This window comes from Drosophila mojavensis, unplaced genomic scaffold (assembly GCF_018153725.1).
Source record: "Drosophila mojavensis isolate 15081-1352.22 unplaced genomic scaffold, ASM1815372v1 contig_74, whole genome shotgun sequence".
Taxonomy (NCBI): Eukaryota; Metazoa; Arthropoda; class Insecta; order Diptera; family Drosophilidae; genus Drosophila; species Drosophila mojavensis.
The window spans coordinates 24,397,102-24,682,719 of record NW_025318899.1 but is presented as its reverse complement, the minus strand read 5'-3'; the positions used below and the strand labels follow the sequence as shown (position 1 = coordinate 24,682,719).

At 40.6% G+C, this 285,618-nt stretch overlaps 24 protein-coding genes, 5 long non-coding RNA genes and 2 other non-coding genes across 41 annotated transcripts in view; 15 read left to right on the top strand and 16 right to left on the bottom strand.

The window, feature by feature from the left end:
• Positions 1-4,911, bottom strand: part of LOC6583538 (probable serine/threonine-protein kinase yakA) — a 65,975-nt gene extending 61,064 nt beyond the window's left edge. Inside the window, exon 1 of one of the 2 annotated variants that reach the window (XM_044009882.1) lies at positions 3,761-4,911. The gene's annotated coding sequence lies outside the window, so the exon portion shown is untranslated. The remainder of the gene's footprint in view (positions 1-3,760) is intronic. The other variant, XM_032731514.2, reaches the window with a different exon arrangement.
• A 6,068-nt stretch (positions 4,912-10,979) lies between these two features.
• LOC122757546 lies at positions 10,980-11,977 on the top strand. The gene is made up of 2 exons (XM_044009956.1): positions 10,980-11,405; positions 11,464-11,977. The coding sequence occupies exons 1-2, from the start codon at positions 11,349-11,351 to the stop codon at positions 11,938-11,940; spliced, it is 534 nt and encodes a 177-aa protein (XP_043865891.1). The 5' UTR covers positions 10,980-11,348; the 3' UTR covers positions 11,941-11,977.
• Positions 11,978-14,315: 2,338 nt separating this feature from the next.
• LOC122757578 lies at positions 14,316-15,068 on the top strand. The gene has a single exon (XM_044010111.1). It carries the CDS (start codon positions 14,705-14,707, stop codon positions 14,957-14,959), a length of 255 nt encoding a protein of 84 aa, XP_043866046.1. The 5' UTR covers positions 14,316-14,704; the 3' UTR covers positions 14,960-15,068.
• A 1,167-nt stretch (positions 15,069-16,235) lies between these two features.
• LOC6583534 lies at positions 16,236-16,856 on the top strand. Its single transcript, XM_002009164.1, has 2 exons — positions 16,236-16,319; positions 16,383-16,856. The coding sequence occupies exons 1-2, from the start codon at positions 16,236-16,238 to the stop codon at positions 16,854-16,856; spliced, it is 558 nt and encodes a 185-aa protein (XP_002009200.1).
• Positions 16,857-18,581: 1,725 nt separating this feature from the next.
• LOC6583533 lies at positions 18,582-19,368 on the bottom strand. Its single transcript, XM_032731078.2, has 3 exons — positions 19,294-19,368; positions 18,923-19,240; positions 18,582-18,867 (listed from the first exon to the last, which is right to left on the bottom strand). Exons 1-3 carry the CDS (start codon positions 19,366-19,368, stop codon positions 18,709-18,711), a joined length of 552 nt encoding a protein of 183 aa, XP_032586969.1. The 3' UTR covers positions 18,582-18,708.
• Positions 19,369-20,532: 1,164 nt separating this feature from the next.
• LOC122757498 lies at positions 20,533-21,902 on the bottom strand. Its single transcript, XR_006357553.1, has 2 exons — positions 21,647-21,902; positions 20,533-21,581 (listed from the first exon to the last, which is right to left on the bottom strand). It is a non-coding gene; the product is annotated as an uncharacterized LOC122757498 (long non-coding RNA).
• Positions 21,903-46,484: 24,582 nt separating this feature from the next.
• Positions 46,485-46,999, top strand: LOC116804372. The gene is made up of 2 exons (XR_004364359.2): positions 46,485-46,539; positions 46,597-46,999. It is a non-coding gene; the product is annotated as an uncharacterized LOC116804372 (long non-coding RNA).
• Positions 47,000-58,624: 11,625 nt separating this feature from the next.
• On the bottom strand, positions 58,625-60,028 carry LOC6583532. Its single transcript, XM_002009162.4, has 2 exons — positions 59,927-60,028; positions 58,625-59,874 (listed from the first exon to the last, which is right to left on the bottom strand). Exons 1-2 carry the CDS (start codon positions 59,938-59,940, stop codon positions 58,857-58,859), a joined length of 1,032 nt encoding a protein of 343 aa, XP_002009198.2. The 5' UTR covers positions 59,941-60,028; the 3' UTR covers positions 58,625-58,856.
• A 614-nt stretch (positions 60,029-60,642) lies between these two features.
• LOC6583531 (circadian clock-controlled protein daywake) lies at positions 60,643-62,233 on the bottom strand. Of its 2 annotated transcripts, none has more exons than XM_002009161.3 (6): positions 62,095-62,233; positions 61,723-61,815; positions 61,519-61,672; positions 61,323-61,456; positions 61,118-61,267; positions 60,643-61,018 (listed from the first exon to the last, which is right to left on the bottom strand). In XM_002009161.3, the coding sequence occupies exons 1-6, from the start codon at positions 62,177-62,179 to the stop codon at positions 60,819-60,821; spliced, it is 816 nt and encodes a 271-aa protein (XP_002009197.1). In that variant the 5' UTR covers positions 62,180-62,233; the 3' UTR covers positions 60,643-60,818. The 2 variants fall into 2 exon arrangements, with proteins under 2 accessions (XP_002009197.1, XP_043865804.1); XM_044009869.1 differs by having other exon boundaries at positions 61,723-61,812.
• A 1,790-nt stretch (positions 62,234-64,023) lies between these two features.
• LOC6583530 lies at positions 64,024-65,449 on the top strand. Its single transcript, XM_002009160.4, has 2 exons — positions 64,024-64,147; positions 64,205-65,449. The coding sequence occupies exons 1-2, from the start codon at positions 64,134-64,136 to the stop codon at positions 65,238-65,240; spliced, it is 1,050 nt and encodes a 349-aa protein (XP_002009196.1). The 5' UTR covers positions 64,024-64,133; the 3' UTR covers positions 65,241-65,449.
• Positions 65,450-69,559: 4,110 nt separating this feature from the next.
• On the top strand, positions 69,560-70,008 carry LOC122757592. Its single transcript, XR_006357689.1, has 2 exons — positions 69,560-69,712; positions 69,770-70,008. It is a non-coding gene; the product is annotated as an uncharacterized LOC122757592 (long non-coding RNA).
• A 911-nt stretch (positions 70,009-70,919) lies between these two features.
• On the top strand, positions 70,920-70,991 carry Trnam-cau. Its single transcript has one exon. It is a non-coding gene; the product is annotated as a tRNA-Met (tRNA).
• A 1,639-nt stretch (positions 70,992-72,630) lies between these two features.
• On the top strand, positions 72,631-72,702 carry Trnam-cau. The gene has a single exon. It is a non-coding gene; the product is annotated as a tRNA-Met (tRNA).
• Positions 72,703-78,156: 5,454 nt separating this feature from the next.
• Positions 78,157-79,118, bottom strand: LOC6583527. Its single transcript, XM_032731077.2, has 2 exons — positions 78,875-79,118; positions 78,157-78,764 (listed from the first exon to the last, which is right to left on the bottom strand). The coding sequence occupies exons 1-2, from the start codon at positions 78,950-78,952 to the stop codon at positions 78,261-78,263; spliced, it is 582 nt and encodes a 193-aa protein (XP_032586968.1). The 5' UTR covers positions 78,953-79,118; the 3' UTR covers positions 78,157-78,260.
• Positions 79,119-79,221: 103 nt separating this feature from the next.
• On the top strand, positions 79,222-80,165 carry LOC6583526. Its single transcript, XM_002009158.3, has 3 exons — positions 79,222-79,327; positions 79,387-79,701; positions 79,806-80,165. The coding sequence occupies exons 1-3, from the start codon at positions 79,262-79,264 to the stop codon at positions 80,019-80,021; spliced, it is 597 nt and encodes a 198-aa protein (XP_002009194.1). The 5' UTR covers positions 79,222-79,261; the 3' UTR covers positions 80,022-80,165.
• A 2,475-nt stretch (positions 80,166-82,640) lies between these two features.
• LOC6583525 lies at positions 82,641-83,223 on the bottom strand. The gene is made up of 2 exons (XM_002009157.3): positions 83,170-83,223; positions 82,641-83,111 (listed from the first exon to the last, which is right to left on the bottom strand). Exons 1-2 carry the CDS (start codon positions 83,221-83,223, stop codon positions 82,644-82,646), a joined length of 522 nt encoding a protein of 173 aa, XP_002009193.2. The 3' UTR covers positions 82,641-82,643.
• Positions 83,224-84,046: 823 nt separating this feature from the next.
• LOC6583524 lies at positions 84,047-90,306 on the bottom strand. The gene is made up of 2 exons (XM_032731076.1): positions 90,155-90,306; positions 84,047-84,515 (listed from the first exon to the last, which is right to left on the bottom strand). The coding sequence occupies exons 1-2, from the start codon at positions 90,304-90,306 to the stop codon at positions 84,047-84,049; spliced, it is 621 nt and encodes a 206-aa protein (XP_032586967.1).
• A 5,966-nt stretch (positions 90,307-96,272) lies between these two features.
• On the top strand, positions 96,273-98,519 carry LOC26527776. Its single transcript, XR_001449181.3, has 4 exons — positions 96,273-96,476; positions 96,532-96,916; positions 98,009-98,284; positions 98,420-98,519. It is a non-coding gene; the product is annotated as an uncharacterized LOC26527776 (long non-coding RNA).
• Positions 98,520-118,452: 19,933 nt separating this feature from the next.
• Positions 118,453-120,287, top strand: LOC6583523 (nucleolin). Of its 2 annotated transcripts, none has more exons than XM_032731313.2 (3): positions 118,453-118,682; positions 118,941-119,111; positions 119,198-120,287. In XM_032731313.2, exons 1-3 carry the CDS (start codon positions 118,604-118,606, stop codon positions 120,061-120,063), a joined length of 1,116 nt encoding a protein of 371 aa, XP_032587204.1. In that variant the 5' UTR covers positions 118,453-118,603; the 3' UTR covers positions 120,064-120,287. The 2 variants fall into 2 exon arrangements, with proteins under 2 accessions (XP_032587204.1, XP_032587203.1); XM_032731312.2 differs by having other exon boundaries at positions 119,183-120,287.
• Positions 120,288-120,295: 8 nt separating this feature from the next.
• Positions 120,296-123,302, bottom strand: LOC6583522 (ADP-ribosylation factor GTPase-activating protein 2). 6 transcript variants are annotated; one of them, XM_044010165.1, is made up of 8 exons: positions 123,143-123,300; positions 123,019-123,086; positions 122,897-122,961; positions 122,503-122,826; positions 122,173-122,325; positions 121,916-122,050; positions 121,028-121,853; positions 120,296-120,963 (listed from the first exon to the last, which is right to left on the bottom strand). In XM_044010165.1, coding segments are annotated over exons 2-8 (1,659 nt in total). In that variant the 5' UTR covers positions 123,020-123,086; positions 123,143-123,300; the 3' UTR covers positions 120,296-120,808. The 6 variants fall into 6 exon arrangements, with proteins under 6 accessions (XP_043866100.1, XP_043866101.1, XP_002009190.2 ...); XM_044010166.1 differs by having other exon boundaries at positions 123,161-123,300; XM_002009154.4 differs by having other exon boundaries at positions 123,019-123,300.
• Positions 123,303-123,748: 446 nt separating this feature from the next.
• On the top strand, positions 123,749-124,808 carry LOC6583521 (adrenodoxin-like protein 1, mitochondrial). The gene is made up of 3 exons (XM_002009153.4): positions 123,749-124,190; positions 124,281-124,332; positions 124,394-124,808. The coding sequence occupies exons 1-3, from the start codon at positions 124,082-124,084 to the stop codon at positions 124,743-124,745; spliced, it is 513 nt and encodes a 170-aa protein (XP_002009189.1). The 5' UTR covers positions 123,749-124,081; the 3' UTR covers positions 124,746-124,808.
• On the bottom strand, positions 124,807-127,792 carry LOC6583520 (protein FAM76A). 2 transcript variants are annotated; one of them, XM_002009152.4, is made up of 6 exons: positions 127,586-127,792; positions 127,098-127,162; positions 126,921-127,034; positions 126,355-126,448; positions 125,638-126,060; positions 124,807-125,567 (listed from the first exon to the last, which is right to left on the bottom strand). In XM_002009152.4, the coding sequence occupies exons 1-6, from the start codon at positions 127,670-127,672 to the stop codon at positions 125,178-125,180; spliced, it is 1,173 nt and encodes a 390-aa protein (XP_002009188.1). In that variant the 5' UTR covers positions 127,673-127,792; the 3' UTR covers positions 124,807-125,177. The 2 variants fall into 2 exon arrangements, with proteins under 2 accessions (XP_002009188.1, XP_032587200.1); XM_032731309.2 differs by lacking the exons at positions 126,355-126,448; positions 127,098-127,162; positions 127,586-127,792 and having other exon boundaries at positions 126,921-127,014.
• Positions 127,793-127,894: 102 nt separating this feature from the next.
• LOC6583518 (kinesin-like protein KIF18A) lies at positions 127,895-132,329 on the top strand. Its single transcript, XM_002009150.4, has 5 exons — positions 127,895-128,338; positions 128,403-129,498; positions 130,996-131,800; positions 131,867-131,995; positions 132,065-132,329. Exons 1-5 carry the CDS (start codon positions 128,040-128,042, stop codon positions 132,190-132,192), a joined length of 2,457 nt encoding a protein of 818 aa, XP_002009186.1. The 5' UTR covers positions 127,895-128,039; the 3' UTR covers positions 132,193-132,329.
• Positions 129,569-130,569, bottom strand: LOC6583519 (ribosome-recycling factor, mitochondrial). Its single transcript, XM_002009151.4, has one exon. The coding sequence runs from the start codon at positions 130,485-130,487 to the stop codon at positions 129,687-129,689; it is 801 nt and encodes a 266-aa protein (XP_002009187.1). The 5' UTR covers positions 130,488-130,569; the 3' UTR covers positions 129,569-129,686.
• LOC6583517 lies at positions 132,320-132,874 on the bottom strand. The gene has a single exon (XM_002009149.4). It carries the CDS (start codon positions 132,807-132,809, stop codon positions 132,378-132,380), a length of 432 nt encoding a protein of 143 aa, XP_002009185.1. The 5' UTR covers positions 132,810-132,874; the 3' UTR covers positions 132,320-132,377.
• Positions 132,875-132,959: 85 nt separating this feature from the next.
• On the bottom strand, positions 132,960-134,090 carry LOC6583516 (pyridoxal kinase). Its single transcript, XM_002009148.4, has 3 exons — positions 133,998-134,090; positions 133,836-133,935; positions 132,960-133,772 (listed from the first exon to the last, which is right to left on the bottom strand). Exons 1-3 carry the CDS (start codon positions 134,088-134,090, stop codon positions 133,057-133,059), a joined length of 909 nt encoding a protein of 302 aa, XP_002009184.1. The 3' UTR covers positions 132,960-133,056.
• A 458-nt stretch (positions 134,091-134,548) lies between these two features.
• Positions 134,549-135,763, top strand: LOC6583515 (28S ribosomal protein S35, mitochondrial). Its single transcript, XM_002009147.4, has 2 exons — positions 134,549-134,771; positions 134,826-135,763. The coding sequence occupies exons 1-2, from the start codon at positions 134,642-134,644 to the stop codon at positions 135,680-135,682; spliced, it is 987 nt and encodes a 328-aa protein (XP_002009183.1). The 5' UTR covers positions 134,549-134,641; the 3' UTR covers positions 135,683-135,763.
• A 116-nt stretch (positions 135,764-135,879) lies between these two features.
• On the top strand, positions 135,880-139,742 carry LOC6583514 (N-acetylgalactosaminyltransferase 6). Its single transcript, XM_015162897.3, has 4 exons — positions 135,880-136,035; positions 137,164-137,933; positions 138,004-138,769; positions 138,837-139,742. The coding sequence occupies exons 2-4, from the start codon at positions 137,350-137,352 to the stop codon at positions 139,506-139,508; spliced, it is 2,022 nt and encodes a 673-aa protein (XP_015018383.1). The 5' UTR covers positions 135,880-136,035; positions 137,164-137,349; the 3' UTR covers positions 139,509-139,742.
• Positions 139,743-141,280: 1,538 nt separating this feature from the next.
• On the bottom strand, positions 141,281-252,535 carry LOC6583512 (DNA N6-methyl adenine demethylase). The gene is made up of 11 exons (XM_044010158.1): positions 249,880-252,535; positions 249,561-249,701; positions 243,583-243,600; positions 227,932-228,069; positions 150,770-151,243; positions 146,449-148,996; positions 146,137-146,341; positions 145,912-146,075; positions 145,343-145,856; positions 144,236-145,255; positions 141,281-144,130 (listed from the first exon to the last, which is right to left on the bottom strand). Exons 1-11 carry the CDS (start codon positions 251,761-251,763, stop codon positions 142,450-142,452), a joined length of 8,787 nt encoding a protein of 2,928 aa, XP_043866093.1. The 5' UTR covers positions 251,764-252,535; the 3' UTR covers positions 141,281-142,449.
• Positions 252,536-252,849: 314 nt separating this feature from the next.
• Positions 252,850-263,885, bottom strand: LOC122757590. The gene is made up of 2 exons (XR_006357686.1): positions 262,823-263,885; positions 252,850-253,102 (listed from the first exon to the last, which is right to left on the bottom strand). It is a non-coding gene; the product is annotated as an uncharacterized LOC122757590 (long non-coding RNA).
• A 5,810-nt stretch (positions 263,886-269,695) lies between these two features.
• On the bottom strand, positions 269,696-282,633 carry LOC6583510 (protein spaetzle 5). Of its 2 annotated transcripts, none has more exons than XM_032731438.2 (7): positions 282,135-282,633; positions 275,190-275,455; positions 275,020-275,123; positions 274,893-274,943; positions 272,743-273,003; positions 272,129-272,689; positions 269,696-270,111 (listed from the first exon to the last, which is right to left on the bottom strand). In XM_032731438.2, the coding sequence occupies exons 2-7, from the start codon at positions 275,271-275,273 to the stop codon at positions 269,943-269,945; spliced, it is 1,230 nt and encodes a 409-aa protein (XP_032587329.2). In that variant the 5' UTR covers positions 275,274-275,455; positions 282,135-282,633; the 3' UTR covers positions 269,696-269,942. The 2 variants fall into 2 exon arrangements, with proteins under 2 accessions (XP_032587329.2, XP_043865892.1); XM_044009957.1 differs by having other exon boundaries at positions 275,190-275,337.
• Between the last annotated feature and the right edge of the window lie 2,985 nt (positions 282,634-285,618).

Here is a 285,618-nt window from a genome sequence, read left to right as displayed (position 1 = left end):
GAATTTTTTATTTATTTTTGATTAGTCAGGTTTTAATCTTTTGATTTTTTTGAATTTTTGCAGATTTTTGATTTGAAATATTTTTCTTTTTGATTTGGAAAAAAAATTTTTTTTTTTGAATATATATATATATATATATATATATATATATATATATATATATATATATATTTTTTTTTTTTTTTTTTTTGTTGAATAGTCTTTTTTTTTTTTTTTTTTGAATAGTCAGGTCTGCTCGAGGCTGTGCCGTAGACTGACTGACTACATTTGTTTATTTACTTCTATACAGGACCGAAACTGTCACTGTTGTCAAGGCTACTGAGTATAAATGTAAATTTGAATCTTTAGGGAAAAAAAACCGCGTTTTTCAAGTATTCGTCAAATTTTTCAGTATTTTAAAGATCTACTGACCTACTCGTGGCGGAGACAAATCCAACAAATCAAAAACCATGAAAATTGGTCCAGCAGATCTCGAGTTATAAGTTCTAAGACACTTTTACACAACTCTCTTTTATATATATAGAAGATTAAAAATAACAAGTAAGAAGGCTCCAGTCGAGACTGCTCGACTAGGAGATACCCTGAACCCTCCAAGCTCCAATCATTCCGCACTTCTTCTATGTACACATACATACACATGCACTTATAAGCACGCGCTCTGCTAACTGCGCAGTAATCAGCGGCTGCGCTTGGGCTGCGCTGCAATGTGGGCAATATTATGACAATTTATTTGTTGAATAATTTCTTTTGTAGACATACAATCTTAATGAAACTTTTAGAGCGTAATCATATGGTTAAAATGTGTGTACATTCCAAAGCACAAGTCTCTAGTACTTGAAATGCGTTTTTTACAAATTGGGGGCGAAGGGGGCGTGGTATCCAAAATCTGTAAATTACAAAATGTTTGTGTCCATTAATTCTATATACAACGCAAATTTGAAGTCTCCAGGTTTAAAAGTGTTCAAACTAGGCTGAAACAACCAAGTCGATTTTTCGATTATTCTCGATAAAAAAGTTATCGGGTGAGTTATCGAAAAAATAAAGCAAACTCGTACTGCCTATGGTATACACGAGTATGCATGCCAAATTTCAGCTCTCTAGCCCTTATATCTTCTGAGATCCTTTTGCTCATACGGACGGACGGACGGACGGACGGACGGACGGACGGACGGACAGACGGACAGACGGACAGGGCTATATCTATTCAGCTCGTCGTGCTGATCAAGAATATATATACTTTATGGGGTCTGCGATGATTCCTTCTGCCTGTTACATACTTTTCACAAAACCATTATACCCTGATTTCCCATTTTCAATGGGTTCAGGGTATAAAAATAAGGGTTCAGATCTTCATATTGTACATTAAATTTGTTCCATAAATCTCTTTATACATTTTTTTAAATCTATAAATTCATAGCCTCATTTCATATCCATTCATTCATGAGGCTCACTAACATCTTTTACAATCCAATTAAACTCAAAAAAAAAAAAAAAAAAAAAAATACAAAAAAAAAGTACTACCAAAAAAATAAAAATACAAAATATTTATATTTTATTAAAGGAAAAGAAACACAGTATGAGTTGCATAAATGTTTTTTAATTTAGGAAACAACTCTTGGGCATTTTTGTGAATTTAAATATTTACAGTATAAAGTTAAATGTACTTCGATCATAACTATTTTTTATTTTTTTTTTTTTTTTGCACTATGGGTGTTTACTGTTTATAAATAAATAAATAATATAAATTTTAAAAAACATAAGCAGCTCTTATCGGATATGTGAGGAGTTTATTGAACTTTAAATTGCACAATTGTATTTGATAAGTTTGATTAGCGAATGTAAAAGGAAATTTTAATTGATATAATTAAAGGGATTCCATCTAAGCCTCCAATTGCAAAAATTTGTTTGTAATTCTCGAATTGGATATGTTGGATTATATTTAAAAAAAAAAAAAAAAAAAAATAAAACAAACCATATATAAATATAAAACTAAATGCTGTTCTCAAATTAAAATATCAACTTACGAGCAGTCAGTATGCTTTATAAATCTATTATACCACTGCATATACCCTACACAAATAAAGATACAGAACTACAGAATATTAGGTAATCTTTTTGAGGAACTTCAGGTTTCTTTATATTTGAACCGTCTTTATTGCAGATGTCAAATATTTTTTTTCCTTATACAATACTGCTTTAGAAATGAGCTTACCCTTTGGGAAATTTCATTGGTTGCAGGGTATTAAAACAAAGTATCCCTTCAGTGGCACAAAATGTCTATACGAATGGTAATTGTTGGGCCTCTGCTGGCGTTATTTATTTGCGAGGCTGCCTATGGCAATGTTGCGACAATTCGAAAACGAAAAAAACAAATTCATTTTCGTTGCAATTTTCGTCGTTTTGTTGTATTTTTTGAAATGTTTTTCAAATCAAATATCGACAACTGCGGCCAGACTGAGGAGCGAAGCGACATGGCTTGATTGCCTTTGACTGCATATTTATTTGTATGGGCAAGCGGGAATCTTTTTTCAATCATTTTGTTGTAGTTGATGTTGTTTTTGTTGTTGTTGTTGTGTTTGTTGTGTTGGGCTGTGGGATTTTTCATTTTCTACAGTATTGAGCTGTTCGTATTTTTACGCTTTTTGTCAACATTCTGTTGTGTCGGACTTGTTTGCTTTATCAACTGGACTCTCTCTCGTCTCTCTGCGAGCCGTTGGTTTTTAATGCAATGTTTTGATTATGTACTCAGGCAGTGCTGCCTCTGCTGCTTCTTTGTTGCATTCAGCCATGGGGCATTGTCTTTGCGGGCTCGCTTAATGAAAGCATATCGAGTGCAACTGCACCTCAAATTGCCTGCATTGGCTAAGATATTCTAGAGATGAGCTTTAATCAACGACTGCAGGCCCATCAATTGACTCAATGACTCAGCAGTTTGCGGCAATCGAAAATGCATGTCATTTAGTGCGAATCCAACTTGAGCACACTTGAGCCCTTTGCCCATTCATGCAAATCCCCTCATGCGAGCGATTTGGGCGCCAGTGCAAAAATCTCTAACTGCAGTCAGCTCCAGAATTGCTGATGCTGACATTTTGCTTGGCAGATGGTTCATCTGCTGACAGACATTTCAGTTGTAGGCCAAAGGCAATTCTGTCAAATTTTAATTGAAACTGAAGTGTCAAGAGACGAACAGCAAATCAATAGTAGCAATAGCACATCAAATCTACGAGAGTCGCGTCTTGGTTTCTATTTAAAGTGTTGAAGTTCATTTGAATATGATCTAAGAGTGAAACCTTGGGAGTATTTTTAAAGTTTTTTATTATGATGTGGAGAATCAGAACATCAATTTAGTACTACATAACTGATCCAATAATAAAACCAAGCACATATGTATATTATGTATTATAAACTGTTTAATCGTACATATACTTTTCATTACAACTTTTATTTTGTTTTCAATTTTCTCAGAGACTAAACATAATATACAAAACTGATAGAAGAAGATATATAACCAATCTATCTGATAAGCACCTTGGTTGTTTCTATTATATTTAATTTACTAATATTGTTCACAAAACCTGTTCCAACTAAAGTCAAATCCTAAAAAAGATTTTATATATCCCAAATCGATGCGAACAAAATTGATCAGAATATCATAAAAAATATGTTAGACCTGGCTGCATTTAACTTCAGTCTGAGATCTTTTTTGAACTATGATCAAATAACATTAATATAATACATATTAAAGCTTTGTAGTGCTTACCTTTAGCGCAATCTTTATGCAGTATCTGATGCGGTTTTGAAATTAAATGCAAAATAACATATTTTCACTTCTTTAAACACTTTCCGACTGAGGAAGCTTCCGCGATATTGAATAGACTCGTCATTTACACTTTCGCTTAGATAATACACTTCTTAATTCAAACACTATGAACCTTATTCGAAATTCCGTTAGTTTATAGCATTGAGTATTGATATGAGAATGTTTTCTTATGCTCGAAAGACAATTGAACGTATTAACATTCACTGATTTGAAAGCTAATGCGACTCTACAGAATTTACAGAGAAATATAGCTTAGACTATTTGCCAAGATGTAAAGTTCAAATATCATTCAATTTTTTCGCACTGCTGCTTCTCTTATATATTTCACAACCATAGTTAGTTAAGCGAGCGATTAAAAAATTTCGACTTTATTGGAGGAAATAATTCACAATGCAGAATGGGTTAGGTTCTTCCTAAAACAAATTTAATTGCGACTCAAATGATAGTATATCTTATAGGAATAGTTATATACATGTCTATTGAAATACCTATATATGTATGTGATGTATGTATGTAGCTATTTCTTATATGAGTATGCACTAGCTTATCTAATTTATGTAGTATTATCTTATTCAAATTTAGTATTTTTCAGATGCTGCAAAGACTCTAATGGAATCTCATAAAAATTACAGTATTCTGAAAAACCTTTCGTACCAAAGATATGCAATAGTTAATTCTATAGGTTAGTTCTACATGAGCTTCAGGCTCTGGCATAGAAATGTTCGGTTTGTCCTAGGTCAGTTACAGTAGGAAGAGCCTTGGCTTAGGTCAGTTCTCAGTTTACTCGGAGGCGTTAATTTACATTTCGATGAGGTCGCCAGACCTTTGCACAATCTCGCGTTAAAGTTCTCCACTGCACGGACACACACTCACTCACACATAAAGGGCAGGAGCACAAAGAAAGACAGAGGAATGTTTGCTCAGACGCCGGTTCTTTGTCGTCAGCAACCTTTCGTAACCGTATTTCGCGCAAAACTGATCCTTAACGCATTCCGAAAAAATCTGCTGCTTTGGCATCGAGTGTGGCGAATGTGCAACGAGCACGAGACCCAGCAAATGCACGAGGACACGAGGCGACACGGCCGACAGGACGACGAAAAGGAAATGTCGGCACACGACGCGCCTCAACGAACCGGCAAATGGACGACGGCGAAGTCGTAGGGGTCGCCAGATAACGGCTTTTGTTGCCAACAACTGCACGCTTGTTCTTGCTGCTTTTGGCCAAGTGCAAATCTCGGCAAATAACGACGAGCTAACGACGATTGCAGCCAGCCGACGTGGCCTGGACCAATAATGAAGATGTGTTGCATCCACACAGCGTGCAACATGTACCGACTGAGAGGAACAGCTTCCCAGCTTCTCAATTCGCCGTGATTCAAAACTCAATTACAATAATCACTCAGCTTGAATTGAAAATTGGGATTATGAAAGTTTATTTGAATTCAGTTTTCATAATATTCGTTATCGGCTTTAAAGACTTTTTGACGTGCTTTGCCTCAGCGGTTGACAAGCTCATTGAGGAGCCGAGCTCGAACATGTTGCCAGGCCGAATTCGCCGCAACTTAAGCTCTCCTCTGCAATACAAGTAACGGCAACAAGTGCAAACATCCCCAAAGCAATTCTACACGCTCACAGTAACCTATCAGCATTTCGCTTAAAAGCTCTGATTTTGCCGCACAGAGTGCACTGAAAAATATTTCTATCGAATGGAAAACACAAATACATATTTATTCAATATACTTTACTAAGTTTTTAAATTAAATGTAAGTACACTTAACGCATTGGATAGATTACTAGGTATAAGAGCTTTTGCTTCCCCAATATAGATGTATTTTGGTCAAGTTACAGTTGTTTCTCGCTGTGTATAAAAGCTGTTGAGCTAATGTGCGATGCGCCGAATTGAAATTCGGTTTGTGTAGACTTTTGCGTAGTATCTCTTAAAAAGTAAATATTTAGAGAGAGCGAGACGGCAAAAGCTAAGAGAACTTTTGGGGGTTGAAGCATGTCTATGGGAATAAAGGCTTAGGTAAATCGAATTACAAATAAAAATAAAAAATAATAATGAAGAAAAATACAATCACAAATAATTGTAGCTCGAGGTCCCATTTCAGATCTGTAAAAATTAATTTACTGTACCAGCATTTTATTGAATTGGTAGTGTAGATTATCCTTAAATCAGACCCAGGCAAACAATAGTCCAATTGCTTTCCAATGCAATTAGTATCGAAATACATACGATTGTGAAAATATAAACAAAACCACCACCACTTAAGCTGAGCAGGATTCCCCAACAGTTTTTCACCACGCGCTTAACTTTAATCGCTCACAGAAACATATGCACACATACACAAATATCTATATATATGTATATAGGGACAGAGACAAGCAGCCAGCCAGACGGCGTAAAAAGGGATAAATAAACTCTAGTGTAGCGCAGAGCAGCTCTTACTATTTGCTGAGCAAGTCCCTAAGGCTCTCTCGCTCTCGCTCTCTCTCTCCCGCCGCATGCGCACTGGAAGTTGCCCTTAAGCCGAGCTCGGCCAATCAGCTGCCTTGCTGCAAGCTTTATGAGCACGACTCGAGCTGGCCAATCAGAGGCTTGCATATTTCCAGGCAGCCGAGAACCAGGCTGCACTGTTGCCCCTACAAATGCACTGGAGCCCTGCTGGAGGGAATCAGCCACCCCGAAGAGCGCGCAGTCGCAGCGTTGAGCTGCGGCAACTGTTTGCCTCGATGGGCGCCGCCCAAGTGTCGATTACAATAGCAACAACCTGCACTCGTTGCATATCTGTAGGCTCAATTTCACACACACACATACACACATGTTTGCTCAGTGGCATTCATTCCGACTCTGACTCTGACTCCGACTCCGACTCTGGCTCTGGCTCTGGCTCTGGCTAGGTGACAAATTTTCATGCCAACGCCTGTAAATATGTACTAATTTTTAGCTACAAGCCCTTTTCGCATTGCAAAACGGGGGTAATTGAGGTCGACTCGCCATTGTCGTCCTTTTGCCGTCTCCTTTTGCTGTGTTGATTTTTCGCATTGCATATTTCTAGGCTCTGATTACGAGCCTCCTGCAGCTCGGCCATTATTATGACGTCTTCTTTGGCGCGCACGAGTGCCTTTCTTCCCCTGTTCGCATTCTCTTCTCCTTCATCATCACCATCATCATCTGCTCTTTCTTCTTCTTGTTTGTTTTGGGGTCATCATGTTTACCAGCAAAATATTTTCTCCAGTGCCACATAGCCGAGTGTGAAAACATTTTCCATGGTTGCACTTCTGATTGCAGTTTGAAATTGGAGTGCCGAAAAAAAGTGATAAAGCAAAGAGCAGAGAACTTTGCAATCTTTAGAATAGTGTTCCATCTCCCTGTCGGTCTGCCAGACAAAAATGTGGTCAGAATTGTTGACAAGGCTTTTTATATTCCTTGAATCATGGGGGCAATCAGTGAATGTCAAGCGTCCAAGAATTCCATTGATGCTCAACACTAATTCCTGAAATCTATATTCCACTAGACGAGGTATTCAATTGATTTAAACGGGCAGTAACAATACTTATTGGCCGCACGGTGCTCGGTGCAATAGAAGTTTATTATATAATATATATCGTAAGAATACATTTTTCAGGAACTGGAACAGGAACTAGAGTAAAATTCTTCATATTTTTAGGAACTTGAATATTCAGAGAATCTTTCTATAAAATCTTCAATCTTTTGTTGAACTTTAGATCTCAGAGATTTTTGGTTTGACATGGTTTATTAAAATATTATTTGTATTTTTATACCCTGAACCCATTGAAAATGGAAAATCAGGTTATAATGATTTGGTGAAAAAGTATGTAGCGTGCAGAAGGAGGTGGGGCAGACTCCATAAAGTATATATATTCTTGATCAGCCCGACGAGCTGAGTCAATATAGCCCAGTCCGTCTGTCCGTCCGTCCGTATGAGTGCGTCGATCTCAGAGGTTATAAGAGCTAGAGAGCTGAAATTTGGCATGCATACTCGTGTGTACCATACGCAGCACACGTCAATTGTTTTTTCGATAGCTCATCCGATAACTGTTTTATCGAGAATAATCGAAAAATTGATTTTGTTTTTCAAGCCTACCTGCCACACCCCCTTTGCCCTAATTTGTAAAAAACGTATTTCAAGTACTAGAGACTTGTGCTTTGGAGTGTACACATTTTAACCATATGATTACACTCTGAAAGTTTCATTATGATTGTACGTCTAGAAATTAAATTATTCAACAAATTAATTCCTATAATGTTGCCCACACTGCAGCGCAGCCCAAGCACAGTCTCTGCTTACTGCGCAGTTAGCAGAGCGCGTTCTTATACGTGCGTGTGTATGTATGTGTGCATAAAAGAAGTGCAGAAAGATTAGAATATCAGCTTAGAGGGTTTAGGGTATCTCCTAGTCGAGCAGTCTCGACTAGAGCCTTCTTACTTGTTCAAATTTATATTAAGTCTGATATTGTAGGAATAGAATAAATTGTTACAGGATTAAGCATTCATACACTTTATAAGGGTATATTGTTTTTTGTGATTACAAAGTATTACAGAAGGAATCTAGTTGGAAGATTCAATAGAAGACGCCTTTTGAGTATTCTCTTTCTGTAAATCTTCTTGCGTAATATCCTCCTTAGAAGCATTATCATATGTAAAACAGCTTCCAGCTTTAAGGTTTAAGGCTGTATCGTATATTTTAATCCCCTCTGCCATTTTCCCGCAACCCACATAGCTTTAACTAGAACTAAGGTCACATAAAGCTGGAGATGGTGGTCACGGATTATGTTGGAGTCTGACAGCTGCAAGCGCAGTGCCTATTTGCTCAGCACAAAGGGGGCAGAGCACGTAAATGCATGTGCAAATAGATATAAAGGAGCAATGCACGCCTTTGCACTGCCACACACACACACACACACACACACACACACAATCATACACGTTGCCACACCTGGTGGAATGAGAGCTACATAGTCGAAAGGGAATTGAGTTAGGGCCTAAGAGCTTTAAATCAAAAGTCAGCCAGGCAGTCAGCTAGCCAACCAGCCAACCAGCCAACCAGGCAGGCAGTCAGTCCGGCCTATGTAAATAAATGCAATATGCAGGCGCAGAGTGAAAGCAAAGCAAAGCCAAAGCAAAAATACCAAGCAGGACACTTTTTTGGTCACTAGGAGACAACGAACGTCCTGGCGACTACAATTGAAAATGGCGCCTTAGTTTTGCTCTGCCGATTCTGATTAAGGCCAGAGGTCGTCATGTCTGTCTGTCTGACCATCAGACAACCGCAACCACAGATGGAAAAAAAGAAATCCTAAAAAATCCGTCGGTGGGCACCGTGCCCCGTTGCAATGTTACGAAGTAAGCAGAATTACGTGCATTTGTTCTCTGCAGTGCGGTTCGTGCACATAAATACGAGATGCGGCTTCGACGTACTACGCAAGTAAACAAAGTCACGTTGACTGCATTTCGGATGAGCCTCTCCTCCCATTCACTGGCTGACTGACTGACTGACTGCCTGACTGACTGACTGAATGACTGTCTGTCTGCTTTCTGTTCACTGGCCTGACTGCGCCCCCTTGAGCAAATAACGGCTGCATACTTGCAGACGCGTTTGCCGTGCAGCCAGCGACTAGGCTTTAATGCCTACAGCGATTGCATTGCTGTGCGCATTTAGAAGAGCTAATAAAAATAACGCACTTTAATTGCAAAAAGATGTCCAAGTAATTGACGAAAATATCCACATCAATTAGTTTGCTGTTAAATTCAGCATTTCATTTAGCTAGAACCCCTTTCTACATTTTAAAAGTTTATTGATACAATAATGATTAATACAATTCATGAACTATGCTGACACTTAAACTTAACAAGAAAATAAAATAAATATAAATTAATTTTCCCTTGAAATTTGAACTCGCATATAATAAGCAAAGGCCATGAAAATTACAGTTTTTATAGAAAAGTATTATTTCTTAAAAATGTATTTTTGAGTTCTTTAAAAAACAACTTATGTCTATACATTTTATTAGAAAATTATTGTTTAAAAAAATTTACTATTTTAAGTTTGAATTAATTTCACAGATAATTTGAATTAATTTACGAATTTAAAAAAACCTTATTAATTCTCTTAAAATTTTTTCAAAAAATAAAAAGTTTGAGCGTTGCTGTCCGCCATTACCGACTGCAGAATAATCATTCCCATCCCGTTTTTGGGAAAATTTAAACACTTTCTACATTGAGGACACTTTTTAAATTTTTCCAAATATCAAGTCTCTAGCTTCAAAAGCAAAAAAATTGCGTTAATACAGATAGATGGGCGGACGAACGCACGGACAGCAAGACTGACTTACCAATATACCCATTTCACTTTCGTGAATAAGTATAAATAGTAAAAAAAAAAAAAAAAAAAATCAAATAAATAAAAAACAAAAGAAAATACATTATAATTTAAATTCACAAAAGTTATCGATAATTTAAAACAAACTAATCTGCGCTCACATTTAACAAACCAATGTGAAAAGGAGTAAGCTTTTTTCTCACCTAACCTTCGCATAGCATTTATAAGTAGTACGTAAGAAAGTCAAAGTTCGTCTACACATATACTTAATGAGTATTAATAATCATAAGTATTACTTATATACCTTTATCTCATATGAAATTTGAGTTTGTGTTAAGATACATTAATTGAACGTGTTCTTCCACGAAAATAATTTGCTGTATTCGAAATCTATAGATATGTATATACTATTGCAAATTTATATAAATTAATCTAATTGAATCGAATTAATTATTATAAAAACTATCATTTGTTTTCATGCACTATTACTATTATTGAGATATTCGGAAAAGAATAATAAAGACAAAAGTCGAATGAAGTCATAAATTATTCGTGTTTTTATCTAAATCTCTTAAGTAACTCAGCTGATAAATAATATTTTATACTGCTTTTCATGCTCAATGACCAACAAAATTTTAATTGCACTGTATAGTATATAAATTTAGTGTAAAATTGATTTATCAACGACTAAATCGTTAAAAATAATAATACACAATCATTAAAACTTTACAGCTTTAAAACTTGAAGTAATTTACTGCTTATGCATATTTAAGATACCCTTCTTTTTGTTAATGCTCCACTCCGAGCAAATTAATTCAAGAAGCAATTCATGTCTGAACGCATCTAACTTTCTATAAAATTTCAGATTCATAGCCAGTTAAAGTCAGTTAAGTACTTATCATGGTAAAATTATTAAATGCATCAGTTGGTCCAAGCGACCCTGGCGAGACTCAGCCTCAACTCCTGACAGAATTACGTTTTGTTCATGTGTAATTGTGCTCAGAGTATATGCGCGTTAGGCGTTCCACATAATGCTGTCTTGCTTGATTTCGCAGACGGGGCTATTATTTTAACTACACGCAATTATCCCACAGACTGGGCGACTAAATTGCTCCACACACAGTTTAGAGCTAGCCCATTTGATTGTATTAAAAGTATTTGGATGCAGAGAGGAAGCATAAAATATGAATTTTTTGACTGTGCTTATAATTATTTTAAGTCTCTTTCCGTACGCAAACCTGGTAAGCAACATGAGAAAAATTACATTATTTTCAAAATGTCAGTGTATTTTATTTTCAGAAGTTGAGACTTATAGTTGTAAAATCTCCCGTATGTGACAAATATAATCGAAACTACCTACGAAACATTTCTATGGATTATCACGACACTAAATTGAACGCTGATATAGACTTGATCAAACAACTTCAATCAGGATTACGCTTAAGCATGGACTTTTCCACACGCAGGATACGGTCATCATCCTTCACACATTTTTATGAATACTCCCTGGATTTATGTAATATGTTGTCCACGCAGAAAAACAATATCTTCAAGAGGTGGTTCTCCACCTTTTACAATTATGGAAACTTTAAAAGAGCGTGTCCAGTTCCACCAAATTACTACTATTTGAAAAACTATAGGATCAGTGAGCTCGAAGTTCCTCCATTCCTTTTCGCTGGTCTTTTCCGCTTGGAATTTCAGATGATTCAAAGCACTGCTCAAAGTAAGAAAAAGGATCACATTTTTAGCTGCGAAGTAGAGATCGAAATCAAATAAAACAAGTAAGAAAGCTCTAGTTGAGACTGCTCGACTACGAGATCCCCTGAACCCTTCGAGCAATAGCTACTTCAATAATTTTTCGCGTCTTTCCACTTACACAAGGCACACACGCACACATACACACACACGCATATACACACACGCATACACACACACCTACACACGCCTAAACACGCATGGGCTGCAATGTGCGCTTACTATGAGAACTTAATTGTTTAATATCTTTTTTGTGGACATACGATCTTCATGAAACTTTCAGATTATGATATACATGTATTTGCCAAAGCACAAGTCTCTCCTATTTGAAATACGCCTTTTACAAATATGTGGGTGAGGGGGGGGGAGTAAATTTTAACAAAAACCGAATTTGTATAAATTGCAATAAATCTACGTAAAAAATTTTGAGTCTTTAGCTTTAAAGTTGTAGGAGATATAATTTTATAACTGATTTTCGATAAGGCTTTCTATCGATAAAAAATATCGGGAGGATTTATCGTGGTGTACACGGACATTTTACAAAAACAATTTAGGTCTCTAGCTCTTGTATCTTCTGAGCTTGAAGACGGACAGGGCTAAATCAACTCAGATCGTCGCCCTGATCAAGAATATATATACTTTGTGGGGTCAGCCACGCCTCTTTCTGCCTGTTACATACATTTCAACAAAACCATTATACCCTGATTTCCCATTGGAAATGGGTTCAGGGTATAAAAAATACTACAAAAAATTCCGAATACTTGAAAAACGCGTTATTTTCCCTATTGCTATTAAGGATCTTTGCATTGTTATTGAGACTCAGTAGGCTAGATAACAGTGTAAGTTTTCGGTCATGTTCTCATGTAACAAAAATTTATTCTGTGTAAATGTCTTTTCATAGGTTGTCCTTGTCATTTTGATAAGCTATTATAGATAATAATAGACATAGATGTCTCGATTGTTTTATGTAGTTTTGTGCGAGTGCATAATCAGTATTACTATTAATAAAATGCCGCGTCCTAGAAGATCTAATATTTCCAAGCGGACCCGTTATGCAATTAGGCAACGGAATATCGTGAGTCAATTATCTGACGAAGAACGAGAAATCGTCCGAGAAGAGCGCGCGTTAGTATGGAGCAAAAAAGGGCCTTAATTCGTGCTTCTCAAACACAAGAGCAAAGAGAGGCAGCCCGGGAAACGGCTGGATTAGAAACGAGAAATCGTCGAGCTTATCGTACAGATAAACAGAGGAATAATCTTCGAAGTGCTAGAAAAAATGGTTCAAGTATTGATTTGAATCGAGCAGCGTTTCGATATGATTGCACCATCGACTACACCCTGCATCGTTTAGTTTGCATTGCCCCAATGGACGTTGCTTGCCAGCATTGTGGCGCATTGAAGTTTCCTGGTAAAACGCCCGGTTTGTGCTGCCTTAGTGGTAGAGTGACATTGCCACTATATTTCTATCTATATTAATATTGTTTTGTATTATTGCATTACGTTCATCAAAACCTTAATTAGTTCAGCTAAGAGGTAACACGATTCTTTGACTATTAGGAGGTACGAAGTTCGGCGGGTCAACTAGTATTATTATAAAAATCTTTTTATTTTATGGAAATTTCCACATTATTTTTCGAAATCAACATTTTTGGCATGAAAGCCCCCAAGTGCGACAAATACAATCGGAGCTACTTTGCAAACGTATCTGTGGTGTATCAAAGTGACTTAGACTAAATTAAAGCCTTGCTCCCAGGATTGAGCGTGAATCTGGATTTCTTCTCACGCAACTCGCAAACAAAAAGTTTTTCGAACTTCTATCAGAACTCCTTGGACGTGTGCCGTATGCTGGCAATGCGGAAGAGCAATTTTTTCAAAAGTTTTCGAGTATCTTCCAACATGGAAACTTCCAGAAACATTGTCCAGTTCATCCAAATTATTACTATACGAATGACTTTAATATTATTGAACTCGACGTTCCGAGTTTCCTGTTCTCTGTTCTCGCCTAACATTGCATGCAGTTCAAATTTATAGTATAGATTTTGTAATTGACTGCGATATGGAAGTCCAGATCAAATAAAATCGAGACCAAATAAATTTATTGAGAACGTTCCACTCCTGTGCCTTCAATTAACATAATATCAGATTTTCGAATTTATCTCGTCCTCGCTTTATAAATTATACAATATTATTATATTGTATATACACCGATTCATATACATGTAGTCTGTTTTGGATGAATAACGAATACCAATTCTAATCATTAGTGGTTCATATAGCAAAGCCTTGTAAAAATCAATAAGCGCTCTTCATTTCTGGAATGAGTAGAAACATTTTGTCGTCAATTGTTAATGATCACCTGCCTATTAAATTTAGCTTAGTAAAACAGATAGCCGCCAGTTGAAGCGCAGCAGTTAAAAGTTATTATAATATTGGCGTCGTGATGAAAGTGTTGACGGAGTGTACTATAGGGATTATTTTATTGACCTGCGTCTGCAGAGTGCAGGTTAGCAAAGGCGTGAGTTCTGCTTAAAAGCTAAAGTCCTTCAGTTGCGTATATTCGTCCATTACAGTCCAGCGTGTTCTTCCAATCTGGGGAGTGCAAGTTCAATCCCAAGTTCTTCGATAACTTCACCATAAGCACCTTCAACAACACGGTCAATCTGGAAATGGTCACCAAGAGGAGCTTTGATCGCGGCTTCAATGTCCACGCCGACTTCTCCATTAAAATGGGAACAACGAATCGTTACCAACGCGTGTTCGCCCACACCATGGACGTGCAGTTACAATGGCCTTGAAGAAGAACATTTTTAAGGCCTGGTTCCAGAGCATGTTGGCTCACGGCAACTTCATATACCACTGCCCAGTGCCCCCCGATCATTATTATCTGCGCAATTGGAAGGTGGACCCCAAGCTGGTGCCCCAGTATTTGAGTGCCGGCAGCTATCGCGTCACCGGCCACTTTTTCTATGGCAAACTCAAGTCCAAGTTCGAGGAAACTGTCTTAGACATCATTGTATATGCATTATTAAAGGCCAAGTAGCTAAAAAAAAAAAAAAAAATAAGAGGCCTCTAGTTGAGGCTGGTCTGTTCCGAGACCCCCTAATATTTCAATAATTCTTCACCTTTTTTCTAATTACAAGAGAAAATAGCACAAGGAGTAGATCTAGCCTATTTTAAAGTAGTCTAGCTTATTGATAATACATCCTTTAAAAATGAGTATGGGATAGAAAAGCTTGAAATAAAGGCAGACTATGTAAAAATCCTAGGCCAGGACTAGTAGTCCTCAAGAGAACATTTGAACATAATTAAAACGAATAATGTACCAAAGATACTTAGCATATGAATATATAGCATATATAAAAAAAAAAAATAAATAAATAAATAAATATTCTTGAGCAGCGTAATGAGGTAAGCCGATTTAACTATATGTGTTTGTTTGTTCGCCTGTCTATATGTCTGCAGAAGAAACGCAAGGGACGATGAGCTACAGAAGATCAACTAATTCACATTGAGTACTTTCATTTAGCATTTATATTAAAGGAAAACGAAGCCAGAATGCATGCAGCAGAGAGTGTTCCCATGGGTCACTTAAGCTCAAATGCAACGACGCCTACCTGGGGCCGGGCTCAACATTTGAGCGCAACTTAGGGTCTGAGTGCAAGTCACCCCAAGTAACGCGCACCAGCATTCTTTCAGTCGTCCAATCCTGGTGGGGGTCAGACATGCAGTGCAGTAAAGTGAAGTGAAGTGAAGTGTGTGATCGTTCAGGTAAGCAGAAATACTTACAGGCAAAACTTAGGGGAAATACTTGGTGGTAGTACCTTGAAGAAATAGCTAGAAGATGTACTTATTAGAAGAGGAAATATTTACTTAGAGTAAATACTTAGGGGAAATATTTAGATAAAATACTTAGGAAAAATACTTTGTTCAAATACTTGAAGAAAATATAACAAAAAAATAGGTTCAGGGTATAATAATCGAAATTCTATAAAATACTCCCAAATCTATATTCTCTTTAATCTTGCTGCAATAATTTTTATTTCCTACTATATATTCGACTATGTATTCAACTACATGTCTACAATATTATTAGGAATATGTATGTAGAAATATTCTCAGCTTCGGTGCATTCATCCGTGATGGTAATGAAGCAAAGGTCGCGGATAAAAAGATATGAAATCGAATTTATAATTATTCCAACAATTAGGCCAGTGAGTCTAATTGATTTTTGGAATATTTAAGTCTATGAGCGAAAAACTAAATTATATCAGTGGAATTTAAAATTGTCGGAAATAGGTCGATTGGTACGTGTCGCAATGTTTTCGTGGCGCAATTATTGCTGCCCGACTATTTTGATAATTGGATTCACACTATGCGTGAATGTGCCTCCCAACCAAGCGGTGAGTCTGCTATACCCGGCTGTAGCGGCCTTTAACGTATCTGAACTTTGTGTTGCTCTGCAGGAGCGCCGCGTGGAGTTTGTGTCCAGCAACAGCACTTACAATCCGAAATATTTTAAGAGCTTCTCGATTTGTGTTTCGAATAGGACCCTGAACATGACAATGGAGCTTTTGCAGCCCATTCAGCGCGGCTTCAAGGCCCACATCGACTACCAGCTGCGCATGCCGAATGCCAGAATGTTCCAAACCATCTTCAGTCATCATGTCGACGTCTGTGCTACGGTGAATAGCGTCAAAGGTGGGATATTCAAGAGCTGGTTCAAGAGCATGACGGAGAAGAGCAACTTCATGCTCAACTGCCCGGTGCAGGTGGGCACCTACTACCTGCGTGACTGGGAGATGGGCTCCAGCCTGACGCACCAGTTTCTGCACCCCGGCGAGTACCGGGGCAAGGTCTACTTGTTCTACGGAAAGTACAAGACCAAAACCGAGAGCCGAGTGCTCGCCATTACCATAGATTCCGTTCTGTATAACTGAGCTAACATAGCTGACAATAAATCGGCGGACGTGCGACATCTACGGCGGGTCGTCCTCTCTTATTGCCAGCCAAGCTGCATGTGGATAATAATATCCTGTACACGGCTGCAGCATGTGGCACGCAGCGCCGTTGATTATCGACAGCACCAGCATCAGCACCAGCAGCAAAATGCGAACGAAAAGAAATCGAAAATAAAACATTCAATTTAGCTACAATGTCCTCGATGTCAGCAGCCTCGTGCTCCTCGTCTCCTTCGCTTGGCAACTGTCGCATGCAGCACAAGGAGCTGCTCCAGCTGCTGTGCTCCTGCCAACGGTTTCCTTTGCTGCATTTTCCTTCTTTTCTTGTCCTGGCTGCTTCCGCCCGTCCCGTCTCAATTGCGTGTGTACTTTTTACCTTATCGCTTCCTAATTGCCGCCCACCTGCATTTGTCACTGCCTCACACCAGGCGGTCCGCTTGGCCATAATTTTCACAGCGATTCGCTTTAGGCTCGGTGTGTGTGTGGGTGAGCGTGTGAATGATTCCCGCTGGAATAATTATAGCATGTGTAATGATGACTTCTCCTTGACAGTGCCCGCGGCCATCCCAGCTGCCCGCTCGACCAGTGCTAATGAGTGATTTAGGTGAGCTTTGTTCAATTAGTTCAATGCCTGCTGCGGCAAATAATTGGTCTACTACGGCTCGCAATATGCTTAATTTTCAATTTGCGCCGAGTCTTGAGAAGGAGATTGACAACGATGCAGATATATATCGTTCCTCACAATTAAATCTAGCCAAATCTTAGTCTACAGGCGACTATGGATTGTGGAGAGTGTATCTTTCCGAATATATATTGAGTTGCATGTAAATTTTGCTCTTTATATGTTACTAATACTTAAGCAATTTATTAATATAAACGTGTGATGCTTTCACAGCTCAAGTATGGGAGAAGAGCAGAGAGCGTTTCGCAGTGCAAATCAATTTCACGGCAAACAAACGCTAAACGTTATTTAGCACTGGCACAAAGCACGACAACAATAATGATGGCAATTTCCTTGAGTACCCGCTGCCACTGCCGACATTATTTGTCTCAAAGACGCTCGGATGAGAGCCCGGGCTCTGCACTCACTGCACTGCACTCGCTGAGGTCCTCGATGCTGCCAGCATTTGTCGATGGCGACAAATACAAGAAATGATGCTTTGATTCTGCCTTGATTTTGTGCGGAAGTGCAATGATAGTGCGAAACGAGCCAGCGGAGCCGGGGAAATGAGGGCGCGCCAAAGCAAAAGAAGCTACTAAAAACGCTTCGTACTTACCAGCGCGTGCGAACGTGTCGAGTGCAGGAGTCAGGGAGTCCTGCTGCCCGATGCAGGCTGCAGGCGGCTGACTGCAGAGTCGTGGGTGCGCGAGCCCGTGAATCGGGTATACTTGTCGAGTTGTTAAGGGAAATACTTTGGCCAACTGTTATTGTCAGTGTTTAAATTATTTTGCGCTTAGTTTGCCGTTCGCATAAATTGCAGGAGTGCCAACAGCTGCTGCGCTTGTCCGCCATTCGATTGCGTGTCCATGTCCTTCTACGTGTCCATGTCCGCGTCCGTCTCCCTGTCCCGGTCCGCGTCCATGTCCGCGACCGTGTCTGAGTCCGAGTCCATAGGAGCGCGAGCGTGTGTCGCGTGCGAACAAATCCAGCCAGAGCCAGCCAGGTTGAGGCTCATTAATTTATTTATGCGAAGTGCACGTGCTACGATTTGCTCAATCGGAAGTGAAAAATTGTGTTAGCGATCGCATAGAGGCGTCAAGTTTCGGGCTATAAAGGATTCATGAGACTCAACTACGGCCAATTAGGTGGACGACACGTCTGCGTGGCTTTTCATTTCATTTTAATATCGACAAACACTGTGGTGTTCGTTAGCATATCGTTGCTCCAGTCTCGCATATAGAACAGGACATCAATGCGAAAGTTTCCAGTCATCAGGAAGGCGGGTATGCTGTCCCTGTCGGGTCGCAGATTCCTCCAGTAATAGTGGCCCTGGAAGCACTCAATTGACTCGACTGACCAGTAGCCCTAAGGATCGACCACTCACCTCTGCAATGGGGCAGGCTCGCGGCATGTTCGAGTACTTCAAGATGTTCTGCACCCAAATCTGGAAGATACCCATGCCTTTGCCCTTCCCAATCAAGCTGCAGATGTTCACGTTGTACGAGAATATATTGCGGTAGCCGTTCTTGGCTTCTCTTTGCCCCACGCTGACCTTCGCCCAAACGTCCACCGTGATTGCCTGAATCAAGTCCAACGTAGTGTTCATTTTCAGCTGATCTTGACTAATGCGCGCTTCGTAACTTGAGACGTACTTGCACTCAAACGTGGTGAAGACCCTGCGAAAGTGCAACGAGTTGAAGGCCTTTGGCACACATTAATCAGATATAAATCGAAATCAAACTCGTTCGAGCTTACCCTACGGCCGACAGCAAGTTGGCCAAAAGCGACTACTATAACTGTAAGTATTACAGCTCTAGGTACTCGGACCATTTTCAGCTCTGTTGTACCAGAATAGTTACAACTCCTATATTTGATTGTGAGCTTGGCAATGATGCCACTCAAATCAGATCCGATCTATTTTCTATTTTTATTTGTAATTATGGCATTAATGACCAATGCCAATCCAAATGTGATGCCATAGATCATTAGCCAATCATGTAAACAAGTACTAATGAGAGAATTGTTAGTACTTAATTGGAGAATGCGATAGTTATAACAAGATTATAATAGTAACAGAAAACAGTCTCTTGATGTTAATAATCAAAAGCTAATACAATCAAATTGTCTATAATATATAGTCAATTTAGCCAAGCTTATCTATGACCTACAAGGTCAGATGTCCTAGCGCCTCATGACATCAGACTTGGTCAAAGACAGATTTTACAAAAGTTTGTGTTACGAATGATAGAGGCTTGGAATTTTAAATCTCCTTTAGTAGGTTTTCATTTTTTGTAAATAATTGATCGAATTTCGTTATAATCAAACAAATCGACAATTTGATTTAATATTTCAATATAATGATTATGAAAACATCAGGTTTACTATGGCGGCTCTCGAAATGAATTCTTATTTTTGTGACTTGCTTAAATCGCATATCAACCATTCTTTCTCATACTTTCAATAATTCGGATACTTATAAAAGGAAAGCAGAAGGATCTAAGCATCACCTGCTGGCGGAGTTCAGAGTATTGCCTTATTGGAAAGAGCTGGCTAGGTTACCCTAACTTTCATTCTCTTTCAAAATGATTTTAAATAAATAAATAAACTCAGCGTTTACTGACTTTCTGCTGTATTATGAGACGGTAATCCTTTATTTGTTTTCTGATTATTGAACTTTTAATATGCGATTTTAACTTTATTGGGCTGAAACTTAAACACAATACTTAAAATCCTGAACAATGCAACTATAATAATTCCTTTTTTTCATAGAGTATTGGCTTTATAACTTTTTAAGCGTGAAATGAAATTGAGCAAACAATTGCTCGCTTATGCGCCATGAAAATGGCGTGAACATTTTAATAGCCGGAAAATTGCAGCAACAATTTATGAGAGCATAATAAAATTGAAGGGGCTTTCAGGATGGAGTGCGAAACGAAAAATATCGTTATTAACGTACTGCAAGATAACTGAGCGAGTTAAGCACAAGTTTTTCGATAAATCTTTGGGTCGTCACGAATTCGTGTGATTTATTGGGCAAGTGCAAGTAAAATGTAGCATAGCTTGACACATTGCGATAAGGCGGACAGAGAGTCGGGCGTCTGCAGAAGTAGAAAATGAAACTGTCAATAGCAAAGCAAAATTCATTGACAGCTGCAATTTGAAAAAGTTTTCTCCTGAACAACGGGCCGAGGGGCACCATGACTGTATGCCTGTGCGGTGCCTTGATCGTATCGTGCGGCAATTAGCATTTTGTGGCAATGTTGCACAATAATTTAACGAGCCAGCCGGCCAGCCAGCCAGCCAGTGCCACACAGCGGGAGCCTTCAGAATGAAGCCACAAAAAAGATGCCTGCAATTGTGAGAGAGGCGGCAAGACGATGAGCAAAAATAAAAAAAATAGAAAAAAAATTATTTGATTATCCTGCGGCCATGCGCTGTCACAATTTCGCAGACTGCCCGCCGTGTCCGTGTCGGTGCCTGTGTCCCTGGCCGGGTGTCCTTCGCCCGTGTCCCGTACTGCCACTTCCCTCTTGCCCCTTGCCCCTTGCCCCTTGCCCCTTGCCCAGCGGAGGCAGCAGCACGAAAACTGCCACATCAGCAAAAGTCTGTTAACTTCCGGTTTATGGTTGCAGCAGCTTATGGAGTCATTTCCGCTGGCTCGTCTTGCCCATTCATTCGGCTCAGCCAACCAGCTGGCGGTGCCCGCAGACCATTCTATTAAATCATCATTTCATTTTGTACTCGCTTCTCTCTATTTTTCTCTTTTTTCTCCCATTTTTTTGTCTTCCTCTGCAACTTCGGTCGCAGCACACCGCACTGCGCTTGCGGTAATTTTTTCCAAGTGCTTCCTTAGATTTATAATTAAGATTTGGTTAGCAGCAATAGCGGCTCTTTTTGAATTTATGTGCCGGCAAATGTTGCCCGTCTGCTGCCAAGCTACTGGGCTGCCAGGCTACTGGGCTGCCTGGCTACTGGTATACTGCAGCCGCCTGTAAGAGCCGCAATTTATCATATTTCCATCGCTGGACTGCAGCGAACTGCGCCTGGAGTGAGCAAACTACAAGGTAAACTTTACCTGCGCAATTTAATTACGCTGATAGGTACTTACCTGTGCAGAGTGAAAAGCTACGACCATTAAACAAAATTATTACAGCAGATCGACACAGCCATTCCATTCCACACTCGCTTCCCATACTCGTACACCTCTGTATCAGACAAGTGCCTCTCTTGGCTTTATGCATAAAAATGTGCCTTTGTGTTTCAAAAATACTATTTTCGATTCAAACGAAACAATATACGATAACAATATACTAATATTAACATAGACTAATCCTATATTAGTTAAAATTGAAAGTATAAATGAATTGCACTGATTACTTTGTCTATGGAAGTTGAAGAAATGGGAGATAGATCTCTTGATCGTCAGTTTGACAAATAAATAAGCAGATGGAACAGGAAATCAAACATTGCTCCATCTTAGAGGGAGGCCCTTTCTCGCTCTGCAATCGACTGGCGCTCAGCAAGTTAATGAGGAACAACAGCGGCATCGCGTTTACGTGGGAAAAGTGAAGAAAAGTTTTGCCCAAGTGGCATTTTTCCATTTTTCACATACAGGCGACGTGTTTTAACGCGCTGCGACAGCTGCTGCTGCTCCTGCTCCTGCTGCTGCTGCTGCTGCTGGAATAACGACGATGATTTCGTTGATTTGAATTGTGATTAAAATGCAGTGTATAATTTTTTGGCACGCCTTGGCTGTCTGAGACGCCCGGAATGTGCGGCTCGAGAAGTTTTTTGCCTCGTTTCACACTTTGTCTGGCTGTGGCGAAATGCAGGCAGGGATCGGGCGGCCCGGGGGAAGCCAAAGAAAAATTGCAAACCGCAACTCGTGTCGACTTGCCGCTCCAGCTCGACTTGATGTTCGAATAATGAAGAGGCAAAACTTTTGCGCTAGGCATGTAATTTTTCGATGTGACAGCCGGCAGTGGTGCTGGCACCACCCGCCCCACATTGCCCACAGCCCAGCGGAAGCAGTAGTTGTCATTCTTTCTGTGCATTTGTTACAAAGTTGCAGCCAAAAGTAAAAGAGAAGAAGAAGAGCAGAAAACAGACCCGCAACAGCATAAAAACTTCTGTTGTTCAAGATCTCCAGCGGCTCATGCATTTCCGTAACTCCACGTAACTCCCACGCTAGCTTCGACCTAGGCCTAACACTCGCAACAACACAACTCAACGTTCCGTCTGGACTTCAGTTCCAGTATTCCCCACATCGCCGCATAAATCACGGCGTAGGCCGCGTTATAAATGCGAACAATGACACAATTGATTGGCCAATTACGTGCGCTTCGGGGTGATTATGACGTTACGTACCGTTAGCCAGAACACCCTCCCCGCCCCCTCCCGTTCGCAATGCCCACTGGCCGTGCGCACGCCTGGCCGCCGGAGGAGCTGAGCTGAGCAGGGCTCCCAATTGGGGTGACCAGCCGGCGTGCATGTCATGCCTGGCTAAATTTACACAATTAAATGCGTGAAATTCGTTTGAATAATTGAGCAATTTTTCTGTGCATGGAAAGGGCGCAATTTCATACGTACATATAAAACCCAAAAATCTGTTTGCTTTAAAGACCTACATGAAATTCCATGTTGAATTTGCAAAAAGGCAAAGACTAGAGCAAGGCATTACTATAAAGGATATTTGCAAATTATGGGAAAATCTTTAAATCATTTGTAATCCTCATGAATAGGAAAGACTATTGAGGCTTCCTGCAATATCCGTTTTTCTATGAAGCTATTGTCTTGAAATGTGAAAGTCAAGATCTTTCGATATTTTTTAAGTTTGTATATTTTCATAAAAACCAAGACAAACAAGTAAGAAAGCTGTAGTCGAGACTGCTCGACTACGAAATCCCCTGAACCCTTCAAGCAACTGATATTTGAATAATTCTTTGCGTCTTTCTCCTTACAAAAGAGATACACACACACTCACAGACACATATAGGCACACACGCATAAACACGCATGGGCTGCTATGTCGGCTTACTTGTGGATGTACTTTCAGATCGTCATTATAAAATTAAAGTGCGTATATGTGCAAAACACAAATCTCCAGTATTTGAAATACGCCTTTTACAAAGGTGTGGGTGAGAGGGTGAATTATAACAAAAATCTGAATTCTATAAAATACATATGAATTTACATATCAAATTTGGAAACTTTAGCTTTAAAGATATTGGAGGTATAATTAAATAGCTTATTTTCGATAATGTTTTTAATCTATAAAAAATAACAGGAAGAGTTATCAATTTTTGCATCTAAAATCGATATCGGCATAATATTTGAATAAAAAATTTTATGTCTCTAACTTTTATATCTTCTGAGTTTGATGCGTTCAAACATACGACCAGACGGACATACAGTTTGACAGACAGGGACAAATCGAATTAGTTCGTCATCCTGATCAAGAATATATATACTTTATGGGGACTGCCATGCTTCCACCTGCCTGTTACATACATATATTTCAAGAAAACCATTATACTGATTTCCCATTTTCAAATGGTTCAGAGTATAAAAATTACAACTCAATTTTCAGTATTATTAGGATATATTCTGCTATTAGGGGTGGAGACAAATCGAACAAATTAAAAACCATGAAAATTGGTCCAGCAGATTTAAAAATCGCGTTGCTTTATGGATCTTTCTTTCTGGAGTAGCACAAGTAATATATTGATTTGAGCATGGGAACCTATTGAGAGTATTTTACCAGTGCCTACTGGAGACGTTTACTTTCGTTTCCTGCAACTACTTATTCTTGGATATTTCACATATTTTATTGTAAAGTGGGAACTTAATTATTATCAATACAATTTAGTGTGGAAGGCTGACTCTGTACATTAAACCATAAAGTCTTATCAATGCTGGAGTGGAGGCGTCGAGATCAGTAAATGATCGTGGGCTTTAAGTTTCTCGACTTTATTAAACCCAACATGGGAATGTAAGTATAAACCCAACATGGGAATGTAAGTATAACATGGACTGTAAGGATAGATTGTTGAAAATTGAATATTCATTGAGTTTTTATTTTAGTTGTTGTCTTTGTCAATTCGCATTACCTATAGAAACGATTAATCCAACATATGTATCAATGGAGTAAATATGTATTCGCATGCTTACCGTAGTAAGCGTATTCATGGAGTAAGCCCTGAGTGTAAGTGAAGATACGACATGGACATCATCATATGAATCATAAATCTCAATAGTGACCATGTTGCGAAAGGACTAAAGGCTGCGCGAATCGTTGTGTTTTTATGGGCCAAGAGGATAGAGTTACGTTAAAGCTTAGTAAGGCCAGCAGAAGGGAAGTTTACCCAGCTTTATTGCCAGCGGTCGGGGGGGAGGTGAAGCCACAGCTAATTTATTTGCAGGCTCGGCCGTCTATGCGACACAGCAGAGAGCAGCATCCTGGCGGACACTTCATTGTGCAGTGGCTCGTTTAAAATGCTGATTCAGTTTCATCATTAACCAGATTAATATGGCCCGGCGCTACCACTGACAGCCGCAATATGGCAGCTCGACAGCCCGGCTGCCCGGCTGCTCGGCTGCCCGGAGACCAAAGCCAAGCGCCGCATCTGCAGCCGGCCCTCAAATTGGTAATCGATGTCCGTGCCGGGCATGTTCTAGTCATTGCCGGTGCCGACCAATGGCCATGTGGTCATTCTCGTTGCCACCATTATCGTTGTCGTCATTGCAGACACTTCAAGTTTATCGCATTGCAGTTTGTCGAGCGTCACGCGGCGTGTGCGAAATATTTGGCCAATGAATTTTTATGTGGGCCGTGTGCAGCGCGCGGAGCTTTAGATGATTATGCAACGCAGTTCCGGCTAATCGAATGGGCACTTTAATTATGCTGCACAAGTCACATCGACTAAATACTTGGCAAAGATTAAGCCCTGTATGACTATAATGAAGCATCAGCACATTAAATAGAGATTATATTGATACTCACCCAGCCCCTCTAAGCCGATTCAAGTCTAGCGATTGTGATTTTAAGCATTTCCGTCGACTTCTCGCTCACTGTGCGCCGCACGGTTTACTTAGTATCTCTGGCATCAGCCGTTTGGAATTGTAATAATATTTGCCCGAAAAAGTATTTACATTTTACTCAAAGTTGCTCGCTGGGAAAGTCTTATTCACAGCCATTCGAGCTGCGGCGGCGGTGCGAGACTCGGTGGAGGCGGTGCAATCACAGTTTTCGACATTTTACGAAATTGTATCGGCGTCAAAGTTTCCCTTTACTTATTTGTTTGACTACTGCTTGGGTTTTACTCCTTTTTCGCTTAGCGTGAAATAAGAAAACTTTTTTTATTTAAACAAATTTGAAGCACTGGCACGCGTGGCAGTTCGCTTAAAGTTTGCCCTCCCACAATAGGCAGTCTCTGTTCTACTGAATAAACCTTCTGTTCTCAGCCTGAATAGATACATATTTTTATTCTACACAAAAATCAATCTAAATCAAGCAAAAGATAGATGGACTGAAAAAGGATTCTATTGACATTTTTAAACAAGCAAGTAGTCGAGACTGCTCGATTAGATGTTATCCTGAACCCTCCAACCTGATATTCTAATCGATTGACGTGTACTGAGTATGGTATACACGAATATGCATGCCAAATATCAGCACTCTAGCTCTTATAACTTCTGAGATCTAGGCTTTCATACCGACGAGCGGACAGGGCTAAATCAACTCAGCTCGTCATCCTGATGAAGAATATATATATACTTAGCTAAAGTCTCCAAATTTTATATATATTCTTGTATTCATTTTATACAATTTCGATTTTTGTCAAAATTTATCTCCCACCCATATAGCCACCTCCTCACCCACATATTTGTAAAAGACGTATTTGAAATACTAGAGACTTGTGCGTTGGCAAATACATGCATATCTATGTTATACTCATAATCTGAAAGTTTCATGATATATAGTCCATTCACAAGAAGTTATTTAACAATTAAGTTCTCATAGTACGCCACCACTGCAGCCAATGCGTGTTTATGCGTGCGTGCGTATGCCTGTGTGTGTGCGTGTGTGTGTGCATGTGCGAATAATTATTGAAATATCAGTTGCTGGCAGGGTTCAGGGGATCTCGTAGTCGAGCAGTCTCAGTTTACTTGTTTTGTATATTTTTATTTGTATAATTAATTTTTGCATTTTTACTGTAAATGCCAATTCATTGTCTACTTTACAAAATTAAAAAAATTGTGTGTTTAAATAATATATAAACTTTAATTTCTTCATTAAGAGAATATATTTATATATATATTTATTTTATTTATTTTGTTAGAAAGGCAGCTGACTTCAACAGAAAAAAATCAATGAAGTAAGTTTATGGCAATCTACAAAAATTCTTCAAAAGATGCCCAACGCTAATCGCAATCAGACTTGAATTTGATCTAATAATCAGACAGTAAAATGTACAATGGTCGAAGCGCGGTATCCGCATCGCACCATCCACTCCACAGACAGCAGACCGACAGGCCGAGAGACGGTGTTGCAGAGTGACACATACATTTGGCTTGAATCGACCAATTAAATTTCACCCGCATCAATAACCATGAAAGCAGAAATTTCGAAAGCGTCTGTGTGCCTAGGAAAAAGTTAAGGACGTGCACATCCGAGTCGGAAAGCCTGCGAAATGCCACATAAAATGTAAGCGCGAAATTAATAGGCACGTGGTGGAGGCGCCGCCGCGTTAGACTCGAAGTCGACAAGCGTGTAAATGATATAAATTCAATTTAATAAAATTGTTAAAATTGCAGCGAGCGAACTGTGAAAATGCTTTGCGCCCAGGTGAGCTGAAAGTACCTGAGAATAAGTTTCGCTAAGGACCGCTCGTCCTACAATTATTTCTGTCTCTAAACTCAGCTGAGGAAACGGGAATGGGAAATTCCTGTGCAAATTCCAAGACACAAAGTAAAGGTGTTTCTGCTCCTACTCTCTCTCCTTGCTCCTGCTCCTGTGTTGGCCTTTAGCGTTGTCGACACTTCTGTTATTGTCACGTCTAACGGCGACAATTGTTGTGTACAGACGAGGTGGAGCGTGTTCCCGCCCCAATCTCAAGATAATCTCATAGTTCTCGAGACCAGCTAATAAGACTGAGAGTAATTCAATTGCGCCCGTTAACGGACAACGGCTTTTCCTAATGGCATATTATTTATCGCGAAAGGGTATTGCTAAATGTAATTCGAAAGCATATACGTGACTAAGAGCGCCAATTTGGCCTGCATCTGTGGTCATATTTGACTCATAAAAGATTATAAGATTGTGTCATCATTTTCTAATGCGCTGGAATAGCATTTACTAAGGGTGGGGTTATCAGTCAGCAAGGTTGTCTTTCTAGTGTATCCGCTCTCCCCTCCTAAATGTTGAGAGCTTCACAAAGCTCTCTTTACGGCCGTGGCAAATAGGGAAATGAATGTTATATTATATACATTTATATTATAGGCATATATCGAGAAAATAAATATGCTTAGAGCATATACACGGGCTGACAATCCTTAAGATAAATATTTACTTATATCTATTTTGATAATTGACCTCTCATTTACCGTGGATTCAAAAACGCCTCTTTGAAGCTTAATCCCCAAATTGAGATGATACTTTATAGTAAACTCTTTCTGTAGACAGTCCGAAATATATCTGGCTATGCAAAGTGAAGTGCAAGGGAGAATCGCATAAGCTGCTCTTTTTATAGTTCAACAGTTTACTCTAAAACAAACCTCCAACATGAAACAGTTAAGTAACTGCAGACTTTTGACTTTTTTACCAAAAGCAAAATCTCATACATGGGACTGGGAATGAGTATTATGGAGTCGATAGCGCCCGGCTGTAATGCTCTTGCTTGTTTTTATATGAGTCCTTTAGTTAGTTATTAACAATCCAACTCATCTTGAACCCGATGCAAAAAGCTGGACCCACAATTGTGAAGTGGAACTGCTCCCCCCGCTCTCCAGCAGCCGAGCCGAGCGGCTGCTGCGGCTGCGGTTGTCTTCATGTCTAATTTAGCGACATTTTATTGTAGTTTTCGCCGCAATCGCTTTCCATTGTTGAAATACAATTTTCTTGTCGCATTTTAGTCAAGTTATTTTATTTTATTGTAGTTGGCCGCAAAATGTTTTCGGTCGAGCTCTGCTCGCCGCCTAAAAGCGGCAAAACCGACATGCATAGACTACGCTTGTTCCCCCCCGACCTCTGCCCCCGCCCAGTGTTGTCTGTCGTTTGCACACTCTGGTAAATTTTGTGTGTACTTTGCGGACACACTTGGCGAGCTCACGAGGGCGCGAGACTGGGCGAGGCCAGCTCCAGAACATGCACCCACCCTCCCAACAGAGACTGCGGCTTTGTATGCACTTCTTTCATGAGGTCTACTAAGATAGTGCAAGAATTATTGGCGAGCGATGCGGCTGCTGCGAGTGGCTTCCCCATGATGCCGTATGAGTGCCGCATATGTTTTATTAACATGAGCTCCGATTTCGCTTTCAATTTGCAGACAATTTTCCAGCATTTGGCACTCGGCTCTAGGCAGTCATCGTCAGCTGTTGATTTCGGCCTTGCCGCTTCTTTGTTTGCCGCTCAAGTTGGTTTCATTAAAAATGCGCAAAGTTGACAAAAAGTTGGGAAGAACACGCGACTGTCATAAGTAAAACACAAAACACAAGCAGCTGCAATATTTCCAAGAAGAATACATTTTTTATATTCCCTAAAAGGATTCCTTAAACTCAAGGCGATGAAGAGAAGAATATAACAACTGATGTACGAGAGGCTCCATATATTATTTATATTACATTGAATTTACATACAACAAGATATATGTAGTTACATAGAGTAAATTGATTTATAAAATTTGTACATACAACAAGATACATGAAGTTACACAGAGTAAATTGATTTATAAAATTTGTAAAAACTTATTTGAGGAGACAATGTGATATTTTCTCATATTGTGCATACTCTTGCTCGACTCACCATTAATCTATTTCAAATATATATTCTACGAGGACTGAATTGGCCCATTGCCAATTACAAATAGCAAAAACAACTAATCGAAGTGAGTTTGAACTGCTGAAGTTTTGATTTAAGCTGTCGAACTTGAGAAATTATGCAAAATGAATTGAAAGAGATAAATGTTGGCTAAACGAGCAGTTCATTAATATTTATGACAGAGCTTCAACAGCTGTATGTGAGGCGGACTGTGTGCATGTGTGAGTGTTTGTGTGTGTGTGTTAGGTGTATAAATGTGTGTAGAAGCAGCTGGGATGGTAAGGCACAAAGGGGCCAAATTAATTTAACGCCAACGCCAACGCCATCAGCTGCAACTAACAGCAGAGCGAAAGGGAGAGAGAAAATAAAACAAGAGGAAAGAAATCAACTGAGGTCAGAGATAAAGAACCGAAAAAACAAACTTTTCTTTTTCTCTTAATTTCAACAGCTAGACAAAATGGCGTTGGGCATACCAATGGCAACAGCACCAGCCAAACCAACAGAAGCAGCAATGGCAACAGCAATGGAACAACGGTAGAGGCAACAGTAGAGGCATAGGCCAACCCTCTGCTTGTCTGTCTGTCTGTTTGTCTGTCTAAAGCGGAGCACAATGCGCAATAGTGCACATTGGCACACTTGATTGATTTCATTTTATATACGATTTTCCAATTACAGAAGCGCTAAAATCAGCAGAAAATCAGTTGAGTCACAGTGGGATAAAAATACGATATATTGTGGCAAAATTTTGTTCAGATTTCAATGTGAATATATCTTACATATATATGGAAAATATTGATAGCAATTGAAACATGTTTAAGCTTGGGCTTATAAAATCTGTTAAGGTACAGTGGGATTAAAAAACGATATACTATGGGTTTTTATTAATACTGTGATGTGAATATACATATGGAAAATATTGATAGTAGCTGAAATATGTTTAAAACTTGGTTTAGAAAATCATTGGGATAAAAAGGACGATATATTTGGGAACATTTTTATTATGATTGAATGTCCATGTACTTAGCATATAATAATAATATATAATAATATATAACAATTATATCAATTGAAATACGCTTAGCCTAACTTGAAATAAAATGATATTTCAAAATGCTGAGAATAAAGGAAATATTTATTTAATCAGAGACATATGAAACATAATAGCTAAAATATTTATTTAAGCAAACTCGAAAACGTTTTCATGCACACTCCATCTGTACGTCACTCCCACTGTACGTAACTCGGAGCGCAATAAGGAACGCTCTACAGTGGCGAGTAGTATAATCCAAGTTGAGCTCTGTGTGGGTTCGTTTGGGTCTCCATTCTCAGCCGCACAAAGCAGCGAGCCTAATTGCGGAAGCAATGCGCCGGAGAATAAGTTTTCTATAGCCGGCCACAAGCACTGACCAGGGCAGAGCAGCTCGTATACGTAATTCGGGAATTTAACTTTTATTCGAGGCGAGGCTCGTTCGTCTCGCACCCGCTGCGACTGTAAACCGCCATCACAAAGGCAATTACCTTGGCGGACAGTTGGGTGTAGGCGTTGTATTAATGAATAAACATGGCCAAATGAGCTTGGACAAATGGTCTTGAGCGGGGTCTCTCAGCCGAGCTCGGCTAAATGCGAAAGTTTAGCGCAATAAGAAATCCAAGAAGTTCCACGTGTTTGGCATTGAGAGACGCGCAATTAGTGCCGCTCCACGCTGCGCACCACACTGCACCACACTGCATCTAGTTGCAGGGCTTCCCAATTTGAGCGAATCAGAAGCCGTTAAATTGTAAAGCGCATAACAAATTGGTTTTTTGTCAGGTCCAACATGTGCTTTAGACAATTCTCAGCATACGCAGACAATCCTTTCCACACCCACACCCGCAGCCACCCAAAGCCATCCACCGTCACCACTACCAGCACCGCCTGCCTGTGAAACAGTCAAGACAGCCGCAGCCAACATCGTAAAACGTTGTTATTGTGAATGCTGTTGTTGTTGTTGTTGTTGTTGTTGTCGCTGATGTTGCTGGCAGCATTGTTAATGTCATTTAGCTGGAGCTACTGCTCCACTGGGGAGTCGGTGGCAGTGTCTGCTTGATATATTGTTATCATTTTAACAATGAAAATTATTTCATTACATTGTTTTTAGCGCCCTTTTATTATGTTAGACACGCTCCTTCTCACGCCAAAGGGGCTCCCTGCTGGTGGAGAATATTTGTCCTTAAACTTGGCCGAGGCTAAGCGTATTATCAATTTTTTATGGCAACAACAGTTGATTGGATAGACTTCTGTGTGGAGCTAGCCGAAATAAATCTATTTCTATTACCTTTTTTCCGAGTATTAAAAACTTTCACTGACTAAACAAATGCTTGCGAATCGAATAAGTCCCTCTAAAGCGCTTTGAAGTTTCTTTCCCCATTTGGCAACAGAGCCAAAGCAGGTTTGTCTCGATAAATGCGTATTTACTTCATTTGCATTTCAAATGAAATGAAAATCAGACCAGCATAAAAAGAAAAGGAAATCTGAACACAGATATGACAAAGTGCACATACATATATATTATAATATTTGGACATCATTAAAAATGATACATTTGAATGAGCATGAGGCAGCAGGCCACAGGACAGCTCCTCCGACGACCTGCCTCCTGCCTCCTGCCTGCTGTACCTCCCGGCTGTCCTGTTGCTTGATAAAGGCACTGCTGTCGTTTCGCCTTTTGCTTGATATGCATAAATGTCAAAGTGATTACAATGCAGGCGGTAGGCGGCGCCCTCCTGCCAGCCCGCCAGCCCGCCAGCCCACCCGCCCCCAATGTGTTTATCGTTTTGTCACATGCCTCAGTGCATTCGACGGCAGTATTCAGCCCAAAAAAGGACAGCGCCAGGACACGAGCTGCAAGCGCTGTTAGCTGAGCTGTGAGCTGTGAGCTGTGAGCCGTGAGCCGTGAGCTGTGAGTGTGACAACGCCCATTCATTCGCTCACTCGTTGCTTACACGCCCATCGAGCACGACAAGACGACTGAACGATTGGGCGAGTGGGCGAATGGGCGAGTGGGAAACTGGCGCATCGTCCATCGTCTTGATGTACGCAGGTGTGGTTATTGCCGCTCGGCTGCACTTCGTTTGAAGGCAAGCCGAAAATCTCGACAGCAGATCAAAGCCAAGTTCCTGGCCCCAGCCCCCAGCCGCCTCCTGCCAGGCGTCCTGCTGCAATTGCTGCTCAAGCTGTCTTCGCCTTGTGCCTGGCTGGCCCGCTGTGAGCACTTGGCCACAAATGAAAAGCAACGTTTTAATAATTTCGCCCTCGAAATCCTTTCTGAGCGCATTTCATGCCAAACAATTTCCGGTCACATTTGCGTGACAAGTGCCACCGCAGCAATTCCTTCGGGCTCCAGTTTAGTGGTTGGTGATTTGCAAGTTCTGTGGCGCCTTTGACTGCAACTGACTATCTGGTCTACGCTTTAATAGCGTCAACTCTAGATTGATAGCTTGAAAGCCACCTCGCTGCGCCATTAAGGGTCTCTAAAGCCGTGGACAAACCTCGCTGCCTGTTGAAGCACTGCACCCAGTTAGCTGTCAGCAGTTCCGTTTCCACTGCATACAGGTCGCGTCTGAAAACACTTTGAACTTTTTAAATTTTTAATGAATCAGAAATGTTTTCACACTTTGGCTCACCTTTTTTCACGTGTGCCATATTCTACACACATGTGCTGGGTGCTCGTGTGTGCGTGAGAGCGATGGAGAGGGAATCGGCGAGAGGATGCGAGTTGTCTGCTGTCCTCGTGCCGTGTTCTCTATTCTGTGAGTTCATTTCCATTCCCAACCCATTAGGAAAAAATGTATGTATAGCTCGTCAGCAGCCGTTTAGCCCCTGACTGGGGCTCAGCAGAGACCGGAAAATGTAATTGAACTTAATTCGATTTGAAACGAGACAAGTTTTTTGACAGCTGTTCAAGTTCTCAAAGGCCTTCGCATTGCACTTGCTTCAGCTACAGCAAGGACAGGGCTTAAAGTGATGCATCCCACTCTAGATATCAAGAAAATAATTAATGAGGACATTTTTTACATTCTTCCACACGAATTCAATATCAAATTGAAGAATAAAGACCGTTTTAAAAGCCCAGCTTCGAATCGTAAGCCTCCTGCGAATGGCAAGATATTTCTTTGAAAATTTCTCTTATTTGTACAAAAAATTTCATAAATCAAATGAAAAAATGTTAAACTCATGGGAGATACCATCGATCATATATATTGACGGAAATTAAATTTTTATGATATATCGATATCGAAACGTCGTGTTAAATAATTAAAAAAAAAATAAATAAATAAAATAATTTGAAAAGTTGTTATCAACCTCAAGTACTTCATTGCGATTTTATTTTTATTTTATTTTATTTTATTTATTTATTTTTTTTTTTTTTTTTTTTTGTTTATTTATTTATTTTGTATTTTATAGCTTAATAAAAATTAGCTTACTAAATCCTTGGAATCGAAATTGAATAGAATTTGCAAATCAAATAAATATTAGGGGAGCGTAGGAATCCATTAAAGTCAGAAACCTGTTATTAACTGAAAATGTTGATGTATAAGAAATTGGCGACTAGAATCTGAAGTGAAACAAGTTTCATTTTTGGATTTACATTAACATTATTCTTCCGTGCCGGGACAGTTTGTAGACATGACTGAGTTATGACTCAATATAATCGTTATAAAACGCTTAAAAATAACAGCAAAAATAAAACGATTCTTCATAGATAAGAGCTGATATTTCAAGAAATGCAATCATCTATCGAGGGCTTAAACCATTCGATGACTTTGCAGCCCAGTCACTGCAGTCTTACATAACCGATTGCTAATACTTTTTATCGATAACAATATTTTTGGCAAGTTTAGTTGATAAACCTTTAAATTTTAGGTAAGCATAAATTCAGTGTCGTCTAGGGACGCATTTACTCTTGCTATTGCTTACCAGTACACAATATCTAAAGGTGGAACGCATGCCCAGCCAAGTGCCGACGACCAAGGGAGCCAGTCGTGGTCAATTTTTGCGCATATGTTGCCAAGAAGTGAGGTCGAGAGGAGCAGCTTGCGATTCACTCACCAACACACGCCGCAGCAACTCAAATTTTCCATTTGCCATGAAAAGCACTTGAGCAAGCAGCTAAAAAAAATACCGGATGAAAAGAAAACTTTTTGGGTAGAGTCGAATTCTAAATACCCTTCAGCACAGATTGAAATCTATTCCAACATTTTAAGTGAGTACCAAACTAAATGAGATATGAGATATGGGTACGATTTGATATATAAATATCTGGTGTGGCCCAATCGGCGTTACGTATCTAGTTTGAAATTATAGGATTGTTCGCCGTGGCTGCAAATGTCCCTCAACTGCGCACCCTGAGGCAATTTGTGTGTTTTGTGTGTGGGGTGGCCCAAGGAGTTTATTTTTCTGCCAGTCAGCCACACAACGGCCACAGAGATGGAAAAACTCAACAAATAAATATGTTGAGAGTGGATAAAATATGATTTCAAAATTACTGCAACTTGATTGCATTGCGATTGCGAAGGGATTTTAATTGGTCTAGCTGTGAGTGAACGGGATAAGAAATCTCATTTGAAGCAGCCCTCCTCCGCCTTCTGGCACTGGCACTGGCACTGCAGCTCATCCAAAAGCCCTATCTAAAAACATTTTCCAATTCATCGACGCAGCTTTACTCAAACACACAATAACCATAAATCTTGTGGCGCTGCACTTAACTTGAGCCGAAGTGCATATAATTTTCATTTAAATACCTATAGAATTTGTTGCTCCTCTGCTCCTTTGTCTCCTATGTCTGGCCTGCCAAAAAAAAAAAAAAACTAGAATATACGTATTGACTCTAGCCAGAAATGTCCTTGCTGCCTCCTGCGACAACGTGACTAGCTGAAAGCCTGAGCCATATTTTTGCATTTTGCAATATTTTTGAGAGCGTTGTTAATTTCACGACTGAATGGTTAGTGTTTTCAGCGATTTCCTTTCGAGTAAGGTGCCATGGCAGCTACTTTACGAGGACGTTTGCCATGAAAGAATACCCATTTAACAAGGGTACATATATTGGTTTGGATTGATTGAAGGGCTATTTTTAGTATATACCTGTCATACTGTAGACTTGATATTTTAGATGTACATAAAAGATTTTTTGAATAGATAAGCCCCACAAGAAAAGTAAAAAAAAGAACAAGTAAAAAAGCTCTCGTGACTGCTCGACTACAAAATTCCCCGAGCCTTCAAAGAATTTATATTCCACAATAATTCTTCGCGTCTTTCTGCTTACACAAGAAACACACACATTGGCTTACTATGGAAACTTAATTGCTTTGTAAATTTTCTTATTGATGGGCCATGAAACTTTTAGATCGTAATTATGGCATTAGGATGCGTGTATGTGCCAAAGCACAAGTTTCTAGTATTTAAATTACGCCTTTTATAAATATGTTGGTGAGGAAGTGGTTATAAAGGTGTGGGGTAGTTAAAAAACTAGTTGTCGATAAGGTTTTTAATCGATAGTAAAATATTGGGAGAATCTATCGATTTTTGGAGAAAAACTCGATATGCGCGTGATATACACGGACCTAGGAAAAAAATTTCAATCAGTTTAAATCGACTTGGCTCGTCGCTCTGATATATATATATATACTTTTGGGGTCTGCCACGCCTCCCTCTGCCTGTTACATATTTTTAACAAAACCATTATATCCAAATTTTCCATTGAAAATGGATTCAGGGTATAAAATTCTGGGTCAGAGTTTTAGATTACTCATACTAGTATAGTTGCAGCTTGACTGAAAATAGAGTTTCATGAAAAGCTTGGTTGAGCGGTGTGGCAGCCTGGTTGCCCAATCTCAGCAGTATGGCAGCACCAGTTCAAGAAGAAGAGACTATTAGAAGAATATTTATAGACCAATAACGTACATGTTAGTGCTTAAATTAAGTTTGAATAAGTTGCATCACTATATTTGTCAATACTCTGTTTAATTACTCAGATTTATATACATAATAATTGTTCCATATATTTAATCTTTGTTTCGGATTATTGGAGGCTTGCCTCCAGATATACTCTACAGTTTTAGCCATAGATATCCAAAATCTGAATACAGAGATCATATTTCTTCAAAATGGGCCTCATTCAGCTGTTGATTGTATGAATATTTAGAATTCGTTTTAATTTGTATTAACATTTTAATTTGCTGTTTTCGGACCGTGAACAAATGAGTCTAGGGCTGGTCAATATTCTGACTGGATTTTATTTGGGGTGTCTATGCAAACAAGAAATGCAATTAAATTTACGCATAACTTTGCATTTCTAATCGCTTTGCAGAACTTTTTTAATCACTTCCACACCTATTCGCAGCTATGCAGAGAGCTGATAATAAGCTCTGCTTAAATTAAAAACTTTTCACCCTCCGAAACTTATTTTCATCTTTATTATTCCTGCTTGGTTTCCACTTGCTGCTGCAATTTGCCAACGCTAATTGCAATAAATTTGCGTTAATAAACTGAAACTGTGGCGAATTGCCAGCAGCATTTGCCAAGTGGACCGACGGCGCTCAGGCAGGAAATTCGGCTCATGATACCCTTACAGAAGCAATTATCTTATGTTTTTTAAGTTTAGGCTTACTTTTGTGCAATTTGATTGAAGGGAATCCATTCAAACGAATCACTGAACTTGTTTACTCATCTGTATGCGAATCAATTCAGTCGGACTTTCCCACTATTCTATAAATCTTTGTTAAAGTTGAAAGAAACTGCATCGAGTCAAATACCCATAATAGAGTCCAACTTGCTTATATAATCTTCTATACATTATGATTGAAAAGAAAAGAGACACTGAACTCTATCATTGATTTGTATACGAATCATTCACAATATTCTATATATCTTTGCTAAGGTTAAAGTCAGTGAAGAGTACTCTGATTGATTGTCTTTCTAGATCATGGAAGTATTAAGGAATCTCCTGGGCACTAACATTTAGGTATAGCAAATAGAGCATTAAGGACTAGGGTAGGGTATTTTTGGTGCGGCACAGCTCGGTGAATTCGCTTATTATTACTTATGAGGCCAAAAGTTGTACAAATAATTTTCGTTCTTAATTAAACATAATTGAAAACAGGGATTTTTGTAAATTTTAATGTATATGTATGTGTCTTGGGTAAGCGCTAAATATGAAGTGGGCTTTAATAAATTATAAACCTGCTGTTCCTACCGCTCAATTATATTAATTGCAGCTCTTGAGCTTTTCGACTTCGACCACGCCCACAGCAATTAGCCTGAACAACTAGTTGGTTGACTTTTTCGTCGACTCTCTCAGAGTGACTAAAATCGCACAATGGACAGCCCCAGCCCCAACCCCCGGCACCCAAGATGACCAGCGCGATGGCTCCTTCCATTCCTTCCATCTTCAGTCTCTTCCGGCTAAACCACACAATGCCTCACATTTGCATACACTTTGAACTATTTCAGCAGCTTCGCATGGGACCCCCTTCCGGCCCCGAGCCACCAGCCAACAGCTACTCGTTGACTCGACAATTTTGCGAAATTAACCTCAGACTCGACGGCGGCCTCAGGTCACGTTGCAATTTGCCAGCGTTCACGTAAGCCACTTGGGTCACCCGGCGTCAGCCCACTGGCCGCATCATTGGTCAGTGGACGGGGCTGCTGACGTTGCGGCATTGGCATAAATTTAAAGTGACTCGAAGGAAGCGGAGGGGAGGAGGCGAGCACTGACAATAGCCGCAACTGTAGCGTCGTCAGCTAACTAATGATGCCCTAAATTGAATCTAATCATCATTAACAATTACACAGCAGCGGCGCTGGCTCGTGTGATTACCCCCAGTCAGAGCAGCTCACTCGACCATTAAGTCTAATCATATGCAAATAATTAAGCGCACTGACACAGCCAGCACGGACCAGACACCCGGTCAGCCAATGAAATATTTCCCTTAGGTCCCATCGTGCAGTTGTCGCCAATACTTTTGTGCTCTCTGCTCTCTGCTCTCTCCCCAGCTCTGTCTGCTCTCTGCTCTCTGCTCTGCCTCCCTGCATTAACGTCAATGTGCGTGCCAGATAGACAGGCAGTCTGGATATGCTGCCGCTGCCCTGCTCTCGCCTCCTACTACATGGGAATTGTCGTCGTCAACGCTGTCGAGTGCCTGCTGATAATGCACACACTCGGTTCATAGGTGGCTAATAAATTTGAATATTAATTGTCAGTGTCTGTACCTGGGCCTGGGCCCTGGCCTGGGTCTGGACCCTTATGCCTATGCCAATGCCTATGCCTATGCCTGTGGTTGCACTCGGAGATTAAAATGCGCTCCTGCAGAGACTTCCTTTGATTTGGTGAGCTGGGGCAATTTTCAAAGGCTCTAATTGCTTTGACTACTAAATTAGGTAATAGAGCCAACGATCTAAATAAGGCTGTGATTTCATCGTGTTACGTATTTACTTAGACTACATTTATTTTACCCATATATCAGCTTTACATATATATCTATAAGATTGGTAAGTATCTAACTGAGATTAATAATTAAGCAACAGTAAATCAATATATTTTTGTGGAAACGATATATCTAAGATATGGTTGGTTCTTTTTTGTATTTCCTTCTCATCTGTCAAATGTTCGATGATATAATTCCTAATAAATATTAATGGCTCGTTTAGTTAATTAATAGTCGCCCACCATCTTAATAATCACATCATTGTCTCAATATCTACAGAATGTATCACTCTTAACATAAAATCTGTCGAATAATTCAACTAGAAAAGAGATTTATTTATTATCATACAGCAAAAAGCTTCTTTTAGTTGCCACGAATATTTTCACAAACGCATAAAACGTGTATTCCTAAAATATTATCCATCATGATGCCGCTCCTGTCATAATTAATTTTTTAACAAATTAATTGTTAAATTGAATCTAATAATGCAATTTCTTTATTTGGATATTTTATTTTTCCTACCAAACTATCACAATAAAATATTATTGTAATTTGAATACTAATAGTAAATAATTATGATAAATAATCGATTAGAGAAAATGAGATAAGAGTATAAGTCAGACTAAATACCGCTGAACACTCTGAACTGGACTCTGTAAATGATTTTAATTGAATAAAAATAAAATTATGCAAACATCAAGCTAATGTGAGATCCTCACAAAAAAGTGCAAGATGGAGTTTTTCGGAAGTTAAAAGAACGAATTACAAAATAAGCAAAGAAAATAAATTGAGAGCATTTTCCTATCGCCTGCCCTTGTTCGGTAAAGTCATTTATTTACCACTAAAATGTCCCTGATGAATGCATTTTTGGCCGAAATTAATGTCTGCTTAAGTTAATAATTTAAATGCGGATGTTACCCAGAGGAGAAGCGCAGACAGAAGCTGAGAAGCGTCATTTAGTTGAGACTGCCTGGCTGAGAGATACTCTGCAAGCATGTGAGAGAGGGAATTGTTGCATAGTTAATAATATAAAGATAATATGGAATACATACAGTAAATGGGAAATCCGCTTGTCAGATCTGCTTGATCGAACCGCACTGCACAGCTGCATGCTTGCTACTCGTGTGCTCATAAATTTTTCAATCACTTCTATTTCGCGCACTTTGCAGTTAGAGAGATTGAAAGATTGAAAAATATGCCCTATTGCAATAAAAGGGCTAATCCCTGCAAACTTCCACACCCGAAACTCTGACCAATAAGAGAGGAAGGACCTGGCGTGCAAACCAGGATAAAGCTGTTGCCCGGCTCGGCCTGGACTGGCCTCAGCCACTGGGTGGCTGCCACGATTAATTTAACGCTCCACTGTGTCAAGCTGTTGCGGAACACTCGCGTACACTGGCCAAAATGAAAGAGCCACAACCTGCATTCGGGTCGACTGCATTGCCTCTCGCTGCCTGACCAATAGAACATTTTCCGTTTCCGTTGCGTTGCAAAAATGCTTCCTCCTCCTCCTGCTCCTCCTCCTCTTGCACCCTTCACCGCCCTCACCAAGCATTCTTGTGGGCACTTGCTTGCCCATAGCGGGCGGGAAAGTGGGCGAGAACTGCTCTCGCCTCTCCATAGAAGTGCATATGAGTGAGGCCTTCAAGGCTTGCCGGACTAGAGTCGAGATTCGATTCGATGACTACGAATTGCCGTTGCGGCGCTGCCAAATAAAAGTGCGATTTAATAGCTAAATTACGCCCCAATATGTGTGTATATCTGTATCTGTAGCTGTCTGTCGACATTTCTGCTGCGTTAGGCAACTTTATGAGTCCCACAACTTCCTGCGCTCCTCCACAGCTCCCCCTGCACCTATTGACCCCACTGGGCAGGCTGATTGCACTGGACACTGAACTCTGGACACTGGGCAAGTGCAAGTGTGGGATGGAAAGCTGCACACGCAGCAGAATTTTAAGCCACGTGGCCATGGATGACCCAACGCTTTTGACTTTTAATTGCATTACACGAAAGTCATATATTAATTGCATAATTGAATGCAGCCAACGTGCAATGGCCGAGCATTTGCTGCCTGGTTGCACACTATTGTTGCAAATAGCAACACAAATGAGGCTTCAATTGCTGCACGCTGCATCGAATGAAGCCAATATTCGGATAAATAAATAAATTTAAGTCTCCTGCAAGCAATTCTGATAGTTTATCCATACTGAATACTGATGGAACAAGGCTTCATTAATTATTATCTCAGCTCTACCTGCATCCCTACCTCACTTGGGAATGATCTATTATGATGAAATTAAAGTTAATCAAGTTAGGTATCCAAAAATTAATTTTGGTACAATAATTATGATACTGAAAGTTCCCTCGTCTATAAATCTTCTTCATGATATTTAGATGTCGAAAATGGCCAAGCAGTTTTTCATTTACTATGAACCCATTTTAAAGGGGGAAAAAATAGGCAGAAGGAGGCGTGGCAGACTTTTTAAATATATACTTCCTAGATCCGTACCAATATTCATCCGCGGGCTTGCTGTCTTGTAAATTAAACAATTTCTTTAAATTTTAAATATAATTTTCTAAATACTATTCGCAGACGAGTTTATTTTATACTCTCTATAAATCATCTTTCATAATATTCACAAAAATAAAAGTATTTAAATAATGAGAGCCCTTTAAAAGATACGCACATGCAAATCTCATTTTCATACTTTTATTTGTATATATACTTTCAATCCAGAAGTAAAGTTTATTGCAAATCAATTTTCTATTTCTATTCTGTTCCGCTAGCTGAGCTATGCTTATTTCCTACATATATTCCTATAGAACAAGTGTGAAATGTTTGGAGCATTACCTAATTGCATGGCTTAAGGTATTTCTATTTAGGACACCCTTTGTTATTATATAACGAATTAAAATCAAATGTAAAGACAAAAAGATTATTTAATTTATTATTTTAAATCTTATCATATTACAAAAGGTCTTAGAAATGTGTGTTTTCATCGCTATTATTTCGCAACTGAGAATAATAAGGTTATTTCTTATATACATATATTTTCTTATACATACTTAACGCTGCTTCGTTTACCATATAGTCCTCTGCTTTATAGCCTTTTTGAATCACCTTCCTTCTAATAAAGTTGTGGTGTTGAATATTTCGATAAATACACTAAAAATTTGATATGCATAAAGTTATTGTGGATAATTTATGAGGAACATGTTTATTATTTGGTTTCTATTACTTGAAACTATTGGTATAATAAATACGATGATATTTGAGAGTCATCTATTCGGCGTAGTTCTAAAGTTGATGTGAATAAACACATTAATCGTTGTTTTAAGTGGCAGTAAATTGCATATTTCTACTCGCGTTATCGCGGCTCTAAAACAAGCGCGTCATTTCGCCCAGAAAAACAATCTGCAGAACACTTGTAAAACTTGACAGGCGTGCAGCGGACAAGTTTTACGGGCGACCCAGCCTCCTGCTCGTTGGAGAGTGGTGGAGTCCTTTCGCAGCAGAGTGCAGTGCACCAGCAGCTTCGTTGGACCCTTTGCAGCTCCTGCTCGGGCAGAGCCCCACCAGCCAGCGATACACAAACATTTACAATTTATTGCACATTTGCCTACGAAATATCGTCCAATTCAGGGCAGCTCAGACATTTAATGGAGTATGCAGATGGGGGCTGCTCCATGCCCCGTCGCACTTCTCTACGTGCTTGGGAGTGCTACGGTGGGTTGGTGGCACTGTTGCCCTGATGTGCTGCGGTGGGTGTGACATTACAGCATGTTCCATTGCACATTTGATGAATTTATTGCAGTTTAGAATTTTTTGCCCAATGTGCAGCAGTTGCAATTTTCCCAAAGACACATGAAACGAACCCCAACAGAAAAAAATGGCAAACTGCAATACGTTCCCTTGTTGCCAAAACAAAATGAAAAAAAAAAAAAAAAAAAAACAATACATAGAGTCTGCATGAATATTAGATACCCTCTAAAACGTATCTCTAGGTAATGGAAATGTCGATAAGGTAAAAACAATGTCGACTGTTGATCGAGCCTAAATGAATTCAAAATATTCTTAATAATATTATTTGATTAATAAAATTGAATGGATGTCCTTTAAGCTCACTGAACTAGTTCAATTGAACTCTTTTATACGATATATAAAGATGATGTCGGATAACGATGCTTCTACTGCCATAAGTGAATTGAAAATATACTCAATCAGTGATTAATTAAACTGAATGTCCATTATACTCCCTGAACTGGTTCAATTAAACTCTTTTCAAGCTACGATTGTCATATGCCCCGATATATATGAAGAGGATGTCGGATAACGATGCTTCTCCCGCACGTTTTCCATGGATGAAACTGTCAAAATGAACGCTTAGAAACTTATTTATAGTTCGGCGTACACAATTTTCGTTGTCTGTGCCAAAAACTTGGCCCTCTGCAGGCCAGGCAAGTGTGAGAGCATGAAGTGAAGTCGAAGCGATATAGATAAGCATTATAAAGAATAGCCCAAGTGTCATATGGTGGCTGCGCGCAGCTGTCAGCTCGAGTTTGCAGCTACACTGGTTTAATTGGTTGATGTGAGTGGAAACTCTTTAAAATGAGGATACACTGCTCTCTATCTCTCTCTCTCTCTCTCTCTCTCTCTCTCTCTCTCTCACCTCAGTCTGATTAAATTGTCTTTTGGAGTTGCAAGGCGCCTGAATCACCTGAACGCTCTAGCACGCCGTCGTCTGGTTAATTACCCACTGATTACAGCTAGCTGCAGTCGTTGGTGCTGGCCACTTGCTTTATAGTTGGCTAAGTGGTATTTACGTTTTAATTTAACGCTTCTTTCGGGTGCACAGCAGTCGGAGGTGGCCATGCGCTTTCGGTTTCAAGAAATGCAATACAAAGGCGAAAAGCAAAAGCCAAAAAGCAATCCGGATGCCAAGGCTTAAAAAGCTTTAAGGCACAACTGAAGACGGTCCCCTCCTGGATTACGGTCAAAGGGGCTGGACATTACCGTCTGTAATTGCTGCGGCTATGGGCAAGTCCCGGACAGGGAGCCAGACTGTCGGACAGACAACTGTTGCCGTCGCCTAGTCGCCCCAATTGGAGTTGTCGACGTTGTCGCCCATTCAAGTGGTTTTTGATGACAAAATGAAAGGTAATTTTGCGCAAATTCTCGCCACGATTTTGCCACAGCAGCGGCGGGGTGTCCAGAACAAATGACAAGTTATGCCCGGAGCAGACGCCGAGTGTGAGCCATCAAATAGGCTTTGTGATGATCGTTAATGCAAAAGGAAAAAGTGAGAAAGGAATTGGCCAGCCGGCAATTGGCCAACAAAAGGACGTTAAAAATGTGCAAAATTATAATGAAAGCGCTTTTCGGCAACCGGAAATTGTGGCTGCATTAGAGATAAGTGCTTCAATGGTGTCACGAGATGGCGAGAAGCAGTTCCCCTAGCCCCGAGAGGAGCTCCTAGACCAGCTGCCGGCTTTAATCAATCCGAGACCCCATTAAAGCACAGGCAACGCAAACAATGGCCCATGGCAATGCCTAACTGGGCATATAAACGATGGCTGGAGTATCTGTAACTGCATCCGTATCTGTATCTGTATCTGTATTTCTATATCTAGCTGTAGCTCTGTGTGTATCTGTCTAACTGCGGATGTGCCTGTGTGTGGCGGTAAATCTTTATAAGCGCGAATAATTGGTTTCCTCATTTAATGCGAATGGTTCATGGAGCATGCCAGGCGAGATGTAGCAGTGGGGCTGGCAGCAGGCTGGCGCTGCAATCGTTGTGCTGCCGTCAAAGAAAATGCTTCACAATAAACATCAGCTTTTTTTTTGCTGTGGCCCCGGTGGCTGCCCGGTCGGCTGTCAGTGCAAACAGCAGGAGTCATAATATTGCAACAGCATCGGGATCACAGAAAATGCTGGAGTCAGAGTCGAAGCCTCTGCCGGCCGTGACTTGGGGGAGCGAAAAGAAATTGCTGGAAAAAATTAATTGCATTTTCATTATGTTGACTGGCTGCCTGAGTTAGTCCGAGCCAAAGGGAGAGCGACAGGCAGCAACAGCAGCAGCAGCAGACAGACAAATGATGGGGATATAGGCACTTAGACATCTCTGATATGGGGCTATGGGGCGGTTGATACATATTCCTTCTGACAGTGCGAAATGAATAAAAATGAAATGATTATGCTGATAAATCATAAAGTATTAGGTGTTAAGATCTATTGACAAACATAAAGGATTGCCTGGGTACATAGTTCGGCACTTGCATAATCAACCCACTTTTAGTAGATACTACGAATACTTAAAACCACGCGCATTTCGAGTGGATTTCCTTATCATAGCCTTATAAATTGATCTATAAAAATATGTGAGGTCGCACAACAATAAGAAACCTTTCTTATCGCTTCGTACGAGCTGCAGAAAATTGATTTCAGCAACTCTGTTATATAAACTCGGCTAGACCAGAATAATGAATCGACTGATAAGATCAGATGTGTCACATGTTTCTTTCTATTTCTATATAAATACATACATCGGATCAGTTATTACTAATTTGGCGAAGCTTATCTGCCCAGGCCTGCTTTATTCAATAATCTAACTGAATTTTACCCCAATCTCTGCTACCAATCCCTTTAGCAATTCAGCCACGCCCACTCCGATAACTGTCATGAGTCAAGCATTGCGCCGATATGGGGCGAGTGCCGCAAAAGATAAATAATTTGCTCATTTTATTTACATAAGATACTCGAAGCGAGGGCTTTCCAGATTCGAGATAGCGCTGCTTACTGTGAGACGGCATCTTTGCTGAATCGCTTGCGAAAACGACGCTGACTGGTGCTTGTCGAAAGTAGAATAGAAGAATCTCACACTCGGTCAAATGGTACATGTGATAAGCCTGCTATTCTACTTGCCAATCCACACCGACTGAGAATCACAGGGAAAACACATTTTGCTCGAAATCAAAACTCACTCGCGACACTAATTCGAGCGACGTGCACAGTAATCACAGGTGACAATCTAAATAAGTATATATGTATGTGCATATATATTTCTGTCAATAAGTGTATCACATTATATGTAGATATATATAGCACATAAGAGGAAGTCGAAACACGGCGCAGAACTAAGCACTTCGGAGTTCAATAACGAAATAATGACATACTTTCATAGATATCGCTTTTTATATGATATGCCTTATCTGACGACGGTATTTTATTTACTTTACCTTTACTCAGGCAATATCTTTCTGACAATACATGTGTGCGTGTGTGTGTGGTGTGTAAGTGTGTGAGAAGCAGATAACTGGATTTGGATTGGCCGCTCTTATCGATAGTAGGAAACGTCGACACACACTGACAGAGATATGACGACCTCATGACGAATATGCCATGAATAAATAGCGCCAAGTGTATAAAGCTAGGGCTCCAAATGCATGCGATGAATCGGGCCAGCAGGTTATACACAAAGCGAAGGGACTCCCATCTGTCCATGGTAAGGTGAATTTGACAGAAATTGCTAGCTCTCTCTCTATCGATGGCATATCACCAGGGGAGACTGCATCGTGGTCACTGGGCAAACAGCAGTCGAGAGCGGCATGAAAGGCCGCGAAATGCTTCGAGCATATTATTGATAAGCAGAAAAGAAAAAACCCCAAATTCAAGCTATACCACTCGCTGCATACATATGTGTACCTACTACATATATACTTATGTACAGGTAGACGACTATATATACATTTTGGGTCGGTATCAATAAATGCTTCCACTGTGGCAGTTACCAGCGAGCGGGCGCGATAAAATATAGACATTACCTTTGATAAATGACAATCAGGTGAAGAGTTTAAAGAGGCGGACACAGTACCGGACTATTCCCTGCTTGGGATAATCAAATATTGTAAATTCTAAAATAAAAAACTGATCAAGTTTGCTTCTCACAATGGCTCTGTGGTTAAGAGACGCATTTCAATCAGATAAGACAACTTCGATTGGCGGCAGTCCGAGTAAATATTTAAAGTTCTTCCAGGCGAGTGCCCGACTAGGCGATACCCTATACGCTTTGCGCTAAGAGGCGTCAATAAACAATTCTTTAAATATGTTCGAGTAAGCGTAAGAGCCGAAAGAGCACTGCCCATCTCCTACTATATATTTGCCCAAGCAAACGAGCTGTGCAAACAATGTTTTCATGTATGATATGCGAGTAATCTATCCATAGACTGATTGTGAGCATATGTTACAAGGATGGTACTGAGTTTGTTTAGGATATCAACATGGTCTAAGCCGGGAATATCTAACATCACTTTCACCCGATCCATTTGGCTGCAGTCTTCGAAATACTCCCAGCTAAATCAATGCAGATACAGTAGACAAAAAACAACATATTGAGCAGTAAAATAGTTATATACCTAAGATAGCTGTACGGCACTGGGCTGAATGATAGGTGTGAAGATGTTGATAAACAAATCATTTCTTGTAAAGTGAGTCGAGTAAGTGTCATCGCATATTTCAACAAAAATAGGTGAGTAGCTCTTGCAACAGAGGCCTTAGGAACATAAACCCCATTTCTTGTCTTATCGATTTTATGCTGAGCTGTGTATTTCCGCCAGAGTGTTCAAATCATCCAACTAACATTTATCGATATTATATAACGCGGCTTGACTAGTCCCAACGTTACAAATTTAAGTCGAAAAATACCAATTTGTTGCTTCGCCGAACGAATATAAGTCGCTATATCTTATCTTGCAGCAAGCTAGAAATTTTTATTGATATGTATTACTTTGAGATTTTCTATACCTGTCAAAAAGCAAGCAAGCCAAAAGTTCGAATAAAACATTAACGGATGACTTATCATGCCATGGGCTATGGAAACTTCATGGCGAAACGCTCGCCCTACTTTGTTTCACCCCGAGTCTAACTGAAGCCGATGATGATCTACTGAGATTCTAGAGATTGGGACTACACATATTGAATTGCCTAAGAAATAAAGAAATAAGTTCACACCTATATAAATTAGAATACTAGAGATTTGTTCGGATATATGTATGGGAGAGAGATACAAGAAGGAAATACAGAGAGAGACAGTTAGATATTTTTAATAAACAAATCATTACTATATGCATACATGAGACTTGTTCTAGAGTAATGCGGATAATCAAAGTGAACAAACGCATGAATTAGTAATACATTTGATATGTATTATAAAGACTATCTTTATGTGACTTTATTAATGTTGTATAACCTCACTAGTGTGGCGCCAGTCTAAAAGACACTGGCACCAATTGAAAATTGGCCGGCAAGTATTCTATTTGTCATACTAGTTTCTTATCATTGTAGTACCTAAAACTATATTGTGAGGCCTTTCAAATCCGCCTAGACCCCACATTCCACGCTGTGGACTGTCGACTGTATCTCGAGAGACACAAATCGCTTTAGAGAAATTTCAGTTTGATTATATTACTGGCATTTTGCAATCAATAATGCAAAGCTGAACGTGGCTAAGAAATACATTTAAATTCCACAAAGGACAGGCCAGAGACTCGCTCAACCAGTGCAAAAGTCCTTCAGGGCCTTGCGGCGGGGACTGCGGCATATTTGCACGTAAGATTGATTAAAAAATACGTGTTGTGATTACATAATGAATGCACAAATTTCGATGTAAGCGGGCGCAGCGGGGCTTGATTGGGTTGCGGACAATTCATTAATGCTTGGAGAGGGCCGAAGTGGGGAAGTGCAGGCCTGGGAAGGAGCTGGGATGGCACAAAGCCAAGCAAACTTTTCAGAGAAGTTTGGCAGGTGAGGCTGTTGAGAGAGCCGTTGAAAATCCATTGATAAAGAAATAATAATTTCCGCTCTTGCCGCCCACCAATGCACACAGTTTAAGATGATTTTCAATTTCCGGACTAATTCAAGCCAAAGAAAAAATATTCACTTGCTGCAGTTTAAGGGTACAGTCTCACGCCGCGTCGAGCCATAAGGTCGAGGACCGCTAAATGCCAGGCCGGGCGGGTGGGTCTCAGCCTAGGCAGATAACACCTGCGGCAGCCTGCAGCCTGCAATGAAAAATCGTTTAATGGCACCTTTCGCACACTCCGGGCGCACAGCCAGAGATGAAGCCAGGGACTGCTCGGGTGTACGGGGTGGACGGGGTGGGCGGGGCTGGGGCAACCTTTTGCAGTCATTTCAACTGTCAGTCTGTTTTGTCAGCAGGTCGGCAGGGCGCCACTTCTAGCTGCAGGCAGCAATTGCAACACTTTGCAGCCGCCCTCTGAAATGGGAGCAACCTGCAGCAATCCCTTTGTATAGAGCAGTCACATAGCCAACATCATTTGTCAAGCTCTGTGGCAATTAGATTTGCCCTATGACTATTTCTATTTCAATAGGCTGCCTCTGTCTGTGAATGCTTTAATGGGATATGCCCGGCTCGAAATACCCTGCCAGCAAAACTGTTTTGCACAATATTTGAAGTGATTCCTCTCTGCACCTTGCTGATTATCGAAGTCATGGAATACAAAATACTTCGTAGCTATTGAATCGAGATATATGCAAAGCTTTGTATTAATGGCATAGTTACGAGATAAGACGCTCAACGTTAGTCACCTTCAGAGATTAAGATTCAACCCGTGGGGCATGACGAAGTTCTATTCTATATCGAGTTCTAAATATTCCTTCGCAATTCCACCCTGGCATCATATAAATATTTATAATAGCAGAATGAGCTTCGATCCACATCAGAAGTCTTTCATCATTTTATTCATCTATCAATTACCCCCATTGTTCCAGGCCAGAATAGCTCTCATTTCTACCAAGTTTCAGCTAAATAGGCAAACACCTGGGTCACTTGACTGGGACTGTACGTCGTGTACTTTAAAGACGGCGGCCACATTTATATACCTTTTCCATTTATATTATATGCGTTTGTTGACTAAGTTAGTTTAATATTGAGACATTTATAGCCCTGATAAGATATACAGCACTGCCCGTAAGTATATGTACCACGCTGTCACCTAATATATGCTTGCATATATACATATAAGTATATAACATATACAGGCATGTGTGTAGGGGTATTTGAGTGTTCCACTTTAAGCAAGTGATTTCGATTTATGATTAGAATTCGAACATTGGTAAACAGCTTATGCATCACTGATAGCACTGCGTCAATGGAGGTCTTTCTGGGGCTTCTGCTGAGCGCATGTAGTTTATAGGAAATTGCACTTGAGTCGAAGCGAACATGTCATAAATTTTTAGCTCAGTTCATAATTTGATAATCACCCTTAGCAGCTCTGACTGCGATTGCTAATTAATGCATCTGATGGCACTGGATTCCCTAATGCCAAAGTTTTAATCAATACCCAAAACCGCAACAAAGTCAACCATCCGCCACTGCAGCTAATAGACCAGGCCCACAGCCACAGCCACAACCACAGCCACAGACCGATGCCACACCCACACCCACACCCACACCCACACCCACACAGAGAATGACAGCCACAGCAGGGACACCTTCGCATGCCGCAGCACGTAGAGCTCGTTAGACATTTTCTTAAGCTAATATTTTCGCAGCGCACGGTCAACATGGACACGGACACGGACACGGGCGGCTGCCAGAAGGAGATTATTCAAATGATTGGAAATTATCATGTCCTTGCATCCATTTTTGGCTGCCCATTGTCCATTGTCCAATGTCCATTGGCCGATGGCCGTTGGTCGTCGGTCGTCGGTCGTCGGTCGTCGGTCGTTGCCTATTGCCAGTTAACAGTGCTGCAGCTCCCGTGTGCAAACAACAAATTGCATTTGTCATCTGCTGCATAAATAACGAGATAATACCGTAACATAATAACTGTCAAGGGGGTGGCCAAGGCTGGCTGAGAACTGCTTCGTAGGTAATCCACCTTGCATTTGGTCTGGGTTGCACGTGTCTCCCGTTTGAGGTTTGCATTGGAAATGGCAATGACGGCTATGTGTGCTTGTCTGAGTGCGTGTCTGTGTGTGTGCGTGTGTGTGTGTGTGTGGTGGGTGTGTGCGAAATGCGAAATTTGTATCGTCGATTTGCATATTTAATCAAAATTAACATGACCGATAAAATCAATTACACATCCACACACACACACACACAGAAACATACCAGAAGGAGGAAGACAAGTAGCACTCGTCTGCAAGATACTCACACACATCACGCTCACACACACACACACATCAGCAGTCTCGCAACTTGTCGAAAAACAATTGCATTAGAAAATGTCGCCATTCTCATTGTCATCCTGCTCACTCTCATCTCTCTCCCGTGCCGAGGACTTGTACAATTTTCGGTTCGTTTGGCTCTGAAATCCTTTTTGCAAAATCTACGACCATGTCGCTCTCGAGCTGTGTAAACTGCAGTGCCATCCGTGTAGCCACACGTGTGTGCGTGCATCTGTGTGTGTGTGTGTGTGTGTGTGCGTGTATTACTGCATTGTTTTAGACACTAATACGGCCAAGGGCTTATCCTGTCCAATGTGCTTAAATTGTTTCTTCCTGTCACACTGATTTTCCCTACTCGATTTATCCATTGCGCCTTTGCCTTTGTTGCTTCCTCTTCCTCTTCAGCCCTGTGCCATCCAAGTTTTATTATGCAGGCCGTAAATCGAAATAAATATGCAACTGCACCAATCTGATACACAAATGTGTAATCTATTTAATTGTATTTACATACATTGAATTGCGCCAGTAGCTGCGCTCTCCATATTATTTACGCACTACGAGAGCCATACACTTGCCTGAACCAAATGAGAGCTGGAGCCTCGAATATTCACTGGGCAGCAGCATCTGCTGATGCCTGCACACAAGAACTGGTAGAGTCCTTGCAGCCTGGTCAATTAGTTATGCGGTCGGATCAGCTAAGCCTCAGCAAGCGCCAATACGTTTCGTTTACAATTAATAAACAGGAATATATATAACACTGACTTCATATGGCTTATGCAAATTTCGGAGGTTAAAATGTGCTTTAAGAAATTTTAATGAAGCCAAAAAAAATCTTGAACTATGGAATTTCAAAAAATTCATTAAAAGTTTTTTAGATCAATGTTTTGTCTATGTTATTATTATTATTATATTATTAGATAAGCTAAATAATATAATTATCGCTTAAGGATAATTTTTGATTCAGATAGGGTGATTCTGTTGTCTTCAGTTAAGATACATGTATAATATTATTATTCGCGTATATATATTATAATAACTGTGTAGCATACAGAAAGTGAAGATTGTATGATATATGTATTGAATCTTAGGTGTTATCTCTGCAATATGCAGAGCCCTCTAACAGTGATATTCAGTTCTTAAAGGGGTGTCATAAGCGAATTCCTGAAATTTAATTATGCTTTTATTGCCTTTATCTAGAAACGGGTCGCTTTACACGAATACATTAAAAAGTATTGCCATTGAATTGAAGGTGAAGGTAAAGTTGATTTTTCCATTTAATAATTTCTCGCAGGCAAATTAACACCAATTGCAAAGGGACTAAGAGGAAAGGAGCGACCCACCGACAAACCGACAGACAGGCAAACTGCTTAACTGTCAGGGGCTGCCCAACAGGGATATCGGTTCGGGGAGGGGGTGTCAGGGCGGGGAAGGGGTAAACGGACTTCATAAATTCGCATTGATTGCGTTCAATTAAAATTCAGTTATGCTCCGGCGGCGTTTGCCAGTTACAGGAATATTTTAATTAATTTTCACGCGTTCAGCACAAAATTTTCGTTAGCTGCCAAAGTACATTTCGAACGATTCTCCATCCTGTTCGTGTTGTTCTTGTTGTTTTTGTTGTTGTTGTTGTTGTTGCAGCTGCTCCTGTTCAATATTTCCATTTAGCATTTATGCCGCATTTAAGCTGCTGACTGCAAAAATACATTGACTTTTTTCAATCATTCCCATTTCTGTCACAAAAACTTTAATTATGACAACTTTGCCCAAATCAGCAAATTTTACAGCTATAAACTGTGCATAATGAGTCGAATTTATCGAATTGAAGCACCATGGATAGGCCTAAGCTGTTCCGTTGATTTGTTTCATTTTTAGAAACTAAACTAAATTACATATAATTTTAAACAGTTGAGAATATGTGAACCTAAGTGAACAACTAACCTTTGGTAAAATTAAGTTTATCATTTACCAAAAACTATTTACTTTAAATAAAACTCGAGAGCGAATTTAAAATTAATGTGAATAAGTGTTGAACATTCCAAGTGTTGTCAATTTTAGGTAGATCTGCTCATATATGACAATTTAAGGCAGGGTAAGTCATGAGAGCTATCTTAAAGTCGATTAAGACTTGCATGCGAATTGAATAAAATTGCAACGTATTGAAATGCGTAAATCCGTCTCCATTAAAGCCACAAAATGCGATAACCTTTAAGTGCAGTCAGCCTCTCGATAGAGTCGTCTCTGTGTCGTCTATGCCCTCCACCCACAAGGACGCAGGCATCAACAGAAACATCATCATCATCATCATCACCATCATCATCATCATCTTGTGGGTCTATAGATACTTTGTCTAGCATTTCAATTGGCAAACATACTTCAGCTGGGAAGCTACACGAGGTTTAGAGTAAAAAAGCCGCACACGCTGCGATAAATAAACAACAAGCAGGCGGCTACCCGTTACCCGCTACCCGCTCCCTGAACTATGAACCTGTGAGCCCCACACTCAAGTCTACGCAATGCCAATGCCGAAAGCCTTTCATCTACTCCAGTGCTCAAGTAGCAACAAAGCACACAAACAACTGCCACGACAACGACAGCGAATTCAAGTGTGATTTTCGAAAATGGCAAAAGTGTGTTTTCTAAATCTGACTTTAGCGACAAATATTCAAGGCTAAACACAAGACGCCGCAGCAGCAGCAGCAGCAGAAGAAGAAGATTTGAAGTCTACTTTGGCTTCTTCGCTAGACTAGCGACGAGACGCTCCGTCTGAATTTCAATGTTGATTTTTCAAATTATTTGCGAAGGTTTTCAAAATGATGATGGCCCACACACACACACACGCACAAACACACACCCAAGCTCAGCCTTCGTGGAGTCCCCTTTGGCCAATAGATGTTGATGACTTGGCTGCCTTGACTGCATCCTCTCAACAGCACTGCCAAACTTTGCTCTGTTTGCTCTATTTGAATTTATAGTTCGACAGCACTGGCTTAACGGTTTCGTATATCATGCAACTAATAGGTTTTCTTAGCATAGACTTTATTTTCCTAGCTGCTGTTGTATGTGAAGGTGTTGTTGTGTTTTCCTCCAGCCATTTACAGTCTTATTTTACATGACAATCAATATATATAATATTTGGCTAATCAGCAATATTCCTTTATTTGCATGTATTTTATTTGTTTACTTATTTATTTATTTATTGTTTTTTTTTTTTTTTGTATTATTATTTATTTACTTTATTTATTTATTATTATTTATTTTTTTTTTTTTTTTTGCTTTTGATCATTAAAGTTTACAATATTTCGTTTATTCCGCAGCTGTTTGACGTAATAAATGGCGAAGCTGTAAATCTTTTTAGGGGCCAATCTGGGCATTAATTAAGATCTTTCGCGCACTGGGTGGGGTAGCCGCTAATTAAAATACCCCCAAAAGTATGCAACGGTCCGCTGCTGCCGCAACTGCAGTGCTCTGCTTGGGAAGAGGTGCGGGCAGCCTTCTGCGCTGTGACTAATTCATGCAACGTTGGCTTTTTCAACTGCAATTGCAAAAAAAAAAAAAAAAAAAAAAAAAAAAAAACGCTATAAAAACTGTTATGAAATTCATTTAAAGTTGACGTTAAAAAGTCGCCAAAAAAAAATGAAAATAGAGCTGAAAAAAATTGGGAAGCGGGAAACAAAAGTTTTGTTCTCGTAACAAGGCAGAGACAGCCAAAGTTGGCCGTTGATGAACTGCGACATGGACGTGGACACATATAGACAGCTGTCCCGATCCGTTCCGTTGCCCTCCGCCCCCATCTTCCGGCCTCTGCCGTCCATCTCAACAGCAGTCAATTTAAGCGGCTTAGAAGCCGGCCTTTGGTCAGCATAGAAATTGTGAATACGCTGCGTATGCGCTATATTTGTGAATTTATTTTTGTTTTGGCTCGTAATCAAATTTACATATTTGGGCCAGTGAAATTAATTATAATACCGCCACACACCCACAAGGCCCGCATTGAGATATGAAGCCAGAGAACGGCAGAGAGAGAGCGAGAGGGAGAGAGAGGTGTGAGTGAGTGAGGGAAATGCTATGAATACGAATTGCGGCGCAGCTTTTGGGTTGGCTTTGGCTTTGGCTTTGCGGCTCAGAGCCCGAGCCATCTCCGTCTCATTCTCTGACTGAATGTGTTGGTAATTTCATTTGGCCATTTCGTTTGCCTCTGCCACCTCGCACACCACTCGGAAGCACACACGTCCACACACATGGCAAAACTCATTTCATGGGTCACAGGGTACAATCATATGAGAGGCCAACTGAGCAACAGAAAAAACCTGGCCAAAAATTGATTATGGCGAAGGCTGCAACGCCCGAGGCCCGAGGGTCGAAGTAGATGGCAAACCGAGCAACTATCATCAAAATCCTATTAGTTGGCCTTGCACAAGGAATAGAATAGAGCTTTGTCCTTGTCCAGTTGCCTGCGTTTTGTCAGCGTTTATTTGCCAAATTAATTCCCAAAAAGGTAAGCCAAACTTGCGATTTGAAACAATCAGCGCTGTCAAGGCTGGAGTCCTGTACTCACACCCTTTTGGCAGCCCCTCTTCACAGCTACACACACACGCATGCAGAAGAATAGTCCTTTTGTCCTTTTTGGTGCAACTGTTGTTTGCCCAGCGGACGGAAGACGCCACCTGGACTATAGCACACAATTTGTGACAATTCCTTTTTGTGGATTAATATTTGCTCTGGTTCCGTCCCGGCCAACGGCAGAGCCCGGCCGGGCAGGGGACTTTTTGTCCTTTTTGTTGCCGCCATCGCTGTTCGCTTAACTTCACTCGGGCATCCTGACCGGTTGCGCTTTTCCTATCCTCCTATCCTCTGCTCCCTTCGTTAGTTTCTATTTGTTTCCACACTTTATTTAAATTAACATGCGCATATTTTTTAATAGTCCTGCCAGCAAGTGTGGCCAGAAAAGCACAGCTCTGCCGAAGGCTCCTCGAAAAGGATGTGTCAGACAAAGAGCTGCTATTGTGATTTGAGTCCCAAGATAATTATTTTTAATGCTGCGCTCATTGTTTTAGAACTTTATAATGCCTGGGTCTCCTGCTCAGTGTTGTCAAATTATTGTTAAAATTAGCAAAAATTGGCAAACTTCTTCAAAGCAAAACGGGTAGGTCTTTGTAATCTGTTTTGAAACATGTTCGATCACAGAAATTCATGCTAAGGCTCTGACAAAATCTACATTTCACTAACATTTTAGTTCGAATTCGATTGTGGAAATTATTGAATTAAGTTTAGAAAGTGCGTTAAAAGAATTTGAATTTTATAACAGCTTGGATCGACTCTCATTTCTCTGGATTATATAATTCGCAATTAGCCATAAATTGACTTTAGATAATCTGAAGATGAATCGACTCTACGTTTAATGAATACCTTAGGAAAAGTGCATCTGAATTCGAATGCAGTCTTTTAAACAACATTGAATAGTTCTATGGTCTCAACTTTCCTAGCAGAACTTCGTTATTCCCTGATAGCCATACTCGAGCTTACACAGTCGGCAGGAGTAAATTAATTTATAAACATATTTGTTATTGCTATTCATACAAAACATTCTAATCAAAGAAAGATAAATAAATAATAAATAAAATTCACTTATATATACTTATTCTGTAGAAAATGAATTTATTGGGCCCTCTGAGAGTCACTCTAGCAAATTATTTAATTTTCGTAATTGGCCCCAAAATAAATGTGCCCTCCACTTTGGGGTAATTGAAAAGTGCGCTTAGCAGCGAACGCAGTAAGAAGTACTTAAGCAGGACAAATGTGGGCGGTGGCATATATGTATGAATATCCATTGAAAAGTACATACGAGAACGAGCGATGCAGTCGAAGATAAGAGATACCGCTTTTTATACCCTGAACCCATTGAAAATGGGAAATCAGGGTATAATGATTTTGTGAAAAAGTATGTAACAGGCAGAAGGAGGCGTCGCAGACCCCACAAAGTATATATATTCTTGATCAGCGCGACGAGCTGAGCTGAGCTGATATAGCCCTGTCCGTCTGTCCGTCCGTCCGTCCGTCCGTATGAGTGCGTCGATCTCAGAATTTATAAGAGCTAGAGAGCTGAAATTTGGCATGCATACTCGTGAGTACCATACGTAGTACGAGTTTGCTTTATTTTTTCGATAAATCGTCCGATAACTTTTATATCGAGAATAATCGAAAAATTGATTTTGTTTTTTTAGCCTCATTTGAACATTTTTAGACCTTCAAATTTGCGTTTTATATAAAGTTAATTGATACAAAGATTTTGTAATTTACAGATTTGGGATACCACGCCCCCTTCTCCCTCAATTTGTAAAAAATGCATTTCAAGTACTAGAGACTTGTGCTTTAGAATGTACACACATATTCACCATATGATTACACTCTGAAAGTTTCATTAAGATCATATGTTTACAAAAGAAATTATTCAACAAATAAATTCTCATAATATTGCCCATACTGCAGCGCAACCCAAGCGCAGTCGCTGCTTACTGTGCAGTTAGCAGAGCGCAGGCTTATGCGTGCGTGTGGATGCATGTGTATGTATGTGTGCATAAAAGTGCAGAATGATTAGAATATCAGCTTGGAGGGTTCAGGGTATCTCCTAGTCGAGCAGTCTTGACTAGAGCCTTCTTACTTGTTCTCCTTGCCCGAGTGCACAGAACTCGAGACAGTCACGACCAGGAATGCTTCGCGGACTCGAATTTCCATTGGCCGGACTTATAGCTAAAAAATAGCAAATAACATGGTCGAAAATGACTTTTTACTTCTTCAGCGGCACAATCGGAACAACTACAACAACTACGCCCGATTAGGTGAGGGCTGGTGGCTATGACATCTATCCTGATATATGGCGGAGCATACATGAAACTCCTTTTTGTGTACATCGCACAATGTCTGAAAAAGTGGGCGTCGTTTGTTTTTCAACCGTCTTGAGCTCTTTCTGGTCAGCTCTCTCGGTGCATGCACTAAGACGCCACTTGAAGGACACTAATGCGCCTACCGCACAGCAGGAAGCAGCTTTGCTTTAAAAAGCCTCAGTTCCCTTGCTTCCAGTCTGTGATGCATGCTGATACGGGCGACTGTCTTTCATCTATGGTAAGAGAACATAGCAAATTAATATGAGCATACTAAGACTCCGATAGTATTTAACTGCGAAATAGGTTCATATTTCCTTTAAATACCCGATTTAAATGTCTATGCCACGCATCTCAAGAATATATAAATAATAATATAAAATCTTTGATCCAAGCTGTAAGTGTGGCATAAATCAATAGCGACATGGAATCCGAAATTACTTTTTATTGCCTATTTATGCATACACTTCGGTAGATATACATACATATCATAGCTAATCAGTTAAATTAATATTTTATTACTTAAATTATAGAAGAACTCATTTATTTCAAATTGGCCAAGTTGACTGCGCAATTTGATATATATACTTAGTCAAGACTTTTGAAAAAAGGTGTAAAGGGAAAACAAATGAAACCGCCAACATAATATAATAGTAAATCAGATAGAGAAAGAGAGAGAGAGAGAGAAAGAGAAGGGGAGAGAGAGGGAGAGATCCCATGTATGTTATTTAAATAATTGATTTCTAATATTGGATTACTTGAAGATATTCAAAGGACATGACAGACTTTGATGAGTCGACTCAGTGACTTCATGTCCGTAACACGAATAGCATTTGCAAGAGTAAAAGGGAGAAAAAATCATGTGAGAAGCATGTGAGGAGCTCCTGGCAATCTTATAGAGATTCTCGTACTTTTGCTGCAAGGTGAGTAAGCTCGATTTGCCAGGTCCTTCATAGAAGTCCTTGGCCGTGAATTTGCAAAAGTCGATTAGCCCCAGTAACTCAGAAATATACTCCCTATTCATTTTTCCCTTCCCTTCGATTGCCGGAGTAGCGACCAGTCCATTAGTATCTGTTTTCTCATCTTCACTTTCAGTGTCTATAGCAGCAGTATCATGTTCACTTTCAGTGTCTGTAGCAGCAGTATCAGGATCATCCAGATCGTTATACTTTATGTACATTTTAATCAAGTTGAAGCGCTCTGGCTCACTGAGTCTGCTCTCGACCACCTCAATATAGCTTTTGAACACATCTGTGCTAAACTGGTATATGGCCGAGTGGTTGAGACCCTTCTTACAATGATTCTTGAGTACGCGGGATATAGCCTCGATTAGCCTCGAGTTATTCAGCGTGTGCGCGCACTGGAAAACACGCAGAAGTTCGTCTGTGCCTAATATTTCCTTTTGGAATAGTAGTCGTCGCACACAGTGCGACACACAGTCCTCCTTGATGGACTCTACCAGGTACTTGTTTCCGAACTCTGCTAGTTTCACAAGTGTGTCAAAGTCGTATACTTCAAGCCTCTCGTCATCGTAGCCGTAAACATATTCACGAAACTTCTCAAACACTTTTGGCTCCACGTCGTTCAGCTTCACCTCTCCGCTGCTGGACTCATTGTAGTTGCCATAGAGCATGCGATCGAACACCTCAGAGGCGCAGCTAAAGATCAGCTTGTGGCACAGAAATACCTTACTTCCATCCGCAGCTTCGATAATAAATTTGCAGTCTGCATGGCGATTGGTACGCAAAATCTTGGTCAAAGAGTCGAGCATCCTTTGGTTGGCAAAAATTAACCAAAAATTTCGCTACGATCTGTAGTACTTACCAAGTAGTAATCATTTTGAAATATTGCGTTTGTCTTAAGACATAAATAGAAGTAGCTTGCTCAGATATCGAATCTCAATCAATTCTCTCTATGCTGTAATCAACAAAATATTTTCCTTATGTCAATCAAAAAAAGCTTGCTTTGTTTTTAGAGCGGTTCACATCTTGAGTTAAATTAAGATATCCACGGAGCTAAACCTAGTATTGGTTTTGTGAATCTATTGCATCTATGAAGTTACTTATTATTTGGAATGTAGCCTCCGTTTTACAGTTCAACGCATACAGAAGTGCATACTTCCTTAAATACTAAAGACTAGAAAATCGGATATATATGCCGGTTTGTTAATGGTCCGACTACCTAAAAAATTTACATATGTAGTTATAGACTTCAAAAAATTATAATTATTTCCGTTTTTTGTTATCGACTAAAAAACCATTCAAAAGTCGGTAATAAATTGTCGAGACTGCTCGACTGGAAGAAGACCAACTGAGCTATTATAGGATCTAGAATTGCTACGTTCATAAATACCTGGTTGCCCAGGTCAAGAATATATGTATATAGATGGGATCGGCCATGTAATGGGCATGCATTTTAATAAAACCATTAAACACTAATTTTCGATATTCCGAGTACAATAAATTTAAAATTTGATCAACATACAAGCGAGAAAAACAAAACTTAAGCATTATACTTACATTTAATCTATTCGAATTTTTGTTGACAATTTAAAATGAACCCAGTATTTAATTACATTTGATTCGACGTTATATATTTTGAGTGAAAGCAAGACCTAACTCATATTGCGAAATCCAGCATAGACAGCTTAAATAATCTTATTCCGATTGCCGAAACCAATAAATATCACTAAGAGCTGAAAGTTCTTGTACTACGTTTATTTTGGTTTCGGCTTCGTTTTACCATAGAGTTGCTCCGGAGTGGGAATGTCGCTGACAAAGTAGTTTGCTGGTATGAAGTGGAAAATCTTTTTCAGAACATCGAGCAGAATGTCCTCGATGGTCTGCGTGATAACCGTGTATAGAGCATCTGCCAGCATTCGCCAGTTGTCGTTGAAGAACTTGTTGGTGCTGTCCTCTGCAAGAGGCACAATTAGAGAGTAGAGAGCGACAGACAGAGAAAGAGATAAAATGAGAGAGAAAGAGAGAGAGGGAGAGAGAGAGAGAGAGAGCTCACCCAATTGCTTGTTGCCATTGAACAGATTAGAGAAGTATGACTTCAGGCCATCCATTTTGAAGTCCACGCGGCAGTTGGTCACATTGTAAAACGTGAAGCCGCCCTTCGAGTACAGTCGCGTCTTTGTGTGCATGGTGACAGTCATGTTATCTGCATAGGGACACTTGCCAGTGGACGGATGCGAAAATCTTTGAGCAACTCTCACCTGCGTCTAAAAACACCTGACCACGCCCATTTAGTGGTATGAGCAGAATGCGCCCGAATAAACTGTAGTCTCCTTGAAGCTTCATTACCGGCAACGTAAATGTGGTCTTCCAGCTGTAGTCTTTTTTGAAAACTCTGCCAGACAAAGCAAAGCAAGGTAATATAAGGAGGTGAGTGTGCCTCGCGGTGCGACTTACAAGCTCTCAATCACTTTGGTGTGACCGAATCCGAAAATCTTGATGTTGGCCAGCTCGACTTTCAGATTGATCGCATTGCTGTTGCCCTGGGATATGCGTATGCGGTTCAAATGGAATGGATCAAAGCTTTTGATGCTTGTCAGGCCCGGAATTCCTGTAATATCCAGTTAGATACCCCAAGCCGTGTCTATGTCAGCGACTTACCATCGTTTAGCTTGTCGAAGAGCTGCTGAATGCTTTGCGTGGAGCAGTTGACGAAATTCTTATCGGCTATTTTACATTCTTTGATGTAATCTGCTGCGGTTCGATTAAAATTGAGGTTTTGATTTCAGTTGAGTTGAATTTCAAAATAAAAAGACACAAATAAATGCAGAGAAACAGATCCGGTTTAGTGGTGCAATATTTGACAATAAGCCATTAAGTGGGTTAGTTACATTGCGTGCCGGCCTAGCCAGCGCCAAATGGTTTCTAAAAGCAAGCGCTGCACTCGGCCAAGCAATCGCCAGCCACAACCCATCAAAGCTAGAGGTAAGTGCTAAGCCTGATAACTAAGCACTCAATCCACTTGACACTTACGCGGATCAGTCAAAAACGGATCATCGCTCCGAGCGAAGCGAATGAGCAATCCCAGGAGCACAGCGCGTCGTATGAGTTCGCTCATCTTGGTCCCGAGGAGATCTCTTTATGGTTTGCAGCTCTGTTTTCCTAGCGACTGACCTCGCCAAGCAATGAATGAAAACTAAGTTGCACGCGTGGAAAATGTTTAGCAGATTTCAAAAATATTGTGTCTCACTTTCGTCGCAGCGGCCTATGAAAAACTTGATTTGAGCGGCTTGCGGAATTACGCAATGTCTTCGACTCGACAACTGGCCGAAGTGCTCACAAGAGAGAACAGACGCTGTTCAGTTTAGTTCAGTTGGCACCATTATTTCATCATCGGGTTTCTTGTATTTTCTTGTTTCTCGCTGGGGAAACAAGCCGATGCCAATAAAAATTCGCAAGTGTACGCAAAATGTTGTCACTGGCTTGGTTACCGTTTGCATTGCGACATCACAATCAAGCAATTAATTAATTCTCTATCATCGATGTTAACATCGATCCGCTTGCTCTCGAAAAATTTCTATTTTCTGCTCGGGCTTGAACTTGATGTATTGAAACATTTGTAAATACATTATGCTATCACATGGATGTACTATTGAATCGAAACTTACTTATTGCGCCATTCTAAAAGTGCAATTGGAATCCCATTTTAGGTTTCAATCAAAGCCTGGTCCTTAGCCCTTAAGTTCTGCTAAAATGTCGAGTACTATAAGGCAAATAATATCCTAGATAATCAACTACAGTAAATAGCTCGATCTACAGTTTATTTTCTTTCTGCCACATGGTAACTGATAGTGAGTACAATGTATAATGTAATGTATATATATGTATTATTCTCACGTTCTCCTGTACCCATAGACGTAACTCTATATGAGTTTACTATTTATTTAGATTTAAGAACATTAGTCCTCTTCCTCCTTGCGTTAGACGCAACCTTAATGGAACTCAAATAAGCGTTCAAAATGAGCATGTGCTACATTGACCGATAGATACTCACTGTGCGTGTGTCATTATGCTTTAGTTCAATCTATCTCTTTCACTCTTTTGCGCATACAGCAGGTAATGAATAGGTACTGGCAAGTGCACAGGGCAAGTGCAATGGGCAAGTGCCTATGCATCTAAATTAATATATATGTATATGTACAAACATATGTACATATTATATATCAAATGAAAGGTATTAATGCGTAGATCATATATATACAAAACTATATGATCTAGCTCCTTTAGTTCAAGAGATATTTGAATTCAATTTTTATTTCTTTTTTTTTTTTTATAAAAGTTAAGCCATAATTCTTATTTTTAATTTTTATTATAAATATTGAAAATAAGAGTTATGATTTGATTTTTATAAAAAAAAAATTGATCTGTAATAATTATTTTTGATTTTTATCATATAAATTATTTATAATGATTAAAAATAATTTTTTTACAACAAATTGCTAATAAAAGTTTATCCTCTTATTGAATTTGCGGTAAAAAAAATAACTTTTGTGTAATTTCCTCTCCCTTTTTGGGGCTTCTTTTGAGCCTCAAATTTTTTACATTGATAACTCCTATTTGCGGTCCCTGATAAAATCGAATAATCCTGAATGGTAATGACTAAACAACTAATGACTAACAACTTATAAAATACAAGCAAATACATATGACAAACAACACTTGCACTTACACAAACACACACACACCCACACACATAAGCATACACGCTTAATCACGCGCTCTATTAACAGAGCTGCAATTTGAGGTATTTTACAGTACATTAATTATTGAATAAATCCTCTTGTAATGGGACTATAAAGATAAAACTTTCAGAACATCACAAAAATGCATTATTCATATGTGTATATTTGCCGAAGCACAAGTTTTCTATAAATAATAGTTTCTAAAAACAAAGCAAACATTTCTAAATTGACCAAATTAAATTATTTTGTTGACATCGGGGGAATTATTTGAGATATCTGAAAAATCTACTTTTATTCTTTTTCCAAGACAACCTGAAATATTTTGAAATAATGATTACTACATGGTAAGTACTTTAGATGTATCATGAACCAATTTTTATTTTTATTTTCGCCAACTGCAGGATGCGTGATTCCTTGGCCGACATTTTGCGTACCAATCGCCATGCAGACTGCAAATTTATTATCGAAACTGCAGAAGGAAGTAAGGTATTTCAGTGCCACAAGCTGATCTTTAGCTGCGCCTCTGAGGTGTTCGATCGCATGCTCTATGGCAACTACAATGAGTCCAGCAGCGGGGAGGTGAAGCTGAACGACGTGGAGCCAAAAGTGTTTGAGAAGTTTCGTGAATATGTTTACGGCTACGATGACGAGAGGCTTGAAGTATACGACTTTGACACACTTGTGAAACTAGCAGAGTTCGGCAACAAGTACCTGGTAGAGTCCATCAAGGAGGACTGTGTGCGACATCTACTATACCGCAAGGAAATGTTCGACACAGACGAGCTTCTGCGTCTTTTCCAGTGCGCGCACACACTGAATTACTCGTTGCTGATCGACCATGTCTCTCGTGACCTCAAGAATCACGCCAAGAGGGTGCTCAACCACTCGGCCATATACCAGTTTAGCACAGATGTGTTCAAAAGCTATATTGAGGTGGTCGAGAGCAGACTCAGTGAGCCAGAGCGCTTCAACTTGATTGAAATGTACATAAAGTATAACGATCTGGATGGTCCTGATACTGCTGCTACAGACACTGAAAGTGAACATGATACTGCTGCTATAGACACTGAAAGTGAAGATGAGAAAACAGATACTAATGGACTGGTCGCTACTCCGGCAATCGAAGGGAAGGGAAAAATGAATAGGGAGTATATTTCTGAGTTACTGGGGCTAATCGACTTTTGCAAATTCACGGCCAAGGACTTCTATGAAGGACCTGGCAAATCGAGCTTACTCACCTTGCAGCAAAAGTACGAGAATCTCTATAAGATTGCCAGGAGCTGCTCACATGTTTCCGCCCAGGAGGAACTAGAGACCAAGCTAGGAAATTCCTTTTTATCTTCCAGCTGCCATTCGTATCATGAGATGCAACAATCATATATGAGTCGCTCAAGTCGCCGAGGCGACTCAATGAAGACTGACATGATATACGACTAAATCCAATTATTTCAATATTGGAAAATGGGTAGCATACGGAAGGAAGGTGTCTCTGGTTGTCTAGATCTTCATAAAATTATGTTATATTGATTAATTATCTGTTGCATTTATTATCGTTGTATAACGGCTTTCAAAAAATCTTGACTGATTTTGATATCAAATTTTAAGTATTCAAAAACGGAATTAAACCAAAAATATATACATACATACATATTTAGGTTTTCTGATTATATGATAAGTACACAAATTATTTCACATGACTTAATGACGTATTGAAAATTCTTCAATGATTATATTCTTCTAACCTCACATTTTCTTTCATTTCTGCAGATACTTTCACATTATTTCAGTCGCTGCGTAGTTAGCAGAACGCATGCTTAGGCGTGCGTGCGCATGTGTGTGTATTGTTTCTTGTGTATGCAGAAATTAAGCGAAAAAGAGAATTATTTGAAAATTTCAGTACATATCGAATTGGTTAGTTTATTTTATTATTTCATTCAAAAAAAAAAAAAAAAAGTTTTATATTACAATGAATTTGTAGTTTAACATGGATTCAGGGGATATTGCAATTGAGCTATAATCATGGAAGCAGAATTGCAAAACTGTGGAAGTTGGGTGTTGGCGAAGGTTAACCGCAAACATTGCAAAGCCAAAGTCGTGTGTTTAAATTAATTGCCGCAAACATGCCCAAACTCCAAAAATGTGTAGATTTATATATATTTCATACCCTGTAGCAATAAAAAAAAAAGCAAAAGGTGGCTAAGCCAAATAATAAGTAATTAACAGCCCGTATGAAAGAATAAGGATGGAGCTGTCAAAAGTTTGAGACTCTGTAACACTTTTGCTCTCCGACGGCGAGTCTTCTCCTACTTCTGGTTTCAGAGTTAAGCACGTCATAATCTTTGTAGAAATATAATTCCCAACAACTGTCACACGAGGCTAAGACTCGAGTATTCTTAGTAATACCGGAATATGCTTATTAAAAACACAAATAATACAAATCATTTTAAAATTATGTATATGCACTACGAAGTCTGGGTATCTTGTAGTCGGCAAGTTCTGTCAGATTGTTTTTGTTTTGCGCATTGTCCTTTTTTTTGCGCATTGCCTTTTTGAAGTCTGCCAATAATTTGTGAATGCAGCGGCTGCTGATGTAGATGCTCACGCTGTTGCCGCGGCCATGGCGCTTGTTGTTGTTGTTGTTGTTGTTGTTTTACCAGCACCGCAATTAAAACATTTGACGCAGTTGCGACCATTACAAATGCCCAGCAATAATTTTAAATTTAAGTTGCGACTCGTTTCCTTCCTTCACATATAAATAAAAGAAAGCTTGTATGAATAAACTTTAATATCAATCAGTAGCATAGAATTTAAGAAGATTTAACAAGACTTATAGCTGATGAAGTTATCAAGGTTATTGATTTTTTACCCCGAACTAATCAAATAATCCATAATGTATTTCATATATACCTACATATGTGAGTATAAATTGTACATCAGATTATAACAAGTAAGAAGACTCTAGTCGAGACTGCTCGACTAGGAGATACCCTGAATCCTCTAATCTGATATTCTAATCAGTCTGCACTTCTTTTCGACACACATACATACACACACACGTATTAGAATGCGCTCTGCTAACTGCGCTTGGGCAGCGCTGTAGTGTAGGTAATTTTATAAGAATTTATTTGTTGAATAATTTAATTTCTATAAGTACAATCTTAATGAAAGTTTTAGGGCGTAATTATATAGTGAAAATGTATGTACATTCCAAAGCACATGTCTCTAGTACTTGAAATACGCCTTTTACAAAGGTGAGGGTGAGGGGGTGGATATAGGGGTGGGGGGTAAATTACAACAAAAATCGAAATTATATAAAATACATATAAGTCTACTTTTAAAATTTGCAAGCTCTAGCTCTAAAGGTGTAGGAGATATAACTTGCTTTCGATAAGGTTTTTGATCGATAATAAAATATCGGGAGTAGTTATCGATATATAAAGAAAAACTTGATATGCGCGAGATATACACGGACCTAGGAAAAAAAAATTCAAGTCTCTAGCTCTTATATCTTCTGAAATCGACGCGTTCATACATACGGACGGACGGACGGACGGACGGACGGACGGACGGACAGACAGACGGACAGGGCCAAATCGACTTAGCTCGTCGTCCTGATCAAGAATATATATACTTTGTGGGGTCTGCCACGCCTCCTTCTGCCTGTTACATACTTTTAACAAACCCATTATACCCTGATTTCCCATTTTCAATGGGTTCAGTGTATAAAAATAACATCAGCCGTTCCATTCGAACCGTTCCTAAATACCAAAGAGACAAACTCTGTGCGTGATCTCCATGAATTCAGAGTCCTCTTGTACACATGTAAACAATGAGGCGAATATGCGAAAAGGCAGACGGCTGAAAAAAGTTTGCGAAAACCAAAGCCAAATAAGTGAAAAAATCCGTTTTGACTGCAAAATAGTCCTTATACTCTTTAGGCGTTGTATCTATATTTTTATGCATAGACTGTAAGCCTGATAAGGACTATCGAGGGAAATCTTTTAGAACTTTTATTTTGCATTAAAGCTTGCCATATTTAAATCGTGATTATAATGAAAATCGACTGGCTATTAGTTGAATTAGGAGGGACAATATGATGAACATAGGACTTTTAACTTACAAGTTAAAAGATTTCCTTTGTGCGTCATACCACATGCCCACATTAGCAAACCCAGATAATGCAACGTATTTTCAGCCTGAGAACGTAAACACATTTAGGAACAGTTACAAAATTCAAATTCAGCTAGCTTCACAAAGACATCAAAATATACTCATAAGAACAGGTGATCTGGCTGTTACCTGCTTGCCGAGATCGATATGAAATAATCTCAATAAAAAAGCAAATACCTATATGAAGGTTAAGGTTACGAACCCAATGAAAGAATCGCAATGCCGTCGCCCAAGCTAGTGGAAATGTTTTTCATCGATCAAGAGTATATGCGACATACAGTACGAGCAGAATGTTTCTGTACGTGTTTTTGCATGGGCTGTCGGGCCAAAGCGTAGTGAAAAGTACTTCAGTATTCACTGTCAATGCTGTTTAATATTTGCAGAGGTTGCCTACGTTGAAAGAGTTCAATATAGATTTTACACGTGTCGCATTTTTATACCCTGAACCCATTTTCAATGGGAAATCAGGGTATAATGGTTTTGTTGAAATGTATGTAACAGGGAGAAGGAGGCGTGGCAGACCCCACAAAGTATATATATTCTTGATCAGGGTGACGAGCTGAGTTGATTTGGCCCTGTCCGTCTGTCTGTCCGTCTGTCCGTCTGTCCGTCTGTCCGTATGTATGAACGCGTCGATTTCAGAAGATATAAGAGCTAGAGACTTCAAATTTTTTTTAAAATGTCCGTAATTACAGCGCGCATATCAAGTTTATCATTAAAAATCGATAACTCATCCCGATCTTTTTTTATCGATAAAAAACCTTATCGAAACCCAGTTATAAAATTATATCTTCTACACCTTTATTGCTAGAGTCTCCAAATTTTTAATGTATGCTTATATGCAATTTATACAATTTCGGTTTTTATTAAAATTTACCCCCACCTCTAAATTCACCCCCTCACCCTCACTTTTGTAAAAAGCGTATTTCAAATACTAGAGACTTGTGCTTTGGCAATTACATGCATATTCATGTTATAATCATAATCTAAAAGTTTCATGAAGATCGTACGTCCATAAAAAAAGTTATTAAACAATTAAGTTCTCATAGTAAGCGCACACTGCAGCCCATGCGTGTTTATGCGTGGTTGCTTGTATGTGTGTGTGTGTGTGTATGCGTTTGTGTCTGTATGCGTGTGTGTGTGTATGTGTGTCTTTATGCGTGTGTGTGTATGTTTACCTGTCTGTGCGTACGTACGTGTGTGTGTGTGTGTGTGCGTGTTTCTTGTGTAAGCTGAAAGTCGCGAAAAAGTATTGAAATATCTATTGCTCCAAGGGTTCAGGGGATCTCGTAGTCGAGCAGTCTCGACTAGAGCTTTCTTACTTGTTTTTTTTTTTTTTTTCAAAGACCAAACTAAAGGTAGTTGCACCATCTCTAAAATTCTGATATCTAACAGGAGAACACTTGGTCTTGTTCTTACTGCAACGAACATAATGCCACTGGTATCCAAAGAAGGTGGATTGGCATTGGCATCTATGGAAATATAATAATATTGATTAATGTTTATTGAAGCTATACGAGGTACTCCAGTTACCCCTTTGTGAGCTTATTGTGTAATTATTCTGCCCATTTGGGCGCGCCGGCTACCTTGTGTTAGCTGTCACTAATATTTATAATATTTACAAGAATATAACAAAATGATATATGATGGCAGCTGTGCGTCAACTTCTGTTGACCATCATAACAGGAGATCGGAGAATTAGATCCCTTCCGTTCAGCCTCCTAGGAGTTCGGTTTCGAGTAAGCAACCTGAAAATATATTGAAATATATATATATAACTATCAATTACATTTTAGTATCTTTTGTGGTTGGTCGAGTGATATCTCTTTTTGACGTTATAGTAATAATGAGTGATGACTCCGAAATATGTATGTATATTATCTGCAAAATACCTATGGATGCGCATAATTAGATCAGTGCCTTTTTGGACCCACGACCATTAATTATGTATTTAATTATATTGTCCACTCAACGTTATGGTCCAATTAATTACAAAATAATTTCAAATTAAATCATGTCATTGCAAAACGGTAAATGCATTTTTGTGGATTACAAACACAAAGCCACACACACACACATACACGCACAAGCAATTGCCCGATAAAAGTTCATGAACTTTAAAGCCGAAATAATAAAAATTTATGGCCAAATAATTGCAATCTCATTAGGACAACCCCGGGAGCAGGACATGGACATGACACCACGGCGATCCCGGCCAATTTGCAATTCGCAATGGCAGCGGCATTCGTGGGATGCGTGAGTATAAGTATACGCATTTTGTAAAATATTTAACAATAATTGAGCGTAAAATAATCGCACAAAATGGGCCTCGCACATCGAAAAAGGTCTCGCCGGACAGCAAACTCCCAACTGTCCGCCACTCGGTCCCCAGTTGCACTCGCGTTAATTGCAGCGATTTTGTTGCCGCTGTTCCTGCAACATTGCATCGCATCGTATCGCATTGCCTCGCATCGCATCGCATCGCCTCGCACATGGACACGGATTGCGGCGACAATTGTAATTAAATAGACACCGCACACATGGCAGACGCCTTTTTCACCTACCCCTAGAAAAATTACATGCTGCAATCGACAGTGGCGGCGGTCAGACATGGGCAGATGCTGTAATGCAGCTCCATGAGACATCTCTGGAGTCTTGTAGCCCCATTTTGTACGAACTGTGGAGTGCAAACGAAACTCTCCTCGAATAATCATGGGCTGATTCGGTGGCATTGCACACAAATGATATATGCATATACATATGTACATAGATATGAGGTATTTTATAAGCAAAACAAACAGATTTTTTAAATATATAAATATATACAAATAACAAAATATATTAATATACATATTATTATAAATATACCATTCTTTAAAAAATTTGCATTAAACTTTTGTCTTTCGGTCTAATTGAAATAAGCAATTTGGCATGATTTTTGCAGCAAGCAGAGTGGCGCAGTGGAAGCGTGCTGGGCCCATAACCCAGAGGTCCGAGGATCGAAACCTTGCTCTGCTATGTGAGCGGAATTTCATGTGAGCTTATTCTCCGAAGCTCATTATTCTATGTATATATATATGACATGTATATTATGAAATTTTTTGTGGAAATAAATTATATACTTTTTTTTTTTTTTTTTATTGAGTGTAGAAACGATACAATCAGATATAGTAGTTTAACAACATATTTATATACATAAAATTAGGGCCAAACCTCACTCGGTTTGTGAGAACTGAGAATTATGTAAATTGAATTTTAAATTTTATTAGGTAATAATAGGGTTATAAATCCTTGTACATTTTTATAAAAATATAAAAAGATATAATATATTTTAAAATTTAACATTTTCTATAAACACATAGAATAAAATTAATTACATTAAATTAGTATATTACTAACATCAATTTTCCCTTTTTTTTTTTTTAAATTGACTCAATTTTGTGTTATATTTATATTAAGCGCTGAATCTGTACAATGCAAGTATAGTACCTGAGTACAGTTAGATTATATTATATAGAGCCTAACCTTCTGATGTATTCAGGAGGACTTACAAATATATATTTACAAATATCGCTAATCAATTTTCCCTGTTTGATACAATAAATCAGCACTCGTGTCGGTACAATGACCGGTTGGAGCGGCACAAAAATCGGCTAGCAAATATGCTAACATGCATGGGCTGCAGTGTGCGCTTACTATGAGAACTTAATTGCTTAATAACTTTTTTGTGGACGTACGATCTTCATGAAACTTTCAGATTATGATTATGACATGGATATGCATGTAATTGCCAAAGCACAAGTCTCTAGTATTTGAAATACGCTTTTTACAAAAGTGACGGTGAGGGGATGAATTTAGAGGTGGGGGGTAAATTTTAACAAAAACCGAAATTGTATAAATTGCATATAAGCATACATTAAAAATTTGAAGTCTCTAGCTCTTATATCTTCTGAAATCGACGCGTTCATACATACGGACAGACGGACAGACGGACGGACGGACAGACGTACAGACGGACAGACAGACGGACAGGGCCAAATCAACTCAGCTCGTCGCCCTGATCAAGAATATATATACTTTGTGGGATCGAACTCCAAGGAGGCTCAACAGAAGGCAGCCAAGGGATTTAATCCTCCGTTCTCCCCATAGGAGAAGAAGATGAAGAAAAGAAAAGAAAACCTATCAGTTTTTATTATTTTTGTATTGTGTACATATTTGTAAACATTGCAACTGCTAACTAAGTCAGCCAAACTACCCCGTATGGCTTTAATAAATCAAAATATAGAAAAAAAAATAATTTCCACAAATTATTTATAAATAATTAATTATTAGCCTACTTTTAGGATCGCAAAAAATTTAAGTGTTCGATAATGTTATTGTGTGATCATTTATTGCTGAGCCTAAAAGAATGCAACATTTTTTATAATATGTAAACATGTCAAGTATTTGAATATTGTAAAAACATATGCATTACATTATTATTAATACATGAGTAATAATGTAATTTAGTATACTAGTATTAAAAAAAAAAAAAAAGAAATTAACAGTTGCAGCTTAGACTAAAACTAAAATAAATGGGTGCCACCGAGGTTTGAACTTTGGACCTAACTACTTTTCATATGTGTTCACATTAGCTTCGGACCAAACCGAGCATAACAGCAGAGTGGCGCAGTGGAAGCGTGCTGGGCCCATAACCCAGAGGTCCGAGGATCGAAACCTTGCTCTGCTATGTCGAATAACGGTTTCTTCGAAAGAGACCTTTTTTTTAATTATTTTTTTTTTATTATATTTTATATTTAATGTCTCTCCAGTGTATACCAAAAAGAAGTCATTTCGCCCATGGTGCAGTGCATACTAGTGGCTATGCAGAATAGGCCTTTATTGCATTTGAAATTATAGTTTTGTTCATTTACTAAAAGTAATTGACTTGTTGTTTTTGGAATTAACTTTCTATGTGCAGAGGGTGCATAGATAAGGTGTTTTATAAATTAGAATAATTTTAACGAGCACATTTGCGACGAAAAACGATTTCTGTGAATAACAAAAGAAAGAGAGAGAGAGAATGACGAGTATTGTGGACAGTAAAAAACATAGATAAATCTATTTAATCGACGCGCATATAGTTAATTTTTGTTTGGTTTTTCGAATTGCTTATTGAAGCATGATACTAAAATTATTCTTGCGTAGAGGCGTGATTAGGGTTTATCTACCTGTCTCGACGATTATAGTAATTGTTTGCGTAATTTGTTGACAATATCCCAAGTAAACAAACGTCTTGAAAAGAAAGTCAAACAATCAAAGAAATCCCATCGTAATAAGAATTTTACCAACTTCCGCCTAAAGCTAACCAAGCCACGACTCCTCGCACCGTTAGCCGCGCCGTTTTACAAGATTCTATTTACACCTACCTCCAAAATGTTTACACTTCAACAGACAGCGCAGGACGAAGCTGCGCAATATGTAAACCGACGGAATGCCCATGGCGGCACCCCGAACAATTGAAAGTGGATTTCCGGCTTAAAAATTGCTCAAAAGGTAGTGAGCAGAGCAGAGCAGGGCAGAGTAAAAGCTAGCGAAGGCGTTTCAAAGCAGACAAATGCGAAAACTCATAAAACCAAACTGAAGGTGTCGAAAAAAATAAGAAATGCTAACGGCCTGCATAATACGCAGCTTCAGCGAGGGTGAAACACCGTACCTGAGGACTTGGGCGGGGCTATCCCCGCTTGTCATAGCGCAAATTTATGTAAAAATTTGTAGCAATTGCAATAAGTTCGGTGCCCGGCAGCCAAATTCACAGGAACAAATAAATTTTCGCATGCTGGGCGAATTTTTATGCGCATTTTAAGTGTTGCCTGATGCACAAATGCTTTCAGGTTATTAAGTCTTTAAAATGAATTCTCCAAGGATTTCCACAGATACAGAAAGGGAGCTCTCTTTGGGGTTAGAAAGAGAGAGAGAAAGAGAGGGAAAGGGAGAACTACAGTTTTCAATTAACTTAAATACGAGCATATTTTAAATGCAAAATGGCATTAAAAACTTTACGAAAAACTGATTACAGTTTGCCCACAAGTATTTACCAAGCACTCCATGAGTCTGATTGTGAATCTGTTGGCAGTGCAGTGCCAAGCCAATAATATACAAAACGTCTTAAGCAATGTACAAAGTGGAGTGCAAGTCTAGGCTACGAGTCCCGCCCGACCTTAGACTCCGTCTCCAAGAGCAAAGACTGTCAAAATTAGCTCGCAGCTGGCAACGCCTCACAGTGCAAATATTGAGCCGAGCCAAGGAAGGCGGATGGAAGCCCAGGCGCGCCATTCCCTGACATGGGCTGGTCTGGGCTGGGCTGGGATTTTGGGGGAAAGAGCAACAGACAAGACAACATTTCATTTCATCAAAATTTCGACTCGCTTATTCCGTAGCTGGAATTTTTCTCACTGCCAACTGTTATTTTTGGCAATTTGTTTGTTTGCCAATTGTCTGCCGGTTATGCTTATCCTTTTTTGTTGGCCAGCCTGATGTAATAAGATTTCATTTCTCTGACTTTCCGACTGTCTTTTTGTGCCAATTAACATAATATTTGTAAGTGGATTTTCATACTTGAGCGGAATCCGAATGAGAAAAACTTTAATGTTGCCTCAGTGAAACTTTGCAAAGCCATTGAACTCTTTGCCGTCTCTTGAATCAAAATTCGTGGTCTATCCCTAGCTGCCACGATAAGATACATATATATATATATATATATATATATATATATGTATGTATGTGCGTATATTTGTAGGAGAGGCTCATATTGTTTGTAGCTGTAAATGTCGATGTACAGCGAACGAGTTTGACCATAAACAGAGCTAACACCCTTTCGCCTTTCTCATTGCTTTTCCCGCCCCCAGCCATTTGCATTTGCCAGCACTTCAATTATGTGACAGAAATTATTATGCTAGCATCACATGCCGTGTGAATGCGATTGCGATTTCAACTGCAGATACAGTCAGCGACACGCCGAAAGAAGCCCGAAAAACTTGAACAGTATGCAAATGAAAAAGACCCGGGCAGTGATAAGAGAGCCAAGCCATTGCCATTGCCACAGCCAGAGCCACGTTGGGCCTCGAGGTTACGCTCTTCAGCATCAGATCCGCATTAAAATGGAAGAAGTGTAGCCGAAACTAAACACTCAGAACGTCTATTGGCTAGCTGCGTTTTGCCAATCATTTGAAAATTATGATCCAATCATAACACTTGCTATTGCCAGTTCAATAAACCCATCATAATGGGGCGTGGCTCTCGATAAATCAGCTAGTGGCAAGCGTAATTGTAAATGTCACTGCATTGAGCCACAGGTGCTGCCCCTGCCAGTCACGTGCCTTGTAGGGAATATATGCAGATGGAATATCTCGGGTCCACCCAATTTGTATGTATAACCCACATTTTGCTGTTTACTTAATTTATTCTGGTCCCCCACTTATTTGCTTACAAATCAATTTCGAGCTGGGTCCCTCTGATCCGGTTCTCTTAAGTATTCCCCATTTAGTTTTGCTTTTGCTTAAGCTCACATTATTTATATTTGGGAATTCCGATTGGGAATTTTATTTAATCGCCATTTATAGACGGATCAGGCACAGATGCCCTGCTCGCAATCAAAGCCGGGCATATTGGTTTCGCTCAACATCGTTTCAAATGCCAAACAATTTCTAGGGATCAGAAGACCATAGCGAAATTTGAAAAGATAATATGAAAAGATTCTGTATATATCGACTTACATTCAACTCTGGCATCTGACATAATATGTTAAAGCATCGCATTTCTAACTCCTGTTCGATCTCTTAATCGTTCTATATAATGCAAATAGAGCATTGCGTAGTCGACTACAGAAAAGGCCGCTCTTTCTCGTATGTGAGATGAATTTAATGGTCATAGAGAACCGAGCTGCTCCACTTTTAATGCTGATTCGGCAGTGTATTTATAAGACTATTTATGTCTCAATAAATAGATCAGCAAGACCTGCAACAGCAATTCTTATATAATATGTCGTTTGGTCGATTCTTCGCTTTCGAGTTGAGAATGTTCAAGTCGAGAATGTGCAACTCATAGATACCCTGTTCAATTTTCTTCCCTGAGTAGAATCAAGAAATTGTTGGTGCTATAAGTAAATCTTTATAGAAAATGGAGCAAACTTAATATTATTGTAATCAACAAATCCGACATTTAATTTTAATACTTCTCATACATTTGCACCAAACCTATATATACCCTTACTGAATCGATTTCAGTCATTTATTGGGTGTATATCCAAAATTAACATTTTCAAATAACAAATTTAATCTGGACAAGTTAAGCCGCATATAAATGACATCATTTGGTTAGCCAATTATATAATTTAAAACTTTTTTTTCCAATTCCTTGTGCCGCAGTGTTAAATGAGGACTTCAAGGATGAGTAGAAAATAAAATGCTAAAAATGTAAATATTTAAATTTATATACATATGTATTTACATGAAATTAAGATATACATATTTGTTTGAAATACTGGCAGATACAGGTAGAACTGATAAATAATGAAAAATAAAATAAGTTCATATCATCATTGAAATATATTCTTATATACATATATATCCCCAGTGCTCTGCTTTATACATATACATATATGTAGAAGAGCTCCACGAATTTATTTCTCTATTGTGTTACACATTTCGTGATCAAAGCATGCCAACTACTGAAATAGTAATAAGACTTGAAGCCAACCCCTGAGGCTGACTGCGAGACGATACAAAAAAGTCCAGCCAAAGTAGATCTGGGAATTACTGTGGATCAGAGGCAAATGCCGCCCATCCATTATTCAAGTTAAGGCCTCGACAACTGTAGCCCGCAATCGCAATTAAAATGGACTTTGCTATATAAAAGAAATAATATACATATACATATACATATATTTAGTGTGTGCGCGTGTTTGTATGGGAATTCGTAATTTTCTAAGTTATTGCACTCTTCGAAGCCTTTGCAGCAATTTATGGCCGTCTTTATACGGTTACCCGTGAGCTTAGATAGATTTATATATTTCTCCGCTCTGCCGGCTGCTGACTCACGAGACTTAACGTGACATTACTGCTGTCAACGACTTTTGGCTTAAAACGATGTGCAGCGCATCCTTAATTACAGCACACTATAGAGCCTAGCCGAGGCAACCCTTCTGTCGCCCTCGCCTCGACACCAGGCGGCACACTCAGCGGTCTCTTGCTGCTTCTTTTCTGAAGCGGATTCAGCAAAAGCAAAAAGCAAATTTGCAAAGAAAGAGGGAAATGCCGTCAGCTATTCGCAAGCTTTTATTATGTTTTGCATCGAGTCGGCAAACTTTACGAGAATTTCTTTATATCTAGCTCGTAGGCTCCATTACGTGGCCTGCCTAACAACCATGTAATGCTGCATGAATAATGAGAAGCTCTCGAGATCAGATACTGGCTAACTGCATTAGTTAATAAGAAATCTTGTCGGCTCTATCTATAGAGAAAACAAGATGCCGCTAACCCTATAATTTATATGCTCCTAACGATATCAGCCCAATCAACACACGAGTGCTTCAAGTCCCCTGCTTCAGCCCCATCGCCATCCCCATTCCCAGCTCCAGCTTCGGCACACATGCTGCTACAATCGCTCTAAATCATTGTCGTCTGTTTCTCATCGGGGCACATCATCACTGCCGTCTTGGCCCGTGGCTACGTCTCCGCCTCCGCGCTCGCCCTCGTCTTCGTCTTCCTCATTGTCTACCGTCGACGGTGGCTATTATCAGCGTCATCAATTCGCTGCCTGCAGACAGCTTGTCACCGTCGGGTAAACATGCGAATTTCGCAGTCGAGCAGGCAAACACGTGACAACGGAGGTGACTCTGTTCCCGCAGCATTCAGCACTCAGCATTCGGCTGATGAACTGGCTGGTGAGGACAACGCGTCCGACTACCCAATGACGATGACGCCTCAGAGCCGACAATGACGTCAATTGTGCGACAAAAGCCATTTTGCATACTAAAATCGGGCAAACAGCGCACTCAGCAGCAGACAGAGATAGCAATAGCGATAGCGATAGCTATAGCGACGCGGTCTCGGGCTCGGGCAGAACTGAGAGATATTGTACACATATTGCATGATGACTATAATTTAAATTGAAGTACGAAGTGTTGACAAATTTATAGCATTCAAGACACCTTTATTGAGCGTTTAGCACATAAGAGCGCACCCACACATACCCTTTTCTCTCTCTCACTCACTGTCTCCCTTGCGCTCAATCATATGTATGTCTCTCTTAGCCCATACTAAAAAGCTTAAGATTGTTGAAGCCCTTCGATTTGTCGATGCGTCCGTAGAACGAGCCCTTGAATATCATCTGATTCTTGGGTTTCGATAGACGTAAGCTGAATTTGAAGTTGGTCTCTGGCAGAAAGCTGGGCAGCAGCTCCTCGTCCACAACATAGTCCTGCAGCGTATAGGTGCCCTTCTGTATGGGACATTCCTTGAAAAGCTTTCCATATCGCTGCAAGTCTTGGTATATGGACCGTGACAGGGGATCCACATTGCGGTCCTTCAACATCTTGCACAGGTCCACAGTCCTGCTGATGAAGCTAGTATAGTTGCCCGGCTCCGTCTCCAAGAAAACACTGCCCGTTACGTCCACACCGTTGATTGTCTCCAAGGTGTTGACAACGACAGTAAGCGCACTTTTGCTACTGTTTTGCAACTCTATTTTCACATCCACCAGCTTGGCATTGAATTCGTAGTCGAAGCGCACAAATACAATCTTGAAGGAGCGCTGGAAATAGGAGATTGCGAGAGAAAAACAATTCATTAAGATGGCAGATCGCATGATCTTTACAGCATGTAAGCAGCCTTAAGTGTTTCAGCCCCAAGTCTCACGCTTACCCAGCCATGAGCCACAGGATGGCTTAGTATTAGCGTAAGTGCCAATGCAAGAAATCGTAGGATTAACTCTGTTCCCATCTTCGTTCAATTATAAACTGGCAATTTTATTCAATTAACCATTAGTCATATTATAGGTGTATTAGGCGGTCAGGCATCAGTGGAGACCAAATGAGTTTGGCCATTACGGAATCAGATGGAAATCCTCATTGTCATGGCAAGCAGCGTCAGCTAATTGGTTTTGAATATGCTTTTATTCCAAATCACTCAGGCGTTAAGACTCAAACCCTAGATTTGATGACATCGATTCGAAATTACCGTTGTTAATTATTACCTGGCACTATAAATACCTGGAGCATCACAGAGGTCTGACAGGCATAGTAAATCACCATGGGGATGAACAGTGTGCTTGTGGTGCAAGTCCTTCTGGCGCTCTGCTCCGGCAGCTTGGCCGAGGTAAGTGCTCGTGAATCGCCTCCAGACTATTCCTTACCAGCTCCCATTGCATTGGCCAGAAAATGATGCGGCCCAAGTTCAAGGAGATCAAGGTGTGGAGCGAGGAGAAAATGGTCAGCCATAAGATCCTCTACGACAACTCGGATCCGCACCTGAACTTCTCCATGGAGGTGCACCAACCGCTGCACGACGTGGACATTCACTTCGAGGTGCGCATAACTAACAAAGTGGACCCGTACTACACAACCACCTTCAACACCACCCTGAATGTCTGCCGCATCCTGAACTATGCCAACCAGTCGCCAGTGGGTCGCTTCGTGCACGGCTTTATGCGCGAATACGGCAATATCATTGACACCTGTCCGATACCGAAGGTGAGTGCCCCCACGCTTTGCGCTCTGGCCCTCGTGCAATCTACATTCGCGTCTTCTAGGGAAGATACAAATTTCGTCACTTACGCTTTAATCGAAAATTACAGGGCTCGTACTACATCAACAAGTTCTGGTGGCCAGAGGACCCAACTTCGTCCATTCTGCCCGAACTGGAAGTCGACATCCACTTTGAGGCCCACCTCCTGGATGCCAGCAAGAAGCGATCGCTCCTCATGAACGACCATATTTCCGGCGAGTTTGTTGTCCAGGATGTCAACAATCTGAAGCCTGGCATATTCGCCATGTTGCCCAAGACGACCTAGGCACCTTCCCCACAGCTGAAGTCTATTCAATTTCCGTATCTATCCAGCACTTTCGATGTTTCAATGGTATTCTTCAACTTATCTATCCGTTTTTTTCTTCTTCCTAAATGTAGTAACGAGCAATATATTTGCCGACTAGCGCAAAGAAAATCGTTCAGATATTTTCATTTACATTAGGGGCTTTCCTGTCTGCATAGGGAACCAATTGTAGACCCAATCGAATTCCCTTCTAGATCTGCGATAATTACATTTTCTGGGCAACTCTGTTTTCGAATACGTGAACGCAATTGCTTTCGAATTAGCTGGGTTTGTCACTCGCCGAATATCTATCATGTCATCTGTCATAAAATTGTTCGTATTTTTTAGCACGCAAATTTAGCATATTTTTTGCAAATTTCACAAATTGAATTAAAATGCCCCGTCGAATGGGCCATCACGGCATAGACAGCGACACAACAAAATTAATATTCAATATATTTGCAATGAAATGTTTCGACTCGCGTCGTGCCCATTGTATTCCCTCTGACAGTTTGCGAATTTTAAAAGCGCGCCTGACTGCGAAGTGCCAGCCGCTTTGATTTCGTGAGCATTTTGTATGATTTATGGGACTGTCAGTTGTATTGAGCTCTTGGATTCGAGCAATTGACTGCTCACTATTGCCGGTACTTAAACGCATCGCAGTAGCCATAAAAATATGTATTTGCTATTGCGCAGCACCTCGAATTTTATGGGCATTTCTAGTTTATAACTACCATTATCTATCCAACAAATTATTTGCGGAAGTTGCCATATGAATGAAGATCACAAATCATATCCTATTGGGATGGGACATATGTATGTAAAGGTAACTACAGTCGCAATAAATCGAAAAAATAATATTTTCTCTTGAAAAAAATTCCATACATTTTCTCTCGTTAGTTCTTAGTCTTTTTCGCAACTCATAGAATATTAAACCTCTTATAAATAAAAATTTTATTTTCGTAACCTCTTATAGTTCGTATTACAACTTAAAAATTGTTTTCGTTAAATACCCGTTTCACTTTGCAAACAGCTATGTCGCCCTAATATCGCTCTGCATGCTGAATCTTGCGCTTCTCGTGTTTTATTCCAAGAGCAACATCATGTCTTAGAAATGGCAATAGACGTACGCATAAGACCTTACCAATCTCTCAAAAGCAATTTTCACTGCCCGACCCAAAAAATACCGAGCCCAATACAAAGTTGAAGTTTGCTCAGATGTCCAGTTCAAGTGTTGTATGGTTAGATGTAATACTAATAATAGCCGATGCTCGCAATTACACGAAAATATATATCTGATGCTTATGATTAGATATAATAATTTTATAATAATTATACTTAATATTTTCTGGTGTATAGGTTAAAAAAAAAGTACCCTTAATGGGTCACTGACCATAATTATACTAGATAATATATGTATGTGGTCGGTGAGCAATATATGAGTAGTATATAAAAATATACTGTTGTATATATTATATTCTGATTAACAAATTCATAGAGTTTTGATTGCTGAATAGTCAATAATCAATCAGTGGAGATCAATAATATTGCAAACGACTGCCCCTAACCAAAGGATCATTACTATATCAATGATTATAACGATGATTATTATAACAACAGAAGATCATTTAAGTTGTCTATAAGTATGCAAAAGTATTCGATGTATGCTGCCTGCACCAGCAGAGAGAGCATCCATTGCAATGGTCTCTTTGAACTTGACTGCAACGATCCCTACCTGACGCCGGGCTCAAGATTTGAGAGCGACTTAGGGTCCGAGTGAATGTCGCCCTATTTAAAGGGCAGCAGCTGCAGCATTTCTTCAGTCACCCAGGCCTGGCGGGGGTCAGTCGTGCAGTGCTGAGCATCAAATACCTAGGGGAAATACTTAGAATAAACACAAAGTAAAAATACCTAGAAGAAAAACTCTGACGAAATAAATAGAGTAAATAGTTGGAGTGGGTTTAACCTGATTGTTCTTCGTAAACTTTTAATGAACTCTGAATTTATTAAAATTTTAAAAATTTATTTTTATTATTTCTTATTATTATTTCCCATTTATTTTTATTTCCCATTGAAAATGGGAAATCAAGGTATAATGGTTTTGTGAAAAGTATGTAACAGGCAAAAGGAATCATCGCAGACCCCATAATGTATATAAATTCTTGATCAGGACGACGAGCTGAGTCGATATAGCTTTGTCCGTCTATTCGTCCGTTCAAATACTAGACACTTGTGCTTTGGCAAATACATGCATATCCATGTTATAATCATAATCTAAAAGTTTCATGAAGAAAGTACATCCATAAAAATAGTTATTGAACAATTAAATTTCCATAGTAAGCCACCACTGCAGCCAATGCGTGCTTATGCTTGCGTGCGTATGGCTGTCTGTGTGCGTGTGTGAGTGTGCATGTGCGAATAATTATTGAAATATCAGTTGCACGAAGGGTTCAGGGTTCTCGTAGTTGAGCAGTCTCGACTAGAGCTTTATTACTTGTTTTTTATTTTAAAAAACTTCACCACATCTCTAATGAACCTGAACATGTCCTTTCTAGATTTTATATTTTCAATAGGTCATAGTAATTGTATTACACAGGAAGAGGTTTAAGCTAGTAACGCTTCTATTAAACATTCCACCAGAAGCTTAATTCTTTTCGAGTATTTTCCATAGTAGAAACTAGCCGCAATTCGATAATCTCCGAAGAACAAAAAAGTTGGCACCAGATCGTCTTTTAACTCCCAGTCCTTTATATAGTAATAGCCCGGATATATGGGACAGCTTCGGGCAAAGTTTCCGGATTTCAGCATGCTGTTAAACCAGCGACTATAAATGGAGGTTTGGGAGCCTTTGAGCAGAGCACAGTAGTTGATATCATGCTGAAAGACGCTCTGATACGATGGGCTTTTGGACTGGCGAACTTCAAAACCAAGATGACCCTTAAGCCCTTCCTTCAGTACACCTACTAGATATATATCAATTTTAATCTTATTATTAATAATTTCCATTGAAAAATTGGAGAATACATCGCGTTTGAATGTACAATTTCCCGTTTGGAAAATCACTTTAGTCGCCTTCAAATATAATATATATTAGTTTTATGAAATGAAAAGTGTTCGCTGCAGAACTTACCAATATTGCCGAAAAAGATATTACCATAAACAGTCCGATAGTCTTTAGAAACATTTCGAGAGACACTGATGTACACTTTTCGGATAAACTTTTTCAGCTATTTGAGCTTGCTAATGGATTCAGTATCAGCTACATTGATTTTGACATTAACTGGTTCAGTGCGTTATTGATACATTAGCAAATAATACATTAGTAAATGCGATATTGTTAACAGATAACAACATAGGGAAAGTACACGACCTATACAGACTGGCCCTGATTCCCTGATTGAAAGATTATCATTGTTAGATATAACTTGATATAATATAAGTAATTACTATATTACTATATACTATATATATAAAGCTTATGTCAATTATAAAAATGTTTCTTTTCATATAAAAAAAAAATTAGCCTGTTGACTACAAACTTTCGAAAGGAAGCGAAGCACACATTTATAACCGGATTTTATTGTATGTAGTTTCCCGTCAATTACTGTTACTTATAAAATCGTTTTATAATCATGACGGCCCTACTCAAAATAGCCATCTCGCTCTTCCTCAACGGCAATCAGGACTACTTTCAGGAACAGCCAGACTTGTCCCTACCTCTTTCTTTCCATTTTTTCTCCCTCTCCCTTTCTCTCCTCCTCTCTCTCTCTCTCTGTCTTTTTCTCTCTCTCTCACTCTCTGTCTCCTTCCCATTCTCTCTCTCTCATTCTCAGAATAAAGGACTTTTTGCGTCTTCACAAAAGATCTACCTAATAGACTAATTACTGATTTATCCATTTTATATTATATCATTATAATAACATCACGATATATATATAAAAATATATATATATGAAAGATTTGGTATGATTTGCATTATTTAAATGTAATCGCACACTAGTACATAATTAGCTTGATTTGAGTAGTGCAAAGATTTTCATTTCTACTACAAAGTCCTCGTGCTTCGTCTTTAGTTTCCCGAAGAACATGTGGCAATTGACACGATAGTCGCCCGCATATAAATACTGAGGCACCATGTGGGCTTCCATCCTCCAGTTCCGCAGAAAGTAATGGCCCTCGGTCACGGGGCAGTTGTACATAAAGTTGCCATGCTCCAACATGCTCTGGAACCAGGTCTTGAATATATTATTATGTATGGCTGACACAACGCCGCAAACGTCTACTATATTGGCGAAGACGCTTTGGTAGTGCTTCGATTTGCCTAGGCTGATGGAAAAGTCAACGCGCATTTTGAGTCCATGCGTTAAAGGCTTTCTGATCATCATGTCCAGATTTAGCGTGTTATTGATGATGCTCATGTTAAAGTTTTCAAAATAGTTATGGCTGTACTTAGACTCTCCGGCCTGGATGATCACGCTAGACTTAATAGCAAGTAAATTATTTGATTTGACAAAGTATTTAGTGGAGACTCACAGCTTTAACGACTGACAGTCGGTCAAAAAACAGCAGCAAGAGAAGCGAAATACCGTTAATATGAAATACGTACATTGTTATATAAATCACGACATTGAAATGATTTTCGGACAATGAGCAAGCCGGTCGAAGTGTTTATTTTTTACACTAAATTACTTTTTATAGTCAGACTCTATGTGCCAAGGTAATTATGAATGTTTTATGAGCTTCAGTGATATTTGTTGCTAATGAGATTTATAATGAGTCACATTGATTAATAAATTTTATGTACATATGTTAAAGTTGTCCACATCATTTGGGTCACAACAATTGATCCGATGAAGAAAATCTCTCAAATGATGATCGAAAAAGTGATTAATAACATTTTTTACTTTTATACTCATTCACGAAAAAGAAATGAGTGAGTTGGTTTTGTGCAATGTCCGTCCGCCTGTCCGTATGAATACAGTTTAAGACTTGAAATTCGGAACACACACTCGTGTATATCTCCGATTTATAAAGTGCTAACATCATATCATATTTAAGGTCTCTAGCGTCAATACTGCCCAAAATATAGCAGAATTTAGAAAATCACTATATCTTCAGGTCCGATTGCCATGCCCCTAGTGGGTTTAAATATTTAATTTTTTAACGTTATAGCTTAAAAACTCTAGGAGATACAGTTGTATAAATACCGTGTAATTTTCACATTTCTTTAAACGAAAGCATTCATTTTCTACAGTATTAGACCTAAACTGAGCTCCTAAGATGCAGCGTTCTTACTTGTTTTTATTAACAATTATTACATATTTTGTTTTATAAAATAAAATTTTAGGTTAGCTCTGCTTCAACTGTACACTCTATCAATGATTTGCTTATTTTTCCCCAGTGCTTTCCATAGTAAAAAGTTCCGGCAACCCGATAATCTCCCATTAAAAAAAACGTAGGCACCTGATTTTCATACATTTTCCATCCGTGCAAATAGTAGTAGCCCGACTTTATGGGGCAAGTCCTGGAGAAGTTTCCAAACCTGAGAGTGCTGATGAACAGCCGGCGATATATCGTATCCTGGGATCCTTTGAGTACTACACAGTAGTCGATATCGTGCTCAAATAGGCGCTGATATGATGGGCTTCTAGGCTTACGAAATTCAAATTTCAGGTGACCCCTTGCTCCTTCAGCCACTACGCCTTTAAGCTGTATATCGATGCTAAGCTTACCATCGACAATTCGCAAAGATGAGTTTGAAAATACATCGCGATTGAATGTGCAGCTCCCTTTCCTCAAAAACGGTTTGGATGCCTGCCAATAGATTTGTTATTTTTCTTTCCAGTTGAAGTGAAATAAGTTTTTCTATATGCACCAAAATGTTGTTTATTAATCCCACAAGTGCTATTGCTGTAAACAGAACAAAACTACTTGATAACATGTCGAATAGTCGTTCCTCAATAAACTGTTTCAACCCTTTTTATATTGATTCTGGTACTGAGTTACCATATACATATATAGATACATTTATGTACTATATGCAAACAAATATATAATATAAACAAGTAAGAAAGCTCTAGTGGAGACTGCTCGACTACGAGATCCCCTGAGCCCTTTGAGCAACTGATATTTCAATAATTATTTGCACATGCACACACACACACAGCCACACGCACGCAGGCATAACCACGCATTGCAGTGGTGGCGTACTATGGGAACTTAATTATTTAATAACTTCTTCTTGTGGATAGACTATCTTCATAAAAGTTTCAGATTATGAATATAACATAGATATGCATGTATGTGCGAAAGCACAAGTCTCTAGTATTTGAAATACGCCTTTTACAAATATGTGGGTGAGGGGGTGAATTTGGGATGGGGGTAAACTTTGACAAAAATCGAAACTCCATAAGGTACATATAAATTTACATTAAAAATTTGGTGACTCTAGCTTTAAAGATGTCGGAGATATATATTTATTACTGGTTTTCGATAATGTTTTTAATTAATAACAAAATAACGGGGCAAGCTATCGATATTTAAAGCAAAACTCGATATTTCAAGTATCTAGCTCTTATATCTTCTGGAATCGACGCGTTCATACATACGGACGGACAGACAGACGGACAGGGCTAAATCCACTCCGCTTCTGCCTATTCCATACATTTAACAAAACCATTATACCCTGATTTCCCATTTTCAATGGGTTCAGGGTATACATATAAAACAGAGTTGTAAACACCCTGTTTAAACCTATTAAACTTGTTCATGAAGCGAAGCAATGAATTTTACCCGCTTGATGAACGAGTATTAAAGTAAGCGCAGGTCTATCTCAGCTTGATATGTTCGGATCTTTGATTATTTAATTATATTAAAAAAAAAAAAAAAAAACAAAAACAAACAAAAATACATTAAATCCTATCATGTCCTGGGAAAAACAGAAATTATTTATTTCGTATTATGGTAGCGCCTAGTCGAATTGTAGTAAATAAATATCTGTATGTATGTATTGATATATTGAGTCATTCGAGTAATAACATATTTCATACAAATGCAAATAAATGCTGCTACTAAGCTGTTTCAGAAAGTCAGACGAAATCAATTATTCAATTCAATTGGCGAATAATTGACATGTGACATGATTTTTTGTTTCAAGTTTTTTTTTCCTAACTATTTGATTGATTAACTTATCAAATGTTCCGCGAAAGCAAACGAATACAAATTTTTAATCGAATGATTATGTGTCTAATCTTTTGTGGAAATGTGGTTATAGAGAAAATTATACTTTATACACAACATTTAAAACTTAAGTTTTAAAATTATCAAGTACGTCTACTTTGAAAATACTTGTTTTCGAGGATATAACAATTTATATGGTATTATTGTTTATGGGTTAAGTATTACAAAAAAAAACAAAACAAAAACAAGTAAGAACGTTGCAGTCGGGCGTTACCGACTGCGGAATACTCATTCACATCCCATCAGCAATTTAGTAGCTATGTTTCGCTCTAATACTGCAGAAAATTCAGTTTATGCCAATTTGCCACGCCCCTACTAGGCGTAGACACCTCATTTTTGGTCAGTTCTTAGATCGAGATAACGGTACCTATCCAAATTTGAAGCTTCTAGCTTCTAAACTTATGCGGTTTGCCACGCCCCCTGTGGGCGAACATATATCCGACGAAGCTTTTTGGTCTTGGGTGGTCAGCCCGAGTATATATATAAAATTTGAGGTCTCTAGCATCAATAATGTCTCATTAGGGGCCACGCCCCTAATGAGCGCATCGGGAACATTATAATTCGGAGATATACACGAGTATGTGTTCCAAATTTCTCTACCTTCAATAGCGCCGAAATATACTGCGTTCATACGGACAGACGGACAGACAGCAAGACGGACAATGCACAAAACCAATATACTAATTCACTTTCGTGAATGAGTATAAAAAGGTTCAGGTTGTACCTGAATTAAGATAATTTTTCTTTAAAGAATCATATCAATTTTGATTTTCTTGAAGCTAAAATAAATCACTACAACTACTCTACCCAACCTCAAAGACTCCTAGGGCGCAATACATTATCGCTGCTTTATGATAGAGTCGGGAAACTATACCATGAGCTATCCCACAAAGCATAATTTCCAATAAATAAACTATAATCAATATTGCCTTGACGAGCTGCTTGATGGAATACATTTATCAGACAGTGAATTTTATATGAAATAACTAACTAACGCCTCTAACATCAATATAAATAAAACCAAAATAATGTCACTAATGAGTTTGAGCCATGTTAATCTTTCAATTTTTTAATGTCAAAATAATGTTCCAGCTGTACATTCCTAGTAGCTCTGACCTACAGAAGTCGATGCGAAGGCTGTGAGAAATGTGACCGTTTTTAATTGAATAATTAAATCGACTCATTTCGAATACATATCACGTTGACTGTAACCGAGAGCCGGTTTAATCGCGATGTCTTTGCAAACTTCGGTCGGTACCCAAACAGCTTAAAGTATAACACTTTTTCTTAACATTGCCCACTCAGTCCGCCTCATTATTGCTAATGAGAAGCCTCCATTTACATGATTCTAATAACTAATACCAAACCATATTTTTCGATAGCTCATCCGATAACTTTTTTATCGAGAATAATCGAAAAATTGATTTCGTTTTTTCAGCCTTATTTGAACACTTTTGGACCAAGAAACTTCAGATTTATATGTATATACAGTTGATCGATACGAAGATTTTGTAATTTACAGATTTTGGATACCACGCCCCCATCTCCCCAATTTGTAAAAAACGCATTTCAAGTACTAGAGACCTGTTCTTTGGAACGTACACACATATTTACCATATGATTACGCTCTGTAAGTTTCATTAAGAATAATGAAATTATTCAACAAATAAAATCTCATAATAATGCCCACACTGCAGCGCAGCCCAAGCGCTGTCGCTGCTAACTGCGCAGTCAGCAGAGCGCATGATTATACGTGCGTGTGTATGCATGTGTGCATAAAATGACTGCAGAATGAGTGGAATATCAGCTTAGAGGGTTCAGGGTATCTCCTAGTCGAGCAGTCTCGACTAGAGCTTTCTTACTTGTTTAAATTAAATACATAATATTCGTCATCGTTTTGGCTCATATAAATCCCAATTGTATTATGTACCTTCTGCGCAATTTTAATATTTCAATATAATACAGTATTTCAATCGTCATGCTTCCTTACAGCAACTAGTTGGTAAACGCTATCGTAAAAATTGAATAGTTCAATCCAGCGACTATTCAACCTCCATTAAACGCGGATACTGAAAAAGGGCTTATGCTGCAGTGTAGAAAATGTCTTTGTTCTACTGGGTCCCTTTGCTCCGCATATTTATTCTGTCACACACACACACTGACACAAACACACGCGTATCCTTTTGGAGTTGGGGTTGGACAACTGCTTAGCTAACGCTTGCATTCAGTTGCTAGTTGTAAATCTAGAAAAATTGCCATTCAATGCAAAGATTCTGAAAGCATTCATCAAACAGTTGGCTAAAAGTCTGGAAGTCCATTCGATATACATACATATATATTATTTGTTGAGTATCAAACAATGAAAATCTCTAATTTGGCGTTAAAGTTCCTACACTGCACGACATTTCTTACATTTTGAACGCAAACGCGTTGGCAAAATTATATTTCGTTCATTTCGATAACACAATAACTTAATAGAGATAATACGTATTCATTTACATATTAGCACAAATATCCCTAGACTTATCCTTACATAAAGCTGTCTTCAACAATTTAGTTTATAATTAAATCTGGGAATTTAGATTAGAAAACTTCTCCGACTTGTAAAGAGCATGTTCTTTTTCAGAAGATAACGTAATTCCCATATAAGGTATTTAAGTACTTTGAACATTATAATCAAATATAATTTTTAATATATTTCTAATCATTTATATTGCAATTATATTTTTAATTATTAACTTAAATATTGATTTAAATAAATCAGAAAGTAGTCAGTGTAGAAAGTTCTACAGGCATTATTTGCAGTATACATACATATTAGATCTGATAACATTTCAGATACCAATACGAATTTAAATTGAAAAGGAAAAGCTTACCTCGTCTGCGATTTCTTTCTGTGCATTGAAAGGCAACACATGGCATGGACCACGGCCACTGTTGGACTAGCGACAGCCTTCACATATGGCAAAGGCACACAGCCGTACAGCCGCACAGCCGCACAGCCAGCCAGGCAGTCAAATCTGTCCATTTGGCTAATAAATCCTTGAGCAGCTTATTGAGCAACGTCTGCGCATAAATATTATGGCTGGCAACTGGCAACTGGTAACTGGACAAGGACGCAAGTATGGCGACATTGGCGAAGCTCTGAGAGACGCCTCCATTCACTTTTCACTTCAATGCTTTAAAACGTTGCCCCTGTTGCGCCTTGCCCCTGTGGCATTTAAGCATCACATTCCTTGACCGCCTCGTACGTGTTAAATAAAATTCGACGTTAGTTTCTTTTTTGTTCGGAATGCTCGCTAGGCAGGGTGCAGAGAGAGTTTAGGTTTTGTTTAGTGCTTCATCGTTAGAGGATTATCAAAGCACTTTTCTAGCTATCCAGCAAGAGCGAATATACCATACAGTAAGAAGGAACGTAAGATATTCTGTCTGCCAGAGTATAGCGCAGTTGGTTATAACCGTCTGCAATATTTTTTGTACACTTTAGCTCACCATAGCCTGCAAATTCTTGAGCTGACATTGGATTTCGGTTCGCTGTCGTGCTCGTATGCCTGCTCAGGAGTTTTATTGTTGCTGTTGTTGGTGCTGTTGATGCTTGTTGTTTCTTAAGTACGCTCGCTGCACTAAAAGGATATGCAAATTGTTTGAATAGCAAACGACATGCTAAACAATTTCTGCTCCGGCCTCTATAAAGAAGGAAGTCCAACGTAACATTTCTCTCTAGTAGGTTTTGGCAGTGCCCTTGGTCAAACACTTCTGCTGCTGCTTCTTCTTCTTCTCCTGTCCATCGCATTTTTGTTTGTTTTTGCGCATTAAGTTGTTGCAACAAGGATACGAGTACAAGTAGTACTCTTAGCCCAACTGAAATGTACAGGAAATGTTTTGTTGTATTTCGCACCCGCTGGATATAAATCACAGTGTCGCATGTTATTTTGCTTCGACTCCTAGGCCATCGGACCCCATGTTGGATTATTGAATTAGTTGATTATGTGCGTCAGCCCAGCAACAACCTGAGAGCAGGAGCAGGAGCAGGTTACGACATTTCTATTCGGGGCTTGTGCAAGCCTATAAATCTTTTGTTTTTTGCACTTTTCAAATCCCATTTAAGTCCGTAACAATGCCAGCTCAATGTTGCGGTAGAGAGTAACAATTAAAGCTCTTCTCAGGCGTGCCTCTTCTAATCCGCTGCCCGCACAGCATATCTATGAGGCAGTGCTTGATTGACTGCCAACAAATTTAGCTAAATTTTAAAATAAACATATTCACCCGGACCCTGTACAAGGCAGCTAGATTGGTATTTTCTGACTTAAATCCTCCTCTGATTTCTCGCACTAATTCGCGTAGTAAAAAAGTGGAAATCATTTAGATTTTTACTTCAAACGAAACTTTGCTGATGTGATCTCTGAGAGAGGAAGCATAGACAACGATATTTCTTGTAACCAAGTTTAATTCAACAAAGTATAATCTACGATTTGCAGGATTTCTAACAGTGTTATTTTTTGTATCACTTATATTTTTTATCGTTAAAATCTCAATCAATCTTATAAAATGCATATAGTAACATTTTAATTAGCTTTTGCCTCAGTCTGACTTGATACGTAGTTTCCTTCTACTACGCTTCAACATCATCATACCTAAGGAAAGTTGTATAAATTAATGAACATAATTTGCCAACTGTTTAGCAAGAGTTTCGTTTAAGTTTTTGTCAAACCAAAATCATATCGAAAGCTCAGTTTAATGCGCAGTCAAGCACAGGGAGTCGCCCTAACAAACTCCGCCCCACAGGAAACATATTCAAAAGTCAACGATGCTGGTAAACGGCTGATAAACATGGCAAATCCGAGGGCAGATGAAGGTAAGTATCCTTCTTCTTGTTCTTCTTCTTATACTTTTTCTTCTTTTCTTGTGGTATTATATTTAGAGTTAGCATTGATGGCAGATTGAGTCAGTCTACGGCAGGACAATGGGACGAGCAGCCAGCCGGCAGGACAGAAAAATAAATATTTCAACAATAAGGTTGTCCCCGTCTGCTCAGAGACGTTGGCCTGCCTTGCCTTTTCCGTATGGCTGAGGGCATTTTTTACTGGCCGGTCTGCAGCTGAAGTTGCTTGGAAATGCAATTTCGCAGCAAGTAAATCTGATAAAGCAATTGTAAGTGGATTGCATTAGGCTGAAATTAAGTTTGGCGAGGTAGACTTCCTATACTCATGGATGAAGCTTCAATCGACGAACAATTAGCAAGCACAAAGCATTCCTTAGGGGCCACAATTTGCGCTTTAGAATGTCAGTGTCTCGAGTAAATCACTTAACCCTAATCCTAAGTCCCAGCTATTCATATCAATTCGCTCCACGAAATCAAAACGAGAATCGAGAGAAAAAGAAATGAGCGCTGGCACTAGGAAGGATACGATTTTTATACTCATTCATTCAGCGTCGTTTCTTTTTCCCGTATTCAATTTTCTTATTTCTTTTTTTTTCCTTTTTTGTTATTTTTGCCTTGTTACAAGGATATTGACGACGCGTTGTCGTTGACGTCCTCACTGTCGACGTCGTCGTCGTCCTTGCCAGGATGATGATAAAGTGCGGCACCAAACCGCATTTTTATATATTTTTATGTGCTGGCAAATCTGTGTGGCAGTTGGCGGTTGCATATTTATGCACAGTTCAAAGATCAAAATGAATATTTTATTTGATTTGATTGCTGCTTGGCTGGGCTGCTACAAGAAAAGCATTTTTAAGCGCGCTCTAAAAACGCGCTATCCTTGGCATAATAAAGTCCTTGGAGAGCCAGCAGCGGGCCAATTGTCTGCTGCTTGATTGAAATCCAGCACTCACCCACCAACCCACCACACGTCTCCCTCATGTGTATCCAAGTTGAATACGTGCTGCCAATGCGGCTTTGTAATGGGCCGGGATGTTGCTGTTGCTCCTCAATAGATATACTTAATGCACTGACAATGTGCTCTCAAGTATGCAAAGACTTGCAGAATATTATTAAGGTGTTGAGCTCAAGCTCTGCACTTGAGCACATCAAATGCGACTATCTAGTTAGGAATTTTTTCGGAGATTCCCTATATTCGGAACATGCTTCTATTTGCATATACAATGTAATTAACTAAACGACTTCAGAAGGGACTAAAATCGACGGATTAAAAACTCAAACAATAAATTTAAACAATGGATGTAGCTAAATATTATAAGTAGACCAACAATATGTTTATTTACTCTAATTTGGTTTTATTTTAATAAAACTTAACGCTAATGCAATGCAAATTTTGACCCAATATTAGGAATTGACTGAAAAGACATGCAACATGCGCTAGACTGGCTGACTTTGGACTTTCTCAGGTCGTAGGATATTCATAAATGAAAATATTCTAGAATACATTGCAGCTAAATAATTCTATATATAAGTAATCTATCGATTTATATAAAACTATAATTTAATCTTTTTATACCCTGAACCCATTGATACCATTCCCCATATGGGGAAATCGGGGTACAATAGTTTTGTGACAAGTATGTAACAGGCATGTAGACTTGTGTATACCATATGCAGCACAAGTTTATCATATTTTTTCGATAACTCATCCGATAACTTTTATTATCGAGAATAATCGAAAGTTTGATTTTGTTTTTTCAGCCAAATTTCAACACTTTTAAACCTGTAGACCCCAGTTTTACTGAGTATTTACAGTTGATGAATAAAAAAAATTTACAGATTTTGGATACCAAGCCCCATTCGCCCCCAATTTGAAAAAAAATCGTATAATGCAATTGATGATTGTATGTATGTAAGAGAGGATTGAAAAAGATTTTTGAACAAACTTTGTAGACATTGAAAGATTCCGAGCATAAAGATATTCATATTCATGGCTATTATACAGAAATTAAACGGAATACTTCATCAGTCTATAGCATAGCAATTTAGAGTCATTTATGGAAGCTATTATGTACCATGAGACCTATAAGACATAAAATAATCTAAACAAATTTCTTTAATTTAAAAAAAATAATAATAATCTGAAAACCTCCAAATCAAGGTTTGTAAGATCGATGCTCGTTTACAGACACACAGAAAAGATTCTATAGCATAAACATTACAAGATTAATGTCTCTACCCTCACAGCCTACTATGACCTACATTTTCAAGAGTACAAGACATAAATCGTTGTAATTGAACACTTGAGCAAACCAGCTGTTTCTTAAGATATTTGAACACAATTTCATATATAAGCAACTCCACTAACAATAAGTAATTATAAATTTTGCAATGAGATTATCACTGCTGCTGCTACTTGGGCTTTCAGGTGTCCTGCTTTTGACTCAGGATGCTAGTTGCGAGGAGTATGATGATTATGATGACAATGATGACTATGAAGACAATTTTGGCTCGAAGGAAGACGATGGTAAGGCTGTCAGTTCTCGCAAGGAAGTTAAATGTGTAATAATGATTAACATTCTCAAGATAAATTGCCCGAAATTATGAATGAAAAATTCGATCAATTGCCCGAAATTATGAATGAAAAATTCGATCAATTGCCCGAAATTATGAATGAAAAATTCGATCAAGCAATTAAAGATATCGAAGAAGATTCCAATGAGGCAGCAAGTCCTTTGACACCCTCCAATCCCGACCATGGAGCTAAATTCGGGTCAAAGAACCGTCCAAGGCCGATCAAGAACAGACCCAAAAGGCCAAACAGGAGGCCTAAGCTAAGGTTTAGGCCTAAACAGAGGCCGAACAAGTTCAAAAGGAGGCCAAAGCCTCTAAGGCAGGTGAATAGACGCGGCTAAGAAAAACGCATAGGCTGGAAATGCGTTTTGAGTCGCAATAGTGCTTAAGTTTAGTTCATGTACAGAAATAAAAATATGACGAAATTAAAAAGCAAAGTGTGTGAAAAGTTGTGCAGTGGTCATGAGCTGAACATTGACTCGCAGTTCTCGGCTCGCTGCGTTCTCGTTGCGAGCTGCAAATCCATCAAAGCGTAGCTGTTCCAAGGCTGTAGCGCATTTCACACGCTTCGCTGGAGTTCTATAACTCGAATTGGCAGACAGGATTGAGAGAACGGCAGACCCAGAGCCACACAGGAAGCCTGTTCCGGCCGAGGCGTCGACGGTGGCGAAGGCAGCGGCGTCGTCAAAACTTTTTTGCCAACGCTGCTGGGCAAAACTTTCGCCGGCGTCGCTGAGGCTGCACAAAATTTGTGTCCAAAATATGATTTGTCTGCTTAAATTGCAGTTGAGCTTTAAAAATGTTTCGGCATATTGCAGCAGCAACAGGAACAGGAACAGCAGCAGCAGCTAAGCAAGGCTCGGTCGGCCCTTTACCTAACAGCCGCCTAAATGCGCCTAAATGAATTTTTGCTAGTTGGCTGGCGAAAGTTTTGCCTGCACCTTTGAGTAAAGTTTGTTCGTGTGCCTCAAGTTTTTGGCCAAACATTGCCAAAGGCTAGGCTTCGGCTTGTTGCTCAACTTTTATAATTATTTGATTTGCTACACAGAAACTCTCGTCTCTCTGTCTGAATGTCGTTCGGGTGGATGTGTGTAAGCCCTTCGCCACGCCCAACTACGACAATATTTTCTCAACTTTTATTGAAAACTTTGCATTTTTTCTCATACCCATTGCAAATGGATAAAGGGCGTATATTTTCCTGTCTGTGAGGAGAACGATGGAAGTTTTCCAATTCCTATCGAATATGAGATTTAGTGACTAGAGTTGCAACACCATCGATAGTTTATTTTAATATGAATTGGAAATGAATATGAATGTATATTTCCATTTCAAATGCATGGTGAGATATAAATGAAATATGGAAGTATTCCAATTATAATCGAATACATTCATACATACATAGTATGTATGTATGTATTACATACATGCATATGTACATTTCTCGAGCTTTTCCAATGAGAGTAGCAGACTAGAGCTGCAACTTCCAACACCATCGATAGTTTCCCCCATCGACATTATCGATATCTCTATCGATAGATTTAAAAGCTTGCAAAGCATTCGAAGTTCGAACTATCCAACAAACACATTCCATAAGCTGTCCAAATACATACATATGTACATGCATAGATGACAAGACAGACAAATATTCAACTGTCCAAATAAATTCATTATCTATATTGAGCTGCTGTTCCAGACAGAAGGTACTATTTCAAAACATCGCGCTGAGAACGTGACGAATTTAGGTAAGATAGCACAGAGCGCATTTCGAAACAGCTGTTCCCTAAACAAACTTCTCAGTTTCCAGATCTTTTGGTCAAATCGAAAGCCTCTGAAGAGAGAAGATAAGCAGATGCTCTGCTGGGAGATCTCTGCGCGAGTTAAATAAAAAGCAGTTGATCTGAGACAGTTGCCGCATGGAGAGCAATTATGCTGTTAGTGCGGCAGCTGCTTTTCATTCTGTTCTGCCTTGGGTGCCCCTCGTCGAATGCGTTGGTGTCTCTGCCCGCCTTCAGAAGAACAAAGGAAGCAAAGAAGGACATAGTACTGTTTTTACCTCAGCGTCTGACAGATTTACCAGGCGAAGATGCAAATGGAAAGCTGGTCAAAATGGGATCCATAACATACAGCGCGTCTTCAATGAGGTATTCGGCGAATGCAACGCTCTCGGAGCTCGTCCTAAAACGTAACTCGAAAACTGATTGCTTAACTAACATTCTAATATTATTCTTTACGATATACATGAGCTACTTGGTTCATGTTCTGCTATAGGTGCGCGATGATACATGCAGCGCAATAAAAATATGAATGAAATACCACAACACCGTCACCTCATAAATATTCGTTACATTTTCAGCTTGAGTTGTCAGCTTTTTAACATTACTTCAAGCGCAAACTCCATTTAGCAAGTCGTCCGACTTCGGGCACATATGTTACCCACGTGCATATGCTAAGTACAATACCCTCTCGCAGTCGGTGCTCGCCTGGCTCTGGTCGCTTTCGTCAACTGCAACATAATTTATGACGCTTTCATTAAATGCGACAAGCGAGACAAACGCCCACACACAATCACGGCTGGCAACGAATGCCCGACGTGCAACTGCCCAACGAAGTCCGTGCTCGAAATTTGCTTGTGCTCTACCGGGCTCTGCCGTGTCCTGCCAGGCCCGTACCCTGCCCATGTTCTGGCCGTGGCCTGCTCCCTCGTATCGTGTGCTTCCGCAAATGCGAGCGGCAGGGCAGCGAGAACTTTAACTCGGTTACGTGTGCCAGACAGTTGTCAGGCGGAACGCCATAGATGTCGGCAACATTTCACCCCGAACGGTGTCAATTTTTTAATGTCAAACGGTTAACTGGCATACCGCTGCACACAGCGCACCGCCCACATCCCACATCCCACAGTCCATAGCCAACAGTCCAGGATCGCTCGATCCTGCCGTCGCGCTCTGACATAATTAAAAGCCATTAATCACGTGTGCTGATTCAACAACGCCCACTCACAAGGACCTGCCCCGCCTATCGTTTGGGTTAATCAAGCCACTTGGGGCGATAGTCCGAGCTGAATTTAAATTGTGCAGCCAAGACAGCCCCAAAGCGGCTTGGCGCTATCGCCGCTCGTATCGCCTGTTACAGAATGTGTCCAACTGGACAAATTCTTTTTACACATGCTTCGTTTTTTTTTTTTTATTTGTTTTCCGTCTGATTTTCGTTTTTTACCCCTGCCTTCCCCGTTTCTTTTTTCTGAATTTTGCAAGCGGTTTTTGTTTTTTGTTTGCAGCATTTTGGCGTCAATTAACGTTCTTTGTTGTGGCGTTACATTGGACACTTTTTCGGGCCGGACTCACAGAGCCACGGTCATAGGCAAATCTATAGCCCTACGTAGATTGGATGTTGCGCTTCACTGCACGTCAGTGCAAAATCATTCGGCCACGCCAAATACTGATGCATCTACACTTGGTAATCGACTTTACTTAGCGATCAGCAGCAGAACATTCTAGCCATAGAGAGAACAGCGAAACAAATTACATAAGAATCTTGTGATAAGATAATTTGAGTAAGTATGGTATTATTATCCAGTAATAGACAAGAAACGAATAGAATTTACTTATATATATAATTATTTATTTATTTATTAACTTATATAACTTCTTCTCTTCATATAATATAAATTATTTATTTTTAATCTCAGCAAATGCATATTACATCTTCTCAAGGCGAGAGAGCTAGAGTCTCATTACAATTAATCATTTATAAATTTGCGGGAATATACTCGAAATATATTTATATGATATACATACAATAGTGAATGAAATAGTGAATTAAAAAAAAAAAAAAAGTACTATTATTGACCATAAAAGAGAATGATTATAATTCATTCTAGTATATGTTTTATTTAAATATTAAAACATATGCTCACTCACATATTAGGCTAGGTCGCTTCAGTCAATTTAAATATTTGTAAGTGATATAAATAAATGCAATTGAATGACAACAGTGACCAAAGGCTATTCAAGTTCGTAACAACTCTATTTGGTAGCGCTCGATTCGGGAGAAAGAGAGAAAAAAACCAACCGAAAAGATATGACAAAACAAATTCCCATATATTCACAACAGCAACATACGCGCACACAACCACACGCCCACACACTCACACACACTCACACACACACACACGTGCACACATGGACATGACACATGACACACGCATACACAGACACTAACACACACAGAGATATGCTAGCAAAAGATATCAGCTACATGGCTGCTGTGGCGGCGCTTATATAGACTTATAGTCTCGCATATTGACCGCGACGGGGCAGAGTCAGCGACACCTTCGCAACAACACGCTGGACCGACCTGCTTCCCCTGCCGCCCCCTGCCACTCCCTGCTGACTCCTCCTTTAAATCCGCCAATATAGTCGATTCTCAATTTGGATCCCAGCCTGAATGCGCATTCCATGCGGTCGTCCTAAGTGGGCGGACGACATAAAGGGGGGCTCGACGTTTGGGGATTGATTTTTAACGAGCGACAGCGACAACGGCGCTGGATGGAGGCTAGTGAAACAGTCGATGCGCTATGAATGTTTTGGGCCCTGCGCTTGAATGCGGTGTAAAAAATTATGGAAAAACAATTTTTAATGGACTTAAAATGCTGCAAATGGTGGCCATGTGTCTGCATTAAAGGGTTAAATGCGCATAAAAATGAAGGAAATATTTTGTTCAAATTGCCGCATGGGCTTTTGGCTTTGAAGTGGCCAATTAAACGAGTTAAGTTTTTATTTGAGCCCTAGGCTCATGGCCTGATTTGTGTATAGCACATAAGCATCTACACAGAAGACAGTAGGGTTGATTAAACAACCTATCATAGAGACTATGTTGGATGCTAGGCTAGTATATCCTAACTTTGGGCAACAATCTCCCTTGCTGCATGTATCATTCTTTCAGTTTATCATATTCAAATGCTAATCAGTTTCGAATGACGGCAGCTCGACAATGGGCAATGAAAATGCAAATGGCTTAATGGAAGAACACGACCAGGGGCAGAAACAGGGACAGGCTAAAGCCAACGCCAACACGAACACCAAACATGACTGCAGCCCAACCAATCAAATCTTAAAATAATACACAAAACACCAGCTAACCACAGACACGGACACGGACAGAGACAGAGATAGAGAGAAAGATAGAGATAGAGAAACCAGAAACTGAAACTGAAACAGGGCTCTGCTGTAGGATTGTTTTGTGGGGCTTAGCCGGGGTTGAATTTAAATTTTCTGGCACCAAAGCTACTTTGCGGCTTTAAGCAACAGCTAGGCCAGAACAACAATGGCTAAGTACCAAAGTAAACATGGCATAGATGTCGCCGAGAGGGCACAGCCTGGCCGCCCAAAACTTTGACCACACGAAAGGCAACCGCGTTCTGGTAAACTTTATGCAAAACGCCCGCGGGCAATGCACACATGAAGGTCGGACGAAGGGACGATGGGGCAAAGGGCTGAGCCCGAGGGGGAAGGGGGAAAGCTTGCTCTATGTGTTAATTTTGTTGAACGTTATTGTAACTTGGCATGCGAGGGCGCAAAGTGGAAAAGTGTTTTAATTGAATTATTTTCATTGTCGCCCAGCCGAAATCCTGCTCTATATACCAAGCAGGAGCTTGGAGTTCGCCACTGCCAAATGCCTTCTGGCATTATTAACTTCGTTCTTTTCATTTTTCGTAACAATTTATGCAAACTTTCTAAAAAAAAAAAACTAAAAAAAATAATAAAGAAGAACTTGTAAAGTCGAGAGTGGCTGAGTAGAAGCTACCCAGTCATCGGTGATTCAAAAATTGTTTGTAATTCAAAACTGTTTAGGAAAAGCTCTTTCAGAATTTCGTCATGTTAAAATTAGGAGAATAATGGTAATAATAAGCTTTTTGTATATGTACAAACTATTCTTTATAATATCTATGTATATTTGTAATATATAGAATATTTAAATTAAATTAAATAGTTTCTTTCCCAATTTGATTTAAACTAAGTGGTCGAAATTAATACTATTAGGTAGTCTCGAATATGTATATGATATGATTATATTGTTGATAAGGGATAACCCGAAAACTACGTTTTTTTTTACTCAAAACTAACATTTTATACTAAATACTAGATACTCGAAAATATACAAATATTATAAATATATTAAAATAAATAAATAAATATCATAAATATTATGTATTTGTAAATCTAAATAGACGTCTCTTTAAGGGAATATTTAAAAGAAACATATCAACATTTATTATTATGAAACTGAAATCTTTGATAAAACTAAACAAATCTCTCTGGCAACATTGCTTGTTTGCTACGAGTTTAACGAGTTGAGCCATAAGAGAAAACATATTAAGATTTATCATTATCTCCGTGTATTTAAATATATTTCAACAGCTCTCAAGATCCATCCATCTTCGTGCAAACTGACAGATCGACCCGTACAGATACGTTTTGTATTTTATGAAAACTGAAATGCTCTCTGTTGCTCCACTACCTGAGTTTGTATGTTGCATATGCAAATGTATTTATACCCCCTTTAGCGCACTTTTAATGGGTAGATGTGAGAGAAATAAAGAAAAAGCGAAAGAAAAAGAACGCAAAAGTTAAATGAGTTAAACGAGCAATTTTATGAGCATGTCGAAAGTTTCACAAATGTCCCACAATAAAACAAGGGGTCCAATTGTTTGGGTTGCTCCGACCCGTTGCCCGCACACCACGTGCCGGTTACCGTTAGCACTGACGTTACCGTTCGGCATAAGCCCGAGGGCCTTGCACCTCTCACCTGGTATTTGTACGTGAGTTTTACTTGTCTAATTGTTTGTAAATGCAATTTGTATAGCCAGAGGTGAGCGAATGCCGCATGCAAAATCAATGGATTCGCACGTCTCTCCCTCTGTACCTCCCTCCCTCCCTCACTCGACAAACATAAATTTCACTATGAAAGGTGAATATTTTATTGTAGTTTGATAATATACAATATATTTATTTGAATCTCGCTATATATTGACTATTGAAACCGACAAATTTGTAATTATTTATGTCTGACACTATTACAAGATATGGCGTTAAGCCGACAATCCAGGCATATCTTCATGTTTTCTTCTTTTTTTTTTTTTTTTGTATTCTAAATTTCAAGTCTCTATGGGCATTTCAAAAAAACAGTCCACTTTCTTTTCTTGTTCGCCTACGTAAGGAAAATATATATATTGCAAAATATATACTTAAGAATACCAAAATGTATATGTACATAACATAAATATAATGTACAGCAAATACCACAAACTTGTAAGATGAATGTTAGTAAATAATATTTAAATGTTATTAAAATTATAATCATATGCGCAACATATTTTATCAAGTCACTCGAGCCATTTCTGATATACTGATAGTTTATCGTTATTTGATTACAATTAAAATATAAATATTTGCTGCAGCAAATGGCTTAGTGAAAAAGATCTCAACCTTAACCTAATGGAGGTCTAAATTTCTTTTGTAGTCTTACGTTTCTTACATGATATGCAAGTTTAAATATCCTTATTATAATATATTTTTCTAGAATATATATCCTTGACATTCGTATTCAAATTCATTATTATAGATAACATCACCACGACTAATCTTTTTATGATGTATTGGTTTTTATATATTTTTGTTGGTAAATATTTGTTTAAAAATCCACGTATAAAATTATAAACAAAACTAATTCAATATATCATAATATAGACTAAAACTTTGGCTGTGATTATAAAAAAAAAAAAGGATCTATCCGCATTGAAATTTAATTATTTAAATCAACAGAGATGCAATTACCCAATTGTGACCCATAACTTTGCAGGCCATAAATAAGTTATGCCACACAGACACACACACATATGTATATGTACACAGATATATATACACTATAATCCCCTGCACATTCTTATCGCATCAGCCAAAAACATTTTCAATTTCAATAGGCTAACGAGTTGTTTTTTTTATATATTTCTATCAGCCAAAGAGCAAAGCGTGTAAAAATTGTGCGCCAAAAAGGGCTAAAATGAAAATGGAAATTGCCAAAAAGCGGTCAAAAGAGCAGGAGCAGCAGCCACAACAACAGCATCAGCTACAGCAAGGAAATAAGCCATTCACACTTTCGACTATATGTGTCGGTGTGTGTGTGAATTCTAATTCAAAGGCCAAACAGCAGCCACAATAGCAACACATCGCCCCGTCCAAGGCAACCCAATCAAAAATGGCAACTGGTTGGCAGGTGCAGGCAGGAGTTGGCGCTGGTGGAGGGGCTAAAGCGGAGGACGATGTGCAAAATGTTCTTAATTCTCAATTCATATGCAAATTTATTTTATCGCCAGCTCTGCTGCTGTTGCTCCTGCTACTGCTCCTGCTGCTACTGCTGCTGCTGCTGCTGCTGCCTGCAACAACAATGAAGGATTGTGGCTGCCAGCCTGACTGACTCACTGGGCAAAGTGGAAATCATCCATTCACACACTTGCACACCCTCACCCACACACTCACACAGACGCACTTGTGCATGGGGCTTGACTTTTGTGGTTCAGTTTGGCTTGACTGTGGGGAATGCAGTCTATGGGGACTGCTTCCATAGAAGTGGGGGCTGGTGGGGGCTGCCAGCTCGTTATTGCTTGTAACTGTGCCGTTTTCTGGCTCTGCTAATGCGTGGCCTTTCAGCTTTGTAATTGATCGCACACATTAAAAATTGCATAGCCATTGAAAAAGTGCCTAAACGGTAACATTTTATGTGGGCAAACAATAATTGCATAGAGAAACCCTCATTTTCCCTTCTCCACTTTCGTTTCTGCTTCCTGCTTCCTTCTCGCTTTTTGCTTCGTGCTTTTGGCGTTTATTGCCTCACTTAGTTAGTTATGGTGGGCATTGTCAGTGGCATTCGGCCCGTCGCTTAGTTGTCGCCATCATCAACACTTGGCCATAATTAAAAGCTCACGCAACATTTGCTGCCACATCTTGGCTTGTCACTAATTGCTGGCCCAGACTTCTTTCATGGTGCAAATAACGATTATGGCCAGAATCTGGCTTCTGCCTGGCTAGTTGGCTAGTTGGCTGGCTGGCAGGCTGGCTGGCTGGCTGTCGGACTACCTAGCTAGACACTTATTCGAGTACAAAGGCTGGCATTGCCAAGTGCCAATTAGCAAGCAAAATAGATTGTAAATTTTAATGACATACACGGCCGTACAAGTGGACAGCGCTCAGCCTTTACTTTGCTGTACTTTACTTTTGCTTCACTCGCCTTTTTTTGCCAACTCTCTCCGTCTCTCTTGCTGGCCACTTTGAAAAGAAAACTCCTTTGGCAGCGCCTTGCAAGAAGTCAAAGGCGTTGACCGCTTGCTGCATCATTGAATATAGAATACACTAACTGAGTGTGTCTATGTCCGCAGTGGGGCTAGCCTTATGCATCTGGCTCTGTGTTTGAGGCTTTATGTGTCTGTTTGTGTCCACTTCAATTAGAAAGACTTTCACCCATTGCAAAAAGAGGCTAAAAGACTTGAAAAACACTTCCGGTTTCTTTTTTCTTGCTTCTATTTCTTTACTTTTCTTTTTTTTTTTCGTTGCTCATACTTTACTTTACTTTTGTATGCGCCTTGGTAAACGTTTGCAATTACTTTGAAATTGCGCAGACGTGCGGACCCCGTCAGAGGCAGAGCTCGAAAAAAGCTGTCTACCTTCGGCATGACGACACAAGCAGCGGCCATTGTAGCACAACATGACTTCCGCTTCCGCTTCGTGGGTATCCCTGTGTGAGTGTGCATATATATGTGTGTGACTGCAAAGTGAAATCTATTCAAAGCCTTATGCGAGCTACTCCTTGATTGCCTTTTTTCGTCATCGACTTCAGCGCCTTCAGCAGCCCCATTTTATACCCATTTGCCTTCTCGTTCTCAATCCCATCATTCCAATTGCTGACCAATCGCTTGGCCAGCCGAGTCACCATGTCCTGAGTTGCAAAAACTCGAAACCTTTTCTAGGGTCTCACTCGACCCATACGCTTTGTCAACATTCATATCGATCTCGTCGGCGATGCCCAAAACTTTCATTTTACAACATTGTCCAAGGCATTTCCATCAAGTAAGTCAGCTTAAATTGATTTTACTTTCAAGAAAAATAATGAGTAATTGTGTTCCGCAAAACTACAAAATATAAATAACCGTTGGAGGCTTACCCGATTATAGTACAATAACATTTCTGAGTTTTCTTAAATCAACCGAAAATTTAATCAATGAATATAATCTGATAAACACTAAGTAAGTAAGGCTCTAGTCAAGACTGCTCAACAGATCTCGTGCTGAACCCTTTGAAGAGCTGATAATAAAATGATAATTCCCTTCTTAAATACATACATTAGAAACGACACATTCAGACACACAGTTGACGCAGCGGGATATAGTTGTATAACGTATGACTGATAACGCTCTTGTTCATAAAACTCCTAAGATCAACGTATTCATACCTACGAACAGACGTACGGCAGGACAGACGGGTAGATCGAAGGACAGCCTTAGTTTATGAAGAGTTTATATACTTTATGACAATATATACACTGACACGGCTCCTTCCAAAACCATTAAACTCTTCGCATTTTTAATGAGCTCAGAGCTCAATAAAATGTGTGAGCCATAAAAGTTCAATATATGCCATCTTTGCTATATTTTCTTCACATCCATATTTATTTGTCTTAAGATAGTTATTCTTTCAATATCAATAAATGCAAGGCTAATAAATATAAAATAATCCATTAGTGGCTTAGTGTTTAAGGAATACAATTCACTAGTTCTATACGTGACGCGTATAAAAATGAAGCGATCAATCGGACGCAACCAACTGTATAATGCTCGTTCATGCTCAAGAAACTAATGTAACATAATTAATCCGCTTATTAAGTGGGTCGATAGCAATACCCCTCTGCCTAGAGTTGATCCAATTTATAATTTAAAGTAGTTAAAACTTTGGAATTCATATTTGGACTGGCATACGCAAGGGCTCCATACTTTTATATCGAGCGCAATATTTGGACAAAACCAACATACTCCGTTTGGTTTGTGAGCGGGTATAAATGTCACAACTGTTAGCCGGAAGTAGAGCACATGCAATTATGTATGCTTATTGTGGTGCATCCTGCAGGAAAGCCTCAAACAAGACCCAAACTCTGTATTGGGCTCATTAGAAAAGTTGTCTGGTCATAGAGGCAGAACCCAGCATTGACCATAAAATAAATTGAAGTTGCAACAAAAACACAAAACTTTGCCCCAAAACGAACACAGAACAGAACAGAAAAACACAAATGCAGCGTGACACAGAGCAGGACAGCTGAAATGGGTTGCCGGAACAGCATGTATGCTCCTGCTACACTGGACATATGTCAATGCGAGGGGCGCCAACCGATTCCACAGGGTAAAGGCGAGGCGATAAGAACAACCAACCAACGGCGATAGTGTCACAAAACAAATACGTTGCCTAAAAGCCGCAAAACCAACAAAAGCAACAAACTGCACACGACACGGCAGCACATACAACAACAACAACAACAACATCAACATGTGACCACTAATGTTAACCCGCACACAAATAAATAGGCAGCGCAGCAGATAAAGAAAGAGACCAATCGAGATGGCGAGGGTTAAAGTATGATGCGGTTTAAAAATTTACATTTACAATTCAGCTTTAACTCTCATATTTTACACAGTTTGCTTTAATTTTTCAATTCAAGAATTAGCATTAGCGAGTCGGAATAAAAAGTTGTCAGATGAACCAACGAGTAAGTAGAGGCGAGTGACGATTAATGTTCTCGATCAGGCACCCAATCCTATTTTGGGCCTATGGGCAATACCCAGATTGCTGTATCTCCATCGCCATCGTTTCCACGTTAGAGAACACCTAAATTTTTTATAACCAGAAGTTCATTCGCTTTCTCTACAGATCGATGCACAAATTGTTCCATAACTGCCTCTCGAGCTAAGCATTTAAGGTAATGTATATTTATGCTTTTTACAAACATTGGTTTTGTGCAAGGTCCACTATCCGACCACAAAAAGGTATGCACTGCATTGATGCGAGTGACTTGAAACAGTGGGAATGAATGTATACTCGTTGAAATACTATTTAATCATAGTTGTTATTTCCCTCAATAACATCACTGTTGATCTGCCCCATCTGATCTAACTACAACGATTTTCGTAGTTACCTTAATAAATCATCATGGACAACTTATATTAACTCTAATTTCTAATAAATAAATCATAAGGCCAGTGATACGCTCTCAATGTCGTTAACTACGCTTTCTTCGCTCTCAACTCTCGAGTCTCTAATGTCATCGCCATCCTTAAAGCTCTGATTAATAATAACATGTTACATAAAAGCTCTGCAGAGCATAAGTCAGAAATGAAATTGAGGCCAATAACTTTACTTTAAGCCTTTTACAGAGTTTCTCCCTTAAATTATCGAGTTATCTGTTTAAATAGCTAAAGTAACGAGTGAAGCTGGCGAGTGAAGCTGGCGAGTGACGAGCGACGAGTGACGACGAGCACTTTAATGTCATTGCCTATTTTGAGGCGCACACAATTTTTGAAGTGCTACGTAAATATTTTCTAATAAATTTTGCGCTCCCATTGGGGGACGACCCGCAGCCCTGCTAAGATTTCATTACGTCGCACTCGAGGGCTTCTGAGCTTGCCTCGCTCTCGGGTAAAGCAGAGTGGAACTCCGCCCACGTAATGAAAATTCTTGCTACGTAATTAGCAATGCAGCTGAGCAGGAGGCGAGGCCTTGAGTATTTAAGTGTGTTTTTAATACGCATCAACTGACTGCCGGATGCTGGACTGCAGAGATGTCGGAGGTGGCACTCCATTCACACTTGACGTATGCAAATGTGCATTTGAAATGGATTTATATAGCAGTAGTACGTGGCCAGCCATTAGTCGCAATGGGCCTTGAGTTGTAATTAAAGCGAATGCAGTGGCAGCCGTAATGATTGCCATAGTTAATAGGCCCCAAATATGTCAGAGTATGCAGCACTGCGGCTGTCCAGGAGCAGCAGCAGGAGCAGCTGCGACACTTGCCAACAGTTCAACTCATTGTCTGCATTCAAATTATTTACACATTATCTGCAGAAGGCAGCCAAAAGGATGGCACTGTAAACCCTAAGGACACACACAGAGACAGACAAGGAGAGAGTGAGAGAGAGAGAGTGGGACGTAATGCTCATAGAAAGACAGGGCATTGTTATTTTAATAGTTTAAGTAACCATAATATGTTGAGTACTTTTTAATAAACTTGAAACATAAGCAAATGTTTTGTTTGCGCGCGGGCTTGGGAGGACTCGGGGGACCCTGGGGGGCTCTGTGCACCGGCAGTTAGAAAGCAAAGAAACTACAACTACAACACGAAGCGCCAAGATTTATGCAAACCAAAATGTTGCCAAAAATTACAATTTAATGGAGTAGACACTGAGCTCCTTGGTCTATTCCGTGTTGTATATGCGGCACATAATGAGCAGCGGCCAAGTTGGAGCCAAACTTGCAGCCCCAACACAAAGACAACAAATGAAAGGGATCGGAGAGGCGGCAGAGCGGCAGAGCGGGAGAGGGGGCTGAGCGGTTGCAACAGTAGTCGTCGAGTGGCCAACTCGCAGTGTAAGCAAAAGTAACTTCTCTAATTTGGTAGGAAATATGAAGCCATTAAAGCTGCAGCAGACATGGCGAATGGCAACATCTTGACTGCGCCACAAAGTCACACTCACTCACACACACAGACACAGACACACACACGCACAGACACAGCCACGAGCACGCATACACAGAACCTCGGGCCATGTGGCACCCAGCAAAAGTTGTCCTCTAGAGAGTGTGAAAATAAATTCCGAATAAGGTGGAGATGCCAACTGCTTTGCATGTTTCGCCTCGTTTCCAACGTCAGTCCGGCCGAAATGCTAGAAACATCTGTTGCATTTTTTCCATTGCTACCCTTTCAAATTAGCTGTGATAGGGTATGCTAAGCCAAAGGAGCACATGTCTCTTTCTCACTGTACATAAGCTTGATCATCACCATTCTTTCAGATTATTCAGTTCCATCCCAAAAATATTTTGGAAACATTTTTATTGTTTTTTAAAGCGATCCGTCTTAACTATATCAAAATTAAAATTGATCAATTCCGCTTCGTATAAATTTATTGCATTTATACAATTAAAAAACTTATTACATACTCAACTGAAAAGTAAGTCAATTGATTCTAATATATTTACATTCTATTTAGATACTCAAACAAAAGAAATCGTCGAAGCATAACGCAGATTATCAAAAATGATTTTTAAACAACTCAATAAATATTCTATATAAAATAATAGAACCCCCTTCTATAGTGTGCTCCTATGACTCTTTAGACGATTTTAACGAGGCTCATTAAAGTACGGCATTTTGTATAACTACAGGGCATCTAGTAGTCTGGCAACTACGACCATTCATGTCTACAGAAATTACTTCAGCACACACACATTACATAGACAAAATAAAAATAGGAACAACCAGAATACTCTGCACATACATATATTTAATTGCCAACTTTCAAGTGACATCCAGCGAGAAAAATGACCATTGCTAAGGCTGGATGCCCGTCCGGAAGTGAGCAAGTCCGTATCCGACTGCCATCACATACACTGGCCATGGACTGCACTTAATCACTGCTACGAGCAGCTGTGCAGCTCGAGCTCGAGCTCGCCCTGTGCCTTGTGGTTAGAGTTGAGAGTGGGTCCGTTTTTTACAACGTTATTTTATGGAAATTTATCGCTTTGCAAAAATAAGACACCTGCATGGTTCATTTCAATTTTCCATACACATTTCAATTTGATATCTCGTAGCAGTTGAAATGATTTATACGAAATAGAATAGAATATACTCTAATTAATAAATAATCTATGGAAACGCATACCTTTCTTGTATAATTAACATAAATTTCTATAGACTACGACAAGATAAGAGTTGGCTAAGGGGACTATGAATATCTTTAAATGAATATTTTCTTGGCAGCGATAAATGCACAATAAATACAATAGATGTGTTAGTTAGAGCGAATGGAAATTCTTTGATTTTATGAAAATATAAAAGATTTGATTACTATTATGATTACGTATGTATATAAAATAAAATACATTGCATTTGGTGTTTCGGTCTATACATAAAGCACAGCATTTTAATTCATTAACACATTAATATTTAAAATCTATCTAGCGTCTTTTCAGAAATACCGGAAAATACATTTTCCGATTTGCCTAGCCCCTAGTATGCATTTTACAAATACCTTGACAATTTTATAGACAAAGGTAAACAAAAGTATATATTCAAAATTTCTAGTCTACAACTTCATTTACGGCTAAATTAATTCAGAGGGACATTTCACAAAACTAATATGCTCCTTTCAGTTACGTGAATGAGTATTAAAATATGCAAATAAATCAAAACTAAGTTCCTCTTCAGTTATTAAATGATATAGTCTATGTCCATTCAAAAAGAATTGGTTAAAAATTCCTTATGAATTTTGAACGAGTATTATGCAACCAGTACAATTTGTTAAAGGAGCACATAACGATGGAATTCAGTGTAGCTTTTTATCAGATCACATACTTACTTTACACACCTTATGCAGAGTACATTTCGCACCTGTGCTAAATTCACCGCCAGGTGCAGCAGCTGTTCATTTCCAATTGGATTTTAAACAAGAAAAGTCCTGTTCACCACAATGACGGCTGAATGAAATTAAGTTTATTTTAATTTTCGTTGATTAATTGCATTGTCAGGCGGGATGAAATGTCGCTCATGAGCGCGAACGTGGCGCCCCGATGGAAACCGCATGCCAAGTGTTAAGTGTCAGCTACATATATATATGTAGATATGTATATATAAGCGATTTTTAACACAATTTGGACAACATGTGCCATTTAATTGTAAATTAAAATAATGCCAAATATACATATTTACGCAAATATCATTTTAATTGTACTGCGAGTCCAGATCTGGCCAAAAAGAAATGCAAGTGCGAGTGCCACTGCCACTGCCACTGCCAGTGCGAATGCTCGACTTTTGGCATCTGAGCAGGGGCCAGTGTGGCAACTGTTCGGGCAAATTGCTTTTTGTTGAGGATTGATCTCGAAAAACTCATCATCAAGTGAGCATTTGAGCTAACGGTAAACACAGTCGCCGGCTGATCGCACATTTGTCTCTAGAATAAGAAACCGAATGTTCTGGATTATGAAATAGACGCAAACATAGAAGCATAAGGAGACATCCAGAACATTCGATATGCAGTAGAAGTAGGTATATAAGCGAGCTGTAAGTCGAGCCAAAGTTCATTCAGTAAGTTCATTGTGTAAGATCAATGTCAGTGTGTCGGCTCGGTTAGTTAAGTTCAAATTGTCGCGGTACGTGAAGAAGTGTACTTGTTACTGAATATTGTGTTAAATAAACTTTTTGTGTTGCGCCTACATATACCGTGTTTCATTTAAGAAAAACCTTCAACAGGTTATGGGCCCAGACAGTGCTAAACGTGTAATGTAGTGTGAAATCGAGTGCAAGTACAAAAGTGAATTAGTGGCAAATTTGTAACTAAATAAAGACAATGAAAATGGAGCCATTAAATATGAGAATTGAACGATTACGCGACAAAGACAATTGGCATTTGTGGTGTTTTATGATTCGTACGCTATTGGAAGAAGACGACGATGTTCTTGCCGTTTGTGAAGGTAGTTTGACGTGTCCGACACAGGAGTCTGCAACATACGAGAGAGACTCGAAAAGGTTCTTGAAAGCTGATAAGACTGCAAGGAAAATAATTATTCATTCTATCGAGAGAAGACCGATGGAATTGATTGTAAGCTGCAAAACAGCAAGAGAAATGTGGATAAAATTGAACTCAGTATATGATATGAAATCAGAAGAAAATTTATCGGCTATTCAGAAACAGTTTTTTGATTTCAAATGGATTGAAAGTGAGAGTGTGGACTACAATATTTCAAAGTTGGAAGTTTTGTGGAGCAAGATGAAAAATCTTGGAAGTGCTGTGCCTGAAACAATGTTAATGTCGCGAATCCTGTCATCTTTGCCTCAAAAGTTTAACTATTTTCATAGTGCGTGGGATTCGGTCGAAGACAGCAAAAGAACATTGAACAATTTGACGACTCGTTTAATGACAGAAGAAATGCGGTCAAAAGAACAAGAAGTGGTACCTGAAGAGTCAACAGCGTTAGTCGCCGGCAACGGAAAAAATAAAAGAGAACATGAAAATAAGAAGAAAATTATGAAGTGCTATAACTGCGGCGTGATGGGACATCTGAAGAAGGACTGCTACAGGTGTTATATATGCAAGAAGAAAGGCCACAAGAGCAACACCTGTCACCAAAGGAGAAATGCAGGAAGTCAAGCGGAAAATAATCAAGGAGAATCGGGTGAATCATCGAGGAAAGGATTGATTGCGAGCAGGGACGGCAGAGAAGATGACGTGTGGGTGATCGACTCAGGAGCTTCTGATCACATGTCAAGGCGTCGAGATTGGTATTCTACTTATGAAGAATTTTTGGAGCCCCTGAGGATAGGCGTAGGTAACGGTAAATATATCACGGCGCACGGAAAAGGTAATATTGATATTGAAACTTATGTCAATAATAATAAAAGGGCGACGACAATGTTTAATGTTTTGTATGTTCCGGAAATAGTTTACAATTTATTTTCTATTATGTCAGCTGCAAAAAGGGATGTTGATTGTCTTATTAAAAATAAAGGAACACAGTGTTTGTTGAGACGTGATAATAAAATAATTGCAACGGGTTCTAGGTTCGGAAACTTATTAAAATTAGATGCGAATGTTTTGATGCCAAAATTGTGTAATTTAACAAGAAAAATAGAATCGAAAGAAAGTGATTCTTTACAAGTATGGCACGAGAGGTTTTGTCATCAAAACGTTCGACATGTTCGCGATTATTTGAAAAATAAGAATATTGATTTTCTAGAAAATGATTTCTTTTGTGAAGGATGTGCTTATGGGAAGCAGCATCGGCTAACATTTCACAAAAATATTGACCGTGCAACAAAGACACGAGAGATAATTCATACTGATGTTTGCGGTCCGATAGAGGTAGAGTCTATTGGTAAAAAGTTGTATTTTGTTAGCTTTAAAGATGATTATTCAAGTTATCGGGAAGTTTATTTTATACGTCATAAGTCAGAAGTATTTGAAAAACTCCAAATTTTTATTCAGGCAATTCAGAATCAATTTCATGAAAACATTAAAGAAATTCACAGCGATGGGGGTAGAGAATATATTAATAAAGAAGTTAAATTGTTCTTTAATAAGAAGGGAATAAAACATATTGTTAATGCTCCTTATACACCTGAACAGAATGGAGTTGCGGAACGTGAGAATAGAACTATTATTGAAGCTGCACGATCAATGTTGCATTCTAATTCTGAGTTACCATTATTTCTATGGGCAGAAGCAGTAAACACTGCAGTTTATGTAATTAACCGCACAGGTCCAACAAAACATGGGAATAAAACTCCATATGAGTTGTGGTTCAAGAAAGAGCCAGATATCGGAAATCTTAAAATTTTCGGGACTGAATGTTTTGTACATGTACCAAAAGAAAAAAGGAGAAAATTAGATAAAAAGTCTATCAAAGGATTTATAGTAGGATACGTTGAAAATTGCAAAGGATATCGTGTATATGTTCCAAATATGAGAGATGTAATTATAAGTAGAGATGTATGTTTTAAACCAGAAAACTTTACAGCTCATTTTAAAAAACCTGAAATTTTAGTTGACAATTCTGAAAGTGAGACTAATGAAAGTGAATACGAAAATAATAAAATTGAAGATGAATCAACTGAACATAATAATAGTGAAATGGATCGGCGATTGCGAGATAGATCACAGATTCGTATGCCAGATTTTTATGGTTGCCCTGTTACATTTATTACACAAAGCTTGCCTTTAAATTATAATGAAGCGTTAAAGTCTGATGAAAATGTATCTGAACAAAATAATTGTAATGCACCTTACCGCGAAGCAATAGGAAATTTAATGTTTTTACAAGTTGTTTCAAGGCCAGATATAAGTTTTTCTGTTAATGTAGTTTCCCGAGAGCTAGAAAACCCGAAGCAGCATCACTGGACGTTAGTTAAGAGAATATTTCGTTATTTGAAAGGAACGATGGATTTGGGAATTTTATACAGTAAAAATAATAATATTTTTGAGACATATAGTGATGCTGATTATGCAGGTGATAAGAAAACTCGGAAATCTACATCTGGAATTTTGTGTAAATATGCGAATGCTGCAATAACGTGGCAAAGTAAAAAAACAACAATGTGTAGCTTTATCAACAACAGAAGCCGAATATGTAAGTGCAGCTCTAGCAAGTAAGGAAATGATATGGCTAAAGAAATTGTTTTTGATTGTAACATTAATTTAAGTAACTACATCTTGTTTATAGATAATATAAGTGCGATTAAGCTAATCAAAAATCCTGAATTTCATCAACGAAGCAAACATATAGATGTTAAATATCATTTTGTACGCGATTTATTTGAGAAAGATGAGATAGATGTAAGGTATGTAAAGAGTGAAGAGCAGATCGCTGACATTTTTACTAAAGCTTTGCCAAAGCCCAGATTTTTGTATCTAAGAGAGAAATTGGGAATGAAGAATAAGGGACAAATTTGTTATAGAGATGTTGAGTTTTAGGGAGGGTGTTGAGGATTGATCTCGAAAAACTCATCATCAAGTGAGCATTTGAGCTAACGGTAAACACAGTCGCCGGCTGATCGCACATTTGTCTCTAGAATAAGAAACCGAATGTTCTGGATTATGAAATAGACGCAAACATAGAAGCATAAGGAGACATCCAGAACATTCGATATGCAGTAGAAGTAGGTATATAAGCGAGCTGTAAGTCGAGCCAAAGTTCATTCAGTAAGTTCATTGTGTAAGATCAATGTCAGTGTGTCGGCTCGGTTAGTTAAGTTCAAATTGTCGCGGTACGTGAAGAAGTGTACTTGTTACTGAATATTGTGTTAAATAAACTTTTTGTGTTGCGCCTACATATACCGTGTTTCATTTAAGAAAAACCTTCAACACTTTTAAAGCACCGCGTAAATTCCAATTGAAATTCTGGAGGCGTCGCGCCAATAATGTCGTACATTAAGTTGACTTTTGTTTTGTTATTTGGTATACAGATATTTATATATGTAGATACACCTTTTTTGGCCACAAAACAAGTTGTTATATTGTGGATGTGGCCGTGGCTGTGGCTCGGGCTGTGACTCGGGCTGGGTCTAGGCTATCTAGTGCATTGGATATTCTCTTTAATGGTCTTGGGTGTTCTAAATGCGGGTATTAAATGATACGTAAAAAGCTAACTGCCTCACAAGTGGACACCGTTTTGCATAAATTCCCAGCAAATGGCGACAGCGAAAATAAACAGGTGTTCAACAGGATATTAAATTTTGTGTTGTCGTCTTCGACCAAAACTAGTGCGTAGAACTCTCTTAACTATGGCCATTACCATGCCAATCACAAGCATTTGTTTTTTTCTACTCAAAAAAAAAAAAAATTCCAAAGAATTAGCATAAAAAGCTGGCAATTAGGCTTGCCTAAGATAAATAGAAATTCCCATTTATAAAATAAATGCGACAGCAAAAACTCTTTGGCTAGATTATGCCACTTTAAATTTACTGGGGTACAGTTCCCGAATTTCAAATGCACATCGATCCCCATTGATTAACAAGTTTATTTTACTCATTAAAATTAATTTAAATATACATTTTTGTATTCAAAATTTCTACTCTGATAAGCTAAATTTTAAATATATAAAAATCGTAAATTTTTCAAATTAACAAATAATTTTAACACAAAAAACCCACTAAACTAACTCGACTAATTAATTAATATACCAAATATACACTGGCACTATTATTATCTATATCTGGCTTGCTTGAGTCAATCCTGAGTGTCTTTCACATTAATGAACTGAATTGAAAGAAGCTGACTTTCAATTTGCCGCTTCTACACCCTTATTTGAATTCAATTTACCTGCCAACTTCTACGGAGATCAAGTATACATTAAGTCCATCATTATGCCACCTTAATGTGCGTCCAATATATCTAACAGCCCCATTCAAATGCCAAATGGATCTTCGATCTTCTACCTGCCATGCACCTTTATCTGCCTGGCAGCCCTGGCCAGCACATTTTTGCGAAACTTCCTGAACTGATTGGTTATTCAAGACTTTACAGCTTTCTAATTTCTAATTTTGTTTTATTGCGGCATGTCTAGAATATTGCCCATGTTTAACATATTCCATCAATAAGACCTTTTAATTTATGCATATATGGATAACTGCAAATAGAATAAATTCATTACATGCATGCCAAATTAGTTACGTTTCGAATTACAAATTTCCAAACATATCTTACGATATCTGCGATCTTTTACTATAATTATTCTATTAGATATAGACCGTATAGTATTACATAGGTTAGCAAAATCAGAACTATTTTAGGATGAGATGATGAGTACATACATACATACATAGTACATAGTACATAGTACATAGTACATAGTACATAGTACATAGTACATAGTACATAGTACATAGTACATAGTACATAGTACATAGTACATAGTACATAGTACATAGTACATAGTACATAGTACATAGTACATAGTACATAGTACATAGTACATAGTACATAGTACATAGTACATAGTACATAGTACATAGTACATAGTACATAGTACATAGTACATAGTACATAGTACATAGTACATAGTACATAGTACATAGTACATAGTACATAGTACATAGTACATAGTACATAGTACATAGTACATAGTACATAGTACATAGTACATAGTACATAGTACATAGTACATAGTACATAGTACATAGTACATAGTACATAGTACATAGTACATAGTACATAGTACATAGTACATAGTACATAGTACATAGTACATAGTACATAGTACATAGTACATAGTACATAGTACATAGTACATAGTACATAGTACATAGTACATAGTACATAGTACATAGTACATAGTACATAGTACATAGTACATAGTACATAGTACATAGTACATAGTACATAGTACATAGTACATAGTACATAGTACATAGTACATAGTACATAGTACATAGTACATAGTACATAGTACATAGTACATAGTACATAGTACATAGTACATAGTACATAGTATACATATTACATAGTACATAGTACATAGTACATAGTACATAGTACATAGTACATAGTACATAGTACATAGTACATAGTACATAGTACATAGTACATAGTACATAGTACATAGTACATAGTAAAAAAGAAAAAAGATTGAACTAATATTATTAATATTATTATTAGGTACATAGTACATCTTATTCCTACTCTGAATTAAAAAGTTTAAAATGTATTAAATGATTCTCCTTATGCATTCACTTGAGTATTTAGTAATATATTTTCCACGAATACAATTTTGTTATATTTTTTAATCTAAACTGAAAATTTAAGATAATAATCCAAACAAAATTCGATCAAGTTCCTTCGACTGTATTCATTAACATTAATAAAACACAAGAGCTGACTAGAGCACGAGTATATGCGCAACCCTCGCTTAAGAGCTTGGGACAGACCCACTTATGCCTAGAATAGTCTGGCTCATGCGAGTTAAATTACGGCATTGCGCATGATTAATGTATCCGAAAACTGAGTCTAGCAAAAAATGTGCTGAAAGAGGCCTTCGGCAGAAGACAACAGCCGTTAAGAGCTGTGCTTGGTCTCCCGTCAGAAACGGCTCAATTAATGATGGAATGCACGTCGTGATATCGAAGTGAGGGTAAGTGCAATAATTGACTTTTAAAAGGAAGCAGCTGGCGCCCGGAGGAGGCATGGAGCGTGGCACATAGGACTGATATACAGAGCTGTCTATAACTGAAGCGAATTTTTCAGCCTGCCTGATGAATCATAGAGTTCCATAGTTCCACGCAGGCTTCCTCTTCCGTTATGGTCTCGAGTGCGGCGGACCATCCCGCAGCTTATTAATGCGCTGCGTGTCTTTGGGCTTTAATTGAATTCTCTAAGCGGCTCTCTTTTATCAGCGTATCAACGGCGATAAAGCGCACACGCACCCATAAACCTCGATTTCTTGTGCACGGCTCTACGAAATGACCTTAAAATTAAATTGGCGGTTTTTATGATTACGTCCAACATGTGTGCTTGATATTTGCGTACCTAATTGAGTTAGGATCAATTGAAAATACTTAATGTCTGTGCCTATGTCTGTGCTACGATCGCATGGCCCACAGGTAGGACAGCCAAGCTATCCGTCTGTCCGCCCGTCCGTTCGTTCGTTCACATTATCATAGGAGAACCGGTCTCCAGCCATACAATTCGATAATCCAAATTCAGCTGAGGCTACCCAATGATCCATCGGGCGGTTCGCACGTTCGGACAACTCGCATCGACTCGGCTCAACTCGATTCCAGCGAGAACACAGTCCGCATATTAAGCAGGGGCGCTGAGGCTCTACATTGGGTATATCCGAGTTTTAGCAACAGCTCATTATGCTCGTTTTGTAGTATTTTTGCGAATCTGTTTTCGTATATAAATCTAACGCGTTCCGCTGAGCTATCATCACTTCTTTGGTGGAAACTTAAGTGTCAAGTTTAGCTCCTGCTGTGATCAGTGCGCGTCTACAATCAAAAACCGTTCAACATCCCCAACTTCGACATATATCAAAGGACTTTTAACACACGAATTCCCAAACATCAGTCTCAGCATGAAGTTCAGTGTTGCGTTTGCTTTGTTGGTGATCGTCGGCTTTGTGGCCAGCGGCGATGCCTTGCCAGCCAGGAAAAGTGAGTTACCGAAAGTGAAAGAGCTGCAAAGGACAGTATAGAGACCTCAAACTAAATGTATTTCCTTATATATTAATCTCTAGTGAAATGCAGCATGTATAGATTTTAGAAACATTTTCTTAATCGTATTTCGTTTATTCATTTCATAATGCTCTCGCCACATCGTCTCGTTCCATAAACACATTCATAAAAAATTCATCCGCTTGCTCTCATTGTACACTTTCGCTTCCACTGAAGATCGGCAACACCTCGTTCCAGGAATGGTCTACTACCAGCAGCCAGCCGCCGCCGAATGGTACGGATCAGCTCCCCAGCAGAGGATTATGTACATGCAGTATGTGCAGCCAGGCCGCACGCATGCGCGCTCCACTCAGGCTGCCAGTGCCCTTGTGGCTGGTGAAACCGTCGCCACCGGCACCTATCTGAAGGGTAAGCAGGCCATCCCTAGCCTAACATCCCTTTCCCGACTAACCCGAGCTTTCCCCATTTGTCTAACAAAGATTGCAATCACGCAGAATCCGATGTGGCAGTCAGCGCCGATGGCATCAGCGCAGAGAGTGCCCAGGCTGATGATGTCCTAAGCGCTGCCGGCGCCAATGGCGCCAGCTCCGTGGCCGAAGCCTATCCCGATGAGGCACCTGTGGTCCAGATCGCCATTGATAGCAGCGACAGCAACGACAACGTCAGCAGCGTGAGCAGCGACAGCAGTGAGAAGAGCGACAGCGTCGATGCCGAAGCCCAGCCGGCTGTGGCTGAAAGCGACGATGCCGCCAAGGTGCCCCGTGACTTCAACTTTGCCGCCGAGGAAGCTGCCCCAGCCGTTGAGCAGCCCGCGCCCGAGCCAGCTGTCGCCCAGGTCAACGCTGACGATGATGTGCTGCCCGCTCCAGCTCCAATTGCGCCCGTTGCCCCCGTCGTGCCCGCCAACCGTTATCTGCCCGCCAAGAAGAAGGTGATCGTCGAGCTGGACCAGTCTGCCGAGGATGTTGAGGAAGCCCAGGTGGCCGCCTTTGAGGATGAGGAGGTCGAGAACGCTGTTGCCGATGACGTCGACGAAGATGAGGAGGAGCTGGCCGCTCCCGTGCCCGTGCCCGTCAAGCCTGTGGCCAAGTATCCCGCCCGCGTGCCCAACGCTCGTCGCCCCGTTGCCAAGAAGCCCGTCCCAGTTGCCAACAAGCCAGCGAAGAAGCCCGCCGCTCCTCTGCCCGCCGGCACCTTCTTCCCAATTGACTTCGGTGGCACCAGCGGAGGCGCCATTGCCATTGCCAACTCCTTCAGCACCGGCGAGGGCGGCTCAGCCACCTCGCATGCCATCGCCTACGGCTCGCCTGATGCCGTTCGCGCTCGCGTCCGCCCCAATCCCAGCAAGCGTCGTCACTAATCTGCTGCTGCCATAACTGCCCACATGCTCCATGACTGACGCTCAGCCCCACTGCGACGCCACTTGAATTCTTACCACCAATTCTTGCTAATGCATCGCCAGGTGCAACGATACTTTAACTTGAGTCCGCGCCGAGTCTGTAATCAAAGAACTTTTTAACTATTAGCCAAATTGTAAACCTTCTGAGCGCATTTCAATAAAACTTCTTTCTGTTAATACAAAAATGCTACAGTTTTGATTAGCTAGCGGAAAGACATTTTCGCCACAGGCAATGCATTTCCAATTTATTTCAAATATTACCTTCTTTCTCTTCTTTTCTATGTATGTATAAAACGAAAATCAAACCTAATTTGGAACCAATTTAAAGGTTAATAAACGATAAATGCTCCATATAAAAATAAGAAAATAATGAACAAAATTTCATAAAAAACAGCAGCTATCATTTCGACTTATGAGCTAATGCTTGTTCCACAATTTCGATATAATGGGTTTAATTAACTTTGCTTATAATTCGGCGGATAATGCACTAAATCTGCGATGCATGCATCTGTAATATGGATTTTGAAGACACTACGTTTAACATCAAGGTTTGCTTCTTCTGCTGACAAGAACCTTTGAACTGATCAACGCCAATCAGCTGTTGACTTGGAATTATTTATAACTTTTAGGTCTATTACTAAGTTGGAGTGATTTATATATAAAAACGTATTGATTAACTCCGAATGGTAATGGCTCTGTCGCTCTATCAGTAACCATATTTGTCTTGCAGGGACGACATAACATCGTTGGCCAAGTTGCTCAGTCGGCCGGCCACCTTGTGCACGCCCTGGCGCACGCTCTCTTTCACATCGTCCAGATCCGGGGCATTAAAATTCACGCCAGTCGAATAGCCACCACTGCCTGTAAATGACAAAGTATTTGTATTTAAAAGAGACCTTATTTCTGAATTTCAATCATCACTTACCACGATTGCTCATGCTACCGCCTGGGGTACCATCCCCGAAGTAGTCGGAGGAAGATATTGCACGCGATCCCTGGAAACGATTTAGATTGGCGCTGATGTCTGCCGCAGATTGTTCATTCGCAAAGTACTGATCGGAGCCAAAGCCCTTAGAGTTGCCGAACTTTTGCTGTGCAATGACAGGATCATTGGGGTTAATGCCTTTGCTTTTGCTCTTGCTGGAAGCTGCTGCAGTGCTCCGTGGATTGGGCTTGTCGTAATCACTGCTGGCCGCAAACATGGACGTGATGTTACTATGCGTTGTTCCAATAGGTTCAATTGTCTCGTAGCCCAAGGCATCCAACTCGAATTTGTCCAATTTGCTGGCGCTATTGGAGCTCTCCTTCTTATCGCCACCGCCGCCGTACAAATTAAGCGAATGATCATTAAAGAAATTATCATTCTCCAGGGCAGCCAGCTTGCTTTGAGAGCTGACTTTGGGTGCAGCTGACTGCTGAATGGTTTCCATGTCGCTTAAAGCGGAGTGGGCCACGTCAGAGCCCCTCAAGTTAAAGCCCATGCCCAGCCGCTCCATTTGCTTGGCCTTGGCGGGATCGATGCTCTTTAGCTTAGCTTCCTCTCGTGTCTTTTGAAGCGACAGATCTTGATATGCCAACCGCATGCTAGCTACAGTCTCCAGCTCCTCCTCTGCGGTTTGTGGCTTCTCGTTGGATCCGGCTGAAGCTGCTGCCGTTTTACTCTCATTGGCCGCATTGGCGCGCGCCTCAATGTCTGCAAAGTTCGTGGTTACCTTCGTTGCACCCAACCCTCCGACCTTGCGTGCGCCCAGCTAAAAGTCAAGATTCAGATCGTAGGTGATCCAATTTCGATTTGCTTTCACAATTTACTTACTGCTCCCTTCTTCGGCTGTATCTTGCGCACGCCAATGGACGAGGGAACCGCTGCAGGAGCGACGACCGCATTGAGTAGATCGACGCTGGGCTCGCCAGTTGAAACGGTAGGACCAGCAGCAGGCTTGGCGTCCAACTGCAAGCAATAATGGCAAGGATTAATAATCTGCTAGGATTGCTAATGATCAGTACTTAGAAATCAACTTCAACATTAACTTCAAATGTAGCAAGGAACGCGTGTGACTTTGTTGGCTTTACCTTCACCTTGCTGGCCGCGTTGCTAACGTTATTGTTCTCCAAGTGCGCATTGGCGTTGTTGTTATTGCATTGGGCAAAGAAGTCCTCCTCCTCCTGGTCCTCTCTGCCGGCCTCGTTGCCCTCGTTCTTATCCGCCGCCGGGTCCAAGTGTAGCTGTACGTGTGTTTGTGTGAATGTGCGGTAACAGAGAACAAAATACATACAAGTAAAGCGCAAGCGAGAGCAAACCAAGTGTTAGTCGGATTCAGTGTTTAATAAAGTCAAACTCAAAGAGTAAACAAAGTAAATAAAGCAAAGAGGCGAACGAAAAGAGGGCAGCGAGCTGCTTACCTTGGTGCCGTGCACCTTCATCGCCTGCTGAGCAAGTGCCGCCAGCTTGTCCCGGTAGAGCTGAGCCGCCCTCGAGTTGTATTTAATTTGGGCGTCACTGCTGGTACAGTTGTGGGCGCGGAAGAATTGAGCAGCGTTCGCATTGCCACCCAGCTGCATTTGCCGCAGCTGCAACCACGTCCAGTTGGTGTCCAGGTTGGTGCTCCGCACAAAGGTCAAGTGCACGCCGAGATTGCGATGCACAGCGGAGCAGTCGATGCATATGAAAATGCCGTACGTGACAGAGGACCATGTAGGTGCCTTCGTGGCACAATCGAAGCATGACTGGATGGAAAACAAAAGCGATGAAATATTAAAATCAAACTCTGAACATTACGCTGAAACCAAATCCTACCTTATTGGCTGGTAGTGCCCGCAGACGACTGAATACGGCCTCGATTTCCTGTTTCGTGGGTCCCACTGCATTGTTTGACATGGTATTATTCGTGGCTACGCTGCACCAATTTACCTTATTACTTTATTACGGATTGTAAATTGTTTTCGTGGCTGGCTTCGCCTGTGCCTGCGCCTGATGTTTTATTGCTCTGCAATTACAGTCAGCAGTTATGCTTTTTGGCAGTTAAAGCTGAACGTGGATTACTTGTTGTACGAAGCTTACAGAAAACTCTTGAAATTTAGATCAAGTGCATTTACAAACTTTTTTATTTTTGTTTTTGGCCTAGTGTTCAGAATTTTGACGTGTGTTTTTCATTCCAGTCTCTTCCACGTTCACGTTAGAGATGAGCACTTCACACTTACAGACAAGTTGCGAGTCACGATTCAGTGATAATCTTTTTTAACAGCAAATATTAGCAAAAATCATCCATATCTATAAATTAATAGTAATACAATTTCAAATTCTGCTCATCTCAAAATTATTATCATATAATTCATTTTCAATATTAATCTTAGCATATTATAATTAATGCACAAATGTAATAAAACAAAACAATTATTAAGTTCTCATCACTACACTTTGCACACCTAGCTCAATTTTCAATCGTTTGAAATCTCTAAGACTGTCATATATTCGATATACATCACGACGTGTTATCGATAGATAATAACTATTATATTCTGTTACTCATTTGACACTGCTCGAAATGATTTTTTCCTTAAATACTTTAATTTATATATAAATAAACAAATACAAATTGTTTCCAACAGCAGCTGTCGAATCCTCATACCTACCATATTTATTGCTAAAGTCCCTATACTTCAACTGGGTTTACAGACGAGAAAAATTGTCGCTATATGGAGGAACTAAGTGTCCCGGCATGCTGACTTCAAATACAGAACACCTGAGTTATGTTAAGGAACAGCTGATTTGTTATGAGTTATTAAATGTTAGAAGTTTCTTAATCTAGCCAGTTATTATCTAGCCAAATTTGATAATTGAATCCGTGCTTTTGTATTAAACGCCATAAATCAACTTACTTTCTACCTTTGTAAGAACTTAAAAATGGTAGTAAAAACCGTCAATATTAGCTAAAATTCTTGGGTGACCACAGCTATACATATGTAATTCGTAACCTACAAAATGCTTTGTTTACTTTTGCGCCAAACGCGTAATTTCCGTAAATTAGTTTTTAAGCAAGTTTTAAATTCACACGTTTATACAGTCAGCAATGCATTGCACACAACAAGACGTAAGTGGTTCGTCTCAGCATTGAGAACAGCTGCTATTGGTAATAGTTTGAGCAGATTATGAAATTATATTCGTCTCGATTTGCTTGCAGTGCTACGACACGGCGAATATGAATGGGAAGATCCCAAGTCACCGGACGAAATGTAAGTAACTGGCCACGGGAGTGCTTGTATTTATGTTGCAGTAATATTTTGCCTGCTGTAGCGTCAACATAACATACGTTGACAAGGACGGCAAACGCACCAAGGTGCAGGGAAAGGTGGGCGACAACGTTCTCTATCTGGCGCACCGGCACGGCATTGAGATGGAGGGCGCCTGTGAGGCGTCTCTAGCCTGCACAACGTGCCATGTGTACGTGAAAAACGACTATCTCGAAAAGCTGAACGAGGCAGACGAAAAGGAAGATGACCTGCTGGACATGGCGCCCTTTCTGCGAGAGAACTCCCGCCTCGGCTGTCAAATAGTACTCGAAAAGAGCATGGAGGGCATGGAGCTAGAGCTGCCCAAGGCAACTCGTAATTTCTACGTGGATGGGCACAAGCCGAAACCACATTAGTCGAACGTTGTTTATTATCGTTATTGTATGTCGAGAGAGTTAAATAAAAGAGTATTTTGAGTAGCTTTCTCGTCCCCAATTTGTATATATTTTGTTAAGTTTGTAAACAATGGATTCTTCTTCGAGTTTTGTTTCATCTGGCAAATTAAACTAAAAATTTTGTAAGTTGAGCCTATATAATTACATTTTCTAATCGGTGATTCCCATGGAGGAAGGCAGATCAAGAATAGATGAAAGAGAACAATTTGAGTGGGGAAATGTGTAGACATAAAATGGTAGGAAACAATATTGTAATAATTATGTTACAATTAAAATTATATGCGTAATAGTCTAAATGTGTATAGCGACAAACTAAAAATCATTACAACAAAGACACGGCAATGCAGCGTGATTGCGACAGTGTGAATGATGCTCGTTGGGTTAACTGTGCGTTCAGTTCGAAGAGGGACTGCTGGAGGCGGAGCGTGAATGCACGCTGCCACGCTCCTGGTCACTGCGCTCCTCATCGCGGTCGAGACTCTTCTCATCCTTGTCCAGATCACGCTCTGGTTCGCGCTTGCTCTGCTTCTCAGGCGCGGCAGCGACAATCTCTTCTTTGGGAGACAAATTCTCACGTTTCACTGCTTCCTTTTCAGCCTTGCCGCCGCTGCCGCCGCCGCTCTTCTTGTTGGTGCTCTTCTTCATGACGGCTATTTCTTTCAAAAGGCTAGCGACTTTGCGATTCAAGTTATCTACTTTCATGTCATGCAGTCGCTCGACCTCTTTCAGTCTGTTGCGCATCTCGTTTTCCTTCTCGAAGTTCTTGCCCTTCAGCTCTGTCAACTGAAAATTGTAGATAAATTCGGCAATTAAAAATCTAAAATCAAGTGTTTTAATGCTGATCGCCACTCACCTGCTTGTCCTTCTCGAGCAGTTCTTTGTCCTTTTGATTCAAGCGCTTCTCCAGACTGGCGATGCGCTCCTTTAGATATGTAATGGCCACCACGTGATCCGACGAGTTTGTGTCTACTGTGATCGCAGCTGGTGCGGCGATTGTGCCATTGCCGCCATTGCCCCGCGATATCTTGTCGGGCAGATCTAGGCCTGCGCCGCTGACTGATGTCACACCACTGGAATTCACGTTGCTAGCTCCTTTGGAAATGTCGCCGCCGCGTGTTGCTTTCTTGGCAGACGCGTGGCTCTCTCTGTGAGCCGTCGATGAGGACTTCTCGTGTGGCCGCTTTTTAGACATGGATATTCGTCCCTCTTGCTGGGCCTTCAACAGAGCGCGTTTGTAGGCGCAGGTACATAGCCAGCAGAGGACTTTGCCATTGACCTGCAAGGAGGCAAACAATTGCACGTTGTTTAATATTAAACACAATTATGCTAACTTAAATATTTAGCCCTACACACTCCTATGAACGCAATACAATATCACTAGGCTCTCATGACTGCCACACGACAGGTGCATCTAGTTGTATCTGTACAATGGAACATGCTTAGTAGAGCAACATACATCGAGTCGACTTAAAATTACGATTTTTTCATTCAATTTGTGTTTAACAAAGTAAGACTAAAATATAAGCAATCCTTGATGTTGGCTCTGCTGAGCTCTGTTTCTCTCGCTGACCTTTTTGTTCTCGTCGCGCCTGTCAAAGGCTGATCGCAGCTTGCACTCGTCGCACTGTGTCGGGGGTCCGTACTTTGCCTCGTAGCTGGCGCATCTATTTGCAGTTTGCAGTTTGCAGTTAGTTTGATATTTGGTTTGGTTAAAGTGTATATCATTTTGTTTGGCACACACACGTGGAGCAGAAAAGAGAAGAGAAAAATGTTTTGCGTTCATAAGAGACGTTGTTTTCGTTTCTAATTTGTTCGATTCACTACTTGAAGACAAAATATAGACTCAAAGGCAGGGCAAACGCGCATTAGTTAATGTACTTTGAAGGCACAATTAGTTGGGTAGAAGTGGGCGATATATCAATATAAACATGTTTTATACTGAATGTATATTCATACTCTTCGTAACGTTGGTTGTATGTGATTATCAACTTGAATTTGATACGAGCATTTGCATTCTATATATTGTGCATTCAAATTACAGCGGCTGCCACGTTGCTCGTGAAAATACTTCATTTTTTTACTCTTTTATTTGAGACTAGGCATCAGCTTACTACATGCAATTTAATATCAACATACCTCATGCATTTGGAGCTGCCAAAGGCAGCGACGATTTTGCAGCACTCGCAGGCACTGGGCTTGCCGTATTTATTCAGATAGTGTTCGCATTTTTTACAGGCACTCTGTGATTTGCTGTAAAAACAAACAAAAACAAATGGCAGAGACATGCAGCATGGATGATTCGATTCTACTTACGAGGCGGAGGGGAATTCCGAGCGGCAGTAAGTACATTTAACAACTGAGGTAGAACCACGGCATACCTGCGAAAATTTAAGGATCATCGTAAATTACATGAATTGCAAGAGGTGGGGCGACGAGTCAATTTCGTTTGCAAATAATGTCAGCTTGTAGCAGGAGCCGGACACACTACAGTTTTTCTAACTTCGAATTTTATCTGTCACAGGTGTCGCCGCCATCGCTGCTGATGCCGCTGCCGATGATACAGGGTCAAAGCAAGCGCAGCAAGCAGTTCTGCTTCCTCTTGCTGTTCATTTTCACTTTTAATGCGCAGCAAGAATTTTCGCAAGCAAGCAAGCGTCATTTTTATTTTGTTAGTGCCAAAAACAATGGCCCACGTACACATGCTACGCTTTTGCCACAATGCGTACACACACATTCGAAAAGCTGTTTGTTTGTTGCAATTTGCCTTTAAAAATTTTAACTTGATATTTTTTGATGTTCACCTTGCATAGCTGCTGGCCCGAGGATAATTCTTCGTATGGGTGCCGCGAAAAGCATTTGGAGCATGCGAATAATACTTTTGAACTCATTTTTATATTTGTGTTTTATTTTTCTTTGTGCTAGTTTTTCTTTCTTTTTGTACAAATTATTTTTAATATGCGCTTAAGAAGACGACGCAAACAGTGTCACCACAAAGATAAAATTAAAATAAATGCTCGCTTCATGAGCATCAAAGTGACAACACTCGCGCAAAATATACCTATCGATGATCAATTTATCGAATGCAAAGCAACCCTCTAAATACAGCTCAATTCAACTCGGAATGAGAGAAAGACGCCTCAAAGCAAAATTCAAACAAATCAAAAAAACGTCCAATTCAGGCTGTACCAAATCAAAAATTAAATACAAATACAAAGAGAAACAATAAGCAAAAAGTGTAACCGAATAGTTTAAAACATGCCTGAACCAACAAATATTAAAGTAATAGTGCGAGTGCGCCCATACAATCAGCGGGAAAAGGAACAGAATCAAAGATGCATAATAAAAGTGATGGACGGATCTTCATTGTTGTTCGACCCAGATGAGGAGGACGACGAATTCTTTTACCAAGGTGCCAAGCAGCAGTACAGAGACATCTCAAAGCGCACAAACAAAAAACTAACCATGGAATTCGATCGTGTCTATGATACTGATCACACAAACGAAAACTTGTTCCAGGAGTGTACAGCGCCGCTGGTCGATGCAGTGCTCGATGGGTAAGTGTAGAATTTCACCTGCATCTGAAATTTGAATTGGAATGGTAACATGTGTACATCGCAGGTACAATTGCTCGGTGTTTGTCTATGGTGCGACGGGTGCGGGAAAGACGTTCACAATGTTGGGCTGTGAGAACTGCCCTGGGCTCACGTTCCTGACCATGCGCGATCTCTTTGAAAAAATACAGAGTCAAAACGCTACGCGCAAATTCGACGTAGGCGTCAGCTATCTGGAAGTGTATAATGAGCAGGTTATGAACCTGCTCACAAAAACAGGTCCGTTAAAGCTGCGCGAGGACGCAAATGGCGTAGTCGTAAGCGGATTAGTGCTGAAGCCCATTTACAGCGCAGAGGAGCTACTGCACATGCTCACTATAGGAAACGCGAACCGCACCCAGCATCCGACAGATGCCAACGCAGAGAGTTCGCGGTCGCACGCCATTTTTCAGGTTCACATACGCATCACGGAATTAAATACTGGCACCAAGCGCAGTGTGAAGCTTTCCATGATTGACTTGGCAGGCAGTGAACGAGCTGCTAGCACCAAAGGCCTTGGTATGCGTTTCAAGGAGGGCGCCAGTATCAACAAGAGCCTCTTGGCGCTGGGCAATTGCATCAATAAGCTGGCCGATGGGCTGAAGCACATACCCTATCGGGACTCAAACTTGACTAGGATCCTAAAGGACTCCCTCGGCGGCAATTGCCGAACTCTGATGATAGCTAATGTGTCCATGAGTTCGCTCACCTATGAAGACACCTACAACACCCTAAAGTACGCCAGTCGCGCCAAGAAGATACGTTCCGTGCTGCGCCAGAACGTGCTCAAATCGAATCTGCCCAAGGAGTTCTATGTGAAGAAGGTCACCGAGCTGATGGCCGAGCAGGAACGTTTGCTGCAGCACAATAAAGGTCTCGAGGCCAAAGTGGCACAGCTGGAGCGCTCCGCCAGCAGCAGTAGCAGCTTCGGAGGATTCGACATGCAGGAGCTCAAGCCTTGGTACAGCCGCATCGATGCTGTATACACTTCTGTGATTAAGCTGCAGCAGTGCGTCATTGGCCTCCGAAGCAAGATTCAGACCCTCAGCTATCGACAAACACTGAAGAAGGACTTTGAGCAGCTGAGGAAAGCTGTGACGCAGGATCAACGGCTGATACAAGAGGTGCGTATTACTAAAGATAGACTACAATTCTCTTGGCTTATCTTCGGATTACCTTCAACAGTTCCCACTATTTAACGCTTAAGACTCGCTGTATTTCTGATAAGCTTAGCTTACGTTTCAATAGGCAGTAACATTTGTAGTGTGGGCACAATAATATTCTAGTTAAATCCAATATCAGTCTAGGGGCATCAGGTCTCCCCAGTTAACTCCTTCTGCTTGCTGACGAGCAGTTTGTCCGCCTCGGCAATGTATTTGTCCGCAATGGCCGTGACCTGGGTTTGGGCCGCAAACACGTCGTCTTTGGCAACGTCTGTCTGCTTCTTGAGCTTGCGGATTTGTGCGTTCTGTATGTCCCGTATGGCGTCGCGGTACTTGATGAACAACGCTTTCGCATTCTTGGACAGCAGCTCGCGATGCTCCTTGGTCACCTTGGGTATGGGTATGAAGAGAGTGGTGCCGTCTTGCTGCGGATTCAGATTCATGCCGCTCTTCTCAATGGCGCGCAGCACGTCTGGTATGGTCTGTGGGAACGCAATCATGTTGACTATTATAGTCTTTGGATTCTTGCGCGATATCTGGGCCAGCTCCTGCAGCTCGTGCTCGGCGCCGTCTACTTTGATGCGTAGCGTGTCGATGGCGCCGCTCGTGGAGCGCAGTGACAGATTCTTAATGAAATCCTCCTTCATTTGCAGGACAGACTTTTCCATCTGAGCATTCAGGCTATCCAGGTTGATCAGTTCACGCAGCTGTTGCTCATTTATCTCAACCTTGGCAGGTTTACCCTTGCCGCCCTTTTCCTTCTTCCTGTCCTTGCCTTTTGCATAACTACGCGCCTGCTGCAGCCCCAACACAGATGCCGCGCCGTTTCCTGCTAACGGCTGGATCTGCTGCCGCTGTTGCTGCAGTTGTGTAAAAGCGCCTGTTGCCGGACGAATCGGTGTTAACCTAACGGTTAACGCCCGTAAATGCAGTCCCATCTTGGCGAACATTTTTTGTTATTTAAAATATTGCGATTTGCACATTAAATACCATGCAAAGCTGCCAACTTGCTTAAAGCTCAATTCATTCAGCTGGCGGTGCTGCCAACGTGATTTAAAAAAGCAATGTATGCTGGTAAAAAATGTTGATCTGCCTTGTTTTCTAATTGCTAATGCTTTTGATAAATATCCTATAGTTCGATTGGAAATTGATTTTCTTATATTGATAAATTACTATATACAGTTTTATTTAATTTTTGTACCAATTATTAAGAGAGTTGATTAATCTTAGTTTTTTCTTATTTATTTTTTGTTATGGTCATTATAATTATATTTTTTAATGTATTTGTTTATTTTTTTTAAACAAATTTAAGGTCGGTTAATATTGAAAGCGTATTTAAATAATTGTTACATTTGTATTCATTTGTAATTATTTTTTCAATTATTGAGCAACCTTTTTATTTATTATTATTTAATAATAATAATAATAATAATTTTTTTTATTTATATTATTTTGCAGGACTTTAAATTATTCACAGACTACATGACGGCACTAAACGCTAGAAATCAAAAATATACTGATGAGCTGCCTCATTGGCGCAGCAAACTCGAGATGGCTTGCCTAAATCTGAAAAAGCTGAAGGTCGAGGTGAAGGAGTCCAAATATCACCAAATCTTGAGCATTTACCTAAGTAACAAGGATCTGGAGGTGCAGCTCTCCAAGCAGCAGATAAACTGCAGTCATTTAACCAGTATTAACAATGAACAAGCCGAAAATGCGAGCCTTCTACGCAAATCCATATCCATGATGTGCGATGTCCTGCATCAGCTGTACAACCGATTGGAGGAGACACAGAAACTAACGCCAGAAATACAAGGTGTATACGAACGACTTGAGCGAAGGATGCATTTCACAGCATCCGAAACAGAGTTATCGGCGCACGACTTGGAACTTGATGCGCTTCTCGCCGAGCAGCAGCAGGAGAATGAGTCGCCATCAGCATTGACCAACAGCGCCAAGAAGCGCAGTCGCGACCGGCGCTACACGCACACGCTAACCAATAGCGAGTTTGTTCTTCACCTGGGCGTGGACAGCTTTGAAGATACGGACTCCGACACGGACAGTGGAGAGGACGGGCAGCAGGCCTTTAAGAAGCCACGCAATCTAGACGTCACTCAAGTCATTTCCGGCAACATGAGCTCCCGCAAGGCTTTGACGGCGACTGTCACCAAGTCTCGACCCTTGGTCAACCAACGCATGGTATCGGATTTGCTGTCGGATCAGAATGTCTGCGGATCTGCAGACAGGGACAAAGTGAAACAAGGTTAGCTCCGGATCCAAGTGAAAATAGGGCTGCAATCTTATCCTACCCTTCTGCTCGTTCTTTCAGCTCTGCTCAAGTCTAACAAGTTTACAACTCAAGGATTGCAGCGCACATGCGCGGCTGCGATACAGAAAGAGAATTTAAAGTTCCCATCGAACTGCGTGCGGAAAAGTCCGCGTGCGCTGATTGCAAAGAGTGAGTCAGAGATCCAAAAATAAGTCTAGAATTTTACTAAATAAATTATCTCTATTATATTTAACACAGCTCTCGCCGGCTCCTCGACGACGGCGCGCAAACCCATTTCTCGTCTGGCCGGCACCATTGGCTCGGGCGTCAAGGAGGCGCCGGTGGTAAGAATAAATCGGGCTGCCTCGTTTCGCGTAAAGAAATAATTGATCTTAATTGCACTGTGTTAAGCGTTTATTTTCAATTTCGGTTTCTTTATGCAAGTTCAACGATTTTAATTTACTGCTTTTAGTTCTGTAAAAACCCTAAATAATCGCTATAATATATATTATGTAAATTTAAATCAATTTTTTTATAAGCTGTACGTAAACCTGTGAGAAAGGCTTCAAGTTTAGAAATACAATGTCGATTCCTTGTCCCCACCTAAATTGTGTCTATCGCTCCGGTAAATATCGCCTGTGTGCCATGGGCCGACTCGGTAAGATGGGCCCAGACCTAGTAATCCCAGCAGCATGCAGAGAAGAGCGCCTAGATTAAGACCCAGCAGCATGAGACCCGGTCCAATTGGCGCCGCGAGCGCTCCGCCCGTACTAGAGCCTAGCCAGTTACTTGGCTGACCGCCGAAGCCGGCATAGGCCAAGCGCCGCCAAGGCTGCTGCTCACTGGCAGCTACATCAGTTGGAGCAGGTCCCATGTCCTGATCCTTTCGCTTGCTCTCGGCCAACAGAGTGTAGCGTGGTGAATAGGCTTTGTCCGTTGCATCGTGTACATTGCTGGCGCAGGCCACGGCGCAGCAGACTGCAAGGAGAATGAGCAACTGCATGACGTCAACTGTTTGACTACTTGAGAGCCATATCTAGTATTTATAGTGGAGCACGAGCACTGCTCGTGTCGTAGTTCAGCGATTCTTTTGAGATGTCACCAGAGTAAACAAACGTGGCATCTATCAAGTATGCACAATAAAAAACTTGAGTCGGCTGTAAGGGCATTATTATTCTGGTATGTATATTTGGATTAGATAAGTATTGTTCATTGTATTGTCCGTTTGGTTGAGTGCGCACCGTGCTGCTCTAGTTGAGGCGTTGGGCTTTGAGCACCACCTTCGGGTGTTCGATCTCCGACTTGCTTTGAATGAGTTTTAGCTCTCGCTCCCAGGCCTGAACAGGTCCACTGGACCGTTGCCTGGGCATCTGCTCAACTGTGCGCCTGATCACGGCCTGCAGGGTGGCAATGGTCTTTTCGAACGCTTCGGTGACATCGCCGCTGGCATGGCTGTGAGCCAGAAAGAGCGAGGCAAAGAGATCACCGGTGCCAGTGAAAAAGAGATCCTTGTCGCCTTGCTTGGGTATATCGATAGCCAGCCGTGGCCCATTTATCTGGCTCAGGAAGGCGCGCAGAATGCCCGGCTGACCCAAGTCGCTACTGGAGATGACAACCGTCTTTATTTTACGCTCGTGGAACCAATCCATCGCCTCCCACACAGCCGCCTCGCTGCGAACCTCCTTGCCAGTGAGCAGCTCGACTTCGTACTGGTTGGGCGTCACGATGTCAGCCAAGGGAATGATCTCATCCCGATACACGGGCAGCAGCTCTTTGGGTACGTACATGCTGCCATTGTCGCCCATGACGGGATCACATACATAGATCAGATCGGGATTTGCTATGCGGATCCTTCGCAGAATCTCTCCAACTTGACGCAGAAACAAGGGATTGCCAATGTAGCCCGTCAGTAAATGGGAATAGTGACCCAGTAACTTATTCTCCTCCAGACCCTCGAATATGTTCGCTACACAGCAAGCAAATTGTTGACATAAGACTGCATTATTAATGTTTGTAAACAACTACTGACCCAATTCTTTTTCAGTGGATATTGGACCCTTGAAGCAATTGTAGCCCGTGTGATTCGAGAACTGAACGGAATTCAGCGGATCTACATCGAAGCCGAGAAGCTAAAGCAGGCAAAATGAATATGCAAATATACTATAGATTTAACAGTGTATGCGTCACCCACCTGGAGGGGAAAGGTAGCCACCTTATTGCCCACATAGCCGTGCACTACGTGACTTTGAATGGAGAGCACCCGTTTGACACCTGTCGTGGTCATTTTGTAATATGTGAGACTTTTACTCTGTAAGAACTCAAGTATCAGTGCAATAACGGCGCTACTATAACCGGCTAGTCGTCTAATAAGCAACTAAGTAAAACTGATTTATTTGCTTGCTCACAGAGTCGCGAGATACAAGCGACTGTTGCTTGGCTTATCATCAGGCAGCAGCATTAATGCGCTGATAAGTGATAGACTGTAATGGCCAATGTGGAATATGCGATGCGATAGCAGTAAAACAATACTACCAAGCTCTTTGGTGTTTATATTTGTCTCATATTACTAAACGATTGGGAAGCATTTGACCTTGGGCTACAATCAAACTGTTAATTGCATATATATTTGCCCATTCCCCACTCTTGTTTTCTATATACTCTTTCTCATTACACCTCGTATGTACTTGGTATCGATACCAAAACAGCTGATGTGTTGGCTATTGTGGTGAATGTCGGTTCGCAGTCGCATGGTTTACGTAAACTTTATTTCTTAAGTTTTCTATAAAAACTGGCAATTGGCTGGTTATTATTATATTGAAAAAACTTAAATTAACCATGGCAACTAATTTAGTACGATTGCTCGAGGGTAGCATACGAAGCAACAATGCCGGCGTAGCTCAACGCACTCTGCGGGTATTCAGCAGCCAGCAGCAGCAATCGGAGCATTCGGCGGAAGACGATGAGGGTAAGCTGAATAGATGGTAAACAATCATAAGAATGAACTTACTTGTGCTTGCAGAATTCCGGGTGCTCAATCTACGTACTGTCAAACAACAGGCACGCAGGCGGGTAATAAAGAAGGAGGTGGTACCGCCCCCGCGGACAACGCATATGCCTGTAGATCAAGATTGGACAGCTGTCTGGTCGGGCCCCCGTTCTTTTCACCCTGCCAGCGTGCCGCTGCCTTTGCGCCAAGGCTACACAGAGCGAGGAGCAGCTGCTCCCTCAAAATACGCGAATGCGGAGCTAATGAAAATACCAAATTTCTTGCATTTGACGCCACCGGCCATTCGGCAGCAATGCGAGGCAATTAAAAAGTTTTGTACCCCGTGGCCGAAGGGCCTAGAATCGGAAGCCACCTGGAAGGCTATCTTTCCCGTAGAAGTCGTCACTACGGACTATTGCCACAGTCTGCCGACAATACGGCATCCTGAGGCTCGTCGTGTCACAATTACGCTGAAACTGTCGGACTTAAAGTTCGATGCTCACGCTAAGGACAAATTTCTACGCCTCGTGGGCGATCGGTACAACCAAGAGACTGGAGTACTAACGTTTGTCGCTGATCGCTGCCCGACGCGCAAACAGAATTACGACTACGCTTTGTACTTGCTGACGGCGTGTTACCACGAGTCATTCATTACGGAGCCATGGGAAGCTAGCAAGTCAGAGGCCGACATGGAGGTCTATCTCTTTGAACGGAATAAGGCAAAGCTTTCGGCTGAAGCAATTCTCAATTGGAATGCAAATGGAGAAAAGCAAGCACCCAGTGCTACCTATGCTGACAGCGTGGAGAAGCTGATAAACGAGGGCGAAAATGAGTACAACATAGCCAAATATAAGGAGGAAGTGCTGAAAATGTTGAAAATAGCTAATTAGTAAGCACCAAACCACAATTATTAAATTACTGTAACAAGGTGTACCACGCTTTACAAGAATAAACAAAATAGTAATCGAAAACATTTAGTATAGTTGATTGTTGATTGTTGTTGCCGGTGAATCGCGAATCGCGAGCATGCGGCAGCTGATTTGGGTGGCAGCGCGTCGTGGTGAATAGCAAAAGAACAGCTCGCGTTCAAGAAGCAGCAGCAGTTGTTGGTCCAAATAGAAGAAGACATATTTAGTGGACGTGGAAGGAATTTGTTGTATAAATTGGTAGCCAACTTGAACTTGGGCATTTTTAATCAAAAATCAACAACCAGTGGCATTCTCCCAATGGCGAAAGTTAACAGGTAACATAAAAACATATCATGTGACAAACAACAAAAAAACAAAGCAAAACAAACGGAAAAAGTAAACAAAATTCTCCTATTAAATTCATTCGAACGTTGGGCAATTTGGTGCATTTTATCTACGTGCCTTCAATTACTTTCACTTTAAAATACCGGAAGTGGCCTGCCATTTGGAACTTATCTTAACTAAGCAACTTTTTTCGACTGTCAGTCGAAAATGTCAACGTTGTCGTTGTCGTTGTCGTTGTCGACGTCGCGACGACGCGTCGTTGTTGCCGCTTATCAGTGAAATGTTTTGTTTGCTTTTGCTTTTTGTGTAATTGTCTCGCATCATAGTAGAACCCACACACACACACACACACATGAGTGCATGAGCGTCGGGCATATTTCGAGAACCTCGAGCGGTGCCGTTTTCTCAGTTCTCTATAACATTCGCAGTGAACAGAAGTAGGCTATTCAAAAGATTCTGTAAATCTAGTAGGGTTTTTAAATATGCCTATATGATGTGCATTGTGTATGTGGAGTAGTAGTATTAGAACTTGAAGTAATTGTAGTAGTGGCAGTAAAATTAGTGTTACAGAAGCAGTAGTAGATTCAATTAGTTACAGTAATAGTAGTAATATTAGTTGTAGCATTTGAAATAGTAGTAGAACTAGTAGTCGTAAGGAGGAACTAGTAGCAGGAGCATTTAAAGTAGGCGTAAAAGTGGAACATTCTAATAGTATTAGTTGTACTGGCAATATACTACTCCTAATATTACTTATATTTGATGTGCCTCACGTTATTGGGTTTGCATCAGAGACCTTCACAGATGTGTTCTTGACATATTATGAAGTAAAGCTTGGGCTAGAAGGCCAGTCCCATGGCTCATAGTCGCTGTCGAAGCATAAAATCTGTATATAAATTTATGATAAACCGCGTAGAACGTTGAAGCTAATGAAAATTCCGTGTTTTAATAAACCTGTTTCGAATGAGCTAAATTTGTGCTAAAATTCGGCTTTCTTGTGCTGTACTGCAGACAAAAATAGACTAATATTTATTTTTATCTTTTCCACACTGTGTTCACTTTTCGTATGTATATATGTAGCATTTTATTCTACGTGTTCTTTTGTCGCTCTAATCTTTTAGCTGGTAGTCAAAACCGAGCGTGCGGAACCAACAAAAACAACAGCTGAGCTAACACACGGAACATTCTTCAGTTCGCCTTGCCCATGAGTTTCTGTGTTAGCATCAGTTCCAGCAGTGGATCACAGGCAGCGTAGCCCGCCACGTATCCATCCGTAGTGAAGAAAAGAAACATAATCTTCTAGTAGAATGCGTCGGCCGAATATCAAATGGATTATCAAGTCGTCGTTTTTGGCGTTGCTCTCGCTGATGCTCTTCCTGCTCATCACGAGCTGGATTTCGTCTACGCCGTACACGAATAAGCCGATACATCATGGCATCCAACCGGAGCCCTTGAAGCCAGGAGCAAGGGTCGCCGAGCAACGTCTGGAAGCAGCGAGAGATATCCAATTGCCTGAGCCAAATCATAAAAAGAAAATCATTGAGCCGAAGGACGAATTAGTGGCGGAGCTTGAAAAGGGGGACGATGCAGAGGATGAGGCGGACCAGTCCGATCTCGAGGAAGTCGATGCAAAGCACAAAGCAAAAGACGACGGCGACCTTCAGGTGGCAGCACCAGACGACAATCTGATCAAGAGAGACTGGCATGATTACACGGCAATAGAGCGGGACAGAAAGCGCGTTGGCATCGGCGAGCAGGGCGTGGCGGCGAAGCTGGAAGACGAGAGTCAGCGGGAATATGAGAGGGCCCTCTCGCTCGAGAACGGCTTCAATGCGCTGCTCTCCGACTCCATATCTGTGAATCGCTCCGTTCCTGACATACGGCATAAGGAGTGGGTACCAATTCAGTGTTTGATTCACCTTTTGCTCTCGTTTCTAACTCGCCCTTCTCTTCGCAAACAGCTGCCGCAAGAAGTTGTATCTCAGCAAGCTTCCTACGGTGTCCGTAATCATCATCTTTTACAATGAATATATGTCTGTGCTCATGCGGTCCGTGCACAGTCTAATCAACCGATCGCCACCGGAGCTGCTCAAGGAGATCATCCTCGTGGACGACTTCAGTGACCGTGACTATCTCTTCAAGCCGCTGGAGGATTACATTGCCCAGCATTTTACCAAAGTGCGCGTCGTGCGGCTGCCACGACGGACGGGCTTGATCGGTGCTCGCTCTGCGGGTGCCCGGAACGCCACTGCCGAAGTGCTCATATTCCTGGACTCGCACGTCGAGGCCAACTACAATTGGCTGCCACCGTTGCTGGAGCCGATTGCTCAAAACAAGCGCACCGCCGTCTGTCCGTTCATTGACGTGATTGACCACAGTAATTTTAACTATCGAGCCCAAGATGAAGGCGCGCGTGGCGCCTTCGACTGGGACTTTTTCTACAAACGTCTGCCACTGCTCCCCGAGGATCTGAAACATCCAGCGGAGCCGTTCAAGAGTCCTGTCATGGCGGGCGGCCTCTTTGCCATTTCCGCCGAGTTCTTCTGGGAGCTGGGGGGCTACGATGAGGGACTGGACATTTGGGGCGGTGAGCAGTACGAGCTGAGCTTCAAAATCTGGATGTGTGGTGGGCAGATGTACGATGCGCCCTGCTCCCGAATAGGCCACATATATCGCGGCCCACGCAATCACGTGTCGAATCCACGCGGAGGCGACTATTTGCACAAAGTGAGTAATTGAATAACTCTTATCAGCTATCAGTTGCAGTCTATAAGATATGATGTTCCGTAAATAGAACTACAAGCGCGTGGCTGAGGTCTGGATGGACGAATACAAGCAGTACTTGTACAACGGCGCAGATGGCGTCTACGAGCGTATAGACGCAGGTGATCTAACGGCACAAAAGGCCATACGGACGAAGCTCAAGTGCAAATCGTTCAAGTGGTTCATGGAGAATGTGGCCTTTGACTTGATAAAGAACTATCCGCCCATCGACCCGCCCGACTACGCCAGTGGCGCCATCCAGAATGTGGGCGACCCCACGTTGTGCGTGGATACGCTTAGCAAGCCACGCCACAATCGGGTAGGCATATACTCGTGCGCCCGAAATCTGGTGAAGCCACAGCGCACGCAGTACTGGTCGCTCAGCTGGAAGCGAGACTTGCGGCTGCACCGCAAGAAGGACTGCCTCGACGTCCAGATATGGGATGCCAACGCGCCCGTTTGGCTGTGGGACTGCCACGGGCAGCAAGGCAATCAGTATTGGTACTATGACTACCGCACCAAGCTGATCAAGCACGGCAAAGAGGGCAAGCGGTGCATGGAGCTCCTGCCGGACACCGAGGAGCTGGTGGTCAACGCTTGCGATGAGAAGAACCGCCTAATGCAGTGGAACTTCGGGTTCGTCAACAAAACCGCACTGGACAACTACGACGTAGACTTAGAGCTGAAGCTCGACATGTTTTAAGACGCGCTCGAGCCACTTGCCATGTACTTAATAATGAAATTGTAAAGTCTAATTTTGAGAGTGGTGTAGTTGTGTGTACATAAGTATTCGCATAGGCCTATCTATATACATATACTAGATCGTAAGCAGGATTGCCCCAAGTTGTCTTCGCACATTCCATTGTCAGTTGCTAGTTAACATACATACATACATATGTATATACATACAATGCAATAAATGTGACTATAAATTAAACGTCGGCAACGATTTGTGTTTAACTTTGTTTGTCGTTTTATTTAATATTAATATCTGTTTGCTTTTCAATACGCGTACTTTTAAATAAATATAATTTTTTGTTTCATTTCGTATTCTTTATATAAGTTTTTATTTGTTTTTTTCTTTCTTTTTCTCGTATGCTCTTATTCATTTGCATATTTATTTATCGTTTTACAATATGTATCATCATCATCGTTATCATCATGATTAGCTCCCATCTCAATATCTTCATCTTACATATTTTTTGTGTAGATCTTTTACGTGCATTGGGTTTCTAGTGTTTCATTCTGTTGACATTTCATTAAAATTAATATACGCCAATATTTCGAGTATATATTTTATAAACATATATATATATATATATATATATATATATAGTATATATATGTATGTGTGTGTATCTTTCATTTCCCATAAATAACAAAAAGTAAAAAACAAACACTTTGTAAACTCGTTTATAAATTAATAATGGCAAAATGTTGGATTTCCTTTTATTTTGAAAATTATATAAAAAGCATTTACAAACTATAATAGTTGTTGGCTTGCATAATCATTTAATCAATTATCAATTATCATAATTTATATTTATATTTATAAACATTTAAATATTTATCAAAACATGTTTTTTCTTGTTGCTCAAAAGTCTTCTTCGCTGCCTTACATTTACATACATACGTTTTACATTTATGATTCTCTCTGTTTCGTCTTCATAATTTCAAATTATAAGCATAAGTATACATATATTTATATAATATATTAATAACCATTTCTTGTGCAAAATAATTTCTTCTTCATCTTCTTCTTCTTGTTTTTAGTTTTGTTTAGACTAATTTGATTTGAAATTCAGTTGCGCTGCCATTTTGCTTGCCTTCTTTTGTTTTTGTTTTTATTTTTGGATGGATGTAAATTAATTAATTGAGTTAGCTTTTTACAACAATTCATGCGTGAAATGAATAAGCAAATATATTGTGTCCTTTAGTTAATTATAGTTGTTGTTGTGTACTTAATACTTGCTTGGTTTCGAGTCTTTTTTTTTTTTTTTGATTTTTAGTTTTCTTTTCGAATTTGCTTTAACATTTACAGCATATTATAATTGAAACAAAATTATGCCTTTTGGGCGCGCATATGTAAATAATAGAACTTAATTTCCTTTTTCTTTATTTCATACGTGTATGTCTGGGATATTTGTTTCTTATTTTTTTATTTTTTTTTTTTTTTAATATTTGCTTTTTGTTTTGTTTTGTTGTAGCTTAAACTTAATTTATGAATAAGGTTTAAAAAATGTCTTCATTCTTTACGCGCTGCTCCCATCTTTGCTTCATTATGTTTCTTCTCCCTTTCTTCCATTCATTCTTCACGTTATGCTTATTTATGTGCTTTTTTACGTATGCTTAACTTAAAATGCTGCCCACCCCAGCCCCCTCTTTATTTCTCTTTATGCTCTTCATGTGCTCACTTCTCCGCCTGACGCACACTTACTACATATGTACATACAAATATGCTTGTATGTAAATTTGCTCTTGCTTCCTTTCTCTTTTGCTTTGTAGTTCGCCTTTGTAACGCTCGTTCTGTGTGTCTGCGCGTGTGTGTGTGTTGGTGTTTGCTTGTGAATGTAGTGCTTGCAGTTAACGGTAAATTAAATGTCGCAAATGCAGCTCTCTTGCGTGCAGAGCGCAGAGAGTGCGGACGATCGAAAGAGAGTCGCGCACCAAGAGAGCTGCATTTGCTGGCTGCCAATTTGAATTCGCTTGGCGCTGCAAAGTATGCAACAGCGCCAAAAGAGAGTCAAATTGGACGAATGCTAAAAGCTAAATGGAAAATATATTTTATTTCGGTGTAGTAAAAATTGTTAGCAACTATTTATAAGTGTTTTTGTTTTGTATTTTGTTTAGTTGTTTGCGAAATTGTTTACGTTGTTTCTAGTTTGCTTTAAAAATTGGTTTATTTGTACTTTTGGCAATGATCTTTTACGAGTATCCCTCCACTAATGAGTGTTTTTTTATTTATTTATTCTTTTGTTTTTGTTTTTCTTGATTTGTATTTGTATTTCGTCATTGATTTGCTCATAATAGAAGCTCAAGCAAACATTACTTTAGCAATTTAGTTTATTAGGTTTTTGTTGTTGTTTCTTTTAGTTCATCAGTTTCCGTTTTCTAGTGTTTGTTCTGTAGTTTGCTTTGTTTGATTCTTAACAGAAGGAGAGAACAAAATGTAAAAAATAAATCATTTAACAGAAATTGCCAACAATATAGCTGCGCTAAAAAACATAGATTTTCTTCATTCTTCTTCTTCTTCTTCTTCGTTTCCTATATGTATGTATGTATATGTATATGAATATGAATCTAACTGCATTCTCATCCAGTTCGTGAACTAGGCTTGTGTGAGAGTGTATGTATGCATATGTGAGTGTGTTGCTGTTGCTGTTGTTGTTGTTATTGTTGCTGTGAATGTAGTGGAGCTTTGGTAGTGTATTACTGCATGCTGACCGGGTATATCCAATTGCAACTGCGTTGCCTGCTCCCCAATCCTAATCTCAATCCCACAGCCCCAACCCCAACCCCCTCGTATGGCACACGGTATCAGGACGCGTTTACAAAAATAGTTATTATGAGAATATCTTTCAGTCGTTTGTCAAACAACTACCAGTAGTAGTAGGCGCCTATCCCCATCTGGCGGTGGTAGGCGCTCAGGCTTGCTGCAACGGCTGCGGCGCCGGAGGAGGCGGCACGGCTCCTGGAGTCGTTGCCTGCTGCGCTGTGGGGCCATTGGCATTGCTGTTGCTGTTGCTGGTGCCATTGGTGGCGCTGCCATTCGTGGACGATGTTGGACTGCTATTGCCCTCCTGGTAGGGCCCCGTAACTACGCATGGGTGCATAGGGAACAGGGTCGTCCACGACGTTGTTGTTAGTGTTGGTGCGTGGAGGGCAACTTTCTCGTTTTTTGGCTGCTCGCTATTGTTGTTGTTGTTGTTGGTGCTGTTGTTGTTGTTCGACTGTGTCTTCTTGCTGGCCTCGCTCTTCTTCTTCTTGCTGCCACTGGCCCCATTCTTAATGGCGCCACCACTCCCACTGTTCTCCTTCTTGATGGTGGGCAGGGTCGGGGTTGCAGTCGCCGCCAGCTGCTCGTCAGGCATATCCTCGTCCTCGTCGTCCTCGCCGGCTGCCTTCTTCAGCAGACGCTCGCGCTCCTCTTTGGCTTTGTTGTCGAGGTCCGTGTTGATCTTCTTCACGCGCATCTTCTCCTCCCACTCGTCGATGCCGTGCCTGGCACGATTCAAGTTGCGGTGCTGGTAGAAGATCAGGGTCATGCGCGTCGGGTGGTGGCGATCCGGTCGCCGCACGGCTGTCGTCGCATGCATCTCGTGCTTGGCGCACTCGATCAGCACGCTGCCGTGATTCAGCGCAATGGCCACGCCGCCCATCTGCGGATCCTGGAACGCCTCAATGTTCTCATTGATCTCGGCCACCTCGCCAATTGGCTCGATCTTGGTCGAGTTGGTGCTGGCTGGCGCCACAGTTGTTGCCGTCGTGTTGCCGCCAGCGCCAGCCGCGTTGCCGTTGGCATCGTTGCTGTTGCTGTTGCTGCTGTTGCTATTGTTGCTGTTGTTGCCAAGCGGCGGCACCTCAACAGCACTTGCTGCAGTGGGCTCCACGGGCAGCTGGCCATTGCTCAAGTCGGGCAAAATAGTTTGAGGCGGTGTTGCTGGCAACTGTTGCTGCTGCTGTTGCTGTTGCTGTTGCAGCTGCTGTTGCTGCGGCTGCTGCAGCTGCTGTTGCTGTTGTTGTTGCTGCTGCTGTTGCTGCTGCGGCACAGCGGTTGGCACCGTTGGCTTGACCAGCGTGGCTCCGGATGGCACCGGGCCGTGCGTGGCCAGCAGTGTCCCACCAGCCCCTCCAGCCCCCGGGCCGTAGCCCCCAGAGCCCTGGTGATGGCCGTAGACATTCCAGTTGGGCGAGGGCGGTGGCGGCGTGGGCGGCGGCGTCTGCTGCGGATACATGCCGTACGGCGAGTACGCCTGGTGGTGGTAGCCGTAGTTGTAGTTCATGTTCTGGTAGGCGTCGTACGCGGAGTAGGCGGAGTGCGGCGGCGGCGGCGGAGGCGGGTACATCTGATAGTTGTTCGGGTACTGCGAGTACTGGTAGTCGCTGGGCGGCGGCTTTGGCTTGACGAAGCCCTCTGGCGTGTGCGGATGGTGGTGGTGGTGGTGGTGGAGTGGTGCTAGATTAGTCATGGGTTGCATGGCTGTCAAAGCGGTTAACTTACTCTCGACCAGTGAGTGATTGACCAGCGTCGTCGAGTCGGGGTTCTCCTCGCTGACGCGGCCCTTAAGCTCACCACCAGCAACAGCGCCGGCCACATCGACACCGCTTTGTTGTTGTTGTTGCTGTTGTTGCTGCTGCTGTTGCTGTTGTTGTTGTTGTTGCTGTTGCTGTTGTTTTTGTTGATGCTGTTGCTGCTGCAGTTGTTGCTGCTGCTGCTGATGTTGCTGCTGTTGCAACTGCTGCTGCTGCTGCTGGTGTTGCTGTGTGCCCAGTGCTGGCGTTGCCAGGTTGTTGTAGCTGGACGTGTAGCCATTGCTAGCGTCGTGCTGAGTGGGCGTGGGGGTCACCGTGGCGGGCGTGACGGGCGGCATAGCTGTGCCTGTTGCGGCTGGAGAAACGGTTGTTGCCGAGGCCGCTGTCGCTGCAGTTGCAGAAGCTCCTGCTGCTGCTGTCGGTGGCGTCACAGTGTGCGCGTGCTGCGCCATCGGCGCCGTGGGCGTGGTCGGCGTGAGGGCCGCACTGCCAGCGGCCATGCCCATGGCGTGGGCCGGCCAGTTGCCGTAGTAGTTGCGCGAGTCGATGTAGGAGCCCGTCTGGTAGTCGTAGGAGTAGGGCGAGTCTAGCACGGTGCTCGAGATCTGGTTGGACTGTAGCTGGGCGTCCGTGAACGTGTCTATCATCGTGGCCATGTTCATGAGGCTCGAGTTCGAGCTCATCAGCTGGTTGGGCTGCCCGCCCGGCGGACCTGCTCCAACTCCTGCTGCCGAGCTGTTGTTGCTGGCGTTCGGATTGCCGGCGTGCTGATTGACGGGCGGCGTGCTGAATGCGCTGCCCGCCGGACTGGGGTTGTTTGTGACGGGCGTCTGGCAGCGTGGCGAGGGCGTCGTTGGCGGCGCCGAGCCCGGCGTGGATGCACTGGAGCTCGACTTGGCCTTGGACTTTGATTTGTTATTGTTGTTGCTGTTGCTGGCATTGTTGCCGGCGCTGCTGCCATTGCTGGCGCCGTTCTCCTTCTTGATGTGAGCAGAGGCCAGGCCGGGCGGACTGCTCTGCTGGGACGACGCTTGCTGGGCCTGCGATTGGGCGCCGTTGCTGGAGCTCTGACTGCTGCCGTCAGCGGCTGCGTCATGGTCGCCATCCGGCGTCGCGGCTTCGTCCTCCTTGCGCTTCTTGCCGTGCCGGCGACAAGGTATCAGCGGCGTGGAGCGCACGCGTACTTCGCAGGGAAATCTACGAGTGGGAGAAGGAGACGGATTAATGCTAGTCACCAACAGTCCGAGCTGCAGTTGGTAGCTCAAAACTCAACACTACACTCACTTGTCCAGCATTTGCACAGCTCCGGTGCGATGCTTATCACGCTGCCCCTCGACGCTCTCGAACTCGTCGGTGCCGTCCATCGTGTAGAGCGGCAGGACGTGGAACTGCTCGTCGTCGGGCAGGTGGGTATCGCGGTTGCTGGGCTTGAGCAGGGCCACGTGAACGGTGCAGCCGTCCTGCATGTTGTGCAGGTCGCGGTGCGAGTGGGCGCAGAAGTCCAGGCAGGCGGTTACCCCCGAGAAGGGCTTGCCCGGCTCGAGGCCGAGCCGGCAGTCGGATGCCTCATGCTCGTACTTGGTCTGATTGTCGTAGGAGCGCGGACACACCTGTTTGAACACTGGCGCCAGCAGCGTGGCAATCAGATTCATGTGGTCCTCGATGGCCGCCTCCTCGCTCTTCACCGACAGCCGGAACTTGCGCACGGTCTTCGAGCGGGCGTACTTGCAGCCATTGTAGTACATGGACCAGCTGCAGCCAAAGCTGTAAGAGGCGCCTGATGACTCCGGATCCAGCCCTGCAATAGCTCAATAAGTAACGCATAACAGTGCGCTGGCGGCAGGTGCGCTTACCTTGGCAGGCACAGGTGCGATTCTCATTAGTCGCGCAACGGCGCGTCGTGGGTAGCCCGAACTTGTTGAGCTTGGGTATGAGGTTCACATAGGCATCGTCCGCCTCCTTGCGCGGCATCCCATCCCAGGCCACCATGCATACGACAATATAGGCGGCAATGCACCTGAAACGGGACTCACGTTGCACTCACACTGCTTTCACGGCTATGGATGTGGCCGGCTTACCTGTGACCGGGACGCTTCTTGACAACCACAAGTATCTTCTCCTCGGGATCGGCGCGCCTGATCACCCACTTGGCCACCGGGCAGCCCTGACTGGTCTTGCCCTCCTTGCCCGTGTAGACGATCTTCTCGATGCGCAGCTGACGACCCGTCAGATGGCACCGTTCCTCGAACTCCCGTCGCAGCTCCATCAGCGTAGATGCGGTGCCTATGATGGACGAAACAATGATTAGGTCAAATACAAAAGGCTTCCCACAAATTATACTTCAAGGAGCCACCTGCTCCACTTCAACTAGTCTTAGCCCTTTTACTTACCCAAATGCGTATAGTAAGTGCCCGGCTCGGGTGGATTCTTGTCGGACTGGAAGCATTCGCATTCGGGTATCTCGGTTTTGTTGCCCTTCTCGAGGCGATCCGTCGTATCGAACATGGGATTGATCTTCTCGTGCTTCACAATTATCTCAGGTATCTCCTCCTGCTTTTGCTTCTTCGTCTTGGCCTTGACGCCATTGTGCGCCTCGGCCAACTCATCCTCGTCCAGGAGCTCCTCCTTGGGCTGAATGCTCAGGCCCAGGCACGTGCCGCCCTTGAGGTGCTCCTCTGTGGGTGGCCGGGTGCCGCCTTGACGACAGCAGGAGAAGCCATTGTTCAGCGGCTTACCCTCACCGAGATATGGATAGCCATGGCCGTGGCCGTGACCATGGCCCAGCATGCCCATGTCGTCCAGCTTGGACTCCAGCATGCCGTGGTGGCTGAGGTGGGGCGGAGGCGGTGGTGCTCCATGGCCCAGCGCATAGCGATGAGCCGGAATGGGGTACGCGTGCGCTGGTATGTCCTGCTCGTAGTTGGTGGGCAGTGGTATGATGCTGTTCGTGTCCGGCTTCCGGTCCAGCTCCAGCATGCTGTTGCCGTGCCCGTGCCCGTGGCCGTGGGGCGCGTGGTGCACAGAGTTCGATGGCAGCTTACCACGGCTCCCGTACGCCGCTGCTGCCTGATAGCCGGGCACAAAGCTCTGCTGAAAGTTCTGCTGGAAGCTGCCGGCTCCTGCGCCGTAGTACGGCGAGTTGTGGTGGTAGCCGGCATACTCCTGCTGGTGCTGCTGCACCGGCTGCCCCTGTCCGTCGTTCTGGCAGAAGTCGGCATACTGAATGAAGTTCTGGTAGTTACGCTCGTAGCCCTCCATCTTGTTGGGCTGCCCGCCTGGCGGCGGAGGGGGCAACAGGCCCGGCTCCGTTTTGATATATTGGCCGTGGTACTCCTGCCCGCTGCCCGGCGGAGGCGGATAGTGTGCGCCCAGGGCCTTGAGGCCTCCGCCACCCGGATCGTTCGCATTGCGATCCCTTTCAATCTCAGCAGCCGCTGCTTCTGCGGCAGCGGCAGCGGCGCGGCTCGCCTTGCTGCGATTCCGCGACTTCTTGGGCTGAGGCTGCACCGGCGGCTGTATGGGCATGGATGGTGGCTGGGGCGGCTGCTCCGCATGGCTGATGGTCATGTGCTGTCCTGGCTGATGTTGCTGCAGCTGCAGCTGCAACTGATGGTCTGTGCCGGCGTAGCCGCTGCCCACGCTGGGCTTCTTAAACGAGTTGGCGTGGTGCGGCTTCCAGATCTGATCGCCACCACCTCCGATGGGCTCGGCAGCGCCCAGCGGGGGTGCGATGCTGCTCGAGCCGTTGGCGCTCAGCGCCGTGTCGGGCCGGAGATGGTGGCTATACGATAAAAAATGACCGGTTTGCTGTTGCTGCTGCTGCTGCTGCTGCTGCGCGGCAGTTGCGCCAGCTGTCTGGCCTTGCAGCTGAATGTCGGGCGGGGCATCCTTGGAATCGCTCTTGCGCATGATCATCGACTTGATGCGCGTATTCAGATGCAAGCGTTCGCCCTGACCCTGCGCCGGGTAGCCGTCGTTCGTCAGCTGCTGCTGCTGTGCAGAGGGCGGCTGTTGCTGTTGCTGCTGCTGCTGCTGCTGCTGCTGATTGCTCCAGTTCCAGTCCTGCATGGGCGGCGAGGCAAGATGTGGATGTGTCTGCTGCTGCTGCTGGGGCTGCACGCTGCTGCCGTACGGCTGAAGGCCGTTGCCGTTCGGTGATTGCGGCACTTGACTGGGCGACTGGGAGACAAGGCGTGGCTGCTGCTGCTGTTGTTGCTGCTGTTGCTGCTGCTGTTGCTGTTGCTGCTGCTGTATGAGGCTGCGTGTGGGGGATGGCGGCACCGTTTGGGGCTGCTGCTGCATGGGAGAGCTGGCTGGCTGGGAAACCACCGCATTACCAGGCCCAGTGGCTGTGGGCGTGGCTGCACCGCTGGGCGTTGCTGTTGTCGTCTGTTGTTGTTGTTGTTGTGGCTGTTGTTGTTGCTGAGAACCGCTGAAATCGCCTGGATACCCGTTACAGTTGAGTGAGCGCGGCGGCACGCTGCTCACCCGCGGATATCCAGGCGTGTCGTTTCCCGACATGCTCTTGCTCAGATCGCCGCCCAGATGCTGTTGCTGCTGCTGCTGTTGCTGCTGCAGGCCAACTGCTGGTGGCGCCGGCGCCGTAGACACCTGCCCGGCATAGCTAACGCCGCCCGGCGGAAAGCCCGCCGCGACGCTCTGCAGACCCACCTGGTTGATGGGCGCACTCGAGAGCTGCTGGCTTTGGAAATCGTAGCGCTGCACGGGCGCACCGTACGGGGAGCGGCCGTAGTTGGGATCGAAGCCGAGACCCGTCTGCACGTAGCCATTTGATGGATAGGCGTAGGACTGTGTCTGGAAATCCAAGGAGTTGAGTGATGTGATGGCTGGAGTATTCTGTGGTATTTGCTGTATGAACTGGTTCTGCCACCCCTGTGACGGATCCGCCTGCCATGTGGGATAGAAGGCCATGGGTGCCTGCGGGAAGAACAATTTGTATATAGATTATATGTGAGTAAAAACTAGTTTATAATATTGTTCAATGAGGATTATTAGATTACTTATTCAGTTAACAATTCTCCCCAGTCATTTTTCAAGACGAGATTTGAGCTTAATCCATGTAGGTAAATTCTTTCCCATGTAGATACAGAGCTACCTCTTAGATATTTTCGCATTCTTAGTCTGACTATGATTTGATTGATCGCATATTCAAGTAATATTTATTTCTAGTCTATTTTCAAGACAAGATTTCGAAATCGATTTGAAATACAATCTATATCTACAGTATTTCCATATTGGGAGCGATAATATATGTACATGTATACATATATATAAATATTTTTATCATATTAAGAAGATGTTGGATCGGCTATTCAGTGAAGACATTCTCAAGTCCTACAAGTCTACATAAGTACTTGTATATGCTTAACATTTTCGTATTTAGTTAGTTATTCACTGTCTTTCCTAGTAATATAGAACATATCCACGCTCTATTTCACATGCCCTACCCTTTTACCTATTATATTTTCGCACGAAACAAACAACACCAGAAATGTAACCCTGCCTGGTTTCATATTTAGTTACAAACTATTAGGCAAACCTGATTATGATATAGCTCAAAATATGTAGTTAGCAATCGACCAACCCACTTTGGGCCCTTAGGAGCCCTTCCTCTTCCTCTCTGTCGCTCTCACTCTCGCTCTCTCCCTCTCTTACCAACCCTTCACATAGGCCATCATCAGGAGCTGCCTGTTAAAAATTGCTTTTCTGTTTCCGTTGTTTTTATTTGTTCCTGTTGCTGCGGGGCGTAAATCAAATAAGCCGCACCCCAATTAGGCGGCATATTAATTGGCCCCGGCTTCAAAAACAAATAAACGCACAGAAATAATATCTAAACAAAACAACAACAACAACAACAACAACCGCAATAACAACTATAACATGCCAAATATTTATGGCATTCAACTCCGGCCTGCGCTTGGAATTAGACTACAGCATTCGGGTGTCGGAATTATGAAAGTGAAAGTCGTGAGCATGCCGAGGTACACAAACTGACAGCAGCCACTGTCAGATACACAATAAAATCAAATAAACATATATACATATACATATGTATATATTTATTAAAATATGAAATATTCAAATTTTTATTTTATTTTATTTTATTTTTTGTGTGCTGGGGCAAGTTTTATAGTCCATTTGGCTTTGAGGTTGTGTTTAATTTATGTTGTAAAAATAGACTGTATCTGTATGTGTGTGTGTGGAAATGTGCACCTGGTGATGACAGCTGCTGCTGTTGTTGTTGCTGCTGCTGTTGTTGTTGTTGTTGTGTGGTTTGCGTTTTATTTTTGAAAGCATTTAGCAATCATTGATAAAAATCGAAAAATTGTTTATGAATGAACACACGTCTGTATGTGTGCCTGTCTGTGTGTGTGTCTGTCTGTGCCTGTCTGTGGGTGTGTGTGCGTAGTTTGCTTTTGCGTCCGTCCCTCTGCACAGCATTTATTTGCTTTCGTTTCGTGTGCACAGCTGCAGCTGATTGGACGTGTGTGACGTATACGCAATGTTGGCCAGCGGCGCTATTGAGTTTTAATTTATGTTATTTGCCATTGTTGTTTTTAATTCATTTCATTTTGCAGCAGATGAACTGATTGAAGGTCAATGCTCGTTGCTGTTGTTGTTTTAATTGGAAATTCCGATTGCAAACAGAAAAAATAGTTTGAAACTGTTCGATGTTTTGGGTGTACTCACCATGGGTTGCTGCGGTTGATCCTTCATGGTTTGTATTTGTGCGGTTATTTGATGTTGCTGCTGGTGCAAATGTTGCTGCTGTTGCTGCTGTGCGTGCTGCTGCTGGTGATGCTGCGATTGATGCTGCTGCTGCTGCAAATGTTGCTGCTGATGGAAATGCTGTTGCGGCTCCGGCTGCTGCTGATAGTGCTGCGACTGCTGTTGATGTTGTTGTTGAAGCTGCTGCTGCGGCTGCGGCTGTTGCTGGTGCGACAACAATTGCTGCTGCAGTTGCTGCTGTTGATATTGTTGCTGCTGCTGCAAGCTGCCGGCGGCTGCAACTGTTGCTGTTGTGGTATTTGGCGATTGCTGCGGCAACAATGTTGCTGTTGCTGGCGCTGGACTTAGACGCGGCGATGTTGCTGATGCGGCTGCAATGCCAACGGCGGATGCATTCAGTTTATTTGCTTTGGTGGAGGTTTTGCGGGCGCGTGACTGCAAATAAAATACAAAAGTTGACAAACTGTTAAAACGCATTCAGATATCTGAGCAGAGGCAGCAATAAACAGTTGTTGCATTCGCTGCCCTTGTCGCAGCTTTATGGGCGGCTGACCTTCGCAACGGCAGAGTTTGTGCCTCGAGTTTTATCACTGTTTGCCCAGCGGCAATGCGTTCTACTCGAAGCCCTAATTATGCAATTGCCATCGCAGTCTGTATTGCTCCGAGCTGTTCTACTTAGTGCTGCAATTAGTTGAATAATTTGATTTCATTTCTATAATTAAGGAAATTTGTTGTTAGACGCGCAAATATTTTAATTGCCGCACATTCAGCTGCAGTCTACCCCCTCTCGCTCTCCCTCTCCTTCTCCCTCTCTCACACTCGCTCTTGGTATAATTTATGCTTGCAGCGGACACATAATTTCGACTTGTTTCTTTTTTTCGAGTCTGCACGCCGGCAACATGTAAAATTTATGTGGCCAGCGATTTATGTGCAATTTATTTGTGCAGCCGAATACATAAAAAAAAAACGAGCATGGCAAAAATGCAGCAGCAACAACAACAATGAGAAATAACAGCTGCGGTTGCCATTTATTGTTGTTGTTGCTGCTGCTGCTGCTGCTGCTGCAGTTGCTACTTGGTCTAAAATATGTTGCGCGCACCATTAAAGGCTCTGGCAATTTATGTTTATAAAAGACTTTTGTCGCTGCTTCTCAGCTATTTGTATTTGATAGCTGCAGTTGCAATTCTTACTCAGCGACGTATGCTTACTTCTTTAATCGAATACCAAATATTTGAGATATTCTCCAAAAGAGTTTAAGGCTAAGAAACTTCTGGAATATTAATTCAGTTTACACTGGCTCATGCAGTAAATTGAAATAGTTAAGTATATTAAAGGATAGAAAAGGATGGGATAGGATAGGATAAGTTAGGATAGAATAGTTAGGTAACTAGGATAGGATAGGCTAGGAGGGGCTAGGATAGGATATGTTTCGATAGTTAATATATAAATTGTTGTTTAACTATATACTAACTATCCCTTGCTATCCTATCCTCAGGATAGTTAATATATATTATCCTTTACTACCCTTAACTCTTTCATTTCTCTTTGGAATATAACTAAGTCTGCTGAGTGAGTTGATGTATAGAAGCAGCGTTCATCTCTTCCATTAATTATTTCACATAATCACTATTAAATATAGTTTGAAATTAAGAACGTATAGATTTTCTTTTTTTTTATAAATTGATAACTATTTATCAGAAATTATTTACAAATCAACATGAAATGTGTTGGCATTTTATTCTAAATGCTATCATAAATAAATACATACGCATTATAGTATATGTGCTTGTATTTAATCTAATTTTTGTATAATCTACTTATATATATGTTAATATATAAATCGTTACTAATTGTCTTCAAGAACCACTTCAGTTTCTAAATTTGACTCATTCAATCGATTAATCAATTTCGTTCGAGTTTCAATTTCGTTTTATATACTTGGCCAATGCTCTGACTGAGACTGATAATAATTTCGCTCCAAGTGGAGGTCTTTATCAAATCGCAATGTAATTGGTCTAATTGGAGTAAGCAGAATTTAATTCTTGAATTGGAGTCGAAATGCTTTTGGCTTTTTAACTGCATAGTTGTGTGTGCACAGATTGTCTAGTGATACGGATTGGCCAATTAAAGAGGCTTACTTCTCGAATTTGCGCAGACAACAATAAATAAATGTTGCACAAACAGACAAACAGACAAACAGAAAGTCTGCATAGAACAACAAACCAAATCGTTTGTGCAAATTGCCAGCAAAAATATGATTTATATTTTCCACATGTGTAAAATATTTTCCCAGCGTGTCTCTGTGTGTGTGCGTGTCTTGGCCAGCATAATGCAATGCAAACACAACTACAACAAGGAGCCGTCCAATTGGCACTCAAATGCCTCTCGGCCTCAGCTGGTGACAAAGCAACGAAATAATTTGTGCAAACAGAGTTTGGAGCCATTTATGTATGTATGTATGTATGTATGTGTGCATATTTACCCAAACGGAGTGAAGCTCAGCTGGGGAGGCCCTCTCTGCGAATGCTTTCTAAAAATATTTGCATGTCGCAGGTGCCAGAAAAAAGGCATAAATAAATTACATTTAAATAAATTTGCACGCAATTGAAAATTGGAAAAATTGGCAATTATTTGTGCAAAGATTTTCTTATGATAATATTCCCAAAAAAAAGGCACACACAGACAGACATGTATGTCTATGTATGTACAATATATATCTATTGCTATGGCAATAATCAAGGTACATATTTTTTGTCTCGTTGCACAGTGTTTGCATAGGCCATGGCTAACAACAACAACAACACGAACTACAATTGCAATGACAAACGGGCTTTAGTTATTTATGCATACGTGTAAAAAACACACAAAATGGAAAACTCCATTTAGGCAACATCGAGTGGTAAATACCCTAATTGATAGAAATGTTGCCCAACTCAAATTTGAATTGGAGGGAGAGAGGCAGAGGGTAATTTGTAGGTATAGAAAGCGAAGAAACTCTGAGGCAAAGTTGCGGAAATAATTTAATTAAATATAATATCAATATACATAAATGATAAATATGTAATATCTAATTGAACTCACGAAATGATTTATTCAAAAATAGATAAGAAAATATGGAGAATGAGAGGAGGACAGCAAACCCAGTCTGCAAAGTGAGTTTGCCTTTGAGTATGTATTCGGAACAGATTTCTATTCAATTAAGGTTTATATTCAGCTTGCATATTTCAGCAGATTAAGACGCATAAAGTTGTTAGCATTGAATGATTTATGATTCCTCGAACTCATTTTGCTGACTTGGCAATGCTTAAACAAATATAAATAAATAATTTAATTTTTTTGTTTACGAAATATTTATGTAGACTAAATTGAATATGATTCATTTCACTGGATGTCGGCAAATTTGCGCCATTTAAGAGCTCGTGATCTTTAAAGCTTAATAATACTGGAAGTACTCATCTGCGACTTCAGTAATTCCAGTCCTTTATGCAATTCAACATTAGTTAGGGTATTCAAAACTGCATTTGCTCCACTTTGTACGCAGTTCATAAAAGTTAATTAAATGTTTATGAGCGTCGTTTGTTTGCTTCGCGGCGTTTTTATTTCAATATCGTGTTTTTTCTCTCAACTATTTATCATTGTTCCGCTTGTTCTTCTCTTCTGTTTTTATATTTATTTTTTACTATGTCAATGCAGTTTTATTTATTTGTGGGTAGAGTAAACATCTATAAGGAGGCAAATAGATAGACGCAGATAGAGATTAGTGGCCTCTTATCTTTGGGCGCAGCATAAACTGCAACATGCAACGAACTAAACGTGGCGGCCTTCAAGAAAGAGAGAGAGCAAGGTATAGATAGATAGAAAGAGAGAGAGCTTCTACTTCTCGCTGTGTGCGTCGACAAAAGTTGCTTTCAGTTCTTACAGAAAATAAAATTGCGCGCAGAGCAAACAGCAATTAGTTGTGCCTGTGCGTGTGTGTTTCGATGTGTGTGTGTATGTGTGGGTGGGTGTAAATAAGTTTATTACTATTTACATTGAACTGCCCGCTGTCCTGATAACAGGCAACAAGCCACGAAATAGCATCAAATAATAAAAATAAAAAAAGTAAAATAAAAGGTAATGAAAAGTATTTTTACTTCGACTCGACAAAAGATAGAGCAAGCTAACGGTTTACATAGATAAATGTATTTAAGCATACATATAACCGTAATTTAGAACATTGTATTATACATATTATATTATATGTATTATATATATTATAGTGAGATACGGATAATTCTAAAAAGTGGCCTTCATAAAGATTTAAGAGATTCAGCTTTCAGTATACCTAACTGTTTATAAGTTTACTGCAAATGATTTAAAGATGTCATTAAAATAACGCTCTAAAGGCTTAAACATTTGCCAAATAGATTTCAAACTGAACTGAACTGTAAAAGAAGATATTAAATTCATACCGGAATATACTTTTATAATTAGATATATTATGTCATACAATTAACATACTATAATTATTCCATTGAATTTCAATAACTCAACTAGAAGAATCTTTAGAATTTGCATGGCAAACACAACAACAACAACAAGATAGATCGATCATTGCCTTCCCTTTCTCTCTCTCTCTCTCTCTCTCTCACACACACACACTTTCTGCTGTATTTCTCTGATATTGATAAGAGCGAGGACGGAGCACAATTATAACTAACACCTCGAGCTCATACATGTGTGTGTGTGTGTGTGTGTACCCTGCCATAAATTACACATATAACAGGGTATGCCATATAAATTATTTACATGTCCCCGATGTCAAAGTCTGCTGATAAGTTTGCCGGGAGAAGAGAAACAACAATAAATGAATAAAAATAAAGAAAACAAGGTAAAAAAAAAAAAATCCCACACACACACACATATATGCGGCGAAATGTAAATAAAATATAAATAAATCAAATATTAGTTATCATGTTTTCTCCTCTGCTGCGATATTTATATTCCTCTTTATCTAGGTCTGTCAGTACAGTGAACACCAAGAACCAAGAAATTGAACGCGATATTGCTCGACAAATCAAATATATCAACGTTGCTCTATATAAATATATATATTTATATATATTTATCTTCTTTAATCGATCTGATGTCTATTCTCGCTATAGTAAAATGTTTGTTGTTGCTTCATTGCTGCGTTTATTCCTTCTATTCTATTATCCATCCAATAATAATATTGGTTTAAGTGAGTCAGCACTTAGTGCAGGAGCTGCGATTAGAACAGCATCCAATGCATATCCTTTGGCATATCCTTGTAAATGCAACTGCAGCAGATACACACACACACACACACACACACACACACATACAGATATACCTTTTCAGATTTGCTTTAATGGTATATGCAATTTCTATGATTGTGCTGGAGTTGCCCTTTCTTTCATTCTTTCTCTTCCCTTAACTTGGCTACCAGAGCTCCGTCGCCGTCTCCCTCTCTGTCTTTGACTCCCTCTCCCTCTCCGTCTCCGTCTCTGGCTTCCAGCCGGAGGCAGCTCAAATATTTAACTTGTATTTCGTATTCATGCTAATTTTGCATTTTCCACAATTTTCTCGCCCACAATGCCACGCCGCCTTGCACAAAATGCTGTGTGTATGTATATGTATATATATATATATGTGTGTGTGTGTGTACATTATTATCCTGCAGGCACTGTGTGTCTGGCATTCAGAGCAGCCACCGTTCGCTTCAATTTCTTGCTTGTGGATGGACACTCGTAGCTATCTAACACACACACACACACACACACACATACACATAGTTGAAATTTATGTGTGTGTGTGTGGCGTGTGTGGGGGTGGGGGTGGTAGTGGGGGTGTAATTGTACGTGCTGAGCGTGCGCCGTTGATCTAGCTAAAGTTTCCTTTTTATCCTTTTGCTGAGCTTGATTCTCAGTCTGTTAGCATGTGTTGACGTTTATCTCTCTGTGTGTATGTGTGTGTGTGTCTTTCTATGTGTGTGTGTGTATTTTATTCAATTTAGCTTTCAATTAGGCTGCAATTGTTCGTTTGCTCGCTGCGCTGCCTTGCATTCTTAAACAGCTCGAGTCCCCACAGCTCCGGCTCCTGCTAGACTTTCATCTAAATGTGCAGTCAAATTTTCGTATGGAGCCAAATGAGCAAGAAATGCCATCCGGAAAAAGCAGCGAGTGCTAATTCAATTTGCTGCAACCATTTCAATGTGCCAGCATAATACCCTATGATTCTGGACGATGGACTTGACCATTGAGTTAAGAACTGACACAAAGTAGTTGCGATTGAAAACAATTCTTGCGATTAGATTAAATTGAATTTAAATTATAGTTGTACTCAAATTGAAATTATAGGGTATACACCTTTGCAAAAGTGTAATGAACGTGAGTTTCGTGCTCTTGAAGTTGAGATTTTAATTTCATTCATTCATTACAGGGTATGTCTGTTGAGATACGTCAATTAGTGATTCTAATTACATAATACGCTATAATTTGCATCTCTAGCATTTCAGCTAGTTGATTATATTACTTAATTATCATAGTCACAATATGGGGCATACTTGAAACACCTGCACTCGATTGCCTCGTTGTAGAATTATTCAATTACAATGCCGATTGCAGGGTATCATGTATAATTGGCTAATTGATAATGCAGTTGTGTATTGAGACTCGCATTTCAAGTGCAGGGTATTTGGCATCAACGTATACCCGATCAAATGGGCTGTGCGTTGATTTGAAACACAATCATTTGATTTCCTACACAATTCGTGTTTAATTACGTAATTTAATTGCAATTACAGGGTATTGTTCGACTTCCTCAATTGTAAATTCGCTGTCATTTTTAACTGAATCATGCCATCCTTTCATCCATTTATCCATTCATCCTTTCATCCAGCCATCGCTCAGCGCCATTTCCGCTGCTCACTCACATCATTATTTTGATTGAATATTTGCGATAAATTAAATTGGAAAAGGCAGCAGCAGCAGCAGCAGCAGCAGCAGCAGCAATGAAAATATTTGCTGACTGCATTACTGTAGTCTGGATAGGCAGGCGGAGGGGGGTGGATGTGGTGTGATGGGTCAGCATTGCATTGCATTGGCTGGACTCCGAATTATAATGCGGCTAGTAATCAATAGTGCAAATATTTGCAAATCAGCTGCGCTTTTTACCACTCGGCCAAATGCATTTCGTTGCATAAATGTTTTGCGAGCTGCTCTGCCTCCCCTCGCAGTGGCAGTGCCCACCTACGGCTCGGTGGTTGGTTTGGGAAGATCTTATTGCCGATATCATGTTATATAATTTGGAAGTGTTGCCTTTTATTTTGGGCTGTCACGAGACAGCGACAAACTAGTTTTCGACTGTGGCATACCCTGTTAATGCTGTCCGAGATGGGGCATATACCTGCAGCCTGAATGTTTTATACATATTTGCCTACACTACAGATTCGAGTTATCATAATCTCTTCATCTGCTTCGCTATCTCCCCCCTTCTCTCTCTCTCTCCCACTCTCTCTTCTGGTTTGCCGTTTGTCTCTAGGGTATTCACTATTCTAGTATCTAATATCAGTTGCCTTTGTTTGGTATTTGGTTTCCTTTCGTTGTTCGTGTGCTTTCCAGCTGTTGTTATTGTTGCTGTTATTTTTTCTCTCTCTTTTTAATTATTGCCATTAATTTTGGCATGTTGAAGTCGTTAAGAAATTCCTTTGCCAATTTTTTCTGCACTCTTTTTGTTGTTTTCTTATTTTTTGCACGCCAAGCGCTGCTCTGATGTGTCTTTAGTTCACTGACAAACTCCCTCTCTCTCTCTCTCTCTCTCTTTTCCGCACTCACGCTCGGCACTCTCTTATATTGCTGGAACTGAGTTTCAAGTAATTCTCTTCTAATCACCTTCCAAGCGCGCTTCTATGTGTGCATGTGTGTGTGTGCTTGCATCTGTGTGTGTGCCTTTGAATTGATGTCAAGTCATTTGTCAAATGCGACCGACTGCAAAATGCGAAAGAGGCATAAAGCATAAATGCAATTACATAGAATAAGCGAGAACGAGACGAACAGACAGAAGTCAAGGTTATGCATGTGTGTGTGAGTGTGTGTGCTTAATTAATGCGCCACTAATTGAGGCATAAATAAAGTAATTATGCGTCAATTGGTCTGCGCTGTAAATGAAAATGAAAAATACAATAAACAGAGGAAAAAGTAAATAAAATATATTAAGTCGAGCAGTGCGCATAATAAATAAATACAATTCGAACTGTCTCGTTCAGCTGGAAAGCCGCCTTAATGGCCAGCCGTGGCATCGACTGCCATTCCCTGGTATCCTCCACACAATTTCAGCCTCAGCCTGAGCCCATTCCGCAGTGCACTCGGAGCTGCTGGCGTCGTGACAAAAGTTAATTACAAAGTTGCAGCGCGGAAACTGAAACTGCACAGCGAACACGAACATGGCCAAATGGCAAATGGGGGTTAACGGGCTTAGAGGCAGGCGGAGGCACACGAGCAGCGGCAGGAGGAGCAGCGGCGAGGGGCCACATGACAGTTGCAGACGAGACTGTTTGCTGCACTTCGTCACAGACAATTAGACATTGTTGCATTTGGCGATTGGTAGACAAACATTTGCGAGAGTCGCTCGAACGGCAACAAGTGAATGGAGCGATAGAAAGTTGCACTCGTCAAGAACGCGAGGCAGCCACTTCACTTGCCAATTCTAATGAGGCAGGCTTGTTAAGGCACACACACACACACACACATATACATGAGATGAGATTCAACAGTAGGCTTGCATCAGCTGTGATAATTAAACTGATATATGTACATATATATTGTAGTACATATATATAGAGTATATATTGTAGTTAATATGATATCTAAATGGCAATTGATGTTGGGCTAGTTCGAGGCTTGATTAGCGGCTTAAAGGCGTCGTCTTCCACCCGTTTGCCAGCAGCTGCAAAGTATAAACAATTATGCTAAAATGCAATATTTACGGCCTGTGTGTGGGCCATTATGCTAATCACATTGCCTTCGCTTGTAACTGTGCTGGTAAATGTAGCTGCAACTGTGTCTGTGTGCATCTGCATCTGCGATAAAGTCTGGCAAAAGCTTCGCTTAATGTGTGTGTGTATGTGTGTGCATTGTTGATTGTATTTGCATTTGCATACAAATTGCATTGTAAAAGAAGAAGCAGCAACTGCAACAGCAACAACAATCATTGTTGTTGCCAGCAAAATTTAATGAAACGTGTTTGTTGTCTTTTATTATTATAATGTAGATTGTATTATTTATATCGTATATGTATATGTTGCTTATTGTGTACTACTTTTCATAATTAACATTTTAATTGTTAAGTGCCCCACTTAGTGCAGCGCTGCAATTTCTGTGTCAAATTCACATGATTCGATGCCACTGTGTCGTGTTGCAATTGCAATTGCAATTGTTGTTGCTGCTGCTAGTTGCTAGTAGCTGTTGCTGTTGCTGTTGCTAGTTAGTTATCCTTTTAGCTGCACGCGATGATTTAATGCCTTGTGCCACTTCATTTCTGCTCGCTAGCATATTTAAATTATTATTATGCCAAGCGGCAGCAAACAACAGCAACAACAACAGCGACAACTACTACAAAAAGACAACAACAACATGCAACAACAGACGGCAACAGCAACAACAACATGCAACAGAAAATAATTAAAAACTTGTCTTAAATTGCCATAAATTCATGTCAAAGAACGTGGTCCAAATTGCCATACATATTTTTGTACATTTGCGTGTAAGTCGACACGGGCTACCTCGACTATCTCAGGCAGGTTGTAACAATAACAAAATATATGACGTACTAAAATGTGTTTAAATAACAAAGCAGATCATCTGTGGAGCAGTTGAATTACCATATTTTAATACATTTTTTAGAGCAAGAAGATATTACATATTAGTATGAAAATCTGTCTCTCACTCTACAAAAATTTGGCCACTCAAAATATGGTTACTCTAATTATAGCAATTGCTACACATTTATCTTTAACATATCTATGTAAGACACAAATAAAATACTGTGGAAAACAAATTTAATAATGTATATCCGCATTTAAATTCACTCCAAATATGGTCACTCTAAGTGCAAGTATATACCAAGCAAAAAATTTTAGCTTACAAATATATAAATATATCCTCATAATATAATTCTTCATAAAGCATATTCACGATAGTTTAAGATAAGTTAACATATTCTACGGAAAAATGGTCATCCTAATTTCATAAGAGATAGGGTATTTGCTTTGCTGCTAACTTGATTTATAGTACGTTGTTTATGGCTATTATTTTTATTACAATCTCTTTGTGGCCATTATTATACTGCCTTGTTTTTTGCTTCTTTTTTTCAGTTTTTGTTTTCTTCTGCTGAGCTGCGTATCTGCTTTATTTATTTATTATTATTATTATTTTTTGCTGGTGTGCTATAAGTGCATTAACCAGTTTCTGGTTTGCGCATATTCGAGATTCTGGCCAAGTGGAAATTGTTTGGTCGACTTTCCCGCTTTGATTTCAGATCAGATTGTTAATTGCTGCATATTAAGGCGGCTGACTTTTTGCACTCAGTGTGGAAATTGTGACTCATCGCTGAGCAGGAAAATGTCTAAACCCGTTTATAGGCGGAAATTCCAAGCACAATTTTGCATTATTTCTCTTTTTTTTTCTCTCTTTTAGGTTTTCGACATTTATTTTCTCTGCTTATTTTTAAATATTTATTTTCATCAAGTTATGCAAATAAATGCGCATAGCTTAAGCAGAAAAGGTTAGCAAAAAATAGTAGAAGAAGAAATAAAACGAATTGGGTAAAGTAAACAAAATGTTATGAAATATACATATAGATATTGTGATTGAAGAGTTGTGAATCATCTGAACTACAAAATTATGCGTGTGTGTGTGTGTGTGAACTATTCCCATTTGCATTATCTTTTCGTTTCATGGAAAAGCGATTAAATTGCGGCTTAGTCACTCCATTTGTACATTTTGTGGATCTATAAACAGAAGAGCTCATAGAGTTGGTTCAATTAAATTGATGAGCTCATTAATTAAGTCATTCATCAGGTCAATGAATTGTACTGTTTACAGTTGTTTCCACTGTCTTTAAATAAATTAGGGCCTCAGGGGAAATTTCATTAGAAATGGCAGAGTATTTTATAATGGAAATTATAGATTATGTAAAAGGCAGGAAGAATCGTAAATTCAAATAGATCATATTATATACTTTCTAGATAAACTATATATACATGAATACATATTCCTACGCCGCTGAGCTAATTTGGTCTACTCTTTATTTTTATGAGCTATTAGTCTTTCATGATTTATATCTATGCTGCTATAATCATAAAAACCATCTTTTTATCAGCCAGGTATTTAATGTCTTTCAGAAATTGAATTTAAATGATTTGTAAATTGATTCATTTGTCGCTCGATCGATTCAGTAATTGATTGGCAAGAAACACGTATATATGTTATTTATTCACACGTAAATATATGTGTTTTGTGTGTGTTAATTTTGCACACCTGTACACTAATAAAAGAACTACTGCCCGCTCACCTGCGACCACCTGTCTGTGCCTATCGAGCTGTTAAAAAGCCGCCAGACTTTTGCTTGGCAACGCAAAACGTTTTGCTTTTGCACAAACAGCCACAACAACAACAACAACAACAAAAACGGCAAACACCAATCAACAAGGCAACAAAAAAGTTGTTTATAAAAACCAAAATGATTTTTTTCTTCCACTTTTTGGCGCGCTCGAAATTGTAGAGAAACGACCACAACAACAAGAACAAAAACAGCAGAGAATTTACACAAATATAAAAAACAAATGTAGATTGCCGGCATATAAAAAAGAGCAGCACGTGAGTGCGACAGCAGCAACAACGACAACAATGCTATCGATAACCAGAAGGGGGGGTCGGGGGGTGTCAAATGTTGTGTCAGGCAAGTAAATAAAATAAATACAACTTTAACCGTGTTGATGAATGAGCAGGCATTGTTGTTGTTGTTGTCGCTGTTGAAGTTTGCGTTGCTGTTGCCGTTGACGTGTGTTGTCAAGTGCATAACAACAGCAACAGCAACAGCAACACTCAAATGACTCAATTTACAATTGTAAAAAATGCGAGACGCGTTGCTGTTGTGCCCAGTTGTTGTTGTTGTTGTTATGCGTTGTTGTTGCTGCTGCTGTTGCCTCGTTTGTAATAGTGCAAAATGTCAACGACGGCAACAACGTCACTACAAAATTTTTAATGTGAATGTAAGGCACACATGTGTGTACATATATGTGTGTATGCGTATCAGTGTGTGTGTAGCTTAAAGTTATAGTGTGTGTGTGTGTGTGATTGCTTAGCGTTTGTTGAACTCGCCTTGTGGCATGAGGTTAATTGACCTCGTGCTTAATGCAAAAATAAATATAAGTTTTTTTTTTACAGCAGCAGCAGCAGCAACAACATCAAATGAAAAAGGGTTGCTGTTGTTGTTGTTGTTGTTGTTGCTGCTGCTGTGTAGTTGGATGTAGTAAAATCAAGCAGAGAGTAAAGCAAACAACGAGGTAAAAAATGAAAACATGTTTAAAGTGTTTTCATTTTTCGAGTTCTTGGCGCTCAGCTGGCACTACATATATACATATATATTTACATACATATATATCCCTCTATATAATATTTTAACTGCTTGCTGCGCCCTGCCAATCAAATGTCAAGAAATCATATATATATATATATATATATATATATATATGAACATATATCCATTTTATATACATCATCATCATTCGCTCAATCACTATGCAAATGGCTTCATTATGAGCTTCAACTGCCGCACCTGCCACACCCAGATCAGCTGCGGGTTAATAAGCATATTCTCGATTATTTGCTTGTGCTCAATTCTCAATTCCCATTTCTTTGTTTTATTTTTGGTTTTTTCCGTTTTCTGCCTCTGCCTCTGCCTCTTATTTTGATTTTGTTTGTTTTAAGCTTTAAATTATTTTCTACACATAATTAGAAAATAATGTTGCCTACTTTTGGTTCATTGAACTGCGCATAATGTGGCTCCAGCTGCCACGCCCTCAAGTATGTACTTCGCGCTATTGCCAAGCGGAACTTTGGATCATGGAACGGTAAAACAAGTTTTAAATCGGTTCCGTTTAAATTATACACATGCGAGCAAGTATTTAGTTTCCTATGTAAATTGTCCAAAACGAACTAGCTCTAAATCTTCATTAGTTCTCGTTTGCTTTGGGCAATTTTCGCAAAGGAACGGAAGTACTTAAGTTTCATACGATCCTTGTCATGTTTAGTGCACATAAATGATTCTTAGAGACAATTACATTTATCTCATCTCTATGTCTTAATTGTAGAGTTGTGAAACTCTGAAAATATAATATTATACTAGTTTAGATAAACTTTGGTCATTAACTAACACTGACAGAATCATCTATATTTATACTTCATTATAATAGTTCGCGAATATCAAATTTCGAAATTTATGCTATTTCTGTTTGGAATTTTATAGTTCATAATGAAAACACTCAAAGTCCAATTGGAATCATCTCATCTGTTTCTTAGCGCCCAATTGACCTAGAGCCAGTCTATTAACGGCTTGCTAAAACATGTGTTAGGCATTTTCTCTTTTAGCAAATTGCTTAGATAATCGCTTGGCCATGAATATACCTACTCATGCATATGCTAACTATGGAGCGCTTATAACAAAACATATATGTATGTGATAGATTAGGTCGGATTTCGAATGCGAAATGAATGTCGATCGTCCATATCAAATTTCATATCATGTCGGTTCGATAATGTGCCAATTAAATTATAATTTATGAGATGTTGTCAGTGCAAATGCTCGTTAAATCGAATATTATATCGAATATTCGAGTGCTGGAATGGTAATATATTATGCTATATATCTAGGAATGTAATTTTGCATAAAATAACGCTAGCTCACGATTTGAGTCACATTTCTGTTCATCTATTCTACCTGTTGTGCATATTTGATTCGCTTTCAACATTTTAATTTTAAGGTTATTGCCTCATCGAGAAGAAGAAGAAGTAAAAGAAGAAGGAGGAGTAGCAGGCGAAGGGGGAGGGGGAGATGAAGTGGCGGACATTTGTCGATTCGCCAAAAATTAATTGTGCGTAGTTTTAATTAAAAATAATCATTCGAGTCGTTGTCTGTTAAGCAAAGCGACTCTAATTAAACACAATTAAAATACTGTTTCCCTCTTTTCACTCGCTTTCCCACACGCTTTTCCGCTCTCTGTGAAAACACAAATGCAAATGAGCCAGCATAAAGTAATATAAAGTCAAGTAAAATAAAGTTAAGTATAAATAAGTAAAAAGTTCACTGAACCGCAAAGTTCGCTGTACGAATTTTTGCAAAAGACAAATACAACAACAACAGCAACAGCAACAATGACAAAGTGAACTTTGGCATAAGAACAGACGTATATATAGAATGTTAAGAGATCTTGAGACAAAGAGTTATGTACATGAAGATGTCAAGTATGTGGATCATTTGAACAAGTGGTTCTTTGGAACAAGTGCCGTCAGATACAAGAAGAGTTGAAGTATTTGTTGTTGTTGTATAGTAATCCTATAGTTAAATATTGATTGACGATTCTCAAAGGAGTCTTGAAGTAATTTAAGAAACAAGTTTGTGACTTGTGAAGAAATAGTGATGGTGACTCTCCTGCTCTTCGTTGAGAATTCGTAAAAGTCAGGAAACTTGAAAGCTTGTAATGTTTCATCAGCTGGTATTTAGATAGCATAAGATAGTATCTCATTGCCATACACATAGTACAGATGTATTTGTATTTATCTTACAGATTGAAAGGAATTTGAAAGCCATGTTCTGTTATTGCTCAAGCAAAGAGAGTCTTAAGACCATGGCCGTAGCCAAGGCTGCCCCAATCAGTCGCCAACATGACAGCACACTCATCTTAATGGCTTATCCCATATATTACAGCCGAAAAGCCAGCCAAATTGCGCGCTGCATGTGCTGCTGCATATTACGTGCGGCGTACTACTACACAGACACAGAGATCTGATGCGAGCCCGAGCCTGGCTTGGGTTATATCCCACGTCATTAAGTTACTTAATTACTGTATTTAATTTCCGAGAGTTTCAGTTTTTTGCCTCATTATCTGCCTCGCAGCGAAACGAAACGAAACGAACTCGCCTCGCCGCGTGTGAGTAGGAAAGGGAAAGAGCGACGACAGCGAAGGCGTTGTGTTCATTGGCCGGGGGTAACGGGCAACGGGTAACGGCAACGCCGACGTCAACGACGAATTCGCCCGATTCGCCGGGCCATGTGAGTTGAAGCGTGTTAAAAATGTAAACGCATGAATCACACGGTCATTCGCCAGCGAATTTCAGTTTCGGTTTCGCTTTATTTATTTACAAGCTCTTTTATTGTCTTCGCTGCGGCTGCGGCTGCGGCTGCGTCTGTGCACAAATTTGTGTTTTGCGGAAATGTTTTGTAAGCTGAAATACATTTGTATATTTATGTTGTTTCATTAATTGGCGCGCGAGAGAGATACAGAGAAAGAAAGAGAGAGACAGAAAGATCTTAAAATGCAATATCAATTCAATCGAATCTGATAGGACATCAAAATTGAGACAGAGTAGTCATTAACGTTATTTCCAACTGGGTTACATGCACGCTTAACCAGGCCAAATGTGACTTACCTGCAACGGGAAAGAAAAAGAAAGAAAGAGAGAGAAGAGTAATCATTAGTCAAGTGGAAAACAGCATTTAAATCAATATAGAGACAGAAAGCTAAGAGCTAAATAGCCCAATTAAATATCAGAGGGAAGGCAACTCAATTCCCTTGGTTGCAATCATCGCCTCGCACCGCCCCAACGCCCCCGCCCCCACCAACAACTCGTAATTATATCAATTGATTGCAATTTATAGTGCTGCAAGCAGGTAGATGGGCAAGGGCAAATGCAAAGGCAGAGGCAGCCAGCCACACATACACATCATGTGTGTATGTATGCCCGTGTGTGTGTGTGTGTGTGTGCAGGGCAGCCGTTTAGTTGTTATCCTTGAAATAGTACAATGCCTGGCTGGAGGCTGTGCGGCTGTGCGGCTGCGCCGCTGAAGACGCTGGCAAGCGACACAAGGTAAACACTCAGATGCGCGATAAAAATCGTGTAGAAGGAAAATTAAAGAAGAAAAAGAGAGAGAAGCGAGAGGCGAGAAAAAAACACTAAATTTATCGTACGAACAGGCTCGTACTGCAGAGCAGGCAAAGGCAAATGCAAAGGCAACAGCAATGGCAAAAGCAAAAGCAAAGGCAAAAGGGAAGAAGACAAACTGCTTTCAGATTCCAATTCTTTTCTTCTCCATTCTGCTCTGTTCTTTTCCTTGCCTGTGTATGCATGTGTGTGTGCGCGTTGGCTTTGTGCGGTTCTTTGTTCTGCTGAACTGGAAGATGTGCCTACTCCTCGACAGCCTACAACAACAACAAAACTCGATTAACTCGACATTAATTTTAATTCGACAGCATTTTTTTTTCTTTACTTATTGTTGTTGTTATTTTTCTCGTTTCGCTTTTATTTCAGTTGGCTCTGTGGAATGAAATTTTGTGTTTGTTGCCTGAATTGAATTTTGCTCGTCTGTTTTATGTTTTATTCCCTTTGCCATGGCTGTGTTTCTGTTTATTTTATTTCTCTTGTTTAACTTTAACCCCATTATTTTAACTGATGTTTGCTTCTCGCTTTGCGCTGATTTTCATTTTAATTCCTGTTCCCATTCCAGTTCCCATTCCCATTCCTGACTATCCATTCCTGCTGCAGCTCTTCCCTTGCTGAGTTTCGTTTAGTTTTTTCTTTTTATATAATTTATGCGCTACCCGGTTAATGTTAATTAAATGTTGTTTGTTTTTTCTTTTTAAATTAAGTTTTAGCTTAAGGTTTTCCTTATTTTTATTGCACTGCTTGCAATGGATTCAATTTCCGTTATTGGAAATATGCATTCACACACACAGACAGACAGATCCGTATATGTTTATAAGGCGCCATAAAACTGTTCTCAGTCTTTAACGACCTCCCATAAATCATATGTGGGCATTTTACATATCATAAATGTACAAATACGGGAATACTATCAATACTAAGAATTAATGGAAATTGGTAGCCCTTGGAAACAGAGTTCTAATTAACTGAAACCAATCAGAGATACAGAGAGGAAGATAGAGTGAGACGGGAGTAAGGGGAATTCCTTTGGATTCCCTCTTTAATTAAGAACTATACATACATTACAATGTCAATTTTTAGATATTCTTTACTTGCACTTAAAAGAAACCTTCCATAGAAATCGTGGCAAGGTCTTTGAAGCTATCAATAAACATATATGATATCACACATTATATGTCATATCTGGCCCCTTATCGCGGCTTCCAAAAATAGTTATAATTAACACGTGCGTCTGTGAGCTGTTATCAAAAAACTGGGCCAACTAATGTACTTAGTAAACAAGTAGAATGAAAAAGAATAAAAAGAAGAGGAATATAGTCTCAAGGCTCGCATTTAATTACAGCTTAAACGTTGAATCTCAGACTTTGTTTGAGTTGAAGCTAAAGGGGTCGATGCGGGGAGGGAGGCGAGGCTCGGGGGGTCGCGGGTCATTTAATTAATGCCCATTCCCTTGTGTCATGCGGAAGTCGCCAATTACCAGGAGATTCAGTTCTCTCTTGCCCCACTGTAGTTCTTGTTGCTATCCTCCTTTTTGCCAGCGCGTTTTCGAGCAATTAAAATTTAGAGCCATTGTTTATGGGCAAAATAAACGATTTCATTTAATTAGATTTACTTTTATGCGATTCCACTTGGAACACAGTTACTCACACGGCTAAGTGGAGCTTATTTACGCATTAACTAAAAACTGGAGAGCCGAGAGCGTGCAGAGATGGGGGCCCATAAATGCGAAATACGAAATGCGAAATGCAAAGAGTCTGCAACAGGGAAACAGCAACGGCAACGGCGACGGCATTGGCATTGGCATAGAGCGCTTTTACGACTATAAATAACGATAATACCTATAATTGCCGACAATTCATTATTATGGTAAGATAATTTGATATAAATGGACTTTACGTGACCCCAACACCGCACGGCACTGCAAAGTGCCAACAACATCTGAGACAGCAACAGCAACAGCAACAGCTACAGCCTCGACTAAGTCGATGAAGATGCTGTCGTCTCTTGGCGGCAGTCGTAAAAGATTTTTGCCCCGCCCCAGTGAGCTGCCCCTCCCCGTGGATGCTGCACTTCAGGCAGGGCGAGGCGTTGGCCATGGACACTTTTTATAGCCACATTTGTTCAGATTGCGTTGCAGAAAAAATCAATTTGTTGCCACCATCTTATGCGATTTTTCATTTCATTTCATTTTCATTTTCATTCCCATTTCCATTTTCCCTTCAGTATGCATAAATGAATGTTTGGCACTTTGATTGAGTTGCTTCGTGGGAAGAATTTTCTGATTAAAACAAAAAGAAAAGCAATTTATTCAAGTCGCAATAACTTCAATTGACGACGAACTTGCAGACTGAGAAGTTCCTTAGATTTGAGGAGTCTCGAGATAATCCAAGTTGGGAATGGATTTACTGCTTCCTATAGCATGAAATGAACTCCAATTTATTTATTTAGCATCTCCAATAAACTGTAAAGTTTTCCAAGACAATGCGGAAAAGCTATAGAGATCTATAAAACAGACTTAAAGTTGGGATAGGGTTTCAGTAAAACATAAAAGACAACTTTGATTAAAAGTAGTTGGGGACAAAGTTCTTTTAAAGAATCTAATCTCTGAAACTAATTCAATACTAAATCCATGATTTACAGCTCTCTAAAATTCGAAAGTGTATAAATAATACAGTAAGAGAGTCACATCAAAATTTAACAGACTTTCTAAGATTAGATATTAGGTAAGGTTTATAAACTATTATAAATCTTTGTTCATGATTCACATTTCAATCTGAAATTAAAGTCTGATCTAGGGAACAGCTTTTCCAATTTTAGTTTGTTTTAAAAATAAAAGAAAAATTGATAAATGTCTGTTACTTATATTATCTGTATACCTCTACCATTTCATATTTCATATGATTTTCTGCTCTGGTGCATAGTTTTTCCCATTTTCTCTATAATTTCATTTATATACTGCTGCCTTTCCAATGTTATTTCCTGCCTAGGCGCTGCCAATCAAGCGATGACTCGAACTTTTCCTATGCATTTGCTCCATTTAGTCTTGGGGTAAGTAGTTGCCCATTCTCCCTCTCCCTCTCTCTCTCTCACTCTCTATCTCCCCCCTGGGCTGGCACTCTGTCAAGTGCTGGAATATTTGTATGTAAGTTTATAATACAAATGCTGGCACTTTAAGGTTTAATTAAAGTTTGCGCTTTTATTTCCCATTTCCTGGGCTGCTCGCCTCAGAAGTGCATGAGTAAAGCGGGAGAAAGAGGGGAGTCGATAAAATTGAATTATACATAAAATACGAAAATAAAACTTGAAATGAATTAAATCTTTATTGTTCGAACATCTCTATTGGCAGCTGAAGCGCGCCGTGCGGAAGTGTCATACGAACAAACGAATAAACGAATATATGAATATTTATGAATGTGAATGCCCAAAATAAAAAATAAAAATAAAAAATTATATGATAATTGGGTTTATTTGCTGTTTTGTCTTTTCGTTTCGAAATTTAAATACAAATAGGACCACAAATCAAATATGCAAAACTGACTAGTCAAACTGCTTGAAAGTTTCTTTCGATACCCTCGAAATTATGAGAGGGATAAACGAAGGTATGATCTCTTATAGTGTGGAATAAAGAAAAACTAAAGGTGAGTATAGAGGGTATTAGAATAAAATGAGTTTAACAAAGACTCCTATATAAATATCTATATATAATTTGAATTGAAACTTGCATATTTAATAGAATCATCTGAGCAGAAGCAAAGCTACTTTTAGAGAGAGTGTATACTCTATGAATGGGACTTCTACAGGGTATTCGGTTGTCTACATCATTTGTATCTTTTCGCTTTTCTTGTTCATTTCTTGGTCACATTTCAGCACTCGAATTTAATTAAAACAAATGAAGTAAACAACCACTCGAAAGTTTGTTTGTTTTTGTATGTTGCAATTGCAGTTGCAATTGTCACAGATTGTTGCTATTTTATTTACGTGACACGCCCACACATACACACACGCAGAGCAGGCGTTGATTGCAATTTTAATGTAATTTTGTCACATTTATATTTATATTACTTTTTTATTTTACTTTCTGCTAACATTTCTATAAATAATTGTTTTTTATTTAGTTGTTTTTTACTTTTTACTTATTTCAAAATAAATTGCATTGGCAACAAATGCAGCGACAACAAGAAATGTGTCAATTAAATTTGAAGCCTGACAGCAGCTTGATATCAACGGCGAGTGTGTGTGGCCATATGTGGCATTCGTATCTGTATCTGCGTCTATTCATGTATTTGTATCTGTATCTGTATTTGTGTCTATGGCTGCAGCAGTGTGTTAGCAATTTGCATTTCTTTTCGTCTCTAATTTGCTAGCAATATTTGCGCAAAAATAAAATTAAACTGCAGTTTAAACAAAGCAAAAATTAAAAGCAAATATTAGCGAGCACATAGAGCGAGATAGACTGAATGTTAGAGTGAGCCAGAGCAGCCGAGCAGCAAGCACATTTACATATGCAAACATGACATAAAATGCCCGCTCCCTTCCCATACACACACGCACACATACTTATATATAAGAATATAAATATAAGAATATATATACATATAAATGTATGTATATATGCATCTAGCCCGACTAAAATCTTGTGGGCCCCATGCCGACAGAGTCTTTGGCTTCGCCTTTGCCACTCTGCTGGAATTTTAATAAACGAATGTCAATATTTGCACAACATAAAGCAGAAAATACAACGTAGCTGAAGCTGCAAACTACAAGATACATTTATGTATAGATACAGATACACGCACACACACTCACACACATGCCTATGTGTATATGTGTGTATATGTGTGCATGGCCGTACTTGAACAGCGGCAGATTAGAGCTGAATAGAATCGAGTCAGATTTTCGTAGCTCCCGCTGTTTGCATTATTTTTGTCAATTTTTGCGATTGCCGCAACAGCAACAGCAGCAGCAGCAACAACAACAACAACAACAGCAACAATAACACGATAATGACAGTCGACACAAACGAACAGCGATAATTTGATTTGCTTTACATTAAGCACAATTGCAGCCAATCAAAGAATTAAAGCTCGATTCGTTGCGAGGAAGCTTCAAGTTGAAATTGCAAAATTTATTATATAATTGCAATTTACACCAGCTGACCCATCTGGCAGCCCTACAAGGGTTGCTTCTGTTTTATTTCAATTTTCGTTTATGTTGACAATGATATTCATTTTATTTGGTTCAAGCAGATTTATTGACATCATTTTTTCAATGTGATATCTCTCAAATGGCCGCCTGTCAAAAGATATAGGGTTGCCAGATGGGTTCGTTGAATATGAACAGTCCCGTATAGATTATTTCTATTTTATTGCATATATATTGAACTTTATTGAACTTGATGTTGCCATATTGCAAACATATGGCAACGCTGGCAGTGCTAATTATAGGTAAGCATCAACAAGGAAGCATCCTGTTTATGCCTAACAAACATAAGGTTCGCATGCTGGCGTTGCCATACAGATGACAGTGGCAGATAAACTGTACAGCTGAATGCAAAGCTGGGTATCAGCTAACAACCAGATAAACAGATACAAACACACACACACACACACACACACACACATACGCAGACTTCGCATCCACGAAAGCGGATAATCTTGCGTAGCTATCGTTTTTAAGCATTACAACAAGGCTTGCGGCATGTAACTAAAACTCAACAACAACAAAAGCAACAACAATGGCAACAACAACAGAGAAGTGGCAACACTCAAAGCCTGGGCTAAGGAAACACTTAACAATAATTTTAGCATTTGCCAGCGAGCTGCTGCTGTTCTTTGCTTCTCTCTCTCCCTCTTTCTCTTTTATCTATTTGACATATTGACGTTGAGCGTTAAAAGTGCATTAGAGTAGCCGTTGGCTTCAGATACTCGCCCAGCCGCGCCGCGAGGTCACTGACTTAGGTGTGCTGCTGCGTTGGCTGCATTGAACACCTGACACCTGACACCTGACCTGGTTCATGGCCACTGGCGGCTGCAATGACAAATTGTCGCTATCTGGCGGCATATGACAAGCAGATACAAATGTATCTCAACTTTGGAGATTTCTGTTATGCAGCTGAGTTCGGCTCAGCTCATTTGGTTTACCTGTTGTTGGTGTAGTTGCTGTTGTTGTTGCTGCTGTTGCATTTGCATATGTAGTTAGTTGCCTTTGCACGCTTTTCGGTTTTTAGCACAGTCATGAAGCCCATTTCTCACATTGAGCTGAGAGCTGAAGGAAGGGAGGGGAGGCGGAGGCGGAGGCAGCTGAGACGGAGACAAGCTGTCAGTTTGGCTTTGCGCCGTTGACTAGACCAAAGCAGACCAGACAGGATATGAAAAAGTGTCGGTGTATAATGGTAAGACCAACAACAACGAACACTGGCAACAACAACAGCAACAGCAACAGCAACAACAACTATTTACCAAGTGCACTGCGAAGAAAGAAAAGGCAACAACAAAATAAATACAAAGTGCAAATAAAGACGGCAAATGCACTTAAACTGAAGTGAACTCTACATGCAGAAATGCACGCGAAGGGAGTTGGGGTGGGGCCATGGGCGAAGGAGTTGGCTGGCTGGCAAAGAGGTATTGCCTAGAAAAAAGGCTTAAAAAGCTCATAGAACCTGACAGCGAAATTAAGTTGTTTAACCAGAGAGCACGCTGACTTTGAGTTAGCTCATAAACATGGAATACCAAATACCAAATACCAAAAAAAAAAAAAACCTATTTGCTTAGCCCTGAGAAATGGGAAAAGCATTCCAATGATGATGTCATGGCTGTGGCTTATTGTTGAAGCACTAGGAAGAAAAACGGCTCAGCAAGAAGAAGAGCCCTTATCAGACCTTAACCTCATAGACAAACACACAGCTGTAATAGGGATAGATAAGGAAACAGGTTGAGTTTATATTAAAAAGAAAGTTAGTAGTTGCTAGTACGGATTGAATGGAGCGAATGACTAATTTATTAGTTCAAAGTATGACACAGAATTGTGGAGCATTCGAATCATAACTCTTCAGTCTATCGTCTCTATATCACGCCCAACTACAATTACCGATTGCGCAATTAATAAGCTTGAAGTAGTCATTGAGATTACTCGTAATATACAAAAAATTGTTAATTTAATTTGATCGCGCGACACTCATATGTCTGCCGCCATAATAGTTCTACAGAATTTCTTTATCACTTCGAAAAATTCACCAATTATCTGCCATCTGTAATCTGCAATGTGACCAAGAGTTAAGTTCGCACGTGTCCGATAACTGACTGAGCAAACATAGAGTTTGCATGACACAGCAGAGAGCTTAGTCTTATCAGCATGCGAATACGAGTGAAAATCAAAAGATATGTGTGGCAAGTGGAAACTACTTTCCCAGCCTGGCTCAATTGAAATGACTTGCCCTTTAACCGAACCGCATGGGCTGCCAGACCGACTGAAGACTCGGCATTCGGCAAATAGCGCAGGCATTGTAATAAATTTTAAATAATTACCTATTATGGCTTTACTTGCAAGTCGTTAAAGGCCCGGCCATTTAGCTGCATAACTTTGTGGAAGCGAGGGTCACACGTAAACTTGCCCACTTTGACTGTGAGCTATGCTGATATTTTGTGAGTATAAAACATGTTGATAACTGAGAATCTATACATTTTACATTACAATTTATGTATACATCATTTGTACCCCTACATCATATTTTTTGGTAATTGGCTTAGAGACAAACTCTCTCATGCAGTATGCGGATTTTTACGCATATGCAATTCTCTTTGCAAAGGCAAAGGAGGAATCAGTTCTCTTGCAGATCTGTCTTTGAAGTGATATTTTTTCAATATTTATAGAATTTGTTTGAGATAGGCTTAAGTATTATTATCTTCAGCATTGTTTAATTGACTCGATCTCTAAATATAAATACTTTATTGAATAGGCTCGGTCATGTCCGCCTCTGTCTCTTTCATACACTTTATACTTTATACTTTGTATTGCTATTATTGTATTATGCTGTTATTTACTTTAAGAACGACCCTCGCTTATATAAAAATATATATAAATACATATTTATGCTGCTATAGTGCAAGAGGTTATATACTCGCATTTACATTTAATGGGCTAGTGAAGCAGAAGTTGCCTGAAATTGTTGTAATTTATGATGATGTCCTAGATTACATGAAAATTGTTTTCTTTCGATTATCTGTAGCAGTGTGTGTGTGTACGTGTGTGTGTGCTGTTAGCATAGGTAATTTAAATGCAACTGCCACGATCTCTTTTCTTTTCATAGGTTAAATTAAATGTAAATATAATAAACGTGGCGCATAAATCCATGCGTGACAGTTTTTGTGCGGGCCTCAGTGCTTGAAAGTCGGCCCCGGTGTCCCAGCTCTGGCCCCCCACTCCGTCCCGGGCCCACGACAAACTGGTTGTGACAACTTTCTATAGCCCCAAACACACACACACACACACACATGCAGAGTGCAATGCACATGCAGCTAGATACATAGTTAGATAGCCAAGATACATTGGGGGCTGCTTCCTTGAGCATTGTGTAAAACAACAACAGCAGCAAATAAATAATACGGAAAATGCAAAAAAAAAAAAAAAAAAAAAAAAAAATGAAGCCTAAATATTTGTAATCTAAAATATGCCAACCTGGTTCCATTAAAAAAATGGCAACAACAAAAAAGTTTCTTGTGTTCCTAGTTTATTTATTTTTTTTAAGCTTCGCTATGCGACCAAATGACAAGTCTCAAGTATTTCCAGTTGATTTAATGCGCTCATACACTAAGTAGGTTGCCTGTGCATGTGTGTGTGTGAGGCAGAATATGTGTGTGTGAATGTGTGGGTGGCTTAATCTAGTTGAAGTATGCTAGCACAGTTTCCGTTCAGCAGTTAGTTTGAGTAGTCCTTGATGAACAAAGTGAGCGAAATCGAGTTGCAAAAAGTCGCACATATATAGAAATGAGCTGAAATAAACTGATTCAATTGTCGGATTCATTAAAATAAACCAAAGTGCTCATAGATTTGTGAACACGTTCAGTGGTTCATAAATATTGCTCACTTTTCCTTTATAATTTTCATGAACTTGAATCTTGTGAATCATATTTGAGCCACTTGTCCAGTTGTCGATCATTAACAACCGTTATCAGGTCTATATATCAATTTAAATGAAATAAAGTACTGCTTCATTGAATGAATGAATAGTGAACTATATCAGTTGTTTATTAATATTGCTCAGTTGCTCTATTGATTTTGCTCCTTGTGAACATATAAACTCTTAATTTGTGCATGAACCACCAAAGATAATTGAATAATAGATCTATAGCATTTTCAATGCTAGCTCAGTGAAATGAACTAAAGTACGGATGCATTGATTGGCAAACAAGTTCATAAATGATACTTATTCAATGTAAACTCCATGAACTAGGGCTTCTAGTGGATTTAAATAATTTTGATAATGTTAAACTTTTCTTGAGACTCTTCAATTGTCAATTAACTACTCGCTCTATTGGTCTAAGCACCTATAGATCCATAACAGCTCAGTTTCCCAAACAATACAAATCGTTTATTTCACTGAACTACCAAAATGATAAGATGTAATTTACGATAAAACGTAAGGAAAACCAAACTGAACTCGTACTATCCAAACCGGCTATATAAGAAATACTGAATACAATTTAGGTATATCTATAACATAACTTGATACAGAGCTAAAGAAACAAGCCGTTAACAGCTTCTATATGTATGATAGTGCTATTTGTTCATTGGATTGATTTATTAGAGAAGCTTGTTTCAGCTGCAACTCGAAAGACGTTTGTATGCATATAAATGGAATACAAACTATGCAATTAGTGCGGGCATTGCGGAAATTTATGCTGCCACTTGCAACATGTTGACGCACTTGGCTGTAAAATTAGCCACGCTCTAAAAATGCAAAAAGACTGCAACAGAAGCAGCCAGCGAGACGGCGACGCGAAAATATAAAAAGCTTGAAACGAACAAATTAAATCGAAAAGAAAAAAATAAATAAACAAAAAGTAAAACAAAACAAACAACGAAAAGTGCTCTAGAGTGGGAGTGCCCGACTAGGAGATACCGTGTGCCTTGTGTTCTTTTATCCATATTATATTAATATAACTTAAATATACATATATCTCAAGTCATTTTGCCCAAGAGCAAAAACTATAAAAGTATAAAGCATAGCAAATCTGAGTTTATCTTAGCCGATTATATATAGGTATATCCGGAACTGGATATCGTTCTAAATCGATTCAATGGATGTAATAAATAGTATTGCTGAATTGAGTCCAGCTTGGTCCAGAATATACTTCATGGATTCAGCCATTCCATATACCCCATTTACCCATTTTCAGTGGCCTTAGGGTATGAAAACATTTTTGCAACAAGAAATGGGAAACTGCATTCGCTTGCCAAGATTTAATGAAATAAATAAATATTTACAGGCGAAATTAATGTAAATGAATTATTTTAGACACATTGTCAAGACGAAGAATTTGTTGTTGCTTTTGCTGTTGTTGTTGTTCCTATGTAAATATCTAAAATTGAATTTTTTATTTAGAGCGCAGATAAATGAAAATTGTAAGTAAATGTCCGCTCAAGCAGCTTAAATACCCGGACTCACAACGCAGGCAAAGGGTATGCTCGACTTGCACTTGGTCAAAATCGAAGTGAAATATAAATAGCAAAATATTATTGAATATATTTTAGTCATATTTCATTTAATTATAAATTGCATTTTAGCTTATTGTTATAAGATTTTGTTGCTGAGTATGTGAGATACTGTGGAGAAACTGGAGATCTGTATTCCTAGAATAGAATATATAGATAGATGTATATCGTTGCAGCATACTTTTGGGCACTTCCAAGGCTTGGATATATTTTCCCCCGCTGTACCATGTTTATCACATATAAATGATAGCATTTGGTGTGGGTATAAACCAGTTGAGCATTATTTGTTTCCTACTCAGCTTTTCAAGTACTATTAGATCTGGCCAGGGGCAGCTGGGGGCTGGCAGGAGGTGGAGGGGAGGTTGGGCTTTTCGACGGGGTTGCGAATGTATTTATATGCTAATTACATTTGCCGTGGCCTCGCCTCTGCCTCTGTGTGGAGGGAACTAAGTGAAATTAATCACATACGAAATGCAAGCACATAAATTGCCAGCCAGCTGATAGAAACTAGTTACAGAGTTCTAGAGAATACTGCACATGTACATACACATACATATAGAGAGTCTATACTGTGTGCATGCCGATAGAGCAGTTAAATCTTAAGTGGGCTTTAAACCGATGTCAATTTGTTCTCAACTTGTTTGCATGCATTTTCACATTTTATGTTTCACAATTAGCGCAAAGTTTTCATCTTCTATTTTTTTTTTTTTTTTTTTTTTTTCTTTTTTGTATGTGTATATTTTTCGCAGGCAGTAAAAGTGCTTGACTAATATATGTTTTATTGCATGCAACTTTTTGCAGTAACATGCTAACAACAGCCAACAACAACAACAGCAACAACAGCAACACCAACTAACAACAAATTCAATGCAGCTGCAATGCAAGCAAACTTGATAGAAAATTTTACTCGCAGTTGTGCAAACACTTCAATTGTTGCTGTTGTTGTTGTTGTTTGTTGTTATGTCTTCCTATATCTATCTCTACTAGCTATATGTGTAGATATGCACATGACATATATATAAAAATATATGTTTATGTGTATTTTTTATATACCTAAAAGTCAGCATTATTCGTTTTTCTTTTCGGTTTCTTTTTTTCTTTAATGATCTGCACGAAGTAAAATTTTAATTTATGTTTAAACTTAATTTAATGCCGGAAAATGCATAAATTGTTAAGCTTGTTATTTTGTATACCCTGCAGGCAATGAATTGGCTATGAGATGGTATTAAGGTAATAAATACATTTATGTAACGGAATGATAGTCTTTGATCATTCATAATCCAACAATTTTAAAAGCGACTGCAATGTTTTTACTTAGATTTCTCAAGATTTCAATCTGAAGGTAGAGAACTACATTTGTGTAAATAAATATAAATGAGGAAGCCCACACGATTTGGATAGGCATGCTGGAGTTTTTAGCTGGAGTATATATAGAGTGAGTGCTAGTCGTATACAGCCGTCTAGAGCAGTCTTCATCTGCTTCTTCGATAGTTTGGCAATTTTCGCTGTCTTTTTGTGCAATGAAAATGATAAAATATATAAAATAATAATAATAAAAAAAATATCTGCACGGCGCAGCGCAAATGTCAAGCATTCAATTTTGTTGTTGTTGTTGTTGCTGTTGACTTTCATTGCAAATAGCTGTCAGCTTTTGTCGTTGTTGTTGTAGCTGTTGTATGTATATCGTTTAAATAATGTGTACTTAAAAATTGTTTGCCTTATTATAGCCATGGCTTTTTCGTAATTTCAAATGGCATTTTTTGGTAAAAATTATTTTTATTATTTGCATTTGCAGTTAACACGAAAATTTGTAGTTGGACTACAGCAAGATATTCAATTACGTAGCTGCCTTCCCTTGCCTCTCTCCCTCTCTTTCTCTGCCCCTCTCTCTTTCTCTGCCTCTGCTGATTGCTTGGCTGCATGCAAGTTGTTGCATAAGCTGCTCTAAAGTGGTTAGCCATTGCCGAAACAATTTATGCAGCAATTCGTGAATGTAATAAAGTAATTAAGCCCAAATATGTAAGCCAAGCCGGCAAATGGCTTCGCAAATGGAGGATTGAAACACAGCCTCCTATAGCCAGACCGAATATCAATTTATTTGCATTGCATTCCGGCCACAGCATCGCTCAAGGCTAAAACACACACACACGGGCATATACAGAGGTGCGTGCGTGTGTGTTTGTGTGTGTGACAGTCGAGATATGTGAGAAACTGTTAGCAGCAGCTGCACATAGACAAGAGCTAGAGTAGAGATTAATGAGGGTTAGCGAACCCTAAAGGGTTGATAAGGAATTTCGATTAAAGCGCGTATCGAGCATTGGGGGAACCTGGAATAACAATACAGCACAGCCAGGGCCAACAGCTAAGGACGGCTCTCTCCGACTGAAGAAAGATGAGCACAAAAAGAGAGCTTGACACATGAGCATTACGGACTAAAAGCATACCCGGCATATTTGTAGGAAGAAGCTGGAGGCAAGTGCGATATATAGAAATATATTGTAGATAAATGAAATCTCAAAGAGATATAAGCAAGGAACACAGACAGAAAACACAATTTAAGTATGCTGAAGAAATCCAATATTGTAAATTCTATTGATTTTTGCCAAAATATGTTTTTTTTTTTACATTACAGGGTATTTGTATGTATACACATACTGAAAAGATTCCTACTACAGTAGAGATCACTGAGAAGTGAAGCAACATCTGATTAGATCTCAATATAACGAATCGTTGCTTGTAGAAATATATAGATTAATAACCTTTCCTATCCCAGTAGAGCTAATCTACAGGGTATATACAATTAGTAGATACACATGCTTTAGCATCGATGAGAAATGTGCAGATAATTGCAGTTTGTTTTTAGTTGTTGTTCTTTGTTTTTTAATCATAATTGTTGTTGCCGCTGCGCAGAATGCGTAAAGTTTAATTTATATGCGTAAGTTTTGCATGAATTTATAAGCTAAACTTTTGCCACGGGCCAAAGATGCAAGCTCCAAACCAACAACAACAGCAACAACTTATTGGGGATAGGTGGAGTGGAGTGGGGGCTGCCAACTTTTAATGTTGCATCAAAAAATTTATGACAGTTTGGCCAAAGTTTGGCTAAAAAATTACAAAAGGAAAAAAATGAGAGAGCGAGAGAGACACGAGCTAAGAAATGCAAGGAAATATTGCAGGAAAAGAAAAGAAAAGAAAAAAAAAAACAAGAAGCAAATAAGGAAAAGCAGATGAAGATGAGAAAAAGCAAGAACATTGCCGGCACATGAGCATTTGTAGGCGTTGGGCGTGGCGGCCGTATTGCACATAAAGCACATGACGAATATATAGCAAAGTTTTATGAATTGAATTGCATAAATCAAGCAAAAAACTTGAGCCAGAGCAAAGCATGAGATGAAGTAGGGCAGGAGCAGATGGGCGGGGGAGGGCAGGTGTGTGCCACGAAGGAGCAGAGGCAGAGAAATTTGATGTCCAAGGTAGCGGCAGCCAGAGCCAGGGCTCGAGTCTGGGCTAACACGGAAATGCTGGGCAAAATAATGGATACTGTATACTTGATATGGTAATTTATTATGTTTTTATTGCCTTTTGTTGTGCGAGCCGTAAAGCAAATGCGGCCAGAGTTGCCGGACTGTCGGAGTGTCTGACTGGGGGACTGGCGGACTGGCAGTCTGCTTGGTTGGTTGGCTGGTTGACTGGGCTGGCAGCCCTTGCTGGTCATTAATCTTTGTTATGGCACACACACACACACACTCACAATCACACACACACGAGCACACACACACGTGCATAGACAAATGGCTGCGTTATCCTTTTGCATTTCGGCGTAACTTGAGTCGCGGCTGCACGCATAATTTTCAATGTGTGCGTGCGTGTGCGTGTACGTGTGTGCGCGCATGTGTGTGTGGCGCAAATTTAATTGCGCAGATAAATTTGCGCAATGCTAATAAATTAATATTTATGTGCGTGCATTCCCTTAACTTACCCCTTCTTTATGCTCTCAATGTGTGTGTGCAATTGCATTTGCTTCTGCTGTTGCCGTTGCATTACTTTTTTTCTTTTTGGGTTTTTGTTGGCGTCGGGCCACGAATTTAATGCATCTTCAAGATGCATACACACGTCAATATGTATGTATGTCTATATACAGAAAGAGCACATGTTTACGTACATACGTATACATATATACACATATAGAAATGTACAAATGTACATATGTATACACATACATACATATGTGTACTACATTGTACAAGTGTTGTTGTTATTGCCGTTGCCTCTTGTGCGCTGTATTTTATCTCTTGGCTTTGTTGTTGTTGCGTTTTATGTCGTGCCATTTCAGCGAAGCTCGCAACAAAGCATAATAAAACTAATTGTCTGCGCTTCGCTCTCGCACACACAGCGCACAAACACACTCGCACACATGGACACAGAGGCAGCGCGGCTGAGTGACTGTGTGAGTGTGAGTGAGTGAAAAAGAGAGCGGGCGAGCGTCCACATGTTTGCCATTCTGTTTCTGTTTCCTTGGGGCCGGCCAAACTATGCGACGGCAACTACAACAAAGTCAGCGACGCGTTGCCATAAAAATTCGCAAAAATTTAACACGCCGCATTTCGTTTATTTCAATTTGTGTTCTCTTTTCGGCTTTCTTCTGAGCGTTTCAGTTCTTGTTTCTGTTTTAGTTTCTGCTGCTGCTTTGCTGCTTCCCCCACTGCACCTACTTCCACCCGCCCGCTGCCCAGAAACTGCAATGTGTCGCGCTTGAGCAACGAAATTTATGCGACCCGCCATTTTGCCGTTTTGCCATTTGCATTAGGCGGCCCAGCAAATTGTTCCCTGCTCTCGCCCTGCCATCTATCATTCACTCTCTTTACGCGCTCTCTATCTCTTATAAGCAAGAGCGCACTGTCTGCAATGGCCGACTGCAGCTGTTGTTGCTGTTGTTGTTATTGCTGCTACTTAATTATTTATTGAATTTGCTGGCATGTTCCTTTTAGCAGCTGGAAAGCTTTCAAAGTGAACAAAATGTAAACTGATCGCTGTTAGTGCGCGCTCTTATATTGCGTAGAAGTCACGCAGAAAGCACATTTCCTGCTTTATGCTTTGCATTACATATTATAAGACAGAGTGGAATTTTTGTCCACGAGCTGTGAAATTAACATGTAAATTTACTTAAAGCATTGCGCTTAACTTTCTTTGATTGACGTCAACTTGAATTTTTTAACGGCATTGTTTACTAAATTTCATAAGATGATAATTGCTAACTATTTGCCAGCGCATCGCGTTAGTTGAGTATTTGATTCGGAGACAGGTTTTCAGCATATGGAATGACGAACCGTCTAACCTGCTCCAGCCTCAAGAAATGCCAATAAGTGAATAAATGAGAGAGTACCTAAAACCAGTTTTCATTTGTTCTTCTTCCTCTTCCTCTACGTATTTCCTTTCCTCATGCTGAATACAATGAATTCTTAGCAAAAACCTAATTTTATGCTCTATTGCAATTGTATTATTTTTTATTACACATTCGCGAGTATTACTAATACGCCCCATTGGCCTCATGCGATTTTCGCACGCTCATTAAAGTCTCTCGCAGTACAGATTGTATACGTGTATGTGTATTAATATATGTATATATTTCATTGAAATTTACCATGCGCTAATTTCTCGACTTAATGAATTCATTAGGAGCTCAAAAGAAAAATGAATTAATGTAGAAAACTGCACGCAAATGAATTATTAATTAGAGATCTAGGACGTAACTCCATTACTATGTAGAAGTACACATCGCAAATATATATTTTTTTTATATATAAATGTTCTCCCGGATGTCGAGAGCTGTGCGATCTTTGCAAGTGTAATTTTCTAATTTAAGTATTTTTTTTTTTTTTTTTTTTTTTTTGTTTTTGTTTTATCCTCGAAACAAATTGAAATTCGTGCTAAACTCAATCAAATATTGTTGAGCGGTTTCTTTTCTCATGTCTCTTTTATATTTGTATACAATTTTATTGATTATATCGACATGAGTAATTGAAGTTTGAATGCGATTGGAATGACGGTCAGAATGTGAATACTGAGTGGGTTAGTCAGCAATTGTCTTTCCCTCTCTCTCCCTCTCTCCATCTCTCGCCGTCCCGCTTCCTCCTCTCTCTGTCACACTCTCCATCGATCTCTCGCTCATGCTCTTTAAGCTCTGTATCAATTTCGTTCGCCTGATCGCTAAGTAAACTCTAGATCAAGATCCATTGTCACGACCTCAAAAGTTCATGTGAATGTTGAAGTTGAAACTCGAATTCAAATTGCTTCGAGTTTCAAGTGCTTTAATTGCTAAAAATATATATTTTCATAACTGATATCAATTGTTGATATTGTTGTCTTTCTAAATAATAAAGTGCACCATTTGCTCACGTGTTTATCTTCTAGTTATTTTTGGAGCTCATGCAACTATCTTATCATTAATGTTTAACATAAAGATAGAGCTTGATTGATACGATGGGTTTTTCTATTTTTATCTTTGAAAAACTTTACTCTAGTCAAATTCAATCCTATAAAAATTATATATGCATATATAATTACATAAGTTGTCCTCGAAGTTCCATTAACCTAATATCTTTGATCTATTATTTAATTTGATGTGCTTCCAAACATATGCATATCACATATTTCTGTATGGAAGATAATATATATGTGTATATACGAATTTTCTCTGAGCTACATTATTATGTCGATTTAGATAAGTGGAAAGCACTTTAGATATCTATTATAATACAGCTCTATATACATTCATATATATATTTTGTGAAGCACTTCTCATATCTTTGCTGAATCTCCTTCAACTGTTTGTCTTTTATCCACTTTATATTGCTCTGTGCTCCACCTATCAATCAAAAATTCGTTCCATAAGCTCATTTTGATATATGTAGAGAACAAAAAATGATTTTGTTGCTTTGGAAACATTATTCCAGATTTCTCGTTCAATGATTGATGCATTTGAGTTTAAATTTGAATTTGAATTCGAATGTGAATTGAATTGAATTGAATTCGGTTGGTAATCGGATCCACTTACTTTTTTTTATCACTTTTGTGGGTTAAAGCTGCCTTTTTAGATTCGGGGGAGCGAGGACTATATGGGGTCTACTTCAGTCAATTCTTGATTTGATTCTGTTTCTCGTTTTGTTGTATTTTAGTTTTGCGTCTGTTAATTTGTTATTATTAGTTGCTGTTGTTGGTGTTGTTGTTATTTTAGAAATAGATTGCACGGAATTTTAAGTATTACTTAGTTGCCTTTTTTTACTACTAGAATATTTATTTATATTTTAATTGGGCTTTGTTTTGTTTCGATTCGCTTCGTTTCTGCTTCGCTTTGCTTGACTTTTCGCGCAACACTTTAAACAATTAAATTGTTATTTAATTTATTTACACATTTATTGCTACAGTTATTTGTTGCTATTGTCAGACACTGTTGCTGCACCTCTTGTTGTTGTTGCTCATTTGTTGCACTTTTCATTTCAATTTGAATTCTATTTTCAATTAAATTTTTTGCTGAGCGCGCGCAAATTTTGTTGCTGCTCGATCATTTGCTCGACTATCAACTATCTATCTATCTCTTTCGCTCTTACACTCTTCTTCTCTTTCCTTCAATCTCTACACACTTCACATATATATGTATATATATATATACATATGTATATATAATATGAGCTGATAACGAAATCCCATTTTCAATTGGCAACTGCCCCAAATTTCGTTAGTTATTTGTGTTGTTTGTTATCTATTAGCTGTTGTTGTTGTTGTTGCTATTGTTGTCGATGATGTTGTTGTTGTTGTTGTTGTTGTATGTGTGTGAGTCACATTGGCAGCATTGCTGCCACTGCTGCTTCTTCTGTTGTTGTTGTTGTTGCTGCTGCTGTTGCAGCAACGGAAATAAACAATCAATTTTAGTTAAAGAATGTATGCACGCACTTAGCGACATTAGCACACACACACAGGCTCAAGCACAATCACACGCACACACACAGAGGCGCACACACACAACAGGCGCACAGGCACAGATAGAAGCACGCACGATTGAATTAAGCACGCGACTTTCGCATGCAAAGATTTTGATTTGGATTTTGTGACGCGTGTTTGAGAATTCTCAACAATGTGTGTGTGTGTGTTTCACCACTACCAATGCACACGACGAAGCAGGAGGCAGAGGCAGAGACTGAGGCCGAGACTGAGGCCAAAAACTCAAAACTCAACCGTTGGGCAACCGTTGAGTAGTCGGAAAGCGCGCTTGCCGTTGCCGACGTTTCACCGTTACGTCCTCGAGGAATCGCGTTTACAGAATGAATCTGAATCTGAACGTGTGGAGTGTAAGGCAGCGTAAAAGATACAGATACACCAATACACAAACACAGATACGTACGGCAACGACGGCGGCGACGACGACGACGACGACGACGGCAACGGCGACGGCAACGGCAACGACAGCGACAGCGACAAGCAGCAGCAGCAATTGGCGTTGCCTTTGCTTGCTTGTGTGAGTGAGAGTGTGAGTGAGTGAGTGTTTGTTTGCATACGTGTGTGTGTGTGTGTTTTGGCTGTGGAGCCGCTGTTGCCACGAGAGCGCATGCGAGCGCCCAGAGAGCCAAAGACGAAGAAGCAAGCGCAAAAGGCAACAACAAAAAACGTGTTTGCCGCCATTACGAGTCACTATGTGTGCGTCCGTGTGTGTGTCCCTCTCTCAGAGAGCGAATGGGAGAGCGTAAGCGAGAGAGCGTATGCTAAAATCAACAACACTAACACCGGCTGCGACGACTACGACAGCGACGTCGACGTCGGCGCAACTCTTCGTTATTGCTGTGTGCGTGCATGTGTGAGAGTTGCTACGAAAAAAGGTAGTAAAAAATAACTGCGGTAAACCGAAAAAGGCACAAAAAATTGAAAACGAAAACGCAGCAGCAGCAGCAGCAGCAGCTACGACCACAACAACGCAAAGACAAAAAACTCAACACCAACAAAGGCTCAGCCGGAGACGGCGACAACGTCGGCGGCGAAGTTAGTGTTTACCGACTGGAAGGAAGAGAGGATAGACGGGCACCGCTCTATCCCACTTCCCCCTACCCCAGATATGCACCTAAAATGCTTTGCAGTGAAATGCGCTGCGTTTAGTTCTTTGGCATTTTTGTGCGTTGCGGGCGTTCTTTTCCATGCGTTTCTCTTGACTCTTACTCCATTTACAAAAAATACTCTGATAGTGAAATGCTGGAAATAGCATTTGTCACGTCAGATTTGCAGATCATTTCAGATAGAACTTTGAGCTACTTACAAAGCGGACGACATGAAAACTAGACTGGCAGCCAAACGAGTTGCGGTAACTTACCTGCAATTATTAAGAAGAAGAAAATGCAAGTTAGTTAGGAAATCCAATCAGAGCAAGTATTTGCTTGTATTATGTGTTTATTATAGGATTAATTATGATTTATGAATTTTAATAATAGGACCCTGTCATTAATTTTTATTAGAATCATTGTCTATAGATTTTTCAGTCATTTGAATTATAAATTCCCATAACTAAATTCGATTTCCAATTGGACACTGAACGGTTCCAATTGGATCACATTTTAGTGTTTTCTTAGCCAAATAAATTGATATAATCCAATTCAATTGATTGGACGGATTTAAGATGGGCCCAGTCTAGTATTTCCAATTGGATTGCCAAACGGACGCATTGCTGGATTGATGTGAGATTAATGACTGACTTCAACAGCTGCATTTATTGGACGTTTCGAAAGATTTTCATTCTTGTCACAACAGGCTATCTATGCATGTGTGCGTGTACGTGTATGTTGTGTGTCTGTTTTTGTTTTTACCATGTTCTCTTGCTACGCAACTCATTTGCAAAACTTCAGCCGGCAATATTTCATGCCACCCATTAAGCGAGTCCCGTCAGCCCCGCCCCTGCCCGCAACTAGTCAACCAACCAATTTCCGCCCCCTCACACACACGCATACACACAAACGCACGCACATGCACGTGGGAGAGTTTCGCACACAGCGTGGAGAGGTGGAAAAAGTGGCTTCATTACAATTTTCAATTTTGTTTTATTATATTCTTTGCTTTGCTTTTGTTTGTGTGTGCGTATGTGTGCGTGTGTGCCTGTGTGTGTGCGAGTTTCTGCTTATTTCCTTTGCAATGTTATTTTTATTATTATTATTATTTTGCAAAGTTGCTTTGCCATTTCCTTTTGTTGTTTTTTTTTTTCTTTTTGCCATTTACCATTTAGAGCGAACGTCAAAAACAAAAAGCAAAGCAAAAGCAATTGAAAGAGGAAGACGAAGAGGAGGCAAAATGCTTTTATAATTTTCATGAAACTCAGAGCAGAAGCAGAAGAAGAAGACCAAGTAGTGGCAGCAGCATCGACGACGGCTGGCAAAATCATCAGCGTGCGGCGCAGCTGTTGTCTAGTTATTTATTTTGCTTTTATTTTTTACCATTTGTTTATTTTTTGCGCAAATTCGCTTTGTTGTCTTTTGCTACTGCAGCTGCAACCATCATAAGTTTAATTCTTGTAGTTTCCATTTTAGCAGCGTTGTTCTAAGCACCTCTGCCCCTTCCACCACCCGCCGACGACAAGTCTTCAACACCCACCATCGACCTCTTTTCAGATCTGGAGCTGGAGATGCGAATACCAGCAGCGGGAGCAAAGAGGAATGAACAATGAATGCAAAGAGTGCGAGGAGTGCAAGGGAGGCAATCGCAGTCTCTGTCGCTGTCGCAGCCGCAGCCGCAGCATATGCCGGCTTCTTCTGCTTCTTGCTCTTCTTCGGCGACAATCGTCAACAAAACTGCAACAGCAATGGCAATAGCACCAATACACTCTCAGATGCTGAGCAGAGCGCGCGCTCTCCTCGTATAAAGTAGCAGTCAATAAAAGCAGCGAGCAGAGCAACAGCAGCAACAACAACAACAACGAGAGCAGCAGCGAAGCCTTGGGGTCATTATTCTCTTGGTCTTGGAGGCGCTCGCTGCTGCCGCGCATTGACGTCGCTGTCGCCGTTGTTGTTGTTACTGTTGTTGCCGCTGCTGCAGCATAGCCTTGGTGGTTGCTGCGCTCACGCACACACACACGTATTGGGGAGACAGCGCTGCATATGTGTGTGTGTGCCTATGCATGCGTGTGTGTGTGCCTCTCCAAACAATGTAATAAAATTCAATTATTCTCATGTGCGTCTTGCACTTTGTTTCGTCTGTTGTTGCGCGCATTTCGCGAACAGCCGCCACAAAATGCCAAAAGGCGGAAAGTACAGGCGGCGAAGGCATTGGAAATGCAAATGCGAAGACGAAATGGAAATGGAAACGCTTGAGAAGAGAGCACGCTACGCCAGGGCAGGGCGGGGGAGCATATCTATACAAAATATTTCCCTCAGCCGCCGACGCAAATGCACACACACACATGCACGCATACATACATGTGTGCTCACTCACACACTCGTGAACTTTCTTAGCTGCCTTCGCTGTCGTCGCAGTCGTCGCTGCACTTTGGCGTTGGCGTTCTTTTTGCGTTTTGCCTTTTGGCTCTTTTCCTTCTCACATGCCTCAGCAGCGACGGCAACAGCAACGGCAGCAGCAGCAGCAGCAGCGCTTCTCATTTCTTTGTTGTCTCGTCTGTTGTTGTTTCTGCTGCTGCGGCTCATTTTGCATAAGCTGCCTGCAATATTTGTGCAGTTCGCTTTAACGAAATTTCTTTTGGGACGTTTTCTTATTCAGCTGCTGCTTCTTTAACTAATGCGTCTCTTGCGGTTGCCAATTTTGCTATTTTTACTAATTTTGTGTGCTGCTGCTGCTATTTGTTTTGTTGTTGTTAATTTGGTATTTGGGGGCTGCGCTTGCATATGTCTGCCCACATCCAACTTCACACTGCAGCGCTCTCACCTCATCCACACACACACATGCGTTTGCTCTCTCTCACTCACTCTCTTTCCCTGTCTCTTTGCGACTGCTCTCTCTTGCGCTCTGCGCAGGCGCTGCATTGATTGTTTGTGTAATGTAAAAACGTTGTAAGCTCACCCTTCAACCCGTTTGTTGTTGTTTCGCTGCCGTTGTCAGAAGTGATTCTGGCTGCTGTCTTTGGGCAGCCGTATCTGTTTCAAGGCTCTAATCAAAGCTGGCCAAAGTTGACATTTGACTGCTGACCCCCCTCACAGCATTTATCATGACTCTTAAACCGACAGTTTTATGCACCGCAGAAATGCTTGCCAAACTGCAAAGCAGAGCGAAGAACAAATAAGGAAAACAAAAGCAAATAACGCACTCGCTGTCGGCGCAGCAGTCGCTGTCGCTGTAGTCGTGTTGTCGTCGACGTCGACGTTGGCTTTGGCTGAGGCTGAAGCTGAAGCAGAGGCGTCCATTGCCTGCAGCGTATTTTGTAAATTACATTTCCGGCAATAAATTTGCATACCTCTGGCATCTTTCTAAATTGCTATCGTTTGTTAAAGGCGCCACCCGAAAGTCTCTCTGCAGATAGCGCAGTGAAAGCACCACCAACCCCCTACGCCCATGCACCACCCCGTCCAGCCGCAGCAGCAGCGGCAGAGGCAGAGGCAGCGGCAGCTTAGCCACCCCGAAAGCATCGTGGGCGGGGAACACCTTCTAATCTCCTGCACCCCTCAGCCTGAACCTGCGCGGCCGCACCTTCTTCAAATTCCTCTTGTTTTGCCTCTTCCTCAACTTTTCACTTTGCTGCTGCTCCTGCTGCTCCTGCTGCTTGGCTGGGGGTAGTTTTGTAGCGGCACCTTCTTCAATACCCATTCAATTGCGTTGCCAACTGCCTTTGGAAAAGACTTTCACTGCTGGCTGCCTGAAGTTGGCGTTCCAGCCAGATTCACCTAACAAAAACGGGCCGCAAAAAACGGAGCTGCAAAAAATACAACAAATATTGCGCCTGGCTGCAGGACTGCTGTTGCTGTACAACAGGTTGTTGCATTGCGACTACGACTGCGAAGTACGTGACGTTAAAAATAGTTGCACTTGTTGTTGTTGTTGTTGTTGTTGCTTTGAACTTGCATTACACGTATCCCACAGAGAGGGAGCGAGGGCAAGCGCCGGGGGCGGGGAGCTAACGGGTGGCTGACAGCTACCAGAATCCAACGTTTATATAGGTCGACAAACTTTTGTGGCATGCTCCTTGTTGTTGCTGTTGCATAAAAATTCAAATTACGCGGCGCGTGCAGAGCAACAAAAAAAAAAAAAAAAATGCTCGACGAAAAAAAAACGAATTGAAACTGAAAATAAAAGTGCAAATGTCGTGAAATGGCGCACACGGACTGCGGCAACTGGCCAACGCCAGAGGATTCGTGCTCGCACTGCCCGGCGAGCTGCATCCTAGTGGCATGCAACACTCAATTAGAGATGGCCAATCAAAGTCACGAGCCGTACACCAGGCATTGCCCGCCAGGCAGATATCAGGCACGCGATAGGCAAAGTCCAGAGAAAGTTTTCAAGAGGATGCACAGGAAGAAGAGAGATAGATATAGGGAGAGAGACGGAGACAGAGAGGGAGAGAGTTATTAGCTCTATTAATAAGAAGTATATTAAGGAAAATGCCCACTCTCTGTTTTTTTAGAGTAATGTTCTCTATCGGGGATGCTCTCAACGATGAACTCATCAAATTCTCAAGTGGTTATAGTAGAGCCTGACCCTAACGGCGTTGCCAGATGTGTCCCCTGATGATGTAGTAAAGCTTAAATACTCGCTGTATTCATGGTAGATGAATAGTATATAATATTAAATATTTATGCATATTATATTCTATAATATTTATTTCACATTTGAAAGTCAAATATATTTACTTTGTGCATTAGTTTATTTATATATATTCATATTTAAATTTATGCGGAATTTAAAATTGAATATTTTAATTTTTCAATTATCTTCGATATTATCTATTAAATAAAATATTTTGCAATAAAATGAATAAATATGTATGTGTATATGAATGTACGTTAATAAATATTGATTTTTGTGTTGACTCAATATTAATATTAAAAAAAAAAAAAAAAAAATAAAAAAATAATTGATTTGCTTTAGTAGATGATACCAATAATTTTTTAAGTTTTTAAATGTTAAATTAATAAATCAAAATGAATATTTAATATAATACTTATATATTATACATTCAAAATTTATGTGTATTATTTATATCTAGAAAAATCAAATCGTTTTTCCTTTAGTTTAGGTCACGTTTGGGGCACGTTGCACATGGAGCGAACAGAGCGTGGACATCTCTAGGGACAGGCCTTTCGAGTGCTGTTAGTTTTGGTTTTCTATATTTTTTGTTTCGCTGCGTCGCACGAGGCGTATGAGTAATGTGTGCAAAAAACGCAAAATGCAGCGAGCAGAGCGTGTGCAGAGGGTGTGCCTATGTGTATGTGTGTGCGTGTGTGTGTGTGAGGGTGTATTTGAATGTCCCTGTGTGTGTGTGTGTGTGAGTTCATTCATTGACGCCGCTGCCACGCTGCACGCGAAATCAATCGGCAGGTGCTTTGTTTTGTAAATTCAACGGCCAACGGCGACGGCGACGGCAACGGCGACGGCGACGATGACGACAGCGACGGAGGCGCCGGCAACTGGTTGGCAATTTTTGTTTGTGGATAGTTTTGACCTCGTTTTATGGGTTTTTGTGGCAGTTGCTGCTGCTGCTGCTGCTGCGGCTGTTGATGTAGTTGTTATTGTTGTTGTTGTTGGTGTTGTTGCATGCGTAATGACGCCGACGTCGTGGAACAGCTGACATTTGTTGATGCCCGGCACGGGCCGTAAAGCAAAATAAAAAAGCGTAAAAAAGTGGCAAACGGAAACCGAAACGGTTTAAGCCCCCACTCCATGGGCCACTCCCCCTTGGGTGCTCTCCGAGAGGCAGTCTCTTTGGCTCCCTAGCCTAGAAAGTATGCACGCAAAAATGGCGTTTGGATTTTGTGTTTCGTTTTTGTTTTGCTGTTCCAGCTGTTGTTGTTGTTGTTGTTGTTGTTGCTGAACTGTTGCCCAGGCAACGTGTCAGACGTTGACTTTGCCGCGCTGCCCACTTGGGGGAAGCCCTGCAAATAAAATGTAATGCGAGCACGGACCAACGTGTGCCAGCAGCAACAGCAACAGCAACAGCAGCAACATCAGCAGCAACAGCAGCAGCAGCAGCAGTTGCTGCTAGCGTATGCCATGCATTCATTCATAAAAATGTGAGTCGCGCTTGCTGCCCCACCATTTGCCAGCGTAATACGACTTTCAAGTTCATAATGTCAACCTTCAGACACTCACACACGCACACACACACACACACACACTCGTAGAGCTGAATACTGGTAACAACCTTGTCTGGCAGCAACAAGGGAAAGCGTGATACAGTTTTGCTAGTCAGAGGAAAGCTTGGAGCCTTTGCTGCTGCTGCTGCTGCTGCTGCTGCTGTGGCACACACCAGGAAGCGCAGCTGGCAGTCAAGCCCCAGACAGTGGCACAGACACAGATATCTAGACCCAGACCCAGACCCAGACCCGGGCCGGAGCCAAAGTAAAAGCCAAAGCCAAAGCCGACGCCCCAGCAGACGCAGTGGGTAGTCAGCGAGCTGGCAATTCCTTTGTGCCAGCCTTTTAGCAACGTTTTACTTTCGCACGCGCCGCTCGGCGTGCTCCGAGTGCTGAGTTCTCGCTGCTGAGTGCTTTCCCCATTCACTGTTAACAGTTTGTCCTCACTCGTACACTGACCGAAATCGCCGTGTCACATCCGAGAGATAGATAGAGATACAGGCGGAGGAGGCAAGAGTAAGTAGTCGATAATTAGTGATATTCATATAACTGTTGATATACTTATATGAGGTATCAATATTTATTGACTATAGTCATAATCATTTAATCGGTCACTTCAGTCAGTTATCCACTTATTTAGTTAAGCACTACTTCAATCCTAGTTAATCATACAATAATTAATTTGTGATTCGTAATTAATTCATCTACTCAGTCGATCAATCACTTAATCAATCAATTGTTCAGTCAACCAGTAAGTCAATCAGTCAGCCACTAAATCTGTCTTTATATTCAGCCCAACAGCTATTAGTTTGGTCAGTCAGTTATTTAATCAACCAGTCCTTCAATCCTCTTCAATCGTTTATTCAGCTAGTTGATCAATCACTTAAAAGTTAACTCCGCAATCAGTGGAACAGTCAGTCAGATATCCACTTATTTAGTTAATCAGTCCATCAGTCAGTAGTAATCAATCAAATAGTCAGGCAATTCGCCATTCAATCAGTGGTTTAATCTGTCAATCAGTCTGTCAACTCGTCAATCACTCAATCAGTAGTAGCTTCTGAAGCAATTCTATACTTATACAATTCCACATTTCCCACATGGAGCAACTGAAGAACAGTTTAAAGTGATCATTTTCCCATTTCTATAAATTTTTCGCTCAGTGTATTTAAGATTCTGCTGCTCTGTTCCATTTCACGCTAAAGTTTCACTTTATGTACGCGCGGCCCAAAGTTCTGCAACAATTCTTTCGCCTTCGGGTCGAATGTTTTTTTTTTTTTTTGTTGTCAGTTTTTTTTTTTTTTTTTTTATTCTTTTTTGCCTGCCACCTTTCATTTTGTGTGTTACGCAATTTCTTGGATTCCCTGCCCCGCCTCCCCCGCCAGCTCGCCGACTAGGTGACGAAGTGCAGCAGTTGCCTGCCTCGAAAAGGAAAAGGAAGCAGCTGGCGGCTCTGACACCTATTCTAATTGCCCATCTCAAGTTTCAGCTGTTGTTGGCGAAAGTTTCAGTCCGTAATTGACTGCAACAATTGCTGTTTATGACGATGATGATGACGACGATGATGATGAGGAAGGTTGTGCCGTGATGAGCCATTGGCATCTTGATTAGAGCGAGGGACACGCAACGCACACTGGTTCATTGACATTGGAAGTTAGGGCTAAAAATAGCAGCGACGAATGTTGAAAGCCGCCGCCTCTGGCACACAGAAGTCATGTGGCCCAAAGGGCCTGTGACGCGCCCAGGACAACGCGCCAGGACATGCGAGTCACAGGCCCAGCCCGAGCCACAGAAAAACAGCAACAACAACAACAACAACAACAACAAAAATCGATATGCCTCAGACGTGGCTCGCGTCGCTTCGTTCGCTTTTTGGGCGGATGGGCAGGGCAGGGCCGGGTGGGGGGTGAGGCGGTCGCACGTTCGCCAAGGGTAGCAAAATGTTGTGCGAACGCGCACACAGCAACAGCAACAGCAACAACAACAATGACACACACACATACAGAGTCACACTCACAGACACACATACACACACACACACGTGCTCATTGCCTCTCTTGCATTTACTTTCATCGGCTTGTGCGTTATGTGCGCTGCCTTCTGCTTGGGGCTGGGCATTACTTCCGCTTTCTGCAGTCGCCGCCTTCTCGCAGCGAGTTTGCGCTCAATTTTTGCTACTTTTGCTTTGTGCTTGATATTCTTTTTCCTGATTTTGCGCTTTTGTTGCGCCATTCTGACAGCGGGCCACGGCGATGGCGTTGCGTTCTCGGCTCCAACGACATCGAGCTTCGTCGTCGTCGTCGTCGTCGTCGTCGTCGACTTGTCGTCCTTCGTCCCTCGTCCCTCGTCCGTCGTCCTTCTCAGCTTCTTCGTTGTCAGTTTTGGGCAATTTTCGCACGAACCGCTGCGCTCTGTCCTGTGCGGCACTTCCGTTTTGTCAGCAATTTGCAGACGCCATTGATTTTCATGGCGCGCAATAATTATTACATTTACTCCCAACACCACCAACCCCACCACCTCTTCCTGCCACTCCTCCCCCCTTCTGTCTCTTCTGTCGATCAGCTCCTGGCCAGCGCCTTTGCGTATGCTGTGAAATTTTGTTTTGCGCTCAATTTTCCTTCGATTTCTGTTGTTGTTTTTTATCAATTGCTGCTACTGTTGTTGTTGTTGTTGTTGTTGCTGGTGTGGCAGCGCCCCTTTTTGGCCTTTTATTTCGCTTCGCTTCGCTTTGCTTCCTTCCTTCCTGTTCCGGCTCTGTGGCTGTGGCTCTATGGACCCATGCCCTATGGACGTCCTGGACGCGTCTTGCACGTCCTTCGCATTCCTGCGGCTTAAATTGCTCTTATTGTATATGTATACATGTGTGTATGGCTGTGTGCGTGTGTGTGTGTGTGTAGCTCGGCTTTGCCATCGTCATTGGCAAGGGTGGGTTTGCTGTCCTCTCCATCCACATCGCTGTCTCCGTCTCCGTCTCCGTCTCCGTCTGCGTCTTGGTCGTCTCATTCTGCGACTCGCTGGCGTATACGTTATTTTATTACATCAAATGTTTTACAGGCACTTGGGCTCGCTCTCGTTCACTCGCTCTCGCTCCCTCTCTCTCACTCTCTCTCTCGTTCTCATTCTGACTGTCTCTCTTACTCCCTTTTTCTCTGTCTATCACTCACCCTCTCTCGCTCTATTGCTCTGTCTCTGACAACGTCGGCGGCGGCTACGCTGCGGTTGACGCTGACGTCGCCGCCGTCGCCGCTGTCGCCGTAGTCGCCGTAGTCGGCGTCGCTGTTGTCTGCTTCTTCCTGTTCTTAATTGAAATTTGCGGCTGCATCAATATTTGCTTTTTTCTTGTGTTTTCCACGTTATTAAAAATCCTTGTGCAAGTTTTTGCTCTTGCGTTTTTGTTTTGCTCGCTCACTCGCTCCACATCGCCAACTCCCCTCTCTCTCTCTCTCTTTCTCTCACTCTCGCGCGCGCTCTCTTTCTCTTTCAGACTCTATTGTTGTGCTTTTAAATTTCTTCTAATTACGCAATTTATTTTGATGCTTTTTTATGGCGCCAACTCAAGACTTGAAAAACTTTAAACCTAACGAGCATTCGGTAAATGTTAATCAAGTTAATTATCTCGAAATTCATAAAGTGGATAACACTAACTAACACGCTAAACTGTTAAACTTTTACTTCTTGGCAGTTTTCAGTAAGAAAGTTTTTATATAAATGAATGATTATTCTGCTTCTAGTGCTTAGATTTTGATACTCCGTAATTAGCCATATTATTTGTATTACTGTGGAGTAATAAAATGTTGCCTAGTAAAGGCATAAATATAACAGCTGTTAAAGAGTTTTTACCTTATGTAAAGCAGTTTACAGCTGGAGCTCTTAACGTAGCCTTAACAGCATTTGGCTAACAGCTAAACGGATTTGTGATATGGCACCAACTCGATTAGTTATTGATTTTCTCTCGAGCAGACAATCGAATGAGCGACCCTCGAGTCTTATTTGCTGGAGTTTTGTGTCTGCTGGAATTATGCCTAATTGAAAATGCATTTTATAGCAGTTCGCAGCTCGTTTAACTGCTGCTGCCAGGGGCATGTCCCGGCCATGCCAGGGCCAATAGCTAGACAGCAGCCTCTCTCGCTCTCCCTCACTCTGTCTATCCCTCTCTCTCTCTCTCTCTCTGCTTCTACGTCCTCTTCTGCAGCAGCTCCTCGCTCCGCGCGCCTGTCTGGCACTCGCCGAAGGCTGAAGACTGAGACTGAAGGCCACGTTCGCTTCAACTTCCACGTCATATGAGAAGTTGCTGCTGCTGCTGCTGTTGCTGTTGGTGCATTTCGTATGCGGAATTTGCAGCAGAGATGCATTAATCAATCATTCATTAAATCAATCAATCAATTTATGTATTCCTTGCGAATCGGCTGCGTTTTTTGCTAGCCATTCTGCACTGCAATCGCTTTTTGCTAGAGCAATTTTGATTGATTGCCATTAATAACTCATTTTTCGGAATTTATTTGCTTAGCTCGAGCCGATGCGAGTCGAGTCGAGTCGAGTCGCAGTCTTAGCCCTAGTTAGCGATGAGTGGGCAGTTTGTTTGGCCGAACTCAAACCTTAGACTGCAGCTTAGAGCTGATGTTGTTCATATTTTGATTAATTGCCTGCAAACTTTGGATAGCTAATTAGTTACATGTGATAACTGGGAGCATTCACTTCTTGAATTAGGTGTTTGACTAGCATTGTGAACTGGTTTGCTGTTAAATAACATAGAGTTGGCCTATGCAACCATGTAATATCACGACTGTACCTCATCATAACATAATGTATGTATAGAATATATCAAATATATTTAACTCTCATCAACTGGAATAGGAAATCGAAAAACTAACAGTGATATATTACGTCAGTTGGTTCACGTTAGCACTAGAATTCGTGAATTTTCAAGATAATAACAAAAGACCAAGAGGTTGGTACGCTGCAAAGAAAAACCCATACGCATCTTCGGTAAACCATTATTAACAATAATTTGGTCAAGACCGATTAAGATAGCTTATCAAATTATGTGCCCAAATATTATCCAATTCAACATCGATAATCTCTTTCATTCATAAAAAAATGTAGCTCTGACTGACAGTAACGTAGCTTTTTTCCAATTGTCATTTTTGCATTTTAATCTGAGTATAAATTGGAAATATTTCTACTTTTAACAGAAAAAGCTTTGTTGTGTATAGTTTAGGTTTAGGTAGATCTATTATTTTAACAAACACAACGTTGCGTGAATGTTAACAAGTTTAACATGGTTTGATGTAAAGCTTTCCTCTGTGCAGAGTCTGTCAGCTATAGGTTAACTAACAGAAGCTTAACATTATTTACAGTTGTCATGTTATTAGCATGTGACGAATTGCATTGAACTTAGTTCAACCCTTAAAATGCCAATTCTGCTAATATCTGGAAATACAAGAGGTTCTAATAATATACAATAATAATTCTAATAATATACAATTTGTTGTACCTTAAAGAAAATGTCTGCTTTGTTGCCTAATAGGATCCATAGCAATCAGGTTCATTATGCGTGTGTGCATGTGTATGTGTGTGTGTGTGTGTGTGTGTGTGTCTTTTCGTGTGTGTGCATAACAATACACAATACGAATAATGCAATTTATGAGCTGCAGTTCTTGTGCATGCCACACACACACACACACCAACCCCCTTCCACCTGCCCCACCCTCAAGTGTTGTTGTTGTTGTTGTTGTCAATATAACGAATTTTGCAAGTTATTTGCATATTTGCGAGGACATTATTGTATGCTCGATGCGATGCGATGTCTCGCTGTAACTAGCTATCGGTCCGGGTCGGTCGCTGTGGCAAGGATGCGCCGCATATCCTGCGGCGCCTGCCTCGCTGTCCGCATGTAACAGGCATGTAATAAAATGCATTACGAGTAGCATGCAACATGCGCAATTCATGTGGCAATATGTTCAATTTAATAAGCCAACCGCCAAAAAATCACTCAGAATAACAGGCACAGATCTTACTTACGTATGTATGTGTGCGTCTGCACAGTGGGACGAAACTTACCTGCAAAGAGCAAATGGAAATGGAAATTGAGATTAGTGATTAGTGAAAAAATTCGCTTTGAGACATGAAACTAATTTTGCTTATCTTTGGCTTAGATTAAAACGCAGCTGAATCGCATTTGTTCAGCATTGGCAAAGACGGGGGAGGGGCAGAGGCGGGTGTAGATGCACGCTACTGGAGCGACAGGTAGTTTAATTTATGTGTTGCTTGCTTGCTGTGTTGTGTTTCTCTTTTTCTCTTTTTCTCTTCTTTTCATTTTTTTGCCCATTTGCTTTTTGCTGTTGCTGCCATTATGCTGCGTCGTTTTAATGGTCTCCAACAACAATAGCAGCAGCAGCAGCAGCAGCAGCAACAGCAGCAACAACAACAGAGTCACGAGTTGACCAGCCAACAATGGCGTTCGCAACAAGGATAAAAGGCATATAAATAAATATATAAAAATTGCAAAGAGCAGCAGGCAAAATACAAATACAAACAACATCAAAATAAAACCAGAAATATTGTCTGTGAAGTTGCTGCCCCCAATCGCTGTTGTTGCAGCAGCAGCAGCAGCAGCAGAAGCAGCAGCCTCAGCATGAAACAAGTAAAAGGGTTTGCTCGACTAGGGGATACCCTGAATAATGTTAACTTAGTGTTGTTATGAGCAGAGAAAGGCAAACAGAGATATGAGCACTCAAAATGTGATTATTATTTCGCTCGATATTCGATTTTTATGATATCGATTATTATAGGAATGTCGAATAAATAACTGGAAAATGCGTTAATCGATATGCTGTGTAGAATATACAATTTTTAATTTATTAAAATATATATACTTTAAATCTTTTATACTTTTCATTGAAGAGCACAGAACACTCTAGTCTTTCTCTACTAAAACATAATCATACAGAAACTGAAAATTAATTTGTATGAAAGTAATATGGTACGAAACAGACCTAAAGAGATATAAATTATTATATAGTGCAAGATTGAGGTCTTGAGTAGAGACTCGCAATGCTTTAACGAGATAAAGACAGCTCGATCTCGATTAAATCTGTTCTCTCTATCAAAGATTTATATAATATGTATTATGACACGCTTCCTTTATTCTGTTAAATATTTCGCCCATTGCATAATCCCATTTTTCGGGCATTTTCAGCGGGTCTAGGGTATCAAAAACGCGGCAGTTTTTGGTTTTGTTTTGTTTTCTTTTTCGTTTCTGCAGGCCCGCCCCCACGCTCCGCTACAACCAAACAAGGCGGTTTCACCCCAACCCATATCAAAAAAAAAAAAAAAAACGTGACCGAGCATTTTTCAATGTCAAAAGGAAAATGTTGCTCTGCAGAAAATGTTATGCGCTGCTTCGTCGTTTTATTGCGCTGCTTTTAATTTTGAGCGCTAGTTGGGCTAGTGGAACATATACACACATACATACATATTGTGAGGTGTAACTAAAACACATAACAAAATTGCAGCAGCAGCAGCAACAACAACAATAACAACAGTAGCAAATTGTTCATGTGTAAGAAAATGTTATTGTTATTTTTTCCATTTTCTTTCTCACTTTTCTTCTTTTTTTTTAAGTTTTTGGCAACGCGAATCGTAAAGAATTTACGCTACATAAAATTTAATAATTTCATTTTTTTATGGATGCGCATATGCGATACACACACTTACACACATAGCTTATGTGACTGTGTGTGTGTGTCTGTGCGCTGCACTATGGGGAAAAATCCAAATTATCGGGTATTAATTAATAACTTAAAAACTAAGCCAGATTTTTTGATCCGGTTTTTGTATTATTAATATGTATACCATCAGAAATATATTTTAGAAAAATGGGCGTGTCACCGCCCACCCAAAAAAAATTTATTAAAATTTTGTATTAAAAATTTTTTTTTTTTTTTTAAGAATTTTGCTTGTTCATACTTTTAAAATAATAATTTTAATTGAAAACAATCGAACTTTCATAAAATCGAAATTAGTTTTCTTCAGTTTCGAGTTCCAAATCAGCCAGAAATATTGATCCGCTAAAAAAATTCGGGTTCTTCAACTGATTTAATTGTGCCTTCAACTTTACATAATACAATATGTACAACTTCATTAGACAGCGACCTTTATGCTTTCAAACTCTTTTCTAAAGATTTGCCGAAGAAATAATCTGATCAGATGTATCCATTGTTAAAAACCATCAGCGAAATTATGGATTCTGCTCTCATGCTCTCATGCATGATGAAATTAGTCTGATTTATAGACCTGGTTGGGCAAATCAGACGCTTCCTTACCAAAAAAGCCTACAGGATGAACAGTACTTTCCATAATCTGCCTCAAATGAACAATTATTTTTATAAACATTTGCTGTCATAGGCAGTCATTCATAGTTGTCAGCTAGTTTTTGTTCCTGCTGCATTTCTTCCATTTGTAATTTATATTTTGGCAAAAAAAGCGGCTTTTGCTTTTTTAATATCATTTATAAGTTGAATCAATATTAGTCTTATTTAGTTTCAAAATCACAATTACTATTTCTTGGTTAGAGTTGCCTTTTTCATTGAGCCAAATATCACACAGGTCAGCTCATAGTCACCTGCTAAAAATTGATTTGCGCCGGTTGTGCGCAAAAGTGCACATTGAGACAAAGGCACTAAGATCCCAATTGATTACTCTATAACATGCAATTGGAATTACACTGGTGCGCCCTGGTGGCTGTTTTATATGTCTTTGCAAAGTTTAATTTTATTTACAAGAAATGAAATTTGACAACATTTGCTAATTATACAATAAATGATTAAAATAAGTTCAAACATCAATTGGTTTTTAAGCCAACGCATAGTAGAAGCCCTAAAAATTCATATCCTTTTTAAATTTCTCAAAAATAATGTCTGGTCATTGAATAACGATGATTTGAAAATCGGCTAACACAAATTGTAAGCTGAAGGCAAATGCTTTTCGAAGATAACAGCTGACTTTAACAGCTGTTAGGCTTAACAGTGGACTGTTATTCAACATTTTGGGTACAGTACCTTAAAGTTTGGAGTTTTATTAAGATGTTAACATAAAAAAATTATAAATTTTCATACTTCGCAAAAATGACTAAATACCCGAAAAACGGCAAAATTCCCCATAGTGCGCTGATAGGGGCTGCTCATGTGGGGTGGCATGTGCTGGAGTTGAATTATAGCATACTTTTAGGCGCGTGTCGTGGCGTCGCATTTGTTCAGTTTTTATGGGTTACATAACGAGCGAAAATACACAGCAACTGTGTGTATATGTGTGTGTGTGTGTGTGTGTAGAAGAGAGTGAGAGAGAAAGCCAGAGGCATCTGGAACAAGTGAGTGCGATTTAGGTGCCAGCAGCTGCTTGGAAAGCTAAAATATGACAAATTATTTGGGCTAAAAATGAAAATAGCTGATAAAATTGAAAAAAAAAAAAAAGGAAATGTATATATGCATACCTATATATATATATATAAATAATACACAAACATAATGAGTTTCTGGTACAGTGAGCACCCAAAAATAACTGATACAAAAGTCTACTGCACTTGATTCAAAAGCAGAGCTGACCGAGTATTCTTGCCACAGATTTGAAGATGAAAATGTGAATTCAAATCAGCTCGAAAACGAATTCGTTAGAACTTTCAGCGTGCATTACTTCAGAGGCTTTAATGTATAAATTTATTTAGACTTCAACTTGAGCAGGTTAGGAATGACTTTCTTAAAGAAAACATTGAACAGCTTAGGAATAAAATGACATTCACCTACATATATAAAAGTATTACCAAAATGTAATTCAACAATCTTTATTAAATTTTGTGCTCCCTCTCAAGTATTTCATTTGTTCTCTTTCAACATAATTCAAGGGCTAAAAGTATTTACGTCCAAGTAGCGCAGCTGCTAGTGACTCTGAGGGGGCTTTATGCAATTTTGGATGCTCATCATTTTGCTTTTATCTGAGCGTGTTGCTTTTTGCGTTAATATTTCACTAATGGCATTGGCTGACAAAATTGCATTACGCTCAAGTTGACTCATTTTAATTGAATTTTAACTTCAGTTCGAAATTGAATTACGAGGCCATGGCAAAGACAGAGACGCCGCTACAGTGTGCAGGGCGAAATCAGGCAGCGAGTTACAATGTGTGTACTCTCCGCCCCCTCTCTCTCCCTCTCTCTTTCTCTATGTGTGTGTGTGTGTGTCCAATAGAGCGCGCGGCGAAATGTCGCTCTGCTTGGAGCGCAAATTCATGGCGCCATGCGAAAATTGCATTAAGTCATCTGACATATTTTGAGATAATGAAATGTTGCCAGTGTTCGACGACAAAAAATTGCATTAAACTCGTAATGGGCAGCGTTCCAAAAGTGCGCCAAATGCCAATTGCCAAATGCCCGATGCCAGATGCCCGATGCCCGATGCCAGATGCCAGATGCAGTCCTGCAGGCCAAACTCAGTGTGGCCAAAATTCACTTTCGCTGTGGCAGCAGCCAAAACAAAACAGCCACAACTTGTCCCACACAAACACACACACAGACACACATATGTATATATATATGTATATATACACGCACACACTCACACATGAAATTCATTATTTTGCACTTAATTAAAAACACGCACGGACATAAAAAAAATAAAAATAAATAAAACTGTATCACAGCCAGTCTCTGCTCCCCCTCTGCCACCCTCGTCTGCTTCGTCTGCCTCGTCGGCCCTTTTTTGTTGCACTGCTGCTGTGTCCATAAAAAACGCGCTCTGGTCAACTGGAAAAAACAACGCGCCGAGTTGTATTTGGAGCTGGAGAGTCACAGTTGGAATCGCGTTGCCAGCCATCGTTAGTTGTCTGATATCAGCTCTCCCTCTCACTTGCTCTCTCTCCCCCTCTAGTTGCTGCATCTGTTTTTGTTTTTGCAGCCGCGTCGCAATTTTTTGCTGTTTGATTTTGGACTTTGGCAAAATCCTTTCGCTTTCATGCATTTAAATGTTTGCACTGGCAAAGGCCGCCGGGCTACGCCCAGACTGGGCCCTAGAGCACGGCCAGGGGGAGGCGATTGATGTTGCTGTTGTAGCAGCCATGTGGCAGACAGTTTGGCCAAGAGCCATTGGCTGCTGGCGCGAAATGGCCAACTGAATTTGCATGTGACGGGCATTTTAGGCTGCGGACTGTTGAGCACTTGCGCCAAAAGCTGTCCGCGGCGAACAGGAAATGGAGGCAAGGCACAGCCAGTGATACACACACACACACAGACATATACACATACGCAGCCTGATAGCGAGACAAATTGAAGATTGAACGTTGCCACAAAGTAAGGTCTACAAAGAGGGCATCGAAAAATCGACTCAAGTTGGGCTCTTCTAAAAAAATACATATATATGCATGTGTGTGTGTGTGTGTGGGTTATGTGTGCTTGTGTGCATACATTTTAATTGCCTGTCTTGCATATCTGCATTCGTTTTCACATCTCAGAAACATTTAATGAAGAAGACAAAAAACTAATTTTTCCATTTGGATCGAGGTTCGGCTTTTTTTTTGTTTTTTGTTTTTTTTGTTTCTTTGCCGGTTGACAGATCGCCGCGAATAGGTAGGAGAGCAGAGCGCGAAAGTTTTGCCACTATTTTATTTATTTGCTGGACGAATTGCAAAAGGAAGCGCACAATAAATACAGCAACAGAAACAACAAAAACTGCAACAACAACAAGGAACAACACAAAAAGGAGATGAAGAAAGGCAGCCATAAACTACAAATCATGCCAGCGCAAAGACAACAACAATCCAATGAACAACAGGCGAAGGCGGAGAGAAGACGGCTAAAAAAATCAAACAAAAAAAAAAAAAAAAAAACCTGAGAAACTAAATGCATAAAAAATTGTCTAAAAATTCAACATAACCTCGAATGATTTATGGCCGCCAGCGAATATTTAAAAGGTATGAGGCGAAGTCCGCAACGGCGACGGCGACGAAGGCAAAGGCGAAGGCGACGGCGACTGCGACTGCGGCGATGGCAACAACAAAGCAATCAGCGAAAAAGCATAAGGAGCAAAGGAGAGAAAAAGCGCTGTGCAGCGGCAGCAGCAGAAACAAAACGAAAAAAAAACATCAACAACAAAGAAAAAAACATTGGCTGAGTTTTGGATTGGAGTGCTGCAACATGAATTCTGCAAGCGGGTGTGATAGACTATGAGTTTCCAATGAAAATTTCCATTTTAAGAAAATAATTTCAAATAATTGTATAAATCAAGTCTAGTCAAGGTAGTAGAAAAAAATATGTAATTCAGTTGAGAAAGGGGTTTACACAGCATCATATTGTCTATCAAATCGAAACAGAATATATTTACATATGTAGATAGAGCGTAACTAAAGCTGCACACAATTCAACTGCTCCTTTGCTCTTATAATGTTAATTTACATGGGCTTTTATTTAAATTGCATCTTCTTGCATTTTACTGCTCCTTTGCTCTTATACTGTTAAATTACATGTGCTTTAGCATAAATTGCATCATCTTTAATGTTAGTTAACATGAGAGTAGTATTACGGTTTTACTCTAATTAAGTTCTCTATCTCTGACTAGGTTAGTTTCATTTCCATTTTATTTTTATGGCGATTAAGTATACTTCTCTTTTCTTTACGCACATATAACAATTAGCAGTGGATATCGTATAGGGTATACGCAAAGGTAAATCAAAGTTATGGGCAAAGCTCTCGCGCTGGCGGCTGTTGTTGCTGCATCTTTCGTTGCGCGCTGCACGTTGCACGTTGCACATTGGCTGGCTTAAGTGCATTTTACAACCGGGCAACACAAAAAGGACATAAATGCTTAAAAAGGGCAGCCAACAACAGCAACAATAGCAACAACAAAGGCCAACTGAGAAAAATGTGCGAAAAATTGAAAAACGAACGCAAAGGGAAATGAGCAAAAAAGAAGTTGAATAAAATTTACGACGAAAAGGCGTTAAGCTCGATGTTGTTGTTGCTGCTGGTGTTGTTGTTGTTGTTGTTGCTGTTGTTGCTGCTGCTGCCAGACGTTGTGTAAAGACAATGGACACATAAATTGCATTTTCACTTTTAATATTTGCGTTGCGTCCTTTTAATGAACATTTTGCTGGAATTGTTTTTGCAGCCGTTGATGCTGCATTGCCAGCGTTAATAGCAACATTTAATTATTGCCAGCCAGTCAGAGCACTTGATCAGCAAATATACATATATATATATATATATGTATACATGTTGTACATATAGATTTGTTGTATATAAGTATTGGAATTTGAAAGGTAAGCTACAGTTGACAAGTGTAATGAGACCATTAGTTCGCGTATTCAGTTAATCCCAAGTTCACTTATTTACAACTTGACTAGATCAATTCTCTACTAGTCTAGTTAACCAGCATAATAGTTTTGCTTATCACTATCAGTTCATTTAATGACTAGTAAACCAGATCAATTAACCAGGATATTCACTAGTTCATATGTTCGCTAGTTTAGTTATTCACCAGATTAGATATGCACTACTTCTGCTGTTCACAGTTCTCTACTAGTTCATTTTTTAACTGGTTAGCCAGTTCAATTTCTTACGAGCTCAGTTATGCACTAGTTCAGTATCAGTTCAAGCATTAACCAGATGACTAGTTCAGCATTTCATTAGTTCTTTTTTTGACTAGCTCACTAGCGTAATTGATAACTAGTCCATCTGTTTACTAGCTCAGATACTTGTTAGTTCAGACATTCACTAGTTCAGCTGCTCGCTAGTTCAGCTACTTACAACCGAATTAGATCAATTCTCTCAGCTCTCTCAGCTCAGCTGTTCACTATTCCTAATAATAAGTTCATTCTTGGACTAGCTCACTTGCTTAGCTGTTGACTAGTTCAGTTATTAAAAAGTTGCGTGTTCAATATTGAACTGGTTCAGTTATTCAGAGAGAGTATATGGAATGAACTGAGAAAATGAGCATTCATATTAAACTGCTCCGTGTTGAATATTTATAAGGCATCCTTACGGAGGGTAGCAGCTGATAGATGTATTTAGTAAGTAAAACCCTGATATGAACTCCTCTCTCAATGTCAACTAAAGGGAATCACTCTCCTGGGGACTTCCTCTGGGCTGGCATGCCTTGCGCCCAGTGTCATTTGGCCTGATTGGAATGCGAGAAGCTGAGAGGTAATGAAGCATGTCTGGAACGGCGAATCAAACGCTTAAATCGCCCAAGCCAAAGGCGAAACCAAAGCTAGAGCCGAGATCCTATGCTCGGCCGCCTGCAACTGCAGCAAGGAGCAGGCGAACGACTGCTCCCGGGGTCAGAATATTTCATGAGCCACAACCCTTTTGCCACTATTCGGTTCGCTATATATATTTTTTCTTTAATTTTTTTCATTTTTATCTGCGTCTCTTTTTCTATTTTCTTCATTCTTGTTATTGTTCTTGTTGTTGCTGTTGTTGTTGTTGCTTTTAATATGCATGCAATTGTGTGTGGCTAAAAATATGTTTAAATCGCGCCCAGAGCCAGAGCCAGAGCCAGAGACAGAGACAGAGACAGAGTCGCAGAAAAACCAGTTTTTCGGGCTGTTGTTGTTGTTGCTGTTGTTGCTCTTTATATTTCTTATGGCCAGCATAGCATGGCCAGGCCAAGTCGGACCAGAGTCAAGGCGAATCGCGGCTGTAAAAGGCAGCGCAAAATGCAGCTGCAGGTCTAGCTAACTCGTTATTGTTGTTGTTGCTTTGTTGTGGTTGTATTTGTTGTTGGTGGTGCTGCGCGCACTTTTGGCCGTGACCTTTTGGCAGAGCGGCGAATGAATCGCAAAAGTTAAACGCTGCTCGCCTGCGCTCAGCACTCTCAGGGGCCATTAAGAGATGCATAAATATTAATTAAATTATATGCAAAATGTGCTGCATACTTTGCGGGCAAATTACAACGGCACAAACAAACGCTAAATGGCCAACACACACACACACACACACACATACACAGAGACAAAGAGCAATTTGTGTCGAGGTAATAAGTTATTAAATGCATGTAGGGCACACAGAGACAGAGACAGAGACAGACAACGAGGAAAAGAGAAAGAGACAGCAACATTGTGTAGAAGAAGAAACAACAGCAAATTGTTGCTAATAACATTAAAAATGTTTATCTTTTGCAGCGCTGGCGCAAAAATCTACACAAAAAGCCAAATGCTGAGGGCAAAAGTGTATTACGTAAAAGACTCGCAGTGCCTCGGCCTCGGCCTCGGCCTGGCGCGCGTAAAAGGAGGGAGAAAGAGCGAGAGAGTGCGAGAGAGTGTGAGAGAGAGTAAGCACACCGAAAAAGCAGGCAAATTGAATTTTCCCTGAGCAAAATTAAATTTTCCAAGGAAATTGAATTTTTTGATTAGTTTGCTTTTTGCATCTCACTCACTCACACACACATAAAGACACACACACACACAAACTCGCCAAACCATATATATATTTATATATATATATATGTGTGTGTATATACAAAGAAGAAGCAGCAGCAGCAGCGGGAGCAGCACATAATTTAAAAGTAAAATGAAATTAAAAAAAAAAAAAAATAAACACACACAATTTTCTTCTTCTTCTTGTTTTTGGATTCTCTGTTTGTCTTGTTTTAGCTACATCATTTGCTAAATGTCATGCATATTTATTTAGTTTCGAAAACTCAATTCAATTTCAAATTAAACGCACAAGAAACAGAACATTTCTAATCTCCTCTCCTTCCACTGCTCCTGCTCCTCCTTCACCTACACCTCTTCCTCCTCCTGCTCAGCCAAAAATAAATCAAAGTCTGCGCCTATAAAAAGGGGTTTTCGAAAAACTGCAGGGTGCCTGCTGAACCGCAATTTAATGGCGTCACGCCCCCCGCTTCGTTTGCAGCGGCCCTCGACGGCTGGCCCCACTGGACCCATCCACCTCCCCCGCCCTCTCGCTCTCCCACGATATGATAGCCGACTGAACTCAAGTCTTGCATGCATCTCCATTTCAATTCAATTCAATTCAATTCTTCTTCTCTCGCTTCTCTCTCTCTCTTTCTCGCTCTCTTCATTTTTACACATTTTGTGTTTCGGCTTCGAAGTATTTTTAATTTTCTGGCTTTTGCACTTTTGCAGCGTCTTTTTTACCGGCCATAAAACTAATAAAAATAAAAACCAAAATAAAACTCAAGCAATGCGCCCAGAACGAAAACGAAAATGAAAATGAAAACGTGTACGAAATTTGCGATTTTAATTAAATGATATGAAAATTGCAAGGAGCACCAAAAGCGAACAACAAGAAGAAGACGATGCAAATAAAACAAAAAATATATATAATCATGAAAAAGTGGAGAAAAATTACTTTAGTATGCGAACTATTTATGCTCTATAAATTTAATAACAATGAGAATGATTCATCGAATGAAATGATGTACTATTCCACTAAAAGTGAAAATTGGGTGGAAATATATAGTAGAGTACCCTAGGCCTATTACCAAATACACTTATGTCTATCAATGGTAAAATTAGGTCAGGTCTGGCAGTTTCTAGGAGACCTTATGTGGGAATTGTTAGTCAGCATTATTAAGAAGAGTCAGAATGTATTAGTAATAGCCAATATACAGCCTATAATAGCCTATATATAGAGCCTGTTCTATTGAGTTTTTATAATAGACTTGTTTTGTTCAATGTAAAACTCAACGATTTGCGAGTACTTGCATAGTGTGCACTGTTTCATATTAAAATCTACTTAGATTGACGCTTTCAACGCGGTATTTCATTAAGTGATCTGATGTATCTGTCAAAAGATATAGAGTTGTCTGATGGATCCCTCGAATGACAATAAGATTGATTATTTAGTTCCAGGTTATGTTAAATAGACACGAATTATGAAGAATGACAAAGAATGAGAGATGGAAGAGAATGAGAGATATAGAGAAGATCTACAAAGTTGTTAAATATTATTATATCTAGATAATTATTGAGCTATATGTCTTACTTTGTCTTTATTCATCATTCTCTCTCCCTCCTCTATCTCTTTTTTGCTTCTCTCTCTCTCTCTCTTGAGCTTCTTCTCTTTTCCTCTTTCTCTGACTCTCGCCCTCTCTCTCTCTACACTATGCTACAAACTTGATGAAATAGTGCATGGATCGTTACAAAAGCACAGGATATAGTGTGGCCAAAGGAAGCGCTATGCAAGTGTGTGTGTGTGTGTGTGTGTGAGTTTCAGCTGGGCGTGGGCATGGCTCTCTCTGCGTGTGTGGGTGTGTGGGCGTGGGTGTGGCACAACGTTCGCTGTAGCTGAGTTGTGTGGCAGGCGAGCGCAATTATCATCGAGTCTGTTTATATCTCTTAGCATTTTCGTATGCGACATTTGAACTGCGGGCCAATTGATCAATGTGGATGCCACAAGTACGTTGCAACGAAATGGCAGTGCCATTGAATTATGTGCCGCCCATATTGAAGCGCACGAAATAATATTAAATGAAAAGCTAGCGAAAATATAAATGAAAAACGAAAAAAAAGAAAATAATAATAATAAAAAGGAAAAAAAAAAAACAAAAAACAAACAAACGAAATGGGCGGCAATATTAAAAATGTTGCCAACAAGCCCCCACAGAGTGTGTGTGTGTGTGTGTGTGTGTAAGTTTGTGTCTGTGTAAAAGGAAGCTGGCGAAAATAATAATATAAAATGGCGGGTTGTTGTTGTTGTTCTTGTTGTTGTTGCTGCTGCTGCTGCGAAAGTGGCCATTTTGTTTTGCAATATATTTTGCTGTTGTTTCTGTTTGTGCTTTTATGGCTTTAGTTTGCTTGCAAGGCAGACGCTGACCAAACAGCCACACCTACATACAGACACACAGACACACACACACGCACACACACATACAGACACGTTGTCCCATTTTAATGGCACATTAAAAGCAGCTTGTGTACTTTGTTATTGCTGTTGTTGTTTGGTCCTGAGCAGCCCGATCGCAAAGACTTGGCCTTTGTGTGGTTAACAGCCCGCCCAGCCGCAGTTGCCACATAATGTGGCACTGCTCACTGAACTTTCAAATTAAAAGCGAAAACTGAGCAGCCAGATGCTGCATGCATGTTGCATGTACGCTTTAATGCAGCTCACTGCGTATAAGAACGGACTCTTTATTAAGATATTCAAATACTTCGACTATGGCCAGGCTAACGGACAAACACATACATAAATAATTAATAAAAATCTTCGGCTCGGTTGCAAGGAGCTGCTCTGCAGTTGCAGCATTTGCATTTGCATAATCTCATTTGACATCATCCGCTTCCGGTCCCCTGCTGCCATGCCCATCATATTTTCAGCACTTCCGCCCTGGCATTTCGGCAGTTGGGCCGCAGCAATAATTACACCAAAAATTTGTTTTGGCCCCGAGTTCAGAGCAGCAACAATTGCAGCAATTGCAGCAACTATGCCACGTTTTTATCAACGAGCATTATTTACTCGTATTCTCATTTCTTTCCCCTCCTCTCTCCCACTCTTTCTCCCTCTCTCCCTTTCTGAATGCAGTTGGTATTTTCTTTTTTTCTTTTTTTTGTGTTCTTGTTGTTGATTTTGTTGCTGCTGCAGCTGTAAACTTTATGCATTAATTTTACATTTTGCTGCCACACCCACCGCCCAACGTCCACTGTGTGTGTGTGTGTCTGTGTGTGTGTGTGTCTGTTTGCATTAACTCGCCACATGCAAAATTTACGTTTATTTATTATGGCTCTGCCGGCAGCCATGCCCCCTCTTGCCCCCTTTTGCCAAAAAATGTGTAGCAAACATTTGAATTCGCATGCACACAGACACACGCACACTTCTACATATATTTATGCACTTGCATATATGGCAAAAGTTATGTAATTATCAAAGTTTTAATGCTGCTGGCTGCGAGATCTGTGGCAACGCCCATGCCCCATGCCCCGTGCCCCGTGCCCCCTCACGACCACGCCCACGCCCATTGCCCATTGAGCAAACTACATTGAAATATATACATATACACCAATATAAACACACATTTGGTATCCCCCATGTGTGTGTGTGTTGTTTTCAAAGTATGTTTTGCTGGCAAGTTGATGATTCGATCGGCAGTTCGTTCTAGTTACTTGACGTTATTTCAAGCATTCCTGGACCCTATTCATACAGTGGCTCCTCTAATTATGCACACTCAGCTTCCGTTTAGACTCTTATTTATTTTTGAGTTACTATTTGAGAAGCTGATATTGTATAGGAATATATAATCTAATATTTAAGAATAGAAACGTCAATAGGCGTTATTAATGGAATAAACTAATAGTTTCAATAGTTTATATATTTTTTTTATTTTTGCATTTTTGATCTAGATCTACATGGGAATTCACAAACTGCATTTCAATCAAATCCGTGCCAAAGGGTTGCAATAGTAATTGAGTAATTGAGGTTAGGTTATTCTCAAGTCGGTTCTGTTTGCCTCTAATTAGTTTTTAGTTTATTCTAGCATTTCAAGAAGTATTTTGCAGTCGCCCAGGGCAACATTTCTCCTTCAGTTTTCAGTTACTTTTATTTGACATGAAACAGGGAACAAGCTAATAAGCAAACTTGTATAATAAGTCAACAAGCATACCCGCACACACACACACACACCCACACAATGGAGCTCTGTGTTGGCCATGGCCGGCAGTCAACAGTGGGTGACATAAATATTTGCAGCACTTCTTGTGTTTGGCATTTGGCAGCGACTAATTTGATGTTTGGCCAGCAAAAGTACACACATGCCACACTCGGCATGCCGCATGCCGCATGCCACATGCCAGTTTGCTTATTGTTGTTAACTTTGCCGTTGTCGCCAGCCACGTCTGCCGGCCAGTTATAAAATCTAAATGCATTAATTTTGCGCAAATTGCATTGCAAATCGCGTGCAGTTGGAAATTTGTTAATTAACACATATTGAGCGAGGTGGCAACACTGGTCTACCACAAAAAAAAAGATATATATATGTATATATGCAAACCACTTGGCAGCTTTGGCCTAACTCCAGTTGATTCTTCTTCTTCTTCTTGAAATATGCCTAATTTGCATAAAATTCTAATTTAACAGTTTTTTTCCTTAGCAATTCTTCTTCCTATGCTGCTGCTTGTTGTTGGCAGCAATAGCATTAGTTGCTCTGTCTCTGTCGCACGCGCTGCTGCTCAGCCACGTTTTATGATGCAATTTATTTTATTTTCGCTTTTGTATTTCTAGCAATTTCTTGTTATTTTACTTGAGAGAGCGAATAAGACAGCCAAAGAGAGAGGGAGAGAGAGCGAGAGAGAGAGAGAGAGTGAGAGTGGAAGAGGGCAGCAGGGCAAGAGAAACAAATTTCCATTATTTATTTTTGTTTTCTTTCTCCTTTCACGGCTGCCATTTTGTTGCTGTTTGTGTGTTGTTGTTGTTGTTGTTGTTGTTGTTGGTTTTACTCATGGCTGCTTCGATTATTTCGCCTGCTGCTTCCTCTTCTTATTGCTTTGCTTTTGTTTGCTTTGCTGCAAACTTTGTCGATTGTTGTTATTTTTCTACTCATTGTTGTTGTTACTGTTGTTGCTGGCATTGTTGTTGTTGCTGCTGCCTCGTATCTGTGGCAACACATTATTTATATTTATATGTTTATTTTATAGTTTATTCATGCAAATTACTATAAAAATTGCCTTTATTTTTACATTTTTTGCCCGCTTCGTTTGCCTTTAAAGCAATCGAAATGCGCCAGTTACAGAATGGTGGGGGGAGGGGGGAGAGCGAGTAGGGACGGGGGCGGGGTTCGGCTTGGTCGCGTGGTTTGTGCACCTCAGCTGTGGCACGTAAGAAAATCAATATGCCGCCTCGACGGTTTCTTTCGTTGTATTTCCTTCATTTTTACTTCTTGTATACCCTGTTTTATTTTTTTCGCTGCTTCCTTCTTCTTCTTCTTCTTCCTCTTCTTGTGCTGTGTGTTTTAATTTCTTATACGCGCGCGTTCGTATGAATTATTTATAAACCTGCCTCGAAGTCGGCCCCCAAAAAGCATAAGCAACAATTTTTATGGCCGCTCGTTTAAAAACAAAATATCTGCATTTTTTATTGTTATTATTTTTTATTATTAGCTGCTGGAATTTCTGGCGCAAAGAGTTTCCAGTTTTTGCTATTTGTGTTTTCTTCTGCTTTTTGCAAACAATTTTCTTTAATGTTTTTTAGCTCAGCTCAAAATAATCAAGAAAATAAAACGGAGATGAAGAAGAAGAATGTTGAAATCCAAAAAATGTTGCAGGCATTTTAAGCGCGTACTCATAGAGAGAGATAGCGAGAGAGAGAGAAAGTAGGAGAGGCAAACACTCTCGCACACACAAAATATGCAAAATATTCAAATTTTCAAGCGAATTGGAATTTTAAGCAAATGAAATGTGTTTAGAGTGAGTTGTAGTAGGGCGGTTTTTGAAAGTTCTTTTTTTTTTGTATTTTGAATTTTATTTGCGCCAGCCAAAGGGTTGCTCGGAGCTCTTCTCGGTGGCCGGGGCTCGACTTGGGGTCACACTAATGGGTATTGTGTTGGCTGGCTGGGGTAGCTGCTTAGTTGCCAGGTGACCTGGCGCGCTTGTTTATCGAGGGGCACGGCCCACTGCATTATCAATGAGGGCTCTAGGCAAATATTCACTCAGCGAGCATGTGGAGAGGCCAGAGAGCTGGCTCATACACAGACATATGCACAATGATATGTAGGTGTGCGCTGTATGCATAATGGATCCAATTAAATTGAGCTTGGCAACTATTGAAAGTTATTTCCAAGCATTTCACGTAATAACCAAACTGACTAAGCTGCCATTTTCTTTAACAAGTTGATTGAGACGTGGAGGACCTGAAGTTGGGGCTGCGCTCGCCCCATGCTGAGGTTGAGGTTGGCTGCCTTGTCAAATGACAGTTGCGAGCAGTTAGGATTTTTGGGAATAGCATTCGATTGCACATTAAATTTCTCGAGCGCACAATCAGCATAATCTATGGTTGAAATGCAAATGACTTTCCTAACGGACCCAAAATATGGTCTTCCTTAAGACAATTTATCGATCGATTATATGCTAGTAAACGTAAAGAAACTATAACTGCCCGACACAAGTTAGTCCAAAAGAAAAAGGGAGCTTGAGGAAACCTCAATGAAAGATGAAGACGTTCATTACAAATGTTTGTTAAGCTCGTGTGAGTTTAGTTTAAGTATTATGAGACAGAAACTCTAGAGAAGAAGAAACTTATCGATAGTAGTTAAGTTAAAGCCCTAATATCCTTCTTGGCCCTGCAAGAGGTAGAAGGGAATGATCTTAAACATTTAGAAACACGTAGAAATTGTATGGGTTTTGCTCTTACTATGAGGGAGATGTTACTGTAGATGAAGATGATATAGAAAATAAATGGCTAATAGGGGGGTATTCCCCTAACTTATTATAAGTGAAGGTGGATATCGAAATTAAATATCGATTTTAATAACATTTAAAATATAGATTAATTAAATTTAGAGAATGGAAGAACTTTTTATTTATGTTGGTGAACTTTCTTGCTGAATATTGTAGAAAACATGGCTATGTAATATATATGGCCTGAGAAATTACCGGAAGATGCCTCAGTCTAGCCTAATTTATATAATTGAATTATATGGTATGGTATGGTACAACAGAAGTATGTATGTGTATCTATGTACAGCTGTGTTCACAAAAATAGCAATGTGCTTGAGTTTTGACTTCGTAGTTGATAAATCACATTAAAGAGACTATAATTAAATATAGTATATTTAGAATTTAGATTTGTATATAACAAAATAAATAATATATGGGTATGGTACAATAGATATGCATGCATATATACATACATGTATTATATATTTTGTTTATGCATGCATATGTATTTATATATTTCTGCATCTTTTCATATATGTATTACTGAGCTTACAAAGTCTCAGTCAATGGCCTGTGGGAAAGAGTGCAATGCAAATGTGAGGAAAATGCAGGCAAGCAAATAACGACAACGACAACAGCAAACAGCATATACTACTATAATGACAACAACAACAACAGCAACAACAATAGCAACAGCAGCATTAAAAATTAAAAACGCTCAAAATTCATTTAATACAGGTTTCTGGTTTTGCGTTTGCCTCCAGAGTGCACGACAAAATCAACAGAAACACACGCATGTATGCACACACACACACACACACACACACACTAGTGGGCGGCAACCAATACATGAACAATGTGCACATTACCGTCGCGTAAAATGTAAAGGAAGAAAACTACGAATATTTTTCGTATGCACGCCCAATTTAAAATTAATTGCCAGACACAAAAGAACAGCAACGACGATAATCACGATGACGATGATGATCATGATGATGATGATGGGAGGAGTGGAGACGTGGCTGAGGATGTGCACGAGCACGAGGATTGGGGCGTGCCAGAGCGAACTGTTGCAGCAGGGCGTGCCCACAAATTGCGTTGCTATAGACATGCATAAATATATATATATATATATATATATATATATATATATATATATATATATATATATAACATATATACATGTATATATAAGATGTGTGTGTATGTATGGGTGTTGGTGTATTCACTGGCTGTGCACTGGAGTATGCATGCAGAAAATTAAAATTAATAATTTATAAAATAAAGCAGAAGTCGTGGCAAAAAAAATGAGTAAGGAAATAAATATGCAAAGAGTTTTAAGCAAATGTAAATTCATTAAATGAAAATCCCTTTTTCGCTCGAACAAAAATACACAAACAAAAACAAAAGAAAACGCATTCAAAACTGATATTTCATAATTGAGCAGCGGCTGCTGCTCGGCTGCGAGGGCGCCGGCAATTATGCGACAGCTGCCCGACGCCCAAATTGGCCAAGCAAATTGTAGGGCTGGCGCGTTTGCAACAAGCAATGGGCGTGGCACGCTTTAGCAGCACGCAAGCCTCGACTCTGGGGCATCGCAGCGAATCGCATCGCACCGCATCGCATTGAATACATTGTCTGTCCGCATAAAGATGCAATTAGCACACCCTTTCCCATTACTAGGACGATAGCCCTTAGAGTATCACATAAAACAAATGTGTTTATCCCTTATGATGATATTATAATAACTTCCTTAGAGATAGGACAAGACAAGGTAAAGATTATTGAAATGAAATATAAGAGAAGGACATAAAAAAGAGGATAACTCTAGGATGTCCAGATATTATAATTCACGAATGCTAAGACGTTGCTGAAATCTCGATAACATCCCAATATATATTGATCATTAATAAACGAAAAAATTGTACCACTTACTAACTCTTTGACATTTAAGAACTCTAAAGAAAATGTACTGTGTATCGCCTATTTTCAAGTTATCGATATCTCAAATTAAAAATGAATTAGGGCTTTGATAAAGTTAGCGTAGCTTTCGAGATGGCCATCACAAAATGGAGTAGCCTCAGCTTGTTGAATTGTTGCATTGGTAGATTGTGTACTTAAAGCCTTTCAATCTTTTTTCATTAGGTCTACGATGTGATCCATTTGTAGTATCACTATTAAAATTATTTCAGAATAGTTTTCCATATATCTATTTTAATTTCCAACATTTTTTTAAAAAGGCATTGGGTCGTATTCGATATTTATCGAAATTGAAAGATATCGATCATGCTAATTCCATTTTGAAGCCTTTCAGAGCTCAACTGATTGACATTGTTGTTGCTGATCGAGTATATACTGTTTTTAGCACATGTATAAATGTACAGATCTCTTTATGTGTACGGTTATTCATAAGTATAGTTGTCGTATTTAACTAATATATTCATCGAGAAAGCTAATTAGATAGATTTTCAATTAAGACTTTAAGATCAGCTTTTTGAATTTCTACGCCCCGCTTAAGCACTTTTTAGTTTCGATCACGATAACGATCTGAGCATTAGCTCTGCTCTACCTTAATTGTCCTGATTTAATCGTTTGATTCTTGTGTGACTATGCTGCCTATATGTCTGTCTTTGTCTCACATCGCATTGGTATGTTGTTAATAAGGCTGTCTTTGTCTCACATCTCACTTGGACGAGGCAAATAGATTTCTTGGCAAGTTTTGCTTTCTTATGATGTTGCTTGATTGCTTGCTTATGTTGCTGTTGTTGCTCTTACTGTTGTTGTTTACGTTGCCTGCCATAAAACAATCAGGCAAGCAGCAGCAACAACAACAACAACAACAACAACAAAGTGACTGTTGCACTTTTTGCTGTCTTTGCTTCTTACGAAGTTTTGTTGTTGGCTGCAGCTGTTATTTGCTGGCAAAGTTAGTTTTGTGGGCCCAGCCCAGCACAGCCCAGGCAATAATAATAACTGCAATAATAATAATAACAACAGCAAACAAGAAAAGCAACAACAGCAACAGCAACAACAACAAGAACGAAGCACACAACACACAACGTCGAACTTTAATTGCATAATTATGTGCAGTTTGCAATTTATCATTTTCATTTTTCCATGTTGTCGTTTTTTGTTTCGTTTCGTTTCGTTTCGTTTCGTTTCGTATCGTATCGTTCCCTTCTCGCCTCGTTTTGCTTTTGTTTTTGCTTGCTGTAATTTATGTGCTCGCTGCTGCTGTCGTTGCTGCCTCTGCCTCTGCCGCTGCCACTGCCTCTGCCTCTGACTCTGCTGCTGCTGCTTCTTCTTCTCACATTTTTTTGTCGCTTTTGTTTTGCTTGGAAGCAGAGGAACTGGCAGCGGCATGAAATTTAATGCAGCGCAAATATTGTGCATATATTCTTGTTGCTTTGTTTGCACACTTTTTTCATTGCCGTTTTCGCTTTTCTGTTGTCTTTCGCCCCTTTGTTCTGCGTGTGAGGGGGCGAGGGCGAAGAGCACTGCGCCTGGTTTATTAATTATAATTTATGTTTGATTCCTTTCGTGCTTATCGCAACGCCTCAAAACGCCGAATGTTCATTTCAAGTGCAGCCGCTGCCGCCTCAATTGTGGGCGTGGGAATTCGTATTGGCAATCAAGCAATTAGTGAGTGCCATCAAATGGGCATTAGGCAACGACAGCGACAGCGGCAGCCCACAGGATGGCAAAGCAGGGACAGACGAGGCGAGAGTGAGACGGCTGCTAATAGCGACAGCAACAGCGAATATCCATTCCAGACAGACATCCATACATGCACATACATATATACATAAATATACATACATATATATGGCGAGGAGATATAGACAACAACAAGCTCGTGCATCTGCAATGTGACAAAGTTCGTGGCATGTCTATGACCGTTTTGGCATTTTGGCATGGGGGCGTGGCAGGGGACTGGTGCTTGAATCTAAGAGCTGCAGCAGACGGTTGGGGGCTGGGGCGATGCCGGCAGCGAAATTGGCGACCAGACGATGTTGTTGTGACGTTGCATTAAGCAGCAGAATCAGCAGCAGCAAAAACATCTTTTGGCCTGCGAGACAGACACAGAGGCAGAGGCAGAGACAGAGACAGAGGCAGAGGACAAGGAATGCGACGAAGGCGCAGAAAATATTGAAAAACAAAGAAAATTAGTTGCAGAGCATGCTCTGTGCATGTGTGTGTGTCTGTCTATCTGTGTGCAAAAAGTTGACTGCCAAAGAAAACAACAGACAGCAGACAGCAGACAAAATACAGCGAACAACAGACAACGCGTCGTATGAGCAATGCCAGTGCAATGGCGCCGTTTCATGTTTTAAGGGTTGAACTAATCACAGACAATGTACACACGCACACACACACACACACGATGGCATACACATATATGTGTCTTTGTGTGTGTCTAAGTTAGTTATGTTTGTAGCTGCGCACACGGACAATGGCTTAGAACAGCTCTCCAGGGAGAGCGGGGGTAGCGAGAGGGAGAGGGTGCTGCGGGGTGGCTCGATGTTGATTGTCGAGCCTCGCAATGAGTCCAATTGCCAATTGGCAAAATGCGTGAGAGTCGGCAACAAACTAATCCTCAGCAGAAAAGTATGCTATGCCAAATTGCGCCTCGGCTTAAAGTCGGCCGAATTAAAGCCCTGACGAATTTGGCTCTGCTGCAAAATTGATCAAAACAAGAAACAAAAAAAGAAAACGTAATAAAAATAGCTGAACGCAAACGGAAACAACCCCCTGAGCGCACTTAATGCCAAAATTAAAGCGACTCCAGAGCCGCCCACCAAAAGCGACACACAGCCGCACACGGACGGCACACACGCACACTTGGGCTGTATATATATATATTCATGTATAATATGAGTGTGTGTGTGTGTGTGTGTATGTGTGCATGTTTATATAAGGCATTATAGACGCGCATTTCGTATGCGGCAGTGTGAGCTGGCAATTGAAAAGCTTTTCTGCTGCCATCGTCGTCAGCGTCGGCGTCGGCGTCGACGTCGCCGTCATCGCTTTTTCTTGCTTACTTTTTGTCCCAGCGACTCAGCTAAGGGTGGGAAGTTTCTGAAGTATTGCCAATACGAAGAGATACATCCAAATCAATGTGATGATTATTTTGATAAATTATTGATTAGCTATAAATATCTTAACACATAAACACATACATATATGTAAAAAATATGAAAATATGATATCATTTAGTAAATTTGAAATGAGAAAATAATGAAATTGAATATGAATAAGAGTATATTATTATGCTTAATGTTACTCTGTTTCATAGCGAGTATACTTTATTTATATTTTACAACAGCAAGAGAGTGTAACAAAGCACAAAGAATAAGAGTAAAGCAGAAGGCGTTGGGTTACGTCTAAACAGCATTAAAGTCTCAAAGAATTTCCAGACTTGTATAAAAATTTCAACAAAAAACTTTTATAATATTTTTGTTTACTTTGATATATTTATATTTTTTTATTTGTTTATACAAAAATTGCATTTAGATATCGAGATTTATCCGTTGCAGCATATGTAAATGCAGGCAGTTCTCAAGCGACCCTCGCCTGATGTGCCATACAGACAACGGAGCATACACATACATACTTGTATGCGTACGTGTGTGTGTGTGCCATGCACATTTATCAAGTGTGTGTGTGTGTACATATATGTATGTATGTATGTATATAGTCAAAGCTGAAGTTGCTGCTATGTGTGAGCAACAACAACAGCTGAGCTATTTACGTGTGTGTGTGTGTGTGTGTATATTGGGTGGCGTGGGGTTGTCATTGGGGGTTGTTGTTGGCACGAATGGGGCCGTGTGGAGCTGTGACGCGTAAGACAAGCCAGATAGATAAATAAGGAGTGTGAGAAAGACAGAGACAGAGCGAGAGAGACATAGTGTATAAGAGGGAGAGAGAGAGACAGACTAACAGAGAAAGAGAAGGTGTGAGTGACAGAGCGAGGGGGTGGAGAGAGTGAGCAGTAAATAAAAAAACAAGTACACAAGAAATTAACGAGCAAACGATTTTTATGGCAGCATTTTGTGCCTTAAAGCGCTTAATGCGCTTTATGGCTATGTGTGTGCGTGAGTATGTGTGTGTGTGTGTGTGTGTGTGAAGTGTTTCATCTGGCAGTAAGTGTGAGTGCTTGTGTGTGTGTGTGTTAGTTGAAAAATGTTTTAAAAATGACATGCTTCGAAAGTTTAAGCAATTTATGTTCATTTTAAATTGAATTTCAAATTTATTGCAGCAATTTTGTCTGCCTTGCTGTGTGTGTGCGCACATGTGTATGTGTGTGTGTGTAAGACACAGGAAACGGAAGTGCTTGGCTTTTGTATAACGGTATGTTTCTGCTTGTGTATGTGTGTGTGTGCGTGTGCTGTAAATTGTAAAACTCATTGTTTGCTCCTGCTGCAAGAAAATTAATTGCTCGAAAAAAAAGTAGCGAACGCAAACCTCTTGGCCTTAAATTGAATTTAAATGCCAAACACAGGGAAATTGATTTAAATTCAGAGAAGCACAACTTAAAAAAATAAGGCAGCCGAAACGAGCAACATCAATGGCAGGCTCAACTTTGAACAACCTTTGGGCCAGGTCAATCAAATTTTGGCAAGGAGACGGGGAGTCGGGGCGAGTGGAAAACCTTTCAGAGTTTTTCCACTTGAGCCGCAAAAGAAGACGCTGGGATTCCCTCAGACAGCTGGCAGACTTGTCTGCAAGCGGACAACAAGGACCAAAATACCAAAATACGAATAAAAAGGACATGCAAACAGCGCTGCGGGCACAGGTCCTTGACTCAGCAGCAACAGTTGATAGCGCAGCAGGCGAAAGTCGCAACAAACACAAAAAAAAGGGACGCTGACTCTGACAAAAGGTTGACGACACTTGCCAGCCCAAAAAGGATAAAAAGCAACAAAAAATGTAGATATATATGTGTGTATGTGTGTGTGTGGCAACAAATTTCGGGAAATGAAAGTCAGAGGCCGACTTTGCCTTGGCTTCTGCCTTTGCCAATAGCCCAAGGATATTTGAGCGGCAGCGGCAAATCGTTTGCCTTTCTATATATCCCGTAGCCCATCTGCCGCCGTCGCTCCGCCTCTCCTCCCGACTGGCAAAAGGGTCAAGTGCGTGCGCGTGGCAGGCAAGGGTTAATGCCGTCCCGGACATAATGAAGCGCAATGACCTTTTTTTTTCCCAGCTGCTACTCATTATTAGATGACGCGCTCGGCTTTTTTCGCCTTTTCCTCTTTTTTTTTTGCCGTTGTTGTCTGACCTTGGCCCACTGAGCCGCGGGCACAGACCTTGAACTTGACTTTTGTTCACGCAGAGCCTTGACATTGAAATGGATCCCATGGCAAATTGTTTCGCTGCTGTTGCTGTTTCTGTTGATGTTGTTGTTGTTGTTGTTGGCGCTGCCGCGCTTTTTGGCTTGGTCAGATTTCAATTCAATTGGCAGCAGGCAGCAGGCAGCAGACAGCGCGGCCGCCTGAGGGCCGCTTTGACGTGGCCCAAACACACAGAGAACACCAAAAGCCAACCAGCCAAGAGTCGACAGCTGTTGCTGCCAGTTGCCAGTTGCCAGTTGCCAGTTGCCAGTTGGCAGTTGCGTGGCCTTAGCAGCGCTTTCATTGTTCCGGCTTAAGTGCCATGGATCGCACACACATACACATGCGTACATATAGCTGCAGCTATATGTCCGCCCTGTCCCTCGCCGGGCCACTCGCTCATAAAAATAAACCGCAACAAGCTGCCAACTGGCAACTGGCAACTGGCAGTAGGGAACTCCTCACGTGCTGCGTGTGCCAAAAGTCTGCCTTCTGGCTGGCCCCTGGTCTCTCGTCTCTGGTCTCTCGTCTCGATTACGTTTCGGTTTGGGACATCACAAGTGGTGCCAAGTGCTGCTGGGGACGGACAAACAGTTGGACGACAAATTGTCTGCCTGTTGCCTGTTGGCCTGCTCTGGTCTGGCTGAGTCTGGCCCGGGTCTGGTCTGGCCTGGTCGGGCCTGGTGTCTGGCGACTGGGTCTGCTGTTTTTTACGAGCCGCATGTAAGCTCTTTGGATATCATAGCCATGGCATCGCCGTCGCAGTTGCACGTAGGAGTCGCCTGTCGTCTGCTACAGCTACAGCTACAGCTGCTGCTGCTGCCTCCGTTTGGTAGCCGCAATCACAGCCACAGCCACAGTCCCTGTCACGGTTGGTGGTGCCTCGCGGTGGCTACTGAGGTAGCCGCCGTGGCGCCGACATGTTCAGCATGTTGCCCATTTATGTGCTGCTGCCGTTTTTTCATTTCATTTCTGTTTTTTTTTTCTTCTTTCTGTTTTCGTTTTTTTTACTTCTGCTTTGTGCGCTTTTTGTGTGTGTTTTGACTGATGGTTAAGGTGTGGCCAAGTCGCGGACATGGCTTGACATTGTGCTCTGCGGCAGCCCGTTGAGTGGCTTTTGAGCGGCGCCTAATTAGACGTTAAGTGCAGCGTGCGGCCTGCATTCAAGTGGAGCCTGCCATGGCCACCCTGGGGGCACCGCCACTGCCCCACACTGCTCCCTGTCCAAACATTGTGACAGCTGATCGCATCGCCCAGCCACACGTATGTGAGCGTGTGTGTGTGTACGTTGGCTAATTGCCGCCAACGTCGCGTCGCTGCCAACGCTTCAAATGTGGCACGCTGCATTTTGCATTTTGCACTTTGCATTTTGCAGTTTGCACTTTGCATTTTGCGTGTGTGAATACAAGCAGCAAAAGAAAAAAAAAAACACGTACGAATTCTGTTATTTTCAATGGGCGCCAGCCAGCCTTGGGGGCGTGGGTGTTGCCTTAAATGTTCAGCATGCCAGCGCAAAAATGCTGCAGCTTACACTGTGCAACAAAACCAAGGAAATGCAATTGAAAGCAATTGAATTTAATTTGAATGAAATGTGTATGTGAAACATAATATATATTATATTTTAAAATATTTGATTAGGATAAACTATTTTATTGCAGGGAATAAAATATATGGATAAGGAAAATCTGGTAGATGAAATACAATATTAAATAAAATATTAAATATTCCATATTCTACTTATGTAGACAATTACAAGCCATATTACTGGTAATTAATTAGTAAATGTGACATGGGCGTCATTGACTATTCTCTGCTACATAAGGTCAATTCGCTAAGTGTGACTAAATTTGATTTAAATAAATTGTTTCGATCTATAAAAGTCAGCCAACACATATCATCCGATATGAAAGAAGGTCTCTAGCATTTACAGGTGGACGATAAACAATCGTCGATAGGGACGATAGATAGATACATTAAACTGTACATTATTGTGAGAATTATTGAAATATTGTGTAAAAATTGAGAATAGGCGTGCCACTTAAAGCTCGAGCAAGCTCTTGCTGGGCAGTGTAGGTCAACGATAGCAGCGGACTGTGTCCATTAGGGACAGCCTGCATACATATGCAGATTGCATGACACGGCGGGCAACAAGTGGCGGACAGGCTGCCACAAGCGACATTGACTGCGGCAGTGGCTGTGCCTGTGGCTGCGGCAATATCCATGGCCATGGCCATGGACCGAGAACAGGATTGGCAACGGGATTGGGCCAACAAAGGCCGACACGGACATGAACAATGGCTGCACCGCAGCGCTTGCCAAAAATGCTTGCAAACATGAATGCGAGTAGCCCGTTGCGCGTTGCACGTTGCACGTTGTAGGTTGTTCGCTGGAGTTGGAGTTGGAGCCAAATGGAGAAGTGACGCTTCTGGCGTTGTCCTTGGTGAGTCCCGCATGGCCATTTCATGTTTTTTGCCTCCCCAGTTGCTTTTTTGCAGGCGATAAAGGTCACGGGATGGCAACGCCAATGCAATGCGACCTGAATTTTCGGCGACGCGGTGGCAGGCAACATTGGCAGCTGTTGTTGGTCACTGGGACAGGCAGCGACAACGATACGAAACTTCACTTTCACCCAGTCAGCCAGTCAGCCAGTGAGGCAGTCAGTAAGGCAACCAGGCAACAAAAGGCTGCGGCAACAACAACGCCAACACGGACAAACTTTGCAACTGTTGCCGGAAAGACAGCAGCAACAGTTGCAGCAGCGGCACACAAAATGCCAACGGGCTGGCTGGCAACTGGCAATAGACTAGAACGAGAACAAGAGCGAAAGCGAGACCCACGCCGAGAAGGAGACCCAAGTGCGAAACTGAGGGAAAGACCAAGCGGAGAGCAAGTCGAAGCCAAGTTGGGTACCAAGTGCTGGGGACTAATTCAAAGGCAAACCGCAGCCAAACTTAAAGAAGCTGCCGCCGCGCCAGTTGCCACTTGCCGCTTTCCACTTGCCACTTGCCAGTTGCCAGTTCAATGTCAAGCGGCGCAGCGTTAGGAGGCACGCAGCAGTGGAGGGCAGAGGGGCAGAAACAGTGAGACTTGTTGCTCACTTTAGCCATTTTATGGAGCAACGTGATTTGGCTACGACTAAGGATGTGGCATGCCGCATGCCGCATGCTGCCAGTTGCCATCGTTGCCATCGTTGCCTGTCTGCGTTTTTATGGGCTTGCCAAGGAATGTCAAGTTGTTGGCTGACTCTGTCTGTGCGCTCGCCGGGTAGTATAACTGTCTCTGAGTGTGTCTGTGTCTGTGTGTGTGTGTGCGTGTGTGTGTGTGTGGCCATGACGACATAATCAACGCTTCATTGACGGGACACCCGGGATGCGAATGTGGACATGAAGACAGCTGTTGCCGCTGCCGCTTTACAAGACAAATCGCCAGATTAAAGCAGCGCCGACAATGGGGTGTGGCATGCCACACAAGGACAACACACCACAGGATGTGACGACGATGAAGTCGGCGAATGACTCTCAAGTTTGGTTAACTTTTTACGACCATCATGCGGAGGAGGAGGCGGAGATTGAGGCGGCGCAGTCCGATGGGAAGCTGTGTGGCAAAAAGGCTCAAGTTGCACACTGAGAGCATTAAACGCTGTAAGGGAAGTTGATTCCATCGAATCCTTCAGCTCAATGCTGTTGTTCATAAATATGTATGTATCAATGTGCATAGCAACACTTGGCCCAGGAAACTATTTCCCAGATAAATCTAGTTCATACGTGAACAGATAGATAAGAGGGAAGTCTTGGTCTACATTTTAAATTTTCTTGTGATCTTTAATATTTGTTATACATAAAGAAAGATATGCATGTCTTGCTAATTCAATATGTGTATTTTATGCATGGGAAAGACTGACAGATAACGAAACATAGAAAGAACCAGAGAAATCGATTATCTGTGACGTTTAAGAATGGTTTTGAGATAAGTGTTTATTTTATTTTTTGTATAATTTTATTTTGTAAGTTTCATCTTTTTATATATCTAGGTATTGAATATACATATAGTATTTTTTATAGATTTCATTTGAGATTTTTCTTTTTTTTTTATATTCAGTCCAAATTTTTGTTTACGTTTAAAAAAATTATATTGCTGATGAATATAAATTAATAAATCACTTCCATGATAATTTAATTTCATTATTCAGCAATGCCCGAAATATAGACATGGCATAAAAGGGAAAACAGAGAATCGCTCCGGGCTGTGACGTTGCCAGGAAGTGTGTGAATGACTTTTAAATTAGACAACTTTTTACGACCACGACCTTGAAAGGGAACAGGAACAGGAAAGCCGGCAGCTAGACGACCCGCCAGTTGCGTGTCAGAGCCTTGGCTAAGGTCAAAGCCAAATCCAAAGTCAAAGCCAAAGCCAATGTCAGCCTCTGACGCTGTTTAGCTGGAAGCGAGTGCCCAACGGTCCGCCGATTCCCCAGTCGCAGACAGAGCCAGACCCTCCTCTACGACAAACAATGCTCGTAAGTAGCTAGACCGACCGGGCCTGGGCCTGGGCCTGGGACTGGGACTGGGTCTGGGTATCGGCCTGGGACTCGCTGTCTGTGTCTGCTGCTGCCGTCTGTCCCGCTGACTCTGTTTGGGTCTTGCTACGTGCGGCATGTTGCGACTTTAGCAGCGGCGTCGGCGGCAGCCTTTGGGAGCGTAACTTTGTCTGCCCTTTTGCGTTTTTATTATATTTTGTTGCGCCCTCTGTGTGCTTTGAGGCTGGTGCCAGAGCGAACGGTTGACCCCAACGCTTGCCACTGACTCTGCGAGTTTGCTACGTGCAACGCTTGGTGGATGGATTATGCTGCTGCTTAATGGAGGGGACCAACAGACCGACGGACCAACAGACCAACAGACCGAAAGCGTGTTGCCCATTTGCCTGCGCAAACAATGCGGATGCCCCGGCGTGATGACGTGGAAAATGTTGCCGCATGCCGCGACAGCCACTCAAAGTGGGTCTGCAGACTGAGTCAGCGTTTGGGTCTGGGTCTGGCTGGGACTGGGACTGGGACTTCGTCTGCTTAACCGCAGACAAACTGTCTACCGCGTGACTTAATTAGCATGCCTGACTGTGCATTGTGTGATTGTGACGAAGGCTTGGCGCAATAAAAACCCAAGCCGTAGCCGAGCGGGGGCCGAAGGCGGAGGCGTTTAGCGGCAGCGAAACAGATGGATGGATGCACTTACCCCAGTTGTTGGTGTTCCATTGCCAGCGGCTACTGCGGTGGCATTGACGACGACGGCATTGGCGCCAGTCGCCTTGCCCTTGCCGCGTCCGCGCTTCGCATCGGCACGAACGGGTTGGCCGTCGGCACCGTAAACGATCTGAAAATTGAATAAATGGCAGAGAAAAGTTTTTGTGAGTGACTTGATTAACTCGTAGAAATAATGAGGAACGTTAAGTGCTAATTTGTTCTCAGTTGAGCAGGCGAACAGGCTGTCTTGAAACGAACACTCTAAATTAATCACTTATGTTTACATTTGATTTAATTACAAAAATGCTAGCTAACATGATTAGGCAATTATATAAGAAAAGTTTTAATTCTATTAAACAGCTTATGAATCTGCATGTGAGTCACGTATTTTCTTTGTCTATTTTAGTATAAGGTTTCAAAATACGTTAAACTTTATTGCTGTCTATTTTGTTATACAGTTTAAAAATACGTTAAGAAGTCGACCTTTATACTCAATGTGTTCAGTTGAAATAAGTATGCAAACTGAAATAGTCAAGACACAAACCAGTTTCGTTCACAGTAAACTGAACCGAAGCACTGCTTGAACAGAACTGCTTGTCTGTTCATTTAGTTCTTGTCATTCTGCTAAAGCAGTGAACAAAACTTGCGTCTATATATGTCAGCCCGGCGTTAACCAGGGCTGCGCGGTAAGCAGTGCACGAAAAGCAGTTTATGTGAGAAGCTATGTGGTACACTCGCGACTCGCGCGCGATTTTTTTCGAACTGCTTGTCAGTGTAACGCGATTTTGTTCAGTATACAAAATTTTATTTTGCCAACTAAACAATAAAACAGATTTAATTACGAAAAAGACGACTATTTTAAAACTTAAAATACAAAACAATCAATTAAAAGTGTCATTGACCTATTATTTTATTAAAAAGACACCCTTAATAAAACTCTCTAGTTTCAAGTGAAAATTATCCCCAGTGTAAGATGAGCCTCTGATAATTCCAATAGACATGAGAAGTGCTTCACATATTTTATTCCGCGACTTATGGAAGTCATATACTTATAAAACCTCACTCAGCATCTATTTCCGGCGAAAAGTCATAAATATAATTCTTCGAGCCTCAGACGCGGCTGTGTCTTAGAGTGCTTCAGCGCACTGGAGCCATTAAACAAAGTGCTGGGAACACACATAACTGTGAACGGTAAGCGGAAAATTGAAAATCCAAATGGAAATCTAGTGCTCGTCTCCACGCACGCACGCAGTCGCACACTCACATAGAAACACGCGTGCGCATCCATCTTATGTGCGCAGGCGCGGCGCAACATCCGAAAATAGACGCAGCAGACGGACGCGACATATGGACCCAGACGAGCGCCAACTGCTGGAGTGCAAGGCAGAGTGAAGGGGAGCTGCAGATGGGGATGCGGATGGCGATATGTGCGAGTATGGGGAATGGCATACTGCAGCAGGCAGCAATGTTTTGTCGAAATGGAAATGGACGCGGATGCTTCGCAGGAGTGCTGCTGGAATGCCCTTGTCGCTGTGCCTGCTCTGAGTGACAGACGGCTGCGCCTTAACGGTAAATAAGCAACGCCTGGCAGATGCAGATGCAGATGTACATGGGGCAAGCTGCCGTAAGATGCCGTAAGATGCCGAAGACTGTGCTGTTGGCACGCGCAGGCGCGCACACATCGCAGCCCAGGCAGAGGGCGCACATGTTGCTGCCACATCATGAACAGCCTCGTCAGGGGCTGTGCATATCTTGGGCAGTCGCATCTACATCCACATCCACTTTTAGCAGCAGTTGTCATTTCGGAAGCAATTATTTTAATGCAAGCTGCGAGCGTGCCATGCTCCCAGTCTCAGTCTCATTCTCAGTCCCAGACGCAGACGCAGACGCAGTCGCAGTTGCAATTGCAGTTGCAGCCCCATGAAGTGACAGCAGCAATGACGACAAAGACGACATCTTGTCGATGTCACATAGGCTTGGATTTTGGTGAGCATTACACTCGCACACACACACACACACACACACACTCGCATGTAAATGGGCCTGAGGGGCTGTCGATCTAAATTTAGTTCGGCTAAGAGTTACTGAGGTGATTTGCTGACTTTTTTCTGGAAATTGATATTGTGCAGCATTTCCAGTGTACAGTTGACACCAAAACACGCCAGCTAAAAGTGGAGCATGCAGAAGTGGAGAAGTGCGTTTATATTGATCTCTGGAACAGATAGACATTCGAAGTAAATTTCCTTCTAACTAAATTTCTGTGATAGACTTTTAAGCGAATTATTAAAGGAAATTCAATTAGAGTCGATTCGATAACAGCCTATTAAGACTGAGCTTATTAATATATGTAATTAGATAAATATAGAATTTATTATATATTTATATTATATTTGTTTCAAGAAAGTTTAAATTGATATTTGCTTTCTTTGACTTGGATATTAACCGCCTATACAATTTAAATACTTATCCTTTAGACCCATAAAAGTTAAGGATGTGAACTAATTTTTGAAAAACTCTATCAAGTGAAGCCTTTCTTCACTCGTCATTTAATATTCAAAGAAAATACTAAATGATTAAATTTTATAGGGAAAATAAAAAATATTAAATAGAGACTTAACCTCATATTTTCAAGCTTGCTTTGAATGTTTAAAATCTATTTTAATTTACTAATGTAATTATTTATAGGTCATCAACGAAATTTTAAATTTTCATCATAAAATCTTTCAATCGTGCATACGTCCAATCTAATAATAAATAAATATAATATCAAATTTTCATCAACGACACAGTAAAGACAATAGTGTTTTAGGTTCTTTACGAATGTAATACTACTTACATCTTACATATATAAAAAAAAAAAACGATAACATATGTAATTGGAAAATGTATTGTCTCGACATTGATGAAACAAAGCGAGGATAAAACAGCTAAGCTATGTACTTAGCTAACCGTTAAATAAATATTCTATTTGTTATTCATATTTGTTTATGTGGTCTCCCTCTTCATAGTCTTGAGTGGTAAGAATTGCACAAGCTTATCCTATTGTCATCGCCGACATAATGTTAATACACACGTACACTCATACACACACACTTACACACGAACTTATACATAATCAACTTAGCCGAAGTCGTTGCTTAGCACCGACGACTCGCGAGGCCGACGACCTACAAAGGCTGCGTGAAATTGAGCCAAAAATAGGCAAACACACACACACAAAAGAAGCTCTCTGACACACACACACACACACGCACGGACACAATGGGCAATCAGCAGTCAGCAGCTGCTTCCTGCTCCTGTTCATTCAGCTTCCTTTTCGTTCGAGTTGCTCTCACATCCTGCGTCTTGGGTCCAGGCGCTGACAGTTTATGAGCAGCAGACGAAACTGAATCAATTTTGAAATCAATTTTTTGTCGTTTTCAGTTTTTGTTTAAGTTTTTTCCATCTTTATTAGCGCCAACAGATGAAAACGCATGTTGTCTTAATTGCTGTTATTAGTTAGTTTTTTTTTTTTTTCATATTAACACACACACAGACTTACATAGTTGTTCTTCTTATTTTTTATTGAGGCCAACAAAGAAGTCTCGACAGCAGCTGCGACACAATAATGAGACGCAATTTAGGCTCAAAAGCCCCGAGGGCGACAAAACCCTGCAACAGGTAGCCAAGTTAAACCGCAAAGGCCACACGCACACACACAGCAACAGAATGGCACAAGCACGCAGACAGACATATATACGCACACACATACAGAAAAGCATTAAGGAACCTGACCTAGGCCAAGTGGATTTCGGGTAGGTGCCGTCGAGAGCGCGCACAAAGCAAAAAAAAAAAAAAAAAAAAAACCAGGAGAAATAACAGAAATGCGCACAAAAAGTGGAGCTGAGTAGCCCTATCAAAGGCCCGCACATGCAGACGGTAGACTGTTGCGCCTTTTATGACACATTTGTCGCCCTCTCCCCTGCTGCTACCCCACACTGCCCTCCCCCTAACCAACGCATGCTGGCAGCAGCAGCAGTAGCAGCAGCAGTTGACTTCGTCGTCATCATAATGAGCAAATGGGCGCCCCATAAAAAGTTGCTTTTAGGCAGAGCCCAATGTGCGTGTCTCTCTGTCTGTATCTCTGTTTGCGTTTGTGTGTGTGAGAGGCTTTTGGCAACCCTTCGCTTGATGTACTGCAAACCCAACTTCAGCTCTGCTTCTCCCTGCTCACGGCTGCTCGCTTTAGGTGCTGCCGCTCATCGAACCCTTCGAGTGGCTTTGGCTTTGACTACCTTCAGGTCGTTCAACTGCCTAGGAACATGTTTGAACCTTTTAATTGATAACCTTGACCTGGTGCTGGTTCTGCTCCTGCTGCTTCTGCTGCTGCTGCAGTTGCTAGGTAAATGTGCCAAAATTATTAATTACTTCCAGGGAAATGCCTGCGCTTCAACTGAGAGCAACAACCCCTTTCTGTTTTGGGGAGCTATCAAGGCTAGGCACAGCATGCAAAGCAGCCACAGCAGCCAGAGGTTTAGGACAACAACATTGTCCTGCCCCGGCTCCTGCCCCAGCAGCAATTTCAAGGTTAAGCGCACCTTCCGCCCTGAGCCAGACAGAGGAGGAAAGGGAGAGGAAGAGAATGGGTGAGTGAGGTGGGGATTACAGCTGTAACAGGCACATGCAACGCTAATCTTTGTTTATTTTGATTATCACTTTCGTGGCGACGCTGACGCCCGCCATGTCCTTGAAGGTTATGACTGCGGCTTGCGTGACCGAAGAGCCGAGGAGCTGGGGTGCTGAACAGCTGAAGAGCTGGCTAAATGACTAACTGCCTGCCGTCTGGCATTAGGTGTTGAATTATGCGGCACGGCTGGAGCTGCCGGTGAATCACACGGATTTGTTTTCTGCTGGCTCTTATATATCTATATATATATATATCTATATATGTATGTATATATGTGTGTGCGCATTTTCTATACCTCTATTGATGTGTGCGTGTATATAGTATATATTCCTCTCTGATTGTGGCTGTGCGTCTTTTATTTCGGGGGTTGACTTTTGTGTCGATGGGGGTGGGTTTTTTCGTTTTTCGTTTCATTTTTGCAGTGTAATTGAAGCCAACCCTGCAGTCTTATGTATGTATATATACAAATACAAATCCATACATATATGCATGTATTTGTGTGCATACACATATTTGTAGCTACATACAGACAGCCTTTCGGCGAGGGAGTTGGCAAATGCGTCATCGTCAATTTGCTACACGCAATTTAGATGCGAAATTTTCAATGTCACTGCGAGGCGCATTTTGGGGCGCGAAGCTGGCGAGGTGGCAACGCCGCCACTTGGCATAGCTACCTTACTCAAACTGTCTCGCTTCCGCTCAATCACTCTCGCCCTAGCCATCGCCCCTTCCCACTCTGCTTGTGGCTGTGCGCGTCGAGGGCCCCCTTGAGATGTAACCATTTTGATATGTGCTAAAAAGCTCACTTCAAAATTTGTATCAAGGTCAAGTTCATGCGCCGATGCGGGTGTGCACGGCAGGGGAGGAGGAGGCGGGAAATTTTATTGTTTTGTTGAGGTAGCAGCGGCCAATGAAAATGTGTTGGCTAAATGAAAAGGGTTACAGCAAAACATTTTACAGCTGCATTGTGACACAATTTAAAAGCCAACAAGGGGGGAATACGGCGAACTGAGGTAAGGGCGGACTGAAAGCAGACGTAAACTAGGCTAATTTCCTATACAAACTATTGAAGATGTTATGACTATATGTATCCATATATACACATCTCATAGCTAGAACTGATTGGAAGAGACAACCAGTTTAGCCTACTTAAAATACAGAATTTCTAATATCGTTTGCTATATGGATTATTTGCAAACTGTAATCCATGTTTAATGTGAACGACAAAGCCTTGTCGACTCATTAAGCCATCCAAAATACTGGCAGATGTGCACTTCCTGCCCAGGCATATCTCCGAGGCTGCAGACGTACTCTTTCTCAAATAGGATTTCGTTTTCGTTCCGCAGAACAACTAATTAGTTAGATTCATATATATATATATACATATATATATATATACATATACATATATATAGTATATGTGCGGGCACTGCGGTTAACATGCTGGAGCAAGCGCTTGCTGCTAATAAAAGTGCATTAGCCAAGGGCCGGTTGTTGCAAAGGATGTGCGTCAAGGATGTGCCAAGTTGAGAAATGAATTAATTTCAAATTCCATTCCGTAGATTTAATTGAGTTGAAATCAAATTAAAAGCAATTTATTTTCAACCCTCATTGCGAATTTTTTTTCGCTTTCTTCTTTGCAGCGACAGCCCACACATACACTCATCGTGCACACACACACACATATATATATGTATATATAAACACTATCCTTCTATGCTGCGTGTTCTTCTACGGTTTTCAGTTCTCAGTTTTTCCACAGTTTTTCTAAAAGTGCGTGCTACGCAGCATTCACAGCAAAGCAAAAAATATGTATAGATGTATATGTACAGATACATGTATATATGTATATAGAAAATAAAAATAAGGAAAGAAGTAAAGTAAAATGAAATAAAACCGAGTTTGGACGCGTTTTTGGGGTTGCAAATTATTTCAATGCCTGCATTTCGCTGCGAGCTGCGAGCTGTGAGGAAAATCGATAAAAATGTGCCGCATCGGAGATGAGACCCGCACTTTTTTCTACACACGTACATGCATACATACACATATGGTTAATCTGCAGCATTTGTTGCATTGGCAGCTCAGCCATATTGTGGGCGTGGCAGTGGAAGGAGGCGCCGCGCGAGTTGGCGGCTGTGACGTTGCATTAATTTTTAATTTGTCGCGTGATATCCAAAAATGATTTATGCATTTGGCATTCGCTGAGCTTGTGCACAAATTAAAAAGTCATTGCAATTGCATATTAAATAACAACACCAACACAAAAAATAACAACAACAACAACCCGTCAACAATTCAAATTATGCAGCTGAATGCCAAACTTTTCGCATTCGGGCAAAATAAGAAATGCAAATAATATTGCTCGAGTTGACACAGCCAGCTACAAATTGCATTTGATAGAGCGAAACGGTGCCACGCCCAGCCACCACAACGCCCAATCGTATGCATTAAAAATGCGCCAAATGCTGACCAAAAAAAAAATACAAGCAGAAGCAAAATGAGAGGGAAAGAGGAAAAGCCCATCAGCAACAACAGCAGCAGGAGCAGCAGCAGGAGCAGCAGCAGCAAGTGGAGCACTGAAAACTCTCGCTTTGAGGCAACGCAAATTTTGTTTAATTTGGCAGCAGCTCGAAAAGTTGCTGCGCAGCTCAAATGCAGTCGCAGCAGCAATCGCATTTGCAATTGCAGAAGCTGCTGAAGATACTCATTAAAAATAGCTGAATCCTCTGAGCGAGAGTTGCACACTTTCATGGAGCATATGCAACGGCTTGATATTTACATTGGATTCTGCTCAAGTATCAATTTGAAAATGGGCTCACGATCTGCTTTAGCAATATGAAGAGAATATAATAGAATAGATATAATTTTCAATAATTATAATTTTTAGTTTTTTAAATTTAAATTTTCTTTTAATTTACAATAGTTTCAATAATTGTTTAGCCTATTCATCTCGAAATATTATAAAAATATATAAAATATATCCACCCCGCCTAATAATGGACAGAATAAAAATCTTAGAAATCAATGAAGGAGTGTGACAGATTTCGATAGCATTTATCTATAAGAGCAAATTTGAAAAGCAAGAATAGATGATTGGGAGTTCATAGCGCTTTATCCAATCAATCGAAAATGTGTTCCAAATGCAAGTGGTAAAAATCTCTTTATTTCCCTTAACTTAAATTCCCTACTTTTGTAATCGATTAATCTATAAAATTTGTCTATTGATATTAAGTCCCATACAATTGTGATTTTAAAAAACTTGGCTGTAATTTTAGATGCCAAATTGTATTTCTATGATTGTCGCTTAATCGAATCAGAGTATCTGTTAGTCGTGGCTTAAGGTGAAGTTCCATTTACTTCTGTTATTGTTGTTGCTCCAGCAGCTGCAGTTGCTGCAGCAATTGCTGCTGGCTCAGTAAAAGTGGCTTTTGTACGTACAATGACCTAGCAACACATAAAAAATGCAAAAAATGGCAACAGCGGCGACTGAGGTGGAGCAGAAGCTAACGCAGTGGCAGCAACTGTGCGAGTCGCGCGCTTAAATATGCAAAGGACGCCCACGATGGGGAGGATGCGACGGTGCCACGCTGCCAGGATGCTGCCATGCTGCCATGCTGCCATGCTGCCATGCTGCCACACTGCCACTGTGGCAAAGGATGCCAGCATGCTAAAGATGTTACTCCCATTGCCAGCCCCAAAGGCGAAAGTTTCTCAACGGCAGCAGCAACAGCAGCAGCACTGAGGCAACGGCAACAACTCAATCGAGAGCAACAGGGATGGGATGCTGTGTGCAAGGATTCTGGCGTAACTTCAATAATAGTCTAGTGCAGTGAAGCGTTCTCTCAGCTGCAAGCTGCACTGCTCCTTGCCAACTTCTGCCGCTGCTGCTGCTGCTGCTGCTGCCCTCGATGCTTTACCAAAAATCAAAGCTGGGCTCCCCCTTGGCAGCAGTTCTCCATTTTATTTGCACTCGTTGCTTTGGCATTTTTATTTTTTGACGCGGCGCTGGCAACATCTTTTGGCCAGCACTCTTTGCGCAGCAGCGTGTGTGTTTGTGTAAATTTTGCATTTACCCTTGGCAAGGACTTTTGCCAAAGTGCGGAAAGCCAAAGCCAACGCAGCAGCAGCAGCAGCAGCAACAACAACAACAGCAATAGCAGCAGCAGCAGTAGCGAAAGCAAAAAGTTTTATTTGCACAGTTTTCTTTTTCTTAAACTTTTGTTGTTCGCCTTGGCTCGCCCCTCGGCAGGTCCCTCGCAGCATAAAATGCTTGCTTGCAATTTGTACCAGCAAGTTTACATACAATATATACATATATATATATATATATATATATATATATATATATATATATATATATACTTGAAAATGCTATATATACAGCGGCTATGTGTGTATGTGTGTGTGTGTGTGTGTGTGTGTGTGTAATGTACTGATACATAAGCAAGTGGCAAAGGCGTCAGCTAAAAAGTGTAGCATACTTTTGAGCACAGCGCAGAATATCTCCCCACGTCAAACGCAAAATGGAAAATTTTTATAATTAACAACGACAAAGTGGCTCGACAAGGGGGCAGTGGGAAGGGGGCAACGGGCAACAACATGAAAGTCAGCATCAGTTTATCAAAGGCGACAATCGCCCAAGCAGCTGCCAAGTTGTTTAAGGGGGCCTCGCAAGAAATAGAAATGCAGCTTGAGAATGCGACCAAGTGTGTGCGTGTGTGCGTGTGTGTGTGTGTAGGACAAGTGCATTGAGAAGGGAACGGACAAGTATATACCACACACACACGCACACACACATTTTATATATGTACATATACGGACAATTTAGGGTGCCGATGTCACTAGCATTCGAAAGGTCGGCGGCCTGCAATGCAAATATTTGCGTCAACTACTCGCAGGCAGCGACAATAAGACGCAGAAAACGGAGAAGAACGAACGGAGCAGCAGAAGAAGGGCAATGCAATGCAATGCAGCGAATGCGTCATCCTGCTGCTGCTGCTCGAGTGGCCAAAGGCAAATGCAGCTGAAAGAAGTAGCCAACTGAGTGAAGCCATTGCAGTGGCCCCGCTGGGCGCTCGCTGGCGTATACGCAATGTGCGTAAGCTGCGGCTTCAAAGAACTGCGGCAGGTGGCGTGACTGTTTGTGTGTGTGTGTGTGTGTGTGCGGGTGGGTGGGGGTGTGGGCGTTTGATATGTGTATGTGTTTGTGTGTTGAAGTGTGTTGCCTTATTTGCACATGTTTCCGTTCGAGCTAACAGCCTTTTTTCCTGCTCCTGCTCCTGCCTCCTTCCTCCTGCCTCCTGCTACTGCTGCTGGTGTTGCTGTTTTGCGTGCCGAGCTTTGCATCATTTTGTTTTCTGCATTTTAAGAGTGCGTGAGCGAATTTCCGAGTGTGCCTATGCGTGTGTGTGTGTGCATATTTATGCGTATTTGTTTGCATAGCTGATGATGGTGCCAGCAGCAACAGCAACAGCAACAACATCAGTTTTGCTTTATGCGTGCGTGTGCGTTGCCCCTTGGCTGTTGCTGTTGTTGTTGCTGCTGTTGTTGCTGCTGTTGTTGCTGCCTCCCCGGATTCATAGCTCGCTGTATTCTTGCGCGTGCAATTAGAGAACTTGCAGCAGCGGCAAAGCTGCAACTTTGGGCTTGTAAATGCAGCAAGCGCTAAATTGTTTGCTGGCACGTGTGTGCAACTGTGTGTGTGTGGGCGTGTGTGAATGCGTGCTAAGTGCAAAGTTCTGCTGCAGCGTTTTTATATAATAGAACAACAGCAACAACAACAACTAGCGCCAGCTACGTGACGTGAAATTTTTTAGCGCATTTTATGTGCAGGTTACTGTTGTTGTTGTTGTTGTTGTTGCTGCTGTTGTTGGTTTCCAGCTGCCTTTTGGAAAACATTTCTTTATAATTTGTTTTTTTTTTTCTTCTTTTTTTTGCTTTCTTTGGTTTTTGTGCCCGTGCTCTTTACTCTAAACCACCCCCACGCAGCAGCAGCAGTAGCAGCAGCCGCGCCCGTTAAGGGATGTTTATGCACGCCAGGACTTTCGTACTTTAGTAAATGACTTGACTTGTTTGACTGTGTTGCCCGGCACCCAAGCCCGCGTCAGGCCAAGGACTGAAGCAGGAAACAACTTTTAGTTGGACTCAAGTCAAAATGAAAATGCCAAGTGAAAAAAAAAACAAGAACAAAAATCCAGAAGAAAATCAACAAAATGAAATTGATTTTTCTCTCGTTTGGCAAGCGCGTGAAATGTATTGGAAGAGAACTGCAAGCTAATTCCCAACTTTTGCTCCAATTGAAATTCTGAGAAATGCCCCGCAACTCTTTCGCTGGCAGAGATATGTGCGCATCGAATTTATTGTTTCAATTATGTTTTCAATTTGCGCCGACAAACAAAAGCCGCGATATGCAAAAAAATAACAGCAACAACCAAAAAGGCTCTCAGCTATAAATAAAAGTAAAATAGGGAACACAACAGTGAATTTTGTATTTCTGTTTGTTTGTTGTCAGGTTCATGCGCAGCATTCAATATAGCGAGACTCGTCCTGTACCCCATATCCTTGCAGCACACCCCCGACCCATGCTCCATACCCGAACCCAATCCCAATCCCGTCCTCACGCAAGTTATTGAAAGTAAACATGAGAAAATATATTGTATGTACTGGCAGGAAACGCAAAAAATTGTATTCCAAACTCAGCGCGTAATGCATGCGAAATTGTCTCAAATAATATTTAAAGAAAATTAAATTGAATTTGCGACAGTGCGAGGGCTGACAGCAACAAGAATTTACAGTCAATTGAGTTTATAAATACCCTATAGAATCGAGATTTGTATATTGGCATATGTCCGCCCCTTTGGCTGAGAGTGGAGCGAGGTGGGAGCGAGCCTCAGTTTCTGTGAATATCTGAGTTGAGCTTAAGCTACAGTAGAAATAATAAGGGAGCTCAATACCAAGCCTATATTGAGTACTCAGAGAAGCTAAAAACGAGAATCAGCAGGGATAGTGATATGGCAATATTAGAGGTATTCCTCGAATGGGCCAATACAAGCATACGCAGGAACATCTTTAAACACGTCATTAAACTACATTAAAAGGCAAATATAACTTAAGTCTAAATTTAATTTGAATCTATGAATAGATGATGAGAAGAGTGTTCTTAAAAGGTGAGAGGAAACAGTGCTCTCCAATGTTATCCAAGTTCTCATTTACCTCTTAACATAGGGTACTATGAATGGAGTTAATGGACTTTTCAAACATCAAGTCGAATATACCCCACAGCATATACATATATGTTACAGGGTATGATAACAACAGTGTAACAACATCGCAAACGCAATGATAATATAAAAATAATCAAAAATCGATTCAAAGTGCGGCTTTTGTTTTTGTACAATATGCCGAAAAAAATGGAAAGAGAGGAATCTTCTTGTTTCTGTTCTTCTTCTTCTTCTTGTTGTCAAAATGCAATCAAAAGATATGGCAAATTGTTGCTGTTGTTGCTGCTCGATAGGCACTTTGTGAGTAAACTTTTACTTCATCTTCATCTTCCTTTTGCATCTTATTTTTATACTTTTCCTCTTTTATTTTGGGCGGGCTCTAACAATTTTTTGGAAATTGAAATTTCCATTCTGATTTGACTGACTGCGCGCTTAAACGGATTTACCAAGTGTGTGTATGTATTAGTGTGTTCCTGTGTGTGGGTGCGTGTGTCTGTGTTCGTGTGCAGAGCTAAGCTGGGTATTTAGTTTTGGTTGCAATTAGGCGCCCGCAACATAACCTGTAACCTGCTGACCCTCTAAGCTAACAGCTAGAACACCCATCACTTATGTATATGTTTATATATGTATATATATTAAGCTATGTGCAACCCCTTTACTGTTTAGCTGACAAACGCTTCGCTTCGTTTCTGGTGCTGGGGTGCGAGTTTTGTTGCCGCATTGCTAGAGACCGGAGGGTCGCACTCGCTACGAATCGGTCAAGCTGAAAAATACGCTGCAATTGCACCTTGCAAACACACACACACACACACACACACACCGACAGGTATACTCATGCAAGAAGAAAAACCAACAAGTACAAATGATGTAATTTAGCATGTTCGACCTGAAAGATGCCCAGCTATATTTTCGAAAAATAAATTCGATGCAGAAAATGGGATAAGAAATTAGTGAAAGTCAATCTTTGAGCTTTAAAAGAGACAGATATAAATGATGTATTCCATAGTTGAACAAGAATAAATATATTTATTGGAGCCTAGTACCTTTTCTAGAATCCTTTATCTACTGCATCACTGTGTTCTTTCTAGAAATCTCTATTTCATTAACTACATCATAGAGTCCGTTCCCCCTATTTATATAGAAATGGTTCATTTACTGCATCTTCGAGCACATTCTAGAATTCTTTCTTCATTCTAGAGTTCCCTTTCTTATAGCAAAACCTTTAATTTTCTGCGTCCTTGAGCTCTTTCTAGACTCATCTGCTGCAGGACTTCGCACTATTATACGCTGACAGCGTAGAGCTATAGCTGACCATAGCTGTCCTAGATGGTTGTTTTACAGGGTATTTAAGTCAGTCGCCCTGACCATTTCGGCTATGCATCGTTGATATTTAAATTGAGCCAACGGGCAGTAAAATGCGCCGCTTGCAGGGCGAAATGCACTTCAAAAATAGAAATGCAAAAAAAGGGTTAAAAGTGCCAATGTGTGTGTATGTGTGTGTGTTTATGTATCCTGTATCCTTGAAATGCAACGCATGGTCGCAAGCGTAAAAATATTTTCGCTCGTTTTTTTTTCGTGCTAGTCCCTGCGTCTCTCTCTCTCTCTCTCTCTCTCTCTCTCTCTAGTCTCTTCCTCTATTGCTTCGTTGCCTTAGCAACCTTGTTTTCCTTTTTTCTACAGTATAGTATATATATCCAGTTTTCTGCTGTTTGCTTTTGTTGTTGTTTATTAATAAACAATAACAAGAATGCTTAATTGCATATCTATTTACTGCCAGCTGCTCTCGCTGCTTGTTAACCTCATTTGCAGCCTTCCACCTTACCCCTGGGTGTTCGTTACCGCAATTCGTGTCGGGAGCTCCACCTCGTCCGCTCTCGCTGTCGCTCACACCCGGAGCGACTCCTCTAATTTTTTTGTCTCTGGCTGTTTCCTTGCAGTTTGTCTCATTAAAATGAGCAAATGCGAAAATCATTTGCGCTGCAATTTTTTACAGCAAGTGCAAATGCTGTGGCGCATTCTCAGCTCGTTAGTGTGCAAGAGTGTGTGTGCGTGTGCGTGTGTGTGTGTGTGTGATCAGACAATGCGGCACTTTTGTCCTTAACTAGTTGCAAGGATATGGCGCAGCGTCTTGGCCACTAAGCTTAGCCTTGCCGTTTGCCGTTCGCCGTTTACCGTTTGCCATGCAAATGCCACGTTAAGTATACGCAGCGTAGTTGCTGTCGCAAATTATGTAACATTCATTTGCATTTAGTGCTCTTTTATTTTTTTTAACTTTTAATCAATGCTGATGTTCTCGTTGCGTTGTTGTTGTTGTTGTTGTTGAGCTGTGTGTTGTGGCTGCTGTTGTCGCATTCAATGTGCGCTTAACAAGGATGTGAAAATTTATTTATTAAAATTTAACAACGCATTATAATCAGCGCAGATTTATATAAATGTGACTGTGTGTGTGTGTGTGTGTTTGCAGACACAACAACTACTTATACACACAGTTTCGACTAGTGGCGTGAATGCCGCTCATCAACAACCACCAGCAGCAACAGCAACAACAGCAGCAACAGCAACAGCAGCAACAGCCCATCAACAACCATCGTCCATACATGCAGCCGTCGAGGCAGCAAATCATTTTCATGAATACAACAACAGCAACAACTACAACAGCTACCCAAAAAGCATTCAATTGCACAGACAGACAACACACACTCAGTCACACACACACATACACAGGCACAACATAGAATTGCACCAACACAAATAAAAACAGTTTATTATTTAATTTATGCGCCTGATAAAAAACTGCTGGTAAAAAAAAAAAAAAGAATTGAGCGAGACCGTCACATAGACAGACGGGAGATCCATCAGATACATAGACACATTCGCTGCCAACAAATACATAGATACGTTGGCTGCAGAACAATGAAGAACTCAAAAGAGTTGTTTGCATAATATGCTACATCCATAGGGGCATATTCTGAGCAAGCCTCAGAGCAAATGCTCAAGGTCAAATAGTTGTAGAAATTATAAAAAATATAGCACATGGGCGTGACCGGCTGCATAATGCTTGTCATGGGTAAAAAGCAAGAATGCAGATATTTTCTGATGCCCCTCGAGTTAATAAATATATTTAATAATATATAATAAATGTATATATCCTCAAACTTAAAACTAATTATGCTTTTTAAAACTTATTCACTCTAGGGTTCACCCAAGACTTCACCAGAGAAGAGTATAGTAGTAGTAGTATCATGTGTGATATAAAAAAGTCTAGCTTCAATCGGGCTGCAGCCGAAATATTCAAATATTAATAACTAATACAATAAATAATATATAATAATATATAACATAAAATTCCGGCTCAAATTGATATATGAATGTTATCATTAAGCAAATGGTATCAAAATGTAAGCTAAGTTAGGGAACTTGATAAATTTGATATCAAGTCCGAGCTCAAGAAGGAAAACAAAAAGGAACGACGAAATTTTCTACAAAACCCAAAAAATTAGACGAGACTTTCGTTCCTCTAGGCAATCTATGAATTGTTGATCTTATCATATCAGCTTATTGACACTTACATTTATGTATAACATATCTATAAAGCGTAATATAAAATTCTTGGAATAATCTACTCGATTTTCTTATCTAAAAGATAAAAATTTGATTAGGGCACATTTTTGTAAATCAAATGCAAATGTAGTTTTTGTGCGTGTTTATAAATAGAATTAAATGGAATTTGTTAAATAAATAAATTGTGTATACGTACGGGCTTTGCTTTGGGTTCCTGCAATAAAATAGAAGAATGTATTTAAATTAAAATCAGTTTGTCATAAAAAACAAATTTGCAATTAAAATAAAATGAAACGGAAAATAGGGAATAAAATAACAGCTTAAATGTGTTTTTATAAAATAAACGTTTTCATATTACATCAGAGGGGATTTAAATTTAAAAACACTCTAATTGCCGGCAGGCTTATGACTAATATACATATATGCAGAAACACATACGCACATACATAGGCGGACATGACGATGGACGCCTCTAATGGTACAACTGATGTGCTTCCTCTTTCTACAACTCCTCATTCAGGATATTAGTTATTTAATACCTTATGACTTCGATATATGAAGTAATATTCCTTCTATATGAAATAATAATACTCATTCTATAACTGAAAAAACCTATTTATTTCCCAAATTCTTTTAGCATATACTCAATCATTAACATATTAAAACCTATTTATTTATTTCCTGAATTCCTTTATCATAGACTTGCATTAACATATTATATCCCAAACTGCCAGGTTAAAGGTATAATAATATAATATAATATATTGCTGTCCAAAAACAATATCTTTAGCTGCAAATTTTATAAATGTACAAAATGAGAGAGAATTACAGAGAGAGAGAGAGAGAGAGAGAGAGAGAGAGAGAGAGAGAGAGACTGTATAGGATATTATGTAGTTGTGCATAATCCGCTTAAAAGTCGTTCGCCCCCACAGCTCAAAGCAATGTAAAATAGTTTTGTCTATCACAAATATATGTATTTATATTCATGTGTATATATACTTGTAGGGAACGTATTTACTCATAAGCGTGCGTGGATCAAATGTGAATATATCAACGGTGAATGACAGAGAGAGAGAGAGAGAGAGAGACAGGGAGAGAGCGGGAGAGAGAGAGTGAAGTAAGTGCAGCAGAAATACGGCACGTCTGTTTTAAATCCTAGAGCAGGACGAAGGCTCAGGCTGAGGCTCAGGCAAAGAAAAACAGGAAAAATATAAAAGCGAACAATGCGAGCAGATGTGCAGGGAAGCGAGAAACAAATGCAGATGTTTGTCTCTATGCGTACGGCTGAGTGTGTTAGTGTGTGTGTGTTCGGCAGATGAATATGCATTTGGAGCAGCGCAAAGGAAATAAAACAAAAATTCAATCGGATTTGTGGCAGAGCCTGCAACTGGACACAGTTTGTCTTTCCATTTAGTGCAATGAACTCTCTATCCATTCCTCGAGCAGTATTTCTTCTGTCTCTCTCTCTCTCTCTCTCTCTACATTGCATTGTAGCAGCAAATTGACTGATTGAAGCAGCATTGTACCAAAGACAAGCATAGCACCTGGCCATAAGCGCCAATTATAGCTGTAAAAATTGCTAAAAAATCTAAGAAACAAAAAATAAAACTCTGCATCATGGCAAGAGAAAGGTATCAGAAAGGAGTGGCACAGAGAGAGAGAGGAAGGTAGGTAGGGAATGTGTGTGTGCTGGTGCAACTGGATATGCCAGGCCACGACATTATATCAGATTGCACAATACAAAATGCAACTACACGCACACACACACACACACACACACATGCACATGCTTGACAGCGACGATAATTAAGTTCACAAGCTCATTATCAACATCGTGTTGTCCATATACGCTATCCTGCTGCACAGGACCCGGCTAAGCCAACGAGCCAAAATGCGAGCTGTGCCTGCGAGTGAATGTGGATGTGTGCCACAGGCCTGAAGCGACAATAAGGACGACAAGGAGCACGGGGACGAAGTCGAGGACGAGAACGAGGACGAGTGCTGGGAGTATGTCAGAAACGATGTGTGCTCAAGTAGGGGCATTGCACTCCCCGTGCTAAGTGCGAGCTCCTTGCTGCTGACAGCTCGAATTTAGTATGCATGAAGTGAAACCTTTAAGTTGTCATGGGTGGCTTAGAGGGCTAGGGTTAGTTCGCTCAGTGGAGTGCATTTGGCTTGATGAAGTTGCCGCTGCCAGTTGCCAGTTGCCAGTTACCGTTGCAAGTTGCCGTTGCCCGTTATAGCTAGTTGGCAGTGTGGCAGGCGGCCACAAAAGTGAAATTGAAAAAGTCTTAGCAAGGACAATACCGGGAATAGGTATGGTGGGACACTGCCAAGTCAATCACTCATACCCGCACACACTCAAAGGTTGCCTTTGGCCGCCATTTGGGGGGAGGGTTGGGCGGCGAGTTTCGTTGGGCCAGACGCCTTTTAATATTTGCTCTTCTTCTTGTCGTTGATTTGCCTTATTTGCCAGTCGTTTGACGAAAGAGACGATGGAAATAAAATGCGAAATGAAAAAAGCATTTTAATGAGAAAATTCCTAAGAAAAACTGCATATTTAAGGCGCTGGCGAGCTGAAAGGGACACTGAGGCGAGCTGCGACAGGAAGCGGCCTCAGCTCTCAGATTTGGGCGCGCAGAGCGGAGTGTGCGGGCGGGCCCAATTCAAATAGCCAAGTTAATGACTTGTGCTGGGGGCATTTTATATTTTTATTTTTATTTTATTCTCAGACCTGATTTGTGAAAGTAAAAGCAGATGAGGACGCGGCTCCGACTCCGTGCAGAGTGTGACCAGCTGCCCAGTCGGGCAGAAACCAAACCCCGAAAACCTGAAAACCTGAAAAACTCGCAGAAACTGACAGCAGCAAAAACAGCGTATTGAATTACAAGAGCTGCACAAATACCACAGAAATACATACGAAGTGCATTGATCCGCATTCGATTCGTGGCAGCAACTAAAAACAACTACAACAACAATAAGAGCAACAAAATCAAGAACCAGCGAAACGTAATCACAACAGTATGCCGAAATATTGGCAACCAGCTGTACTCGGTGAAGAGCACAGAACTTCCGCAAAAGAGAAGAAAGAAAACGACATTATTGTATTAATTTTACATATGTATGTATGTGTGAGTGTGCTCACTTTGACACTGAGAAACAACAGAGTGAAGACCAGCGACGAAGAATATACAACTTATACAGCTACTAAGTAGCTAGTGAAATTTTAGAGTATAATATAAAATAAACTAATATGATAAAAGTATTATACTCTATAGGAAATAGAATAAATAGCAGACTGCGTCATATAACTGCTGTAGTTTCACATACATACATATGTATGTATGTATATGGCAGTATGAAATCGCAAATTAAACTTTTTGTCGCACAGTGTCTTGGGCATTGCCTTTCCAGTGGCTGCCCAAACGACGAGCACATGGGACTTTTCGCATGTATGTATGTATGTATGTTTGTGTAGCGGGATGCATGTGTCGAACGGCAACAACAATAATGATGATGATAAAGGAGAGGAAGATATAAAATAAAGCGCCAATTGTGTGCCAAGCGCGGAAGGAAGAGCTGCCAACAACCGTGGCTGGTCGTCTACAATTTATGTATGGATGTGTATGTGTACATGTGTGCGTGTGCTGGGCATATTGACATGTCACAGCGACTGCAAAATTTACAACTTTATCTATGTGTGTCGTCATTGGAAGCAGTGGCAGCGAGAGCGACAACGACAGCAGCATGGGCAGGGACAGAGCCGGCAAGAGATAGCGGACAGCTTCGATCGGCTGCGTCTCTTTGCGTGCCATTTTCTTGTTTGACAACCTTTTGTGACGCTGACGTGGACGCAAGCGCAGCGCAGCGCTGTCCGCGTTCTCCTGTCAACCTCCTTCTTAATTGTGTGACCAGTCGCGCGCTGTCTCCGCTCTCCTAACTATCTTGTTTGCTATCTCCCTCGCGCCTATGCCGGCTGGAACTATGCACGCGTTCGTTTCTTTTTCGGTTTCCTGTTTGCTGCTTCTGCAAGCAGCGCTGTGTGCGCTGCTGCCTCTGTTGCTGTTGCTTTCGCTGCCGGCGTTGATCGTAGCAGCGAGACAAAACGTTGCGCTCAGCCGCTTATTTATTTATGTCTGTCGCTCTGTCTGACTCTCTGTTTGTGCATGTGTGTGAGTAACGTTTGTATGTGTAGGTTGTGAACATCTGCTCCTGCAGGCGGCAGCGGCTGCGAACGACGCGACGTTTGCTTTTCTTTTGTTATAGCTGTTATTGCTGTTATTGCTGCTGCTGCTGTTGTTGTTTCTGTTGCCTCGTTTCGTTATTATCGTTTTATTGTTGTTTTATTCCATACGGCATATTCGCACTGCGTTTGTTGTTGTTGTTGCTATTCTTACTTATCTCTTTTGTTGTTGTTACTTCCACTTCTACTCTCAAATTTGAGGCGTACAAAGCGCGTCCAAATGGAAGCGATTCACATCCGTGGACATGACCTTAATTTATACCTTACTGCTAATGCTTTTAGGAAAGAGAACGAGAGAGAGAGAGAGAGAGAGAGAGAGAGATTGCAATAGAGAGCAAGATCCATTTTAATTTCGACGTAACAGCTGACTTCCATTTGAAATGCTAACTTGGTATATGGAGTATTCGAAATGAGAAATTCTTGAGTACCTTTAAAGTCCTCTTAAGATATCCTTAGCTCTGCTCGGCCAATGAACTTGTCAGCCAGCAAAGAAGACATCACATAACCACAGCCACTTGAGAGTCCAAAATGGACCCGCCTGGCCGCAGTTTCAGCTGCAGATTCATTTATGTGTGTATGAGTGTGCGTGTACATGTGTGTGAGTGTAACCTGATTTTATTTAAGGATATGCGCAGCCTGCGGCGAGGCTCTTAAGTGATTTCGAAACGCAATGTAAACTGAATGGAAAACGAAGCAAAACTCCTCCTCTCGGCTGCCTCGGTAGCTCTGAGGCAGTGAGGCTGCGAGCTTAAGGATACGCGAATGCTCCAAATGCACTCAAGTGCACGTACGCAAGTACTTAAGCAGAGGCACACACAAACGCATACACACACACGCACACACGCAAACGTGCTTGTAGGTTACTAGTTGAAATGTGGCCATGCACAGGGCGAGGCGAATGCGAATTTGAGGTTGGCGGCGAATTCAGAGGCAAAGATGAAGACGAAGGCAGTTGCATGTGCTAAAGCAAAGGCGAATTCGTTGGCGGGCCGAAGGCAGTTGCATGTTTTGAAATGGGGGAGAGGCAAAGAGGGAATGGACACATTAATTTGCACTGGCTCCAGCTGGAACATCTGTTCCATCTGCGCTGACATAAATCTCGAGTGACTGACCGCTGGAGCGCAAGACCGCGCGAACTCTCGTGGCCGCGAGCGGCGAAAAGGAAACCAGTTTGCACTGGCAGCGATTTAGCTGCGCTACAGTGGAGCCCCAAATTAGTGATGGCGAAAACAATTATTAATCGATTATTGAAGCTACGGGAATATTAATTTCAATTAATCGACGAAAATTAATCGATGAATCATTAATCAAATGATTTTTATTTTAATTTTTTGAGCTTTATTAAGAATTAGAAATGAGGCGGTCAATCTGTTCCAATTTTCCGTAACTGTAGCATCAGCTTTACAGAAATGGCGGTATGTTGTCTGGTCTGTCTTTTAACGAAATTTCTTTAGAGAACGACGCGATTATTTTTGGCCATAATTGATTTTGGTTTCAATTAATCGCAGTCCATTTTGCGATACAATTAAATCGATTATTGCAAATCATATGATTAATCGTGAATTTGCTACCCCAAATAGGAGATGCGCCCAAATAGGAGATGCGCCTAAATAGGAGAAGCCTAATCAAATATTCCTTAAACATAAGCAAAATACTCGGTGAGAAGGCAACCGGCTTGCCACAGTGGCACTGATTTACCCCACTGTGCCTTGTGTAGGCCTTGTCATTGGCCAGGTTATGGCCGCGGCAAGCAGATGCAGCAATTTCATTGAGTAACTTTTTTGAATGGATGCGAACGGCTCTGCGTAAGCCGGGGCCAAGCTCGAATCCGAGCCTGGGAAAATCTTAAAAACTGAATGGCCAACTGGCCAGAATGGAATGGCCAGAATGGCCAGCTGGCTAACTGTTTGTGTATGTGTCTGTGCACTTACCTTCTTCTCGGTGAGCTTCTCGCAGCGGCGCTGCTTGCAGATCTGGTGGCTCTTGTCGTTGCGGCAGGGGGCGCACTCGCCGCAGTTATCCTTGCGCTGGCAGCCGACGCACTCGCCGCAGCGCTTGCGCTTCTTCTTCGACTGCAAAACAGAGGCGGAAGAAGAGAAGGAGTTGTTGTTGGTGGAGTGGTTGGCGTTGGGGGGTTGTTGTTGATGTTGTTGGTGGTAGTGTAAGGTTATGGTTGTGGGTGGGTGTTCCTATTATTCGCAGCGTTTGCCAATTATTGCTCCCGCTAACGCGCCCTCCACTGGAACTTACCTGCTTGTCGCATCCACTGGCGTTCGCGTCGTTGCTGTCGCCCATGCCCAGGGCGCTCAGCGGACTCTTGAAGTTGGCCGTGCTGCTGACGGCGTCCACCTGTCCGGGATTGCCGCCGCTGGGGTCCACGTCCATGCCGCTGGCCTCGCTCTCGGCGCTGGACTCGAGCGAGTTGGGCCGCTGTTTCCGCCGCTCCTTCTTTCGCGCGTCCAGCCGAGCTATCGGCGACTGCAGCAGCTTCTCCACCTTGATGGGCGCCGTCGTCGTCGTCGGCGTCGGCGTTAGCGGCTGCGTGGTGTGCGGCGTGTGGCTGCCGCTGCTGCTGGCCGCGTGCGGGAAGCTGTTGCTGTTGTTCCCGTCGTACGACGTGGGCGTGTGCATGCCCACAGCCACGCCCACACCCAGGCCAGGATGGCCATGCAGCTGGTGTGCGCCACTGTTGCTGTTGAGATCAAAGTCCTCCTTCTTGAGCAGCATGCTGCCCGTTAGCATGTCATAGTCCGCGCCAGCCGACGGAGCCATCGACTCCTTCTTGATCAGCGGCGGCAGGCCCGGCGTCAGGGGCTGGTACAGCTGCAAGTCGCCGAATGCAGCGGTGGCTGCCGGCATCAGCGGATAGGCGCCCGCTCCGGTCGCCCGATGGTGCGAGTGCATGTGATGAAATGCATTCGGCGGCGGCGGCGGAGCGCCCAGCGGCGTGAAGCTGCCCGACGGCGGCGTGATGCTCGTCTGCATGCCCGGCAGCTGCGTCAGCGGCGACCCGACGCTCATCATGCCCGGCGAGCTGACCGAGATGCTCGCCGGCGACATGGCCACCGTTTGCAGCGAGCCGAGTCCTGCTGCAGTAGCGCCGGGCCCAGCTCCTGCGGCGGCCGCTGCTGCTGCTGCAGCGGCTCCAATCGGCAGCGGCATGGGCGTGCCGTCGGGCATGAGCTGATCATTGTAGCCATGGAATTGACTCTGGAATGAGGGCAGCTTTGAGAAGGGCTCAAAGCCGCTCTTTGGCTGCGACTGCGACTGCGCCTGCGACTGCGGCTGCGACTGAAACTGTGGGTGTGTCTGGCTCTGGGGCGGCTGATTGTCCTTGGACTCCATTTCCCAGGGACGTGTGTAGCTGCCGTTAGAGTTGGAGTTCGAGTTGGAGTTGGCGTTGGCGTTGGCGTTTGCGTTGGTGCCGTTGCCGTTGCCGTTGGGGCCTACTGCTGCTGCTGCGGCAGCGGCGGCGGCGGCGGAGGCAGCAGCAACGGTATCACTGTTGTGTGTGCCATGTATGCGCTGGCCATGGGCGTGGCCGTGGCTGTGGCTGTGGCTGTGGCCATTGTTAACACTGGCAGCAGTGCCATTCGCATTGCTGCTGCTGCTGCCCAGGGGTGTTGCAACATTGGTGTTGCTGCTGTTGTTGTTCTCGCTGTTGCTGTTGCTGCTGTTGTTGTTGTTGGTGTTGCTGGAATTGTTGGCAGGCGCCGTTGGCTGCTGCCGTGCATAATAGTCCCAGTGCTGAGACTGTTGCTCCGCTAGCGATTGCTGCTGCTGGTAATGTTGCTGCTGTAGTTGTTGCTGCTGCTGCTGTTGCTGCTGCTGCTGTTGCTGCTGTTGCTGCTGCTGCTGCTGCTGCTGGTGTTGCTGATGTTGCTGTTGGTGCTGTTGGTGCTGCAAGTGCTGCTGCTGGTAGTGATGATGATACGGCGTCGTATAGTGTTGGCTGAGGCTGTTCAGCTGATTGAGATGCGTGTTGTGCAGGTCGGCAGCTGCCGAAGCAACAGTTGCTGATATTGGCGGCAGGGTGTTGCTGCTGGCGTTGCTGCCGGTGCTGCTGCTGTTCGCTGCAGTTGACGGATCGACGGGGCCGCCTGTGCTGCTCTGTGCGATTATTGTGGACGCCATTTAAGTCCGCACAATCGCATGGCTGCGCAGTCCCGATCGAACTGCGCGGGGGAGGGGAACGGGCTCAGATGTCAAATGTAGAAGTATATATCTACGTGCATATATATTAATTAGTATATGTATATTTATATAGTTTGTACACACTGGTTGGCAGAGTTAGATAATTCGTAATTCGTATTGAAATCTTTACGTTTTGTACACGCTCACTGCTCTTGAGGTAGTTTTTCGTTCGATTTGTTGGTTGCTTAAAAGTTGATTTAATTTTCTGGGTTTTTCATAAATTTATACTTTGAACTTTGAACTCGCGTAGCTCGCGTGCTTTGTGCATATTTCATTATATTTTGTTTTGTTTGTAAAATTTGTATTTGAATATTATTCTTACAGTTGATATATAAATATAATTATTTGTTTGTTGTATTCATAATTTATTTGTTGTATACGTGCTACTACTATTTACTTGTTATTCCAAAATTTGTAAGTTGAAAAATTCAAAATTTTATTTGATTTGTACTTTAATTTGTCGTGTTGAAAGATATTGTTGTTGTTGTTGTTGTTGTAAACGGCAGCCATGCGAAATGAAGTTTGTTAAATATTCGCTAATTGTTGCTTAATTATATTAAATTATATTTGTTGTAGTTGCGGTAACTGTTGCTGTTGTTGTTGTTTTTGTTGTGCTGGGTCTCAGACTTGCGACTTGTTTGAAAATTTGTTATTTTGTAAATTTGTAATTTGTAAGTTGTAAATTTGTATTTTGTATGCGTTGTTTGATTTATTCATTAATTCATTATTGGCATATATATGTATACGTATATATATGTGTGTATATATAATTTGATTAGCTTGTTGATATTGTGTGATATTTTGTAAAATTGATGCTTATGAATTTTGTACTCTGGTTTTTGCATTAAAATTTGATTTGCGTTTATTTGTTGTTAATATGTTTACATATATAAAAAATAGTTGCAGCTTTTATCGAAAATGATTTTTGTTTTGTTTGTTTTTCTTTTCTTTTTTTTCTTGCTTTGCTATATAATATTACTTAATATATTAGGCTTACAATTTAAAAATCTTTGTCTTCCGTTTGTTTGTTTGTTGGGTTACCTTACGAATTAATTAAACATTATCGCTTTATTTGTTATTCAATTTAGTTAAGCTATTATTTATCTTTGTTTGTATAAACTTAATACATTTTTGTCTTAGTTGATTTTCTGTCGTTTTTATGAATTTTTGGTTAGCATTCGAGTTGAAATTTGTTTGATTATTAGCCAAAGAGAAATTTTGCGTTCAATTTCTTATGCTAAAATGTTGTTGTTGTTGTTTAAATCCTTTGGTTCAAAATCTGTAAAATAAGAAAATTCATTAGACATATTTCAATTTAATATAACAATCTTTTAATGTTAGCTGACAGCTAAATAAATAATTCACTAGTTAACAGTCAATGTTACTGCGTCAATGTTAGTTATTGTTTACTTTTTAAATTGTTTCTTAATTAAATATAAATATGAAAATATACAAAGTGATACAGGAACTTTTCACTGAACTTTCTTGAAGCTTCGTAGATAAGCATTATTCATTTTAATATTAACAACAAATGTTGGATATAAAATGCAAACGCTTCGACTGTAGTGAAATGCATTGTGTTTATGCTAAAAACTTTATCTTTTAGACATGTTTCCTTATAATATTCAAACATAAATGGGGGTTAGCTTTACCAACTATCAAAGCCCAGACTTCATACATATTGGGTAGTCTAAAAAGTCTTTTCGTATTTGTAATGAAACTTCAAATCATATTTTTAAATATTTATAATAAACTTTATTAAATCAAATATGCACCATTTTGGTCGACCACCTTTTGCCATTTTTCCACTAGAGACATAATTCCATTCGTGTAAAACTTTCGTGGTTTCTCTTTGAAAAACTGCTTCAAGTGATTTTCACAGGCTTCTCTTGAAGCCAACTTTACTCCGTTAAGGGAGTTCTGCATTGACCGAAATAAATGGTAGTCCGAAGGTGCAAGGTCAGGGCTATATGGTGGATGCATTAAAACTTCCCAGCCAAGCTCTCTCAGTGTTTGCCGGGTCATCAAAGATGTGTGTGGTCTGGCGTTGTCCTGATGGAATACGATGCCCTTTCTGTTGATCAGTTCTGGCCGTTTTTTTTCGATTGCTTGCTTCAATCTCATCAGTTGTCCACAGTAAAGTGTCGAATCAATCGTTTGACCAGGCTGAAGCAGCTCATAGTGGATTATTCCTTTCCAATCCCACCAAACACACAGCATTACCTTTCGAGCCGTCAATCCTGGCTTTGCGACCATTTGTTGAGCTTCACCACTCTTGCACCATGATCTTTTTCGCACATTATTGTCGTATTTGATCCATTTTTCGTCTCCTGTTACCATTCTCTTCAGAAATGGTTCGATTTCATTTCGTTTCAGCAAAGAATCGCAAATGTTAATTCTGTCCAATAAATTTTTCACAGACAATTCATGTGGTATCCATACATCGAGCTTTTTTTTGTAGCCAGCCTTTTCTAAATGGTTCAGAACCGTTTGATGATGAATGTTTAGTTCATTTGCGATGTCATGGCTGCTTATGTGACGGTCTTGGTCAATCCTTTCCATAATTTCATCGACTTTTTCAAAGATTGGTCGACCAGAGCAAGGTGCATCTTTCACATCGAAATTTCCTGAACGGAAGCGTGCGAACCATTGTTGTGCTACACGAACTGATAGAGCATCGTCACCGTAAACATCACAAATTTCATTAGTGGCTTGCGTGGCATTCTTCCCTTTTTTATACAAAAATTTCAAAATATAGCGAATTTCTTCTTTATTTTCACTCATTTTTGAACAGCTGTAACTTTTTTCAAATTCTTTGAATTACATTTTTTTTTTTTGGCAATCGAAGCTTAAAGTGCTACCAATCGAACACCACAATGTGTACACAATGTGATTGGTAGCACTGGAGATATACGACGCCAACGACATCTATTGGCAAAATACGAAAAAACTTTTTAGACTACCCAATAATTAATTGCGACATTAGCAAGCTGTAAAACTTAACAGACTTGCACAAATGTTGAGTTCATGTTAACTACAAAAAGTGTGAGTTTATCTATTTTGTTTTTACTTCATCTTCTTCTAGTAATATCCTTACATAGATTGGTAGATGTGAATAATAGGACAATATCATGGAATAGATCTATGTGTATGTGATTTAACAGAGTTGCATTAACAGCAGCAGAGCAGAATATTTGGTATATGAAAACGGCTTGTTGTGTAGAGATAAGCAAATGTTGTCTGCTAATTGTATGCGTTTATCCTAGCTCAGCTCAGCTGTCGCTATCGTGGCTTACGAAGGCAACTGTATTTGTTTGCCACTCTAGCCAGTCCTTTTATTTTATTTTATTATTGCTGCTATTATCGTTATTCTCTGCTTCTCTCAGCTCTCTGCTCGCTCACTTAAAACATCTACAAACTTCAACACATAATTATGGTCTTTGACTATATAATGAGCGTTGGCCAAGTCCAACTTCACGCTGGCAGGAAGCAGCAAGAGGCACAAAAAACAAAAAAAAAGAAACGAAAAGCAAAAAAAAAAAAAAAATGTAAAGGACACTCACTTCTGGCTTTTTATTGCCGTTGGCTGCTGTTGCCGTTGCTGTTGCTGTTGCTTGTAAGTTATGCTTTGGCTTTGTAAGACCTGACACACACTCACACTCATACATGCATACACATACACACACTTGCTGCGTTTTTTTTTTTTCTCAGTTGTCATTTTCTTGCTTTTTTCGCCATTTTTTTAGCCTCGCAGTTACTCGCATTTATTGCTGCTTATGTTGTTGTTGTTGTTGTGTTTGTCTCTTTTGTATTTTGTATTTTGTTCTCATAAAAAAACGGCACAGGTGTACATTTTTTGCGCGTCCTTTGCCGTTGCCTTTTGACTTTTTGCGTTTTGTTACCTTTTTTTTTTTTTTTGGTTTTTCAACTTGCCAACATTTCGTTGCGCTTCACAAAGTTCAATGGGCCTACTGTGTGTGTGTGAATGTGCGTGTGTGTGTGCGCCTACACTCTGTAGCAAGCTGTTGGCCACTTGAGGTGTTGAAGTGTCTACGAATTTGCCCTTGGCCAGTTAAGACAATCTACTCAGATATAGAAACTTCTATCAATGAATGATAAATTATTGTCGTTTTAAAAAAACTCTTGAATTTTCAGATATTTATTGAACTGATATTCTTTAAAGGCTGATAGAAAAGAATTACCAATTCCGGAGTAATACATAAATACATTCCTGACTAGCATAAATAGAGTGCTGATAGGGTAAGATATGTTATCAATCTCTTTCTGTTAAGCAATATTATGAATAAAGATGAATAATTCCAGTAACTCGAGCAACTAAATATTATCCATAATAGGTCTTATTACAGAATACTTATATATCATCGTATAAATCAATCCAAACACAATTTCTTAAATCATTTACTTTTATAGAATTACTCCCTAGCTTCAACGATTTCCATGCTGTCTACTCTCATTGAATTCTGAATGAAAAAACTCTGAATTTATTCTTTTTATACAATTTTCTCATATCTAAAAGCGTTCGCATATGAAAAATAAATATCGCATATTTTCAATTAATTCAAATAATCAATAAAGTAAATTATGCACTTTTATACAAATTACTCTGATTTCTGCTCTGTCAACATTAATCTATTTATATTCTATATAGATTCTGAACTTTTGGTTTTCTAGCTATTTTCTCCTATTTAAAACTTTTCACATTTTGAATACAAATATTCCCTATTTTCAATTTCAATTTTGGTCATATTTGTTCACATGTTTCTCGTGTTGATTAGCTGAAGCTGCCATTAACTTTTTTCCAGCCTGTCGGGTGTTGTTGCCGCGCAGAACAATTAAAGCCTGATTATGCTGTCGCTTACAATTTGCGTGTCGCAATTTCAATGGCAGCAACAGCAACAGCAACAGCAACTCGCATTAGTGGCAAGGAAGAGGCAGCTTTAAATGATCGGCAAAAGGCCAACGGCCAATGGGCAGCAGAACCTGCCGCAGCGTCGGCGATCAGCGAATGCAAGGAAACTGAAGCAGAAACAAAAACACAGAAAAGAGCAGAAGAGAGAACAAAAAATTGATGTTGCAGCTGCCACAATTTGCTGCACTTTCCGTTTTATGCGACTGCGTTTCGCGTTTCGCGATTCCACTTTGGCATCGGCAGACCATCCTGCCGCAGTCGCCTCTCGCATACTTACATTGTGCGCTGCAAGTTGCATGTGGCAAGCTGAAAGCTGTAAGAGTTACGAGTTACGACTACTGCGATAAGGATCCCGATTTTGAAAATTAGGCCAACGCGAAATGCGTGTGTATGCGGCATGTGCAACGCCAGCTCCAAGTGCAACTGCAACTGCAACTGCAACATGTGCACAATTAGCGCTTCCTCTGGCTGACGCTCTTACTGCCATATTGCTGATAAATCAAGCCGACGCTCCACTTTTGTTGTTGCTATTCAAATCGTATTTCAAGTCTACCTGAAGCCCCAATTTCCGCTCTGTGACATAATACCGAATCGAAGGAATTATGTATAAATCAACTGATTGATAAACCTATATACATATATACATATATGTATATATTTATATATATTGATTTTTATCTTATCTATAGGCTGATAAGCGAAGGAACTCGTGTCTGGAAATTTGTGGCAGCTTTTGAGCTGGGATATATTTCAGATATAAGCTAAGTAAACACGGATGTATTAGTGTGTCTGTCTGTGTGTGTGTGTGTGCGAGGCTTACAACAAACGAAACCATGAACAATGCGCGCAATTCACTACAATATCTGACTCTTTCTCTCCCACTCCCCCTCTCTCTCTCTCTCTCTCTCACTCTCTCTCTCACTCTCATTCTCATTCTATGCCTGTGTGTGTGTGAGGCTCTGGCTGCCTCACAGTTTGTAACATTTTGCAAATGTTTTGCGAATTAAACACGCAGCACACAGATGTACACTCATACATATATGCATGCATGCAAACATACATATGTATTTGCTTATGTATGTGTGTATATGTGCACATGCGAACAATGCGTCATTTGAAATACTGAATGCAGAAGGGCACAAATGGCCAGAGCTGAAATAATTTAAGCAATGAATGTAGGTGACTCTCAGCTGCATTGCATTCGCAGCATAAACTGGGCTACACACACACACACAGGCACACGCACACCTGCATGCACATGTCCATGCACGTTGCATGTGCAGAATAGACCAAATGCTATAAGCGAACTCAGCCATGACGAAGGCGAGGGCGAGAGCGAGGGCGAGCAGCAGCCTGCCTCATGTTGTAGCAACTGCTGCGTGCTGCCTGCCGCCTGCTGCTTGCTGCTTGCTACTTGCTGCCTGCTACCTGACTTTCATTTGTCGAGACAAGTCAAGGAATGGCACAACAAGTGCAACAGCAACTGGCAGTTTGCCAAACTCCTGTGCCGTTTGCTCCTGCTGCTCCTGCTACACAGTTACCAGTTGAATGGCAGCCAGCTCGATTGCCCCCCTCTCTCTCTCACTCTCTCTCGCTCTCTCTCTTCACCTCTCCCTCACACCCTATCATTCATCTCTCTATCTCCACCAGCTCTCTGTCTGTCTATCAAGCTGACGCGCTGCCAGCAGCATTTCAACTGAATCAGCTAACAGGCTCCAGTTACGGCTCCATCTACAGCTGATGTTGCGCATACGCCCCATGTTGCCCCAATGTAAAATATTTGAATATGTTATCTGACGTTTTCGGCGCTTGTTCTCAACTTTTGTTCACTTATGAAATTTGTTCAAAATTGTTTGCACACTAAAATATTTATTAAAATAAGCATGCAATAAGCACTTGAACATGCGCATCTGCCACACCCTCTCCGATTTCATGTTACATGCGCCTTGCAACATAATTAAGCCAACTTTTACTAATATGCCAGGCTTCATTCTGCTGGCATCTGCATTATTGCATTATATTCACATATTTATATACATATATCTCTCATTTTCAAGCAGCGCCCAGGGTAGAGATTAGTTAACATGTTGCTCGTTGAAATATTTAATTTAACTTCAACTTGAGAATGTTTTACTCTATGCAGTAATTTATTTTCATTTTTTTAGACAATTTTTAATGAAATCGTAAAACTTCTGAAAATTCTCTTTACAACACTCCGTTTCCACATATGAAATATAATGATCTGCTTTTAACAGAACTCTATTAAATTACTATACTTATGTAGATCTAAGCCATGATATTGTGATAATATTTCACATTTACAATCTATGTAAAGTAAATGTAAGTGTACAGGAATTAAGTGAAGAAGATGAAGGAGAAGATGAAGTAGATAAAACTCACTCAATTTGTAGTTAACATGAGCACAACATTTGTGTAAGACTGTTTAGTTTTGCTGCTTGCATTTACATTTGCATATGCTGTTAACGGTTAATGTTTCGGTGCTTATAGCGTCACGAATCGCTCTAAGCCATAACTAATTGAGAATTATATTGCTTAAAATTTTGAGAAGTATGTAAGTAAAGGTATGTGAAGTCATTATGCACATATATACATGCATTAGGGCTCAGCCATAATCCTAATGCTGTCCCTGAAATGAAATCTATATATCCTTGCTCTCATTTAAGTTTCAGATGGTTACTATCCGTTGTCATGTGTATTAATTAATTTGCATTTGAAAAAAGGTTCAAATTGAGTATTTAATAAAAAAAATGCTCTATTTGAATGTAAAACACTATCCTCAAAAGTTAAATCTTAGATATATATTTAATAACAAAATATATATAAGACCCAGTATCACCGGAAGTCGCTTTAGCCATACAAATTTGCTCATATATGGAAGGTTGAATGGGGACTATAATATTCGTCGTAATAACCGTATGAGTGCTAAAATCGAAGTCGTTACAACCGAATTCTACTGTAGCTGCATATACAATATAACTTTATTTCGATTTACCCATAGTAAACTTTATTTCCAAAAATATAACTTGAATTCTATATACAGTAAATACTCTTTAAAAATATATCAGAATTATTACATACACATACATATACATATAAGAAACTCATATTTTATGCACGCAATTGAAAGTGTTAAAGTCTTGCTTATCATTTACTCCACTAATGGGTTAATTTGCCAGCCGATGTGTCACGTGTAAATTGAGTTATTCGTTGCCAGACAAAGACAGCGAGAGAATGAGAGAAAGAAAGAGGGAGTGGGTGAGAGAGAGGGTGGTAGGGAGGGGGTAGGCGTGCAGGCCTGGCAGCTCAGTATGTTGAGTATGTTTGCAAAAATGCGATGAAATGAAACGTGCTGCGCGCCACAATGAAGCCATGCAAAGGAGCTAACCAAGTACAGACGCACGCACACACACACGCACACACATGCAAGCGGGTGTATGTAGATATGTGTGTGCAAATTTACGAGTGTGTCATTTAGCTCGCATACTTTGAAAGTCACGCACGTAACCGTTAAAGCTACCAGCAGCATGTGTGTGTGTGTGTGTGTGTGCGTGCGCGTGTGTATGGGCGGCATATTGTGTGTATTGCGAGTTGTTTGTTTTTCTCTAGGTCAAAGCCTTAATTTGCCTGCCGTATCCTTTGGCGCTGCCTTGGGCTACCTGTGCATGCTTCCATATTTTGTTGTTTTCGTTTTCTTTTTTTTTTTTGGCCTGAACTTATTTTATGAATGAAAACGAAAACGTAATATGTGAGTGCGTAACTGTGTGTGCACCCATATGTGTGGGCGTGTGTGAGTGTGAGTTACTTGCTTTTCGCAGTAAGTCGTTTTTGTTGCGTGCTCATGTTTATATTTAGCTGGCGTGTTAATTCATTGGGGGTCGCCATAAACTCATAAACTGCAACAGAAATAGATGCAACAATAACAACAGCAACAGCAACAACAACAGCAGCAGCAGCAAACAGCATTAACGCAGCCGCAACAGTCGCGTCCAGTTGGCGGCACATGTGCCTTCTCCATTCTGGTCAGACAAATTGCAGCTAAAGATACACAAACTGCAAGATACAAACAAAATGCGCTGCTTGAACTTGAACTTCGTTTTGTTGTTGCTGCTGCTGCTGCTGTTGTTGCTGTTGCTGTTGTTGTTGCTGCTGCTGTGTTTCTTCAATTTGTATTACTTTATTATTTATTTTGCTTTGCTTGCGTCGTCAGCTTCTATGGCGCTTTAAATTCTCTTTATTGCCCATGTCAAGGCAGCTTCTGCGCCCAGAATGAGGCGTGGGCCGACTGTGACTTCAAGTTGTTGTTTGTGTTGTTGTTTTTGCTGCTGGTGTTCTTCTTTTTCTTGTGTGTTTCGCTTTCGCTTTTGCAGTTTGGCTTTTTACTGTGAGATTCTTATTTTATTCTTTCTTTCTTTCTTTTTTTGGCGCTTCTGTTTGGAGCGCGCCAAAAGAAACAGAAATATGTATGAGCCTGTATGTGTTTGTGTGTGTGTGTGTGTGTGTGTGTGTTTGTCTTTAACTTTCAATGAGTGCTGCCTGCTGGGCTGCCTTGAAGTACGCACGTTACTGTTAGTTAGTTGCGAACAGCCGCGTCGAGTGTTGAATGTATCTGTATCTGTATCTGTATTTGTAGCCGTATTGGAGATTTTGTTGTTGCTGTTGTTCTTGTTGTTGCTGTTTGCCTGGCAGCCTGGCAGCCTGGCGGAGCGTATAACTCTTCAGTACTCGAGCTTGTAGCTGCTTTTTAATTTAACTTGACAAACGTCGGCGCATATGCGCCACAGATACAAATGTATCTAGCGGATTGTCGGCATCTCTGATGCTGTTGCTGCTGTTGTTGCTGCTGCTGGCAGCAACAGCTTTGCCTTGTTCTTCAAATTTTGTAGCTGTTTTGGCTGCTGCCGCGTGTTTATTGTCATTACTCATCTGGAAATGTTTTTTGTGTGTCAATTTTCGGGAGTTTCATGGTTTTTAAAATAAAATATAATCGAACTCTGCTGCCAGCCGTCGTAGTCTTTCTTATCGTTGTTGTTGTATGTGCCACTGCTGGCATCTTTATTTAATTTTTTTTCATCATTTGCAAATGTTTCTGTTTGTTTTGCTTGTATTTGGCGAATGTGTTCAGCTTTAAAGCAGCGTCATCAATCCAAGTCAATCAATAAGTCCCAAAAAAAAAAAAAAAAAGAATGGCCTGTTTACAGGCAAAGCTAAGAATAACACAGAAATTTGTGCGGCAAGTGCAGCGTCTTTTGTAATTCGATAAGTCTTTAAAAATAATATTTTCTTTATTTACGCACGTATCTGGCGGCCTATTGGCAATGGAATTGGTTTTCTTTAAAAATTTGCATATGCGGGCAGGTAAGCTGCATGGAAAACAACGAGAAGTGGCAAATCGACGGCAAAATAACAGATAAGATAGAATTAAATGATAGATTAGGATAGAGATAAATGCAGACAAAGCTATATGAAGATAATTGTAGTGTTTAAATCCTAAATCATCATCAAGAATGAAGCTGAGAGTGAAGGTATATACAGAATAAATATGACATAGATGGAATGTTAAATGGACTGCGAAATATCTAAATAAAAGTTTGAAGGAATTTAAAAGTGAAACACTTGATGATTGAATAAATAACTTAACATTTTAGTACGAAATAAATGTTAAGTACATAATGAAAATGCATATTACTAAATATTGTTCATTATAAAGATGCATACGGATATAGGGAATCAGCATTACCTATGTATGTCCATGTCTACTAAATGGACTACATTTCTATGCACAGAATAATTGGATTTGTTGTTCTTCATGGATTGCATTAAGATCTCGATATTTATAGAAATAAAAGTAGACAACTAAAATTATTGAATTTTCAGCTCTAGAATCTTCCCTAACAGCAGCAGTTCGAGTCTTATGACTTTAGATCTACGTTGTTAATAAGAGTATTACAAATTGTACTCCTTCACTATTCCCTGACTAGCATTGCGATTCTCTGGACATATTCACCTTAGGCAATTTGTAATTTGTTTAAAAATATAATTTTTACAAACCGTTGTTAATCCATTGCCGTTGGTTCGACCGTTGGTGCCACTGGGGAAAATGCGATCTTTATATTTAGAGTTGCTTTTTGTTTTGTTTTGTTTTTTTTTAAGGATCTACTGAGCAACTGAATACCGTTATTAAGGAAAAGAACCCGCGAAATCGCGCACGAATCAAAACGAACGACGGCAATCGGGAACGAAATCGAAAATTTGTTTACAATACGAAAAAAACGCGAAAGATGCGAACGCGACGCGAAAAGTAAAATGTTAACGCAAAGAAACGATGCAAAGCTGCAGGTAAATTCAAATTGTTGTTAAACATTTGCCGTAGCTGTTGTTGTTGTTGTTGATGTTGCACTATTCACGAGAGCAGCATTGTTGCAAGATTGTTGTTGTTAGAGCATTGTGGAAACTGGATTTCCATTCCATTTGAACTGCAATCCTTGATCACTGACTGCCCAAAAGTTGTTTGTGGTGTGAAAAGGAAAATCATACGCGGAAATTAACAACAAAAGATGTTGGCGCACTAACTGTAGCTATAGCTGTATCTGTATATGCAGCTGTAGCTGAAGCTGGCGACGGCAACGCTCCACTCACGACTTGCAGCTCGCAGCGGACAGCGGGCTGACACTGGCAACTCGCACTCGTTTCTGGCGCTCGAACGTAGCGACGGCGGCGGTGCAAAAGTTTTTGTATTTAGGAAACTTTTCACCCTTCGAAGGATACACAACAACTGATTGTGCCGTGCACAAGCGAACGGCAAACCAACCCCGACGACGCCAGCAGCCGGCAGCAGTCAGCAGTCAGCAGCAGCGCAGGCAGCAGAGCCAGCGCTGGCAGCAGAGGCAACGGAGGCAACGGACCCAACCTGAGCGCATCGGCTCGACGCCGGCACGAGCGAACACAACAACAACAGCGAACAGTAAATAAACGAACTCGGCTCGAACATCGCGCGAGCTGCAGCATGTTGCATGTGGTCCGAAAACAAATAATACGAACTTTAGTTGATGGAAATGAGTTTATTCAAATTGAAATTATATGCAATAAAAAAGGAATAAAGAAAAATAATAGATATGTAATTTAAATTATTTATTAAAGAAAGTCTATAATCGAAACATTATTTAAAAATTTACTAAGCACTTATCGACGCCATATAAATGATTTTAGTTATTTTCTTAACTAGAATTTCTATCTAAGAATCATAAATAAACATTTCTCGACCTGCTATATTCTGTGAATTCGAAGTATATAATTTTGCAGACCATAGATTTAGTAGTGGAAGTAATTCAAATTTATATTACACAATATGCATATACAAAATTTTGTTATTTAGATGAAACATCAAAATAAAATGTAGTCAAATATGCATTATCATTAATATTTGAAAGATATATTTGCCCGATACAAAATGTAAATATTGACATAATAAGTTTAACGTTGAAAACAATTAAAATGTAAAAATGAAAAGCCATAACAAACAAAATATTTATAATTCAAATTAAAATTCTTTTGATTTTTGTTGATTTATCTGGTTTTATGATATAAATTATGAGTTTGTTCTAGTACTTATGTCTGTTGTAGATATTTTGTAATGTTATTGATTTTCTTTGTAATGTATTTTGTATGGTTTTTTTTTTGTTATTATTAAGTCCAATTAGCAAGTGGAATCTTTGGATTTTGTTATGATTGAGCTACATATATTATCTTATTATATGACAATCTTATTAAATCTAAGCTGCATTTGAGTTCTTGATTCGTTTAGTTTATAATAAGTAATAAGGAATTAATTAAAATAATAATTATATTATAATGTAAAAAGTATAAACATTATAATTATATTTATTTACCATTTATTAAAAACCGGATTTTTAATAGTTTCCTAAAAAAAATGATTCTCTACATAAATTTAAAAAAAATTACTATATTTTATATAATATAAAATTTATTTTTTACTGTTCAGCTGCTCAAGTCGAGTCACCCTGTTGTTGTCACTAGTTGCGTAGTGTTGGATTGCAACCTTCGATCGGCAACTCATACCAGCGCTCAAGCTTGTTGCTTGCCGTCGCAGTTGTTGCTTGCTGTCTTGTGTCCTGGTTCAAACAAGTCCTGCACAAACACACACACTCACATATATACACACGCACATGCAGAGCTATACATAAACAGCTGCATTTGCTCTATGCTGACAAACACACACACACAGCCATAAAGACACATAAACACGAACATGCGGCGTTTGAAGTAGGTTTTGTTGTTGTTGTTGTTGCTGCCGCTGCCGCTGCCGCAACGTCCTCTGTACAGTTGTTGTTCCAATTAAAAATTTTTTTCCCTAGTTTCGCGCGTACAATGCGAACTTGCAATCTATGAGCCATGCAACAGCAACAGCAACAGCAGCGGCAGCGGCAGCGGCAGCAGCAGCGGCTAGAGCGACGAGCGAATACTTTCTGGTTTTATTTCGCTGTTGCCGCTGTGCTCGTTTCTGTGTGAAGCCTGGACCTTGTGGGCGTAACATCATGTGTGTGTGTGTGTGTGTGAGTTCTATATCCTTGCTGGCATTGCACTGGCTGTTGTGGGATTTTTGGTACAATTTGCCTTCTTATTTCACTTTTTTGCCAGCAGCTTTTGTAAAGAGCTGCGAGGGACAGAAAGAGACAGCGACAGCGAGAGAGAAGGAGGGAGGGTGGGCAATAGTAGGCGGAGGGTGGAGAGGGGAGAGAGCGGAGCGTCACGGTTCCTAGCTGTGGCACTGTTTCTCATCCTCATCCTGTTCCTGTTCTATATGTCAGTTGATTTCATTTCACTTTTTTTCGCCAAACTATTAGTTGAGCTTGTGCAAATGTGTTTGCGTGTGTGTTTATATGGGTGTGTGTGTGTGTGTGTGCGTGTAATTTCTGCTGCCAGTGCTTTTTCGGCCATGCAGTCTGCAGTTGTTGCTGTTGGTAGAAGCCTTTTGACGGCAGCGAAATGTGAATACGCGCCGGGCATAAGGATTTAGCTTTGGCGCTGCACAAAAAGGCAAGCAAAACCTTGACAGTTGCATTGTGGCATGGAAATTGGGAACAGGCAAATGTCGGTGGGAAGGCGGGAGGGCGTTGGGAACCTTTGCTTATTTGCATTGCGTAATGGAAAATCATCGTGGTACGCAACCCTTATCCTAATGCTTATCCTGGCCGAGGAACACTGACCTGTCCTACACACCGAAAATCACACAAGGTAAACACAGAAGGCACACACACAGCGAGAGAGCGAAGGAAAGAGAAAGAGAAAGATAGAGAAAGAGGGAGAGAGAGAGAGTTACGCACGCTGGCTAAGAAATTGCTCGTTGAGTTACATCTGCACAAACAGAAGACGCAGCCGTCGTCGTGGGTAAGGGGCGTGCAACTGCAACGTCTGCTGCCCCTGCTGCTGCTGCTGCTGCTGCTGCTGGCGTCGTATTGGTCTGTGGCATTGCCTTTGACTTTGCCACTTTGCCGTTTGATTGCGCTGCAGCGGTGAGCGAAACTTTGGCCGGGCTGCAAGAAGTTGTGCGTGCCACAAAGTTACTTAAGCGATTCGAATGTACATATGTCTGTGTGAGTGTATGTCTGTATGCGTGTCCTTTGTCAGGCAACAAAGGACATTCACATTGCAGCAGCAGCAGCAGCAGCAGCAACGCGAACAACAACTACGATAAAGTATCTGACAGTTGCAGCTACGTATTTGAAAAATGAAAGAAATGCGCGCGCGTTTCGCAAAAATGCAAAATAAAGAGGAAGCACAGCAGGCGACGGCTTTAAAGTTCGCAAGGTCGAACATTGAATACCTTGCATGAAAAACAACAAAAAATTGAACTTGCTCAAACTTTTAGCTGTATTATAGTTAAAGTTTAGCAGCTGAAGACTCTTGCTTACATTGCTGTAGCCCTAATTTATTTATTCAAGCTTCGAATAGCGAATGGGCTCCATTTAGTGAGGGTATAAACAGCAGGCGATGGCAACAACTTTACCGCAAGCAGCAAGACACAGCAGCAAAAGTTCTGACAGTGTTGCCGTGCCTGATAACTGTGGCTGAAGCTGAAGCTGAAGCTGAAACTAAAGTGGAAGTTGGAGTTGAAGTTGAATGCACGCGAGTCATGCCCTGGCATCGCCATCAAGGACCCATCCGGTGTGTGTGTGTCCTGCGAAAAGAAGTAGCCGAAGAGATAGCGAGGAGAGAGAGAGAGAGTGAGAAAGGGAGAGAGAGCGCGAGATCTTTCAGCTATGAAAGTGCGGCACAAATGCACGTAATACGAGCAACACAAGCCAAATGCATTAACAGCAAACAGCCAACAGCAACAGCAGCACACACACATACATATATATATTTATATATACACATATATATATACACACAAGTATATTCTCATATATATTTTTTATTTGTTCCATTACAGCCCTGCTGCTGCTATTGTTGTTGTTGTCGTTGTTGTTGCTGCAGTTGTTGTTGCTGTCGTACGAGTTTTGAGTTTTCCGAAATCATGAAAGGAGCAGATGTTAAATTTTTATACACAACGCAGCGGCTGCCTTTGCTGCCCGCGTCGACTGCGCAGTTGCTGTCGCTGCTGCTGTTGCTGCATTATTACCCGCTGCTGCTGTTGTTGTTGTTGCTGTTGCTGTTGCTGTTGCTGCTTCCTTTGCTCTGTGAGCTCGTTTCGAGGTAGCCGCAGCACTTTTTGCTTTGCCACAAAACTTCAGCTGCTCCGCGTTGGACTTGGACTTGGCTCTAGACTACAACGGAGCGCGGAGAGCAGAGAGCAGAGAGCAGAACTTCTGCAGCTTATGTTGTTCAGCAGTCAGAGTTTTGGCTTAGATTTACTTGATGTTCTGGCAGCTGTTGAGCATATTTCTCAAATATCTTTCAACGTTGCAGTTTAATTGTCGCAATTGCTGGCTTCGTCGCATCCCTTCTGCCCGTTCAGCCATTACCTGATTTGTCAATGTCCTGTCGTCCTTATACCCGACCTTTACCTGGCTGGGCACGACGCTCCGCTGCGTATTGGAACAATAGTTTTTCATTTCGTGATGCTAATCATTGCTAAAACTCACTGCGCACGCACACACACGCACATACATGAACATCATCTCATTTCAAATTAACCCTCATGCACACACATACACACACACTTTCACACTAACACACATTTATGAAGGCAACGCACAGTGGGTGGGTATGTCCGACTGCATTGTGCCCAGAACAGGTAAGCGAATTAGAATCGATCGAGGCTATTGCACCTTGTGTCCACATTGTGCTGCCATCAAACTCCATTGCGAAACTATAGGGTATATAGAGTTATATATGACAATAATATTATAATAAAGATGGTTTACATTTAATTGCTATCGATTTCTTTATGTTTATTATACAATTTATTTGAATTGTATATTCTTTTAATTTCAAATTTAAATCTTGTTTTGATGTCATTGCATAGAAAACTTACATACTTACATACATACTTAAAGCAAACTTAGCCTGCTCACGCTGTAGATAGTCGCAAGTTCTTCCGTCTGTTATATACTAAACAAATCATATTAAATTAAACTTTATATAAATATATACAGTTATATATTGATATTTGTATATATTCTAGCATTGTTAGTTGATAGATATTGTTTAATGAAATCCGGTTATAAAGAGTTTCAAGGGACCGTCGTAATAACCGGAAGACGCTATAACTATATAATATAGCCGCAATATAGCCGGATTCTACTGTATTTCAGATATACTTTTTGTTAATTTATTAGACTCAAGCTCATTTATTTGTTGTGAAGTATACACGTTAATATATAAATATTTAAAGTGAACTATACTGTCATTATTACAGCACGAAATTTGACTCACGACTGAGCCAATTGAGTTGCTGGCATTGGACTATTTTCCATAGATCTCTAGACTTCGAGTGCGTACGGGATGGCTTTGTGTAAAAAATACACAGATACTTGTGCCACCGTCCGCTTTCACCCGAGTCCCCGCTCTCCAGCCCTTTTCCATCCTGACAGGCATCAATCGATGCATGCTGCCAGCTCTTCCACTGCCCTTCCGACTGCAGTAGGAATGAGCCAACGATAGGGATTGGGATTTCGATTCCGTTTTGCGCGTGACACCTGATGATATTTTACGATTATTGTTTTTGGATTTATGAAATGTAATTCCAATTGCAGCAGGTGCTCTCTCATTTAGTTATTGTTGTGTTTATCTTCGTTGTTGTAGCTGTTCTTGTTGTTGTTGCACACATTTTGTTATTTTGCAATCATTATTAAATTGCTGCAGACCGAAAATTCCATTAAATGGAAAACCGCATATCGAAATTGCTGCATGCCCAAGGCTCAATCAACTAATGGTTGATTAGAACTCGGGCTCCATGTACTTTATTCAACGATATGAGACACTCAAAAAATAACTGTTATGCTAACAGGAAAAATTGATTAAGTGTTGTGAAAATATAAATTGAAATATCTCTACAAATAAAATTGATTATGTCAGAAATTACGGATGGAAAATTCCAATTGTTTAATATTGATGAGAATAAATTGTGACTTTGTAGGTTTCACCTTGCCCTAAGGATAACCGTCATTTCTTTGTTATTATTTATTTAAAAATATTCAAACTTAAGAAGTAATTGAAATAAGTGCAGTTTTTATTAGAGGTATAGAATTGTTATTTAAGGATTAGCTTTTTCTTAGTTTTTATATACAAACCATTTATGTAGATCATCCGAGTCAAACAAGATTTTCATTTTGAAAATGTTTTTTAATTATTTTGTTGGTTTATTGAAAATTAATTCCATTAGTTTGCCTTTGCTTTGATTTTACTAATTTTTTGTTTTTAAATTAAATGTAAAACTACACTAAATGCATGTGTGTGTGCTTGGGCGTGTGTGTGGGTATGCATATGACAGTGTGCATGTGTGTGTGCTTGTTTAAAATTTAATTATCAATTATTTGCTGCAAAAATCGTGTTCATATCGAATTTCAATACTCGATACAGTGAATGGCTACTCGGATGTGTGAATAGGATTCGCTCTGTCGCTCTCGCTGTCGCTGTCGCTGTTGTTGTTGCTATCTCTGTCGTCGTTGTGCATCTGGCTCCTGCTACGTAGTACGTACGTGGCTGCCTAATTGGCGGCTATAGTGCAGACACAGCAACTGGGAAACCAGAACGTGTCCGTGTAGAGATTTTGGCCGTTGCCCTGAAGCGCTATTAAACGTTTTTGTACAAACTTCTGCTCGCACCTGGAATTGTAGCCATTGGGCAGATCGCACAGGTTCGAGCATGTGTTTGAGCTGAAAGAGATAGATTGATAGGGGGAGAAGGGAATTATATAACAGCGGAAACAGCGCCAAATGCCAAACAGACAAAAAATAAACAACTTTACGAAATTTAGCTGCGAGCTGCACCCATAAATATGCCCAAGAAGACGAAGAATAACATAAAGGAAGAGGAAGGGGAAGGGGAAGGGGAAGGGGAAGGAGAAGAGGCGGTAGCGCCGGCTGCAAAGTTGAAAGTTTAACGAACTTGTTAAAACGGGAATCGTGCGTAATTGATAAAGAGTTGAGCTAAGGCTAAAGCAACGGTACTTAGAGACTGTGTCCCTGCCAGCTGTTGCTGCTGCTGCTCCTGCTGCGCCTGTTGCTGCATCGTCCGACGATTTACGTCCAGCTACCTATTTGGTTAAGCAAATTGTGTGCTAAGTGCTGCTCTCACATGTGGGAAAGGGTCAGGGGACGGGGCGGGGTGTGGGCATAGGGCATGCGAGTGTGTGCATCTAGGCCGGCAGGCAGGCGACAAATGACAAACAATTTGGACATACATCGAGCGACCCCAGCAGGGGCAGTTGCTCTCACACATTCGCTCATCCTGCGTCCCCTCAGCTGGTCTCGTTGCACTGGCTGCAGCTACTCGAATTGTTCCTCATCCGAGGTCTCTCGTCACCCTATATTTACCTCTGTTTGCGCTTTTTTCCGAAGGTTTTCGAGTAGCGCACGCATAAAACAGATGCAGAGGCAGTTGCCCTTGGTCGAGGGGGACACGAATAACGAGGAACGAGGAACGAGGAATGAGTAACGAGAACACCGGCCGCTGGTTGGTTAATCTTGGCATTTTTTCGGGGTGTTATAATTCGTTTAGCTGCAATTATGACACAAAACCCAAACGTAACCGTGCACATACCCATGCTCGTGGGTTACTTGCTGCTGCACTTCTGCCCACGTGCCCAAGCCCAAGCAGCGCATAGGCTTCCCCTAACAACCAGTCCGGTCCGGCCAAACGAAAAGGGGAACACTTATTGATATGGAACGCTGTCCTGCTGTGTGTTTGTGTCTAGCCCGGAGCGAGAGGGGCCCTAAGCACTGATTGCAAGTGCTGAGTGGGTTTTTTAACAATTAATTCATTAATTGAAAGCAACAGTACAAGTCAATAGGCGTAAACATTATATAAACGATTAATCTGAGATCACACGGTAGTTACCCTTACATATTTCTACTATATATTTATATAAAAAAAGCTAATTATCGTGTTTGAACAATGATAAAACCACTCAATTGTTACAACTACTCAAATGTATTTTAGGCAAGTAAGCTCTAGTTGGCAGCTAACTATCGAGAAACTCAATATGTATATAAATATAGAAGTATATAAATATATAAATATATCCATACATCATATTTATTCTATTGAATATCATTTTATAAAAGTGACTGCTTGTTTACAATTTGCCATAGTTCGCCACATTTGGGGCAAGTAACCCAAAACTATGGAAAAATGGAATATGCCTGAAATTCGTGAAAGCCCATATGACAAATATTGGGACAATAACTTTGAAAATATACTTGATATAAATTTATAGCTAATACAAAAAATGGGAAAAGTTACAGATTGTTGGAAATAAACAAACGAACTACGCGTGAAAAACGACAAGGCTCTAGCTCTTCAAGAATACTACGGAATACAGAAAAGCGGACTGAGCTTGTCTCCCTGAACTGCAATATATATACTTGATGGGATCTGACAAGTCTGCTGCTGTCTGCTACATATAATTAAGAAAATCATTTTATGTTCTGGATTAGTCCTATTGGACTAAAGTAGACACAACCAAGCAGTGCACAATCAATGTAAAGTAGTTGTAAAACGGTGAACTGCTTGTGGCTCAACAAGCAGTTCTTGCACTTAGCATAAACACAAACCACAAATGCAATGGGAAAAGATACGAAAATACGCATGTAAAGACGACACCTAATTGGATCTGTTTACCAATTGATTCAACTTGGCTATATTAGAGTTTATGTGCGATTAGGTACTTACGCACAAAGCTCCGCCTTGACCATCTGACGTGCGGTGTTCTCCTCGTTTACGACAAACATCCAATTGCCCCGGGAATTGAGAGCAGCTTGCGGTGTTATGAACTGCGATGTCGTTTCACAAAGTGTGGAACGCGACGGACTTTGTCGTTTGATTCGGGATTTGTCCGTATGTTTTGTATTGCTGTTGTTGTCGCTGACGCCCACAATATCTAAGAGATCCATGTTTAGCGATACATCACGCATGCTGCGTTTATGCTGCTCCTCCCGCTCCTCCTCCTTATCCTTCTTCCGCTCTACCTCCTGCTGTTCGCTCGCCTCCTTTACCATTTTCACGGCCTGCTCCTTAAGCTGCTGCATCTCTGACTGATCTGCCTGAATGGCCTTCTGCTTAAGACTCAAGTCGCGCACGATACGCTTCAACCAGAGCGTCGCATTGTAGGGCGTCTTGCCATTGCTGTAGTACAAATGCCTCGTTCCAGTGCCGGATCCAGACTGTCCGCCGTGTTGCTGACCGCCCGTGCGAAAGCCCCCACGATTGCCCGACGAGGTGTACAGTAGGTACCTGCAGTGGAAAAGAGAGTTAGGATCATTTGGGGAGCTGCAGCAGCTACTCACGTGGGCGCATCTGTTGTGGGGTTGGCTGCGAAGAGAGAATTGCCTGCACCGCCGTGTGGCACACCGCCAAAGGGCGTCTGATAGCTGTAGCCGTTGAAGTCTTGCCCGTTAGCAAACTCGCGCTGCGGAAATATGGACTTCGGGTCGTAGAACACGGGCGTGTCCGACCAAGCAACGGCCGAGAATTCCTCCCAGGTCTCGTCGACCAGCAAAGAGGCCGCCTCGTAGCCCCACTTGCGTACGAGACTCTTAATGAGATATCTGCAAAGACGAGACACAATGAGAGTGAAGCTGAAGTTGTTACCCAAGTGATGTAAGAGATTGTTTCGAGTAGATTTCGCCGTGATCCCCCCTCCCATCCCATTCCATCCCATCCCTTGACATGGGAATGTGCTGCGAAAGTGGAATACCATGCCACTTGTCGACATCGCCCAATTGGCTTGCGCAACAAGCCGACGAGCAGACAGCGGGAGTTGCGGACAGACAAATACCCGAAAGCGTGCCACGCCCCTGCTCACTGCTGTTAAATCATAATTAATATTGCAGCCAGACAATGGGTTAGGCTAAATAGTATTATTCACTTATATTCACGTCGACTGCACCGCATGCGTGTCACGTGCCACAATATGTGTCACATGCAGAGGTGAAAACGGGCTGTGGCTTTTCCCCACTCGAAGTGTTTTTCTGTTTTCGTTGTTATTATTTTTCAGAATTATGCAACATCCGAATTCCGTAGGCCTCATAAAATGACTACTTAATTGCTGAGACGGCGCCAAATGGTGGCCTCACCCGGGGTCTGCCTTATCATTGTCATTGTCATTAGCATTAACATTACTATTATCATTATTAGTATCATTATCATTGCGTGCAGGGGCAGCAACTCACTCACACTTTTTCAAATCGAAGAAATTATCTAAAAATAGCCAAACAAATGGAAGAGCAGGCAGAAATTCAAATCAACTAACAATCCATATAAATGAGCATATGAAATACAAATTTGAATGCAGACCTAACGAAGTTCAAACACTCTTAATTGCCATAGACCATGTTGACTTTTAGTATGCTCTTTTCTGTATTGTAAACAAAATGCCTATTATTTTTTTTTTTACTTCTTTTTTTATGTAAAATTCATTACTTTTATCTATCTCTAACAGTTAAGGAAAAAAAGAAAAAATAAATATTATAAATATTTTATTAAACCCATACATATATTTTAATAATATTAACAATAATAATAATCATAAATAATATTTTGATTGACAAAAATGTGTTTTATTTTGCGAAAAATCTTTTATTTTTCAAGAACTGTACTACGTGAATGAATATGAAACTATCATATTTCAATTAGTTTCATCCGGCTGACAAACCATGTAATGTAATTAGAACAGGGGATAACTATATAAATATGGAAAAATATTTTGTCAGCTATTAGGACTTAATCGAAACACATATGGAAAAATAAATTCTCTGCTGATAATAAACTACTGAAAAGTAATCGAAATATGGACTCTGTGGCCAATCAGTCATATCGCATAGCCATAATACCTCACACACTATACTATGTATATACATGCTTAATTATTCAAAGAGGCATTCATAAATATTCGAGAAGCACGCGGCGCGTCGTCACAGACAAAGTGTCTTGAACTGTCAATTCAAGTTTATTGGGTCAAGGAGCTCCGCCAGCTGGTCGAGTCGAGCAGCAACAGCCACAGGCTAGAAGCAGATCCACCAGAGAGAGACAGACAGAGAGAGGGGGAGAAGACAGCAGCCAGAGCATCTTCGAGTTTGCGTTGTCGTCGCGGAACTATCGACTAGCAGCTAGCAACTGTCGGCTAACAGGTCTCTAGGTATACGTCTATAAGTGTATATGGGCTTATGGGTATATGGGTTTATTGGTATACGGGCATATGGGCATACTAGTATTCAGAGTAGAGACGCGTGTGGTATATGCAAAAACGAGTTTCTGGTTTCTGTGCGAGATCGTTTGAATTCGATTTGGCGCGGGCAGTGAGTGTGTGTGTTGGCCAAACATTTGTTTGAAATGCATTTGCATGTGATTTTGTTTGCTGGCAACCGATTCTGTGTGACTTTGAAGAGCGGACATTAAGCGTGTTATTTATGTGGGCCATTTGGCTCGCTCAACTTACGTGGGATAGTTAGCGACGTGCTCGCAGTAGGTTTTGCCGGGCCTGGCGCAGCTGTAGCAGAGAAGAAACAGAATTAATTTAATCATTTAAATTTACTAAGTTATACAGATGGAGTGACTGAACTTACTTGGGTGTCTGTCCCGGCGGCGCTGGCAGGAATTGGCAAGGCGGCGCGCCGTATAGGCCGCATGAGGGGGGCGTGCTGAACGCTGCTGAGATACAAGCTAATATCTGAAAGGGGCGTGTGGCTCAGACCGGGTGCCGGCGACTGTGAATGAATGCATTGTGAATACTCACCACATGGGATAGGAGAATACCCCCATAACTACTAGAAGTGCGGAGACCGAGACGGAGACTGATACGTTTAATACTCTTTGTCATTGTCAATTCATTCGTCGTTGGGCTTTGCGTCGGCGATTTGCATTTGTATTTGCGATTCCGTTGCCTAAGATACACAAAGAGTTGATTTCAATTGAGTCGAATGTGTTTGGGCAGCGACGTGATGCGTGATGTCAGTTTTGCCCGATGAGCTGAAAGTGCCCAAAGAGTGTCCGCAATGATCGCTGGAGAAATTGCAATAAATCACCTAAGTATGCATGTACGATTCGATTATGCCAAGTAAACAATTCATTTCATCCGATTATCTATTTACACAGTACGCACAATTGGACTAATGGACACCTCGTCAATTTGGGAATCTATTTGATTTGAATGTCAAATAGTTTTGTGTTCTATTGATAGAAGCTGCGGATTTATGTGATGTCATTTTATATAATTAAAAAAATTTGATATTAAATATATATATCGAATATCAAATATATTCTTCTGTAAACTACATAAATTATGGGAAACTCCAATATCAATTAGTATAATTGAAACATCTTAGATTTTTAGCTATTCACGAACAAGATTTCATGTAAACATGGAATCAGGAATATTTTCAAGTTATATATATAATATTTAATATTTCATTTAGTTCACACAGATTATTAATATATTATATTTATTATATATTAATATAATATAATATTTATATTTATATTATTCTAAAAATTGCAGCCTACGGGATCGTGTAAAATTGTGCCCTTTATAAAGTCCACTGGCTAAATTCCTCAGCAATTGAGCTAGCAAGAACTTTAACTGACCATAAGAACACAATTCTAGACTACGCCACAGAGGCGGGCTTGAAAGAGTCAAGAGCACTCTCACCGGATGGTTTACATCAATGTTCAGTTCAATAATTAAACATCTAAGAGTGCTGCTTTTGAGACGCCTGAACCCTTCGACAGATCTGATATTCCCATTATTTTATGCATACACAATAAACAATACAAATACGCAAAGGCAAGCGCTCTGCTCACTACGCAGTTGGCGCAGCTACTGCCTTTTGGGCCATGTTATGGGATCTTATTTGTTGAATAACCTTTCTTGTAAGTGGATTTTTCCAATAAAACTTACAGAAAGTTAACTTGATGGCGTTAGATGAATGAACAGTTCTATAGTATACTTTATTTTCGCGTTCTGTCCAAGCGATCGTCGCATTAGTTTATAGTTCATAGATCGATTCTTTCATCTAACTTATCTAAAGTACACAGTGTTTTATATTTTTCAACGCGAGTAATTATAAATTTTTTTAAACAAACTCGATCTGCGAACTGCCCGTTCATCCGATCCGTCTGGTTCGATCGCAGAACTTATAAGAGATAGGACTATATGGTTTTTATAGGTTCCAGTATAGTACATCTATAAAAACCATACAGTCTCTTTCTTTAATAAATTCGGAGATCGAAGCGGACGGTTGGGATGGACGGACAGGGCTAAATCGACGCAGTTTATCTGCCTTATACGGTTTTATTTAAGATATTTATATATGTGTATATACTTCACACTATTGTTAGTGTCCAGCAACTGGGCAAACAAAAATTTAAAAATTTATGCTATATGGAAAGCAATAAAAAAGTTTACAAAGTAAGAAATAAATAATATTTTTTATATTATTGATGGGCCATATCGGAATATAACTTCCCTTTAACATTGTTTTGCAAACAAAGTCGAAGAGTTTCCACACATTTTACTTGTCCAAATAGTCAGGCACTTAACAATTTGCTCAAGCGCTAATTACGTTCAAGCTGACATGTGGACTGTGGTGGGCGATGGTGGAGGGGGTAAGGGTGGTAGGCCTAAGCCTTAGGTTGAGTTGAGTTCAAGCCGAAGTTGAGGCAAACAACCCACAAAGCAATAAGCACTAAGTAAATTGCGAAAAATTGCTAAAAGTGAAAGCGATGTCGAGACGTTGCGACCCGAGCCGCGGGCCACCTGTGGCCTCTCAGCCCAAGACTCCGTTTGATCAAGTGCCAGCGCATTAGACAATGCCAACAGCCACGCCCACCATTAGCGATTTCAATTGTAATTGATGTTGGGTACTCGACACCTAATCGACGTGGGCGTTGCAATCAGAATCATAAAAGACGGCCTCCTGTCGGCTAATCTCAATAGTTATAAATTGATCTAGATGCCGAAATTATACGATAATTAACAATTACGGATGTAATTTAATGACATTTGAATGATAATGCGAAAATCTTTGACTAAATGGGGCCTCAATGTTATTTCAAGCATTCCTTATGGAGCTCAACTTGAGTGCGCCCGTATCAAATATTCATACCAAATTAATTTTCCAATCGCAGTCAAATCGTTCTGTAGATAGGTGTTAATTATAGATGCGATAGTAGTTTAAACAAATGTCAAAAATACAGTTCTTAGTCGAAAGCACTTCATTACTATCTCTCTTTATCAATCAACTTTCAAGATTCTCTTTGAAGACTCCAGTATCTCAGGAACGAAGAGGGAGTCGACTTTGGAATGTAAATTCGGATTAACTTAAGCTGAAAAATATATGGTGAATATATATGTTTCTACGCTCATTGCGGACATGTCAAATCGGGTAAAACTTGATATACACATTTAAAGTTATAAGCTAAATACAACATATCTTGAAATTATGTACTCTGTCGAATTTAGACATAATAATTATTATCCCAAACTTCGACTTGTTACATGTCTGCCTGCACCGGCTTTTTGAAAGCTTTATACATATAGCATATATCTTGAAATATTATTTAAGTTGTAAATAATATTTAGGATTAATCTCAATTTGGTGGGACGCCTTTCAAAAAATATCTATATACTTCCTTCATCTGGGCAAAGTTATTAGAGATAGCACGATAGCAAACTTCAGAATATTCGTCTTTTTACCCGAAATTTAGTAAGACCGACTTCATAATCTATTAAATATATTTCAATCATATTTCGGATTTGCTGCGCAAAGGTTTTATAATATGCAAATCTATCCATGTGGAGGACATAGACCATAGTTGATAATTTTGCCTTAAAGAAAGCTGTATCCAATTTATTTATACTTTACGATTTTTTTTAACATTATAATGAACTTAACTTCAAATATACCTACTTCAAATATACCTATAGTACAATTTAACTAACGTTTGAATCTGAATTCCGGTGAATCCGATTTATTTTTAAAACATTAGATATCTGTAATTAAATTATTATTATATTAATTTTGGGCATTTTCCCACTAGGGGTTGCATGTTAAGGAAAATAATCAATTGCAGATCTGATCAGAGCACGTTATGGAACAACAAAATAGCAACAGTAATAATAATAGCCATAAAACGAATAAAACGAAAAATCTAACTCACAATTTGAGGTATAGAAACAACCGTTACTAATTCAACGGCTACCGCAAATAAAATGATAATCATAATGTGTATAAATTCATAAAAGCTGAAAAGCTGTTCAAATCGAGAGCAAAGCACACACAATACAACACAATCGAACAGCATTTGAATGCCAGAAACCGGATTCGTGACCAGCGTATCTCCCAGTACCTGGTGTCATACATAGTTTTATTAAAACATACACACACACACACTAACACTCTGCTCTACAATTAGAATTAGACAAGAAAATTAATTGGAATTAAGTCGTGTCATTGCGTTTCAATGGAATGTGTTCAATAGAACTGGTTCTCGAATAGTGGGCACCTGCCGTGCAGCCGTGCTAGGATTTCCGGGATCGGCTGTCACTTTCGATTTCATAAATCAATCAACATTGGCACACACACACACACACGCATACGCGCATACACACACAAAAGCCTAGAGTCAGACATCACAACAAAAGCCCATAAAACTCAATGCGCAAATGAGCTTGGCAGCAGCGGCATTTGGGCTCTTTGCCATTTAGGCCATTTAGCGACGTTGTCGCCATCATCGGCAACTGCTAATGGAGCTGGCTCGACGCTTGACTCTCCACTCCCCGCTCTCCGCTCTCCATTCTCTGCTCTGCAGTCTCCAGTCTCAGGTCTAGAGTCTTTGCATTAGTACATAGTTACGCCCACGTTTATGGTATTTCCCCATGTTGCGCAGGCGCCGCGCAACACGGCCAATTCGTCAGCTCATAAATCATAAAAACAGTTTTCGTTCGTTATTTTTCTGGCTGCTGTTCAAAATGGTTTATGGCTTATTGGGCATTTGGCCATTTGCACGGCATTAACTCACATGGCCAAAATGCATTCAAATGACCGAGAAAACATTTTCGCTGACAATTAGCTGATTGCGAATCGCTCAATTGTCAAAGTCGTTCAGCTTTGTTGCAATGTGTTTGAAATTGCTTTCAATAAATTTATTATTGCTAACTAATTAAAATAAAATATTTGGCCAGTTTACGATTCAGTTAATTGATCTCTATTATATGTATGTCTGTATATATGCAGAATCGAATACAATTAATATTTATTGATTAGTTTCTTTCAACTTGAGTCTAGGCATCGGTTGACAACTCTATCAAGAATCTGTATATTCGCCTTAAAAACATTGTTTCAAAAATTTGAATTTGTCAATATAAAGCAAATCGAGGAAGCTATTGAACAAAAGACAGAGTTCCTCTGTGCATGATAAAAGACTTAGTTTAATTTGAATTTCAATTCAAAGTTTTTTTTTTTTTATGGGTTTCAAGATTCACACATTGAAAAGCAGCCAAAGCAGAGACTAAAGCCGCACAGATTGACTGAGTCAGTGATGCCAGCTAAGGTAGAAGATATTTTGCATCTGCATTAGAAGTAAGGTGTAACAAATATTAAATGAATGGGCTATATTTAAAATAAAGAAGATTTTGCAATAGTTTTACAATATATTTTTTTATTTTATTTTTATGAAAGGATTCTGAAAGTATTATATATAATCTGAACGTAATTCATGATTTCAATAGAGCACAAACAAATACAAGCATAGCTACAGCAGATTGGCTCAACAGACCTATGTATATAACTAGCCTGATTCATACGCTAAACTGTGAGTTAGTCAAACAAATCAAAAAATACTCGCAATAAAAACCACATAAAACTGAGGAAAAAACAAGTAAGAAAGCTCTAGTCGAGACTGCTCGACTACGAGATCCCCTGAACCCTTGGAGCAATAGATATTTCAATACTTTTTCGCGACTTTCAGCTTACACAAGAAACACGCACACACACACACACGCACGTACGCAAACACAGGCATACATACACACACACGCATACAGACACACATACACACACACACGCATACATACACAAACTCATACACACACACACATACACACACACATACACAAACACATACACACACAAGCAACCATGCATAAACACGCATGGGCTGCAGTGTGCGCTTACTATGAGAACTTAATTGTTTAATAACTTTTTTTATGGACGTACGATCTTCATGAAACTTTTAGATTATGATTATAACATGAATATGCATGTAATTGCCAAAGCACAAGTCTCTAGTATTTGAAATACGCTTTTTACAAAAGTGAGGGTGAGGGGGGTGAATTTAGAGGTGGGGGGTAAATTTTAACAAAAACCGAAATTGTATAAATTGCATATAAGCATACATTAAAAATTTGGAGACTCTAGCAATAAAGGTGTAGAAGATATAATTTTATAACTGGGTTTCGATAAGGGTTTTTATCGATAAAAAAATATCGAGATGAGTTATCGATTTTTAATGATAAACTTGATATGCGCGCTGTAATTACGGACATTTTAAAAAAAATTTGAAGTCTCTAGCTCTTATATCTTCTGAAATCGACGCGTTCATACATACGGACAGACGGACAGACGGACAGACGGACAGACGGACAGACAGACGGACAGGGCCAAATCAACTCAGCTCGTCACCCTGATCAAGAATATATATACTTTGTGGGGTCTGCCACGCCTCCTTCTCCCTGTTACATACATTTCAACAAAACCATTATACCCTGATTTCCCATTGAAAATGGGTTCAGGGTATAAACACACGCGATTAATTGCTGACGTCTTTATGCCCTTGTAGAGGGAAATCTGAAGCTCTGCTTGTCTCTTTTGTCAATTTTAAGATCTTTCGATGACGAACAGCACTCAATTTTTGTCACAGTCAAATCAGTGCAACCGTATTTTGGGTGCATTTACGACATATTTGGGTTTGGGTTCAGTCCCACGCCCACAGCTCGCTCTGTCGTGATTTTGAAATTCAACTCAATTTGTTTTGCTTTCACCCATCAATTTAGATCTTAATAAAACAGATTTAGCTTCATTTGACACTAATTTGGCAGCGTTTCAGCTGAGGTGCTACGCGAGTAGTTGGGAGAGACAATGGAGTGATATAGAGACCACATACTAAGTAGCAAATACCAAATACCAAATACCGAAAACCAAATACCGAATACCAGATACCAATACTAAAAAATCGCTTCATTATAATTTTTTAAGCATATATTTTATACTTGAGTATAGCTGAGAAATTAAGCACGACTTTTCAAGGCTGTTGATAGTTTTTTTTTTTTTTTTTAATTTTTTGGGGTTTCTTGTTGTTGTTTTTGTATTTGTTACTCTTGGTTGTTTTTTGTTTTTGGTTTCATAGACTCCATTTTATTTAATTTGCGTTGATCTTATTTTGTTTTTGTTTTCATTTTCATTCAACTTTTGAAGCAAGTGCTTCAAACTTTCCATAACACCTAAGCTGAAAAAAGCTCAATCAATAAATCAGTTTACTTTTGTTGTGTTCTATCTTAGACGAGTTTTTATACAGTTTTCGGATTATTCTGGCGGCAAGCACGAGGCAAATTGAACCTACATACATGAATACATATGCACAAAAAACAAAAACGAAAACAAAAAATCATTCATTAATTACTCACCTTTGCTTATTTATAAATAAAAATGAATTCAATGCTTGCGCTCATCAAAACAAAACTTATTATGGAGCTTTAGTTAATCAGAATAATTGGGTTTATCAAATCGAATCGACTTTTCACATAAACAATTTTCAAATTCGCACTGAACTCGAGCGATTTAGATCGCTGCTTGAAATCGAATTGAGCTCTTGTGTTTTTGTTGTTTTCTCTCCTGGTATTTGTTGTTGTTTCGATTTTGATTGTGGCTTTATTCAGTGTTGCGGCAAACAACTCAACGATGTTGTTCAATATGCGACTAATTACAAAAACTTTGCACGTTCGAGCGTAGAAAGGCAGACGCCAGTCAAAGATATCAATTTTGTTTTGTATTTTAATTTTTTGATTCAATTTCAGCTTCAATTTCGAATTCAGTTTAAACTCGATTTCAATTTCAATTTCAATTTTAATTTCGGCTTCAGTTTCGGTTTCCGTATCTCGCGGCCAGCCCAATCGTGGCTGCAGCTCGTTGCCAACTGAGCGCGCGCACCAAACTTGGCTTCAACTGCCGACCAGAGCAGCGCCCAACAGTGAGTCTATGACGCCGGCAGCGCTAGCAACCGCAGTGCCTAAAGTGAGAGAGTGATAGAGAGAGAGAGAGAGAGAGGAGGGCGAGTAAGAGTGAAAGAGAGGTCTTTGCTGTAGGCGCATGTACGGATCAACTCTGGCTGATCGATCGCTCAACCTCTGAACTTTTTGGCCAAGTGATTCATAGTGCATCATCTTGAGCATTTGGCCAAGTTGGCCAGCTAAACTCAGCTCTAGCTCCAGCTCCAGCTGAGGTAAAGACCGGAAGTTAATTAGCTGCCCAGCCAGTCATTCAAACAATAAACTGACTTTATTTTATTTATTGTCAATTTTTATTATTTGTTTTACATTGTCGCGAATATGCGAAACTGTAATAAAGTGAATTTATTTAAATTGTAAATTTACCATTATTGTTGCTGTTGTTTTCGTATTCATTTTGTTTTATTCTTCTTTTTTTGCTGACTGCCTTTGTTGTTGGCTGGCCATAGACACAATTCATTGTTAGCTGTTGCTTTTGATTTTTATGGCCAATGAAGGTTATTTCGGCTTTTATCTCCTTTATACATGTATCTCTGTATCTGTGTGTGTGTGTGTGTGATGTGTGTGTTGTTTGTTCATTGGTTGTTTGCTTGTTTTCTGGCTCTTTGGCTCTTTGGCAAATAGATCTTTGAATGCAAACATCGGTTTGTCAAGTCAGGCCCAAGCCTTCTTCTCTATAGCAACGCAAAAGGCGTTATTGTGGGAGGCCCCAACAAAGCTACAGTTATTGAATATAGCTCAGCAAACCATTTAAATCAATACCTTCCTTCTTACATAAAAAGTATGTTTATTAATTTCTACTATTGACTTCAAATACTCTCTCTCCCTCTTCCTCTCCCTTAGTTTTAAATGAACTAATTTAATTTGCTTAAATATATTGGGGTGATTGCCCAGAATCCGAAAATTTATTTCAATGGATAGGTGCAATTATAATATAATATACAAAAATATATATTGTATATATTTATAGTTAAATAATCCATTGAAAATTTAAATTAAAAATTTAATAATATTTGCATTCAAGTTTAAAGTATTTTCAAATTGCATAAAGTATCTAGTCTACTCGAATTACCGAATTACTTTTAGCATATTTAATTCCTATTCATATAAATATTCCTGTGGCAGTTTTGTTTAAACTTTAAGAACTTTGATTAGTTAACTTGTTAGTTAGTATATTTGCACATTATTTTACAGTTATATACAATTTGGCTTTGTTGCTTCAACTTTCACAAGACTCGATAGAGCAATGGACGTTGACCTAGGCTGTGTGTGCGACTACGGCTGTATCGAGAAATACGGAAAAACCCTGGCAGTTGGATGGCTCACGCGATCTTCGTTCGGCTATTTGGTGCTTTTTATCGAAAATGGTTTTTAATGCGTTTTTAAGTCAAATTAGTGACTTCATCAGCTCAGGGCTTGTCTTTCTTCTTGGCTGAATGCTCAGTCGGCGCAGCTGCCCGGTATCACTTAAGCTGCCCATTAATCAAAAGCCCTGCGCCATGTATCGATGTATCGGGACCGCTTGCCAGAGACGTAACTTATTGCCCGGTCCTCTCCTCCTCCTCCTGCCAACGAGCAGGGCTCGGTTTCAATTACGAAATTGTTAATTAGATGTTGGCTGATTTGCCGAGATGGCTAACTGACTTGCTGGCCTATTGCGTGGTCGTCGCAGTCGTCGCAGTCGTCACAGTCGTCGGCGGTGTCGGAGGTGGCGGCGTCGTTGGCTAATGAAAACATCAACTTGTTGCTCTTGGCGTCTGTCGATAGTGTTCGATATGCGTCCAATTTGCTGCCACTGTAGTCACTGAGGTAGTGCCTATCGACATTGATCTATCAAGTGTTTCTTTAATGTTGCGCCAACAATCATTTATTTTATGTTTTTTGCTCAAGCCCCCGGGGAACTTCCAACAGCAAACTGCAGAGAAACCGCGCGGAAAACGCGTGTAAATCGTGCGCGGTTTGTTTTTCGTACAGAGTGAGCGAAATAGCAACATATTTGCCTTTTCGGTTGTGTTATCTGCTGCGAGCAGCTGTGCATGACAAAAGCTAATTGCTTTGTAACGCACGCAGTTCGTTTGATTTCGAAATTACTTTGTGACGTATAAAATAAGAACCATATTGAAAATAAAAAATTACTTAATAAATAATACGCATTTAATTAGAAAAATATATATGCTAATAGTACAGAAAATAAAAAATATTGCAGATGAAAAATTATTTAATAGGTGCTTTAAATAATAGTAATTTACAAATGTATTTATACAACTATTATCTAGATTGAAAATTTTATAGCTATTACTAAAATTTAAAAGGTATTATTAGTTGTCTTAATGAAATAACCTATACATATTATTTATGGGTACATATTATACTTATTACAGTAGAATTCGGTTATAGCGACGCACAAGGAACCGTCGTTATATCCGGAAATCGCTATAACCATATGAATTTGTTCCTATAAGTATGCGTGGGGCCAGAAGTTTCGCCGCAATAACCGTACGGACGCTATAAGCGAAGTCGGTAAAACCGAATTCTACTGTATTTTCAAAAATAGCTGTTATCGTAATAATCAGTTAACTTGAAAATTATATTTTCTGTTCATATTTAACAGATATTTTCATATAATCAAAACATTATAAATTAAAAAAAAAAAATAAAATAATAAAAAAAAAAATAAACTTAGTAATTGCCAGAATAGAAAACAATACCTAACTGGCCATGAAATGGTTTAAAAGATGGATAGAATTGGAGTGTTGCTTGTTGGCCTCAAAGGCAGTATGTTGTCAATTGGTAATTTATATTCATTGCCGCGAAAAGCAGAAAAGTTCTCTAGCTGACAAAATCCAAATACACAAATAGATCCGCCCGTTAAAAAAGCGATAAA

Excerpts from the sequence above, each read along its gene's own strand:
- LOC6583527 (XM_032731077.2), bottom strand. The coding sequence starts at position 78,952 with ATGGGAACAGAGTTAATCCTACGATTTCTTGCATTGGCACTTACGCTA. Across the intron at positions 78,765-78,874 it reads ATCCTGTGGCTCATGGCTGG|CGCTCCTTCAAGATTGTATT; the intron begins GTAAGCGTGAGA and ends TCCTATTTCCAG.
- LOC6583523 (XM_032731312.2), top strand. The coding sequence starts at position 118,604 with ATGAAGTTCAGTGTTGCGTTTGCTTTGTTGGTGATCGTCGGCTTTGTG. Across the intron at positions 118,683-118,940 it reads TGCCTTGCCAGCCAGGAAAA|GAATGGTCTACTACCAGCAG; the intron begins GTGAGTTACCGA and ends ACCTCGTTCCAG. Across the intron at positions 119,112-119,182 it reads CACCGGCACCTATCTGAAGG|ATTGCAATCACGCAGAATCC; the intron begins GTAAGCAGGCCA and ends TGTCTAACAAAG.
- LOC122757578 (XM_044010111.1), top strand. The coding sequence starts at position 14,705 with ATGGCCTTGAAGAAGAACATTTTTAAGGCCTGGTTCCAGAGCATGTTG.
- LOC6583531 (XM_002009161.3), bottom strand. The coding sequence starts at position 62,179 with ATGAGCGAACTCATACGACGCGCTGTGCTCCTGGGATTGCTCATTCGC. Across the intron at positions 61,816-62,094 it reads TCCGTTTTTGACTGATCCGC|CAGATTACATCAAAGAATGT; the intron begins GTAAGTGTCAAG and ends ATCGAACCGCAG. Across the intron at positions 61,019-61,117 it reads CAATGGCAACAAGCAATTGG|AGGACAGCACCAACAAGTTC; the intron begins GTGAGCTCTCTC and ends TGCCTCTTGCAG.
- LOC6583512 (XM_044010158.1), bottom strand. The coding sequence starts at position 251,763 with ATGGCGTCCACAATAATCGCACAGAGCAGCACAGGCGGCCCCGTCGAT. Across the intron at positions 148,997-150,769 it reads ATCAACCGCAGCAACCCATG|GCACCCATGGCCTTCTATCC; the intron begins GTGAGTACACCC and ends TTCTTCCCGCAG. Across the intron at positions 145,256-145,342 it reads GCTGTGCAAATGCTGGACAA|ATTTCCCTGCGAAGTACGCG; the intron begins GTGAGTGTAGTG and ends TCCCACTCGTAG.
- LOC6583514 (XM_015162897.3), top strand. The coding sequence starts at position 137,350 with ATGCGTCGGCCGAATATCAAATGGATTATCAAGTCGTCGTTTTTGGCG. Across the intron at positions 137,934-138,003 it reads CCTGACATACGGCATAAGGA|CTGCCGCAAGAAGTTGTATC; the intron begins GTGGGTACCAAT and ends CTTCGCAAACAG. Across the intron at positions 138,770-138,836 it reads GAGGCGACTATTTGCACAAA|AACTACAAGCGCGTGGCTGA; the intron begins GTGAGTAATTGA and ends TTCCGTAAATAG.
- LOC6583524 (XM_032731076.1), bottom strand. The coding sequence starts at position 90,306 with ATGGACAGATTTGACTGCCTGGCTGGCTGTGCGGCTGTGCGGCTGTAC. Across the intron at positions 84,516-90,154 it reads AGAAAGAAATCGCAGACGAG|CGTGATCATCCAGGCCGGAG; the intron begins GTAAGCTTTTCC and ends TATTAAGTCTAG.
- LOC122757546 (XM_044009956.1), top strand. The coding sequence starts at position 11,349 with ATGAATTTTTTGACTGTGCTTATAATTATTTTAAGTCTCTTTCCGTAC. Across the intron at positions 11,406-11,463 it reads TCTTTCCGTACGCAAACCTG|AAGTTGAGACTTATAGTTGT; the intron begins GTAAGCAACATG and ends TTTTATTTTCAG.
- LOC6583533 (XM_032731078.2), bottom strand. The coding sequence starts at position 19,368 with ATGGTCCGAGTACCTAGAGCTGTAATACTTACAGTTATAGTAGTCGCT. Across the intron at positions 19,241-19,293 it reads AACTTGCTGTCGGCCGTAGG|GCCTTCAACTCGTTGCACTT; the intron begins GTAAGCTCGAAC and ends TGTGTGCCAAAG. Across the intron at positions 18,868-18,922 it reads GAGCCTGCCCCATTGCAGAG|GGCCACTATTACTGGAGGAA; the intron begins GTGAGTGGTCGA and ends GAGTGCTTCCAG.
- LOC6583516 (XM_002009148.4), bottom strand. The coding sequence starts at position 134,090 with ATGACCACGACAGGTGTCAAACGGGTGCTCTCCATTCAAAGTCACGTA. Across the intron at positions 133,936-133,997 it reads TGGCTACCTTTCCCCTCCAG|CTTCTCGGCTTCGATGTAGA; the intron begins GTGGGTGACGCA and ends TGCCTGCTTTAG. Across the intron at positions 133,773-133,835 it reads ATCCACTGAAAAAGAATTGG|CGAACATATTCGAGGGTCTG; the intron begins GTCAGTAGTTGT and ends CTTGCTGTGTAG.
- LOC6583519 (XM_002009151.4), bottom strand. The coding sequence starts at position 130,487 with ATGTTCGCCAAGATGGGACTGCATTTACGGGCGTTAACCGTTAGGTTA.
- LOC6583517 (XM_002009149.4), bottom strand. The coding sequence starts at position 132,809 with ATGCAGTTGCTCATTCTCCTTGCAGTCTGCTGCGCCGTGGCCTGCGCC.
- LOC6583510 (XM_032731438.2), bottom strand. The coding sequence starts at position 275,273 with ATGACAAAGAGTATTAAACGTATCAGTCTCCGTCTCGGTCTCCGCACT. Across the intron at positions 275,124-275,189 it reads GTATTCTCCTATCCCATGTG|ATATTAGCTTGTATCTCAGC; the intron begins GTGAGTATTCAC and ends CGCCCCTTTCAG. Across the intron at positions 273,004-274,892 it reads CACGTCGCTAACTATCCCAC|ATATCTCATTAAGAGTCTCG; the intron begins GTAAGTTGAGCG and ends TCGTCTTTGCAG.
- LOC6583522 (XM_015162900.3), bottom strand. The coding sequence starts at position 122,977 with ATGTCAAACAATGCAGTGGGACCCACGAAACAGGAAATCGAGGCCGTA. Across the intron at positions 121,854-121,915 it reads TACAGCCGAAGAAGGGAGCA|CTGGGCGCACGCAAGGTCGG; the intron begins GTAAGTAAATTG and ends CTTGACTTTTAG. Across the intron at positions 120,964-121,027 it reads CGGTAGCATGAGCAATCGTG|GCAGTGGTGGCTATTCGACT; the intron begins GTAAGTGATGAT and ends TGTCATTTACAG.
- LOC6583520 (XM_002009152.4), bottom strand. The coding sequence starts at position 127,672 with ATGAGTTCAAAAGTATTATTCGCATGCTCCAAATGCTTTTCGCGGCAC. Across the intron at positions 126,061-126,354 it reads GGCGCGACGAGAACAAAAAG|GTCAATGGCAAAGTCCTCTG; the intron begins GTCAGCGAGAGA and ends GCCTCCTTGCAG. Across the intron at positions 125,568-125,637 it reads TGCTCGAGAAGGACAAGCAG|TTGACAGAGCTGAAGGGCAA; the intron begins GTGAGTGGCGAT and ends TACAATTTTCAG.
- LOC6583526 (XM_002009158.3), top strand. The coding sequence starts at position 79,262 with ATGGGGATGAACAGTGTGCTTGTGGTGCAAGTCCTTCTGGCGCTCTGC. Across the intron at positions 79,328-79,386 it reads GCTCCGGCAGCTTGGCCGAG|AAAATGATGCGGCCCAAGTT; the intron begins GTAAGTGCTCGT and ends TGCATTGGCCAG. Across the intron at positions 79,702-79,805 it reads ACACCTGTCCGATACCGAAG|GGCTCGTACTACATCAACAA; the intron begins GTGAGTGCCCCC and ends CGAAAATTACAG.
- LOC6583521 (XM_002009153.4), top strand. The coding sequence starts at position 124,082 with ATGCTTTGTTTACTTTTGCGCCAAACGCGTAATTTCCGTAAATTAGTT. Across the intron at positions 124,191-124,280 it reads TGCATTGCACACAACAAGAC|TGCTACGACACGGCGAATAT; the intron begins GTAAGTGGTTCG and ends ATTTGCTTGCAG. Across the intron at positions 124,333-124,393 it reads CCCAAGTCACCGGACGAAAT|CGTCAACATAACATACGTTG; the intron begins GTAAGTAACTGG and ends TGCCTGCTGTAG.
- LOC6583525 (XM_002009157.3), bottom strand. The coding sequence starts at position 83,223 with ATGTTTCTAAAGACTATCGGACTGTTTATGGTAATATCTTTTTCGGCA. Across the intron at positions 83,112-83,169 it reads TATCTTTTTCGGCAATATTG|GCGACTAAAGTGATTTTCCA; the intron begins GTAAGTTCTGCA and ends TTATATTTGAAG.
- LOC6583515 (XM_002009147.4), top strand. The coding sequence starts at position 134,642 with ATGGCAACTAATTTAGTACGATTGCTCGAGGGTAGCATACGAAGCAAC. Across the intron at positions 134,772-134,825 it reads TTCGGCGGAAGACGATGAGG|AATTCCGGGTGCTCAATCTA; the intron begins GTAAGCTGAATA and ends TTGTGCTTGCAG.
- LOC6583518 (XM_002009150.4), top strand. The coding sequence starts at position 128,040 with ATGCCTGAACCAACAAATATTAAAGTAATAGTGCGAGTGCGCCCATAC. Across the intron at positions 128,339-128,402 it reads GTCGATGCAGTGCTCGATGG|GTACAATTGCTCGGTGTTTG; the intron begins GTAAGTGTAGAA and ends TGTACATCGCAG. Across the intron at positions 129,499-130,995 it reads ATCAACGGCTGATACAAGAG|GACTTTAAATTATTCACAGA; the intron begins GTGCGTATTACT and ends ATTATTTTGCAG.
- LOC6583534 (XM_002009164.1), top strand. The coding sequence starts at position 16,236 with ATGTTTTCGTGGCGCAATTATTGCTGCCCGACTATTTTGATAATTGGA. Across the intron at positions 16,320-16,382 it reads ATGTGCCTCCCAACCAAGCG|GAGCGCCGCGTGGAGTTTGT; the intron begins GTGAGTCTGCTA and ends GTTGCTCTGCAG.